At 37.5% G+C, this 288358-nt stretch overlaps 1 protein-coding gene and 1 long non-coding RNA gene across 2 annotated transcripts; both read left to right on the top strand.

Moving 5' to 3' along the window:
• Positions 1-11906: 11906 nt before the first annotated feature.
• Positions 11907-15077, top strand: LOC135313707 (uncharacterized). The gene is made up of 2 exons (XR_010373242.1): positions 11907-12238; positions 13224-15077. It is a non-coding gene; the product is annotated as an uncharacterized LOC135313707 (long non-coding RNA).
• A 71630-nt stretch (positions 15078-86707) lies between these two features.
• Positions 86708-288041, top strand: LUZP2 (leucine zipper protein 2). The gene is made up of 12 exons (XM_064452844.1): positions 86708-87057; positions 180170-180287; positions 181664-181734; positions 182584-182665; positions 189663-189725; positions 219167-219229; positions 222381-222443; positions 242000-242074; positions 245949-246113; positions 274295-274381; positions 286653-286730; positions 287417-288041. Exons 1-12 carry the CDS (start codon positions 86996-86998, stop codon positions 287519-287521), a joined length of 1032 nt encoding a protein of 343 aa, XP_064308914.1. The 5' UTR covers positions 86708-86995; the 3' UTR covers positions 287522-288041.
• The last annotated feature ends 317 nt before the right edge of the window (positions 288042-288358 follow it).

Here is a 288358-nt window from a genome sequence, read left to right as displayed (position 1 = left end):
CTCCTGCAAAGTGCTTGCAGCCTTTTATTCCTCCAGGGGTGCACTCAGCCTCTTGTAAGACCCAATATATTCCTCCCCAGTGATACAAATTGTTCATTTGAATATGGATTTTAGAATTCACCTCACCCAGATCTTCAGGTTATGTTCTTGATCGCAGTGAAATTTCAAATGTTGCTACGCTTTTGATTTTCAGTTCAACCCAGTATTAAAGTAGATGCCTCTTCATAATTCAGCTCCTTAATCACAATCTTTAATCATATTTAGAATTGGGTATTTTGGTCTCTGATCATCTGGTTGGATCATGTTTTTCCACAATAATTTTTATGTCTGGATGAGGCTGTATTATGGGCATATGCTTCAGAAGTGTGACATCTCTTCTCATTTACATGTTATTGACTCATATTGAAACACCTTTTTAGTAATCCATAGTAGGTGATAAATGGATCTCTCAAAGAACACCTCTGTCTCTTCACAAGCTGTACATTGTGGGATGATTCCAGGAAACCCATCATCTCTCTTAATTTTCCCTCATTTACATTTCCATGAAGGACTGATGGGCAGCGATAAGCCAGTTGTTAGCCTAATAGCATTATCAAGTTGGCAGAGAAGTGTTTTCTACCGTTATACCAAATCCCCTGCAGTGGTAGGACTGAAAGGCATTACCAGCACTCTTTCAGGGTAAAAAGGGGTACTGCAAACCCTCTAGTTAGACAAAGACTTCTATCAGATGCTACTTTTTTTTCTTTGTCCACTGTATAGGCAATATATACGTTTCTTAGGTGTATATATACCTACAGACATGCATTTGTCTATACACACGCACATATGTATCTACACACAGGGACAAACATTTGAAGCTTTATATAACAATTATTTTCAGACTCTTTCTGTTGTTTAAAACAGCCTGAAAGTCTATTCCTTAATTTAATGCTGGACAGAGATTATTTTTTTTTTTAAATTCTTTTTCCTTCTCCAAATCCTATAGCTCAATCCAGGAAGTCTCTTTTTTCGTTGTTATTTTACCTTTGGGTTTTGGGTTTGGTTGTGTTGTTTTGTTGTTGCATTTTTGTTTGGGTTGTGGGTTTGTTTTTTTTTTTTTTTGCCTGAGAATTCTGACTTCTGGTTAGGCTGTAACCTATATATTTATGAAAATTCTGTTATGTCTATGTGTTGATTAGCAGAGCTGCGTAACAATACATTTATGAAGCATGATTATGTAGTAATAAACACATTTTATCTGTAATGTTTTGTCCTAAGTATAAAAGGAAGTCTGGAGCAGGTCTGTCTTTCTTCTAGTGCAGCTGTGACCATACCTTGATCTTGCATGTTGAACCACTATTTTTCAATTGTTGCTTTACAGGTTAGGGCTTTTTTTTATTATTATTGTTTGAAATATTTAACTTAAAATCTATTGTAAAATATTTTCTACTTTGTTGGTTATGCAGGATCTTTTTATTCATTGATATAATTGTGTCATTAACTAATAGAGATGCTAGGCTGAATTAAGGACTAATATTTTTTGTTTACCTCCTTTCTTGAAAGGATGTTATCAATATATCGACATAATTTTTTTTCATGCTCTTAACAGTGGTACCATGAGCTTTATGACATACACTGAAATATGTATCATATCATGTGAGGTATATGAGGTATAATATCATATGAGGTACTCACTACATCTTCTGCATAAAAACAAGAATGTATTGATTACAAAATGCATGGCTGAAATCCTAAATCACAGTAATATTCTACTTCATAAATAACACTAAGTTGGGGCTATACCAAGACTTTCTCTGAAGGACTAGACAGGAAATCTCGTTTCTCTTCTGTGTTTTCAGCTTTATAAAGCCCAGACAGAAATTTGGCTTTCAGTATTGGAATACTGGGAACTTCAGGTAACAGCAAAACAAAATTTCATTGGAGTTACTTCCAGATTGTAACTAACTTCCTGCAGCCAAGGAGCGCAAGTCTGATTTGAGCCCGCTCTTCCATTTCCTGTAGTGCCTGGTGCTTCCCCACTAGTTCTTCTCTGCTTCTGCATTCTGTTAGAAGTCACTAAATGGCTTCTACCATGTAGTATCTGAGAAGATAGAAGCTATATATAATTCATCAAGTCATCCCTTCTGAAAATGAATAAAACATACACATCCAAGTATGCATCAAAAAGCTTCCTATTCTCTTGTAAAGCCAACAATTACTACCTCTGAAGAGGTCTGTGTAGTAGTGTTGGATGGTAAAATTCCTATTTTGTATAATATTTTTTCAGCCAGAGATCAAAGAACTCTCTTCCTCCACCTCTTCTTATTAAGATATAAAAGAATTCCATTAAATGGAACCTTTTTTCTGTGCAGGTTCTGTTTAGAGAACAACCAAATAGAAAATACAGTGATCTCTGCAAAAATGCATTACAACTACATTTTGTATGACAAAAGAGCACTATTGATTTTCCTATGGTGCCTTTCATAAAGATAATTCGTATATAGAAGGAGTCAATTAAGTGCTGAAGAGAATAGAAAGGTTTAAAACTGTTATTTAAATTGGTGTATTTCACAGGAAATACCCTCAGAAAGCAGCTCATGATTAACTGTATCCCCTCCCATCTACAAAGATTAATATGGAAGGCTTAAAAAATATGAGAAATATAGAGTCATAACAAACAGTCAAGAATGCTGATTAATAAGAATTCAGCAAGTGAAGCCATGAAGACCCCAGGGCTCTGAAAAAGGGCCATTTTCATTCCGGTTCAATGACTGAGAAGTTGTTCAGAGGAAGAGAGAAAGATTGAAGGTAATACGGTCCCACCTTCTGAAACTCTGAGAGGACATTTTAACTTGTTCTATTGCAGAGAGGTGGGAAAGGTAATGGTAGGAAACATGAGTATAGTTCTGGTAAATAAATGTATTTTCAGTCTGTCCAAATAAGCTGTCAGAGAAACAATGATGAGCAACTTTTGTGTACTGTTGCTACTATATTTATTCTAAAAGAATATAAGATTTTGTAAGAACATATTCTATAACTGAAAAGTACTTACTAATTTCATAAAATGGATTCTAGAGTGGCTAACTGAAATACAGGTTATCACTTTTGCAATGTACGGGTTTGGGGTTTTTTTAGGGTCTGAAGTTGGTTTTAGGTATCACTTTATGCTGAGTCGCAATGGCTAAGCTGTTTAAGAGCTTCCTTTACATTTCCAGAAATAACTTCGATGCTTCAAAGTCTAGGATTCATTTCTGCTTAGGATTTTTCTTAAGTCACTTTCAAAAAAGTGAAGCACTGGTTAGCATCCATCTTGGCTAGCTTCAATCACAGAAAAAAATATTATCTATTTAGTCTAATCTTGCTTTTAGGACTCTTCTGTAATGGAGAGAGAGAGAGAAAAGGGCCTTTTCATCTCACTTGTTATAAGCCCCTTCCATCCCTAAGATCTCCCTTTTTCTGCTCAAACAGAATAATACTTTATAATAGTTATTATTTCTGTAATGTTTTATATTGGTTGTATAATAATGCTTTATATGTCAGTCCAACAGTGTGCTCTGCATGGCTTGGGTTTTATGGGGAGCTGAAGGCTCTGAAATCATGTAGATTTGCAAAGGGTTTCAACATCCAGTCTCTTGTGGACTCCGGTGAAAATTACAGACCTCTTCAGTATTCTGTATCGTTAAGCTGCTACATGTGGAAAATGAGAGTGAAATGCATCCCTGCTTCTGTACTTATGTTAACTTCAAGAAATAAGTATAATTTCAGGAGGAATATAAATCAACCACTAAGTGACGGGACTTAGTGAAGAGCTTATCCTAGCGGGGCGATTACCCGATGTTCAGGACTGCTCAGTTTTTTGGCACATTCAGCTGGCACACTCAGCTGAGGAAACCTCAGAAGAGACTTTCATCTGACCTGGTACGTATGGCAATGGCTATGTCTCCTATAATTATTTTATAGTAACCACCAAGGTTTTCATGTACGTTACATAACCCTCCTTTGATCATTTTCTCTGCTTCGGGGGGGATCCCATCAATATTTCTAACCTGCATATGAATAATTCCACTTTTCTCCCTTCCTATTAGCATATAATGTTTCAAAAATTTGCAATCGTACCTGGTTAGTTAAATGTTAATGCTCTAACTCTGATTAAAGTTTTTTAGGAGGCAATTTGTAATTTTCTTCCATGTACTTATAATCTTACTCACAAATAGCTACATGTATTGATTAATTGTCTGGAATCGGTTGGATTATGCCCTAGAAAGTGAGACGGTCTTGTTTTGTTAAAATTTTCATTTAGATTGCTTTCTGATTGTAAGCAACCCCTTGAAGACTGAGTAATGTAATATATACCATTCCATTATTTTTTCATATAGCTTAAGAAAAGTAATGTCCATTTAAGTATTACCAAGAGTTACACCGACAATAGCTACAGGTTACTAAGAAGCAACCTGAAGTTAATGATTGATGCAATGAATTCACTGACGCAGAACAGAGGAATTCAGTTGTAACCCAGTTGCGAACTTCACCCCCACTACATCTCCACAACCTGCAGCTTTTAACACAGCACAATGGGTACATTTCACTTCAACATTAGAGTGCTATTGACTACTGGGTTTTATGGTGAAACTTTTTCAGTAAAAGTTGGCACTTCGAAAAACTTTCCAATTTGACTGGAAAATTTGCTGTGTCTCTATAAATAGCTATGACTTTAGTAGCAGTCTTGCTTGTCGATATTTTGTAACCGTTCAGCATTCAGTTACTAAAATTAAGAGAAAGGAATGGTAAAGAAAGAACAAACATCCCAATTTTCACATTCATTTAGTCTTAGCTCCCTGCTGAGAGCAGATGTGCCAGTAATGGCAGTGTTTTCTACATGATGATAAGTATTAGTAGCTCATAACAAGCTAAATGCAATTGCCAAACAGTTGTCATCTAATTTTCCCCCCCAATCATTTCACTTAGAATAAGTGAATGATGTAGTTTGGCCAGATCCAGAGCTTATTTGAACAGCAGAAGAGGTTTATCTGCCCAGTTTCTCTCCTGTGATATGATCAGACTTAATGTGTGTTATGACTACAAATGTCTAGTGCTTTCTAGAAAGCGTCAGGTGTATTGTGCACACTGAGACGGTATTGTATGAGTCAGTGCCATACGCAGAAAGGATGTGGCTGTCATCTCCCATATACCCCTAGGGAAAGCAAACAGCTTGAAAATGGGACCAAACTACCACTGTCAGAACAAGTTACTATGGCCCTTGCCAGGCAATTCGACAGTAGTTGCAGAAGACTTCTAGACACGATTGCTTGTTCTGGGAGCAGCAACTTTTTCAGCTGTCATCATTCCTCGACATCCAGAGGCATGTTTCTGTTCTGTGCCTGGGTATACACAGAAAAATATTAATATGACTTGGAGATACCAATGTCAAATGGGAATCCCAGGAAAAAAGGCTTCCAGGAGTAGACTCTGGGGAAGGGTTCTTACAGGCTGAAAGCCTCTGCCTTATGGGACTTTTAGGAAAGAAGATGGGGAGACCTCCTTTGTCACATACATTATCTTAGTGGGAATTCATACTGTAGAACATTTAAAATAAGGGTGAACCTCAAACAAAATCTCAGAACTGTACTTCTCAAAACAAGTGCTTTTCTACACTATTAGATATCTCGGTTTGCCAACCAGGAAAATGTAAAAGGTCAGTTGCCTTCTCTGATAACTTTTTGGTATTACTTTATTCTTGTCAAATAAAAAGGAATATTAGCTTTATTCATTTTAACGATCAGACTTCCAGATCTGACTACAATCTCAAATGATAATATTTATTGATGGTTATTTTTCTCCTTAGAGTTGGTGAAATGGATCAGTATAAATGATTTCTTTTTAATTTTATAGAGGATGTTTGGTTCATTCTGTTATGAAACTTTTTGTGGGGAAAAGAAATCATATAATTCATAAAAACATTCATTTATATAATCACCTTTTTCAGCTGGAGTGAAGTGCAAGGATTTTTTATTTCAAATACTAACATATTTTTTATGAAATCTGCATTTGCATAACCTTTTTTCCATTTATGTTTCTGTAACATGAAGGCAAGGGGGATACTTGGGTGGCAATGGATTTTACCCTTTATTAATCATATATCCCCTGTTTTGCTGAGCAAACTTTATTCTCCATCGTCTCATTTAGCTAATTGTTTTCAGTTTGCTTTTCTCTGGCACGATGCAATCATAAAGAGGAAGGAGTTAACAAAAATATTTTCCTTTCCTTCTGCCTAGCAGGAAAGCGTAGGCTCAGATACAGCATTTTTTACTGTGCTATATTCTGCAAGGTCTGAATTTCTTGCTCTTTCTGTGTTTGAAATTACTGTATTAAAGATTGCAGATACCAAGATCTTAATCATGTAATGCGTGATTAGTCATATTGGACTGGTATTTAAAATATAGGCCCTATGGCACTCAAATCCTGGACAAAATTTCCTGCATAAATTTTTAAATAATAAGTTTAAAAAGAAATAAAAATTTAAATTTTAAATAATAAAATTTAAAATAATAAATCCAAAATTTTTCCATTCCCTGGACAAAATGTCCAGCATGCAGCTGGATAAACACCTAATGCAGTAGGTGAGCAAGTGGCCGATGGGTTGGGCTCAAAGGGTTACAGTAAATGTAGTTACATCAGGCTGGCAGCCAGTCACTAGTGGGGTTCCGCTGGGAACCACCTTGGGGCTGGTACTCTTTAATCGCTTCATAAATTACTTGGATGCAGGACTTGAAGGAATACTAATTAAGTTTCTGATGACACAGAATTGGGAGGAGGTGTTCATGGTCTCGAGGGCAGAGAGGCCCTGCAGACGGATCTGGACGAATTAGAGAGCTGGGCAATCACCAACTGTATGAAGCGCTGGATTTTGCTCCTAGGGCATGGCAACCCTGGATGTACAGACAGGCTGGGGAACGAGAGGCTGGAGAGCAGCTCTGCAGAGGGACCTGGGGGTTCTGGTCGACGGCAAGTTGAACACAAGCCAACAGCGTGCCCTGGCAGCCCAGGGGGCCAACCGTGCCCTGGGGGGCACCGAGCCCTGCATCGCAGCTGGGCGAGGGAGGGGATTGTCCCACTCTGCTCCGTGCTGGGGCGGCCTCACCCCGAGTGCTGGGTGCACTGTTGGGCACCGCAGTATATTAAGAATATAAAGCTATTAGAGAGGGTCCAGAGGAGGGCCATGAAGTTGATGAAGGGTTTAGAGGACAAACCATACAAGGAGCAGCTGAAGTCACTTGGTTTGTTCAGCCTGGAGCAGAGGCGGCTGAGGGCAGACCTCACTGTGGTCTGCAGCTTCCTCACAAGGGGAGGGAGGAGGGGCAGGCGCTGGTCTCTTCTCTCTGGTGACCAATGGTAGGATCCAAGAGAATGGCAGGAAAAAGTTCCCGGGAAGGTTTGGGTTGGGTATTAGGAAAAGGTTCTTCCCCCAGAGGGTGGTGGATCCCTGGAACAGGCTCCCCAGGGAGGCATCACGGCACCAGCCTGACAATATTCAAGACCCCTTGGACAAGGCCCTCAGAGACATGGTGTGAATTTGGGGCTTTCCTGTGCAGGGACAGGAGTTGGATTTGATGATCCTTGTGGGTCCCTTCCAACTCAGGACATTCTATGATTCTATATGCATACTTTAAATGTATAAGTAAGCGTTCATAACATCCATCCTAAACACATAGCATATCTACTTAACAAGCTATTCCATTAAGCCTTTGCCTTTTGCTTTCAGCTATCACTGACAGTAATCAATACTTACAGTAAGGCAATTTCAATTGGATCATAGCCCCACTGAATCAATGGGACTGTGACTTGATGCTGTACTTTCTTGGAAGAAGGGAGCCATGGGTTATAGCATTAAGAATAAATATGACAACTAGGAACTTATTTAACTGTATGCTTGTTTGTTTTTCAGTGAGCAAAGATGCAACTTAAAATTTTAGTTGAAAAGAAATGCTAGGGTTTTTTTTGTTTCCTGTGTAAAAATTACATCTCTTTCTTCATACTGACTGTTTACAATGTTTTAGCCACAGTGATGGCATCTGTATGTTATGTGCTTTACTGGTAGCGATCGGATGATGTTAAGAGTTTGCAGACCATATAATGACATTTAGAGGAACATGAACTTTCTGCCTATGCTGATACTATTATTGTTTCTACAGTAAACTGCTACCTAAGTTATGATGTATATTGGTAGTGCTATTGCAATTTTATTTCTGCAGGTTCTCAATGAACTCCATTGTTCACTGAACATCCTTGTTAATTTCATCAGCTACAGAGTTACTGCAGATGATGTCACAGACATGATACATCCGATAACATAACAAAACATCTGGAAACTGCTGTGCCTGCTCAGAGGCCTCACTGTGGAACAACATTCTGTACGGGCACTGCTTTCAAAGCTGCTTTCTGCCTATAATTAAAATGTTTTCCCGTACCTCTTTCACATATTGAATGTATTGTGAACAACAGCCTCTCATAACTTCCCATCACAAATACAGAGAGTGATTATTTGTTTTAAAATATGAAGGGCATGGCTGGTTTTGAAAGGCTTCAGCCTTGTCCATTAGGAACAATAACACCACTCTCCTAAATTTTCTGACTTAGCCAACAGAACTAATCCTGGGGACAAAAGTTTAGGTCCAGCCATTTAGATTTTGTCCTTTTTTCCCTGAGGTATAGAACTTAGGGATCAGTCATGTAAAGACACAAAACCTTTTTGTCTCTACACTATAATCCACATTTTGATGCTGAGGCAACACAGAAAATATTACAAAGAGCTATAAAACATACTTAGAGAATACTAAATAATGGAAAATATATAAATCCATTAATGGCATATAAAGAAACCTTTATCAGTTTGTACCAAGAGAACTTTCATATTTACAGTTTACGTCATCAGAGCATTTTATGTAAATCATAGCTTTCAAGCACTTGATATTCTATCAAGTGAATGTATATCTTCTATCAAGAAAATGTAGAACATTTTCTTCTTTTAAGCGCAGCCTATACAGTAAGGCTAGGAATCAAATTAGTCTATAACTGTAGACTGTATGACATATTTTCCTTTTATTAGACTGACTTTTGGATCATTATTTTATTCACCTTTCAAGTATTTATTTAAATGAAAGTTAAAACTGGACAAGGTAAATAACATAATTTGAGAGCTGCTTCTTCAAAATGTATGGAAGAAAAAATATCCCCTTGTTAGTAGTAGTGTACGAACATTTTCAGTTTATTCATTATTTAAAATATATTTAAGAAATTTTCATCACTATCCTACTTCTGGAGATAAAAGACTCCTCATTTCTTAAGAAAAAATAAGTTTTAAAATTGTCCATTTTCCTGGATAGAAATTTAAGCCTTTTTAAATTGGGGGCCATTTGAGCTGTCTATGCAGTTTTAATGAGAATCCACCAGATGGCATAGGAAAAGGAACCTCATTAATAGAACTTTGTGAATGGTTGTATTTTTGGCTTGCTGGCTTATTTAGTCAAAAAGTCTTGTTTTGAGGAAAAAAAAATTCCTTACAATATTAAAATGCTTTAAAATCAACTGAGCATTATCTCTAATCCTGGGTATTTCTGAGAAGGAAATGGGGGTGGGGAGGGGGATGAGAAAAGAAAACAAAATACAAAACAAGTAGTGTGCCAAAATCTGTTTCTCTTCCTTTGTCTTTTTTCAGGATCTCATTTGTTGATGTTGTGGTGTTATAATAATTTAAAGGAACTTCTAATCACCAATTTAAGACTGACCAAACACAGCATTTAAGCCTGTTCCTAGCTTTAAGTATGGAGTGCCTCCAGTGTGAACTTATGGTTAAGAGCACTGTTGAGCTCTGGACCCAGATGATACATTTTTCAGACTAGGAAGCCAGCAAATATTCTCTTAGTTTTAACTCATAGAAGATGGTCAGAAAAGGGTTATGGCAGGCTCTGCACACTCATTAACACTTGAGATGATAATACTCTACATCTGTCCTGAAATTAATATAAATATTGAACTGGCATCCTTCCAATGTAACTATGGGAAAGCCTTAACAAAATTCTGTCTAGAAACACCCTTATTGATCTTCCATCAGTGTATTCAGTGAGTTCAGGAAGAAATGCAAGTGAATAAAATTTCTACTCCTGTTTTCCTTCACTTTTAATAACTCTTTTAACAAGTTGGTTAGTGTTTTTCATTTTTTGTTGTTGTTGTGTTTTGGTTGGTTGGTTGGGGTTTTTTTATTTGACTGGGGCTAAGAAAGGCTTATGAAAGTGAATTGCAGTGAGCTAAATAATACAGTTGCCTGAGGAAGATATTAATTTTTAACATGTTAATTTATCCCTACAGAAGTCAAATTTAATTGTTTCCAAGTTCACTCTACGTCATTTTTAATTGAAGCTAAAATTGAGTCAAGATTTAAATGCATCACTTCAGGTACATCTGTAATTAACCCAGAATGCTATACTTATGACCACATCCTGGAGTCATTACTCAAAGCTTGATCTCCCTAACTCTAAAGTCAAGCAAAAACTCCCGTTGAGTTTGCATGAAATATTATCAAATGTCAATGATTAGACAAAATTGCTTTGAATTCAGTGGGACAGTATTAGCCTTTCAGGCCATGCTTATGTTAGCAAGTCCAGAAGCACAGTAGGAGGATATCTGCAGAGCAAAACAGTGCTGGTGACTCAAAATCAGCTAACCGGGTTTTGGGACTTTTCTGCAGAGTAGCTCTACCTTGGTTCTGTGCACAGTGGGGCGTTTGGTAACTTCCTCTTCTCAGGCTGAATGAGCCCAGCACTCTCACCTCTCCCCACGCACCATGTGCTCCAGACCCTCCACCTTCTTGGTGACCTTCTGCTGGACTCGCTCCAGTACACCAATGTCTGTCTTGTACTGGGGAGCCCAAAACTGGACACAGCGCTCCAGATTCTGGCCATCTCAGTTCCAAAAACGTTGCCTTTGCTTGAGGTGTTATAAGGTGTATAGAAAAAGTCTGAGGTGAGCCATCTGCAACCTGCAGTCTGATGACATCTCTGCACCAGGTATTCCAGGTGATTAGAGCAGTCAGTGAGAATTTGTGAGCTTAAGCAGCCAGAAGCAACTAGAGGTTGCTTCCTCAAGTCTTGCTGAACTCTTCTCCCCCTGCTCCAGGCAGCTCCACCAGCCTTTGTAAAACTATCAAGGAGCAGATCTTGCAATGATTTTATCAAGCCTTTTACCTTCATAAAGCAGATGGAGCTTGGCTGAATGTGAAAGTTGCAAGATGAACAAAAACTAAAGAAAATCACAACTTTCAGAAGTCATCAGACAAAGGCTATGCTATGCGGATGATTTCTGAGTCTGAAATAAGTCTGTGGGTTCAAACAGGGCCCTGATGGATTTTGCACTTCAGGTTTTGTATAGCTGTGAGGACTTTCAGTTGAGATAAATCATTGTTTATTGATTGCATTTGATAAGTATCAACAAACCCAACAGCAAGTGGGGATGAGTCATGTGACGTGTGTATATATATAGAGTAGTCTCTGCCCCCGACTTCTTAAAATCTAAATTACCAAAGATGGCAGGTGGAAGAGGTGAATGGGGTGCATTGCAGGATCGACGCTGAACTCTGGAAATTAACCTGGTTTTGTGGTGTTTGTCCAAAAGCCAATATGTGTACATTATACCGGGTTTCAATTAAACCATGTTCTACCTACATGTTGGCGAATCTTCCTCCTCCTACTCTCACCTTAACTGTTGGGTGGAGTGACAGCATGAAATCTAAAAGCCTACTCAGTTCTGTTAAACACATAACAGCATAACAGCTGTTGCTGTGTTGTGAACTTTTTTAGATAAAAAGCCAAATTTAGGCTGACTTTTAGTCCTTAAAGCAGGAGAACATGTAGCAAGATAAACTGACAACAGGAAAATAGGCCCACAGTAATAACAGATAATCCCATCATCTGAATATTTAGATTACAGCACACATCAAGTAGGAGAATTGTTTTCTATTATTTTTGGATTGTGAGTTCCAGGTAGAAAAATGTGTCATAAGATAATCAGGACACTGGAAACTTTATTTTACTATAAAAATATATTATAAAGAATTATTACCTGGGGTCTCAGCAGATAAATGTATAAATACATTCTCTTTCCAAACAACAGGAGTTGTGCAACTGTTCCTGGTAGAATAATATCCCTCTTTCTTCATCAGCCACACCTGGGGAAGGTGTCAGCCCATATAGACAGATAAAAACATAAGGTGAGATAGTAAACATAATGTGCTGCAGTCAGAAGGATACGTCTCAGGTCACGCCAGACTTGTGTCTCTATTGTGTTGACCATTTTTTTAGATTTTCAACTTTTACTCCAAATTCTGGGTGGGATAAAAATATAAAACATTGGAAAGCTCCTGGAATGAGAATATAACTTTCTTGTATATGGCTATCCATGCTGTAGATTTCAAACTGAGACTGGCTGCGGAATGTCTCAAAATCAACTTTCTGCTTTGACCAGTCTAAAGATAGATAAAGGAATTCAAACATGGGTTTGTCTTCTGGGAATTCATCACATTTCATCAGTGCTTAATGTAGTGGGTTTGGGTTTAACCAAACATAATATCAGAGAAAGCTGCTGATTATACAAGCAGAACTCTGTTACTGATCACAGATGGAAAGCTTATGACATTCATAATTTAAATCCTAAATTTAAAGTTGTTGACAATAGCAAACAAAAAAAGCCAGTGTCTACACTTTCATCCTTAGTTCTCAGTCCTTATTTATGATGGTTCGAATTTTCATGTCATAGGATTATTTTTTTGTTGTTTTCTTCAGGCACCTTTCCCAAAAATTAATCAGAAAGTTTTTTACACATAGAATGCTTTGAAAAATTAAAAATTGGCCTGTTCTGTTATTAACAACTTTTAAGTGGCACAAATCCCATAATTCAACATAATTTTTCTGTAAAGAGAAATGCAGCAGGTTGAAAGTCAACATGACAAATAAATCTTTCAGTTTCTGGCCAATAAGAGCAATGAAAGAACAGTGTACTGTGGCACCAAGAATAGTCTTTGGTGTAGCTGTCTGTCTCCCAACAGTTCTAAAAGCATCAAATGGATTTCTTCCAGGTTGCATGACTAATACTCAGCTGCTACAGAGAACAACTTTATATTCTGGGTCGAACCTATGTCTGTTTATCTCGCTCCATCTAAAATATACACTAAGAACTTCCTTTTTTACCTTTTTCAGACCTGCCACCATTAGAGAAAACAGAGCTTCTCCTACTGTGAAGCAGCAGAGGATGGTGCTTTTGTAATGTACTTTTTGTGGGAGTAGAGATCTTGCCCACATCCCTACAGTGTTTTGATGGTTGGGTTTGTTTTCACTCTAGTCGGTGACAGGACTCAGTTCATGTCAAAAGTACTAAGAGTTATTGTTTGCATTTAGTAACAATGGGTTTGATTTATTACTATATAAAGAGGTCTGTGGCCACCTGTGTCACCACAGCTGTTAGTAACTACTGTGAAAAAAACCCTATTTTCTTAATCTCTCTTGTATCATTTAATCAGGTGATCCTGGGTAATTTTCTAATGATTCAGTGATTTAATTTTTATGGTGACGCCCAGTTTCAGAGAGGACAAATAATTCCTGTGATGTATGCAGAGGATTTCTGACAGACTTGGTCTAAGAACTCAGTTTTGGTAGAATGCAAAACTGCAATGCATCAATCAGTCTACTCATCACTGCGAGCGTGTAGACAGTTTCTTAATTGCTGTAAATGAATACCTCTGGCAATTTGCCTCTGACTTACAAAAATGATACATTAGGCCTAAAGGTAAAATACTGTCTTTTTAAAGAGATATTTTATTTATGAAGTTAAGTAAAATAAAATGTAAATGTTAAAATTAAAAACATAATTATTGAATGTGTAATCAGATCTGATATCTAATGAGAACAAGCACTTCTCTGTGATAAAGCCTTTTGTAATAGGAGCTCATAAAAAGAGTACAAATACCTATTAATAGGTAAAAACATATGTTCCATACACTAAAGCATACCTGGCCTCTTTCTCTGACAAATATTCTCATTAAGGAAACCTGTAGACATGATGTCTCCAGCATCAGTCCAGCTTTTGGCACAGTCCCCAGAGAAAGAGAGATGTTCTGTGGTTGGAATTCATTCATTTTGTGCCATTTGAGCAACGCAAAGTAGGCAGGTAGAACAATCCATCCTTCGCTTAACGCAAAAATGGACAGCAACTGTTAAAGAACTTATTCCCTTTTCTACAATTCAGGCACCTGAGTTTGCCATCTCAAAAACCTATGACCATCATAAAAGTCAGTGCTGATTCTCTGTTTACTTCATTCTTAATGCAGTAATAGAAATATAATTCCTATAGAAATCAATACAGTTTGTATCACTGGCCCTCAGTAAGAGTTGGATTGTGTGCCTGGCTGTTTTAGTGATAAGAATCACTACTTGCTTATGAAAACCACAGCAGGTTCTTGAAATAAAGAATGCTGCAGTTCAAGATAATTGAGTACAAGAGAACCTTTTCTTGAATGAGAAATTCATAAGCTTTAGCTGGCTACAAAATCTGTCTCTGCTCTGTCATGCTGCAGAGTATACGAATTTTGGTATGAGGTTCACTGTGAAATTACTGCACAGCCTGTGACTGACAGTAATTATAAACTCTCCATTTCTTTTGTTATTTTAGCATGTTATTTATTTCAAGGAAAGAAGAACAGGAAACTAGAAGGATGATGAATATAAACCACTATTGTGAGTAGAAAATGTGAAGTGCAATAACATGAGGAGCAGGCATACTAAAGATATTGCTCTAAATTTCAATATCAAGGTCCATTTCCGATTTTCAAGGTCAATAAGATCATGTGTTCTGAAATCCCTTTTGCTCTTTGCAGAAGTTACTCTTTTGCTTAGTTATCTGTTCTGGAGTTTTCCACAATAATTAATGATCTCGTTTTGGCAATCACAGCTGTTTTTAAATACACACAGTTTCTGTAAATTGCTTAATTTTGAATGACTATCAAATTCCCCACCCACAGAAATCTGCTGTCATGTTATTAAACTGTTTTTTGACGTGATGTTTATTCTCCATCTCACTGTCCATCAAATGGGGGGGGAAAAAAATTGAAAGCCCGGAAAAAGAAAAAGCCCATATAGGTCAACACATGGTCCATCTAGTCGAGCAGTAAGTCTCCAGCAGTGGAAAAAGCAGACACTCTCTAGAGGCACCTCTAGAGGATATTTAGTGCGTAAGATAGCTCATTTTATGTGGTCCATTCCCCTCCTGCTTTCACAGCATTCACAAATTTTACATTACGGATGTTTGAGGTAAAATTCCTACCTAGTGTTTTTAACTTCCTTTTTGGAACCTGTTGTTCAAGAATTTGTTTAATCCCTTTTGCAATTCCATGACACTCTCTGTCTCTGCATCCTCCTGTGACAGCAAAATCCAGACATTCACTTCTCGCTGATAACATACTCATGCTTTTATCTATCTTAAACCAAAATATGTAACTGAGCACATGCCAGCACAACGTGCGGTATGTTTTTTGGGAAAGAAGTTCATGCTTCTATTAAGAAACAGAGCTTTTTAATCCCTTCAAGCTTCTGGTGCACTGCACCATGCCAGCGGTAACTATTTTCTTATCATCAGTATAAAGATAACAGGCTCAAGACCAATACGACTTCAGAGTAAAGACTCATCATAGTTCTGTAATACATGGGAAGACTGCAGATGTTGTCCTGTTATTCCCATACCTTCAGCAATGACTATATGGTTAGAAGTGCTCCTTTCAGACAAGGCTGCCTCTGAATTCCCAGAGATGCCAGTTTCACATTGTCTATGCTGCAAATCCTGCAGTTGGTATTAATTTATAGTACTGTGCTAAGTCGTCTTGAGGAGCTGCTTCTGCTCCATTAACTTTTCCTCCATTCACTTTCAAGTTAGGGAGAACTGCCTACCTGGTTTGTTTTGATCCTGGGGAACACTAATAAAGTTTCCCTGTGTCTCACTTTAGGTCCTTAAATTCTTAGAGTTAGGACCTTAAATTCCTCTTTGGTCCCTACATTCTTGCCTTAGGCTTTTAAGAAAGTAATGGGACTGGGAGTTGACCTTATAATGCATTGATTCTGTCTGGTTTAGTTATTATGGCAATAGTAGCAATGCTGGATCAGAAATCATGTTACAGAAACTCTGTGGAAGTGATATTTCAGTTCAGGGTGGTATCATAGTTATGGTTGAGAAAAGAAGAAAAACCAGCATCATTTGTTCAAGTTATTATATAATCAAGTATACCTAATTACATTAACACAACTGCATTTTTATCAGCAAATACATGTATGAGTTCTGTAGGATCAAATCCAGGTACTTCTGAAATTAAAGGCACTTTTGCTCTTGGTTTCAAAAGGAAGTGCACTTACTCCAAAACATGTTTGCTTCATGAGATAACCAAAACCTTGAAATTGGTTTATTGTAACACATATTTGTGTCCTACAGAAATGTTTTCTCCTTACAGATTTTTTACCCATGTTGTTACATGGACACCCAGGAGACCAGCTCTTGCTGCAGTGGCAGTGAATTTGGTCCCAAGAAAGTAAAGATTTTGACCCAACAGTACGTCCTCATCAAGGAAATGTTAGTGAATCACCATTAAATATTGAAGATCTTCCTTGTTTTCTTCTAGGTAAAGACATAATTGCAGTAGTTCCACTGCGTTAAGCTGGGTCTTTTGGCTTTTATCTTGTGGTGGGTTGGCCCCGGCTGGCTGCCAGGTGCCCACAAAAGCTGCTCTATCACTCCCCTCCTCAGCTGCACAGGGGAGAGAAAATATAACAGAAGGCTTGTGGGTTGAGATAAGGACAGGGAGAGATCACTTAGTAATTACCATCATGGGCCACACAAACTTGACTTAGGGAAATTAGCTTAATTTATTACCAATCAAATCAGAGTAGCATAATGAGAAATAAAACTTAATCTTAGGAACACCTTCCCCCACCCCTCCCTTCTTCCCAGGCCCAGCTTCACTCCTGATTTTCTCTACCTCCCCCAACCAGCAGTGTAGATGGGATGGGGAATGGGGGTTGTGGTCAATTCCTCACATGTTGTCTCTGCAGCTCATTCTTCCTCAGGGTGAGGACTTCTCACACACTTCCCCTGCTGCAGTGTGGGGTCCCTCCCATGGGAGACAGTCCTCCACAAACTTCTCCAATGTGAGTCCTTCCCATGGGCTGCAGTTATTCTCAAACTGCTCCAGTGTGGGCGCCTTCCATGGGGTGCAGTCCTTCAGGAGCAGACAGCTCCAGCACAGGTCCCCCATGGGGTCACAAGTCCTGATAGCAAACCTGCTCCAGCATGGGCTGCTCTCTCCACGAGTCCACAGGTCCTGCCAGGAGCCTGCTCCACTGTGGGCTTCCCATGGGGTCACATTCATCTGCTTTGCCATGGGACCCTCCATGTGCTGCAAGTGGACATCTGCTGCACCATTAACCTCCATGGGCTGCAGGGGCACAGCCTGCCTCACCATGGTCTCCATGGGAATCTGCTCTGGCACGTGGAGCACTTCCTCCCCCTCCTTCTTGACTGACCTTGGTGTCTGCAGGGCCGTTCCTCTCACATATTCTCACTTCTCTCTCCCAGCTGCTGTTGCACAACTGTTTTCCCCCTTCTTAAATATGTTATCCCAGAGGCTCTACCACTGTTACTGATGGGCTCAGCCTTGGCCAGCGGCGGGTCCATCTTGGAGCTGGCTGGCATTGGCCCTATTGGACATAGGGGAAGCTTCTGGCAGCTTCTCATAGATGCCACCCTGGTAGCCTTGCAAAACCTTGTGATGCAAACCCAATACATACCTGAATGCATATTATAGTTTATGTTTATACAGAATATAGTTCAGCAGTTGTATTATCCTGAGTTACTCTGTACCTATGTACTGTGTGAACATGACTGTAGCTCATGTAATTTCTTAATTTGTAAATAAAACATGAGATTTGCCACCCTCATGGGAAGTAATACTTCGCTACAGGCGGCACAGCAGTGGTGAAAACTGCACCTCTTCCATTTTCAAGAGCTCTAAAATCCTTGTGGAGATAAGGACATGAAGCCTGATCCCACCAGGAGTAGAAGAGTTCAGCTCTGGGTGACACAGAATGCTTAAGCCTGTCATTAGCTAATTTCACTTCAGTAGATCTGAGTAAGTTGTTATGACTCTTCATGTGTTTAGTGTTAAATATGTGTTAAGTACTTTGCTGCATTAGGACTGAAGTGTCAATCGAGCCTCTAATCCTTCTACATATCCCAGCACTGGAAATGCTGTGTGCTTGAAAGGGTGCACCCAGGCCTGGAGATTGAAATGATACAGCAAAGGCAGTCAACTGATTTTCCATCCTTGCATTCACCTAAATGTTGCTCCTAGTTCCAGTATAATAATGAATCGAATTCTCCTCTGAGGAATCGGCGATGTGCCTTCTAGAGTCTGACTCTATGCAGGTAATGCTCTTATTAGGGAAAGGCAGGCAAGGAAAGGGGTGAACATCCTTTGTGCTTGGCTGCTGTGTGAACTGCTTCTGAGGTGACCATTTCTGCTGCTGCTTTGCTGATACTATCCGTCTCCGCTATGTCTGCTCCCCTGGAAGCAGCGTTTTCTGTCCTTGGCAATGGGAGATGTCACCACTGAGCGGCCGGTGCCGGAAAACCAATGCTGGGCATGTGGCAAGGGTGCCTCAGCAGCGTAGCAGCCAGGCTGACAGAAACAAAGCCCTCAGGATACTACTAGCATAATTATATTTGACAGGTAGTGGATACTAACTGATACTATCGTGACTGTATAATCTCTAATGTTCTTTTAAAGTATATTCTTATTTGCTAAAATATCACCTCAGCTTCCTTCTGCTGTGAGGCCTGCTAGGCTGTCTGTCACGGTGAGGGGGCAGCCGTGGCCCCTGGGCTGCTGTAATCAGTGGTTTGCCTTGTTAGGGCTGAGAGAGGGCAAGAGGGGCAGAGACTGAGGCAGGGGGAGCAGGTGGCAGCTGGAGACCCGGCGCTGGGCCATCAGCAGGGCAAGGACCCGGCCTGCAGGTGAGCCCTTCCCAGCTGGAGCTGCAGCCGGCACCACACCTGCAGCACATTCCCCCATCAGCTTTTAATGGCAGGCAGGAGTTCTTTTGCCATCTGCTAGCCAAAACTGGGAGGTTTTGTAGGAGCATGGGTGCAATCTTCTGCAGTACCTCCTCTTTTTCACCACATCCCATCCCTATTGTGGCTTGGGAAGGGCAGGAGCAGACAGGAATTTGGAGGTAAGTTTCTAAGAAATTTTGCTGTGTTTCTGAAATAAGGCTGGGAAGGAGAGGAATAAGTGATAGAGAAGTTGTTTTATAACAAATAAAATGTGGGAGTCTTGTGGCCAATTTCTTAGAAGCAAGTGGCAAGGTCCACAAAGTATTTTCTGAGACCAAGCAGCATGAAGAATGGCTGTGGTGGTTGTGTGATTGTTCTGCTTTCCCTGGGGCACTTAGCCTCCCCTGGAGGACAGAAAGTCTTTTCTTGAGGTATTACTTTCATATATGGCCTAGGAAAATAGCCTGTCTTACAGAGCTTGTTAAAACCTGTGTAAAATATGTGTGTGTCTGGCTCAGAAGCATTTTTGTTGAGCAGGAGAGAAAAGTTACAAAGTCCCAGCAGTAAGAAAAGATGTATTAAAATCCTTATTAAAATCCTTAAAGAAAGAGGTAAGGGTAGTCATAAGCCATGAATCTTATTCCCCTCAAAATGTAGGCATCGTTGGCTCAGAATTTGAAGGATTTTTCATAAAAGTACCAGGTTGTTACTGTTCTCTCAGAGCTACAACTGTGTCATGTTGGGAACAAACCAGTAGTGCTTCCTTCTCAGTCATTATGCGTTTATTTTGTGTTCTTCTTCAAGAAAAAAAAAGCCAACAACCTTCTATTGCTCCTACGCTAGTTCAGCTCTTCAGAATATTGTAAATTTTAAGGCAGAAGTGGTTCAAATCTATTCATACTTGGCTATGTAAGAACTTAACATTCTTTGCTTCAGTATTCATTGGCAACCTCTCTTTCCGCACCTCTTGAGTGGACGGCCTGCACGACAGGGTCTGGGAGAGCAAAGTCACTCCCACTGCAAGAGATCAGATTTGTGACCACATGAGGAACCTGAACATACACAAGTCTACGGGACCTGATGCTATTTGAAAAGTCATTGCAGTCAGGTGAAGTCCCTGGTGACTGGAAAAAGGGAAACATTGCCCGCATTTATAAAAAACGGTAGAAAGGAGGTCTCTGGGAATTACTGACCTGTCAGCCTTATATTTGTGCCTGGGAAGATCATGGAACAGATCCTCCTAGAAGCTATGCTCAGTAAGGCACATGGAGGACAGGGAGGTGATACAAGCCAGCCAGCATAGCTTCAACAAGGGCAAGTCTGCCTGACTAACATTATGGCCTTCTGTGATGGAATGACTACATCAGTGGACGAGTAAAGAGCTATGGATGTCACCTGTCTGGACTTCTGTAAGGCCTTTGACATGGTCACCCACAGCATCCTTATCTCTAAACTGCAGAGACATGGCTTTGATGGGTGGACTGTTCAGTTGATGGGTAATTGGTTAGATGGTTGTATTCAGAGGGTAGCAGTCAATGGCTCAATGTCCAGATGGAGATCAGTGATGAGTGATGTCCCTCGGAGGGGTCTGTACTGGGACCAGTACTGTTTAATATCTTCATCAATGATATAGTGGGATCAAGTGCACTCTCAGTGAGTTAGCAGATGACACCAAGCTGAGCAGTGCAGTTGACATGCCTGAGGGATGGGATGCCATCCAGAGGGACCTGGACAAGCTGGAGAGGTGGGTCTGTGTCAGTCTCATGAGGTTCAACAAATCCAAGTGTGGGATCCTGCACCTGGGTCAGGGCAACCACTGGCACCAATACATGCTGGGGGATGATGGGATTGAGAGCAGACCTGTGGAGAAGGACTTGGGGTACTGGTGGAAGAACAGCTGGATGTGAGCTCACAGTGTGTGCTTGCAGACCAGAAGGCCAACCGTATTCTGGGCTTCATCAATAGCAGCACAGCCAGCAGGTTGAGGTAGGTGATTCTGCCCCTCTGCCCTGCTGAGACCCCCATCTGCAGTGCTGTGTCCAGCTCTGGAGCCCTCAGCACAGGAAGGGCATGAACCTGTTGGAGTGGGTCCAGAGGAGGGCCACAGAAAACAATTGGAGGGATGGAACACCTCTCCTATGAAGAAAGGCTGAGACAGTTGGGCTTGTTCAGCTTGGAGGGCAGAAGGCCATGGGGAGACCTTACTGCGGCATTTTGGTACTTAAACGGGGCTTATAAGAAAGATGGGGACAAATGTTTTGGTAGGGCCTGTTGTGATAGGACAAAGGGTAGTGGTTTTAAACCAAAATAGCATAGATTCAGACTCTAGTCTGAAACTCTAGTTTCTAAGGAAGAAAGCTTTTTACAATGAAGGTGATGAAACACTGGCCCAGGTTGTCCAGAGAGGTGGTCGATACCCCGTCCCTGGAAACGTTCCAGGTCAGGCTGGACGGGGCTCTGAGCAACCTGATCTAGTTGAAGATGTCCCTGCTCACTGCAGGGGGGTTGGGTTGGATGGGCTCCTAAGGTCCCTCCAACCCAAATCATTCTGTGATTCTATAAAAACTTCAATGCAGTTGGGTGTAGATAAGGAACAGTACTGAATGGAAGACATGCTTGTGACTAGGATAATACACATTTATCCTGATTCTCTTTCTACTTTCTTGGGCACCATTCCTGATTAAGTGGGTGGAATTAAGCTGCTTTTTAAATGTGAAGAGGGTTCAAACACTCAGTGCATTTGCTATAACTGTAAAACTATGTGATGAAGCATCAATTTATAAATAGTGTATGCTTTCCCATCAGCAGCTGTCTTTGGTGTCAAAAAATTAGTAAGACCTGAACTAAAACAATAGATTTTGAACTGTGACAGAGTAACTGGTGTTTAATTAATTTTTCAGATCTCAGCATGTTTAATACTTGGGTAAACACTGAAAGGCTCATACAGTATACTCATACTGAAAGTCAGGTGAGTTCTTTGTGCTCAGCTGTTCAGCAGGCTTTATGTTAGGCAGGAAGGAGACTAGGAATGTAGCTAATGCAGGGGTAAATGTAGAGGAAAATCACCCAGTGTAGTCACTGTTGCCAGTTCACAGGAACTGAGCTACAAAAATATTTTGATATTTTCAAAGGAAGAACGCCATAGGAAGTAGACTGAGAGTAGGCCACCCCTGTAGCTAGCTGTCAAGTGAAAAGAGTTAGCAAGCATAAAAATCTGGGCCAATTTGTAATACACTGATGTAATTCCACCTAAGATTAAGGAATTCCCTTTACTATTGTCAGCTGCAGCAGTGAATCCTTGAAGTTTTGGTGAAATGCTTACCATAGCTGTTTTCCAGGTCTTCGTTGTGTTTTGCAGCATGTATCATTACAATGTACCACAGACTACCCTGACTTTACAGAGAGTAAACGAAGTAGATTGTTTTGCCTTTTTTTTTTTTAAAATCAATCCTGAACCTTCTTCTGTGCCTTACCCTCCTCCCTCCCCCCAAAACCCACGTAATGGCTGTGGAGAATACAGAACTGTATGCTGTGTTGTCACAAATTATCGCAATTTCTTTTTAGTGTTCAGATGTTGTTCTGATGCTATAACAGCTAACATAATGAAACAGAACAAAACATGTACTTAAAACACCATACTTAACACACACAAACCACAAGAGTGTGAAAATTTTAGTTTTGAACCAAAAAGTACATTTTAAACTTTGTTAAAATTTTTCCTAAATAAGTTGGATTGTTTTTTAAACTTATAATTGCAGAATTCCTCTAATTAAGCAAATGATGGTTTATTTTGCTAGTGTACTCTCCTAAAATGATTATTGTGGTCCTGTCTTTAACATCTGCAGGTCACGTTCTGAGAGCCTTTATCTTCTATCCCGGGTTCCAGGTGCCTCTGTCACTCTCCATATAACCCCATTGGTTTTATCCACAAGCCGACTGCAGCATGGAACACTAAGATTTGCTGCAGTGAAAGAAAAAATATTAAGAAAAATTGTGTGTGAATTTTTAAGTGAGTTACACAAACATGTGCTCTGGGACTTCTTTGTATCAAAATAATTGCTTTGCATTTATGTGGTACTTGCACCTAAGTTTTCAAGTTCTGAATAACAAGAGAAAGATTTAGTGCAGTCTAACAACTAAAGAAATAACACCAATGAAGAAATGCTTTTATCAACTCCTCCTACACACAATAAATAAAGGCTTTGAAAGCAAACAACTGTGTAAAGCAGTCCTAGTTGAATGGACTACTACCTCTTCCAAAGATATCATACAGAGAGAGCTGCTTTTACAGCATGCCCTAAATAAAGCATAATTGCCTCAGTTACAGTTCACTCCTGTTTTAGATGGAAAACACCAGACATGCTTATTCCTAGTGTGGATTGTTTATTAGCTGGATGGATATTTGGGAAAGGAAGAAGTAAGGTGTTTTGCCTCTCCTCTTCTGCTAAGTGGGGGCACCTGTTCTGGTGCCTGTTATTTGCTTCTCTACTTTCAATGTATGTTGTTAACAGAAAATCCATCTATAAAAGAGTGACTGCAGGCTTCTTGTGTCTTTCTGTGTATTTCAATTTAGATTTTTATGCCAGTCTTTTTAGATGTGTTGTGATCCTGTAAAACTTGAGCCAACAAAGAGCAGGAGCTGGGGCAGGAGAGGCTGAAATAATTGCTGTTTAGGTTCTCCACAAAAGGGCAACAGAAACTCTATTGTTATTTTTGCCTCCCCATGAGGAAAGAAATACCTTAAGCATACATCTCTTTCAAAGTTAGGGTATAAGATGGTTAGTATCTGGGACTGTAGTGGCCTAAAGCAATGTGAGGAAAGCAGGATTCAGTGGGTTATGTGGATATTTTAGTCCTCTGGTTTTTAGTATGGTAATTTTTTAAAGAGCACGGGTTGCAGAATGTGGTAAGCAGGAAGAGCCCTGTGAATTGTTTCAGCTAATTGTAAAGGCAACTCAAGTCTGAATGTGTGAATGTAATCTAACAGTGGCCCCAGGTAGAGGATGTTGCAGTGACATAATCTAGAGGTCACAAGCAAGGCAGTTCCAAAGTGAACCTGTGTCACAAAATATATTCTGAAAGACAATCCTGAAGGCTTAATCTAGCACTTGTCTTGTAACAGTGACCTCTGAAAGGAGCTATATGCGATAACAGTGTGGTAGATGGCTGTAGCCATTCAGTGAAATGCTTCTGCATCTGTGATAGAGAACATCAAAGAGTTTCTTGCAGCTTTCAAGGTTTTTGTAGAGCAGATGTGAATTTTCAGACAGTCTGTTTAGTTTAATAACCCCAGCACATCTTTCACCTAATCATGCCTTGACTGGCTTTTAGCTCTGCTCAGCTAATTTAAACTGCTACAGTTTAAGGGCACAGCCTTGTAGTCTCCATTAAATAAGAAGGCTGCAAGCTGAGGATCTGGAGCTAGCAGTTACATTATCCTAATTAGCAAGTGAGCAAATTTATAAAATCTAATCAACCCCACTGCATCTGCTATTGCTCACGATCAACACACTGTAAACAAATAAGATTTTGGCAAATTGCTGTAGGCAGAAAATCTATCAGAGTGTGTGGTGTGTGTATGTACATATTTTTTTCGGGAGGAGTGAACTGTACATGTGTGCTGATTCCACTTACTCTGTGGCTGGCTTGTTGATACTTTACACTTTGTAGAATCTTTAAAAAAAAAAAAAAAAGGCTGCTTATTTTTCAGCCATTATTTCATTACCACAGTTATTGGTTTATAAGGCAATTTGCATATGAAGAACAGTCATGGCTGTAACTGCATCGTGTGCTGGAATCGAAGCAGACTGCTTCACAGTGCTTTGCTCATTCTGCTGCTTCTCTCTGAACATGCCATTTTTACTAAGCTTCTAGTGTGATTATTTTCCCCTTGACAAAGAACAAAACCCTTCCTGAGAGTAGTTGAGTGTGAAGTCTTAAAATGTTCTTAAATTTAGAATGTTCTGGATTTTCTAGTAACAGCTCTATTACACTGGTTCATGTGCATGGTTAACAAGATGGAAGAGCTTTGATATCTAATCAGATATCATTAGATACTTGCTGTTACTTACCCAAAACAAAATGTATTCAAATCCATCGGCAGTGGTGAAAATTGTTGCTGCTAACATAGGGTAGGAACTGACATAACAAGAAGTAAAAGGAACTAATGCTTTATTAGAGGAGGGTCTAAACAGAGACCATGCAGTCTTAGCCATATATATTTAGTCAAGTGAATGTTATGAAGCAAATATTTTACATACTTAGATTCCCTTTGTTATTTTAAAACATGTGTATATATATTTCCACGTACCTAGCTGCATAGTAAATAAAACGTGTTCATAAAATATCACTCTAATTTTATAAAAATTGTATGGGAAGATGATATATTGCATGGTCTTTTATCTAGACCAGTCTCAGTGGGCTGCAAGGGCATCATAATGGAGCATACATGCCGATATCCAGACCAAATTTGGGAGAAAACTTTCTCCAATGTTCTTCAGTTTTCAAAAAGTGCACTGTTTTGTGATGGCTTTGAATTATCTATCGTCCAAATCTTAGTGTCAAATAGAAGCATATGATTTTTGTGAGGTTTAGGCCAAGTTCTTTTTGCATGGAAGGACTTCAAGGTGGCCAATTTTCTGGCTGTTGAAGCCTAGATGACTCCATACAGGTATCCACAAAGGAGGGGGGGGAAGGTGTATTGTATAAAGAAGTTGTATTACAAAATACACCATTGCATTGAAGGAGGCTAAATGGTCTTCTGTGCTGCAGTAGGAGGAGTGTTGCCAGGAGGCTGAAAGAGGTGATTTTTTCCCCTCTACTCAGACTGCAAAGGCTGAGTACTGTTTCCAGTTCTGGGCTTCCCAGTACAGCAGTGATAAGGAGCTACTGTAGGGAGTCTAAGTCAAGTGCTATCAGGATTGTTAAAGGATTGGAGTATCTCTTGTATGAGGAAAGGCCAAGAGGGCTGTGCCTGTTGGGTCTAAAGAAGAGAAGGCTTGGGGAGGTCTTGTCAATGTGTACATGTATTTGAAGGGAGTGTGTAAAGAAGATGGAGCCAGGCCAGTTCTGCTAGAACAATTTGATAAAGCCAGTAATTTCAGGTGCAATCATAACTCTGCTTGAAATTCCAACAGTGTCCTGAGATTAGCATTCTCCAGAGAAAGTCATAGGATCACTAATGAAAATGGCCAATACCATTTTTATATATGGAAAATATTGGTATCATGCTAGTCACTAATGTCCTCTAGATCATTGGATAATGAGTCTCAAGGGGAAGGAGAGCAAGACTTCACTGAAGCACAAAATGCATACTAAACTTTGAGGGTTCCCACATGATTCGTGGTTTGAAAGTTGTGGCAGGATCACACTGTTGCTGTGTAGTTGCAGCTCATTCTGATGCCTTTTTATTTTCTGTCCAAAATATCTGAGTTTTCCTAATAGATGAAGAACATTTTCCCTGGCCCTCAAGAACAGTTGTAAGCAGGACGTACAAGGCAAAAAAACCCAAGGTCATACTTGCTGGATATTTTTTGAATGTAGCTTTGGGAAGATAAAAAAAAAAACAAACAGTATTACTTGAGCTCCTCTGTGAAGAGCTAACATTTTTGCGGAGTAAACTTTCATTCTGGAAAAAAACTAACAAGAGCAAGTGTGTGATTTTCTGGAATAACTTCTGTGTTACATAGAACATGATATATGAAGTAGCATGGCAATAAAATTCATTTGAATTGGCCCACCAATGTGGGATTGAAATCTAATATTTTGGTCATAGTGCCCATTCATTGACAAGGTCTGCAGACCACTGATGCTTTCTCCCGAAGGCATAAGACTTTTTTGTGAACTAGGACTTGCACCACAAAAAAGAACACAATTTGTTGATCTACTAACCGGGAATAACAAGTGTATCTTGATGCAAAGGAAGGCATGCTTTATTTTTCCGTAAGAAATATGTAGATGAAAATATAAATTAAAAGCTGTTAAATTGCATTAAGATGCAGAAACATTGCTAAAAATTCTGTTTTTGCAAGTGGCTCTTCCACTTAATAACAGAAGTGTCTAAAGCAGAGTTGGCCTTTGAGCCAGCCAACCTTCCTGCTGTGATAATGTAATTTTTCACCGGTTGAGTATATAACCTCAACCTTCAATCTGTTTTCTATATGAATATTTTTCTTGTGTCAGACTTCTTCAAAAGAATTAACCTACTCTGATTTACACTTGACATTACAGCTGAGATTCTGGCCTTTGCCTTTTGACATATAAATTAATAAGAAACCAGAATAAGGAAAGTGACTTCTGAGTAACTCTACAAAAACTGTGGGATAGCGAATCTTTTCGTTTAATAACCATGGAAGATAGTTAATATATACTACTTCTGGTTTATATATGTATCTATATATAAGTAAAAATCTACCAATCTTTGAGGGACACTTGGATATTTACTGGCTTAGTGTTTAAATGCTCTCTCTATTTCAATACCTGGGATAGTTTTTACAAGCTAATGTCACTGAGCAGTAAATCTGAGTGGGTAATTCAGCGGCTAAATTACTTGCTACACATAGCTAGTCAAAATATCCAAAAGGGTATTATTTTCTTTCTTAATTGCTCTGTGGCTTTCCTTCAGATGAATTTTTTTTTAATCTATGTGTTAGCTGCTCTTCAATATCCTCTGCTCTGTGCTCAAATTTAGTTTCGGCTGTTGTGTTCCATCAAATGACCTGTTATGACTGTTCAAATGAGTAATGACTGCCACTTGTTATTGTTACGCTTGATGTGCATCTCAGATTAGGTTTAGTTTAACAGTAGCAAATAATGAAATGAGTAAATTTTAGAAACGCCTTTGCTGAACCATAAACAAAAAAATAAAAACTCTGAGCTATATGGTCAAACCCTACAGCCAAATCCATTTGTGCCAGCTAAAGGTCTTGATCATTGCCTCAGTAGTGGTCAGAAGGTAACTGTAAGATATGTTTCCTTTGTCTCATGCTTATTCCACTACAGTTAGGAAATAATCATTAATACTTGTTTGTGGGTATGTTCATTGACCAGGTAATACATGGTTCTGCTTGACCACTGCTTTGACTGGGCCTTGGCAAAACAATTGCCAGCTCTGCTGTATTAATCCCTTTCATACTGTTGTCCTGGTTTCAGCTGGGATAGAGTTAAATTTCTTTGTAGTAGCTAGTATGGGACTATGTTTTGGATTTTTGCTGGAAACAGCAGTGATAATGTGGAGATGTTTTAGTTGTCGCTAAGTAGCGCTTACATGGGTCAAGGACTATTTCAGCTCCCTGAGCTCTGCCGGGGACATAGCCAGGACAGCTGACCCCAACTGACCAATGGGATATTCCATACCATATGATGTCATGCTCGGTATATAAAGCTGGGGGAAGAAGGAGGAAGGGGGGGAACGTTTGGAGTAATGGTATTTGTCTTCCCAAGTCACCGTTATGTGTGATGGAGCCCTGCTTTCCTGGAGATGGCTGAACTGCCTGCCTGCCCATGGGAAGCGGTGAATGAATTCCTTGTTTTGCTTTGCTTCTGTGCGCAGCTTTTGCTTTACCTGTTAAATTGTCTTTATCTCAAACCACGAGTTGCCTCACTTTTACTCTTCCAATTCTCTCCCCTGTCCCACCAGGGGGGAGCGAGCGAGCGGCTGCGTGGTGCTTGGTTGCTGACTGGGGCTAAACTATGACAATCATGCAGGTGAGTTTTCGTGTGAATATGCCCTACTTCTTTCTCTTCTATCAGAATGACTTATGTTCACTTACCACTCAAATTATAAAGGGATAAAAGCTCAGCCAGTGTTATTTAACTGTTAAAATTTGATCAAAGGCTTGAGAGAAGTGTGCTCTTCTCCCAATTCTGTGGGGAAGTAAAAAGACCTGGGGCTGCTGGTGAACTGTGTTTTGCATCAACTCTTTTGAAGTCTGTGGTCTCGCTGAAGGAATAAAGCCCCTTTGCCAAAGCTGGGGTTGTTGTGACAGTGAGCCCCCCCTTTCTCAGCTCCTCAGACTCCTGGGCAGATGGTGTCTGGGAGGAAACCTGCTGATAGTGCAGGGCTGGGACTCCAAAGGGACACTGGTGAGCTCCTACCCTGCTTCTCCTTGTGAGAGCATATCTAAAAGCAGCTTATAGCCAAACTGAGGGAGATAGCGAGCTTCATCTTTCAAAATTGTTATCCCCTAAGACCCAAGGATCAAAAGACAAATGGTGTTTTATTTAGGGTTAAAAACAGGGCATGGGATATTAGTGCATGGCGATTTAAAAAATAAATAAAACCCTGTAACAGAATGGCTTTGTATATGGTACTTTTGTACATGTTACTATTACTTTGAGTAGGAGGGATGAGCAAAATTTTCCTTAAGACTGTTAAGCAATATGCCTGTTAGTGTTACTATAGGTAATAATGTTACTTTGCAGCCAGGCGTGGTATGGTTTTTAGGGTTGGTTTCTGCTTCCTCAAATGCAGAAAAAGCACTTTGGCTTGAATGGTTGTGTGCTCAGAGTGGATTTAAGCATAGCAAGGAAGATGATTTACTTCCTAAATGTGTACTGGCATGGGAAAACCAGTTACAGTTCTGGCATGATATGTGTGCCCTGTGGTACTTTATTTAGATCTTGTGAGTATAACCATATACTTCACTAAAGCTTATTAAAAATGCTTTCTTCAAGTGAAGAAAGTGCCTGTTCCTCTAAAAGGAATTAAAATACTGAGTTAAACACTTCCTCAGTGCCTAATGACAAATTGAAACTACTACTTATAATGCAGCACCTCTCCATCCCATATTTGGCTAGAGTTTATCAAGTATTCTTTTATTGCTGTGGGTTCTGCTATGAATGAAGGGTGGTATGTATTTTGTAGTTGTTGGGGTTTGTTTTTTTTTTTCCTGCTGACTTCATAAGGCAGATTCTTAAACATCAAAATACCAGCATATAGGACCAAAATAGGGATGAAAATATTTGTATTTCTTATAACCAGGTTAGGAAATGAGAAAATTACTGTTTGTGGAACCTTCCTTATGACTAAATATCAAAATAGTTTCTGAGATACAGTGCTGTAATAAAAAGATAATTTTGAAGAATACCATGTTCAGAGCATGTTTCCTTAAACTCTTCTGAAATTCAAGTGCAAGCAACAAGAACAAGAAGCCCCATCAGCAGCCAGTTTCTTATCGGGTGTAAATCAGTAAGATGGTTTTGAGGTCAAGAAGCCATGCTACTTCATGCCAGCCAAGAAAGCATCTCGAGATGCCTTCAAAATACCATTGCGTTTCATTTGGGCACCTAAATGAAATATGCTAGGTATAGCGTACTCTATAGTTTACAGCTTCTGCACGTATCTTGAGGTTTTTATCTCTGAAAGCTGCGTTTGCCTGTGGCATGTTTGGCAAGCAGCAATGCTCCTACATTCCCCTGAAGTTGCAATCGGGTATAGAGTTCTCTTTCATTTCTTTTCCTGTAGGCATTTAGTGGGACATGACAGGACTGCTGGTGCCCGCTTAAAGGAAGCTGGGGCTACATTGATGTCATTTCCATATAAACAGGATTAAGATATTTTTGTGGTATCTTAGTACTGAATGTGGTTTGCAAGTAGTGAGAATTTTTTTTTATAAAGCAGAACTTTGCAGAAAATTTATTCCATGTGTCTCAGGATGGTGCTGAGTGGAACTCTGCATATATTATGGTTTTACTTGCTGAGGTAAAGTAAATTTATTTTGGATCATAGGAAGGGAAGGGCTTAACAGGATGTTTGCCATGAAGATTATATCCTTATTAGGTACCTCTTTTATTACACTTACTTGCAGGATGTTCGATCTGTATCTACTCAAGCAGCTACAGAGCAGGGAGAAGATAGTTTGTTATGGTCAGTAGAATAAAGTGATAAAATGAGAATGCTAAAGGTCTGTGATGTGATTTAAGCAGCAGAGTAGAAATCTTTGCTTGTGTGTTTGACACCTCAAATTTTCATGGTTCTTGGCCCTAAACAAAATTCCAGGATCATTTTTCATTCAATAGAAGTAGCACAGTAATTTTGGCAAAATAAATTTGGGGTAATAAGGAAAGAGTGATGCAACTTTAATTTTAAATGTTTTTTGTACACGTCTTGTCCGGGAGGCAGCTTAGGTTATTACAGAATAAGAGATTTTGAGTCCGGAAGGAATTTCACAGCAAGAAAAGGGCACTTCAGTAGATAAGCTCATGTCATCCACAAAGTTTATCATAAAGTTCATGTTACAACATATCTATATTAGATTGACGATGATGGCCAGAACTGTTCATATCAAGAAATAACTGAGGACAACTGGAATGCTCAGGAAGGAAAGTGGAGATGATGGGAAAAAGCTGCTGCAGTTGGACTGGGTGCTAAAGAACATCCCAAGAAGCTGGAAAGATCACACAATTTCTCCTGTACACTGAAGAGACCTGACTTGAGCTATGATCATATTAGTGTTTATAAACAAAACACACCTCTAAGCATTGTTTTCCTTTATTAGGAGTGCGGGTGCTGAAGGAATATGTAAAACTGGCTTTGCAGGGAATTGAAATAGTGTTTTTCTAGATGGTGCTCCTTGAGCTTGATTTTTGTTATATGAAAGTGCTGATGTGGGCCTAGGGAGGACTCTGATGCTGGAGAAAGTGTATGATTATACTTAATCAGAGAGGGGATTTTTCTTTCCATTCTTGTTTTACACCATCTGAACTATGAATGAATATGTGAATTAAAAGACCTGTAATTCACATATACGAAGGGGGAGTTCCTCAGTGGCAAAAATGACTGCTTAGGCTTGAACAGCAGGGAGCTGAATCAAAGTTGTAACATGCTAATTGGACACAGTGGAAATTCCTGGGATTTGCAAGTGGATCATTTGAAAATGCATGGAGTGATAATTGGAGGCAAATTAGCAATTTGGACACCAGGTGTTCTGAATTTGATCAACAGAGAGAGGAGACAAGTATCTTTCTGTTCAGAAAAAAATAGTTGGAAGTTCCAGACTACAAAACTCTCACAGATGAAGTTTACTTGTGATGAGTCTTAAGTTAATGAAGAAAACTTGCTTACTTGGTGGAATAGTACCTGGTGTTTTTATTGTAACAATAATTCCAAAAGATTTTCTTTTGTTAAACTTGGTATTTATGGATGCAGCTATTGCCTATGTTATTGACCAACCTGCATAGAAACTGCTGTTGGTTTTATATCACCTGCAGAAGAAATGCAAACCCATGTGCTTTTTCCTCATTTTTCAGTTATGTGGCTGTATACAAGGGTAAGTACGAAGGAACCTAGTGAGTTGAAGATACAGGTTGTTGTTTGTTTTTTTTCCCCACAAGATTTCTCTTAAAATCATGGCAGAACTGTCTTTTGCAGAACACTGTAGCAAACAATAGCGCAATGTAGTCTTAAGAGGCTCTTGTGCTCTTAACTTCTGGAAGGTCTGTTGCTTTTTTCAAGGGGCTTTTATACATCTTTTTTTCAAAATACATATAGCTTTTGATCTTTTTGCAATAAAGTGGAAGTTTTTGTGAAGAACAACAAGGGAAAGAGAAAGAACAGGTCATAGACCATTATTTACTACTTTGTGGTTTTTGCTTGTATGTGGTTTTTGTTTCAATGTGGTTAGTCGTGGTTGAGTTCTAAACATTGTCAAGTAATGTCGCCTTTGATATACCTAAAATGTTGAATTTCTTTCTGATTGAGTGCCCAGATCCTAAGCTTTAACAGTCTAAGTGCATTTCCATCTGCATAATTTTGAGCACTACTTGGCATGCTTACGATGAATATAAGAGGGGTTTGAATAATACAAGTATTTTTGTTCTATTAAATTGTTTTCATTTGTGCCTTTGCTTCCCTTCCGTATAGATCAAAATGAAGTTAGTGATTGCCATGAGCCTGATGAATCTTATTTGGGGACTTTTGCTTAAATGTTGAGAGGAAAAACTAAGAGACGTGCTGTTGGTTTTAAACTGTTTCATACCAAGCCAGATTATTCCTGTAGCATTGCTTTATGAATAGCAATTGTGAATTAGGGCAAAGCATAAATCTGCTAATGTGCATTTAATCACAAAGAGATGCCTGAACTATATTCTGTAATGTTCGTGTAATGGTCCCCATTGAATGCAAATGAAACAGAAGGAGGATGATCATATTCGGATCTCCTCTGGTTCTGATTAAGCTAAAACCTTATTTGTGACACAGTGGCTGTCTGTCCTCTGACTGCTTCAGTGCTCAGACTTCCACTCTCCTGCTGTTCTAATATTTATTAATGGCATTCCATTATGAGAAACATAGTGATTGACCTAGGCTGATTTCACAGCCTGACTATATAAATCATATGCAGTTTGATTTATTTTAAAGTATTTTAACATTTTTTCTCAGATTATCTATGTTAAGTGGACACATCGATCAAGGAATGCATGCTAATAGAGAATTGGCATTGCCACTGAGTATTTTTTGAAATAAATACTTGTGCAGAGCTGGGTCTGAGCCATTTGTTAAGCAAATTGCAAAACTAGATCATAAGCAGGAGTCCATCTCTATGTGATCAGCGTAGGCACTGCTTATTTTCCTCCCCACTCTAAGCTTTGGTAATTTGAAAATTTGTTCCTAAGTTTAAGAACACCCAAGGCAATTCAGCTGGCAAGTCTTGAAACAGTTTGAAAGTGGAGAAGCAAAACAGCTGATTTACTGAAAGCTTTCTTGCTTTTATCTATCTTCTCGGTTTTAAATTTAGTCTTCTTTGGATAGATTTTTGTTGTCTCCAGTTACTTTGCAGTGAGGACCTGGGCTTACATCCCTTTCTCTCCCTCAAGTGTAGTGTAAACTCTAAGTCCTTCCAGTTTGCATTTTGGACCTGAAGACCTCTTAGTTAAATTGCTTGGCTTCTATCTTGGTCAGGAGCAACTGAAAAAAAAATGTATAAATCGGGTGTAGCATTTCATTGGTCATAAGGAACTGCAGACTATAAACCATGCTGTACAGAATAAACCAATACACTCAGTACAGAATAATGTCATCTGTTGTAGATGACCCTTTGCATTAAAACCTTGGAATACTACCAACCTATTATCAGCCCTCATGTGATAGAGGTGGCTCAGGTAGGAACCGCAGAAGAACTGAAGTATGTCAGGGTCAAACTTGAAAACAACTGAGGGTGTGTGCTCTTTAGATGAGAGCTGGATCTCTCCACTAAACAAAAATATTCCAACACTTCTGATAGTAACACGCCCATACCTCTTGAAATCCTCTCATACCTGTTAATATTTGCATAGCAATATTGGCGGCATGCGGTCTGTATCTCAGAATACCATTTCCATCTAATTTTATTCAGGTTCATCGTTAATTTTAGTCCTTTTCAGAGGTCAGTATTACTTTTTTCTTTCTTCATCCTTTTCCTTTCCATTCGGTTAAAATGTATCCTTGCTTTACTGCCTATCCTCTCAGAGGAGTTTGGTCTCTAATTTGCTAATCCCGGCAACACTCTTGCAGGGCGCTATGTTTCCACGTATGTCACGTTACATGCCTTCACACCATATGCAATCTGTTTGTCCCATGAAGACATCTTTCTGACCCTTCTTTATCAGGTTTTATTTTTATTTTATTTGCCTGGTTTTCCTTTGTTGTTTTCAAGTTATGTTTCACATTAGGTAAGCACTTTTTCTGCCTGGAAATTATCGTAGGCAAATCTTGTCAGGTTTGGGTAATTTTGAAGCTTGTATTATTATGCCCACTGACAGGGTAATAGATGTCTATACCAATTTGTTTAGAGTAACATGGCAGTTCGTAGTTTTTAATTATCTATTAAATAAGTCATACATTTAATAATTTTAATTTTCATAATCATGTCTAAAAATGAAAATCCAAGCAACTTAATTCTCCTTCATTTTTAGTAATGCTTAAATCTATTATGAATGAGATGCAACGTATTTCCATGGGTAATAAATAATAATTGGAGGGAAAATGAAGTTAGTATTTTAATAGCAACATTTCAAAACTAAATGAAGGCAAATTAGCTTTCTTCAGATGAAAAGCTTAACACGAATTCTTACTGACTTTTTTGTTGTTTGTTGTTTTCTTATGTTTTGACTTTGACTGTCTAGCATATTAGAATAATGTTTTCTACCTGTTATGCATTGTTTTTGCCCAGATGATATAATTTTGCTACAGTCCTGTCATGAGATAGTATGGAGATGCTGAGTGAGGTGTAGAGCTTGGAGGTAATTATTCCTGAGGCTCAGCAAGCTTTGGGGTAATAATTGGCTCTTACGTTTGCAGCATGCTGAAAACTTACTAGGCTGAAATAGGTATTCCTTCCAATTTCCTCTTGATTTCCAGCAGGTATTTGGCTCATAGAGATGGAAGGGAGAGATACAAATAGGGGAGAGGAAAAATGTGAGGGGAAGAGATGCACAGTGTGAATTGGATTTTTTCACCTGCTTAAAAAAATTATTAGTGGGAGGGGAAGAAACAACTTAGATAAGGCACTGACAGAGATACATAACCCAGCTGCATAGACTGCTAACATACATTCGTAGATTAAAATTAAGACACTCTGACCTGTCTTTCAACTGTTAATTTAGCCCATTGTTACTGGAGTACCTAAGGATTTGGCCAAGCTTTGTTAGAGTGTCCATATGAAGATGCAAATTAATCCTATTGCCTTTAGCAAGATTATTTATTGTAGGCCATTAGGGAAAACTCTTTTTTTCAATTCTTCTGATTTTCTAGCATACGGCGAGTTAAGTTTAGACTGAACTAGCAATAGATTAGTGGAGATACTGACTCTCTACAACAGAAAAGTTAAAGGGAAGAGAAGCCCCTCAATAAGAACATAGAGAACTTCTGATGTGAACATCCATACTGTTAGGGGATTTGATGCTAATATTTTAACTCCTGCTGAGTTTTCAGCTGGCTGGTTCTCTATATGGGAGTTCATGACAGAAGGTCAAACTTTGACCTTTATGTTTGGAAGTCTGCACAGGTCTAATTGCACAGGGCAGAAGAGTATAGCATAATTTTGCTAATCACAATATGAGCCCCCTCCCCTTTGAATGTATTGCTGTCCAAAAAATATTTCTGTTGTCTTATACTTAAAGCACGGTGCTATCTTTTGTATATCTTTTGAAGACTGGTTATTTCTGAAACCAATGAAACCTTTGACATTTTACCCTGTATTATGATCTGTCTCTGTGGACTTAGAGACTCATACAGGTCCATATGCAGAACTAAAGGAAGCCTGAAGTTTTTAACATTTTTTTTCATTTTTCATGTAGCCCAAAGTTCAAATACACCTGTCTCAAACTTCTTCCAACTAGCTTTCCTTTCAGCCAAGATGAAATATTGATCTCTCTTTAGCAAAGGATTTCAGGAAAAGGCATGAAATAATCCCCAGATAGACATAGAGATTTATAATGGAAATACCATGTCAAATACCACAATTGACCACAAATATTCTACTGTAGACTAAGGAATAGTGTGCTAATGTATATGCAAGTATTGAAATATCAAACTTCAATTTAAAGGGCATATTTAAACCTCAGAAGACCTTTTAAGTATTATCAACCCTTATGTAATATGTGCTTCCAAAATAGGAATGTGCTGAAATGGTCAGTTTCGCATAGTTTGCATATTATCTATTAGTCATAGTTAATGTGCTTAAGGCATATTGGTGTGGTCACTTATTAGCTTGAGTTGCTTGATCTGTTTCAAGGGTCTTTAAGCAAATAAAAACTCTTATCTTGGAACAGAAACACTTATCTTCTAATGCATGAAGAATTTACCAGCCTATGAAATATGTTCACATTTGATTCGATTGGTATCCAACCAGGCTTGCACAGGCTTACATTTTAAAGTATCTTTGTAGTGAACTTTCAGTAAGTGTTTCTTATCATTGAAGTCGGACATCTTGCTGCAGCATTGGCATCCTTTATATGGAATGTGCCATTGTGGATCATAAGAGCGTATTTGTATTATTTATGGTACTTTTAAGTTGCTGAATTCTCAAATAATAAAAAAATCAGTACATGTAATTTGAGCTATTTGTAGCTGCAAATCATTTTTGCAGCCCAATGACGTGTGTTCTGGGTTTTTATCAGGTATGACTGTCTGAGAATCTAGCCTACTAGCTCTCAATGTATTGACAAACTGCACTATTGCACTGAAGGAATGTGCTTTGTTGGTTTGACTGCTGCTCTAAAAAACGATCGTTCCTCATTTAAAATCCTTTTTGTTTTAATTAAAAAAAACAACAACATGCCCCAAATCCTAACAGCATAACCATTGAAGCCTAGTAATTGTGTTCAATAGTCAAAGACTGAGCTGGTTATAAAAGAATGCAGAACAGAAAAATTTGAATTTTTTTAATTTTTAAAGGCTGTGATTCTGGCTTGTCCTGTAGCAGTGAAGCTGAGTTGAATTCCTGCTCTTTAGCCTGTGTTTTGTCTTCTCAAGCTATCATGATACAACTGTTTGAGCTCAGCCATATTCACTAAAATTAACTTGATTCTTAATGATTTCTCTGAAATAGTTTAGCTGTGCTGACATAACTGATTTCTTTAATTACTCTGTAGCCTCAACCTGCAGAACAGGGCAAGTAGTAGGGATTTCCTCAGCTTTGCTTTCAAAGAAATCATGTCATGAATCTGCCAGAGTCTGTACCTGTCAGTAATTTACAAACTATTTCTACATCTACTTGGAAGTGAATCTGTATCCATGCCCTGTTCCAAAACAAATTGGATAAATTTGATATTTTCTCGTTGTTGAGAGATGACACTAATTTCATACAAATGGGGTCTCTTTGGTTACTGTGCAAAGGGAAATGTGTTTTGTCCCCAGATGACAACTGGGTTAACAGATGCAATTTAAATGTCATTTGCAGCTGCTAATGAAATAATTTAAATTGCACTTGTGTTTATAAATTACTGCTGTATCTCTGGGGAAAATGAGGAAATCATGGGCAAAGCTGACTAAAAGGCAATTTTTTTTTTCCCTTAAGAGACTTTACCTTTTCAGCATCTCTTCACAAATCAGACTAAGCAGCTACCATCTTATAGCTAAATTATGAGAAATTTTAAAATATCACAGAAAAAAAAAAATGATTTACAGGGGAAGAAGGAAGAGTTGGAAGTGTCAAACTGTTGTGAGAAATGCTGTAGCTGCAGAACAGCCTTTCCTAGAGATAAGGAACAGCTGTGGAGTGAATTCTGCCAGGGTGGAATCGAGCCACAAAATGCCAGAAATAGACTTTCATGAAGCATCAGGTGGATCTGATACAACGTTTTTGTTGTATAGCCTGTATTTCCTTGGAGAGGGCACCCATTTTGCTCTCCCCAATCTCAAAAATTGGTATATTTCCCCTGAATCTGTTTTGCTTTGTGTTTGGGGATTTTGGGGGTGTGGTTTTTTTTTTGTTTGGTGTTTTTTAATCTGCTGGGAAAGCCATTAAAGATCATTTCCATTGAACTTATATTTGGGTGGGTGACTACATGAGCCACATAAGAAATGTTATGCAATACTTACAAAAGTCTGATGTCAAACACTGAAACAATGAACATTTTACCTCTATGGATTTAGTATGAAGGAAGTTCTGTTAATGAATAGAAGTGAGTATCTGTGTTCTCTCTTCTAAGAGAAGAAACGTGGAGCAGGTTTTGCTGCTGTTACTCTTGAGTGTTCAGACAAGGGCCTAAATGTTTGGGGTTTTTTTCTGCTGTGTTCTCCTCCTTAGAACTGTTTTGTGAAATGGGGGTTTCTGGTCTGCTGAGAAGCAGATATATTGCTACTCCTTTCCCCACTCTCCAGCCCTTTTATTTCTGGAGTAGAAAGGGGATATAGCACACTCAATAAGTAAACAACTGATGTTTCAACAGCATAATTCAGTACCTGGGGGATGGTTCAGTTTGTTTTTTGGCTCTTTTACAAGAGTAGGAAACACTAAAAGTAATTTCTTAATATTTAGATTTACAGTATTGCATTACAACACAAATCCACCAGAAAATATTCTGGTTAATCTGCAATTAAATCTAGATTTATGTTATTAAAGTATGTTTGTTTTTCTTTCACAAAACCTTTGAGTGATATGACCAGCTTGGTTGAGGATTTGGCGGGGGGGGAAATGTGTGAGCAATGTATAGATGATGCCCAAATACATCTGCTTACTACAGCCCATTCTTCTAAAGCAGAATAGTTGTTTGTCTGTATATAAAGAATTAAGTATATGAAAGCAGCCAGCTGTTGTAAACTCAGATAGATTTGTTGTTAGGCTATAGGAAACTGGGTGAATAGTTAGTTAAATCGGTATTTGCATCACACTGATAACACTAGTGGTGGTTGAAGTCAGCAGCTGTTTGTTGAGTATGGTGCGTGTTTTGTTTCTTCAAAACAGAAGGTTAAACGAAGTTAGGGCTGCTACTAGATGGTCTAGTTTACTCCACCTCTGTTCAGAGGAAAGTGAGGTGTGCGTAATCTTGCTCAACCTACCTTTATTTTGAAACTACAGATCTGCAATAGGTTGTTTTTAAAGTCAATTCACAAGCAATTATAGAGTATGGCAGTCTGCTTCTTGAGCATGTTTTATATTGACAGCAAATGTCACTGGTTGTGTTAAATGTAAAGTGCTTTTTAAATTATAGCCTAAATGCCTTTACCTTAATTTCGGGGTTTGACTGCATTGTAAATCTGAAAGTGCTCTGGTTGGTTTATCTATTGGGTGATTGTTCAATAATAAACAGAGAGGCAGTTTTGCAGAAAGGCGGGAGGCTGAGGGGATTAGGAAGAGGAATAGGAAAACATGACTATTGAATTGTGGCACTTTGTCCTTTTTTAATTCGTCAGAGCCTGTATTAAGTTCAAAAATAAGTTGCAAAACACATCATCTTCCTTTTCCCCTCTTCTGTGCTGGCTGAAGCTTACCTCAGCTTCCTTTCTGATTCCCATCAAATACACATTTGATGTATGGACTGTCTCACAGTTGTAAGGATAATGCTTCTTATGAGCCTCCTCCTTTTTGTGTCAATAGGGAATTTTATAGCTTCCATGACATTGGTGCTAAGCTAGAAATGAACACTTGAGTTGCAAGTGGTATGAGAATTTTTTTTGCGTTTTGAAGACATAAGGTGTTGTGTTTCAGTGTATTTGGTGTCCTTACTTTCTACTAACAACAGAAAGCATGGATGTGCAGCATCTGTATCTCTGCTTTGCTTGTGCTTTAGAAGTTTTCTTACTTGATGGAAGAGTTTATAGGTAAGGAAGGAAGGGGTAGAAGAGATTTCACAGGTTTATTTTTCTTCAGGTTGTTTTCAGTTACAGAGCAAAATATACACCTTTCAGTGATGCAAAAACAATTACAGTAGCAGGCATCCTATTTCCACTGTTAAACACTCTGAGACGTGATGATGATTTCTGTCTTAAATCTCAATTACTGGGTAGAGAGAGTAAAACCTTGTGCTGCAGCTGCTGATGCCTGGCTGAGATTGTGTATGTAGAGCTGCAAGTTCCGAGTCCCTGATGTTAGAGCTGACTAGGAACTTTTTTCCCCTGAGGTCTTGTACAGTTTATATGTGAATTAGACTGATTTGCAATGCAAAAAGCAGCTAAAGATGGAGAAGCTGACAGGGAACTTGAACTTCCTGAAAAGAAGTTTCCACTTCTGGAAAATCCATAGATGGGGATTTAGGTTTTCTTTGCAGGGATCACTCAAATCTGTGATCAAGGATCCAGTCAAGGGTGTTCCCCAAATGGACTTGAAATATTATCAGTTCAACATTAGAGTTTTAGGTAGTGCCACTAACTAAACAGTATCATTAACAGTATCAGAGTTTTACATCCATCCTGTACTTCACAGATGACTGAAAGTCAATGACTCTCACTACTCAAGGGACTGAAAGAATGAAGAACTCTGCAGTCACAAATAGATAGTGTTATGGAGACTGTACAAACTGTAAAATAAACTTGACTTCTCCTTCAGTGATTTGATTACAGTTTTCCATTATAACATGAATATATATTTGTTTGAGCACCAGCTGAATGTAAAGTACCATTGAAGCGCTTAAAAAATGAAAGTTCACTGTTTGAACAGTGAAAGACGCAAGGTGTTGCATGTATTAACTTCGAGAGTCTAGTCATAGTATGACTTGTCAAACTCAGGTATCTGCTTGATTACTCAGAAGGCGTAGCCACGTCGTACAAAAATAAATCATGTAAAATTTCAACACAACAAGGAAATACATGTACTGTGTGCAGCTTCTTACCCAGAGTAATTTGCAAGCAAATGTAGAAACACTGTACTATATTGTAGGGTTTTATAAATAGTTTTTCAGTTTTTCCTGTATTCAGATGTAGTAGTGTGCCAAAACCTGCTTTCGCTGAATATCAGATTTAGTCTTCCTGTATCTAGAAATATAAATATGCAGTTAGAAGCTTAGTTCTGTGGACCTGCTTAAGTCACCTTATATTTACTCATAAATCTTGTAACCTCTTTCTTTTAACAAATGAAACTGGGATTGTTCTAGGATATCTATTTGCTTTTAAAACTTGAGTGTTGGCTCTTGGGTTTCAATATGTATGACAACTCTTTCCTTCCCCTCTCTTGCCTAGGTGTGGGCAAGTTTGACTATTTTTAAGATCTGAATAAATCCAGGCCAAGACAGTTTCAGTTACAGCAGAAAGTTGGTTTTGGCTTTCTCTTTTTTATTCCGCCCCCCATGATTCCCCACTATGAATATCATCCTTAGAGTGTTTTCCAAAGAAGCCCATCTTCTAACACTGGCCTTACGATAGAAAGCTTCTAAATGGTTACAGAGCTGTCAAGTATCTATGGTAAGAAGTGAAATAACAGGATAAACTTACATCCAGGGAAGACTCCTGGAATCCTACTGCTAATGTATGCACGAAGAGCATCATAGCTCTGTTAAACACAAAAAATCCAAAAAGCAACCCCTAACACACACACACACTTTTCTGACAATCTGTGAGGCTCTAGTTGAACAAGCACTATGATAGAGGAGCCATCTATAAGAACTTTTGAATCTCTGTTAGAAGCAGGATGAAGGTAAAATAAAGCACCAAAGTCAATTACCTGCCCAAGCTATTCATCCAGCGAGGAGATTCACACAAAGTTAATTAGCTTTTTTTATAAGTGTTCATTATTTTAGGCGGAGTACAAATATCTGCATTGATTAGTCCTCAGAACTGGAGGATTAGAATCCTGTTTAGTTGACAAAACTTAATCTGTTTGCTGCAACTTCAGACATAATAATCTTTTTTGTTTAACCTTACACCTGTTTAGAGAAAAAAGAAATTTACTTGTGCTACTGACTAAATGACGCGCTAGAAAAAGAAAGTAAGGTTCTTGTATGCATACTTTGAACCAGAGCTACAAGATGAACAAATGAAAGTCATGGATGGAAAAAGCTGTTCAGCAATGCTAAGCAATTGACAGAAGTTAATAGCCAACTTCTGGCCTCACTTTCAAAAAGGAAGTTTAAATCAGCATACCTGAGCTTACATAAGTGCTACCGTACACTATGGTACAGTCAAGAGGAAGGCTTTTACCTATGAACATGCAGTAGACTCCAGGGTACTTTACATAATATTTTGTCACCAAGTATGAAGCTGAATACTTCTAGTGACTGTTAGTGTGCTCATAGTTCTATAATAATCATGTATAATATAAAATGGACATAACTGAAAGAGCACTTCTTCCACGACTGATATGGCAGAATATTGTACCTCCTGTATAAACTGCAAAATGCAGAATTCACCACCACCTCTGCACCTTAAAGGTCTAAAACTAATTGAATTTTGAGCGATTCTTGATCACTTCTAAGAGAAAAAAATCCTGATTTCCAGGCATCACAGCACCTGTAGTTTTTATGACCCTGGGATATTGTAGAGTATACTTATCTAGGTGCTATATGTAATTGAGGTATTTTGTGAGAAATATATACCTACTGATTCAAAAATATCTGTTTACTGTATGGAAATATAGAACAGGTTAATATTTAGATGTGTTCAAGTGTAGTTTAAGAAGGATGTGGAACTGCTTGTGCAAGTCCAGCAGAGAGCTACCAAGATGGTCAGGGGACTGGAGCATCTCCCTTGTGAGGAAAGGCTGAGAGACCTGGGTTTGTTCAGCCTGGAGAAGAGAAGACTGAGGGGGGATTTCATCAATACCTATAAATATCTAAAGAGTGGGTGTCAGGATGATGGGACTAGGCTCTTTTCAGTCATGCCCAAGGACAGGACAAGGGACAATGGGCACAAGCTGGAACACAGGAACTTCCACCTCAATATGAGAAAAAACCCCTTCCCTGTGCGGGTGCCCGAGCAGTGGCACAGGCTGCCCAGGGAGGGTGTGGGGTCCCTTCCCTGGAGACATTCACACCCCGCCTGGACGCGGTCCTGTGCCCCTGCTCTGGCTGTGCCTGCTCAAGCAGGGGGTTGGACAAGGTGATCTCCAGGGGTCCCTCCCAACCCCCACCGTTCTGATTCTCTGGGATTCTGTGTTTCAGAGCAGAGTATATTGTGTCAAAATAAATTGAAGAGATAAATTTTCTCCAAAAGAATTTACAAACTAAACCTATCTGTTCCCTTTCCCTGTAAGGAGAGGAAAGAACAGGTATCAGAGGCTACGTGAATGAAATCAGTTTGCTGAAGGTCCAGGTCTGCAGTCAGGGCAGGAATTGAACCTTAATCTGAGTTTATTGCTTTACTGTCAGAGTACCTGCACTCTCAATCCCAGATAGCTATTTTCTCAGATTATTTAATGAATTATTTCATTGATTTCCTTCAGTATTTTCACTATTTGTTGCTTTGAATAGGCTTCAAGAAACTTTGAAGGCAAACTTAAATTACTGTTCAATTAAGTATGGCAATAACCCCTGGAAACTTGCACAGGATGTATGTAAATATGCATGGCACATACAGTCCTGTTTTTTGTGACTGGTACAGAGTTCAGAAGCTGGAATAGATGACCTCTACAGATCTGTTGCAAGCTAAATTATGTTTGAAACTCTTTTGACAAATATTGACAGTATTAATTGAAAAACCTGAGTAATTGTGGCAGTTAGTAACTTTTTCTTTAATGTTTAGATGATTTACAAAAGCCTGTCTTTGAGAGCAAAATCCCATAATGTGGCACTGCACATGTATTGTACCACGTGAAGCTTGCATAATTGGCTAATTTATAATATTTTTTTATTTTAATTTGGACTAAGTTGCTTTGTGGTCTATTAATCTTTCTAAATTTGCTTGAAAAGACCTGAAGATACAGCCATACTGGGGTAGTCTGAGAAAACAACTAACTTGCCTTGGAGGCAGGTAGATAGTTTTGGGGAAAATCTGAACTAAAGACTGGTCTTGAAAGTACGAGTTAGGTGTGAGAGTGCTACGCTTACCTGTAGGAATTATTTTGGTACCAAGTTCAGAAACAAGAGTGAACTAATTAGGACTGTGGATTGCATGAGTGGGAGAAGGATATGACAGGTACAATTTTGAAAACCATAAAGGTTCATTTAAGATACTTTTCTTATCAAAACTAATGGGTGAAACTTTTGTGCTCACCCTGGAAATGGAGTTTGTCAAGACCACCGTTATGAGCCAGGTTTGGGCCTGTGACACTGAGTGCTGCATATCCCAGCATTTTTGATGACATAATGCTACTTAGCACTATTTGGAAGCTGCTCCTTGAGAATCTGATGTGAATAGAGATTGTTGTGTATTTCTTCAGCTTCTAGGAGTTTAGAAGACATGGAAGGATGTGTAAATACATGTTAAAATATTCTTGCAGTGTCCTTGCTTAGTTTGCAAAATGTTTCACGGTCTTCTGGTAAAAAGTTGAGCTCTTGGCTGCTGGATTTTCTATATGTTGCCAGTTCAGTAGGAATTTACTTTTGTGACTGAACAGCAATGCAGATATCCTTGATAGTCGATGAGCTAATTAAGTTGGTTATTTCCATAATGAGTCTCCTTTCAAATACAATGTAAAGAAAGAGTGATGGTGCAGAAATCCATAAAATTGATGTGAGTTATTGTAGTGATCAAGCCTCTTCATCAAAAAAAGGGCTGCTCTGACTGTGCTTATATATTACGACGTCACCTCATTTGCATAAGGAAAGCATCTCTAATTTCTGGCTTTCCTCAGCACTCAGTCCTTTTCTCAACCCATTTGTTACTCAGCACTCTGTGCTTCTCCACTAGAGATACAAGCTGCAATGAGAAAGGAACAGACTACATCGTGGGAGCTCTGACCTCTGAAGACTGAATATATTTTTCTATGTTCCATCTTATAATTTTTTTGGTGGGGCAATAAAAGGCTATAAGTAAATGGTGTGATCAGTGTCTGGTCCTCCTCCCAGTCAGTTATACAGTTAGTTCCCGTTTTCCACTTTGCGAGTTTAACAAAAACTTTCAAGGCAAATTTCTGGTTATGCAACTTGTCAGATAAAAAAAAGATGTCTGAGACTTGTGGCAGTTTTATGGAGAGCCTAGACTCTCCAAAACAAAACCAGATAAATAAAAAATAGCTGTAACAAGGTATTTTGAGTTGTTTTCACTCTAATGCTTGAATTTTGAGTGAATTGGGATGAAATTAAATGTAGAAAGGGGTATGCAGTTAAAATCCTTTAGGTAAGGGGATCTTTTATTTAGTGTAGCTGGCTAGTGTGCTGTCAAATTCACACAGACCTAAAGATAGTGAGCCATATTTCAGCTTTGACCCTCAACTTCACCTTTGCTGTGTGAGGGTGTTTTTTTAGGTTGGCAAAGCTAGCCAGAGCTCTGTGATGGAGATGGAAAATGGGTGGGGAGCAAGTAGCAGGCTTCTCTCACAAGTTATAATTAAGGGGGAGGTACATGAACCAAGACGCCCCTAGCACAGTTTCATTTCCTTTTGTAGCAGCTCTTTTACTGTGTACAAGGAGAACTGCCTAGTTGGTTTTTTTTTTTGTAATTCAGCAGGTTTATTCTGAGCTCTTCTAAAGGGCTCCTGGACTCCCTTGCATACTTCCATCCTAAATCCAAAACAGCACTCTATCAGCTGCTAGGAAGAACATTAACTCTCCCCCAGCCAAAACAGGGACAGTAACCATATTGATAGTTTTCCAATTGGATAAAACTTAATGAAATGCTGAGAATGGATAGCAACAGGGCAGAAGGGTTTGGATTAGTATATGCCGTGCAACAGGAAATAATGGTAAACAAAGGAATAGTGTTTTGACTGGAAGAAAAGCATTTATTTTTAATGTTATAGAGCCTTCCTGAGAAATAGGGGATCCATTTGGGGAATTATAAATAAGACTAAACAGCCAATAGAAGGTATTATTTAAAGAGAAGTTGGAAATGAGCATCACTTAAGTATTTTCTCTGGTTAATTTGTGGATTGATTTTTTTTTTTTTAATTGCATTTCATCTTGACATTGGTCAGTGAATTGTGCTGTTGGTTTGGAAAAATACTGTTAGTATACCATGGTTCTCAGTCTCAGCAGTGCCCCATATTTAACCAAAGAGTACATTTTGATCTCATATGATTAATATATTTCAGGTATCTGAATAAATTTAGCAAGGTGGTAATTAACATGATTAGTGTACAAGGGTGAATTCTGTAACGTCAGGTGCAGGTATGGTTTACCAAATATGCAAACATACAGCATATGTGTAACTATTTTCAGACGTGCTTAAAATGGATTCTTCATAAAAAGTGTTTGGTTGAAGAAATGTACCGTGTCAAGCCACACAAGTTCAGTGGCACTTCAGAGGCTTTTGTGAAGTTGATGGTATAGAGAAATATGAGCACCGTATCTCCTGACTCTGAATCCTGAGCTTTAAGTACTGTCAAACCCTGATTAAATATGAATGCATCTTCAGCAGGCGAGTTAAGACTGATCTTTAATTGCCCTGCAGGCTTTTGTGAACCAACGTTATATTTGCTGTTGTTTACTTGGTTTTTCAGATTCTGGGCCCTTCCTATTAATGGTTCTTTTCCTTAGCTTAAGATCTTCAAGCTAGTGAGAAGAATCCAGTAAACTGAAATGTGGTTGGAAAAACACAACAAATCAAAACCCAAGAGCTTTTAAACCTACATCAGGTCCTTCTGTTATCAGCTGTCTTCATCATAGCTTGATATTTTCTGTAGAAATTATATTTGTTGTGATCTTGGTAAGCAGAATAAATATTTCAAGCTATGCATTTTGTTGCATTATGCATATACCCTACTATCATCTTATTTGCAAAAATCATTTAATATACATAAAGAGTACTATTATCTCAAAATATATACTTCATTATAAAAAGTAACAATTGAAAAATTCCCAGTGAAGTATTTTTGCAGTTGTTCAGACAGTCGTTGTCCCTGCAGTAACTGAGCATATGTTGCTGGAATAGCTGATTCTTGTCAGGGCAGCTGTGTGAGAGACAAAGGAGGAGAAATGTGGTTTTATCTCTTGGGCGAGCAGAGGGGTAGCGATTTTATTTCAATTTAAAACTAGTCTTGCTGCCATTATGCTAATAAGCATGGCAGTGCTAAATTACAGCTTCATTCAGTTTCGCTGAAACATTTTTGGTGTTACTTAAGTCATTAATAAATATACATAGATGAGGTCACATGAAATATCAGTCCTGACTCCCAAGGTCTTGACGTTAGTTTTGATGTCTAATTGTATAAGATGTAAAAATGGCTTATCCTACTTGTGCTAGTTATCTGAGATTGTGTTCAGGTCAGCTGCTGCCTCTCATACAGCACTGAAATTGAAGCACATATGCAGCAGATCAAAAGGTGGAGGTTAGTAGAAAGCTCTTGTATCTGTTCAAGAAACTTCTTCATACAGTGGGTAGCTCTTATTCAGGTGGATTGTATAAAGATATGTTTACATAAATTGTGAAGTTTAATGCAGTTGCTATTGCCTGGTTGTATGGTCATTAGGGTCTTGAATCTGCTCTGAAAACACAAAGCACAGTAAGTTTCTAAACAACAGTAAAATTGATGTTCTTGCACCAATGGCTTGGCCAAGTGTTATTTTTTGGCTAATCAGTACTTTTTATGACCACAGCTATTAAAGTTCTGGAGTTCGTCACTGCTCACAAGTTGCTTCATCTGTGTATGAGGCTTGGTTTCTTTTTTTAAACCCAGGTAGCGTGGTGGTGATAACCCCTTTAAGAAAAAGGGTAGGGGGAGGGAAGCCTGTGGGCCCTTAATTCTGCTGGATTGCAGTTGGAACTTGAGGTTCTGTAAGATTTTTCAGGCCTTTCAGTCTTTTGACAGTTGATACTGGAAAAATTCTGATGCTTAGAATCTATTTAGTGTACAGATAATCAGTTATTTGTATGCAAGACAAGTCCTGAATATAACAGGGTCTAAATTAAAAAATAATTAAAAAAAAATCTCAACAGTGGAACTAGCATGTGCAATCACCTCCAAGAGAAGTGTGTGCCAGTAAAAGGGGATTATAAGAGCAGATTTATCTATGAATTACTTTGTGTAGGAGATTAAATAGGACATAAAGAAACACTGGTATGGAAAGAAGGAATAACTCTAGAAGAAAATGATCCTGCAGAGTCACATTTTTATGATCGAAATGCAACCAAATAACACAGAACATAAATACTTACCCAAGAATGAGAGAAGAGTTATATATTGTGAAGGCAGGTGACTGATTGTTGCTGTAGATCTAAACAGCTCAGGATCAGTTGGGCTGTGGTAGCTTGCCTATTTCCTCCACCCCATTTTTTAGCATGTTTGAGTTGAACATCATCTTATCACAACCTATGTGGCAAATGAAAATTACTTGCATTTATCTGTGAAAAGTTAAACAAAAGAGCTAAAAATGCAATATTTTAAACTCTATTGGCAGTGGCAGGCTTTGTTTTCATTATTTGCACTTTATTGCTTGTGTTTGGAAGATATTTTAGCTGTCTAGATGGTTTTGTGGCTCTTCTTGGACCTTCTGACAGATGTACAGTTGCCAGCAACTGTGAGGGATACAGTGCAGTTGTAACAGACTGTTCGAGTTTTGTGCTTCTGGTCTCTTGTAGGTGACTACCAACTTACAAACAGTGCTAATAGCTGTCAAGAAAAATAGTAGGCTTAACTATCAGCACCAGAACCGATATTTATATGGAGGTCTAGTTCTGCCCTCACTTACACTCTTTCTACAGTAGGACATATTTTGAATAATACCATAGACCCAATTCTCAGATTGTCATAGAATTTCAGCCTACATATAAAACTTGGATGTTTCATCTCTTTGACCACAGTTTAAGGCACTAAAATAGTCTGGAGTGTGCTGTGTTGGGGTACAACAGGATTATTGAATGTGAAAGTACCCTTGACCAGGAACAAATTTCACTTATGATTAAAACATATTTTGCCCTTTACTCTTGGTCAGTCTATTGCCATGCTCTGAGCTTTCAAGTGAGCTGAGCAAGTAATAAATTCTATATACACATGCGAATGCCTGTATTAAAAAAAAAAAATAAAAAAATACCCAACAAAACAAAAGAATCCAAAGAAACAAAACTCAGAAGCATCAAATGGATGGTATAAAAGAGCAACTAAAGAGGACTTAAAAATTGCAGGCTCAGAAGACTCAAAGGGACAATAAAAATACAGAAAGTAAAGGTGAAAGATGAAGGTTGCACAAAAGGTTATGGTAAAGAATAAGAAATTTATAAGCAACCAGAGGTCAGTGAAGGAGACACCTAGGCCTCTGTTCAAAAGCAGTAGTAAGTTATTGACAAAAGAAAGAAGAGTGCTAAGATATTAAATGAATACTGTTTCAGTGCTTGCAAAGGAGAATCAGTGTGAGATGCCAGAACCAGTCATAAATTCCCCCAGAGTGAAACGAAGTAGTGAATAAAATAGGGGTTGTGCCAAAACAAGTGCTCTAGAAATTAGAGGGTCTGAACTTGAGAGCTAACTAGATTGCACAGCTAAGGCTTGTGAGTCTTCCTCAGAGCTGTGCTTAGCACAGCTGAGGGAACCTTTGTCTGTTTCTTGATTATTTTTATTTATTTTTCCCTCCCCTGGAGGCAGCATCGCTCTGATAATAGAGAGGAGGTTTTTCAGGGTCCTCTCTGTCTCTTTGAGTGGAGTAGCAGGAAGGAATGTTTTTATCTTCCCCTGTTTCCAGTCAAAAGCTGATCTTCATTTTTCTTTTTTTTTTTTTTTTTCCTTCCCTGAATCACTAGTTTTTAGTGGCTTGAAGACAGAATAAGACAAGTACTGTCTCAAAGACTAAGGATAGTTGTAGGGACAATGATGGAAACGTGAAAATATGGGAAAATCTTGGCAAATAGGAAACTGAGGAAGAGTCAGCATAGGGGAAGGCTTTTTTGAGAGAAAATTGTACAAATTATGGGAGATATGCTAGAACCTTCTGGGATTAGGATGTTGAAGGACAAGCATGGGCATCATCTAATCCTTAGTGTCTTGGCTGGGTTTGGCTGTGATGGGAGAATACCCAATGGACAGTGGAAATCCATCTTGCAGGAAAAAAACTTGACAACGGAATGTGTAAGTAACCCTCTTCAGCAATTGTACTAATCAATGCCTTTACATACTGGATTTGGAGAGCTTCACAGCTGAGGGAAGAATTATTTGTACTCCATGTAGTCATTTGTTTTGAGACAGCATATCTGTAGTCATAATCTCAATGCTACTGAATAGAAAGGTTGCAATATGAGGGTATCTTATATGAAGATTATTTCATGTGGGTTTTTTTCTACTACAATAGTTGTGACAACTGTGTTATTGCTGTAGACCTGCCATACTTGGTGGGTCCTTTGGACTTTGTGGTCTTGACAGCAGTTAGAGAACAGAGTAATCTCTCCAGTGAAGTAAAGAAAACATGACTCTATATCTGAGAGAGAAATAGGGTAGATGATGATGAATAACTGAGTGGGGAGTGTGACTGTCTTGAAAACAGAACAAGAAAGCTGGAGTAAAAATTAAGTAGAACTTCAGAGAGGTAGAAAATGAGCTGACAAGTTAGGGGAGGGTAAAAGATTTTTCTAAGATAACTGGCTTCCTTAAAAGGGGGAAGCACGAAACACATGGAATGCTTTAGCAACATATCACAGGTGCCTGCTGCAAGTTCAGAGGCAGGCTCTTCATTACCATTAGCTGTCACCCTTCTTGTTCTTGAACTAAAACAGAACTGCTCAGGCTTAGGAGACAGTCTGGTGATCTGAAGCTGCTCATCAGTAGCTTTCCAAGCATACTGCTTCCCACGAGTGGCTGTGGAGAAGTCTAATGAAGCTTGTAGCACTACCAGCTGTGGTGGAAAGAACTTACCAAAGGACTAAGTACACTCATCATACACTAGGTTTATGAATGAAGCAATCCTAATTCACCTTGTACCCTCTTCTGTAAAGCAGATATTTTTTAAGGTATCTGTCTGTGCAAACAAAATGTACAATACTTTAAAATTGTTTCCCACTTGAGTAACAATACACAAATTTATTAATAAACTTGATCATATGTTTGTGATCAAATGTGATAGCTTTGAAAAAAACGTACGTAATTTTGTCTCTGGAGCAGACACAGCTTCATCTGAAGAAGTTGATCCATGCTTTGATAAGACATTTAGAGGGGAAAATATTATGCAAATTATTTGGCATTTGCCTGTACTCAGGAGCTTCCAAAGCTTCTCTTAAACTTCAAGTGCAATTTGCTATATAAGGAACTAAAAAAAAAAATAAATCCCTCCATACATCTTTTAGACAGTCTTGAAATTATTTGATCCATCCTGATATCTGGTAGCTCTCTTCAGTTAGTGAACTCGCAAAGGAAATATATTTGGCTTTTTGGGAGAGATCTGTGGGAGGGGAAGGGGGGTATCTCTCTTTCAGCAAGACACCTCTGAATTCCTTGCGACACTAGAAATATAAGCTATGGCCAGGTAAAACCTTACTCCACAGAATATTAAATAAAATATATTAAGGTAGGCTGACCTTAATTATAAGTTTTGGGTTTTTTTGATAGTGGAAAAAGTCAAAGTGGTGTCATGCTATTGTTAAGCACTTAAAACTGTATCACTAGACAGTCTTTTGTAGTGTGCAATAGCACATCCATCTACGTTATCAGCAGACTGAACAGGTTGTGTGTTTTTACCACTGTTAGTATCACATTGTGTGAATATTATATGTACACACATTTTTTTATATATATATATATGTATCAAACCTCTTGTTTTTGACAGGAACAGCATCAATCTTTGGTTAAAAGCCCTGGACAATGTTGGTTCTTATTATCCATTGTTTTGATAGGTAATATAAACACTACTCTTCAGTGAAGGAAATCAGACCTTATGTTGGAAAGCTGAACTTGATGGGAATGTGATGGGAACTTGTATTCTGTCTTGCTGATGCTGAACTGCTTTTTTTAAAAAAAAAAAAAAGTTGTCTAAGTTTAAAATGTTGACCTCTGCAATGTAAAGAATGGTGTTCATGCCAGTCATCTAATTGATTATACCTGATGCAGGGCTAGGGACACTCTAGAAAACCTCTTGTCCTGAGTCAGTGTCTTATGTGCGAAAAGAGCCATTCTATATAGACACTTATTTTCATTGACTGCGTTAATTACAGGGAGTGTTTAGACTCACCCTTGGTGTTTATAGCGTAGATGCCTCCATTGAGCTAATATATGTGTCGCAATAACAGCTTGCCTCTTTGGGATAGGAGGAACAGAGTTGACCTTGCCATTATAACTAAGACTTTCCTGATGGCTACCTCACAATCATTAAATGTTACCAATGTGAAGCTAAATAGATATAGATACGGGAGACTATACCAGATGAGGATTTTTTTCTTCATGATCAGTAGCACTTAATAGTTTTTTTCCTCTCATTATGAAAGAAAATTATTTTTGTTTTCACTGTTTTGTCATCTGTCTTAGATGATCTTTTTTTTTTATGTCTTGGTTTAGTTTTCTTCCCGCACTGTTCTTTTCTGCTTCTACCCTTTTTCTCTACTTTTTTATTTTTTTCCTGTCCTGATAGCTGGAACATCCAAATTGGTGTTGTGGATGAACTTAAGAACTGCTAAGTAAATCACAGGCTTCTACCCTGCAAAATTAGCTATGTGTATGTGCCATGGAGGAGAATGTTGGGAAGAGTGTGGATAATGTTTCAGTTGCTGTTTAATAAATGCAAATTTGTGTGCAGCTAACAATTGCTTGGGTTTCCTTCTGGGCATCAAGAGGAGAGGGAGTTCCATGTGCAGTGTTTCCTTCCCCAAGAACAGCTGGAAGATCACAGTATTTAATATTTCAATTTTCCCAGCACAGATGCCTGAAAGCTCTTATATTGGTGTTATGTTATTTTGGACATAATTTTCTATGTAGGAAGACTTATTCCATTTGTTTTCTGAAACATTTTTTAGTTCTGGCAACTGAGCTTGTAGCTTCAATTTTCTTTTCACAGCATTGATTGGGAAGCTGCTGCCCCTACCACATACTAATGTCTGTCAAACACTTGATTCATTCTGCAGTATGAGAAAGTTTGAGCTCTGCGTTCTGCCAGCATTCCCAGAGTGCTGTGGACTCTCATTCCAAGGAACTGTCATGCCATATATCACGCACAGCTCTTGCATATCCAGCCGCTTCCCATGTGATCCTCTCCTTAGAGGGAGCTTCCAGTTGGTAGCACCTGGTCCTTAGCACCAGAGATGCCACTGAAAGAAAACAGGCAGTGAAACATTTGCCAAAAGTTTTAAATAAGAGAGCCATAACTGAATTGACCAGTGGAGCTATGCTTGGGTAACAAATAAACCATTTCATTCAAACGCAACACTTATTGCCTTATGCAATTCGTTAATGAAGATGATGCGTGATACTTAACTCAATTGAAATGAAGTATGGTATACGTCAGCTGAAAAAGAGGAACTGGGAGGATGGCTGTAATTTTGCAGTGTTATAGGTGACATCTTCTGATATGCAACCAGGGTATACACTTGGGGGGAGCTGGGCAATAAGAAAGGAGAAATGTCCTCAACAGTGGCCAAAATCCGTAGTATTGTGATGTAAACTTCTCATCACTGGAAAAAGAACCAACCCACCCAGAGGTTCCTAATGTTTAGTATATTTTAAGCTGTCACAGTATAGAGTATTGTTCACGTAGTGCATTACTTCTGTGTTGCCAAAGTTTTTCAGAGGTTGTTGCAATCACTGATGGGGAGAATCATCCTGCTACCCTTTTAATCTTCAGTGCATTTTTGTAAGACCTAATTAATAATTTTTTAAGGCCAGATCCCTTGCAATAATTGGTATTGTGATGATTCAGGTGTTGACCATATTAGTGAATAACTTCCTTAGCCTTTGTAAAGACTATCTCAATGTTCTTCTCAATAAAGCTGTTGCAGAAGTGTTAAAAATACTGTTGCATAATAATGGAAATATTCTTAAAAGTTAATCCTATGTTTGCAGCCTTCAGTAATGGTATTTTCTACCTGCGTAATAAGAGAGTTCAGGTCCATTTATCTCCAAAATTTACATTTTGGTGACAGTATGCAGAAGGGCAGGGAAGGAATGTCAAAATTGTCAACAGTTTCTGGATAGTCCTTAGGGGGACTCTAGTTCCCAAATTACCTCTGGTGATGAAGAGGGGTATTTTCTGTTTCCCACAACATGTTTTCCTATTATAATGACTTAAATATGAGCTACAAAATTTAAAATCTATAGGGCCAAGCTGCCTGGTGTGAATTAGTTGTGTGTGTGTTTTGAAGGACTTGAAATATGGCATCTATATTTTGTCTTGGATAACTTAGGTCTAAAAATAGTACTTATGTTGCCAGATTATGTCTGGAAGGACATGACTTGGTCTAAAAAGAAAAGGTTTGTAAGGGTGTCACTGTGGTAAATTAACTGTGAGAAGATTCAGGGAAAACTTGTTGGGTAAGTCAGGCATTTCAATGTCATTATGATAGTGTTTTTTTTGTCTCTGTATAAGGACTTAAAGGAAGAATGTTTCCTGGGAGTCAATTTGAGCTTAGGGAGTGCTCAGCCTCTGGACGTGGATGTGGCAAAAAGTCCATCTTCAGTGTTTATAAAAGATAAGATTCTAAATATGAATATAATAAATATGAAGTTCTGATGATTGAGTGAAGTGCTTGACTTGCTGAGACCTTCAGAAATAGTCCTCGATTTAGGTGGCATAATTTTAATCTAAATTTTGCTGTTGGCATTTCTTTCTAACTAGATCTGCCTTTCATCTATTAGAGAGCTACATCTAATAATTGGAATTAGGCCTATTGATTTTTTTAAAATAGGTTTTGAACAACCCCAAGCAACTCTGAGAACATCAGTTAAATTGGAGAGCTGCATTCAACTATAATTTGTACTAATCATATTATTCACACTGAGACGGTATCAATATGCAGCTGTCTGGTTGAGTGGCTTGCTAGTTGTATGTCTCAAGTTCTTCCTCTGTCAGTAAATTCTAAGAACCGTACAATAGAGAAGTACTGCATTTGTTGTTCACTCCACATAATAAAATAATGCTTTCTAAGAGTTGCTATGTGTTGCCTTCCAGCATCTTTGTGACTTACAATCTTTTCTCAGCAGGCTTATCCCAAGTGGGCTAGGACTAGGAACACCAGTATGCTTAGGAGGCATTGTTTGATTAATGAACACCTATTGTGAGTTATGCATTAGACTTCCTGCCTTTAAGACTGTCTTAATTAGCTAAATGCAAAGGCTCTCCTATCAGTACACAGACAGATTGTGATATTTTAAAAACAAAAATATGATAAAAAGGATGTTAATCGTGTTCAAATAACTAGCAAAAGGATGGCAGATTGTTCAGGGTGTTATTCTTTGGGGACTTTTTGGTCCATATAGCTCCTGCTTTTTTGCCTAACTTACATATAAGAGGGGTTAGGGGTATTTGAAGCTTGTCTTAGAAGGCTGGTGGAAAAAAATGGGGTGTACTTGAAATGCATGGAAGTTTTCCAAAGGTGGGACCAAATCTTAAACCCTAACTTAAGGACAGGCAGGTGAATCTGACAGAGAGTGCTTACTATTATTGTGTTTTTCAATACTGGCTTAAGGAGAAGGGAATCAAAATCCAATCTAGCTCGTAACCACCTTAACTTTATGAGAAAGATCAGGGCTGCTTTGGCATTAGACAATTTCATTTGCTAACTTAGTTTGATTAAGAATCTAGTCTCTAGTTCTTCAAAACAGAGTTAGGTAAAGTAAGTTTTATACTGTGTTAACTGCTCTGTGCACCTCCCATTTTGAGGGCAGAAGTCCTTTTTCCTAATGCACAAGGGAAAACCTGCAGGAGTCTTGAAGTGTCCCAGAATTTCTAGAGTAATTCTACACAATCCTGGTGGCAAACCAGGAGAGTTTGGGCAGCAGTTCTTGCCAAACTGATTTCTGGGCATTCACAAGAATGTGTGTGCCTTCATGTAAGGCTTTATCTGCTAGAAGAACTATTCGCCCTGACTCGGGTTGGTGTTTGTTTTTTTGTTTGTTTGTTTTTGGCTTTGTTTTGTTATCCATATACATATTATGTAAATTCTTTGTATTGAATAATCTGTAGTTCACTGCAGTTCATACATTGCTCGCTATTCCCTCTGTCACATTTCATTTTTCTAATATATTGGGTTTGAGCTCTATCAATCAGTCAAAGTGGGGTAGAAATTTCAAACAAGTTTAGTAGTTGCTAAAAGTGGTACACAACATGAATATTCCTCTTTACTCAAATTAGTTTTCTGTTGTGAATGTAAGTATGCCAGAAACTTGAATAATGCTTCTGGGAAGCTTACAATTTATAACTGCATTTGAACACTTTTCTGAAATCAAAGGCTTGGAAATAATTATCATCAGAATTGAGAGCAAAGCATTTTCTGCTTTGCTCTTCATTAGATTGAAGAAGCTAATCTCCTTTTAATGACTTATCTCCTTGGTTTGATCTCTATTTGAAGCTGGAAGAAAGCTAAGCTGTTAGATTTTTGAGGTGTTATCTACCACCTTTTTACCAGTAATGTTGCAAAAATAGTTCAGTTCATGGCTGTACTAAATAGGATTAGAAGAAGAGCAGAGAACTTCTATTTCAGCTTTTTTGTATTACTTGTATTGAAGCGCTGAATAGATATATATATTCCAGAAATACTTTAACAGTCTCTAGAACAGCCGAGAAGCAGGGGAGTGAAGGAGTAGCTGTGAAGCATTCAAAATCAAACTTCAGTTCTCCATTATAAATAATAAAAAAGCCTAGTGAAACCACCTTTAATCTGGACTAGTAAAATATTACAACTAACAGAAATGTGTTGATAGTTGTAAACATGCACTGATAAGGTCTTGCATCTTCAGTATTGGGTTTTTTTGGCTCCAGTGTATTACTAACAAAAAGGATAACACTGCTTTTAATTGGAGAGTTTTCTGATTCAAGATTTCTATTTTTATGGAGTAATTATTGAGATTTTCAGCCTGATGAATGTCTCTATTCAAAGTATGTCCAGACCTGCTTTCCTCAATTCCTTCTTAATCGTGAAGTACGTGCTTGCTTGTTTCATGATTTTCAGGTCCGGTGCCGAGTGCCCTGTCTCAGTATATGCGCTGCACATCTCACACATGTTGTTAATGTCTAAACCTCAAAGGAATAAAGAAACTCATACCAAGACTTTAGGAGGAGTTTGTCTGCCTTGGCCTGTACTGCAGAGGAGCACTTCAATAGCGTTCAGCTTCCTATAAACTGGAGAGTACCGAGTTGTGGAAAATATGCTTCTGAGGTGAGGAACGATTTGAACAGGAGTGACCCACTGCCTGGTTAAGCGCTCTGGCCTTTAATTTGCTTCACAGGGGTTGTGGAGGAGAAGCTTCAACATCACTGTATTGTTTGCCATCCTACAAGAGGAATTTAAGCCTGTTTGGCCCCTTTAAAAAGCCCATTTCCATAGCCAAGTTGCAATCTTTCTTGAGTGGATAGTGGTGCATCTTCTTAGGCTGAAGAACTAGGAAGCGTTTTATACCTTTCTGTGTTTAAGTTGTTTGCAAAGACTGTAAATATTTTTTTTAGTTCATTAGTTTCCTGGGGTACAACTTTGAGGAATATATCCTTTTCTATTATTATTTATTACTTTTTTTGTTAGGTATGTCTATCTCTTTTAGGAATATGGAAAATACAGATCAGTAGGTATGTCCTCACCTATGTGTAAAGCACCATGCAATAAATATAGTCCAGGCTTGATTATCAGAATTTGAAGTCTTGCCTATACTGGATTTTTTGGGTTATCTAAATGAAAATCTTCTTAACCGGCATGTCTTTACCTTGCCGTTCCATCAGTTCCTCAATTCTGAGCAAAAAAAAACCCTAACTGTAACCTTGGAACACTTTTGCAGAAATTTTTGAATCCATATCACTATGATAATGCTAATTATGTGGTGCTGATAGCTGCCCTTGGTGACCACAGCAACTGTCAGGCAGACTGGGTAAGCTGGTTCCCCTTTTACGGGTCTCTCCCTGTGTGAGGAAAGATGACATGACTAATGAACTAATTCACACCTTTCCTCTCATTTCATATCATGGCTTTTGATCTGCTACGGTTAAGGGTGTAAGGAGTCTGTGTGATGTTAGCTTGGAAATTCAGGAATACTTTAACGGAACAACAGTACAGTTCTCTGAAGCTATTTTTTTAGAGTGTGCTCTTAAGAGAGAAAATATATGCAAAACCCTTTAAATTTTTGTCATTCTTATGAAATGATAGGGAAAGAAATGTTTTGGATGGGATATTGAATTAATTTCCGGTTAAAATTCTTGATCCTGAATACTTTGTGTTGTTATGTCTCTTTGAGGAGTGGAAGAAAATCTTCTGTTTCTCAGATTCATGCTATATTTTCCATCTCAGTTAATAATTTCTCAATATTCCTAACACTGTGCTGGGTAACCGTGACAGTTGCTCATCAGTCCTCATACATTTTACATTGTAATGGGTCTGTTACCCTCAAGTATTAATTTGCATTCAGAAACCTGGATACATGTTATTATTGTTTTCCTTTGATGCAGTACATTGCTAATGAAAATCAGATCATTAGTTGGATTTATGGACCATCAGCTCTATCTCTTAAGGCCAGAAATAAATCTTTCCACTTGCTCTTTTGAAACTGGTTCTCTTTGAGCAATTTGAGTACATTCAACTAACACCAACAATGGAGATGACTCCATCAAGCATCTGGTTTAGTTTTGGGGGTTGTTACTGAAGTAGATAAAACAGACTGAGAAAGCATTTCAGTAGTCCATTGCTAATACAGCAGATATTTAAGTAAAATTCATGGTGGCAGCTTCCTGTAAATTAATGACTCCTACATCTATATTTTAAAATTAGTTGAAGGTCTTGTCCAAAGCACAAAAAAAAGTATAAGAGAAGGAAGCTTTTCTTCCTCATCTGTAGTTTGTCCTCAGCACATCATGAATAACAGACCAAAATTTGTTATTGTTACTAAAGGAGTAAAGATGCTAGTGTTTAGGAGGACTACACGCTAAACGTGAATCCTTTAACTGTGTCATGGGAGGGCTCTTAGGGTAATAAGGAAAAAAAGTCGTCTTGCCCACTTGCATGCTTTCGTCAGTGGAAAAGCCGAGAGTAGATTTCATAAGGAGTTCTCCTACATGACTGTTTTCTGTGAGATCATTCTGATGGGATGTTACTGAAAAGCTGCTTGTTTTAGAGGTTGTCAACAACACAAGCTAGCCCAAAGTCAATGCAGTTCTGAATAAATAGCTGCATAAATTAGACACTGATCTAGCTATATACAGATGGTAAATGATGCTGGAGACACAGTTTCATTATGGATACTGGTCCACGGGCAATCTGGATTCATCTGCAGTCAGCCATGAAGACAAAATTAAGGTTTTCCTCTTAAGTTCTTCAACGTTAAGATTAAATATTATAATTCTTGAAATGCCACAGGTATGCATGCCAAAACAAACTATTTAGATGTTACAGAGGAAAGGCAGGATTGCAATGAGGTGTTTGTCGGCTTATAATAAGCAGCGGCAGTGGCTTGTGGCATAAGTTGTCGGGGCACTGAATTCACCCCTAGATTGTTGAGCCCTGTGCAGCATGATGATGACAATGCTTTTGGAAAGTTGCCTTTGCTATTAGTGAAGTGTATTGTTAAAGTTAAGTTTTCCACACACAAGAATAAGTAGATTTGTATGATAACTTGGAAAAAAAAAAGTTAGCCATAGGCAGACTGAAAAAGCTCCTAGTATCCTTATACTTATGACTTCTGAGGGAAATAGCAACAGTTATCCAGGCTGTAAGGAAGTTAAGTGACTGGGGTTGTCTGTCTGTTTTTTGCTTACCAATGCATTTAAAGAAGTAACTGCAAGATGGAGATAACTGGATGGCATGGCGATGATATTCATACAGACACCTGACAAATCAGAACACGTAGTAAATACCATAGAGCTGGTATTTGTCACCTGCTCCGGTAAGCAGATCACTGACTCTTTTGAACAGTATTCTGATTTAACATGACCATTACTGTAAGTAAATAAGGTGAGGATAGAATTATTACAACCACCAATTTAAAAGATACACCGTGGACTATCACAGCTGCCTAGTGTTATTTGTTTCTGTATTCTTAAAGTAACAGAAGCAGAAAATCTTAATTTATTTCAAAATTCAGCTAAACTGATAATATGCAGTATGATATCAGCCAGAATAAAATGTTAACGATAGAATTCCTCTATATTAAAACTCTTGCTTCTGTCTAGAAAGACAAAGTCTAGAATAAGGCAAATGACTTACACTAACATTGTGAGAAGTCTATGCCTAATCAAATGTAAGACAACAAAAAACCTGCGTGTGCCAGTTTTTTTGCATGTAAAAGAGGCTTTTATAAAAGGATCTTTACAGGATCTGAGAGAAATTATTAAATTGCAACCTGGATGTTTTAAAGGTCTATTCTCTAGGCGTTAAGAATTGTAATATTACACAAGGAAAGTAGCCCTACATCTTATTCTGTCACTTAAGCCTCTGTGTAATACACCAGCAAGTATTCTGGCACTTCTTGCAAAAGAATTCACACTGAATTGGTGAGATCTGGTGCAAAAATGGGAAATTCAGCTCATTGGTTTAATTTAAAATAAGGTAGGACTGATGCATAGCGCCTCCCTTTTTTTTTTTTTTTTTGGGTGTGAAATGCTGTTATTACTAAAATAATGAACAAAGAATGGACAGCCCAGAAAGTTGAAAGGAATTTGTGAGAACCACTATTTCATGATGCGTCTTTAATGCATGAACGTTATAAGCCACATTACTGACATGGTCACTAACAAAAAATGACAGAAAGCTGCTCTGAGCATAAGGTAAAGTGATGTTCCAAGCAATACCAAGCATCTCTTGAGTTCTTCAAAAACGCTTTCATTATTGCTCCAATACTCAAATAACTATGAACCAATAAGGTTGAAGGAGGAAAGCAGAACTAAGATGTATCCACTTCACAGATGGGTAGGCAGAGCACTAAAGACTAAGTGATGTACTGGAGAACCCTGTACAAGCTGGTACCCAGACAAAATGGTTATATTTGGGTTGCTAAACATGCTGCATCTCAGAACTACTTGTTCCCAGTGTGGGTTTGTTCTTTGCATGTTTTTGTTTTAAAAATGATATGGTCTTCCAGTCCTTTTTAAATAGTTGTAGCAGGATTATACCCTCTAAAGGTTCTTCATAATGACTTATTATCTATATTAGCTTTTCATTATTGCTAGCTGTCAGTGGTATTTTGGTTTGGTTTTTTTGTCCATGTAGCTATTACACTAGGAATCTGACATAGTGTAGGAGCTTTAGAGTTGTTATTGTTATGTGGTAGTATGTAGATTTGGTGTCATGTACTGTACTTAATATTTGTTATTGACTACGTCTTTAAAAAACACTAAAATTATTATTATTATCTCTATAATTAAATATAAACAACTGTATTAAAATTGAAGAGTAATAGAACCTGACAATGTAAAATTCCTTCTTCCTGACTGAAATACATTATCAAATTGTCTGTAAGAGAAACAAATATCATCCTGTTGTTACTGCACTGTATAGTGAGGGAGGAATGACTAAAACTGGGAATGTCTAAGAGTGGTTTTGCCAGCACAAAGTACTTGTTTGCTGTGATGGTATGTACTGCATACAGTGCAAGGTACTTGACAGAAACAGTAGGAAATGTACTATACAGTTCTGTATTAGTTTGCTCTGGATGCGTCTTAGGGAACAGTACTACGAAAGCAGCTTCTGTCAACAGAAATGAAGCGAAGCTGAGGGATAAGTGTGGGCCCAAGTAACATCAAGCAAAGGTCATGGATGTAGCTGAAAGTAGGGTAAGGTGGGCCTTGTGTCTGCTGCGTGTTTGTGTAGCTAGCAGCTCCTCTATTTGATGGGTAGTCTGGGTCAGTTGTGCAATAGGTGACTGCAGCAGAACTCAAACAGATTTGTGAGCAATATCCGTCTGGTTGGAAAATCTATCCAACTAGGATGAAAGTCTGTGGGTCCAGGGAAGCCCTGGAAAAGCTGTTGAAAGAGAAATCCAGTGAGGGCTGCGTAAAGATCTAGGAAGTCTGTTCTTCCAAGCTTTCAGTGGCTTGCACTTCTGTTGGGGGAAGCTGTTAAGTGGTCCTTCCTCTGGTGTCCTTTTGCAATTGCTGTCAGAAGCAGGGATGGGCCACGTGTCTGTGGAACTATTCCTATGTCCTTGTGACTTGTTTCGTGTGCTGGATTGCTGTGGTGTTTAATAAATGGAAGCAAAACCCAGCTACCTTAATACTGAATAGAGTAACTCATGGAAATGTAGAAGCAATTTAGATCTGTGAAAAGGCAGTTACTGCAGTACTGCAATCATTGCACTAAGAGTGAAACTACCTTCGGATTTAATGGAAGAGAAGCTAATGGGTTTTTTTAATCAGTGTAATGAAGTGATTTGTAGCAATTTTGCAAGAGTTAATTGTTGTCGCCTACTGTGTTGTACACTAAGGTTTCTTGGGGAAAAATGAGTACATCTAGATAGAGTATATTTAAATATACATTAAATATATATATTTAACTTGATTTACAGTTCAAACACTCCATACAAACATGTTATAGAAGTAGTTGTGCTCTATTGTTATAAAAATTTCTTTGCTTTCTGTTCACTTTTAACAAAATGAGGTCTTCTATACGTTTCTTTGATCGGCACAACTTACCAAGTTCTGATCTTAACTGACACCGTTAGTAAATCAGACATTTATAGTGAAGAACCATTTGGCTTTCTTAATGACAGAAAAAATAAACTTCCTCTTAATTGTGGAAGAAGTCATTAACATATCTGTGCAGTATAGAATCAGCCAAAAGCACAAATTTGATCTACGTACTCTCTGATCAACAGACACAGTATACAACGGGGGTGTTGATGAACAGTACAGGGGTTGATTCTGGGGAGGGTTGAACTTTTCTTTGTCTTTTCATGTTATTGAATATGTAAATTCTTCACTTGTATTTTGTTGGGGTTTTAGCTAAATCTAATTTAAATAGCTTTGAAGAAAAGATACAACTAAACTATCCACACTTTTTGAAGAACTGTCAATGGAAATGTATAACTTGTTTCTGGTTTAGTGGAAAATTTTTGCCACGGACTAGAAACAGTGTAGGAAAGACATTTAAATTCTTACTGTCATATTAGGGATGGGAAAATTATTTCCAAGCCAGCTGTGCTGAAGTACTCTATAATAATATTTCTCAGAACTATAAGTAAAAGGATGACTGAAGTGGCAAAATTACAGCATTTTTAATGCATAGATCTCAATGTCTATAAAGAAATCTGCTTTGAAAGAAATTAAATGTAAAGCAAGTCTTGCTCAAAGATGTACAGAATGGAAATTATGGGCTTTTCTCAGTCTCGAAAAATCACATCTACTGAGTATCTGCTGAATTAACTCTCTAAAGGACTTGATTCTGCACACAGACCCTTAACTGCACCAAGATACTACCCAGAAATTTTAATTAAGCCCCATCCCTGTCCTAGGCAAGTTTGCCACTTCTACATCTGATGACTCATCTACATTATGTGGAATAATGCATCTGATGATGATGCATGCATCCGGTGACGTAGTTGCATTACTTGAGTGTCTCCATTGTGCACTAGCAGACTTGATGTGGTTGCCTCCAGCTGTAGAATTTTGGAGTTGCAAATTCCCTGAGCATCCTGATAATGATTCATGCAGTTAATGTTTGTACCCTCTTATAGAACTTAATTTCTAGTGTCTAGCTGACTAATATTTGTATCGCTGGCAGCAAGGGGGGAATGACTAAAATCACAACACCTTCTTTCATATCAAGTGTTCAAACATAAAGATTAGTCCCTTTCCTGAAAACTTGACATATATGTAAAGAAAGTTTTGGACTTCTATCAACCTTAGTTCTCTCAAGGCAAGCTCATCCTTGTTTTATTTTTGGATTAGTCAGCAGGCATTTTATTGAAGATCTGCTACCTAGTTACATGAAACAAAAGATACCAAGAGCCATAACTGAGGAAAAAATATTCTACTTTTTCCTTCCTTCTCTGTGGAAATAGTAAAGGGATTAAGACTCTGAGGTAAAGAGAACATGTTGAAACTAGCGTTTCATTTTTTTCCTTTTTCTTGTGAAAATCTGACTATTGTACCTTCAAATTGCAGTTTGCAGAGTTTTAAGTTGTAGAAAGCTTATGAGATTTGGACAGGAATGTAGAATTGTCACATATGGTTCACACTGTTTTAAATTAAATAAACTTCAGGTCTGCAGTCATCAGCAATTTAATCTAGTTCTTAGGGCAGGTAAAGTGGATGAGCAGAGCTTCAAAGCATTCTTGTTGGCACTACTTCAACCTGATCCTGCATGATAACTTTAACAAAAAATAAAGTACTGAAACAAACAAGCAAAAAATATCTAAGGATGTATCAGCTTGGAGCTAGTGCTCCCTTAAGCAAGGAGGCTCTTTTGAAAAACTCCCCATGGCCCCCCCTCCTTTCTAAGGCGGCAATGATAAATTTCAAATCATCAAAACCAACTTTGTAATTTTAGATTCTCTCTTACCTTTTGGAATATAAATACCCTGAGCAATGGCTACTTCTGTAAGTCTCTGACTGTTTGTGATTTCCTTAGGCCAATTTATTTATTTATTTATTTATATTTATTTTAGTGTGTTTTTTTTTTTTTTAACCTGATGACTGGGCTTGCTCCCCCAGAAAAGGGATGTATACATAGAGAAAGAGGAAGAGCTTGATTAAAGCAAAGAAATTCCTCTGTGATGTTTTAGGACACATGATAATTGGACTAGTAATGTGTATGTATTTTTCAGTATAGTAATTCAGGTGTAACTTATCTTCCAAATATCTGTCCTGAATGTTGGAGAACAATTGAAAGTCTGTAGTCCTTTTTGGTCATTTATTCAGCTGTTGTGTTAGCTGTTTGCAAGAGACTGACAACTGCTGGAGCCGTTGAGAGCCTGTTCCTTAATTGCTTTAGGCTGCACATTAGAAAGATTAATCACTAACTTGAACAAACTGCTTTTGGAAGAGAAGCTGCTTATCGTGTCTTATGCAACAACACAGTAATCAATAGTGATATATGCTGTTTAAATAAAGCCAATTAGAACCCATTAAAATATCATTTTACAAGGAAAATCCTATCAGTATTTAAGTGACAATTGGACGTTTCTTTCTTAACTGGAGCATTATTATTCACAAGGAACAGCAATGTATGAACATAATTCCCTTTAAAGCCTTCAACACATGCATGCACTAAACACTCACTTGTATTGGAATGGAGGTGTAGAGTTCTACACCTGAATCTACTAAACATTTCTATTTTACAGGTATACAATAGAATCACACAAATGAATCTGTAAATTGGTTGGCTTTCAAATTCTTGTAAAGAACTTGATTTCTACCAAGTCTTCAGGCTACATGACTCTCATAGAAGTTGCATGCTGTGTGGAGGTTCGGGTCACCTGGGAGCGGTGCTTTTGTTTCAGTGTGGCAGGTAAATGCTGCAGGTAGTTTGCAAAACAAGGAATCTTGCATAGAGAGTCATGCTTCTAAGAGTGGTATGTGCTCCCACAGCAAGATAGGTTTTGGAACCAAAACTTGTTTACACAGACTGCTCTGCATGTGGATCTGAATAAATTTGAAATTGAACCTGGGTCAAGTTTCTGGAGACTGTGGAACATGTGAATTGATATGTTTGTGTGTGTTCTAAAAGTCAAACTTCCCACAGACATTTGGAAAGTCTCAGTGTAGGGAGCGACGTGCCTCTGCTGTGATCTAAATCTAAATGGTCTTGCCTATCCACTCCTCGACAATATATCACTGAGAATCTTTCAGCTCCAGACAGTGTGTAGTTAGCCTTCTACTCTCCTCCCCTCCATGAGGAGATGAGTAAGGGCATAAATTTGTCACAGTGAATAATCTAGTAATTGCAGAGGAGAACTGGCTGAACATTTTAGCCAGCCAGTATTGCCTCAAGATAAGTTAACTGAGGTGCGTGCTACTTCCTTCCGTGAATAAAATTTAGCGAGTGGTTTTGTGATTCCGTGGCTTTGACCTGGCCCACTGCTGAATAAATTGTGTATACATGTGTGATTCCATCAAAGAGACATAAATACCCATATGAAAAGGCTAAAAAACTAAAAAACTTAAAATGAGTGAATAAATTATTTGACCTCATAATGAAAGGAACTCATTACTTTGTTACTTATTTTTCCTTTGCTGCTGTTGTCTGATCTGTGATTTATTGGAGGTGTAGCGCTTACCTGTTTTGATGGGTAGATGTGAACTTATCTCCTCAAATGGTAAAAAATGAGAAATGGGAATGTACTTTTGCTTTTGTGTACAGAGAACAAATAGAGATGAGACAAAATCCAGTGCACTGTGACTACCACTGTAAGGCATGATGAAACAGTAATCCCTGAAATAAAACTTGTACTCTAACATATAATATCTTTTAGATCAATATTGGAAACTATAAAAAGCATAAGATCACTTATAATAATGGGACTATTGCTCTCCGTTTACAGTGAGAAGAATTCTCATGCTTAGTTTTTGTTGCCTTTGCCAAAATGATACCTCAGTTATTTTGTTAGTTTAATTTCAGCAAGAATCAATATGGGGACAGAATAGCCTGAGATCAGCCAATCCTGCCTCGAGAACTTCCCGTCGGCTTTACAATAGGTAACTGTGCAAATGCTTAGTCTAGCTCGTGATGGCTTTTCTAGGCACAACCAATTAATTTATTTGGATAAGTCTATTGAAAACAAAGCTTTTGTTCCTCCTTCTGTTTAAGGAACACCAGTTAGTCTTAGTCATGTTGACAATAAATGCAGACACAAGATTAAAAATAAGACGTCTGATGTTTAAAGGGAAGAACTGACATGAGGAAAAAGTCGGCACATCTGTTAGGAGAGAAAGGAACAAAAGGAGAGGGAGGAGGGGTGGTAAGAGGGAAATATAGATTAAAAAAATTGATATGCTTTTAAAAATAGAGCCAAAACACTTTTGTTAGGATGGAGTAAAGTTATTTGTAAGTCTGAACTCCTAACTTGGAGAGTAGTATTAGATTTGGGAGTATTTGAAGGTGAGGGCTGAGTTGTCTTGCAAAAATTACTCAAGGATAAAATATACTTTACATATCTCACCTGATCAGACAATGAGAGTCCAGATGGACTTGATTACAAGGAGACTATAAGGTGGTTCTTTTTCTTAACAATCCACAATGAGCAATAGCTGCTCTGTCACCTTTCCATGCAGTCATGCATACCTGTAAATGCATGCATGCATTTCTATCTACAGATAAAAATGTAGACACATTAATAAATAATTTTGAGATATCACCCAACCATTCTTTCAAAAATAATTAAATTTTCCTGGGGTTAACAGGTGTATACTGCAATACCTCAAAGCAAAATACAAGCTAGAAAATGGTTTCATATACCTGTAACATAACAGATCACTAAGTTTTTGAATTAAAGTATAGTTGCAGCAGAAAGTAGTCACAATTGCTCTGATTATTGAAGTATTGATTGTATAGTTTTTATATTGTAAAAGCATTTGGTAAAGCTCTTATGAATTAACTTCAGGGAGACCAGACAGATTGTTGCTCTCAGTTAACCACAGAATTTGGAAATTATTAGCTTCCTTTTTGTTTTTGCACAAGATGTCTGAGACCAATAAAGCACAGAGGAAAAAAATATGTCCCTAAGTGTCAAAGGACTTGAAAATAAATGAAGAAGAAATAAAAAATACAAAAATGATAATGTGCTGAAACCGAAGCATGACAGCAAACCCACAGTGGTTTATGTAACCATGAAAGAAATATACTGACTGTCAGAATCTACATTCCTTTAGGAAGAAAAAATATGGTACGAAATAGAGAAGTCACTAATAAGCTAGGAAGCTTGCAATTGCTTTCCATTGACCTTCGTGAAGTCCACTTGATTTCCATATAGGAATTGAGAGGGAAAGGTATCTCAGACAGCTAAGTTTCAGAGGTTCTTTGTTTATTTGACACTTAAGTCATTTCCCCTATAGAATGGATGTTGGGTTACTGTATTCTCTTTAGCTCTTTTAGGTGAGTAATATAGACTAAGTCAATGGTAATGTTTACGTTTATTATGATCCTGGCCCACAGCAGCTTTTCTGCATTAGGTATCAGAGGAGCCAAAGCAGCGCACCTACAGGGCCTTTCAATCCTGTAAGAAAATCCAAATCAAGGATGAAGTAAATTGGTGGTGTAGTATTGACACTTAGTCTAATGTTCTCTATGCTTAACCTTATGAATAGGTAGCTGAAAGTATTTTGAGAGCAAGACCAAACATTTGAAAACTAGAGGTTAAAGATGAATTTTCTATAGAAACCTTTTTTCCCCTCACAAGTTCCCTTTGTGTTTTGATCACAAATTCTCCATTAATTTCAGTAGGCTTCGCTTCTTAGGGCTGCCTTCTGCTGCCTTTTCCTTTTTAGTAACTTCCTGGCTAGGGAATACAAGACCTGTTGGTTACTGTTGTGCTCAAAAAACCCTTCACTTGAGATCCAGGCATTAATCGTATATTTTAAAAGAAGACTTTCCTGAAAATTTTATTTACAAAATCTTTAAAAAATATTTTAGAGATTAAAGCTACTGAAATATTACTATGAAGAATTTTCTCCTCTTTCAGGCAATTTATTGTTGAAGGAAATAAAGTTTGAGGTTTTCAAGTGAACTTTAAGGTAGGTACTTACTTTAACCTGAATTTTTGTATCATTGGAGCAATCGCCTCCTCTAAACTGCTAACAGAGTCCCAGTGTAAGCAGAAATGATGAGACCCTTAAACCCTCAAAGTGTCCTCTGGGCTAGGACTATAGATTTTCAGGGATAGTGTGAAGCCAGCTACCTTGCAGAGTTAGTAGCATGGAGTGCAATAGGATGGTAACAAAAAAGCACTAAACCTATTTTCCTGAAATTGTTTCTGGTAAGGCCAAGCACTGTGTCAGTCCAAGCTACCTAAATTACAGTTTCTGTAAATGTGTCACTTAACAGCATTCACTGACCACACATAGCGGCCCGGCTACCTCCCCAGCTGCAGGCATCCCAAAAATGTAAGCGGACTCACCAAAAGCTAAGCCCAAATTTTTAGTCCAAAGTACTCTAGAGTGTTTCAGGGGCAGCACCCTTCCCCTTCCTTCTTTGAACTTCAAGATGAAATTTTCTTTCAGACATAATGATTAGTTTCTGCTTCCTGTTATAATTTTTTCACATGCATATAAATTGAGGCTGTCTACCTAGGTTTCTAACCAGCAAAACATAAGAATTGGTTTTTATTTGGGTTTTTTTTGGGGGTGGGGTTTTGTTTTGTGGTTTGGGGCTTCTTTTGGTGTGTGTTTTTTGGTTTGTTTGGTTGGTTTTGGTTTTGTTTTTTTTCTCGCCTTTTGCCCAAATCCATGGGAAAGATTCCCCAGCACTCCTCTTTGCAGCATGACGGTAATATGTGTAAGTAAGGCCATCAAATGGTGATCAAAATTATATTTTGAATACTGTAAGTATGTAACATTCTCTCCAGTGTGCCAGTCTGTGCTTGAAAAACATGTACCTAATCACGAAGTCTAATAAGATGCATAATGGTTATGTTTATATTGTGGTGCAAGGCTCAAACTAGCCTGTGAATTTGTGATCCTGGCAGAAATAATAACCAATTAAATTGTCTATAACATCTTGTAGATGAAGCATGTTGAACTCATAATAAAGAAGCCTACCTACTTCAAAAATGCTAGATATCTTTCAGTGTAAACATAAGTCATATTAACCTTCTAATTCACATGCTGTGGTTTACTGATCTATTGTCCCTGTACCTAAGAATGGGAAAAGTACTTTATTATTGGGTTTGAGAATTGCTAGAATAATCGAGAAAATACCTTTTCACGTATCTTGATGACTTAAGTTGGACTGAGAATCAAGGTTATGGAAATGTCGGGCACAAACTTATCCTACTCTCCTTTCGCTGAATAGCTGTGGCTCATGAATACAGATGACTGATGCTACTGGAATCTTATCCTGTGAGGCTAAATATCCAGAACTGCTGCTAGTCACTGCAGCTTCACGAAATCCTGATGTATGCTTCTACAAAGACGAATGCTTTTAAGCACAAAAGGTGTGTTTTGAATTAATTTTCAGGGGTTTTCATTATTAGAAAGTTAGGAATGTTTTATAACTAGGGTTTTTTGTCTTGTGTTTGTAGGAAGGCATCTGCAAATCCTAATATGATAGTTCATGCTAGGATTCCAGGGTGAAATTTTGTATGGTTGTCAGTCTAGGCATTTTAAGCGATGTCAACTTTTGCGGGCTATTTTTTTATGTGACTCAAGGACCTGGATCCTTGAGGGTCCAATATAAAGGATGATCATCCCCAGAAGAAGTATTGTGAGGGTGTGGAGGCAGATTTCCATCTTCCTCCCAGCACCTCTTGCAGCTGATACAGAGAACATGGCCACGAGGGTCTGCCTCAGCCCTAGCTCTTGAGTTCCTTTAAATTACATTGGTTCAGCCTCAGGATCTCTAGGTAGAGAAGTCATCTTGGCATTCTCCCCCTGTCCTGAGCCATTCTGTATATTGTTAAGCCACAGCATTATACAATTGTGTCTATTAAAATAAATATATTAAAAAACCCCAGTAGATAAAGTAGACAATAAAAGATATATGTTTCCTAAAAGTGTTTGGTGAAATCCCTCTAAGTAGCTTTAAAGGGGGAGAAAAAATAAATTGGCTTTGAGTGGTAGGTAGCTTTCATGGATCAAAAACAAGTTAAGAGAAGACGACTTCCAAAAAAATATACAAACGGTTACAGCATAGGGAAAATATGTTGGAATAAGACAAAGATACATTTATTAATGATGTAGGAAGGCGTATTAATGGGTGGTAGAAAAATTGTCACAGTAGGTGACAGACTATTTGAAAAGAGCAAGGAAGCTATCCCAGAAGAACTCAACAGAAGCAGATTTAGGGGTGAAAATTGAGATCAAAACCTGCATGGTAAAATTTTATAAACTCTTAACTAGTAGGTCTGCAACAAACTCAGGACGAGGACTTACTGCTGCTGTAAGAGAGCAGTAATCATATCAACGGCTCAACAATGCCTCCAGAAAGCAAGGTTACCAATACAAATGGAAAAAGAAAATTGCTTAAATCATGGAAGTTACTTTATAAGAACTATAGTGGGAGTACACCTATGCTACTCTTTGACATAACATAAGAATAATAAATCAAATAAATTGAAAATTAATGAGTTGAGATGCGTTTTAATGCTCCATTAAATGAGATTTTTTTTCTTATACAACCTTTTTTTTTCATGGAACTCATTTCTGAAGAACATCAGATTTTAGGAATTGATTAGGGAAAAAAGCTGAGCATGAATGAATATAGCTGTTATTAGAATATGTTAAGAAAAATAAATACAGGTTTTCAAGTTTGTTTTACTCTGACATAAACAGTAAGACCCAGACAGGAAATCAACTGTTAACTGAAATTAACCTGCCTAGGAGACCTACATGGGGATTCCTGAATACCCCTCTGAAATAATCAAAACAAGCAACTATCCAATGGTTATTCTATACCAGTCTTAACTAAACAATGTTTTTACGCTCATGTATTAGGAGCTCTTGTCTTGTAGTTTCTAGCTTTGAGAACACACATGAAAGATGATGCTCTGAAGTGTATCACTTCTAGGACTAGTCCATATCTGAGGCTAAGCATGTTCCTAAGTATTTGCTGCAGTGGTACCTATGGTTTAAAGTTCTATAACAGCAGATTATTTTCTACTACAATTTCAAGATTGCAAAATCCTGGAATAATTGGGCCAATTTTATTTGCATCTTGTGTGTGTTAATATTTGACCATTGTAAGATGACAAAGCAGAGATGATATATAACAATGCATCTTTTAGATTTATATATAGACCATATTTATATACATATATTGAAGTCTCACTAATGGTTTTTTTTTTTTTCCCCGAAGTAATAGATGCTTTCTGTACATTTCCTAAAGTTATCAAGGAAATGTGTACTTTTCAAAAATCTTCCTGGGAATTATTTATCTGCTGGTGAACGGGTGGGGAGGTGGAACAGGACACACATGGACAGGATGAATGGAAGAGGAGGAGAGAAGAACTGACAGTCAATTACACTGACATTAGATGAAGCTGTATTTGCGTTAGTACAGCCTGAAAATGCTAAATTGGACTGTGGGGGGACAAAACCTGTATGCTATCCCAATAGTTTAGTTACACTAAACATCCGTCTCTTGCTTAGATGCTATTTACAATGAGGTTTTTGTGCAGATGACTGGTACAGAGCTATGCCTCTTCCAAGGAAGTTATGCAGCAGTGTTTATTCATCACCACCTGCTGCTTTGTGAGCAGCAAGACATATAGCTGGTACGTGGCTGAGGAGAATAAATAGCCAAAAGAGAGAATGACTAAAGAAGGGGGAGGAAAAAAAAAAGCATAAATCACAGACAGAATTATCTTCTGTCATCGGTATCCTGTCAGGTGGATTTGGAAGGTGTGCTGCAAGGCTGTATGAAAAATATAAGCAGTATTGCCTTGTTTAAAACCAAGTTAAGCTAACTTCTTCAATCTGTATTTCTATAAAGAACTTAATAAGTTAAGGCAAAAAGTGCCAAGGTTTTAATACATAATTTAACAACGGTTATGTACGAAGATCACTGGGCTTCTCCACAGATAACTTTCGTTTTCGTTTTTGTTTGGTTTATTTTTTTTTAAGACCTTAATTCAAAATTTATTGCTTTCTTGAAGTTTTCCTCTGTACTGTTATGTTATTGTCCCTGTTCCCCCATTAATTAGACAGCTTCTGATCATTGGAAAAGTTGATGTGTTCTTATTACAAGAGAGATACAGTTAAAATTGTTTGAATCTGATGTATGGCATGATCCTGCCAATGGTTTTGTTTGGGATTGGGACTGCTAGTTCAATGGATGCCACGTAGTACTGTTTCTCTGAGTAAAGTACATATACACGCTTTAGATGCTGCATACGTACTAGACTTTGGATATGCTCAGCCCTGTTTGCTTCCAGCAAGAGCTGTAAACAGAAATGCAGCGGTGAGTACCTGAAGTTCAACAAGGTACTATTCTTCATGTGATGGGAAAATAGTGTTTAGAAAACGTTAATTTATAGGAACTTGAACCAAGTGGGTAGATGCCTTCAGAAAGCACTTTCAAACTGGATAAAAGTATGCAGGGATATCAAACCTAAATTACAAACTCTTGCGTTATAAGCAACGGTTACCTGTGTGTCCTGCCTGTGACCACCTTTGCAGAGGGCTAGGTAACGTGCCACTGTAGATGGGCTTCAAAGTTAAGAACAGTCAGACTACTGAGGATATCAAAGAGCTACCCAATGGAGCTTAGTTTATCGCATTTTTACATCAGTTTATTTTTCTCACTTGCTTCATAAGAAAAATAGTGACTTTAATGCACAAAATGATACTTCTTATTGGAGTGGAATTAAGTGCTTTTCTAAAGGAGGATAGCATAATAGCAGGGTTGAGGTGTTTTGTTTTTAAGACACCGTAATTACCCTTATTGTGAGTATATTTAAATGGAATGGAAAATGGAATGAGTATACTAGTTCTGTCTCCTGTTACATAAAAGTCACTGTGGTTACCTAAGTTATCTAATATTTACTTGCCTCAGAGCATTTCTGCAATCAGGATCAGTCAAGCCTACTGAAATTATAGTCCCAAAGGCTTGCCCGAAACTGGGGAGAAACAATAACATTGTATTGCATATTGAAGATGATATCTAAGTGTAAAAAATATGGCTTGAAGACTTCTGTGTTCAGTACTGTTAATGATTCTGAAGCAGGCTGAGTAGTTCCTCTGTGGAAGGATGCAAACAGGGAAAAGTCCATGATGGCTTTGAGGAGTTTAAAGGTCAGTACAGTGATATCTGGAAGACTTTGGTAAAGGAAGGCATCTTCCTCAGAGGATGGCAAACAACAAAACCAAAGCTAACTACCCTAAATGCTATACACCATGGTTCTCACTCATGTAGCCTGTTATCAAATTAACTTTTTGGTGGGCTTCACCTTGCACTTGCGCTGCCATATCAGATTGTGCAATTAACATTTTTGTGTGACAGGCAGTTGTCAGACAGCTGGGGGTAGTAGGGAAAAGCAGATAATTATGTGCCTCGTTTGTGACCTGCAAAACCTCTTTTTTTCTGTTAAAATCTATGACAGAATCAAGCCCAAATTAAGGAACTATAATAAGGAAGTCTTCAACCATCAAATATTAAAGGTCATTTAGTACAAAACTGTACCAGTCAAGGAAAATACAGGAAAGTTGGTTGGAGAAGATTTAACTACTTAATGTGGAACGTTATAAGTTGTGATGTTTCTTAGAGGAATGAGTAAACTAAAGAACACAAAGCATTTATTTGCATTTTGTAGATACATACCAAATTTTTAAGTTAGTCCTAGCATTTTGGAACTTTCCATGGATAAACATTGATTTTAAAAAAAATTAGCTGTTTTATACATTAGCCTTCGCTAGCTAACAAGGGATTATATAAAAAAATTATTCGTAATTAAATAGATTTCACAGGGTAGCCAGGGTGAAGATTTAAAATGTCATGGTTTGTCCTAGATTAATAACAAATCTCAATAGAAATGCTCTATAACGTGTTGAGTGAGTTAATCTTTGTCACGCCTGTTCTGTTATAGGTAAAAATCACCAGCCAAGAAGGTCTCTGTACAGTACGAATTACATGTGGATAATTCTTTTATACTTCAGAAATGGTAAACAAACACTTTCATCGCTTTCTATCCTTTTATTGGACGATATTAAAAATTTGCACATTGCTTCATACTATGATTTGCATGATCTTGATAATAGACTTACGCTTTGGAAAGTCACAAAATAAAAATCAGTTCTGATGACAGTTTAGCTGTAAGTTTGATATTTGCAAAGGGATACAAAGACTGCATTTTTTGATGTTACCGTAGCCTTAAAATTATAGTTCAACCTTACTCTCCAAAAGGCTAAGCCATTTCCTTCCTTAACTGCTATTTTATTTAAAAAGCAAAACAAAACACTCCATTATACCTTCCAGCATAGACAGAATACAAGACTAGAAGATGAGCAGAAACACGTCCCAGTAGGTTTGCAGACAATGTCATTGTCCACATACTCTTTTTTTAATAAAATCTTTAAAAAAAAAAAAAAAATGACCTGCTACTATTGGGTGTTTTTCCTGCTTTCCTTAATTTAATTTTCCCAGCTCAGTCCTCCTCATATAGCCCAGCCTTACACTGGGTACCTTGGCTACAAAAAAATGAGCCCCATTTGAAGTATGCATCTGGTTTTACTGATCTCTCAGCAGCTTATTTAAAAATATGAAACAATATGCTGCCCTCAACTGAGTGTGATCTGCCCTCTGAGAACGATGCAGAACACAACTTCAGAAGGATGGAGCTAGAAATTATGTCTGAGAAATTATTGGTTTCTTTTGGTGTCCTTTTAGTGAAGGTGGTGTTAAAAAGTGAGTAAAACCACAAATTCGGGTGAAAAAGGAGGAGTGGATGGTTCTGAATACATGATATAATTGTATACTATGTATTTAATATGTGCAGAAGCTGAAATGTGTCTTTAAGCAGACCTTTAGGAAGCTCAATATCAGTGGGTTTAGCAATGTATTGTCACATTTGAAGTTCTGTCTGAATGCATTCTGTCTCTATTTTATACAGAGGCGGCTTAAGTATCTCAGGTGCCCTTAATGTATAGTTCTCTGTATCATCATAGGTACTTACTGGTTTTTCTCAGCTTAGGCCAGAATGACGACTCAGTTTTTCTAGTGAATTATACTGTAAAATGCTTTTTCTAGAGGTTTTCATTGAAATGCCAGTGCGCTTAGGGCCACATCATCCTACCTCATGCAGAGTTCAAATAAATGACTCTTCCACAGAACCTATTGTGGTTAAAGAATGGGATTTGAAAGCTGCATAGTTATGTGTGTAGATGCCATGTTGCATGCTGTGCTTTAATGCTGACCTTCTTTGCATGAGCTTTTTGTGACCCAGTTCATTGCTATGACAAAAAAAATCATATCCCTTCTCCAACTTTCCAGCCAGTGGTTATTCAACAAGAATACTTGTTCGATGTATTCCCTGTTGCAAGAATGCACATTTCTTGAAAAAAAAAGCAGTAATGCAGTCAGCCTTAAGGTGAATAAACAGAGGTTGGCTGGTAGCTCTGTGCCCTGCCAGACAGCACCTCATGTCAGTCTTCGGTTCTCCAGCTGAGCTTTCTGGCCATTAGTACCGGTACATCTTCCTTTTACTTCCGTTGGTAGAAAATTAGATTAGAGGAGGGACACGGGAATGGACAAAAGTTCTCTATAGATAAGGATTGTTGCTCTGTTACTGCTCAGTGATTCACCTATGAATGTTCTGATAGATATTAGTATTAAAATCTGAAAAGACAGCTCATGAATGAATGAAAATTCATATTTTTAAATGGAAGTAGTAAAGCAAAAAGTTTGTTCCTGTAGAAAGAACATGTATCTATCTAGAAGAAAAAAAAATCTATATATCTATATATTTGGTTATCACAGGGTTTATGTTGCTATCACTTTAGCATCCATTTAAGTGCAGAAATTAATTCTAGCTGGATTTGGAAAATGTATCTGAACTCTGCTCTTGAGATCTTGTCTACTTTGCTTGTTTAAATTTTCACAAAATGAGTGTGCATGGGATGGTGCCTTTCACTCTCCTGAGTGTTTCCCTTCTGTCCTGCAGCCGGCTCCATGTGGCAGGAGAAGGCTCTTCTCTTTGCCTTTTTCAGTATGTTGGTCTTCTGAAAAAAATTTGTTAAATTTTCCTTTAAAATTACTTTTCTGCATTTATAACAGGTTTTGTATTTATGTGAACATAATTTTATATTCTGCTTCATCCAAAGAAAAGAAATTGGGAAACATGGCTTGGAAGCATGTTCAAAACTCCCAGGCTTTGGTGGCAAAGTGAGCTGGAAGACGGAGAGCTTTAACGGCTGCAGTTTTAGCCTCCGGGCTCTGCAGAAATCCATTCACTGAATCAAGGTCTATCAGGTACTAGACCTCATAGGTGACATATGGCACACCCTATGCTTGACCAGATTCCTAGTAACATGATGATAAAATGCTGCATGCTATGAAATTTAGCAATCACATGAAAAGGTGAATAGAACAAGAAATCTTATGTTATATGTTATACCACTGCTTGGAAATCCTTTGAAATAGGCTTTTTTTTTTGTGGTGTTGAAAAATTGCACCAGTGGAAGATTCTTAAACAATCTTAATGTTGTTTGGAAAAAAAAAAAAAAACAAACAGAACAAAACCAAACACAAAACCATATGAATTAAATAATAGATTGCTCATTTTTTGTTCAATCTGAAATCAATTTTTTCAAACTGAAAATTTTATTCTGTTTTTTGTACTAGTACTTTTAAGGTATGGCTAGTGTTTGCTACTTAGGTGCCTAATTTGATATACACACTGGCTTTAATGTGAAACTGCAGATCAGTGAAGAAAACATGAGATAATTCTTAAGTGTTATGAAATCTTTAAGGCCATATTTTAAGGAAATATAAAGTAGTGGTTTCTCTGAGGTCAGTGGAATCGTAAGGGTTTTCACGAGCTCAGTATCTCTGCTCTGAGCTTAATTGTTTTTTATTGTGTGGTTCAGTTTTCACTGTAGATAGGATCGCAGGTAGCTGTGGAGAAGTACAGATGCTGTTTTCCTACTGTGATTCCCAGCACTGGATGGGGACACAAAAGCAATGAGTTAGCGTCCAAAGTTTTCCAGGTAAACAGAACAGAAGTGTCCTGGTCAGACTTGTTTGCTCCCCTTGACAGAAAGCTTACTCTGTTCGGTACCATGCATTTGTGTGGACTGCATGTTTTAGACCATGAATGAGACATGCGATAAGTGTACATACAACGAATATGAAAAACAATAATGACATGGTAGTCTGATGTGACTGCTTCAGACCGTGCTTATTTTGTGTTTTAAAGAAAGTGTAGTTGTTCCATGACAATGCAGAGATCTACACAATTTCTTAACTGTGCAATTATAACGTAATTTCAGTGTGACAATCTTACTGTTGATATAAAGTAGCAATTTTGACTAAGTTCCCATTAATTCTGTATTAATGACATTTTGATATGATCTTGATAGTATAATCCTAATGCATGTCATATCTAATAAATGTTGAATTAAGAGCTCCACTCCTGCTAGCTTTTCAAAAATCTGGTCTTTAATAGGGTGTAACAGAAAACAATTCAAAATATTAGGAAATTCTCATTATTTCATCAAGGAAATCCAGTTATCAGTTAAAGCCTTACATTCCTACTTTATTAAGAGAAGCTATGCAGACTTCTTTATGGGGATGGGAAGGGGTAGATATATATAAGATCACTGGTGTAAATAAAAGCACACAGCATGTTCTATTTGTAGCTTTGTAAAGAAACTGTGGAACATTCTCCTTTGCTTGCAGCCTATTACTGTAACCTTTATTTGGCCATAAAAACACAGTAACAACTTTTATATTATGAAACAACACAGTAAAGCAAGCCAAGTGTAGAATGAAGTGAAAAACATATCTATGCCCGTCATAAAGAGCTAGAGCAGTTTCAGAATGACGTGGCACTGGTATGGGTTATGTGTGTATCTGCTACACTGCTAGTCATCATATTGCATATTATCGACTCTCCATGTATACTTTTGAGACACTACTCCTGATATTATTTACCATGAAGTCAGAAATACTTATTATACTGCAAGATTCCTTGAGAGGCTTTTCAAAAGTAGCTTCTCTGTGTGATTTCCACCCCACACACCCCACCCCCATCTGCCCCAAGGGTCTCAAATTATTTCACACCATAGGTTCCCAACAGGTAAATGGTGATCAAATTATATATGATTTTCATGAAAATGCTTAAGTACTTTGTGTTCAGGAGTCTGAGTAGTACGGATACCAGCTCTGATACTTGGATCATCTATTTGAGATGTTTGTAAGGTTCAAGGCTGAAACATCCTAATGACTTTGTAATAATTTTCTCTTGGATCGCATTCAATCTCATTATAGCTGTAGAAGTCCAAATGCTTTACTGATTTAATTGGATTTAATTTCTTTCTACAAATGGCTCCTTTTTCTTTCTTTTTTTTTGTTTGGTTTTGTTTTTTGTTAAAACTGGTGGTCAGTTAGGATCCAAATATACTGGGAGAGATCATCTGCCCTACATCTAAGCGTAGGCACCAGCCTACCTTTAAATTAAGGAAGGGGGAAGGGAACAGTGAGAAAAGTAAAGAAAAACTTCTGTTAGGCTTTTCAAGGCACTATTCATTCGTGTCTTATTTTCTAAGTGAAAATTTTTGGATGCTCTAATGAATTGATGTAAAAAGAATTGGTGCTAAATATGCTAAATTCCGACTAATGGGGAGACAATTCTTTAAATACTTTTCTTCCATAATAAAAATCCTAGTTTGTTATCAGACAATTTCAGTCTTATTTGATGTACCAAAAAAGCCTTAGAAAAGTGCTCTCAAAATCCAAGCTGATTTTAAATTAAAATATATGTAATTGAAAACAAAAATATGTTCTTATGCAATTTTTAGCATACTTCTGAGGTCTGTTGAACCTGATACCCAGAATAAATCCATCCACTATGAAACCAATGATTTCTGATCTCACCAGGGCTACTGAGATGTGAGTGAAATTTGTTATTCTTTCCTTGTTGTGTTAAAAGCATTGCTAAAATACTGTTGCCTAGCCTTTTCAGTTTTTAAACCAATTAGTCACAGAAACGGAAAAACCTGTTTTTTCTGATACTTGATTTTTATTTTGTCTGGAAGGATTATCAAGTAGCTCTTTTTTATAGAAATCAAATTTAAGCAACCTAACACAACATTTATTAAATTAAACAAGAAATTATTTCAGAGTTAAACAATAAATAATGGACCTGTATGTAGATTGTCAAGCAACCTTGGTATGCACATATTCTTTCTGCCTTCAGTTCTGAATGAATGCTGACTTCAACAGCATCAATTTCAGTATGAGAAGACAGATTTGCCCTGAGATGTCTGCTGGATATAAGGAAACTTCAGCTTTAAGGTGCTCAAAAAGGAGTTTTAAAGTCAATGACTGCTGACTGAAACACTCTGTTGCTGAAGGTATCATGACTCCTTCTTTCTGTGACCTGGGTGAACCTGGTGGCATGTTTGATTTAGGTCTCCATTCATGTAGCTACAAAATGAGAGAGGTATCTGTGAAATCTTGGACTACAAGTGCATCATAGAGTCAAGTCCAAATAAACACCACACATGACAGCATCAACAGGTTATCAGGGATGACTTGTTTTAGATGTATAAGGAGAGACATTCGTAACAGCTTCTGAAGAAGAAGCTTCCACAAAAAAAATTGTTTCAAGTTTCCTAATACCAAGTAATATACTGCAGGTCATCTGTAGATGTTGGGGATTGATCTAGTTCTTGTACTTGCACAATTTATGCAGCAAGAAGTAGAGCACTGGATTTCCCTCCTACAGTTTTCTTCTCCTCTCTTCCCTCCACCACATACAAATCTAAATGTAAATTTACGGATGAAGAGGCTCAGCACTGCTCCCTCTGTGGTCAGCATAGGTTAGTCCAGAAATTCCCAAGTGAGTTGGTTTTGATGTTCTGTTTTCTGGGATCCTAGAACTGCTTCTTATCATGTATGGAGTGGTTGGATCAAGTCTTGTCAATACCAGAACTACTGCAGTTGTAATATTACATGAAATGTAGGCCTTCAGTGTGGAATGGAAGTAGGTAGCCCAGATATGTTAAGCATTAAATACATAATCACTGCTGTTTTGGATAGTGGGAAAAAAGAGGTGTTTCACGGTATGAAATCAAACTTGTTTTTACTGTAATCACATGCTTATAAAATTGCTGATTTCTCTGTACTTTAACAGCAAACCTATGTGGGCTGCATGTATTTCCCAAAGGTACGAATGATAATTTCAGTTGGAAGTCTAACCTGCTAAAAGCAGGGTTAACAATGAGGTTAAATTTACTTAAATCTACTTCTTTATTATTTTAATGAACTTGCTTCTGAATTGGCTGGTTCTTAGATTTAAAAGGGGTTACCTTGGAAATCTCTTACGAAGTGCAAATGACCTCCAAAGAGACCTTTGCAGCAGCTTTTACCGAACTCTGATGTTTAAACTATAATTCCAGTACTGTGGTAGCCAGAATTTTTCTCCTTTTTTTCTGGGTACTGAAGTTAGGAACCTATATAACAGTTGCATCATTTCATTTTTTTTTTTTTCAGCTGAGTACAAATGAAGTTGATATATCAGTGTGTTGTAGGCTGGTATTCTAACCACTCTTTTGTTATGTGATATGGATTTAAAAAAACTTATTGCTGAAAGTTTATTTTTAATAACTAAGAAAATTGAGATAACAGCACATCAGACTCCCTCTGAGATGCTGTGAAAGTTGGATTAGCAACTGTGTGATTCTGAATATTTCTGCTGTGTGTGTACTTGTAAGAGGTAATAAATATCCTGTCTTGCCTGAAATATATACTTTTAAATGGAAGTGTAATATACAGTCCAACAGAAGAAATTGCTAGGAACTTTTCCACACTTTTTACACATTCTCGTCCCTTGTGAACCTTCCTTTGCCACGCAAGCGAGTCTCCAGGGTTCACCATCCAGAGCAAGTGGATTACTGCAGTGTTTATAAAAGCATGCATGTTGAAGATTGTGTTGGGAATCAGTCACCCCAAACCTATTATCTCACAACGTGGTATTGTTAATGTGTCAGGTTTCAATCAAGAGCAATAATAAGCTGCATGCATTAATTCTTTGTATGTATTTATGGTGATTGTGTTTAAACCTGTGGTTATGAACTATTAGGCCAGGTATATTGAAATACTTCGCCCCGAGACTTACGCTTTGCCTTCCTACTTTGGTAAGAATGTTTTACCCTCTGGTAGCTTAACAGATTTGTAAAGAGTTTAGTTAAATCAAGGAGGTTTTCCAAAGGCAGAGGAGGGCATGGAGGGGGAAGGAAGGAATGAGAAGATGGAGTGCAAAAAGCAGGAGGAAAATCGGGAAAGGGAATGCCAAATCTATTTTCTAAGGTAAAGAGAAATCTTTCTTTGAGGGGACAGAGAAATGTGAGTAAGAGCTGAAGAAGTGTCTCCTGTTACTCTTGTCTCTTCTACTCCTGCTCAACCAGTACTGTTGTCTCAGACCTACACTTGCACTCATCTTGCATCACTGAGGCCTGCAGTGTGAACTAGTTCACAAAAATTATCCTTAAGAAAAGAGTGCTGATGTCTCTGGTTTTGTAATCCTTCCATTATTTACGATGTTGTTTGGCATACTGTATTTCAGATTATATTATTGGGAACTCATTGTGTCTGGCTAGTCTTTTTAAGACACAGAAATGCAGTATACAGTGCAGAGCATTAAAATGTGCCAAGTTACTGTTCTAGTTATCTATAATGGTGCTACAATTCAAGAAAAAATATATATACACGCCTGTACATTTGTATGTATGTCTATGTGTATACACACACTTACAAAAATATATTTAAAAGCTGGCATTCTCTGCACTGCAGTGGCGATAGGATATCTACATCTTAATGCAGTCTGCTTCACACAGCACTGGACATGAAATTGGGATAGTTGAGTTCTACCTGTAGCTTTGCCTCAATTGTAGGGGCTTTGTGGTTTTTTGGGGTTTTTTTTGTTCTTTTTTTTTTTTATAAGAAGGTATTTACCAATTGCATTTGTAATGCATTATATTTTTTTTCCAACAGTTGTGCCCTTATTCTTCTAAAAGCCTTTTGTGCAAAGTCTTGTGAAGGCTTCAGCATTTACAATTTTGGTGTTTGACAGAAAGATACATTAATGGTCTGCTTCGTTAAGTACATTCTTAGAATTTTCTCCCTATTATAACACATACGCATTCAAAATAACTGAATATAATATGCCACCATTTCATGATTCCTTTTTTATTACCATTATTTCCAAAGAATGAAAACAAAATTGGGACCCCTGCTGTAGTAGTTACTATATAAATACAGGCGTAAGGGGGTATCTTTTGGCTCTGGCAAGCGTAAGCTTGTGCTGCATTTTGCAGAGGGAGACAGTTGATGCATTTTCCTCTCTAAAGCAGGCAGCGATGTTCCTACATTATCAGTGTATTTAGCCAAACTTGCAAGAACCTGTGTGACAACTGGTGTTTGAAATGCTTTGAATTTTGCAGTAATTTCCTTTGTTTTCTTCTTGTATTTTCTCTGTATGGTTAATTGTAAAAGGGCACATATAGTCACCTTACTTCTGCTTGCGAAGCTAGGAGTAATTATTTACTTAGTAAAAGTGTCAATAAATTTGGGCCAAGAAATGGAAAGTCTTTAATTAGAAGAGTGAAAAAATATTTAAGTGTTCCGCACGTCTAATATATGGAATATTTCTATCCAGGGTCTTTGAAGTTGTTATACATTAATATTTGATCTCACTTTAAGTGTATGCAGCACTAAACAAATTGACTGTATAGTCTAAGTCTACAAAAATCTGCAAACAATTCTCTCCCATTTTTTGGTATAAATGTATTACTTTTCTTCTTAAGATGCACATTGCTCTGTTAAAATATATCTTTAAAACATAAAACAAAAAAGTCCCAAACCCTTCAAAACAATAGAAAGCTCCATATATCAAGGTCAGTTAGTTAAATATGAGGGGGCATAAAGATGCTTTTTTTTATGCCTTCAAGCAAACAGCTTGAGCACAATCAAGTCTGACAACAGTAACATTCAAGATTAAGTGCCCAGTCCTTAATTATAGAAGTTTGCCCCTAAACATGCAGCTTTTCCTTTTGTCCTGACTGTATTTGCTGCTGAGCGTTTCTCTTCACAGTAATACAATTTTATCTCAACATTGTGGGTTGTAATTGCTGCAGTCCCTGCTTAGCCACTCCTGCCCTCTTCTAATGACCTGGCTTCGAGCAGGCTGTGCCCAAGCGGAGTGGGAGCCCCTGCTCCCATGTTCTGAGATGGGAAATCCTTTATACTGAGCCCTTTAGGTGTTCATAGGCTGAAACTGAGCTGTGACATCCTTTATAGGATATTTGCATCAGATCAGGACAAAAGCAGCAGTATTGTAAGCATGAAAGCTTCCTAATTGTTTAATCAATTCTGATCAAGATGGAGAAATTATGTAAAGAATAATAATATGCTGTCTGGGTGGTATAGCACTAATATAGCTGCAGGTACCTGTACTGGAGCCACTCGACCACTTGTGGAGATGTTCTGCCATGCAAGCATGGTACAGCCCTTGAGAGGAAACCAAAGATTTAGCAGTAGGCCCGTCTCTTCTACCTCCCGTCCTCCAAAAAAGAGGCAGAGCCACAACAGAATTGAAAAAGAATTCCTCAAGTTGCAAAATTTCATGAGTTTTCTTAAGCTCACTCAGCATTACCAGGCATAATTTACTCCCTTGATGTACCAGTGCCTCCCCCCGCCCCTGTATTTCCATACTTCCACCTGTATGTCTGCACATAAAAGGAACATGGGAGAACTATCAGCTGCTGTTACATGGCTGTGAGGTGCCTGGTAGCCTGGGAAGGACGCTTTTTTCTGGAAGAGAAAATGACAAGCTGACTGCACTTTTTACAACCTTTTTACCGTTCTATCATAAGTATCCATGGTAACATGACTGTTTCTTTCATGCTGGTATGTAGCATCAAAGAAACAATTAATGCCGATTATAAATTAATGTAGTTGCATAGAACTTGCTGCCAGGTGTTCTAATAAAAAAATCCTACAGTTGGGACACAAGGAAGAAGAGTCAGAAATACATTAATTTATTCTTCTTGGCTATGTTTGTTGCCTTTTCTTTTTCTTATTTTTCTCTCCCCTCCCTCCCTCTCACTTTTTTTTACAGAGGAATGTAACAAATAATTTATTAATTCTCTTTGCATGCCATGTGAATGTCTTATTAAGGGTCAATAGTGATTTCAAAAAAGTTTCCATTGATTTCAAAGAATGAGTTTCTATTTGCCTTGAAGGAATCCAAACTTACTCCTCAATAAATAGTTGAATCCAATGACACACCAGCTCAAAGTATGGAAACTATTTTATGCATGTGATGTACAGTGTCATTTTTTGAGGCCTTTCATATGACCAGGGGAGCACAGAGATGACCACAACTCATTCTTGTAACTATCACGCTTCATTCACTTGTAGACAAGTCTGGGGTTTGTGTTTTGGTGTGGGCTTGTTTTTTGGTTTTGGGTTGGTTTTTTTAAATTATTGTTATTTTTTGGTATTGCATAGAGAGATGTTTCTTGTTTCAATGTCATGCTTTGATATGGTTTGCTATCAGATGAGCTTAACTTCTGGCAAGGTAGGAAACAGATTCTGAAAACATCTTTAACCAACACTGTCTCACTTAAATCAATATTAAGATCAGGTGAAATACAAATGTGGAAAGCAGGAAAAACAGGCTTAATGGCTCTGACGCTCTTAACAGTTGCTCCAGGTGATGAAGGGCTTTTGGAGATGGCATCAGTGTTTCAAAATACCATTTGGGAAGCTGTTTCTCCTCTTAACTACAACTTGATGTGGTACTGTGGGGAATGAATACCTAATTGAAATAGTAACTTGGGCTTCCGCGCTCTGAAGAAATTATACCTTTCCAGATGTAGGGGCAGGAGAATCTGTAACTTGGCACCTACTTGAAACAATTCCTGCCTCGGTATTATCAATCTGGTCTAGATTGACTTCAAATAAAGACACTGATTGCAAATATGGGTGGTGTTTTCACTGTAGTTTTTTGTTTTGCTGTGTGGTATTTTTGTGTGTGTGTGTTGTTTTTTTTTCTCCTCCCCCTTTCCTTCCAGGAAGACTTTCTCAGCTATGTTCTGCCCTACCTTAGAGCGAGGTGCCAGGCATCGTGTGCCCATCCCTCCCTGCCGCCACCTGGGCGGCGAGGACCGGCGCATCCTCCCGGACGCGGCTGGAGCCGGCGGCTGGCAGGGAAGGCTGGCGGGCAGGCAGGATCCCCGGCAGGGAGGCTGGCAGATCCCAGGCTCGCAGGCGGCCGGGCTGCGATCTTGCGGCGGCAGCAGCAGCTCCCTGTGCCTTGTGACATCACTCCTGGAGCTCAAATCCCCCTGGGAGCTCCCTTCCCCGCTCGGTCTGTCGGTCCGTCTGCTCTGGCGGAGCCAGGACCCTCCCGCAGCGGGGCGGGCCGCTCCCCAGGCGAGGCGAGGCTCCGGAGCTGCTGGAGGCAGAGACGAAGGGAGGGGAAAGAGTCGGTGCGAAGGGGTAGTGAGGAACGGAGCAACATAGAGGAGCGCCAGAATGAAATTCATTTCTGCTTATTACTTGCTGCCTCTCTTTCCTGCGCTGGTCTTCAGCACTAGGTGAGTACCGAGAGCTATTTTGCTTAGAGTTCTCCCGTTTTGTTCGGTTTTTTTTGTAGGTTTAGTGCTCTCAAGAGAAATAATACAGATTTCAGCTTTTACTGGGGTAGTAAGTTTAGAGCAGATAATCTTCTCTGATTCTTATCTCTCCCCCTCCCCCTCCCGATCCTCTGAAAGATACTGAGTCTTGTTTTGGTCTCTCTAGGCTTTTTTTATGATGTAAAAGAACTGCTCCTGTATAAGTTGACCCACAGCTCGTGTGGTGTAGCAATACGGTAACAAATATAAGCTTTATATATAGAGCAGTAATAGCAGATAGACTCTGCTTCACTGGAAATAAGGAAGCCAAACAGCTGAAACTGAGAACATGCTAATGTTTTCTGTTAGAGAGTGCAAAAAATAAATACTTGAACAATCTAATCTGAGTTTAGGTTTCTACGTCTGAACGTAGACCTAGGGCTTACTTATTTTTCAGTGTGAAATGCAGGTGAGACGTTGCAGTGTTACCTCAAAGCCCAGAAACCTGGTAAAAAGTTGCTGCAATCTAGAAGCATTCCTTTCTGTGCAAGTATGATAAATCACTGACGAAAATATGAACAAAATCTATTGCAGCTTAAAAATAAAACCTGTTCTGACCGTGCAGTGTTCTGATAAGATAATCTGTACTGCTCAGTTGCTCAGAGATAGTATAGTCTCTATGCTGTAGACATAACATGTTTAGCTAAGAAAAGATAAAGCTGAGGCACTTTATCCCGTTGTCTTGATGTACACAGATGGAAAGTTAATGCTGGGTACAGAGCAGATCTGTTGTTATAACACTGCTTGCAGTTGAGGCTTCTTAACTTCCAGTCCCTTATCAGAAAATCAAGCCCAGATTTGACCGTGGTATTTCCCTTCTGTGTTAGAAGTTTATAGAGCACTGGGTAATAACCCTGTGAAGCGCCTTAGCAGAGGATAAGTGCATGTACATTTATCAGGGAAATGTGTCTTTTCCCTTATTCTTGCTCTCTTCCTATAAAATCAGCATTGAAGCAGTTTTTGCAGCAGTACTGCATGTTTTAAGCCTTTATTTTTTTGCTGAGACTTAAAAGAAGTGCGTGCCTAAGTACTCTAAGTCAGGTACAGCAGGAGCAGCACATCTCTGTATGTTCCCAAACACGGGCAAATAATAACTGAAAATCTCTGAGTGGGAAAAGGCCCGAATGAAGGGGGAAATCAGGACTATCAAAATGCTTCAGTTACTCGATTACTTCACTCCTTTGGAGGGGGTTATTGGCGAGGGTGGGGTACCTTTTTTTTTCTAATAGTTCTGAGTTAGGGACTCTGTGGTGCTAGTCCGTGTGAAGCGCTGTAGTGCTCCCTGAAATGTAAAACTTGGAGGACAATTATAATAAAATGCAATTCAGCAATTATCCCTTCTGATTTAATAAGTGGTCTAAGGAAACTTTCGCTAGCAGTTCAGTGTGAAACTTCTTGTCAGTCAGATCAATAATTTTGCTCTCGTTTAAGAGCGATGTGTTCTTGGCTAAATTATGCCAGAGTTAAAAAGGGGAGGAAGAACCAAGCCAGCTTTTGCAAATGTAGCTTTGTATCTCACATAAGCTTCTGCAGATTAAACTGTAGTGAAAAGAGATGTAGAAAACTATTCTAATTTTTCATGTTTGGTTGTTTTTATGAAGTGTCTCATAAACTACTTGAACGTTCAGGGGACTAAACTCGGACGAGGTATCTAGTGTGAAGCCCTAAAAGCAGGTGCCTTATCTTCTTGGAGAAAATTGTTACCTGTATGAAAAATGAACTGTGGCTTATTCTTGATAACTGTAAAAAAAGAAAAAAGTCCCTCCCCACCTTTTAAAAAATAGTTGGAAAGGGTATGGAGAAGTCGGCATGTGAATACGAGTTATGAACAGTACGACCCTGAGGAGTGGATATACTTTCATATGAGCAAAATTTTGTAATACTTGATGATTTAGGCTTTTATGTAATTGAGGGATGAAAATGATCAATGTGAGATAAATTCCACCCAAGTACAGTACGTATTGCAAAGTGAAGTTTTCCTTTTAATACCAGATTGGTCATCCTGTTAAAAAGGAGAGTGAAACGCTACATTGCATTGGGAGATTTACAGAAGTCCTGGACTGCTCTGTTCAGCATTTGCTTTCAGTCACTTGATTTTTAACTGGCTGCATAGAAGATAGAGTAATTTCTCAACAGCACATGATGGAATTTTTAAAAATGATATGGTGCTATCAATGTGCCATCTACTGGAAAGAGATTATGCTTTAATCTTCTTCAGCAGAAGGTAATTCTGTTTGTGGCAGTTAGTATTTCTTGTAAACATATGGTCAATTCATTGGCTGGACCCAAACAGAGCAGGCTTGCAGGAGCAGTTTTGTTTGCAAAAAGCAGGGTCTAATATCCTGCTGTGTGAAATAGCTTAGCTAAGGTAAAGTGTCAGCCTTGCAGGGCAGAAAGTTTTCTATCATGTGGATTTATTTATTTTTTTTTTAAGTTTGTACAGAAGCACAGTAGCTCAGTTTCCTACATTGGTGCTGAAATCAGTAAGCACAGCAGAGGTGGACAGCTGCTGCTTTTTGTTCCTTGTCATGTGGTGATGCCATCTTCTTTGCATCATGTCACGGTGATAGTTTTGGAAGACCTCAGCATGTCTCCAAGCCTAATTGTAAACAAATATGAATTGATGAGCTCAACTATGTTAACACGGCATGTCGAGTTTTCTTGTTTTACAGTATTATTAGGAAGAGGAAAGTACACAGCTATCAATTTTAAAATTGCATTCGTTATTAACTTCTGATTTTTCAGAACTGTATGCAGCTAACTTCTCTGCATGGTCTAAAACCATACGCATGAATCAAACTCCTATCAAATTACAGAAAGTTCATGATTTGGAAATGTATATTCTGTATCACCTAAACTCTGTTTTGGTGGGGCCTTGAGACACAACGATTGCTCTTAATCACATTTCCAATTAGCTTTAGTGCCAAAGAGGTAACGCGATTGAGGTGTATTTGCCTGTCTGGTTAACTACGTATATTTTGATGAAATAAGTAAAAATTACGCTCTAAAAATTAGTCTCATAAAAAGGTAAGGATAACAAATTTTTGAAGGTGAATTTAACTTGGTAATAATATTGTGAAGTTTGTGATTCCTGACCACTTTTGTATTTCCTCGGACATCTTGGTTTTGGCACATCTCATGTGACAGTTGAGTATGTTGCTTTTTTCATACTATGCTGAAGAGACCATAGTTGTTTCATATTACTTCAGAAATGAGTCCCACCATACTGAGTGCTCAGCGAGTACACATAGTGTATAATAGGCTCAGGGTCTGGTTCTGGAGCCACCCGCATGCTTTTGTGGCTCCAGACACCTAAACATTCTGCCTGGAAAACTACCTGTAGAAGGGAATGCTTACATGAAGTCAGTCACTGGCGTCAGTAACTAAGGTCTGATGTCCAGATTACATTGGCACTTGCTTGCTTTTAGCTAAAAGGAGAGTTTTCTGAATATTACTTCAACATTACTATTGAACGGCTGGATACTTTACTCTCTGCTCGCTGACAAATTTGTTTTGTTCAAATTACAAAAATTTGACTCCTTAGAAGAGGCTTGATGTGAAACAAAGCTTTCCTCTTTTTTTCTATGACACCAAGTTCCTTTCTGTCCACGCATGAAATGTGACAAAGATGAGAGACATTAGTTTGATTGAAGCAGAATGTTTCATAGCTGAGAACGGAACCATAAACCCAACAAAGTGCGCTTACTACTACAGCAACTCGTTAAATGGATGTAGAAATAACAGGGCTGTAAAAGGCTAAGCTTACATTATTTTAATGACAGAGAAATGGCTGGTGGTTGTTTTATCTAAAGTGCAGTTCAGTGGCATTCTTACTACTCTGACGTTACAAAGCAATCTGAAATTCATTGGCTTCAGAAGAATCCCACCTCTGTGTTTATAGCCGGATAAAAGTAGCGTGCTCATTTCTGGGAGGTGGATGCTGCTTGATGAAGGTATGGGTTTTGATCTGGTGTAGATCTATTGTTGGGAGCAATAGAAATATAATGAATTCGCTTACCTTATTAAACATGAAGACGTGACAAATACTTTTTCCCTGGATGTATTTTCAAGGTTCTCTATTTTCTTTGTTTGTTGGGTTTGGTGATTATTTCTTAGGAAATATGAAAATACTAGTATCTTTTTGTCCTCTCTGATAAAGGTGTGTGAAGGATTTAGTCTGAGACTTGAGGAAGGGTAAAGGGGAACATCTTTGACATTATTATACTCGTGGCAGTGCGGCAAATGTTGAAAATACTTGTTTCTAGTTCTTAAGATCTTTCCCATCTTAGAAACACTGCTTAAGCTATAATGATGTTGAAAGAAACTGCTTTTCATTTAGACTGATATGACACTGGAGGGAACCCTGCCCCTTCCTAGATTTTGAGGTGGAAGAAAGAGCCTCACTGTGTACTCCTACCCTTTGCTGTAGCCTCACCGTCGTTACATGTAGCAGGTAGCCAAAAGTGGTTCTCACTCTTGAGATCTCAGGCTGAGGTCCAGCAGCATCTTTCCTTTTCCCCATGATTGAAGGTGAACTCTGTGGTGCAGTAGTAGGCTGCTTCTTTGGCAGGAAAGAGGATGGGTTTTTGCTGTGGGTTTGGTGGATAACAGACTGCCTTAATGTGCTTTCTGAATTCTTCCGGAAATGTGGGGGCATTAACTCTGTCATTTGCCTCCTGCTTAGAATTCTTTTCATACTTATGTTTGCCGTGAAAGCTTTCTGATTTCTATCAATGAGATGATGATGATGATGCATGCTTTTGTTAATGGTTTGTAAGGACTTACGTTTGCGGTAGAGAAGTGGCATTTAGCATATGGCTTGTGACCTTACTGTACCTGAATAAGCATGTGTTTTGTTGTGGACTGTGCTTAAACACAATGGGACAACTTTACCAGTGGCATAACTCCATGATTTCAAGGAATGTGTTTGGCCTGATGGCTTTATTTTGATGACTTATAAGCAAGCGCCTAATATAGCAAACTAGAAGCCACTTGGTGAAACAAAGCCTTTTCCTTCTTCTATGAGAAAATTTTTGAGCTCCAGTGATACATTTAAATAGAATAAAACCCGAAAAACTCCACAACCACCACTCCTCCAAACAAAAATAAAAATCCAAACCCAAACAAACAAACAAAAGAAAACCCCAAACCAACCAACCAGCGAAAACCAAGCTGCCAGATGTGTAGGCAGGAGGAGCTACATCTGTTTCTCCTTCTCCCCCCTGCATGAAGCCCATGGCCTCAGGGATGCAGGTGCTGGACTCCAAAACTGGCAATGGCAAAATGACGAGACTTCTTACTTGGCACAAGTGCGGTCGCCAGCCGTACTGCCTTAGCGTATGCAGCCACGCTGAATCCGCAGGCTGCAGCACAGCGCAGAGATTTTCAAGGTAGCTTTTTGGCAGGGGAGGTAGGGTACCTCTATCTTGTGTAGAAAACTTAACAAGTGCCTGCTGTAGGTGGACTTCTTTGACATCAAAATGAGATTGCTTAAAGCTAATTTGGGAACCCCTGTGCTTGAACTGTGCTATATGTGCATATAAGAATATGTGTGTGTATATACAAATATATTCTTAATGCTAGCTTCACATAATAGACATCCTTCTCCGTGTTTGCAGCCCTTCTGCGATAGGGCAGCCACACATTGATTCTACCTGTTTGTCTTGCAGTTGGAGGAAAAATTTATTTTTCTTTTTGGTCAAAGGTTTTAAATTTTATGAGATTTTCTGTTACGATAGGGCTAATTTTTGGTTAAGAATAATGCCCTTGGAAGCGGTATGCTTGCTGTGTTACTTTATCTGAGCTAAAACATTTAAAAGTGCTCCATAGATTTGAGCTCAGCAACGTAAATTAGCAATCCAGAGAGAAAATCTTTTGCAGTTTGGCCAGAAATACAAAAAATAAATTATTTTGTGATTTGTCATTTATGTTTCCGACTTCTGGCGTCAGAAAGGAAGAAGAAGAAAAAAGTCATGTGGGGAGGGGAAGGAAGGATGCTGCTAAAAACTTTTGTAACCTTCAGAAAAGGCTTATTTTAGAGTTGCTCTAGTCTACAGTTAAAATATTCTTGAAGTTCCATGTGATCTCAGGTAAATCCGGAGGGTCTCTAGAATTCAGTTTTAATGCAACAGAAGAGTTGGAATTACGCTGGTTATGCTATGTGTAATGCATTTCTGCTCAGGAGACTTGCTGTGGAGTTATTTTTGACATTTGAATGTATTCTTTGTGGTTAGAGAAATGATCATGCTGATGCTTTCCTGTTTCTTTCTCATTTATTAATTTATAGCTAGGGCAGAATATAAGGATATCTTAGCCTAAACTTGTAGTCCCTCTTTCTGTGAGATTGTGGGTTCAATATTATTTTATCTATTTAACAGAAACCTGTTCACAGATAGTGATCCTTATGATGTACCACTCTGCAGACAAATAAATCTCGCTTATGCCACTTGTCAAAAACAGCGTTTCTTCTCATTGTCTGGTTTTGCACAGGGGTGCGCCAGCTGTCTTGTAAGGGTCAGATCTGTAAATATTCTGTGTATGTAAGACAAGTAATGTGTTTGTCAGAAAGAATAAAGAAGTTTCATAGCATCCTTCAATCTTAATATTGTGCAAAGGTTTAAGATGTCTATTTTTATATTTGCTATTTCGAACACATTGGAGTGGCAAGTACTTTTCAGAAGTGCTGAAGAATAGATATGACATTGCATCAAATAGCAGGTTTTTTGTGCCACTATAGATGTTTCTCCCTTTTTCTTTGTGCTCTTCCTTACTCATCTTACTCCTTACCTCATATCACTCCATGTAGTATGTGCAACATACATGTTACATTAATGTAAGAAGCCGCACTGTTTCTTAATATTTACTTTTATTACATATTATCTTAGCAATGCTTTTTGTAATGTTCCCTCTGAAATCTCCGCTGTATTTCTTGAAACAATACTTTGTTGAATCATGAGAGAAATCAATGTGAATGACCCTTACAGGCTGAAGAAATAGGTGTGTATGGAATTTCTCAGTATCTTACTTGTCGATATTGATTGATAGCTGGTATGGAAAGGAGTAGAGAAATGTCAAATTCTGGTGTGTTTTGTCTCCCCATGTTATCTTAGGAAAGAAAGGCTAGTATGCTGCCAGCTGGTGTATTTTACCCAAATTGTTAGTTTTTCCAGCCATTTATGAATGCTCATATTTTGTCAAGTTATGGTCACAGTTTCCTTGTGGGAAATAGGTAGGTTTGCACCTCATTTTCTGAGTAGGAAAGTGGAAGCTGGTAAAGAACATATTTACCCATTGTCAGCCAAATTGCAGCACTTGGAAAGCGAGCGCATATTTGCTGAATCCCATCTAATCACTGAGCTAACTCCTTGCCCTTTTAGTTGGAGATGGAGCTGTAGCATAACAGCCTTCTAACTTCTCCATACGAACTTGTTCCAGGCCACCACACTTTTACCGAACAACGTGTGTTATCACTGACTTTGCTACTATCTTCTCTCCTAGAGAGCATCAAAACACCTTCGGTGAAAGGACAGGCAAACAGAGGTTTATGATGGGATACAGTCTCTGTAATTTCACTATAATATAACCCTTTAACACATTTTCAGTAGGTGTTGGGGGCTTTATAAAACTTGGTAGTGGGAAGGTGGGGGGGAACAAATTACGTAGTGCTATAATTGGTAAACAAAATGTGGTTGGCTACTAGTACCATATAGTTGTTGGATTCTCAATACTTGGCACTACTTTTCAGACGTTTCTGTGATTTTGCGCATGTGGAATGGCTGCAGAAGGAGGCGCTGTGACTTGGTTACCTCAGAATTGCTTGGGAAATTGGGGGACCTAGAGTGACAACAACCACAGTGAGACACTTTGGCCACTTGATATATGCCATCCTCATCATGTCTGAAAGATTTTGCAGTCATGTGTTTGTTTCAGACTAGCCTGTGGCAACAAACAAGGAGACAAAAAAAAAGTGAGATTTTACTGAAATGTGGAAAAGAAAAAAAATGTGTGGAAAAATTGAACTGACAAGACTGAAAAGCAGCTGTGCTCTGAGTGGCATGAGATTGTTGAGGAAGTTTCTTCCTCCTGATGAAGCATAATGAAATGTGTGCTCAATGTGCAAAGAGAGAATATCTCTCTCAAAAATGGAGAAATAAAATCAATTTTACTACTGCTTCGCTTACAGCTTTTTTGTAAAGAAATATTTTTCAGGGCGGGGTGAAGCTCAGCCGGGGTGCCAGGCAAACAACTGTGTTCAGTAAGCGGCTGAACCTTTGAGCTGCTTTGCTGAAACCAATCAGTTTATGATCAACTCTTAGGTTCTGTCCCAAAATACACAACATAGCCATTGCATTCTTACTACTTCTTAGAGACTGTCAGAGTCCATCAGCCCGCTGCAGATGTACCCCTCTATTCTACAGAGAGTACACGAGTTCCTGGCATGTGCTCCTCTGAAAACAGGCACTGTGGCTTTTTTGTTGATTTTGTTTCCTTCTTCCTTCCATGAAGGGAGCCAAGGTTTGCCCAGGGGCCAGACATTTTACAAAGGCTTAATACCTATAATCTGCAGTGGATTTTCTTTAAGTGAGCTGAACGAGTTTAAACTGATGCCTTTTGAATTTCAAAAAGGGACAGCATGTTGGCTGCACTAACCTTGTGAAAATCTGAACATAAGCGAGAGCTATATGCTTTGAAAATTAGACTGTTATTTAGCTGCTGTTCTATATGGGGGATACCAAATAGTTGTGATTGTTAGCAATCCATCTTGACCTCTTTTAGAAAGTCTAGCCTTGCAGCTTTCTTTGTTTCACTCTCAGTTGAGGAATAAGGTTATTTGGCTTAATGCAAATGGTAAGGCTTGGGAAATGAATCTGTAACCATGGTGCCTAGATGACAATGGGGCAAGGGGGGGTCAGAACCCACCGCAGTGTTGTTGCTTCCCTTCTGTTTCCCTCATTAAGCATTTCTAACTTTGCATTCAGTGCAGCCTGTGCTATTTAATTTGGTGAAAAATCAGCCTCAGATACTGCTTTCTGTGAAATCTCTGCATTCATACATGAATGATGTATGAAAAAATACACTCCTCAAGTGCACAGAGAGTGAATAGAGACTTCTCTGCAGTTGCCTTTTTTATTTACTTGTAAGACAACTGTCTGCTGTTCAGTATACACAGATATGTTGTATTTAGCTCAGGAAAGCTTATGAAAGCAGACAGTTAATTTAATATCATTCTTTAATTGATACCCCTTTCTCTTTTCTTGTTTCAAACATCCTAACTCCTTCCCTAATTTCTACTCAGCTGGAGCTCTTTTGGCTCAAGGGAAGATTATCTGTTCCTGGAAGTAGAAAGAATTAAATTGTTGTAAAAACTAAATAGTAAAATCTGTTTTTAAGAAATACTAATCACCTTCAAAATGGACTCAGAAAAACTTGCATTTCTATGTATTTTAATGGGATAGTATATGGTATCGCCTGTTTCATCTGTCCCTTGACTGACAAAATTTAAGAAGCTTCTGAAATAGCTAGGAAGAAATACAGGACATGTATACAAGAACTTCGTGTTTAAAGAATGTACATTCCCTTTGTATGATATGAATCCCCCATCCACTGGCTTGTAAAATGGAATCGAAAAGGCTCAACCCATTTCCATCAAATAGGTGATGCACAGAAGCTGATAGTGCAGTCAGGGTTAAATATTATAACATTCACTCTTCTTTACTGTAGGGACATCATATGTTTCTTTGCTTAAGCTTGATGATTATATCACATGTTAAATGGTACTTTCATGTGTAAAGGAAAACCTTTCCCAACAATACTTAGTCATTACCGGATCATGAAGTTTTTGTTGCAGTGGATTAAACCTGTAGAACAACCTGCTGTTGAAAAGAGTGGTTGCTACCAGAGGGACATGAAAGACATTGGAAGAAGCAGTATGGAATAATTTCATCTGCCTTAAATCTTTCCACATTCTAGGGAATGAAATGATCCTTAAGCTAGCATGAGCCATTCCTGTAGAAGAATCTTCAGACAGGTAACAGAATCTTTGTTCTTGTGACTATTTGCAAGGACCCATCTGGAGAAGTAAGTAGATTTGTTTTCAGCAGTTCTGTTGGTGACTGAACTGGAAGCAAACATATGTATCCAAGCAATCCCCCCCAGCCACCTGATGTGCAGGGAAACAGTTGGGAAGCTTCACTATATGAAGTCAGAACTGAGAAATTGCCATAGCCATTCTGCGACCTAATAGGATGAGATAGGATGTCAGAGGGAGAGGATGGGAAAACAGGCTAACTTTTATATCTGTTAGAAGGAGGTTGATAAAAAGGAGCATTAAGTGGTGAACGAATGAGTTGGAGCATTGATACTCTTCTGGAGATAAGCTATTCACCTATATCTTACCAGAGGCTGCCTACATCCAGGTGCTGCTTTTTCTATACAAAGATGAAAAAAAAATGCTCTGTATGTAGGGTGTGAGACAACGTTGGACGGGAGATGTCTTATTCTGTTCTGCTTGTAACTGCTCATGACCTAGAAATTATGGTATTGGTGTAGGTTTGGTTCTTTCAAATGATTTAAAAATGTGGCTTAAAAGTCTTCTAATAAGAAAGCAGTAAAAAGCTAGCACTTTCACCTGAATTCTAAGGCAATGGAACAGATTCCTCCAGTGCTATGGATACCTATGCTCCATATACTTTAAACCTCATAAATGATGTACACCTAGTGCTAACTTAAGGGTAAATCTTTCCATTTTCTACAGATAACACTGTTTTATAAATAGTGTGTGCATGTGGGGAAATCCCCTTGGTGCTCATTACTTACCACACATTAATGAGGATGGAGAGAATTCGTACCTGTTTCTTGTTAATTTAATGAAAAAAAAGTGGCAGTGGGAAAGTCTCCGCATCTGGAGTAGATGCTAAAACATCATTGTGGGTGCTGATAAAAAGAAACTAAAGGCTGCAAAATCATATCCAATTCCATAGTGTATTTTTTTGAATGTAAAAAGATCTCCTTTGCTCGAGGGAAAATACATAAATATGTATAGTGTATGGGCCTCTGTGTAAAGGATTTCTAGTTGTAGACACATAATGAAGTATGAAAAATTGATTTTTGGCTATCTTTTCTGTGGCTTGAACAGATATGTATGCTTCTGCTTGTATAGAATGAAATGTTTCAAAACAGCTTAATTTTTTTTTTTCAACAGCTAAGGCATCAAATTTGGATACAAGTTTTGCAGATAAAAATATTAAATTATTCCTACAGATACTATTGGGCTTAAATTTTTTTATATCTTGCTACTTCCTTCAAATGCAAGAAATTATACTGTAGACAAGCATTGTTTCTGGGAAATAATGATAATCTCGATTTTTTTTTTTCTGGTAGCTTCCACTTTTGCAGTCTTTTGGTTGGGCAGTCTTGCACTTCAGTTAAAAAAAAATAAAATAAAATTGCTGTAGACTCCTTGTATTTCAATGGAATATTATATCTATGTTGGTAATGCCCGTTAGTTGCTGCCATTATGGCATATGTCTAATGCTACTGAAAAAGTAAGTTGAGAATTTGGTGTTTGTGTTAAATGCTTACTCAGCAATCTGTTATCTCGGTGGGTTTTTCCTAGCGAGGCGGGGTTATTACTGTAATCGCCTGTTGCAGCAGCATCGGACACATCCTCACAGCTGTTCCAAACAACTCGTATGTGTGAAACAGCAGGTGCTTTTGCATGCTCTCTTCTTTAACTGGCTCTGAAGCTTCTGCAAAGTTTACATGGCAGGTACCCCTTCAAATCTACTTTAGGGAAAGATCTGAACCTTTTCAGGCCTCAGATCCTTCTATGAACTGGCAGCATTTCGTATAACCTCTAAATCAATCCTAAGAAAAAGTTAGTTGTGCTTTTGAAAATGACTAGGCTTGTAAAATTGGATTTCAAGCATCATTAGATCAATAGGTGAGATAAGCAGAATCCTTCAATGGCTTTTGAGTAGTAGTAAAAAAAAATAAACTGAGGTGGAAGATCAAAAACAAACAAAAAATCATGCTTACGCTACTTGGGGTGTCTGTGCTTCCAGGTATCTCTGTATTACCTTTGATAATGAATGAAAATGTCAGTCCGCGCTATTTCTACATACAGAGATGACAAGGCACTGAAAAAAGCAATCTGTGATCACAGACACAGAACTACATAAATGACAAGGCAATGATATTATTGGAAAAAATTGTTATGAAAGTTTAGGCAGACTACTTCCTTTGGACAGATATCCGTTGCTATAAACTGGTACCTCTACATTTAATCGATATGCATTTCAGTACTTATTTACTTTCTTGAGAGTTGCTGCTTTTACCGTACTGTAATCATACAAGAACTAGAGAAATAGTAGAAAAAGTAATAACCTATGATTAATATGTTTGTATTTATACTGATTTACAGTGGCTGAGGATATAACACTGTCTTTTGAATGGTTATTCAATGATTATTTTCTCATTCCAGTACTCTAGCCTTTTGACCCATGTTACAGCACACTGCTCCTCAAAGGAAGAGAGTAAAGTAATGGAAGCTTTCAGTCATCAGTGAGGATATATACTTACAGAAACCACTGGGATTAGAAGATATTGATCTATAAAATTGTATCAAACAATCGTAGCATTAACTTCTGGAAGGCAGGTGACTGCAGCCAAGAACGGTGTTCATTCTTTTACCAACATTACTATGCCTTGCAGCATCGTTTTCAATTGAGGTAATTTGCAATTGATGAAGTGGTCTGTGTTAGGCTTCACATTTTTATTTGTGTGGAGGAGAAAAGCGGGAAGATTTTGTTTTCTATTTGCTTTCCTTTATTCTCTTCCTCCAAAAGCCTGTGTGGGAATTAAGACATAAAACTTGATTTAAGTGGAAAAATGGATGAAGTCCTGCCTTCATAAAAAGCAGCTGTGGGTGGTTTTGGACAAGGTTAGGGTCACTACTGCTTCATTTGGCCTGGGTTTTCATCTTGGCACTAGTGTAAGGATCATTCTTAATATGCTTGTGTAAATACCTATTTCTTAAAATACTTGGATGGTCTGGATTTCCATTACAGCTTCATTTGGAGTATTGGAAAGAATGGATGGTATAAAACAAAATTGGTGGTTTTGGTACATTTCTGGCTGCTAAAATAAACTGAAAATCTCCTTGGTTAAACCTGGATAATGAATGTGTTGTTGCTACAACCTAGGATATGTATAAGGAGTGGAGGTTGGGTTTGGAGGTTCAGTTGTCTTCCAGATGTTGAAACAGGAATAAGACAAGAAAATAACTCTTTCAGTAATACATGAAAATATGTATGTATATATTCATAGTGAACATCAAGATGCAATATTTTACAGATTAATCTTAAGAGAAGGAAAAAAAAAAAGAAAACAAAACCCAAACAACAAAACCAAACCAAACCCAAAAAGAACCCCCAAGAACTCAAAGTGATTACGTAAATGGGAATTACAGAGTTAGAAACGTGTTTGGCCTCACCCTTAATCTCTGTTTGCTTAACAATTGCTTAGACATTTTAAAACTTCAGGCCATGTTCGCAATATCACTGTGTTCACAACTATAGACATCCTCCCATGTGACCATGGGATACTTCAATGAAATTGATTTCAGGGTAAATAGACTTTCAGTGAGTCCATTTATAGACCCTCACACCGCAGCAGTCCTTTGCCCACCTTCGGTTTGAATTACTATTTTTGTGATACTGAGTAAGGGACTTCCTTTTATATACAGAAGCCATTCTCAGCAGCTAAAGTGTCTGTATTACAGTGCATGTAAGGCTGCATTTGATACCTGGTTTCAAAATGCTAGTGGAACAAAAAATATAGAACTTTCTCTGTTACAAGAAATAGCAATAGATTGTAAGTGCATCTTACCAATGAGGGAGGACCCTGGACTAAGATATTTTATCTTAAAACAAACAAACAAACAAACAAAAGAAAACCCCCAAAACAAACACCAAAACTCTACTGTTTTGCAGTCTCTATGGGTCAAGGTTGTAGAAGTTTGCCTTGTTCAGCAGACATGGGAATATTAACTGGCTTGGAAGGATTCAACTGGAGTAAAACTTGTAACAGACTGTAGCTTCAAATCAGTTATTTGCTCACCTTCAGTAATTACTGACAAAACCACCCATTTGGCACCTTTGGAGTCATTGTACCGTTCACTGAATCACTGCGACTGCCTAAAGCTCCCAGGGGCATTCTCCTAGTACCTGTGAAAAGAGAACAAGAAAAGAATAAGAAATTGGCACACAGTTTAGCAAAGATAGAATGGAGACAGCACTAAAAGATTTTTTTTGGATGGAGGTTCTTCTCTTATTTATATACAAGACAGTTAGAGATTATTTTTTCAATTCAGCCCTGGCTATTTTGTTCTGATTTCTCCAAAACAGAAAATCTCACTGGATTAAGGCTTCTTGTGTAAGAGATGGTTGACTTTTTAATTCTTGTTGTTTTCACTTATCCCCCACTAGAAGAATTTAAGTATTAGGTTTTACTTGAATTTGCTTCATGATTTAGATCCTTGAAATACTGACATACAGTGAATCCTTGTTCTTATTTCTTTCTTTCAAGCTTTTTTTTGCTAATGCACACCTGATTTATTACTCACTTTAAAGCCTATGGAACCACAGTAAAGGTGGAATGCATGATATACAGATCTGTCTCCTTTTTTGTTCAACAAGTTTCTTGTTTTACAGCTTGCTAGCATTACTCTGCTGTTCTTGGTTCAGGACCTATGGAAAAAGTTCATGCCTCTTGACTCGATTCTGGGGCTATGAAGAGAAAAGGCAGACTACTGAAACAGACCGGAGTGACTGCCACTTGTGTCACGGGAGTAATCTTTCAGGCTTTGCCCGCTTCCCCTATTACTTTTGGTATGTTTGGTACCCTGAAGGACACTGTTCTTCAGCAGTTTTATAACTTCCTATTTGAATGAAAAGTACAGGAATTAACTGTGTGTCCTCACTGTCACAACTTTATGGCATCCGGCTGCCAGACACACAAGGGCACTCAGGTATACAAAGCAGTCAGACTCAGCTTCCTTTTATCTTTCTCAGAGAGCCATCTCATTCCATAAAATAAAAGCCATTCTGCCTTCAAGTTTGTGGGGTTTCTTTTTATTTTCTGAACACTTATGACTATCTGAAATGTTTGCCCTTAATGGATATTGAATGGATATTATAGTAATTGTGAGAAAACTGAAATCTACAGTGTCCCAGATAAATCTTTAACAACTCTAGTTTGTTTGTCACTTGAATATTTCAAGCCTTTGATGCTTTGAAAGTTGTTTTCCTTTTGTTTTTTCTTAATGTTTGCTGCTGAGAGTGGTTAATAGCTTATTGCTCATCCTCTGCATAACATGCGTAGTGAAAATGATGATTGAGAGAATGTTCCAGTGCTCATCAAATTAGTACTGATCAACTTAATAATGTGCCTTCTAATGTGCAAAAGTGAAGAATACAGGCATGGCAAGCCTGTACTTCAATTTATCTTAGAATTCAATAGGCAGCTCAAAAGAAATAAAGTGTGTATCTGTAAGTAATTGGACACTGCGTGTCAACAGGAAGAGTTGTACTTCATAGCTGAAGGATAGCTCTGTTGAAAACGGAATCTGGATATTTTAATGTTTAAATTGTGGCTGGATCTGTGCCACTGCGAAAAGAAGAAAACAATACTCCCATTTAAGAGTCTCTATCTGAGGTCAGTGACTACACTACAATGTAAGAATTTCTGTAGTTCCTGTGTAAGAAAGAAATGCAGTACTGTGTTTCAGAGTGGAACTGGCTCAGATAATCAGCTGGCATCTGCAACTTTATTCCAGCTATGGATCTGGCCACTAACCAAATGGAGACATCTTCTAATTGTGAGCATTGTATCTTTGCCAGTTCAATTAGCACTTTCAACATTTTGATCCAAATCGGTCTTTAAGACTTGATTCTTAGGCTGAGTTGTGTAAGAACAGCCAGTATTTAATGTCAAACATGAAAAAGAATAGTGTTAGATGACCTCTTGTTTCCAAAGCTAAACTAGCCCCTTTGAGAAAACTGCAACATTTAAAATGGAGCTCCCTCCAGACTCCTCATGCAGGATCATGTTCTAGCCTGTGTGCAGGTTTCCACCCTTCCAGACTGTATTCACTGTGTGTGATATCAATCAGTCTAGTGCCTACCTGCCTTTTCTTACTCACCTGCATAGCTGCTTCCAAAAGGTTCCATATTTCTTCTGCAGCAGGCAGAAGGGATGGAGATGAAGGGGAAGGCAGGTGTTTATGTGGGATATAACAATATCTAATACTCTTTCTGATCACTCAATCTCTTTCACTAATAGATAAAACTTGGGTGAAGAGTAGGCTGTCCTGAGTCTGCTTTTGTGAGTGATGCTTTTTTTCCTTTACGTGCTTAAGTATTTTCAGAATCTGGAAACATGTTCAGGCTGTCGGGATTAGTCCCTGAGGTTAAATCAGTGGTGTGAGGGTGGTGGAGAGCACTACGAGCAAGTATTTATCTTGAAAACTTTAAGGTGATTTGGGTGGAAATCCATTTCTGTTTGTTCCAGAAAATGGTATGAAGACTCTGAAATAAAGAGTAATTTACTTTATAATCTATTATTGCTGTCATCATTTTTAATATCTTGAGAACTAAAAGATAGTCTTCAGTGTTTTGTGAACTTCCTTTACATGCTGTATGGAATGCTTCATGCCTGCTGCTAAAGAAGCAGTGACTAAATGAGTAGGGCTGTAGGGCTCTGTATTGAACATGGTTTGAAGGTAGAAGCGAGGCTCTGTTTTACCCCATACTGTTTTACTCCCATACTCTGGTGACAAGTGAGATCTCTCTCAGGACTCATATCTTTTAGGTTTGCTATCTTTTTTAAATTTTTAATTAACACAGTTCCTGCGTAAAGGAGCTAATAGTGTGTGTTTCTTTAAGTGAATTGTGTGTGCTTAAGCTTATGGGTATTGCCATCAGTTGGCTTATGCCATCTTTCTTTTTTTTTTTTCTTGTAATGTTATCATTGATGCTGTGTTAGTTTTTAGTCTGAGGTACTTGTAATTTTTACCATGCCTCCCTTCTGAGCGTCAGGAAAGAGAGCATATTCTTCTAATTAAAAACATGGCTTTATATTGCAGTGTGAAAATAACAATTCTCAGATTTTCCCTAGCCATGTCAGAATGGATACAGATATATCTGGGATAGTGGAATGTAAATATAAGATGCAGTGCTTGAGGGGAAGTGTAAGGTAGGATGGAGGTAGTTGAGATGTCATATAGAGTAAAAACGCTACAGTGCACTGGTACTACAGTACCACCTTTGTGCTGCCTTGCAGTCCTGGCCTAGCTCCATTCTGTATCACTGAGATTCAGTGTGCATGCCTTTGCCTTCAAACCTAGCATTGGCTAGGAGGAAAGTGGTTTTGGACTTCTACTTTATTTTTTTTTTCTGTGCCCCCAATGTAGTAGGCAGTATTGTACGCTGCAAGTCCACGAGTCTCAGAAATGTACGGGAAAGAACTGTATCACTGAATTATCTTATGTTCAGGGAACTGAGTTGAAAACATTTCTGGTTTAGCTTTCATTATAGGATGAGAGGAACAGGGGTAGGAAATCAGTTCAGCTTTAGGAAAAGGAGGACAGAAGACAGGTAATGGAGTGAGAAAGAGAAACAGTATTTCAATCTCAGTCTAACAGTCCTATGATACTCAGTGATGTCATATGTATTAAATACTAGTGTCAGGAAAAAGTCACATGGTTTCACTAGATGACTAACATATGTCGGACACGTCGCAGTAAGAGAGAAACAAATGTTTTTCTCTGAAGCTAAGACTGTAACTTTGATTTTAATTCCTGCATGAGCTGAAGCATGAATTGTTGAAGAACTCAGCAAATGCAGCACGACTCAAACAGCGCAGGTGCAGAGGAATGTGTCCTGTTTGTTGCTCTCCCATGGTTTAAGCTTGATGGTTTATGCAACGTGTCTAGGACCTCTGCATTTGATGATTCTCATGGTGAGTGTGAAAGATCGGCTCAGATGCTGCCTGGAGAAGGAAGCGGTGCTGACAAGGTAACTTGTAGAAATAGAGCTGTCTTGTGCAGTGGAATAACTTCCAACAGGTAACAGCGACAAAGTGCAGTAGCACTTCTGGAGGAACTGATAAGTAGTGAAGGATGAAGAGGAACATTGCTTGACAGGAAAATAGAGATCTGGAAAGAAGTGACTGAGTCATAGTATTGGAGTTTTCTTTGAGAGTGACCAATTACATTTATAGGAAGAGTTGTAAAAATAAGAAAGAATGGAAACATGAAGCCGTAAGCGTGTGTTTCTCTATTTCAAATAGTAAAGGAATATAAATGCCTTGAGTTTTCCCATAAAATGGCAGAAGAGCCAGTTTACTACTTAATTATACTTTACCTTGATAGTGTTCAAGTATTAGGTGAGAAATGTAGCTGTCATAGCTATAGAGCATTGTCTGGATGGATTTCAACCCATGATCAGAGTCAAGCAAATGTAACTGATCCAAGGGAACTGGTTCCTGTACCAATAGATTTGTTTTGCCTTGCTCCAACTTGTCAGATGTCTGTCTGCACTAGAATCCCTGTTAGCCTTGCAGAATTTAATGTCGTGCTGCTATTCTTCCCTCCAAAGGAACTTATGGAAAGAGGATGAGGGAGAAAGGCTTTGGATGAGCAGAACGTGTGATGGAAATTATGGACTCTATCATAAAAATGTTGAGAAGGATTCACTGATGAAAAAGAATCCTTGTTTTCGTCTTGGATTATTCCACTGGCCTTAGAAAATGACCTTTCTAAATGTTTTTTGATAAGTGCTGACATAATCTGAGCAGTTTCATTAGAGCTGTGCTTTGAAGGATAATGAGCAAAACTTGTAGAGAGCAAGGCATCATAAGTTTGGGTATTTAGAAGCAGAAAAAGAAGAAAATTATGCCCTCGTTTTTGAGATAGAAACATTAGGGAGATACGATCTGCAGGAATTAACTAAGGAGCAGAGAGATGCTGCATTTTAAATGCATCTTGGCTCAAACCTATGTGAAATATCATTCTGGACTAGTTGTTACTGCATGACGTTTTCAACAGTTGGCAGTACTGTCCAAGTAACGCCTGCCTGGGTGAAACCAGAAAGAAGTTATTTGCGTTATTGAAGGTGGTCAGTGTGTATTTTCCTGCCTATTGCATTTCTCAGCATTATGTTGAAGTCAAAATCCCTCCAGCTGCAGTTCCCCCCTACTTTTGCACCCCCTCACCTGCAAAAATCCAACTCAGTCAGAATCCCACTATGACAACACAGTAAGGAAGCTGTTACACTTGACTCACTTTGCCATGAAAGCCTGTACTACAACTGAAGGACATAGCTTTACCGTGGATGCTGTCCTTTTTAGAAAGCCTTTGCACCAGTTGAGTCAGGATTTTTGGAGAGTGTTTCAGCAGTAATGGGGGAAATGGTATGGCTGAAATGGTGTCTTCTAGATACTGATGTGTCGTTGTAGGAAATCTCCCCAGAAAACCTGTTTCTTCATCTTTATGAGGCCTTAACTATGCTTAGCTAAAATAATGGAAAGCATTGCTGGTGGTGCTGATGGAAGTACAATCGGTCACCTGGTGCTTTTCATGGGCCTTCCTCTTGAAGGGCTGAGCACGTTGAAGTTAATACTTCTATCATGTCAAGAAAAAAATTGCAGACACTGAAAACAAACTGTGGTCTCCAACCAATAAATTTTTAGATACTGGTTAGTTAAAACTTATTCTACGGTGGGGGGGAAAAATAATACTAGCTTAGAAATTTTAGCAGTATTGAGAGTCTCTTATTTTGCAAGTATAAAAGGTACTATGAATATAATCATTAGCTATTCCTTAAGATCAGCATTCTTCATGGGATATTTCCTTTGAGTTACAAAGAAGAATTGTAAGGGAGAACTAAAATGCATTTTGAATAGCCCTTTTTCTTCCCGAAGAACATTAGTAGACTCTAGATAGAAATTATGGGGATCTTTCTGAAATATATACTGCTTACCTCATCTTTGTCTCTTTATGTCATTTTATATATACACAAGATAGCATAGTATTTGTAGCTTTGTATCGTAATTTATATTACAGGGTAATGATGTTTAAGTAACCAGGTGTTTTAAATGAAAAATCAATAGCTAGCTCTTCTACGTTAGCTTTTGATAATCTGATTGCACTGTAGCAGGTGATAATGAAATAGCAGCTGATTTACATTTCAAAACAAACCGCCTTTTTCCTTCAGCCCTAAGGGTGTTTTCTCTTGAGGTATTTCTTTTTGGAGATTCAATAGGAAGCTGCAGCATGATGGACATATAGTGACTTGCAGCCTGGTGTAAAACCCAGAAAGGACTGGTGCCCACCTCTTCTAATCACTCACAAATGTTTAATTGTTCACTAGTTTATTCCTGAAGCCTCCAGTTTAAATCAGTACATTGAAATAGTTTAATCATATGTACCTTTATAAAATACAACATGTTTTAGTGAAACATACTTTCTAATACAATTCAGTGGTAGTAGGTTACTGTTGTACTCTTTAACAAAAAAACATGGGAAATATTTCTTAGAAGGGCAGTAATTTTGCATCAATTAACATGCAGTGACATAATGTAAATTTTCTGCAGCTCATCAGTTGGAATTTAGAGACATTTTAGAATAAGCATATAATTTTCAGGACAAAATATTGTGTTAGAAAGAATCCTGTTGTGAATGAAAATTACATAATTATTTTTACTTAGCTGGTGTATTTGTAGAGATTGGTAACGTATTAGCTGCTGCTTCCACTGTTTTAAAATTATCCCTGGAGTTTTGTAGTTTAAAATCATATTTCTTTTAAGTGGCTATGACCCTAGTATAAAAAAGAAAATACCCTTCTTGTCAAGTTACTGTACTCGATTGCTAACAATTAAATATTTCATTAAACAAGAGATGGTCTCTAATAATTCAAGTAATGGAAACTTGGAAATATAAAATAAATGTGGTTAGGAAAGTCTAGGGAAAGGTGGGACCTGATTTTGTACAGAACATGGATTTGTTCCCCCTTAGTTTGTTAAACATGATCTGTTTGTACTTTTAAAGAGAGGTGTTGCAGTTGTGCATCTTTTAATTTTCTGTTTACAGGCCCTATGGTGAAACACTTATGTTGTTACTACAGCAACAGGAGATCGTGAAGTATTAAACTATCATATTGGGACAACTTTTAAGACTTCATCTCTTGTTTCTTTTCTGTTGCGTGATTACTTGACTTGGTAATAGTGGGCACACTATTTCCTGGGAAGAAGGGGAAAGAAAAAAAGGCACAAAACACGCCCCCTCTGCAAACAGACAGAAAGGTTTGGAAGATAATTTGGAAGACAATAGGTAATGTTTTGAATCTGGCAAATTAATAGTTTTTAGAGGGACACTTAAGCCTGTAATGTAAGCCCCCATATATGCATAAGTAAAGCTAACAAAAATAATGAAACTATGCTATTACAGTAATACTTTGTTTTTGCATTTTGTGGGCTGAACGGTGGTCTTGCTTGAAATCAGAAAGAAACCATGTCATTTACTTGACTGAAATGAGAACTTGTTGCTCTTATTAAGAACTGTGTGTTAACATTTATTGGACAAATCCTTCCTGACAACACTTGAGAGAGTAATAGCAAAATAGAAGCTTGTTTCTTGTTTTACTGAAGACAAAACAAGGTTTCAGCTTCTGTGATCGAGTTACATTTCAGACAGTGAAACTAGATTTTTCCATCAACTTTCCTGTTGTGAATTAACATCTAGATGTTTTGGAACTTGGTGGTTTCTACATAAGTAATCTCAAAGGAGATGTTCAAAATTTCCTTTGAGAATCTGCTTTCCAGCTAAATATGGTTAAGTTTGATAAATAAAAAAGCAAGCACATAGGTAAGAAGTAGAAATACCGCTGTGCAAATTAATGTTAAACTGCATTCTGATGCAAGTCATGAGGAAAGTTGAAATGTAAACTTTATCACATGTAAGAGTCTTAGCACAGTTGGGATAAACCCCATTATGGTAGCAGAGTTCTAACTGAAGAATATTTGCAACGACTCCTAGTGAAAATGGGGGGGAAAAAAAAATCTTTACCCAATATTGGTAGTTCAAGCAGCCTGGGGACCCTTGAGTGCAAATATTAGAAAGGTGCCAAGCCTTGATAACTCTTGATGTGAGGTCCGGGTGTTACCTACAAAGTGTGAGCATATCTGGTAGAGAAAGTTTCATCCAACTGACTAAAAAGAGAGGTATAGCAGGTCTTACTTGTAACTCCACTCGCTTGAATTGCTTGTATCTTAGACAAGAGTAGACTTATGTCAAAGATCTGTAGTCACCCTCAGCGTCTCCTGTTACATCGAGCTCATAAGGTGTTCTCTGAAGATGATGGCATCAAGAGAAATTTGGCTGTTTGGAGTCTTGCGGGGTTTTTTGGCTACTAGTGGTATGTAGTCTCTGAGCAGGCAGAGGTCAGGTCTGCTGAGATAAAGGTTTATTTTTTGACTCATGTTATTGAGAAAATCATTATGTTCCTGAAGGGGAGAAAGTTATCTTAACGCCTTTGTCTCTTCTGTCTGTAGTATGCAGCAACCCAAGATCGTTTCCAGGCTTCTCTGAGCAATCGTCTGCTAAAAATCCCAACCAAATATAATTTTGCCTTTTTAAGAGATTCTGTCTATGGCTGTGAGCAATTAATCTGCTCTGTTACTCATTTTTCTGACAATAAAATGATGGTACAGAATCATAGCATGTCCTGAGTGGGAAGGGACCCACAAGGATCATCGAGTCCAACTCCTGCCCCTGCACAGGAGAGCTCCAAATTCACACCATGTCTCTGAGGGCCTTGGCCAAGTGCTTCTTGAATATCGCCAGGCTGGTGCCGTGGTGACTCCCTGGGGAGCCTGTTCCAGGGCTCCACCACCCTCTGGGGGAAGAACCTTTCCCTAATACCCAACCCAAACCTCCCCTGGAACGTTTTCCTGCCATTCCCTCGGGTCCTGTCACTGGTCACCAGAGAGAAGAGATCAGCGCCTACCCCTCTTCCTCCCCTTGTGAGGAAGCTGCAGACCATGATAAAGTATCTCTCCTTCTCTGTATCTCTTAGATGATAAAAATCTATGTCTAGTAAACTTTTTGAAAAGTGATATTTATTCTGGTTCCACAGAGCAGAGACCAAAAACTCTCATATCGCATGTAGTTCTATGTACTCTAGAATGATGTGAAATACGTTCATAAGGTGGTGTTTAGAATGCTTACAGTTCAAAAAAAAACATTTTTTAACTTTAATTTGATACTTTGAGGATAACCAAATGGTTGATGGGCCTGTAGTGTAGCCTTTATGACTTAATATATATCTAGTTTTGATGGAAGTACAAAACTCACTTTAGTCTTTTATACGTGTATTCTCTGTCATGTAGTTTGGCTACAAATCTTTTACAAAGTTATTATTTCAAAAAAACAACAGTAAATATAGTTCAGAAATCAGCATTAGATGAAAGACCTTACTGTTTGAAAGAAGAAAAAAAATTGACAGCAAACCAACGAAGTCTGCAGAGGCAATTGTCAAAGTTACGCATATAGCCTGTATGATTTTTCATTAATGGTATAGATTTAGACCTGTGAAATTGCTACAGAGTTCAGATTGAGGAAAAAGGTAGTAAATCAGTTGAACTACTACTTTTGCTGTGCATTTAACCTGCAAGGAATTCATGCCCTAATGAGGACGGGTAAGCCTTTGAAGGGAGTTCACCATGGAAAAGTCTGCCTTTTGAACTCAGGAGTCCAACAATTTTTAAATCACTCACTCTCCTGGTTGATTTTAATGCAGACACATGCCGGCAAAATAGCCAGCAGTCAGAAAGGAAGTATTTTCAAGTTCAATTACTATTAATACTGCATGCACAACAGCGTACATTAAACGGTTTCTCCTACAACAAGTAAATAGAAAAACTGAGTGACAAAAGCAGAATTAGTCACTGTGAATGTTCAGGCTGCTATCATACAGAAGAGTCGCTCAGACCTGCCTTCTTGGGTTTTCGGCATTAATTAGGAGCCCTTTGGTTTTGTCTTGGCGTATGGTTAATGATTTTCGATGTTAGCAAATTAGCTTTGGATTTACTATGTGCAGTGCAAGTAATTGGAAAATTTTTTCTAATGAGCGGAATAATTCCTTTTCTTACAAATTTAAAATTATGACATAGGTGTCCATCCAATGGAAAGAAAGGAATGACTAAATATGAGTCATTTGTTCCCTCTTTGTTCCTTTCTAATGTCACATCAAAGCTATTTTTCATCTCTTTCTTTCCAGAGGTAAGTCAGAGCTGTAGTTAAATTTGGCTTGAAAAAAACATTAGGGGAAATGTATTTGTATTTTGTCAAGTAATATGCCATTAGACTGATGAGTTATATTTGGTCAGTAGAACTATATAGTTACTATATAAAGGACTGTATGGATTGGGCTTTCTTGCTGCTTGCCATTTCAGCGTGGTCTTAAATGATATTGTACAATATCATTCATGTTACAGACAAACCTATTTGGTCACAAAGATACCCAGCTGATAATTGGGCAGGGGTTTGGCTGTAAAATTGAAGTAAAATTTGGGGTAAGACTTCAGGTTAACAATTCGTGGCAAGGAAAAATATTTGATTGTTGTTTCAACTTCCTTTTTCGCTAGAATACACAGTATAGCAGAATACCCTTCTTGTTATTTTTACTTGGTATCCTAGAAGTGTGTGCCTAAATCTATTGTATCCACCTATATTATTGATGAAAAAGAAATTGATTTTTCTTCTATGCAGAAACTCTGTTCCCATTTTAGAAAAGAAGTTTTGACCAATTGAAATTAATAGTTACCTTTTACCAAAGAGTGTAGGTGGCTTTTCTGTGCTGATCAAAATTTTGAAGTATGTCTAGCATGAAGAGTCTAATGTGAAGGTCTAGTGAATTAGGAAATAGAAAACAATTAAAGCTAGTATGGATTGTTTCAATATCTTTCAAATGTGCACAGTTCTTTTTAACAGTAACCTGTTGGATGCGAGTATACCAGATGACAGTTCTAAAAGGATTGCTCTTTATTGATTGCCAGCAACACTAGCAAATAAAACAAATAGTAAGCGTAATTTTATTGCCTTTTATACTTCTATGAAACCCTATCATTGTAGCTTTAGAAAACAGGTAGAGTGTGATACCATACCAGACCAGTGACTGTTTGCTTGGCTTTATCTACTGAAAAACACTAACTTCAGGGAAGGCTAATTTTAATGAGTGATAAATGACCTTAAAAATAAACTTTCTGTTTGGGACCAAACCACAGCCTTCTGTGCCTGCTCTTTAGGAATTTAGTCACACGTAACAGCTTTAGTGGCTCATACAGTTAAAGGAGAGATGACTGCATTCTCTTTCTTTCAGTGCATTATTCTCTGTGGCCTCTTCCACTGACTGTTGAATCATTTAAAGGACTTTTTCCTAACTGCAATTGCACAGTCACATGTATTGTAATCAAAGGTGTTCAAATCATATCACTGAGACTGACTGGGCCTCACATACTTCTGTACAAGGTTCATAATAGCCTTTGGGGAACAGTGGGAAGAAGATCTAACTTGATTTCAGCTCCCGACAGGAGAACTTGACTGGCGCCTGAAATATATCAAATAAGAATACTCTTCCTTCACATCAGTAAGAAATGATAAATACAAATGTTTGCAATATGATTTTTACTCCCTGTGGTTTCATTTATGATTGGACACAGCCCCTTAAACACACACACATCATTCTGTGACTTGTTAATTTAACTTTCTTTGGTCATAATATTGACAATGCCCTTATTTTGTAGAAGTATTTTTACTAGTACTGTTGCTTGTGTAAAAACAAAAGTCACAGAGGAAGTAAATAAAAAATGTATTCTTCATGAGCATTTGCAGCAGAGAATAAGAGTAAGAATTATTCTAATGAGGTCAGAAGGAAAGCCATAACATGAATGGGCTGAACTGTAAACATACTTGTGTATTTACTGCATGGAAAAAAAAAATGGAGTGATGGTGGTGTATTAAATGGGTCTTACTACCTCTGAGAAATAAATGGACATAGTGGAGACAAGCTTTCAGTAATCCCTGAGGGTCCTCTCACGTGCCTGTGACTGTGAAGGAGAAGGTAAAAGTGAGAGATGGTTGGATTGTACAGGACTGTGGAGGCTCTGCGCAGTGTTGTATGTTGTTATTGTGAAAGCGTGCATTAGTGGGGATCCCAAGAGATCAGAATTATGCTGGAGCCTCCACTAGTTCATGGAAGAGGAGTAATTAAGGAAAGTAGGACTCTTGCAAATCATTTATGTGGGTCAACCACGCTTCTGTAATAGGGTTAAAATTTTATATTGCAGACTTTAGAGTGTATGCAAGCATGAAACAAAGCAAACAAACTTTTATTGATAAAAGGAATGATGATGACATAGCTTTTTTTTCTCCACGTAAGAACAGAGTATACATATAGCATTTTCCAACTATTAGATCTATGTCCATTTCATGTATTCCAGACTGTGATAGGTATTGTCATGATGTGAGTATTGATGGGATTCTGTAATATCTCAGAGAGGTGCGGTAGTTTTGTGCTGCTGAAGTCTAACAGTGGTCTTCTGTAGCTGCTACTTTCCATATCAGGTAAAGGTTTGTTCAGACTCTTTGTTATTTTCACTGCTTTCCTCTTCTGCTACTTGTCTGCTTCTCTTGTGATGCCTCCGTTAAGTTGTTCACCAGTTAAGAATAATAAGGAAAGCTTACTTTTACAACAGTAGTCAGCTCCATTGAAGGGCTCATAACACACACAAGACAGAAGTCCAGACAGGAGCAGTTATGTGTAGACAAGCATGTAGAAACCACAGATAAAGACAGCTGACAGATTGGATGGTTTTGATAAAGACAATTCATAGAATCATTAAACAAAACGTTTAATCATAAAACATCAATTAGATGTTTTATTTTCCTCGGTTTGGCCTTCAATAGTCGATTTGGAATTGCTTCTGTAGAAATATGGCATGAATTAACATTCTCCTGATGTTTTTAATATCAAAGAGGTCTTGTAAACCATAATTCCAGAATCATATAGGGTGTTACAAGCTATTTGTACAGACTTAGGTGACTTATAACTTGATATGCTGAAGTTGAGATCAAATGAACTAGAACTTTTTTCTAAATCTATTGCGATGTAGGCTTTGAACTTTGACTCTTGTGCTATCCATGCTATTGTATAGGAACGCCGTGTGATGTGCACATGTAGTTTCTCTAAACTGCTAAAAGTCAATAGAACTAATAAAAGATATTAAAAATGCAAAAATACGTTCCTTACGCTTAATAAGACTCATTTGCATTAAGGATCCTTTAGGAGCAGTTTCAATACTATGTGGGAATCAAAAAATTATTAAAAGTTAGTAGTGTGCATTTTATTAAACTCTAGTTACGATTTTAAGAGCTAGATTTTTATTAAGTTCTGTCTAGAAAAGCTTTGTATAGATCCATTCTCACATAAATAGCCATTGGAATTTTTACTCTTGCTTTGCTGTAGCCATTCGCCTGTCTCAGTAGCTGTGACATCTTCCTTCAGCTCTGCTCTGTACTGCCTCTAACCTACCAGTATTATGTACTGTGAGTACTGGTAGGTCACATAAATGTTACACGAGGGTTGCAAATGAACATGACTAAACATGTCACAATATTTAATGTTGATTTTCTAGTAAAACTGTTAACCACCCAAAAGCCAGGGACAACAAATCTTCAGAACATTAATATGTATTTATCATTGTGCCATTTAATGCAGAACACAAGGATTTTGGCTTATGTGCACAGGATAAACTAATTCTCAGGTTTGAAGGCACGTCATTGCCGTTACGATATTTGGTATTGACTAAGCAGTTACATTACCTGCCTTTTCAGCATCAAGCAGAATCAACTTGCTAGACTTAAATGTGTGTATCAGTCAATTTTTGTTTAATATTTTTAATATTAAGCAATTATCAAGATTACAGTCTTTGAAGCATACCATGAGAGTATGCCTTACTTTGAAATTTGATTTAGACTGGTAGACCCATATTTACAAAAACAAATTTTTCAGGAAGACGGGTTTTTTCTTCTCCCCCATACTGTTTTCATAGTCGTTTCCTATTTTTCAAGCCTTTGCATCAGAGCCAACCGACCAACAGATGATTTTTGTCATTTCTAGGAACATGTTTAGAGGGGAAAGGGTTAAATATATGGAAAATCTTGAAAAGAGATTATGGGAAGAACGTAAAAAGTTCAAGAGAGGACATATAAAGGCTACATAAAGATTTTAAGTTCTTTGTTGGTGTTGGATGCTTGGTTATTTTGGTCAGTACCTCACTTGTCTCAAATCAAAATGTTGCTCCTTCTGTTCCACGGGCGATTTGGCTGCTGCTTTTAAGAATCACTTCTTAATCACTTCTTTATTTTGTTCTGAAGCAGAAGAAAAATTTTATCTTTAATTTTGTCTATGAGTGTATCCATGTTGAAGCTTTGTGTTAAGAATTTTTAAAAAATTCTTTGAACTACATGAACAGTTGATAACTGTGTGGATTTGTTCCCCTTGTAAGGTTTTGTTAATGCTTTTATCTGTAATGGGAGTAGAGATATTGACCTGAAAGTGAGGGTAGATGTGCAGAAGTTTTGTATGCATTAGAAAGCATTTTTATTAATTATATATTAATAAGAGTATTAACTTTCACTGGGTACTTAGTAGTTTTTGTGTATTTTTTTATAAGTAAGTAATGCAGATTGTGGTTGCCATGGTGTAGAAATGCATCAGTGCTGTTTTCCTTCATTGCAAAAATGGGTCAGCTCTAATTCTTTTCCCATCAAAGTTGTAGAAGAGACTGAGTTTTGCAAATAACAGGCACCATATTCTTCTGTTCGTATGTTTATTAAATAACCAACCAGTTTTGGAGGAGAGAGGGCAAGAGAAGGGGCTCGATTATCAAATTGTTTCCATATATAAGCTATGAAGGGTAATGAAAGTTTAAGTGGGGATTCTGACTTGGCATAAGAGGCATCGTGTAGATAAACAGCTTTTTTCAAGCCGCCTTCCTCCTTTCCACTTAGTGCTTAGTCATTTGGTTGAATAAGTCTTGCTTCTTTTCACAGAAGTGTTTCCTAGTTACTATTAAGATTTCTTTTTTCTAAAAGAAAGAAGGCAATCTTTTCTGGGTTAATGAACTTTCCTGGGATGAAAATGCATTCACTTCAGAATTAAAAAAAAAAAAAAAAAAAAAAAAGCCCCAAAACTTGGAAGAAGCTTATTCTCTGGTGGGTGAGTGGGGGTTTTTTGGCAGGTTTGCCAGTGAGTTGTTTTTTGTTTGGTTGGTGGTTGGTTTTTGATGTTTTTTCTTTGAAGAGGCTTGTGCTGTTTCTGGCTGTCTTGGGTTTGTTTGGAGGGAACTTCTTCTGCTGTATGGAGGGAGGGCTTGTTGTCTGGAGGAATTTTGTTGTTAAGGAATTATTATATAATGAATGGCTAACAAAGATAGTGAAGCCCTGAAAGGTGAATATTTTTTTTTCCTTCCTTCCTGTTCTTCAAAGGTATTACTACAAGTGGTTTCTGGAGGTAACGTAGTTCTCTGAAAGTACGTTTGTGAGTTAGTATAAGGCTGAGTAGAATTAGGGCCATCACTGAAAGATTAAGTAACTTGACTCTTTTGAATTGGTGAAATTATGCTAGAAAATTGAATTGAAACAGTTCAGGTACTTGTGTTGTTTTGGTGCATTGGAAGTACCAGAAGTGTTCAGCAGTACATTTGCTGTGGTTTTCTGCTGGCACCTGCTATTTCTTTGGCTTTCCATGTGACATTTCATCTTGTTTGTGTCTTTCACATTAGCTTTAACTTTACTCTAAGAATACTCTATTAGTGCAAAATGTGCTTAGGCTTTCAAATTCATATATGAGAAATAATAGAAGACCAGCCAGCCAGCTTTGTTTTCACCCGTTCCCTTCAGTATGCTTTTCTTCTGGGCTTCTTTTCAGAAAACCACCCTGGCTAAAATTAACTGCATAAAGGACTGCAGGCATTTTAATCTCCTGAGAGAATAACACAGTACAGGAAAAATATCGGAGAGTACAGAAAACAAGAGTTCAAACATGCTGGGTTTATTCCCAGTTCTGCGTTGTTGGTATTTTTTTTTTTCCTATGGTCTTAGTAACGTCACTTTTTTTATATTTCTCCTCTCTTTTCTTCAATACTTTAGACCACGTTTCTGAAAAATGCTTGAGGGTTCAACAGTATTAATAAAACTAGATGAAGTGCTTCACAGAGGAGAGGACATCTGTGTTACAGAGGTAAAATGTGAGTTTAGCAGGCCACTTGAAAAATGAGCTATAAAACTACTTGAAAGATAGTAGGCTAATTGCAGAACTGGAATGAAGTTGCTCTTTGGTTCAGGGTTAATCTGAAATATCTCTATTTTACTCCAGAAAAACTGTAGTTTCTGGCCTAGAATCCATTCCCGGTTCTTGTGGAATTTATTTGGATTGAAATATTAGTGAGAACATAACGCACCTGAGCAGAATGGTCAGTCATTTTCTTCATACAGAATGAAGTACGCACAATTACCCACCTTGTATAAAACTCAGGATTATGCAAGCAGTTTGCTTAAAAAATTTGGCCTATAATATTTTCCATACAAATGTGTTTTAAAGACCTTCATAAAATCAGTTTGCTGAGTAGGCGGAATTATTGCTCTACACTATATAGAGTCTTAAAATTTAGACCTTATTTTATATTCAACAGACTGTTCAAAAATTCAGTTTTGGAACCCAGAGTGATTTTGGTTAAACATGAAAAGTGAAGTTTTAGGGTTTTTTTATAATGAGTGTAGGGAATCAAATTATTTATGCTTTCTTAGGGCAGTACTCAAAGCCATACAATGGTTAGATTACTTTGTATATGTATATTATATGCTTGTTATAAATGAAAACACCAGGCCTCCAGAAACTTATTTCACTCTACCCATAACAGCTGGTGTAATGCTTTTTACATTAATAGAAATATATGACATACCCAAATGAAAACCTGAAATGAGAAAGACCTTGGATTTTTTGTTTTGTCTGAAAATTGACATATGGAGTACAAATTTACTTGTGGAAGCCAGTGAATTGTTTTGAGTCAAAAAAAAAAGTGCAATCTCATGCTTTACCATTGTCTTAGAAGAAAACTCTTTGTCAAACTGAAGGTGTCACCAAGTTGGTCACAGCTGGTGTGTGTCTGCAGGGATTCATCTTGGCACTGTCCTCAACCAGTGCACATGGTCAAGAGATTAAGGCAGAATGAGGAGACATGAAGATCATCAATGCAGGCAGTGGAAGACTAATAACTAGGTCCTGAATCTGAAGGTGAAGCGTGCATTGCTTTGAGAATTGAAAAGCTATTTCCAAGCATTTTTGGTTCTAGACAAGCCACTTCAGTTTCCTGGTGTTGATTTGTTGAAACTACATTGTGAAGCAGTTGGAAATATTTAAAATATGCAACGGTACTGCTGTCAAAACCAATGGATATCACCAAACCATCCCATGAAATACGCAAATTGCAAGCTTTCTTCCACAGTTCTACCAGCGAAAGGATATTTAGGTAGCTTCTATGTTATATGAATAATGTATCCCCACCCCATGCTAGAAAAAAATGCTAAAGCATAGCAAAACTAGTTAATTATAAGTGACAGTGCAGCAATCAAAGTAGAAGTAACTCTCACAGTTGTTGCTGTTGACAACAGAAAGCCTTGATGAAATAGAACAGACTGCTTTCTAAACTCTTCTTGAATAGCTTAAATTCTGTATTAGAGTCAAACACGTTGGAAATATACGAATAAGATTTACACGGCAATATTTGGCAATAACTCTCTATGTAGTACAAAAAACATGAAGTGTAAAGCTATGACATTGACAGTTTGAGGGAGAAGAAAGTCATTAACTACCTAAAATCAATAATGCAATGGAACTTGTTTCATTTATTAATGAGCACATCAAGCCAGATGGCATGAGTAATGACTCCAAATGTAAATGTATTGGTCACACACATGCTAAATTAGAGACATTCACCTTGAATGTTTTCTTTGATTATGATTTAAAAAAATAGAAAACCAGTGATGTTTAAAATTCAGCGTGCACTTGAGAATTTTGACAAAAGAAATTGGCAAATGAAGCTAAAAGTACTTAGTAAGATGAAAAATGTTGAGAATGTGTACTGTAGAACACAGTAATTTGTTGAATGTTTATGCTTAGAGAAGTGATTAATGCAAAGTAAAAACAAAACCTCAAACCCCCAAATCTATTACTTTTTAAAATTTAATTCCTGCTTAGTGTCAAGTTGCATTCTGAAATCTTCACTTTATGAAACCTCAGGTAATGCAGAAAGCTAGTTAGAAATCTGACCAATGTAAGTATGCAAAAACCCCTCTTTACTCTGATCACTGTTCTTCAAACAGAAATTTTGTACCTATAAATTTTATAAACTTTTAGTGTAGGTAAATGTTAAGATTCAAGTTTTACTTTCTGTAACTGGATGTGAATGACTGAAAGTAAGTTTTGACAGCTCATTTTGACACATTAATCACTGTGTATTTGTAAGAAACTGAAAAAAGAAGTTGGTTGGAAATACAGAGATTTGGTAACTATTTGGTTCTATGCAGGGAAGTGACCGGATTTGCTGTGATTGAAGTGCATATGGTCACCTCACCCAGAGCTTTCTGAAGTGGTTGTATGGCTCTTAAAAAAAATAAAATTACAGCATGCTATCTGTTCTAGCAATGTACTTCTAAAATGATATTTAGGCTTTCATGTGCAAATGGATTATGTTCTGAAAAAATTCCTGAAAGGTGAAAGTCCCTCAGTTGTTTGTTTGTATGATATCCATCTATGGTGACTTCAGCATTGGGATATTACATTTGTAGAGCTGAATACCATTTTTTCTGGTATTTCTCAAATCAGAAAATACACTTCCTTGATGCACGAACACTTTCTGTCTCTTTTTGCCCTTTCTCCTCAATGAGCAATTAGAAAAAGTGTATTTGTAGGTTAGATGGAGCAAATATCTTAGAGCAGCATGTCTGGGTCACAGGTCCGTATGCTACAGGAAGCATTTATTCTAGCCATTCAGCCAGCTTATCTAGAAGCTGCAGCCAGTCTGGAATCTGGAAAATAGCCAGGATTTTGTGATTTAGTCTGAGTTAAAAGAATAACTTAATTTTTTTTTCCTAGCACAGCTTTCAGTTAGAACTTCTAAACAGCTACAAGTTACTTTCTGATCTAGATATCTACAGTGAGGGCATGTTTGACCCTCGAGCGATTGTTGTTCATAAACTATTAAGGGGGGAAAAAACCAACAGCAAAATAAAAACACACAAAAGCCAACCCAAAACAAAATAAAAAACCAAAGCAAACCCAACCAACCAGCCAAAAAAAGAAAACAGCAAGCAGAGGAATTAATAAAAACTTTTTTTTTTTTTTCCTGGAGTATTTTCAGATACCAGCTAAACTTCCCTGTTAATGTTAAGATATAAGCTTGTTTTTCAAGTGCAGTGTTAAAAATATTGTGGTCTGACTGGTGACTTCAAACATCTCATCTTTTGGAAAGGCACTTCTTATTTATATACCTTAGTAGTGTGTTAATATATTTTTGTTCACCCAGGAGGTGTCAGATGTTGTGACTGTACTTTAGTAACTGGTATTAGCGTATTGAGCAGTTTAATTAGGGCTCTGTGTGTGTGTATATATATATTCATATATTTTTGTACTAGATGGGGTTTTGATCACATGTACCCTCTATCGGTTTCCAGCTCTTTATGGCTGCTATGGTTCACTTTACTAGCAAAAGATATTGCATGGCTAATAAGGAGGGTCTTTAAGGTGTTACCAAGTTTTCTGACGATAGAAAGTCACAAATGAGAAGGATGTACTGATGGGAGAAATCATTACAAAAATGACATGAGGCTCTATGTACTTGTGGAATTTCCTGTGCTTGTGCTTTTGCTTCCTGTGTGAATGTGGAAGACGTTAGTGAACAGCAAAGATGTCAAAGTAAACCATGTGCAAATGCTTACCTAGTGAGCCACTCTATTTTGGGGACCAAGACCTTCAGATTGTGTGACACTGTAGAGCTAAATAATGACACACAAAATATGCAAGTATGGCAGATCTTTTAGCAGAATTATTTTATATCTGTGCAGTACCTGCATAGGTTTTATCTTTGTCTACAAGTGTGAGTAGACCTTTAAACCAAGTTGAGCACAACTTGTCAGAAAAGAGCTGGCTGTGGATGGCTGCCACACGACTAACCAACCAAAGCCCTACGCTAGCTATTTGTACAGGGAGGAGGAGGAGTAGAAATCACAGAATCCCAGACTGGTGGGGGTTGGAAGGGACCTCTGGAGATCACCTTGTCCAACCCCCTGCTTGAGCAGGCACAGCCAGAGCAGGGGCACAGGACTGCGTCCAGGTGGGGTTTGAGTGTCTCCAGGGAAGGGACTCCACAGCCTCCCTGGGCAGCCTGTGCCACTGCTCTGGCACCCGCACAGGGAAGGGGTTTTTTCTCATATTGAGGTGGAACTTTATGTGTTCCACCTTGTGCCCCTTGTCCCTTGTCCTGTCCTTGGGCACCACTGAAAAGAGTCTAGATCCATCGTCCTGACACCCACCCTTTAGATATTTATAAGCATTGACAAGATCCCCCCTCAGTCTTCTCCAGGCTGAACAAACCCAGGTCTCTCAGCCTTTCCTCATAAGGGAGATAGTCCAGTCCTAGATGTTCTGTATCTTTAGAGCACAGATGTAGTAAGATTGTGCAGCTCTAAGTAAATGAATCCTTTAAACACAAAAATCCCAGCCTGCTTGTCCCCTAGCACATCTCAAATGATGGAGTTCTTTGTCTCCATGTGGTCAGATCAGAGGCTCTTAGGGGTTACAGGAGTTGTACTCTGTGTTGTAATAAATACAACTGCAACCTAATTCTAACAGTGTTACGTAGAGAAGTGAAAGTGCTTTGCATTCCAATGACTCTCCAGCATACAGGAAAGTGAGTGTCACTGAAACGAGCAAGCAAGTGGTAGAAAAATCCACATGCAGCCTGCCTATTCAGCGCTGCTCTGTAGGAAGGAATGAATAACGCTAGTCTTTGGCATAATGAAGTAGGTTCCTAAATCATGTGCTGTTTAGGATAGCAGACAAAACAAGAACTGTGGAAGGAAAATAGACATTTGAACAAAAATACTAGTGAGTTGATACCAAGGGTTTTTTGTTTGGGTTTGGTTTTTTTTTTTTTGCTTTATTTTAAAGGACTCTGCAGTGGGTTTGTATGCTGTTTAGGTTTTCTTACAAAACTTATTTCCTGGCAGGCATTCTCAAAGGAAAAGATAATCTGTTATTTCATCTGTTGTAGTGAGAAATCTGTGTGGTGTGATTAACAAACATGAACCCGTAATTAAGTAGAAGAGAAAATATTTTCCTTGGTGTAGAATAAAATAGGAAATAAAAAATGGTCTGACTCTGCTTTCCTTTGCTCAAGTTTGCTCTTACTAATGTCAGTGGAATTGTCCTCCTCTATAGGGATCTACATCTCTTTATCTAGTACCTGTGCTATAGATGTGAAGAAACATTAGGACTTTGATTATTTTTATTCCAGGCTCAGTGAAGCAGAGAGGAATGCCTTTACAAATACAAATCACAACTAAGAGACTGTAATGTAAAAACCTATACATAATGTTTGCACATCCATTTTTCATTTTATGTTTTAACCTTTGTAGGGGGAGTAGACTCACAGAACTATACAGGTAGGTAGGGCTATAAATCAAACAAGGGCTAGGAAAGAACATTCTCAGAAATGCTCAAAATCTCAGAATCTAGTCTGGGATGACTCTAAAACAGTTGTCAGGACATCCATTACTCCTAGATTATATAGCCACTACCCGTAAAAGCTCAAACCATGATCTGCACATAAGGCATTTGGGTACGTGTGTAGTTGGGCCACACAAACTCTTTTTGGGTAGATACTGAGACTTTTAAAGGTACACTTAACCCCCGTATAGAAATGTGCCCTCTTAAATATGAAGTTGGCTGTGTCATACATAAATTACAGTTTTATGCTAGTGTAGAGTATTTCTCTAAGTACCTTCCACCAGTAAAACTACCCTGAGCAAGCAGCTGTGCTGGCTGAGACCCAAAACCTCATTTCACCTGGATGAAGAAGAATAATAGAAGAGCAATATAGGTAATCTGGGCTTCCAGAAAGCTTGCCCAGATTAAATTTAACTCCTTTCTCCTTATTTGTTTTAACTTCCCTGTCTCAGATAAAACTTCAGTAACTATTAATACGGATGTTAGCTTTCTGGCAGGTAGTACCCCTCTGCAACTGAGGTAATTTATTCCTCTGTTAAGCTTCTGATCTCAGTGGAGTAGCAATATTCGTAGGTGCTAGTGCAGCATCTGGGGAAACCTTGATCTTGGGTATTAATAGCGTGCAAGATTACCATAAATAGTAGTAGTAATATGTGGGGTTGAGAGAGAGAGCAGAATAGTTGTGCATGGAACTTGACTTTTATAGATTGTTGCATATTTTTGTTTATAATTGACATGCACTCAAAGAGGACAATTTACCTTCCCTTTATAACGCTAAGGTCTAATTCTTACAAACCCTCCAAATAAAAAGTTTGGTACACAGGGGAATACTGAATTTTGTAGCAAGACACTTTCTTTGGAAACACTGTTAGAGAAGAGACCACCCCACATTTTCATCACTCCCAATATCACTTTGGGATAGAACTTCAATTGTAGCTATATGTTATGTACACTATATAGGAAAGATTAAAGTCTTCTGTAGGTTTAAATCCTCTAATTCACAGCAATGGGGGCAACCTTTTTGAAAAAAGAAAGGAAGTGCAGGACACTGTATTTTGAGGTGGAATATGCTCTGCAGTGATGTGATAAAACCATAACACAAAATGTGTGTGTTTGTAGCTATAATGCAAATCAAAATTTCTGTATGCAGCTGCAAACCTGGAATTCTCTATAGAATCTGTTCCTGTCTGATAATTTTATATGAGAATATCCCGGTTGCTTGACAATTCATAATTTCTGATTGAGGGTTCTCAGTCATTTGTCGTGGCTGTGGTTTACAAGGATTGTTTGACGGTGGTGCTGGTTTCTGGTGGGTTTTGTTTTTGTTGTTTGTTGCGAGTTTGGTGGGTGTGGTTTTTTTTTTTTGTGGTTAAACTAACTCCTAATACAAATGAAGGCATTTTTTGAATTGCAATTATAATCGGGTAATATCCTCTACTGAAAAGCACTAGAAATGTTAGTTTATTAAAATAGCATCCCCTGTAATACTAGTAGACAGGAAAACATAAAGCTTGAGAATTAAGCAGTGCCATTCAGTAAGAACAATGCATGAGTTTTGGTGGCCAGGGTTACAAATTACTAGCCTTCCTCAATGAAATTATTTTAGAAGTTAATGGACTTTCATATGCAAAAACTGTAATTTTTGTACCTGCTTCATGAAAGACTTCTTGTCTAGCGGAGCTCTCATTGTGCCATCAGCTTTCAAAGGCTGCAGAAAGACAGACTGCTAATTGTGAACATACTGTTGAATTGTTTATCTGTTTACCAATAATTTCATTTTAAAAAGGACATATCCTTTTTATCACACTTGATCAGCTTATTTTAGTAAATAGGGTACTCCACTGATACCAAGAGACCTGATTCCTATTCTTAGCTTTGCTATGGACCTGTTGTTTGACCTTGAGCAAGTCACTGCATTTGTGCATGCCTGCCTCTCTTGCCCCACTTGTGATTTGTGATTTATGTGTTAAGCAACGTAGGGCAGAAATAGTTACTTTTCATAGTATTTGGATTGTGCCTTTTACATAAGGGACTCAATACTAATGTCAGTGTTTCAGTCCTCTGGGTGCTGCTGCTGCACAAATAAATAATAGACTAAAATAATAATTGGGTTTTAGATGGTAAAGCAGAAGGAATACCTGAGCTGTTAATTTTTAACAACAAAAAATAATGGAGCCTTTATCTTGCTTTTACTGTGTGTATTAGAAATAGTTCTCCTCCACCTGTTTATCTGCAGACTTTGATTATAGGGAAAAAAAATTCAGAAATGAAAAGCCTTAATCTCTAAGGCATGGAATTAACAATACATTTGTCAATGGGACATCTTATTCCATTGATGATAGTGCTGCATTTGTCCAATTAGCTTTTACTTATCTCTTGAAACAATACAAACTTTGCTTATCTTAACTCATAGACTAGACAAGCTCAGCTCTAGTTATAACTGCTCCTTTTTCTCAGCTTTATGAAACACAAACTCATTAAAAGAGATTAAAACTGAGAATATCTTTTCAGCGTACACAGAATGTTTCTGGCTATATGTGTCTTAAACAGAGTACCTTAAAAATCCTTGTTTTAAATAAAAATGTTGGGTCCATAAGACTAATGTAATAGTAGTAGTGTGAAATGGTTAATCATGGTATTTCCTTAGTGAGAAATTTGGAGAGACTTTATCTAGCCTACACATTAATGTCGCTTCTTTATGGATTTGTCCCGATTAAGTTCCACCTCTATTTTTCCAACGTCTAAATGTTTGCACATTACTATAGGTAGAGCTGTTTCCCAAATAGTAGAATAACACTGATCCGGTCACAGTTATAAAAATAGGTTTTGTTCTACAAGTGTATAATAATGTAGAATTATACTGTAAAGTCTTCTTAAACTCAAGGTCTGTCCTATTTCCTGTTTATTCTACTGCATACTCTATACTGCCTGTGTCAAATTATTCATATGAAAATTCCTTAGAAAAAGTGGTGAGTGACAGGACGTACTTGTTTACGCTGAGGTGGTCTGATGTGTATTGTCTCTCTCTGCGGGATATATCATTAGACACCTTCAGCATGAGCACACCAAGACTGCAAAGTCTTTGGTCACTTTGTTCTTGATTTTCTTGAGTGAGAGCACAGGGAAATAACATAAGCCATCAAAATGCAACATGGTGGTGAAGAGTCTAAGTCCGTGCTACCTGTCACTTAGGTGATGGAAAACCTCAGGTGAATCCAGTGAAAGCATGAAACCCATGCAACACAAAGAAAAGATTTTGCCATTCATGATCAAGATGATCTCGATAGGAGGCTGAGACTGCTACATGGGTTTTTTTTAAATCTAAGATGGATTTTAAAATTAAAAAAAAGAGAAAAACAAATTTAATGTGATGAGGAATAGCTGCAAAACCCCCCACATAACTAGTTCGTAATGCTGAGTTGTCAGTGATGTGGAGTCAGTGAGTTTGAAACGGTGGTGGTTTGCTGATGCAAGTAGAAGTTATGCGATTGTACCCTGAGTCACAGGCCTGAAACACTGAAAACTTCAACAAAACTTCAACAGCAATAGTCTGAGTAGCAGAGGTCAAGAAAGAAGAGATGAAGATGAGAGCTCAGAATATGGTGTTTCAGGAACAGGAAGCAATTAATAATCGTGATGGGCTTCTAAGAAAAAAGCTGCCTGAGCACGTTATGACAATGTCAGAATAGTACATCCAGGACCAGTCGCTGCCAAAAGTGACAAACGCAGGCGTTAAATTGCATTAGCCATCTGAAGAAGGTGTCTGAAGAGAAATTACAATTCTTATAATATACCATCAACCTCCAATGGAAGAGAGAAGACATCAGTTTATTACTGTAAAAGGATTAAAGGGAGCTACAGATCTTTGTCATATGTATTATTTAATGGAGGTAATATATTCTAGTTAGGGATAATAATGTGAAATTCCTGAAAGGTGGTCACTTGCTGAAAGTCAGACAATCTGAATTTAAAAGCATATTGCTTTTTCCTTTTTTGTTTTTTTTCCTGAAGGATAATGAAATTAAGTTTGATCAAAAGTTAGTAGTACGCTAACATTACCAGCGTCTTAATTTATTTTTGTTTAAGAATTTTTGAAACTGAATAACATGAGCAAAGGGAAAAACAAAATGAAAGGAGAAGTCTGTCCTACTAATCATCATACACTTCTGTACACAAGGATCAGGAAAACCGATATTGTGGAAAACAGAGATAAAACTGTATGCATGAATAACCATGGTGCTAAATAACTGTAAAAAGCATAAATACTGCTAGGGAATTTATACCAAACTAGCACGTAAATTTTGCAATGTGTCATCCTTTCAGTCTGAAGATTTGTCTTGTGCATGTTTTGGCGGGGGTGTGTTAGGGGTTTTTTTGTTTGCTCTTTTGCCTTCGTGGGTCAGGGTCTCCTACACGGGATTCTGTCAGAACCCAGTTTCTGGGAGCGCACATATTTTGGAAACTTCAGTGGTTGTTCATGGCACAATAAACCTTCAAGATTTCTTCAAGGGAAAAATTTTCCCTAAATTTCCAGCAGAAGAATGACATAGAGGTGTAGTGTCAGTTTTAGCGCACATAATGTCAACTTTGAAAAAGCATCAACTCTTCATTTTTGCTTGAATGCTTATTAGTCTCTGAAAAACCTCACCCACTTGGTGAAATCCAGCAATAACATTTTAATCACTTCTGCAAATTATAACATTTTTTCTTATTTCTTCACATGCCTACTGCGAAATGCAGCTTACGGAGAGTAAGCAAAGCAGAATATTACTCCAAATGCTGGATCTCTTCCAAAGGTCCAATTTATTTAATTTCAAGGCATGTTTGAAGATCTCTTCTTACAGGAATGCCTTAGCATCCTCAAAAAGCTATTCTAAGAAAAGGGTTGGACACCCTGTCCAACCATCTATGATGCATGGTAAATGTTTTCTGTGGGTAGTGTAAAAGGGAAAGGAAGCTTTGGGAGATTTTCCAGGCTAACAGCATTTTCCCAATGCCCAGTGTTCTGCCTATACTCCATCTGAAAGCTGGAATCGCTGTTGTCCCATAACAAGTTTGCATAAAGCCCGCAAAAAACTTAGTAATTTTGTAGTTTCAAAAGTAATAAGTGCGTTCATGTGCAGTTAACATTTAGCAGGTATTGATTTAGTTGCTTTTGAAAGAAGTTGGAGGACTGACCTGTTTGGAAGATATTTTTAGTGGTGAGGATGGCGTTCAAGTATTGTCCAGCTGATATCAATATTAATGAGTAATTATTGCAAGGTAAATCAGTCAACCAAGACAAGAGTCTTAAGTATTTATAAACCTGAAAACTAGGCAAGCAGCAGTTTATCCCTGGGTATTAGTTTTTCATGAAATATGAATTCTCAAGTTTAGCACAATAATATATTTTAATTTTCATTGTGAATCTGGTCTTGAGAAGGTCTGTGACCTTTCTTGAAAATCTATAATGCGTTCTTAGCCAAATAACTTTTTTTTTTTTCCTTGCTCATAAGCAAACATACAATTGGTTTTACCTTCTGCTGATAACCCTTTTTGGAGTGTATTGGGAGCACCTCATGTGGAAGTTTGGAGATACTTTCAAAAAATGAATCTTTAAATATTGAACTTGAATAATGCAGAAGCCTGTAGGCTTTCTGTATTTACTGATACTGCAGCTGATTGAGCAAACATGTATGAGATTACACCTGGCATCAATATCATAAAATATAGGCAAAATTTAATGATCATGTGTTATTAATCTGAGATTCTTAACTAATTTTTGGTCTTAATGATATGATACTAACATCATTACTAATATCTGCTCTCAATCTAAGACCACTGTTGGTCTTTTGATCTTCTTTTCCTTCCAGTCATTTGGAAGGAGAGTGAGGAGAGCAAGACATTTTATTATAAAAAAGCTTGACCTTTTTCATATACTCTAAACTGACAGCTCTTGTTTTTACCTGGTTGGGGTTTTGTTGTGGGTTTCTTTTTTTTGCTTGGTTGTTGGTTTTGGTTTTTTTTTTTTTGGGGGTGTGTGGGGTATTTTGGTGAGAGGAGGGATTGATTTTTCCATTGAAAGGACAGCTATTTTGAATGAAATTAGGTAGTAGCAGTGCTTCTCCTTTGATTCAGCAATTCTGTGAGCAGCCAGCACTTAATCTGGTATCAAAATAGCATCATAGTGCCATGCTTCTCCTGTTTTTGGATGTGCTTTTCCTTATGTATGCATTACTGCACTTGCTTATGAGGTGTATCAAGGAAGTGATCTCACTAAAGCTTTATCCAAGCCCTGATCCTCTCTCTCTATGTGAATGATTATTCGTGATCATTGGTACTGGCATGAACAAGGACAGAGGGTCACATGTGACTGTCTTAGACTTACTACACGGGGAAAAAGGAAAGGAGAAGATGCCCCTTGCTGTTGTCTTCAATTCACTAATCCAGCCAAGTCAACAATGTTCTATGTATGGAGTGGGCATAAAAAATTCCAAATATGTTTCCAGTGCTGCATGTTGTGATGTGTTTTATCTGAACTGAGAGAGGCAAAAACTTTCAAGGCATGTTTAGTGAATTGTAGCTACTGGGGCATACTTGTGTGTAATATTACATTCCTCCTTTCCATACCTGCTGCTGTGGTGACACATGGGATCTCTGTGCATAGCAGTGTGATGCCTGATGCTTGTTGAGTCTTGGCAGAGCTACCCCTTTGCATCTGTGCACGTGCGACTTTGGTCTAAAACTAGGTCTGTGCTGGTGGCCACAGCTTGCATGTGGCCACAGCTAAACTGTTGTGGGGGGGGTTTCCTGACGGTGTGATGGTCACAAGCTTCTCTGGTGGCTCTGCTCAATTACAATAAAGGGTGTTGGCAGTCTGCGCTGGTGAAGCAGTTTTACTTTCCTGGATATCTCTTTACATGGGATTTGGAGCTCCAGTGGAGTAGTCTAAGTAGAATTTCTAGAGCTATATTATTAAATGACTTGATAATTTTTCATATTGATAACTTTGAAAACAGAATGACATTTAGGAGTGCCAAGAAACTCGGAAAACTAAAGGAATATGTAACTGAGTTCATCAAACCTGTAGGCTTTACACTAACTGAATACCACCATCTAGATGATAATGCCTAGATAATAAAGATTCATGTAGAGATAGGTTTTCATTTAGATACTATACAGCCAATCTCTTTAGTTTTATTAACACTCTCCAGTCCAAGGTTTCTAAACTTAAATGGATTTTTGAGTTTCTTACTTGCTAACAGTCAGCCTATCAACATAGAAATATGTGCAGATCTTTGGACTGATACCATCACATAAGCAAAGTATTAGCTAGAGTGACTTTATTCTTCTCATTTCAAACTGAAAGCAACATTATTAAAAGACTTTCTAATTGTTCAGAAACCTGTGAAGCTACAGTTAGTAGTAAAAGACCTGTGTATCTGTTACACACAACATTGTAAAGATTCATTTTTCTCCTCCATTATCTGTCAGCTCGAATTAACAGGCTGTTAGTTTATCTATGATAAATGCACTATATTTAATGCAATGGGACAGTCCCTTAATTTGAGCATCTAGCATGGTGTCAGCCTAATTCTCCTTCAGCTGATTTAATTAGCAAAGCTCCATGTTAATCAATTTGCAATTAAACTTTCAGACTTGTGCTAGGAAAAGAGAATCCCTTCACAAAACAAAAAATTAGAATTAGGCCAGTGATAAAAGTAATTTACATGGGTTTTTTAGTAAATGTATTAAACAGTTAATGAATTATTCAACACTAGGTGTCTGTAACAGATTTACAGATTTTAATGAGCTTTCCTAATTTGACTTCCCATACTAAATTGCACTATTTCTTGCATATTTATTAATTGCAAAGTATTATTTTGCAAAATATATTCATTGATACATAATCTCTTACTAATAATGACACTATTTTTTTCCATATTCAATGATTTATTACCTCAGTGATGCAGAAAAAAACTTTCTCTTCTATGGGCTAAAGTTATTTAACCAGTTTGCTTATTTCTTTCTGAGGATTAAAAATGGGATTATTTTGACTCCTAATTTCAAAGTTCTTGTCTGGATATGTTTAATGTTTGTGAATACGGGAGCCTGTTGTAGGTGTTTCCTCTTGGTTGCTGCTCTTTCAGCTTGAAGATACCAAGTTCTTCATATTGCTGCATTGATAAATTTGTGAGGGGACGGAAGCCCTTACCAGGGATGCTACTTCCCCAACGTAGCGGAAGTACCATTTTCTCAAAACCTGCCTTAACTTTCTCAGTGAGACCCTCTGGGCCCTTATTGTAACATCTAGGGACTACAGAGTGTGCATTCACGGGGTGGATTTATGTTCCTGCACAATATTCAGTGCTTTACTTAAAGTCCTTTTACAAATCCTTGAAGCGCTTTACTTTGCCCCAGACAAATTCCCTGGCAGACTGGAAATGGTATTTGCTGGCTTATCAATTTTTTTTCTTTTTATTTCAATCTTTTCAAATTCTTCCATAGGTGGGTTTTTGTTGGTTTTTGAGTTTTTTGCTACCTATTGAGTAACTTGAATCTCTCTTGACTGATGTGTGCAAAGGAAACGAATTACATTCCTCTTCTGGAGATTCTTTTCTTTTTTTCTTCAGGCATATGGTGCATAAGTCATACGTCCTCATATAGTTCAGATTAGAAAATGCCCATTTTAAAATGTAAGTTATTTGTAATGTTGGAAAGGTTAGTGTTGCTTTAATCTTAAAGTAAATCTGTACTTTTAAGCTTCTGTCAGTTTCAGTAGAACAAATTCAAGAAACTTGCTCCCATTACTACCTCTAAAAGAAGATCAACTGCAAAATCCTTGCATTGTATGTAATTACACATGTTCATGGAAAGATGAAATATCCAACTTATAGTATAGCTTTTCCATGTTCCATTTTGATGTTCCAGTTTAAGTGAACATGTGAAATAATCCAACCCATATATTATTGCACAAATTTGTCTCAGTAAACCAGTTAGGTTTTTTTAAACTCTCCATGTGTTTTTAAATGGTGGGAAAGGAGATGAGTAAAGGAAAGTAACTCACAGGAATTAATAGAGAGAGATGGGAACAGAACCACATTTCCTCTCACTGTGATAGTTAGACACCCTCTGTCTGATGTAGCCTGTTTTTTCAGCATATGTTTTCCTAACATTAGGGCAGTCATTACTGGGATGTGCTACATGGGAGATATGAATTTGAGGCAAGCTTGTCACATGCAAAGCGCCCTGACATTTGGTAAAAGCACAACTAAGCTGGGAAGTCCCAGCAGACTAACCGTATGTGTATTATTTTCCTGATCTGAGATTTCCTGTGAATTGTTTAATTAGGGACTTGAACATAATGTTGTTTACAGTCAAAATAAATCCACTCCACTGTAAAAACTGCATGTACAGAAGAAATGTTTTATATTTCCATAAGGGATGACTGTATTTGTCTGAAATGTGAAGAAACAGTCGAAGGGTACACAGGTGTGAAGATTCTTTGTGTAGCTCATATAGCTGTACTTGCTCAGGTTTCTTTGCTTTCTTTGGGTGTATACAAATCAAAGTAGGAGCTTGCTTGTGAATCAGCCATGAGAATCAAAATCAAATTAAATATTTCTAAGATTACCTGTCATCTCACATTTCACTGCATTACTCAGGTAAACAGAAGATTTCCTCATTTAGGTGTTTTTTTTTTTTTTTCCCCCCTCTGGTTTGTTGTTGTTCTAAATCTAGGGTTCCCCACTTACTGATGTTTCATCGTGAGTTTCCATGATCGTTGTCTCCTTCTGTAGATATTGTCTTTTTGAAAAAAATTTTTCTATTGGCAGGGAAGTGGAATGGTGGGTCTTAGACACATGAATATGTTGATATTGTTAAGCAATGCCTTCAAAATAGCTTATTGACACTAATTCAAGGAAATAAGAACAGGAGCTCAACCCTTTTCTGAAGAGTAACGAGCCCTGTTTAGAAGCTCCTTTCCAGCCTTTTACAGCCACATGGGTACTTCAGGGGCATCTTTCCCCTCCCCACCTCACTCCCCCCTTCTTTCCATCTGTTGTCTCATATCTGTTTATCACAATGGAAGATTTTAACAATTCGCAAAATACTTAATATTCTTCCCTTTTCTGGAATTAATGGGTTTACCAAATAGCATGGGTGGATAGGGAAGAGAAATAGTAAGCTAAACAATGATTTTTGGTAATGGAAGTACTGTAGGTGCAAGTTCTTAAAAATTCAATCCTGTGTTCTTCCCGTATTTACTTTAATCATTATCTGAAGTTCTTGTTCCTCCTCATAAATATTTTAAAGCTACTGGGGCTGTTTAATTTCTTGATCCCATTTGTATGGCATGAGATGAGGTGTCATCTTCATTGAACACCTAGCTTCAAGCTTTATTGTAAAACCCAATGATTTCCTGTCTTTTTTTTTTTAATTAAAAGATCTAAACATCTCCTATAATATTCTCATCAATGTAGCTTGCTTCATCCTATTCCCAGTATCATGCCTGAAGTTCAAGAGTGTTGCGCATTACGATTACAGCTGCTTATGAAATACTCCCAAACCAGTCCCGCTTTTTGCCTGTGAAGAGATGTTATGTATTCACAGAACTATTTGCATACTGTTTTGCTATGTGAGATACACATCAACAGTCCCAGCGCTACATTTACAATGCTCAAATTGTAATGCTTTATTAGTCTGAGCATTTCTCTTTCTAGGAATTGTGTCTCCTTGCTCATTGTAAAAGGTCCTGGAAAGTTAAGACTTTCTATTTGCTTTTTGGGTTGTCCAACCTTTGTTCTGCGTGTGATTGCTTGTTTAAAACATGTGGGTTTTGTTCCCAGATTGCACGGCACCTTCAGGGTAAAGAACAGAATAATTAACTGTGACTAACAAATTACACCATTTTCTATATAAATTTTGAGATAAGTGAACTGTTTCAAAATCGTCTTTCGTTTCAGAAAATGTTGTTCTTTGAAAATATTTGTACCTGCAGCCTCCACGTGTACAGGTTTTAGAAGAGGAAATGACACAAACTTTATCAAGAAATTAAATATATTTATCTTAAAGCAGAAAATGAACAAAATCCTTCAAATTGTAATAAAACAGAATAATCAAAACATGCCCACCTTTCTTCAGCCAAATATATACTACTACTCCTTGCATTAAAATAATACACTTCAGATGTCAAGAGCTCTGAGACTTTTTTTTTAATATAAGTCCTTTTCACAGAGCAGTAGTACTTTTCAAGGCCACTTTTTTTATAGTTTGGCATGAAATTTTTTTTAGATGACCTAAGCCTTTTTTCTGAGGTTCAGCATTATTTTGGTTTTTTTTTAAGCTAATAGATGAATGGGACACTTCTACACTAATGGAAAAGCTCTTACTACATCTCAGTGCAGTCCTTCAGAAAGAAGATGGATACTCAAGCGTGCCGGGGAGGAACTGCTTTCAAGTTTTCTTGAAAGATATGGGACGATCAACTTCACAAAAGTATCCGGACATTAGTATTTAGGAGAAGAAATGTTTTTCCCCTGGAATTAGCCCCTTGGAATGGATGAAATCCAAGCTGAATATAAAGCAGTACCTACTTCAGCAAAACCTGAAGTTCTACTGGTTGTTCTGGTACCATAGTCAAAGACCATCTTGGGCAGTTTTTGACCCCATGCATTTATCTAAGTGTTGAGGTAAAATAGCCCAGGCATCAGAGCCATTTCTCTGAAATGCAGATCCATTGTCCTGTTCAGAGGGCACCATTGTTTCCTCTTCTTCCTTGAATTTACTCTTGCTTTTCCATTTTTTATTCACTTGCACACAATCAGACAAAAAAATGAAAGCCAAATTCTGAAACTGAGACTCCCAGAAAAATATTATTTTTCTGAGATTAAAAACACTAACTTCTGAGTAAACTTGCTCTTCTGCAGTTCACAGACAAGGAAAAAGAAAATATGAAAAACAAATCCCTGGGAATCAGAATAAAACTCTCTCTCATGTAATGAAAACGAATCCTGTTCAGTTCCGAGCGCCACGTGGCCTGACTCTACTGAATTTGCATTGAGTGCAGGCAGGACACAGGGAACTTCCAGTCCCATCTTTGCTCTCTTCAGAATGCAGAGCACATGCTGAGGCATCTCTTATTTCTAATGCTCTTTAGATAGTAACTATCTAGGAGAAGCCTGTGGATTTGCTTCAAGTCATCACAGTTTGCTGGTTACTTTTTTTTTCTTGCCTATGCTGTATATGACTTGGATGAGAAAGTGATACAATGTAGTCACCAAGGCCACTTTTCCCATTTTTCCACACAGTTCAGATTTCTCAGAGTCAGTTTTTCAGAAGAGCTCAGACAGAGCTATCGCTCTGTTCAGTAATGCTCAGTATGCAGTTATAGAGGAGGAAAGCTGTTGGATGCTGGCAGCCAGACGGGGTGGGGAAAGTCCCAAATAGTGATGCAGAGGCTCATCTTGTGGTGGGTAGCAAGGTATGGTTTCTCCTGCAGTAGGCTTGCATGCTAAACTAAAAATGACAGTGTTTCTATCTTTTTTTCTCAAAATGATTACTCGCAAATTCTTTAGCTGAAGTTAACTCAAACGGTTTCTTTTTTAATCTCAAAAAAGAACCAAAACATCCATCTAGTATTATATATATCATGTACTACTGAAATTGCTGAAACTTTGTTAGAGACTCATCACTAAAACCCGGAGATAATATCAGCAAGCACCATAAGTGACTTTTTGGCTATATATCTGTGATGATAAGGAAATAAAGCAGATGTGCATCCTGTGAGCAGATAAATCAAGGGAAGCCATGAACTAGGAAGCTCTGGTACCATCCCCTTTTTCACTCACTGAGTGGCAACAGCCTGTGCTGTGACTCAGCGTTGTGCATACACTGAGAAATGTCGGTTGCTATCAGAGCAATTTGATAGGGTATGCTTCTATATGTAGTAATAATATTTTTATCTTAGTAATAATGTTTTTATATTACTTAAAATCCTGACTAGAGCACAGTCAGAATAAAGTCCCATTGGTGCTAACCACTGTGCAAACACCAAGTAGTAGCGTCTTCATTTGTCTACTGCAAAGAGAAATGACAGAAGGAAGGAGAAGAGGCGTAGCAGCCAGCAGGATGGTAATATCATGCCAAAAGTAAATTCTGTGGTTTTCTTGGAGGAGAGGGGATAATTCACTTAAGTGATATAAGAAGTCAAAGAGGCTGTGTACCGCAGAAGATGAGAGGTAGAAATGATGTTAGAAATCTAGGAATGTTTTATGTGTGTTTTTGTACAAATTATTCTGGATAACAGGAACGGCTTCCTGGAACTGTTCATGCACAAGAAAGTCAGCACAGTTTTAATGATCAGGAAGTGTTTAGAAATTTTTAATAGGTGCAGGAAAATTTGTGACACTGCCAGAATGTCTTTCCTGTATAAAACTTGTTATTTGTATTCACTTAATGGAAGAGCAATGGGAAGTCTGAACCCTGCAGTTTGTGGTTAAAACAAACAAAAGCCCCATCAAAACCAACCTAATATTAAAAAAAAACCAAACAAACAAAAACCCCAAAAACCCAAACAAACACAACCTATAACAAAAGACAAGAAGCGGCAAGTGATAATCTGCTATTTCTCTCACTTGCTTTTCATTTTCTTCTCAGATATTAGAACAAGGAGAAGGGAACTGAGGAACTGGTTCTGAATCGAGGACATGCTCTAAGTATGAAACTGTATTGAGGCAGTAAGAATATCCTGGAAAAAGCAGATGGCGTGGTATGCTTAGGTGTTGACCAGCAAGCGTGCTGAGAATAACACAATATTCCTGTTCATGTGTTTGTATCTACTAGCTAGGACCAAAGTACAGCTCCCAGCTGTGGTCATATAGCTGAGCAACCACTTAGCAGATAGAAAGTTTTGGCTATTCCTGCTGTAATTTGAAACTATTTTAATGAGACAGAAAATCATTTTACTCTCCTGAACTGCACCCCCACTAACACCTCTGCCATTCTTTTCCCCATTTCTTAAAGCTGTAGCTTTTGAGGACTATGATATCTCCACAAAACAAGATCCAAACCAACAGGAGATAATCAAGACAACCTGAGGGAGAATTAATGCACCTTTTTGCTACATGATAAAATAGCAAATAGATTTCTAGGGGAACTTTGGAACTTGTTTGAGAGGCAGGGCTGCTGACTAAGGTGCCGTGCTTTGGAAACCACAGTCTTTATGTTTGCAGGGTGCTGTGTACTGTTGGAGGAGGCCTGTATTCAGAGCTTATCTGGCCGTATGGATCTGGGCAAATCTTTTGAAGTCCTGTCTATTACATGTTACTTGTCTTGCTTCTACCCTCAGGGACCAGTAACCTGCTGTCTTCCCTACGGAAAGCAAGAGAGTTTGTGCTCTCATGGTAGAAGTATTGGCTTTGACAGATCTCTGTCTGGGTGCCAGAGTCCAATACTTTGACCAGATTTTTCTAGATACTCTACATGCAGAGGGTATGCTGTTTAATATCAAATTTACTTATGTGAAGATATTTTTGATGTTACACAGAATTTTTGGTTTGGCAGAATGATACAGCAATATACAGAAACCACAATACAAGTGTAAGTTATACTTAGCAAAATATAGCAATTGCAAGGTACAGATTAATCACAATACTGATGTGATTACCCATCTCTATAATATGCTCCCTGTCATGATGCTGGCTGTCCCACCACTGGGAAGAAATATGTGGGTTGAAGCTAGCTCAAGCCCATTGCTCTCTTTGAAATTCTTGTGTTAATTGCTCAGTTTTTATACTCTGTGCTGGACTGAGCCACACATTTGCTGCCCCAGTGCTGGTCTGGCTGACTCAGGGGGAAACATTTATGCCGCCAGTTGATCCACTCAACTGTAGATAGCTGTTTATCTAAAACAGATGACCCCCCTCTGGTCCCCTTGGTGCTACGACAGCCAGCTCTCTTTGCCACAGCTGTGGTCAGTCGTACCCTGTACTATTCCCTGAGCTGTATGGGTGAATCACCCTCACCCATCTCCTCTGGGCCTTCTCTTTTTGTGGGGGTTTACTGGACAGTCACGCTGGGTCAAGAACCATTTTCAACCTGAACTCTTAAACCTTATTAACAAGTAGTAGTATGTGGTTTTTTCCCCCTCTCCCTGTTTGGTTTAGCTACAGTGGTTTAATGAATGTTAATGATTGAAGAAGTTGATTTCATATGTTACATAGTGTTTCTGTTGCTGTTCTCTAGGAGAAGAAGGAAATTCTGCTCTCATTTATATGGCTAGTGATAGAGGTGAGGTCGAGCTGTGGTAAAACTTGATTTGAAATTTCCCTAGACTGTAACTCCTCGTTTAAATGAATCGAGCCATGAAAAGCACAACCTTTTGCTCCTCTAAATTATATTAATGTAACTGAAGAAAAGGCATTAATTTGCTCAAAAGGTTTTAAAACCTATCTTCCTTTGTACTTTATAAACTTAATGTATTTTAATTATCCATTATTAATGTTTTAAATTCTCTTATAATTTTCAAAATTACCTACATATTGTGCAATTGCATTACTTTTCCATCTCTTTGAGGAAGGTTATACTTAGATGATAATACAATTTTTTCCGAACTGTTCAGAGGAAAAAGAAAGTCCTTAAATTGCAGTGAAAGGTCGGTTAGAGTGTAAAGTTTACAACACTCTGACATAGTATTCCATTTTTTCCACTTGTGGTAAATGGTACTGGGAAAAGAAGGTTAAAGTTGATGCCTGAAGTTGTTGTAGCTTACATGGTGGTAAGTGTTTTAGGGACATCTTTGTGCAGAGGGAAGTAGATCTGTTGCATCCAAGTGGCTTCTGCAGATGAAAAGACTGGCTCTCCTGGAGTTTCATGTGTTTTGGTGGAGTTTTCTAGTAGTACCTAGAGACCAAGTATATGAGCCAACACTTCTGGGCATATTTTCCCATTTTCATTCCCTTGTACACTGTTGACTGGCCTTATATCAGTATTAATTAGATTTTTGTTATATGCACTTTTGCTTGAATAGCTTGGAAATGTTAATGGAAACATGTCACGTTGGGGTAAAGGCTAGGTGCAAGTTACAATCACTGACAAAGCAGCTGCTATAGAACTCCAAATTGCCAAAGTGGTATACCAATGAAGACTCTTTTTTTATGCTTTGTTCTATTTATTTTTCTCTGTCTTTATCTTTAAACACATTTTTTTCATGAAGATTTGACATTTTAAAATAATTCCTCTATTCCTGTAATTGTTTCCTGTTTCATTTGGGGTCAGTTGTATTTGTATCATCATAACCTGCTTTGGTAGCCAGCCAAAAAATGAGATGTGATTAGTAAGAGAGAACAGTGCTGCACATTCCTGCCTGGAAGGAAGAATAATCTTCAGTATTTTCAGGGTGCTCCAGACCTTTTCTGAGCTGCTTCTCTTCTGTGCTTCTCCTCCTTTATCGTTGGGGGGTTTTTGTTTATTTGGTTTTTTTTTCCCCACATAGTTCAGTATCTGTGGCAGAAGTCAACCAGCTAAAGTGTGCTGTTCATGCCGATTTCCACTGTAATTAGCTGTGTAGCAATACAAATAACTTTGCCTTTGTTTTGGCTTATGCAGTCACTTTTCTTCTTTCAGTCTCTCTGTAGTCTTTTTATTGTTTCATTACCTCTCAGTCTTTTCTCTAGTACAAGTTGTTTTACTTCTCCCAGGATGTGTAGGTCATGTTAGCATCCAATACCATGCTCTGTATTGTTGGCACCAGGGCTCTGTTCTTTTGGCACACCTGGGTACCACGTGGTCTGTGCCCGGGGACTCGTGGGAACATCGTTAATTGCTTACAGACAGGTACGTGAACAGGCACCCAGCCCATCGGTCGAAAGCCTTGGACAATCCCATTCCAGAGCAATAGAATCCAAGTGCTGCTGCTTTTATAAAGGAGCTGATAATGGGAATGTATGTTTTTGTACACATTTTCTTACAGGAATGATTATTACTGGGGGGGATACCCTGTCTGAGTTCAAAAACAACATTGAGGTGCCTCCTACTTTCAGTATTTTTATTTATGTCAATCAAATGCAAACCATTTAAATATGAAATTTTACCAGAAACTGCATAGAGAAGTAATTATTAAGAGCAAGAGCATAAAAAAAAAACCCTCAGAAACCTCCCTCCCTCATTTTGTTCATTTGGCTCTAAAACATACGAACATTCATCATTCATGTAGATAAAAAAGTGTGTTTAAAACCTAGGATCTGCATACACTAGGCAGCTCAGTATTTCTGTTTTAGCTTTGTCATAATTTCTGGGGCAAAAATAAATCAAACTGGACTAATTGAACTAAGAAGTATCATGAAAGGCTGAATCAGAAATGCCAAAAATTTTACTTCAGTATATTTGATCAAAATGAAAGGCTTTGTTCAGTTAAGATTAACATTTAATACGTGTGGCTTCCTTGCTCTGATACCTTTGAGAAATGAGGTGCTATTTTTTTTTTTTAATTCTTGTAAGCGCTATTCTCTTGTTAGCCCAATTAGCTACTCACCCAGAACAATTAATTCTGGGTATATAATTAATTTATAAAAAAACATAATAGTTAAAAGCAGCAGAGTGAATGAGATGTCTCATTTAATCTGTTGATGTTGGTATTATACTTTAGATTGTGTTTTCTAGAGGAGACTACAGCTACTGTTTTAGTTTTAAATGAATCACAGAAAAACGTCCATCATCTATAGCAACTTTGCTGCTGTACATTGCTCCAATGTACTGCTTGAATTAATTTTATATGAAAAGGGTTAAAAAAGAAAAGAGAACAGCAAAAGCTACTCCATAGGTCATCTGTAAGGTTGATAGATCATATGTTGGAAGAGAGGCAATGCTGCTATGCTTGGACAAACACTATTCTTTCTCTTTCTAGACAGATAAAACAGTAGTTATGAGCTCCTCAGATAAGAAGTTTTAAGTGAAGATCTTATCTAGATGAAAGATTTTTTAAATATTTTTTTACCACTTTTTTATGGTGGTGTGTATTGGAAGGAATAATGATAAAAGTTCTATGGAAAAAGAATCTGTACTTCAGAAAAGAGTTTTTCACTTACACGGTGCAATGAGGTGAGAAAATGTCTGTGCCTTAAGTTAGTTGGAAAACTTGTATCTTAGATTTTATGCTAAATTCTTTTTTTGTGGGGTCTGTTTTCATTTTATTCCCTTCATTACAATGAAGGAAGAATTCAAGACAAAGTGAATGCGTGGAAGAGGGAAATACTTTTATGTCTAGGACTAATAGGTTTTATATATAACAATATGAGCCACAACTCTTGGGTTTTCTCTCAGCTCAAAGTAAGTATTAATCTAGGCTGATTAAAAAGCATGGAAATTCTCCTTGTACAGGTATATAACTGATTGCACAAGGTAGGGAACAGTGAAGATTTCCCTTCTCATTTATTTCCTAGCGATTTACTGAGATTTTTTTAGTAACCTTCTTCCGTTTCCAATATGGCATCCCAGTGCCACAGAAGAGGTATCTGTCTGCAGAAGACACGTAAGCCGTTTCAGACCCATACCCAAGGAGTCTCTTCAGAAGATAAAATATACAGTGCTGTGCATTCCTGTCACTTAGCTTCAAAAAGTATGAGCAAGTATGCCTTTTGTTGAAGTTCACGTTTAGGCTATATACCTTTAGAGTGGGAGAAAATTGTTATCAACCAAAAAACCTTTCATGAAGCATTCAAACCAACTTAAAATGTCTACTAATTTTCAGTGATATGTGAAAGTGAAAACAAGCTCATGAGTCTGTTTACTTCCAGTGTTTTGGGTTTTTTTTAATCCTGTTCTGTGGAAAAGTTTCTCGGAAGCAATCTCGGAGGTGTGAGTGTTCACTGAGAGTGGAAATAAAAATACAGCTCTATGGAATATTTTCAAAGCTTTCCATTTGAATCAGAAATGTTGCCGCCTTGATTTATTTTCTTATCCTAGTTTTCTGTCTTGTGTATTTCCTGGAATGACCAAATGTTGAAGACAGCTATTTTTGAGACAAACCCTATTTTGTAGTGTTTGCGTAGGAAAACAGGTTTCAAACCCACAAGAACCCCTCAAATTTGTTCTCTAGAATGGAGCACATCATCTGTGTCTCTGTTTTTATTCTCCTACAGCACTCGTCGTACTGCTCGATATGCGTTACCATATGTGTATTAGCTCACTGGCTGTCATTTAAGTGGCAATCCTAATCAAAGATGAGATTTAATTTTTATAGCTTCTGAAAAGTCAAGATGTCTCTCTTCATGGAGATGATTTCTGTACTTATAGACTCCCTGTCCCTTAGAGTTTACCTTTTAGTTATAGAGTGGTCAAATGTATTGGAGTATTTAACTTCTACTTATTTGTGGGTGAAACATCTGGTACTTTACAGCTCTGACCTACATTTTTGATACTGGGTCATGGATTGTTGCTGCAGCTATGCAGCTCATTCATGTGTATGATATAAAAATAGTTGCAAGGTATTGCCAGCTATGTCTTTTTTTTTTGCACTGGAAAGAATGGCATTTCATATATATTGTTGTTCAGTAACTTGGGTGTAGAAGATCTTTATTTTGACAGATAAAGAGTGTCAAAGATCTCTTCTGTTTCTCCAGGTAATAATTTGAAAATATTTTTTTATTTTCCTGTATGTATCTTAATTTCGATAAGAATTTAATAAATGTCATTATGAAGTTCTCAGGTTATGATTAAGAAGTTAACCAATTAAAATTAAAGACACCTGGAAAACTTTTTCTTCTATTTTTTTATAAAAGATAATTCAGTGGGCTTTTTTCTTTGTAATGCTATTTTCAATACAGTCCTGAAACTAAAAAAGTGTTTCTGTTTTATTTAGTATAACCACAAATATTCTGACTTTAGTTGTTCATAAAATATATCAAATTTTGAATTCCACTGTACAACTTTCTATTGCACATGATCCTAGATGGTGCTTTTCTAAAATTCCTTTTTAAAATAATACAAAGATATGCAACCATCATCATTGGCTGAGGGACGTTTGTATACATGCATCCTCATACTACAAACTCAATATCCAGCTTTTAATTTAAAAAGCCTTAACAAGAGCTCTTCACATGGCAGGGTTTTCCTTCTTCTGTCTCTCAGGTACCCATCACTGTGCAAATAATGTGCAGACCATTTCCTTTTTAGGCCAACAGACTTATTTTTATTAAGAGTAACTTCCAATTAATATTCAGGGTAGGTATGTCACTAGAAGTGCAAACACTGTTCTCTGTAAGGTGGTATTTTGCCCTGCTGTTAATGAAGTTCTGTCGAGACCAACACGAGAAGACTGAGAAGTGTCAGAGCAGTAACTGATTACATTAGTGCTTCTGAAATCATATCATGTACAACCTGACATAACTCTGGCGTGACTAGATGCAGAGTTAGATGTTAAGTTACAGACATCCAGAGATGTAGATGTTAATCTAGATATTTTTATGGTACGATCGTTGAGCACCTCACTGTAGGTCATTACTGAGGTGATGAGCGTAATTCTGTACTGAGACCTCCTGAGTGTCTAGAGACAGCAAATATATTCAGTTCACAGGATTTCATAGTAAGCAGGGCTTTACAATTTAATGTTTGCTTTTAGATGGATGCTCAGTTTAAAAACAATGAAAATTTAAACAAAAAACCTACAATACTTGTGATACTTAGTGATATTTTCTTAAAAGCTATGCTTCTACTGGGAAGCTGCAGCAGAATACTCTTGTTATAGTATTGTCCATGTACATGATTAAAAGATCTGCAGAAAAAGGGATCTATTACATTAGTCAAGTGTATTAGACTAGTAGCAGGAAAACATGTCTTAATGTATTTTTGTTTTATTTCATTTAAGTGTTACATATACTACTATTTTTAGATTTTCTTATTTTTTGAAAGCCAGGATCATTTAACCATTACTGAAGTCACAAACTTGGAACATTTGCATTTACTTTTTATTGTAAATTATATTTAGTATTAAAAATGTATATGTAACTTGATTCTATAAGTTGTTATACATATTTCTGTTGCTGATGTTTGCAATTAAAGTTTTGGCAAATATGATTATGGTCCAATGCTGGTGCTTCGGTTGTGTATACGTACTTTTTAATACATGAATACCCGCAACAGCAAAACCTAGGGATTTATGGCTTTTTGGGAATGCCATTATTAAACACAAGGACTTAATTCCATTCTGTTCTTGAAGTTTTATCTGTGCCATTCCTTCCATCTTTGCTTTTCTGTTGACCCACTTAAGTTACTTTTATGAAAATGGGAAGAACATCATTTCAATCTTAACATAGCCTACAGAGCAATATTCACTTGTGCCTGTAACAGCTTTTGATGGAAATTCCTCAGAGGATAACCTTATTTCTTGGCGTTGTCAAATGTTTTCACTGCTTTTGCATTGTACAAATAATAGGTTGATGCCTTTCTTGAAAATGGAAGGAAACTGATTTTGAGCCTGGTTGTACTTATATAGCATTGACTATGTCCCCTAATGATGTTGTGTTAATAGAACAGCACTGAGATATGTAAAATAGGAGACACAAGTTGTAACTCTTAGAAATATACTTTTCCTACAGGAATTGTTCTCATGAGAGTTAAAAGATTGCTTCACCTATTTTTTTCCTTAAAATGGAAAAGTAAGTATTAATTTTTCAAAGGTTATTCATTTTCAAGAACTTACGATGGGTGAATGCATCTAACTTAAAGGGCTAATGTCACAGATGGAAAATAATCAGCCAGAATGGTAACATAATTACTTAGAATTATAAGGAATCCAAATAAATGTCTGGACTGTAGCATTCTCTAGGCTTGTCACCTAGCAATTTTATGTTTTGAGGAGCAGTTTGCACGATGATCTCAATAATTCTCACACATCTTTAACCCATAGTGTTACAAGCTATATAGTATGTTGAACAAAGGGTGGCACGTGTTGAGAAGATGATTGTAAGCTTAGCAAGGTTAAAGTTTGATCAAATGCCTGCTGAAGTCAGATAAGTAACCCAGTGAGCACTGAAACTCTGGCTAGCTTACTGTGTGACTGAAGTATCTTAATAATTTACAAAGAATATTGCTTAAACTCTTCCTGAATGTTAATAGCAAAGCTATCAAAGCGCTCTTACTTCAGGCAGCTCTTTTTCTGTGTTTGCTTTATCCAGCACGTATTCAAAAATGTATTGCTGCTTTCAGAGGCATTAAGAAATTAATAATGCCAACTAGTAAATGATGCAACTGGTTTTGTGCACTGGTAGTTCATAGTACAGGAGTGAGATATGAGCCAAAACAATTAACTCTCAAAGCAGATGTGGCTTTATACTGACTGCATTTGTGTAATGTAAATAATGAAATGCTACCTAACGGATGAAGTAGCTGCATTTTATTTAAAATGTTAACTACAGCAGGAAATATGTCTACTGTTGATACACAAAATGCTGGAATAATACAATACACGGTGCTTGGGTTTTTATTTGATGAGAAGGTGGACGTCATGATCTCTTAGCTTTGTTTATCTGGGAAAAATACAAAATACTCCATGAAGAAAGGAGTAGCAAGGGCTTAAGTGCATGTTCACAGTCCTTGTAAATGTGAAAACTGTAGGGACTTGAGAGGCTCAAAAGTTTAGGGGTATTCATTATGATGATATTTGGAAATGTTTGTTTAAAACAAGCAAAAAACCTGAAGTTCTTAACAGGAGACAAAAAAAAGGAAGTTGAAACTTCCATTCTAAAGATATTCTACTACATATCTGTTGTATTTCAGTATAATAGCAAAAGTTTAACTCTGCAGAGGACTTAGTTATGAAAGCAATGTCATTAAGACGTTGAGAGACATCTGCCATTTAATAAAAAATAGCAGAAACTTCTTGAGGAGTCACCTGCATCTTATTTTTAGAAAGAATCTATTTTTCAGAGCAACTGGGACAAGACTAGGGAACTAGAAACAAGCCTCCAGGCTGTAGGATCTGTATGTGGAAATGTGTGCACTTAGGTGTATATACAAGCTCTAAGGTAATCGAATTACTTAAGAGTGAAATTCTCAATGTGCTTTGCCATCCAGCCATTTAGGTATTTTTTGGAAATAATAGAAGTATCCTTTCTTTGCTTATAATACAGTTGCAGTAAGTACTAGACTGAATTCACACAACCCTTTAATTAGTCAAACCACACTAGATTTTAAGTTGCTTGAAATGGACCATTGGCTTTTAGGATGTCAGGATGTTCTGATTAACTTTGGTCGTTTCCTTGGTAAAAGGCACCAACCAGCTCAAATATAACCTTGGCGCAGAGCTTGAGAGCGTGCTGCAGCTCGGTCATGTGCTTGATGAGCATTCTAAGAAAGGATCACGGTTTATAAATAGATCTAGGTATAATTAGCACACCTTTGCTTCCCGAAGGGGAGGAAGCAGCAGACGTGTAAGCTAGTATTGTTGGTCATGTGGTATAAGGCTTTGGTCCATTAAGGTTGTCACTTGCCAAAGCATCAAAGAAAAATTATTGGAATCATGTGAAAGTTGTCCTATATATTCTATGTTCTGAGACTTGCTGGTGTATTAGGTTGGATAGCTGTACTGAAATGTATATGAGAATGTAGAGTAACTCTAGGAAAAATATGTTTAAAGACATATATGTACAGTCTTGCTTTAAAAAACATCCAACCCCCCAGCCCCTGCCCACTTCTGGGGGGCTCTTAGTTTAGTTCCAGGGTTTGCTTCAGTCCCTCTATTTTCTTTCATTTCTTTATCTGTTTTGGACAAATAGCCTTGTTACTGAAAATATTTTTGTTTGTTCTTAATCTTAGTTCAGGTTTTCATGATACAGAGCTTGGGTGAAGATTTTCATAGGCCTTTCTCTTCCTCTTGCCTTTAGCAAGTCCTTTAAAACTTGAAAAATATGAATTCTCCTCTCAGATAAAATATGACATGTCAAGTGCAACTTCATAAATCACACTTCTAAAAGACTGAAAGGAGGAGGAAAGCTTGAAATTAGAATCAGTTACTCTAGTTATGTGTATCTGCAATTTGTTTCTCCACATACATGTTAGAATTCTTTGAGGATTTCTGAGATTAATATAAATAGTTGCAAATACTCTGTGTAAAGAAGTCTTTCTCCCTCGTGCTCACATTATTTTTAAATTGCTATTAGAATAAGGACTAGTATTTAAATGGAGAAACACTGGGTCCAGCACAAAAATTCTGATTTGGAAATAGTTATGGCTTTGCTTAGCTTGCTTGATGAGTTTGAATAGTGAGGGTGATATCTACAACCACCAGCATACTTTCCTTAGACCCCCTGTCAAAGAGGCATACTGAGCCAAAGCAAAGTTGCCTTAAAGTATTTGGTGGTGCTTATATCTGGGGAGCAAGCAAAGACAATTAAAACATACATGAAATTTCTAACTTCTTAAAAGTCAATGATCCATTTAAATAGGTGAAAATGTAGTGCACTAGGACAATTACTCTGAAGAATTATGTAAATGCAATTCTTAGTGTAACTGTATCATGAAGAAAGAAAAGATATTGGCATTGTTTGAATAATATGGAATAAATTAGTGTACTGATTTACAGTGTGTGTATTCTAGGTGATAACTGCAAGCTATTATATGAACATGGTTGGCTTTTATTTGCAGTGAAGTCAATCACTGGTGGAAAGTCTCTTTCAAATGACCAAGGGCTGGCATTTCTATATATTTTTCCTTCTCCCAAGTGTTGCAGGAAGATTAATATATCTTTTATTAACTAAATTGTCATATGCAAGAAAATGTCGTATTTTTTTTTCTCTCCAAGTGAGGAAGAATGCCCAGGGTTTTTTCAACTTTCTCTGCAAAATTACGTTTTTTCCTTTAGGTCAGGAAAGTGTCTGTTTCTGTACAGATTTTAAAAAAAAAAAAAGGCAAGTGAAAACTTTACATGCACACCCCCTTTTTTTTTTTTTTTTACTTCCTCAAATATCTAATTGTTTTCTGTCTGTATTTTGTGTTTCATATCTTGGCGCTGGACTTTTTGTTGTGGTTTTTTTTTTTTTAATATAAGTGAAAATCAAGTGTAGTCTCATCATGTCAAATTCCATCAAAGTTGTCTAAGACACTGATTTCCTAGTAGAAATACAATTTTAACAAAGTATCTTAAGCCTCTTTCACTTGCCTTTTTGAAAGTATAGCTCCTTAGTGGAGCAATGCATAAAAATGAAATGAGTGTGGGAACCCTTAAGGTAAGGCTCCATGCACAGAAATTCATGGAGGAAGGTACCTATTCTGTCAGCACTATTTCAAACTCTGCACGTGTGTGGAAAAAAACAGGGTGCATAGCAGTAGAAAATCTTTTCTTGAATTTGTCTGATGAGGTGCTGGGGTGAATTCTGTAAAATCTTAGGAAAGCTAATAAAATCTTTATCTCCTTGAGACTATTTACAGAATCACAGAGCAGCTGATGTTGGAAGGGACCTCTGGTGATGGCCTTAGTCCAACCCCCTGCTCAAAGCAAAGCCAGCTGAAGCAGGTTGCTCAGGGCTGGTGTGAATATATCCAAGGATGGAGACTCCACAAGCTCTCTGGCAACCTGATCTCTCTCACTATTAAAAAAGCTTTTACTTATGTTCAGTTGGAGTTTCCTGTATTTCAATCTGTGCCCATTGCCACTTGTCCTGCCACTGGATATCAATGAGAAAAGTGTGGCTTGGTGGCCTTTACACCTTTCCATCAGGTATTAACATGCATTGGTAAGGTGAGCCTTCTCCAGGCTAGACAGTCCCGGCTCTCTCATCTTCTCCTTCTATGTCACAAGATCCAATCCAGTGGAACACTTCTTTGGGTGTTCTCTAGTATGACCATGTCACTCCTCTACTGGGGAGTCCAGAACTGGACCCAGCACTCTGGTTGCATCTCAGCTGTGCTGAGTAGCATCACCCTATTGGTGGCGTTCATCCTAGTGCCACTCAGGATACTGCTAGCCATCTTTGCCTCCAGGCACATTGCTGGCTCATGATCAGCTTGGTGTCCACCAGGACTCCTAGGCCTTGTTTTGCAAAACTGCTTACCAGCTGGCTATTTCTCAACCTTCTTCATAGAAGAAAGGAAGTCCTAAAATTTTCATGTTTCCTTTTCACATAACTTATTTCCCCTTCCTTTTGTTAAGGATAATTTGATCATGCTATGAGATTTAATAATCTAAAGTGCTGCTATCAAATCCTGAAGAGGCTATTCCTCTGTTCAGACACACAAGCCTGGGTTTTCCTGCATGGATTCCTTTGCAGAACTGGTGACATTTTCTTTGAGTTAACTCTAGCTGCCAGTTCTGCGAATCAGCTTCCTCAGTAAAACAGTACAAATGTTCAATTTATCAGCAAGTCTTAGAAGATGACAAGAATTGTGAAAGGAAGTTGGAAGCTTTGTTACATTCTTTCCAATGTTAAGCATGCTGGCTGAACTTCTTTTTAATTATAATAAATCTAGTTGATTCTTGCATTATATGAAGTGTGTTTAAAAATATCTCAAAGGTTTTCTAAGGTATTTTTCTGAAATAATTTATTTTTATCTGTTTTCTTGTTATAACTGCCATATAGTTGCTGACCTGTATTCTTCCTAGTGAGTGAAAAATGATTCCTGCAAAGGGCTGAAATACCGACTAAAATGAGGTTTGGTATTATTAATAAGCATATGATTTATGCTGTACTTGTCAGAGGTGTCCCTTTTAATACCATGTCTGAACACTTGTCAGTTATGATTACTTCCTCAAGAGGGCCCTGTAAGACATTTAACTGGCAGCTGTGAATCCTGAAGTACTTGCCTGCGTACTTTTAGGGCTGCCCCAGCATGTGCGCTCTACTAGGTCTTGTGATAGTGTTTCCTCTTTTCAGCTCTTGTAGAGAATCAAAGATGATGCCATCCAAAGTTTGTTCTGGCATTTCTAACCACCTTCATATCTGAATATCATCAGTATATGATTATGCATCATGGAATTTAACATTATATATTATAAAATATTATTGTTGTCCAGGTATCTCTATTTCATTTAGCTACTTTGTTGGTAATTTATAGCGCTTTCTTTAGGGAAGGCAAGTATAAAGAAGTGCACTTCGGTTCTTAACTCCATATAAGCAAGAAATTAAATCACATACCAGTAAATCAGCTTTTCTTTGAAAAAAATAGCTAAGTATGTTTTATACATTCTTGACCTCTTCTACACTTCCTGTAACTATTGCTAGGTTATGACTGCAGTGACGCTGATAACAAATGTTATGTATTGACATATTAGGAAATGTTAATTGCTAATTTTTAGTTGTTGTTTTAATTGTTGTAGAATAATTATACCCTCAAGAGAGAGAAAGAATATGAAGAAGACAGACGCTTGCAGGGTTCTGAGTAAAAGATCCCTTTTCCACTCATTGAATATTACACACTTGTTCCTTAAAGCATGCTGAACCAGCCTAGAACAATGCTACCTTTTTCTCTAGCTTTCGGTTTGAAGGCAGGTCAAATACAGAGAATAAGCAGTCATTTACCTGTTAGTTATGCAACTATTGTAACTGAATGAGCCAAAGATGATCTTGCTGACATATACTCATGGAATAAATGGTGGAAGGGGCAGGGGGAGGGAAACAAGAGGAATCTTAATTTCCTTTGAAATCTAGAAGGATTTTATCTTTCAGAGAACCTCTTCCTGCCCCTCTCCACGCCCCTGGCAAGAGGAGAGGGAAGGGAAAAAAAAGATAGGGGATTTGGGAAGTTCAAAAGAATATGTACTAGGCTTAACCATTACTTTCTTAATTGAAGCTGGCATGATGCCTTGCCTACTGGGGAACGTGAATGACTACAGCAAGCTCTGCCCAGTGCCTCTTATTGCTTTAACTGGTGGGGTGGCATGACTTTGGTTTGCAGCCACTGTCTGTAACTTCTGTTGAACCTCCATAAACCAAAGTAGCAAGATGCACATTATCTTATTATTTTATATTTAGTCTGCTTCAGAGAGACGTTATGTGTGCATACGTTTAAGCAAATTGCAGACCAGTTTCTAGTGGATATTTATTAAACTCTTCCCAAATTCTCTGGGCAAATTTGGCAGGGTTTTGGTAAAAGGACTCTGCAGCGGTGCCCTGCATGGGAGGGGGCCATGAACTCATGTGTGCTGCTTTCGCTGGTTCCAGTTATCTCCAAGACTGGTGTAAACACCCCACCACATGCCAATACTGCAGCCTGTTAGGGGAGTACGTGGTGTCCCTGTTCAGGCATATTTAAGGAAGAGGGGCACGAGGAGGAGGTTGAAGATGTGGAGGAGATGGTCTTGGAAGTTCACTGTTGAAGATGCGCTGTTGTAAAGACGGCTGGAAACATGCCCTTGGAAGAATGTTAAATGCCAGAGTGGGTCACTTCTGAAGGGGCTGTAGCCTTGCATCACCCACAGTTAGGGCAGGGACACCCCAAAGGGATTGCAGCTTGTGGGCCACACGTGCCAGAGCAGGGACACCCCTGAGTGACTGCAGCCCATGGAGAACTGATGCTGGAGCAGAGAAAAAGCACCAAGAAGCAAAGAACAGCAGAGGAAAACTGCAATGTGCCGCCGCCAGTCTCCTGTGATGCCTGGGATGGCTCAAGAATAACCTGCCATGTACATAAGGAAAGTTGAGATGAAGTGTGGGGGAAAGAAGGTGTTTCATGTAGGAGGAGTGTGGGAACGAGGAAGAAAGAGTATTTACTGAATTAATTGCTTGGCTTTTTTCATGCTCCCCACTTTTCCCAATAACCAAATCAGTGATCAGAAGTTGGTGTTGGTTAACAATAAATCAAATATAGTAAAAATTTCCCAAGCTGAGACGGTTTTGTCCTTGACAGCCCCTAGCAAAAGGAACAGCAATTCTTTGATTCAGTTACTTCAGTGATGCAGTTCCTAGATTCTCTGCTGTGAACATGCAGGTATTCCTGACTTACAGTTATATCTAAGCAAGAAAATTATTGATACTGTGGCACCTTTGAGAGCTGTAGTAATGAAAAGCCAACCTCAAGGTCAAGCTTTCAGTTAAATTTCTGATTCTATTTATTTATTTAACCTGAAGAAAACTCATGAGATGTAAAACATTTAACTTCTAATGTGATTCTTGAAAGAGGTGATACGTTTATACTTGTACAAAAACATTCAATATAAAGGGCAGCTGTCAAAAAACTATTATATAATGAAACCACATTTAAGGGGAAAATTCTGAGTTCAAATCCAAGATCCCAGTCCAGGTAAATAGTAAATGACAAATGCCCTTGAAATAAATGGTATTTTCACTCAAGTGACCTTAGTGGAATTTCTTAATTTCGATGATGAAACACACGTATGAAGTGATGCTCAGAAGTACAAAAAGATTTTGCATAATTCAATTTTTTCATTCAGTGTATGTAATATTTCTACATTGTACATTTTATTCCTGCGTTAAGTATCCTTTCAATAATGGTGGATCAATAAAAATATTGGATATTTTTATTTAAAGGGGGGCTGTTTGCAGGAATTTGTCTCATTTCAGAATTGCAAACAGAACGTCTGAAAGAAGTATTTGTAGCTAATAGGAAAGTCAGTCAGGTTCAGATGTATCAAAATGTTTCTTCTAAGTAAAATTGTATTGCCTGTATTCAGTCTAGATGCGTGTTTGGTGTTCACTACATCTTTTAAGGCAAATGTTAAGAAACAGATTTCACTTCAATAGGTAACCTCCATTAAAAATCTGGTCCGTTGCTTGTTTCCGCCCTTCCTACAAATTGGGTTTTCAAGGAATGAGTGAGTCATCAGGGCTTGTGAGAGCATTTTCTGGTACATGAGGATGTTCACATATTTCCAAAAAGGTAAATAGGTGTATAGAAATGACTGTGTAACATAAGCAAATACTGAATGGTTGCTTACTGGAAACTGCCAATATGGTAGTTTCTCTATTTTTTTAAACTGCAGAGAGATGTGCAGGAATACTAGGGTTATAGAAAAACCTTTAGCAGTACACAGTCTTCTCTGGCAGAAGACAGGGAACTGATTTTTCTCATATCTGCAGGTACACAGCTAAAATACTTTTACCTTAGCTTGGTTCTACTTTAAAGACTGAGAGATGCTTCCTCAAATACTGTAGTGTTTTTTTCTTCTTTTCTAAATGCAGAGTGAGTGTTTAAAAGCCAGATCTTGTTCTCCTGTCAGCAAAATATGAACGGAGAATACTCATGAGGTGAGTAGCAGGGTAGTAACTGAAACCAGCAGAACTTTATAAGAACTGATACAGTAAACATGCAAAGAGCTCTGAGGGATTCTATGATGTACCTAAAAACCAATGCAGAAACAAGAAAAATATTTAAGATAGTTGTATGGGAAGTATGTGAGAGCAATGATGGCACTTCAAAAATACTTTAAAATCCTTTGATATTGATGTTCATGTACACGCAGTTATTTGTCGTTTTACCTGTTGTATATGTATACACATATATACATACATTATATGTGTTGCCTTGTAGGGAAAAAATTAGGAATTATAGGAAATATCAGTGCTTTTGAAGAGGCTGTGAAATATCATACATTAAATGTTCAGAAAATGTACTGGCTGATGAATGGATGAGACAGTTCAGAATAAAAATAAGAAAAGTTGGATTTTCTTTGTATATAATTTTATAAGCAAATCCCAGTCATCCACTATTTATGGAATATTTGGAAACATTTTTGTCTTCACTTCCAGGTATTATGAGGCCAGTTCTTGGGCTCGTGAAGATGACTATCTTAATTTTTTTTTTAGTGCCATTTTGAATTTTAGTCCATTGAAATTACTATTCAAGGTTTAGAGTGATTAATCTTTTAAACTGAGTCTGGTCTTTAAACCCTTCAAAAGTTTGCCCAATATACTTTCTTGTTATTGAATTTCAAAGAGGGCTTAAAACTGGTGATTGCAGCATTTGAGGGGAACGCTGGCGTGACTGTAGGGTCACAGTGGGGCTTAAGGGCTGGAGGCAGGTCTATTTTGGTGGCTCCAGCAGGGTGCACAGCATCTTATAGCATACAACAATATTCTGAGATTCTATTGCAGGAAAAAGGCTGATTACAATTTTTATTATGACCTTGATACTCAATAAATTTGAGTGTCATCATTTTATATTTTGGGGTTTTATTGGGAAAACATTTCCTACTTTCAGAAAATATGTATAACTTTCACATTTTATAAGAAATAAAGTGTGTCCTAGCAAAAATATAACTGTCACGAATACATACTAGTGCCTGAATGTTTATCAGTCTTAGTAGCCTTATGAAAGTCAGTGAAGGTAAGTCATAGCTATATATATCAGGTGAAGATCTGGTGGTGGTGAACTAAGTCAAGACTTGATTTCAACAAGGTTTTAGCATCCACCATATGAAAGAAAAGGGATCCCATCAGAATTATGGGATATTTGTAATAGGATAACTAACATTTAGTCACGCTCACCTCCATTAACAGTGGTATCATGGTTCCAGGTGTTTTAGAGATACAGATGAGAGTCCCTGTTGTAAAGTGTTTGCCTTTCATGCAACCCTGTCAGGCAATTGCCAAGTGTAAGGGCAGCCTTTCTAAAGACTTAAGAAAAATGAAGAGTCTTCTTAACATTTCTAATTCATGATTTCTGACTGATTTTATCTTGTTTTGTTTCTGTACTAAACTGTATAAGTGCTGTTAAGTAGTGGTGAAAGATGCTGTTCCTTTATGTGGCAGTGATGAGAGCAGAAGTCCGCGAGACAAATGGAACTTTTGAGGGGGGACGAAAGACACAGGTAATTTGGTATTTAGTGAACACATTATGGGCTTTTCAGCATTAAAGAGCGTCAACAACACAATGATTCTTGCTCTTGCTTTACAGTTAAACCTGAGTCTGTAAACTTTTTGCTAAAGTAGAATTTCAAAGCTTATTAAAGCAATTATTTATTAGTGTACGTATTTTTCTCTTGGCATCCTGCAGAACGCCCTTCCTAGAGGTTGGCAATAGGTTGTCATGTTGAATTCAGAATGTCAGGGTACTCTAAGAAAGGAAAATCAATGAGATGGACTAAGTACTTGAAACAAGATGCTTCTGTGGAAAGCCAGGATATACATAAGTAGTGTATCCTGTAAATCAAATCAGACTAACAGAAGAACTGCAGCTGTTTTATGCATATCCAAATGTTATATTCATAAGTGAGAATCAACATAGGTGAATTTCAGTGCTCCTGAAAATGCTTTCAGTATTGAATTTGAGAGTACCTCTGCTTCAGTGTGTTCTTGAATCACCCAAAGAGACTTCAGTTTCCAGGGGCCAAGTGCTGTGTGAAAGCTGGCTTTCTTTGTTTTTTTTTTTTTAAAGCTGCATTCTTTAACAATCTGTACAATAGGTCCAGGTTGTTTTATAGCTCCTAACTTTACAGCTATTTTCAAAAAAGGTATTGCTGGTGAACTAATGCTCAGCCCCTTAACCTCCTCTTACTGTTGCAGAAATCTGGAAGGATGGTTGTATGGGAAAAAGTTACTGTTCATGTACATCTAATATTGATAATGGACTCATGCCAAGAAGACAAATGGAGGAATGGGATATGATAACGTGACTTAAGCATGATGACTTAAACTTTTCTTATTTTTTGTTTTAAGCGGTTATCAATTTAAGCCTTGAGAGCACATACATGCTGGTTTACATAGGTTTGTAGATTAAATTTCTCTGTGATGATTTGGTGGGCTTATTGATTGTATTTACAAAAAGCAGATGTCACTCTTGTATATAGTCTAGTCCTGATTATCTCGTACATCAGTTTAGTTCTAGTGCAGTCACTAACTTAGTAACTGCTTATTTCATTCCAGCATAGAGCAGATCAGAATCAGGACAGACTTCTTCCTTTACAGCTTGCTAAAAGAATGTGATATCAGTATTTTGGCATTTCCAGTGGCATGTCAGTTCTTCTGTACCTGAATGTAGCTCATGAATAACTACCATTCTGGCTACTTACTGAGGTTAAAAAAAAAAAGTAAAAATAGATTACCTGATCAGATAATTCCTGGTTAAAAATGGATAAATTGAGCAAATACTTATTGACCTTGCAATTTTGTTCCAGTTTTCTCAGACAGATGTTTTCCGTCACTGTTTAATTGAGAGAAACCAGGAACATAAGTGACATCGTGTGGGTGTTATAAGCATCCAACTGATTTTAGGGTGAAAAATGTTATGAAAATAAATGATTAGTGTTTTGCAGAGAATTTTAAAACAAAAATATTTTTAGTAGGTGAAAGAGGAAAAATATGATAGTGGGAAGGGGAAATTAATAGGGTTTCAGTTAGAATTCATTAAATTAAACCTTATATACGTCAGTTCTGTATAATTTCTAGACCAATTGAATTTAGAAGCTAACAAAAATCTCTTCATTTGTCCTAACAGTTCTAGCGCAATCCCTGAGGGTTGGAGGCTTGGGGCAGAGTATAGGGCTGGATGTCAAACTTGGTACACTTCATCTGATTCTCTTTGCAGTTTATCATATTGATAATGATATCTACTCATTAGGAATAGAAAAGGTAGGTAGTATTTGAAAGAAATTTATAAAGTCCTGTGTTTGTAAAGGCAACTTCTTACTGTGGCATCTGGCAAAGCTTGGAAAAGATTGGCAAGTTAGGTTGCCTCATCTGATTCTAACAAACTTCTTGAGCTAACTAATCAAACCTCAGTGTTTTCTGTGTTGTGGGTTTCGGTGGGTGGTTTGTTTTGTGGTTGGTGATTTGTTTGGGTTTTTTTGTTGGTGTCCGTCCCCCCCCTCCCCGTATTTCTCCGTTTTAGACTTGCCATACTTTCTTGCATGTGAATCCCTGCCATATGAACTTTAGTGTCCCATTACAAGTTGGAGGGTGTGCAAGGAAAGCCTGACAGCAGGCAGCAGAGTGCCCTTGAACAGGATTTGCTGTAACACTGCCAGTAGTTGTCTTAGATATTTTAATAAACAAAGGTTTCCTTTGTCTCTTGCTCAAACACAAGGATGAAAATACTATGAATAAGGGGGATATCTGTATTCTCCTTAAAAAATATTCTTCAGTTCAGAGACTTTGCAATAAATTGGAATATTTTGGGGGGAGATGAAACACTCTTCCTTTTAACTAGGTGTTAAACCTGTTATTCTGCTCCTGCTTCTGCCTTCTTTTAGTTTGCTTTCTCTTTCTTGATTACCTGACAGATGTTGCTCCTCTTTGCAGTTAGTAAGTACTATGTGTATTCAGTATGGAGTAGAAAATAAAGATTCAATTGGAAGATAGATGATACTTTATATAAAAGCTTCTAGGTCAATACTGGAATGGAGATGGTTTTTGTTCCAGTTTCCAGATCTATAACAGAGTAATTGACAAATCTACTCTCTCCTTAGTTCAGAGTTCAGGTATGTTTTAGATATCTGCTGTGTTTCAGTAAAATTTGTGCTTTCCTTCATCAGTGTTAGGGCTGAGTATGACTGTCATTTCAGTGGTGCTTGCCATTTTCTTTGTTAGATCTTGCTTCCCTTTTATTTGGAAACAAACAGATTATACCATTGTTTTTCAGCTACTGAAATAATACTGCCTGAATTTCTTCCTGCTGCTGGTCTATGGTTTTCTAAGTTAAATTAAAAAAAAGAGAGAGATTGAGAATGATACAGATTTATATTTCATATTTTTGTCCCCACCATAATCGTTTGATCTTAAAGCAGGCTTATAGATTCATAATTTGCATGGTATCTTTGATTATGTTTTAATATTTCTCTGAAGGTATAATTCATTACCATGGAAATGAGAACACAGCCTGTTTTCAAGCTAATTGCTATATAGAACATGAAAATCAGTTCCTTGAGGTTTAAATTGCTCATACAATTCATATTGGATGTCAATCTATGTTTGCCCAGCGTACCTGAAATACTAATAATAACAGTAATAAAAATGATCTGCTCATAAGTTAGGAAACAAGCTGCTTGACTACCAGGAACCTGCAGGCTGAGAACGCCTGGAGTAGGTTTATGTACAAAATATTAGACAACCAGCATCTGGATCATTAAATAACAGATTACAGCTTAAAAAAAATTAACCTTTGAACCTTTCAGTATAAAGATAATAAATTCCTAGCTCCTGGGCAGCGTGCATTTGTATTTTCTGCTTAGCTTCTGGAAACCTGAGGAAAACTAATTTCTATATACATTCCTTAGTAGTGTTACATACCTTCGTGAGTGGGCTGTGGACAGCAGAGCATGTGTATGGACTGAGTGGAACAAAAATAAAATGCAGAAAACCTGGTTAGCATAATATTAGATCATTTATCAGTCTTTAAATGTAACTTTGGGATTGACAACAGCACTGCACTCTGGGGATTATAAAAGTAGAATGGACCATATTTCAAAAAAGAGCCAGGCATTGCATTGTTTGTTAGATGAGGGTTCATTTTTCTGTTTCTTCCATGGTGTTTACATCAGGGATTTGCCTGGGTAGTCACAGATCTGCTCCACTGGTGTGTAAAGAGAGTAGCTGTAAAAAAGGCCCTCAGGCCTTAGAAATCCTCTTTCTGTATATATCATCCTTCTGTGTACTTTAAATATGATGCTTTCCCTACCACTTGGCAGTTTTCAACTTTCAGAGAAAGCATTTGAAAAGAGGAGGATAGGAAACCATGGGTGGGCTTACCTGGCACTAGCTGCTTCGCTGGCTTTGGACTACTGTGGAGGTCCTGGAGTTTTGTACGGAAAAAATATATATTGTAAGCTTAACAAGAGATTATAGGACCAGGGATAGGTTCTGTCTTGCATTGGATATCTAGATATGACAGGGCAAGGGAAGCTTGCTCTTTGAGTTCTATTAAACAAAAGAAATTTCTGTGAAAGATACGCTTTGTTAAAATTTCAGTGTTAAAGCCATCAGATCCAGATGCCTTTTTTTTTCCACTCAGTTTTGTCTGTTTAATGTAAATATTTTCCATGCTGTTCTAATCAAAACCCTACACTCCATAAGGTAAATAGACAGCTTTGCCAAAGATAGCTTAAGCATAAGTTGTAAACAGGCTTTACAGGGCAAAGCTTAAATCTGTAGAGGAGGATATCACAGCTATCAGGGAGAGCTTCAGTTAACTAGACAACTAGATTGGGGTTCTCTAGGAATAATTTAAAGCATAGCTCCCTGCCTTCCCCCAGAAAAAAAAAAAAAAACCAAACAGTACAAGTACCGCTTTTTCCTTTCCTTTTCTTTCTTTCCTCTGAACCATGTTTGCTGAAGAGCTTTAGCTTCACAGGTCATTTCAGACTATGCAGTAGAAAATGATGATTTCAACATCAGGTTTTGAGCCACTGTGGTCCAGTGATCATAATTTCTTGACCCTGGCTACGTTAAAAATAGTGGCATAAAAATACTTGAACGAGGCTATATGAACTTAATACTGGACTTTAAAAACTCACTCTAATGTGAATGATAATGGATGAGAATTTAATATATCCTTGGAAACTTCCGACTATTCAAAGATGTCTGAAGGAAGCATATAAGCTTTCTGAATACAGCACTAAAGTAAAGCTTATAAGACTTGGAAAAAATACACAAGAAGCTAAAATAGAAATGTCCTCCTTATAGCTTAAAAACAAGACACTCTCCTGCATGCCTTCTCTAATTCTTGTATGTGTGATACTAGCCAAAGGTACCTTGAGAGTGTTATGCTATGAAAAGTTGATAATAGCCAATCCCTTTTGTACAATCTTTATTTAAAAATGCTAGCGTATCGCTGGGAGCAGAGTGCTTATGTCAGTGTCAGCCCTTCCTTCCCCAAAGAAGCTTTATAAATTATGTTGGAGGAGCTGTCTAAGAAAACATGTGTGAGACTCATTCAGAATCTTTTACAGAAGATGAAAGTCACTACAATTTTGAACTAACCAAAATCCAGGTTGCAGATTTTGTGACAGACATCAGCTTCAAATATTGCTCTGCTGTAGCTGTTAATTAATGAAACAGAGCAATTTGATTTCTAATTTGTAGATCTGAGTATAGAATAGATCCTTTTGAACCTAAACACTTTATTTCCTGATGTAGGAGAGAACTCTATGTCACTGGGAAGCTTAACAGAAGCTGGAGTGCCCTGGTTTACTCTTCTGATTCTCTCCCCCGTCCCACCAAGGGGGAGCGAGCGAGCGGCTGCGTGGTGCTTGGTTGCTGACTGGGGCTAAACCACGACATGGAGGTGTCCCACAATTGAAATCCAGACATAAGTGTGTTGCATTTTGTTCATTCTCAGAATCCCCTTGTCTTTCAGGGGTAAATGCATGTCTGGAGCATCTTCAGTATGGAGCTCATCGATACCTCCAAAAGTTAGGAATAAAATAATTAAAAAAAGAAAAAAAAGAGGTTTAAGATGGACAGAAAAATAATATTTACCAAATGTAATTTTCTTTTAAAGTTGTTACCAATATTTCATGGTTTTGCAAAGGTTTGTCATAGTAAAGATGGGTAATAAGAAACCTTTGAAGTGACCCCATAAAAGCAGTGTGTACCAAGAAATCAGCTGCATTTAAGGAAGAATTCTTGCTTCAGGCTTGTGAGCAGAGATGGACATTAGGCTGCAAACACAAAATAATTGACGGCTCCCAGGCCAACTGTCTTTTTTCCTGCTTAATCTTCTCTAGCTAAACAGCAAAGGTGAACTCATTTGCAAAGAAGCTAAAACATTACTTATCTTCAACACAGAACTTTTTTTTCAAATTAATTATCTGACTGCAGACAAACAGATGTGCTGCGTGTCAAATACGTTGCCTTCAACAGAACTGTGCCGTCTTATGCTAGTGGATAGTCTCGCCTTAGGGCTGATGTAAAACACTAGCACAAAATGCCAGAGCAACCATTCTCCCAGCGGTGCCTAGCCAGGGTCCTGAGGAGGAATTACTATTACTACTACACTTGTTTTTCAAAGCAATGTCAGCAGGGCTGTGCATACCAATACTGACTGCCATTTTAACAAATGTGGTTTTAGGGATCTAAGGCTTCTTTCTCCTTTCCTCAGAATTATTGTGCAGGATATGTTGTGAGTTAGATGTTGAGTTCATAAAACTTCTGTCCCACTCTTACTTGCCCGCAGAGAGAAAGGTAATTGAGCCCAATTATTTATCAACGAAAAAGTGACACACATTTTTCTTACCCTAAAGGTATGTTGGACTTTTGGTGTTACCACATGCAATTAAATTAATACCTCAAAACAAAGTAAGCAATCTCAAGAGCCAGAAAGGAAACTCTACCTCCTTTCTAGGGTTAGGGATTTTTTTACAACTCATAAGATGTATTAAAAATGGTTATTTTTAAACATAAACTTTTGAATATGGGTTAAAGGTGGTGAGGTAGAATGAATAATTATTTTTGATTCAGTTGCCAAACAACAACATTCAAATAAATTATATTTCCTTTTTCCTAACATCCCCCTCTCTGCTGTTATAAAATCCTTCAAGTGTTCTCTGTATTATAAAAGCTGTGGATTTGTGCTGCCTTTGAAGTTTAATACCTAAAATATGAGGCTAATTAGTTGCTCCGATAGGCGAGAAGGTGAAGTACCCAACAATCCCATTTATTTACAGCTGGTTTACTTTGTATAAAATAGACTAATATATTGAGAATGGATTTCTCTTTTCCTTTTTGAAATAATCATTCACATGAGGGATAGGACTGTACTACTCCTACCATGATGAACATATAATTCTCTATAAAGTGTGACCAACGTGAACAAGAACTGCAGTGTCACCTCTAAGTGCTTTAACACCTGGTTGCTTTATATGGTTGTCAGAGAGAAAAACTAAAATAGTTAAAAATATGTACCAAACTCTCCTATGTACTAATAACTCAGCTGTTCAATATGGGGGGTGTAGCTCTTCCTGCTTTGCTCCTGTAGATTCATTGCTTCTTTATCCTTCCAGCAAGAGACACTTCATGAATCAGATCAAATTAAAACAATTTGGAAATTACTAAAACGGCATCATTCAGTGTTAGGCTCTCTCTCCTCTCATACTTTTCCAGCCTGAAGTAAAGATCTAGGTACCTTCAGAAGGTGATCTATGGAGTGCAGTGTGTAGTCCTCTTTGGAAAAGTGATGCAGCATGACAGAATGTTGTATTGGTCCCTGGTTTCATTTGGACATGCAGCTCTAGTAATAGTGAGACTGGCTTTAGTAACAATAAGACTACTTAAGATATAAACAGTTAGAAATTATTAATTGTCCCTTTAAGAAAAGACATTGATGTTTAGGCCTAACATGCATTAGTTTAATAGGCTGTGTAGGGAAAGCAAGTGAAATGCCATCGTATTTGGGTTCATAAAGTCAAACCTGTGTAGCTGATAGAAGAAGGCACTTTCTAAAGATTATTTCATGTTATGAGGTGCTGTGAGTAAAAAAGTGAATGACTATTTAAGTTGCTACTCTTTTCATAGAATCATAGAATCAGTAAGGTTGGAAAAGACCTCGAAGATCATCAAGTCCAACCATCAACCCGACACCCCCAGGCCTCCTAAACCATGCCCACTAGTGCCACATCTACATGTCTTTTAAGTTCCTCCAGGGATGGTGACTCCCCCACCTCTCTGGGCAGCCTGTGCCAATGCCTGACCACTCTTTCAGTAAAGACATTTTTCCTAATATACAGTCTAAACCTCCTCTGACATAACTTGAAGCCGTTTCCTCTCATTCTATCACTAGTGACCTGGGAGAAGAGACCATCCTCCCCCTCACTCCAGCCCCTCTCAGGCAGTTGCAGAGAGCGATAAGGTCTCCCCTCAGCCTCCTCTTCTCCAGGCTAAACACCCCCAGCTCCCTCAGATGCTCCCCATCACACTTGTTCTCCAGACCCTTCCCCAGCTTCCTTTTTCCCCTTCCTTTCATAAAATTAATCACAAAAGAAACATAACCATAAGAATTCCAAAACTTTAATTTATAATATAAAAAAAAATAAAGAGCAAGGAGTTGTGTAATGACTATGTAATTCTTGGTGAGTTTGCTACTAGGTTTATATCATAAATACTAAACGTTATGCTACCAAACTTTTGGATCTGTTTCACTGAAGTAGATTTCAAGAGGTACTGTCCTTTAAAGTCTGCAAGATGCGTATATAGAATTTGCTTTGTCTAATTTTGTTACTAGAGAGTTTGTTACTGGAAAAATAGAGGGGTTTACACAGAGCGTAATTTCTGTAGAGCTCCATTAAATTTTTAGAATCCTATTGCTCTTAATGTGCTGAATCATCCATGATTGGATGGATGGATGGATAGGATGGAGAATGGAAGCTCGTGACTTATATCAAAGAGTATCCATTACAATGATTGCCACAAGTTATTTATTACAAGGGTGTGTTACCCTTCTAAATTTCAGCCTTACTTTCAGTATTAATTAATAACCACTTTTAATATTAAGTGAGCACAAATGATTGACACTGAAGTATTAATGCAAACAGGACGACATAGATTATTATATATCTCCTAATGCAGCTTCCACTGAGGTCAATGTCAACCACTCTGTTGATGTAATAGGTAAGTTGGCCTCTCTGCTGTAATTAATGTGCTGCAACTCCCTTTCCTATTTTCGCTTTTGCATAGTCTTTGAAAACCTGACCTATGGGTAAGGATGTATGCAAATGAAAATAATCTCTGGTTGTCCCGCTGGTCTGAGATGGTCTGCCACCTCTTTTTGCTACTGTTGTGCTTCAGTTATGTGATCGTAATAACAGTCTCAGTAATTGAACTGCATGGCATAAGTAAGCTCTGGCAGACAAGCGCTGTGATTACTTCCTGAAAAATGTGGATATCGGCCAAGTCTTGCAACAAGAACAGGGAACAAAAAATGCAGGTGAAAGACGTGTTGGTCTTTGAGCAAGCTTCTAAGAATTGGATTCTTCAAGTTTTTATCTTAATGATACTTTTGAGTTGATTTGGCAATTCTGCACATGCATGAGGGCACTATTGTAGTGGGTGTTGCATGTAGCACAGGTAGATATATGACGCATGGGAGTTTGAGGTATGACTATCCAAGTCTTTTACCTTAAACATCACTTTTAATTTCTGAGCTACATAAGAATGTGTAATGGTGTATGTGCAGTCATTTTTTTTTCTAAATTCTCCCAACTGGGAGTGTGTAAATACATCATCAAGGCTCTATGTTACTTCTGCTTTTCCAAAGTTATTGAAATAAAACCAAGATTCTTCCCATGATAATGAATAGTACATTTAACTAGAAAAGCATGGTTTTTTTAGATTTCAAGTGTTTTCAATTTGGTCCCTAAGAAAAAGAAATATAGAGATAAATACCTTGTGTTTTGGCTCAGTGCTTTTTTAGATCTAAATACATAGGTGCAAAGGCTTTTTCCCCTATGTACAATTCCTTTGTTGGTTTCATGGAAGAAGGTGTGCCAGGTGGAAGGAGCAATTGGTCTGAAAATGCAGCTGTCACTTTCTGATTTTTTTTTGTTATTTTCAGAATAGGAAACTACTCACTGCAGGAGGGAGGGAACGATGATAGAATTATCAGAAAGTCAATACCCCAGATTTTGTAGTCAGCACAAATCATAAAATGGCTATGTTAAATACAACTCTCACCCTGTAAGCAACTAATCCTTTCTCATAATACCATAATTCAGTATAATTAAAATCTTTCATGCATATTTGCTTTAGTTAAACAACTGGGTATAAATACTCTAAGGCAAAATACATCACTCTGAAAAAGAGTGGACTTGTCCTTGATAAGAGATCTCATATTGTAATTCCCCTTGAGAAAACCATTCTACAGTTCAGGTACAAGCTAAATCAATAAACCCTTTAAATTGCTGTTGGGTTATATAGGTTATACTCATTTTCTAACCTTCTTGGAATGTGTAGTGGTAAATAGAAGTGTCTCCTTTACAGCCTCTTGAAAGACTGACTACTGTTCACTTTGATTGTGGAAATTTGTAACTAATCTCTTCTAAAGCTTGGATTGTTTCTCACAGTCAGACTGCTCTTCAGCGATACTTCCAAGTGCAGTAGGAAAGGTTTTTTAAACCAAGTGCTTATACTGGGGGATAGGATCTTCCCCAAGACTCTGTCTGCATTATCTGAGGTCCAGCAACAGTAAAAAAGCTCAGTGTTTTAAGTTCTCAGTGTTTCCAGAAAATCGATTAACATTTTTAGCTCCCTCAAGACTAAGCTATTATCACAGAGGAGATGAGTATAGGTTCAAACTAACCAATGTAAGTTAAGTTACTTAACTGGCAGAGATATTTAAGTGCAGTTTGACCTTCACAGTTTTTCATAATGTACGTAAATCCTTGCACACTTACTACACAAGAGCACAGTTTTCAGAGAGAGGAAAATATATTCAGACTAGCTGGCTCAGATATTTCCATTATCTTTCTTTTTCTTGGGTAAGGAATTAGGATTATTTTTAAATTGTGCCTGGAGTTGTTCAAGTGTTACCTTAATTCCTGAACAGTTTTTGAATGGAACTCTTTACTTTTCATTATATTAACTTCATATGTGAAGACGAATGCTCATCTGAATTAAATTATGAAATCTGATGTTTTGGACGTTTCGGAAAAATTTAAATCCTGCAGTAATATTTGTAGACTAGAGGTTGCACAGCCTACACGTATTAATATACTGATAACTTGGGAAATATCTGCAGCAGGAGATGTACGAATTTACATGATCACAGCATTGGTATATTAGTGCTACAGCCTGTTCTTTCCACTTTTAATATCGTTTTGGAGATCACTTGAGTGAGGATCACAGAAGACAATGCAAACGTGTGACAGTCATGCTAAGAAAAATTACTGGTGTAGACAATTTCATGAAGTTATGTCTGGCTCAGTTCTGATCTAGTAAAAACGGGCTAAATACAGAGCGAAGGAAGCTTTAGGATTTTTAGGAGAGAAACGATACCCAGTATATTGAACCACCCTCCTTGGTTTGGATATATGGTGACTTTCAGATATGTTCATGTACCATTATTGGAAAGAAACTTGATCTCACAAAGTGGATTGATGAAGATGTTAGCCATGGAGCATTTTCTTCCTTTGAATCTGCAATGGAAAGGTCATTCAAACCAGGTATGGAATGAGAGGAAAAAAACTAATGCATGGTCACAAGTGTTCCGTGTCAGTTCGGTATTCTCTGAGCATGTTTAGTTCCCATAGTTCTTCATGCAGCTGAAGAAGTGCCTGTATTGCTGGGAAGCCGACCAAAATAAAAACTTTTGAGTTAAGAGGTACATTTTGTTCCACCTAGAAGACATACTAGGTACTGGCTGCTGATGGAGGCATATGCTGAGAGAAGAGTTAGTGTCTGAGAAAAGGAAAGTCTGTAGGAAGTGAGATGAGTATTTCTTTTCAGCATTTGCTTTTTATATCTGCTTATTAACATAGCTGCATTTTAGCAATCCAGAAGGATTTTCTCAATAGCAAACACAAATTTGCATGAAACTTGGTAAGAACATTGTTCTTTAGCTCTTGGTTTACATATTGTATGTGGTAAATTTAGCTGTTTCTTCCCTCCCCATGTAATTCTCATTATGATGTATTCAGAAAATAAGTATTTTAAATGGATTAAAAAGATTACAGTGGGAAGGCATAGAAACTTATAGAAACTTATACATTTGCAGTTGATAATGCTTTCTATTATAAATTATGCTGTGACCTTTGAAAAACCTCTCAGGTATCTGTAGTTCCCACATAGTCTCTGAAAAGCAAAGGGAAAAGTTGTAAAGCTAGTGATATTTTTAAACTGTTCCAAGCCATTTCAAGGTGAAGCTGCTATGGAATCAGTGTCCAATTAAAAGTATTGACATTCCCCTGTAGTTTATCTTCAGTTTTTCCTTCCTCCATGTCACGGGAGCATCATGACCTTGACTTGATCAAGAGTTGAGTAACTGAGTGTAGTGAGCCCTGGCAAAGAGGCTGATGCAAACAGGAACTGAGTGTGATGAGCCTTGGTATGGTCCGTGGATCAACAAAAAACTGCCAAATAATCCCTGAACCTGGTGGAAGGTATACCCACAGGATCATCAAGGGCCGATTTGATTGTTGGCTTGTACTGACACCTGGATATAAAACCAAACCAGTAGCAGAGATCAGGGAGGGACAATGTGAAAAAGGAAGCAGGGGGGTGGGACCATCATGTGTTGGTGCTCATCAGCCACCCAGCGCACATCGCTGAGACCCTTTGGAGAAAGTGCTGCATTTCCCCAGGCTTGACTGTGCCAACTCACTGGAGTGGCAATTAGGGTGCGTCTCAGGCAAATGTATGGGGCGTAGGTAGGTGTGGCTGTAGTGTGAGGCTTGTCCTGACACAGTTGGTCCCTTGCTTAGTTCACCTAAAAGATTGAGGCTAGCAGTGCCTCATTACCTGGTATTCCTTTTCCTCCCATGGCATTCTTGTCTGTTCACTAAGGAAGTTTACTCCAACGACAAAAATGACCCAGTCGTGATTCTGGATCACTCAGATACTAAAATGATAGATGAAAATAAAAAATAAAATAAAAAAAAAAAGCCATGAAAACCATCAAAGATTTCATTAAGAATTGATCCAAATCTCAACAAAGTCCTACACGCTGGTAATATAAGTTTCAGAATGGATGGACAAGGTGATTACTAAGTGTAATTCCTCCTAACCTAAAATTTCTGTTAAACATAAAACTTTATATCCAAGTTTTTGGAAATAGAAAAACACTTTGGAAATACAGCTTTGTCTTAGAAGAAAATATATAAAGAATCCTAATGTAAAAAAAAGTGAAGCATGCCTGTTTTGCTGATCTGTTCTATCATCTCTTGGACCCTATCCATTCACACATTATTCTGGTTTTTTAGGTATATTACTGATGAATCGTTAAGCTATAAATATCACAGGCAGTTTTTATTAGACAATTACATTTTATTAAGCTTAATTGTATGAAGACTAACTTCCTGCAGACTCTGTAAAGAGAAAAATCAATATGGTTTTAGGTATTGGTCCAATGGGAATAGCAGCTGTTACTTAACTTTTTTATGTATCACTTTTTTTCTTTTTCAAAATGAGTTTCAGTACATTTTTGAGGGAAACAGAAAGAAACATTTCACAAGATAAAGAAGTGTTGAAAACATATACATAGCTCTACATGTCATCTGTTGAAAGGAGAGCCACAAAATAGACAGATACTGTGATACATTGCAATGTTTTCTGCATACAGTTATTTCTGGGTAGGTTTCTGTGGTTGAATTTAAGAGGACTATATTGCTGGTGCAGAAATTTGCAATACTTTGGCAAGCGTTAAATAGAGAACTAATTTAGCTTTTTATGTCCCTTTCATTTATTTTGCATTTTTGTTCTTTAAAATCCCCCTGACTTCTTTTTTGTTTGTTTTTAGTGTTTAATGTTTCAGAAGTTAATATCTTTTTGAAATTGGAAGTTCTCTTGCTTCCCAGGTACTTGTGCCTATTCCTCATAATTTGTATTCACCAGTTGTTTTACGTTTTGCTACTCTAAATTTCCCTGACTTAAATTATGCTGAAAGGAGTATTTCGTTGTTAAGGAGTCAGAGACACAGCAGTGGACCTCAGGTTGTTTATTTAGCCCTCTTAATTTCTTACCCAGGACTTGCCAATTCTTTTGAGCTGTTCAGATGTTTCAGACTCTCACTTAAAGTTCAGTTTGCTCTTCAGAACTTCATATTTATTTTCTGTTGCTTCTATATCTTCCTTCCCACTCGATGACTTTTCTCCTGTTTCTGTCTTTCTACAATCCACGTTCTCCCCCATGGGACCATACCTTGATCCTTAGCAGATACAGCCGTATTTTTCTCTTCAGCTTGCTTGTCTTTTTTGTCTTTATTTTTCTTTTTTACCTGATGGTCATATCACACTGAGTAATACAACTGAAGTGATGTTATGGCTAAAGCCAAGATACCAGTTTTGGCTGGTTGGTCAATATATGACCCTAAGAAGCAAAGTATTATGGGGCTATTAATTAACTGTATTTAAAATAGAAATTCAGTATACCTGTACAATTCAATAAAAATGCCCAATATAGTAGTAACAAAACCAAATTCAGTTGTTCTCAATAGTCTAGGCCCCCCCCCCAGTTAAGCAGAGCTTATACATGGCTTTTTTTCCAGAACAGAACTTATTATATGATTGGGCTTTTTGAATATTTTAAGCAAGTGTTTGAAGTGTAGGAAGGACACAGTTCAAGATGTTGAGAATAATTTTTGTAACTTACGTAATCAGAAGTGAAAAAGACATCCTAGATGTGTCAGTGGAACAGCATCATCATTGTGCCAATACAAACAAAAAAGTAACAGAGAGTTATTTCAATTATTTTTTAAATATATTAAAGATCCTGAAGAAATGACTCGCAGCATTTCATGGCCCTGTGTTTTGTACAAGCACAGGGTAATAGTATCTCGACATAATCTGTTTTCACAGTGGAGTGAACAAAGTTAAAGGTTGTGTGGTACCATAAAGACAAATTTAGCGGTAAATTGTTCAAAGTTGTCTGGCAGAAAATGAACTATACAATTGCTTCTGTCTATTCTGCTTATTGTTCTAATGCCACTATAAAGGGGTGAAGAGCAGGTGCAAGGACAGACCTGCTAGCAGAATCGCTGAGCAGGTGACCTGTGCATTACAGGGAGCTTGGGTTTCACTTTTCTTATTTTGTGCCAGTTTGAGTGAAGCAGATATCTAGAAATCCTGCTGCTAGGTAGAACAGAATAATCCTACTGTGATTCCTTTAAAAAGTAGTATTCTGAAGGGATTTGAAGGATTTTTCTTTTGAAGAATTATCGAACAGATGGATTAAAAAAAGAAAAAGAGGAGGATAACTGCAGGCAAGCGACCCCCAGATATTTCTGAAAAGTTTACCAAGAGTCCAAAACAGATTCTCATGTTCCCCTGGATGAAGTTTTAATATTGTCAGACCAAGGAAATGATGTCAGAAGAGTCAAAACTGACAAATTTTCAACTGATGTCTGGGAGACAGCATAAGAACTTTTATATATTTCTTATATTATGTGGCCAAAGAAGGGCAATGAAGCTGGTGAAGAGTCTGGATAGCAGGTCTTATGAGGAGAGGTTGAGGGAACTGGGGTTGTTTAGCCTGGAGAAGAAGAGGCTGAGGGGAGACCTTATCGCGCTCTGCAACTACCTCAGAGGAGGTTGTAGCAAGGTGGGGTGGGTGTTGGCCTCTTCCCCCAGGTCACTAGTGATAGAACAAGAGAAAGTGGCTTCAAGCTGCATTAGGGTAGGTTTAGACTGTATATTAGGAAAAATGTCTTTATTGAAAGAGTGGTCAGGCAATGGAACAGAGAGGTGGTAGAGTCACCATCCCTGGAGGTATTTAAAAGACGTGTAGACGTGACACTTGAGGGCATGGTTTAGGAGACATGGTGGTGTTGAGCTGATGGTGGGACCTGATCCTAGAGGTCTTTCCCAACCTTTATGATTCTGTGATTCTATTTTGTAACAGCTTCTATACCGAAAAAGTGGGTTTCATCAGGTTATCAATATTGTCTGTTTCCGAGAGACTCATGCTTGCTCTGCCACTAGTCTAAGCTAGTAAGAAGACTGTCTAACATAGCGCCAAATGTGAGGTGATGAGAGTCAGACCTTAGAAGCTTGGACTCAATGGCGTGCAATGATGCCTTTTTTTGATTTTGCCGACAATGTGTTGATAATATTTATGCTAGTTTTATCTTTTATCCTGTTAGTTTAGTAGAACCAATTATACAAGTTCGCTTCATGCTTTTGATGCTGGGCTCTTTATTTTTTCCCTTTTTACAGTTGTGGAACATCCGCAGTGTAGCACGCTTTACACCCTATCATTTGGGAATCACCTAGTCAATATGCACCTATTAATTAGTATTTTGTGGTAATAATGGTTTGGTGATCTATTGAAGTAATACTTCAGAGTGAGCTGTCTAGACTGATTTGAAAATTGAATGAAAATTAAGAAATGGTGCAGATACCTCTTCTATAAGTCCTGAAGCAGAGTAAGCATTTTGGAAATCTGTAACTAAAGTTATGTTCAACGGTGATGCCTTTCTAAAAAGCCACTAGGTTTTGGCAGCGGGAGCTGCTCGTCGTGAGCGCGCCCGTGTTGGCAGCCCTGGGCAGTCTGCCAGTCTCTATGGGTATCACTACTGTTAGTACAACAGCTATGTTTGTCGGTTTACTGTTGTGATCTGGGTATTTGTGCAACTGGTACTGTACAGGTGGAATTCAGTTGTTATATTCAGCAGCTTTGGTCTGTCTTCAGTCTTTCACAGAAAATGTTACCCTGATGTTGCTTCTCACTCCGCTTCCTCTGCAGTGAGTGGGAGAGACAAACCTTGCTAGAGTGTGATTCAGTCCTGAGTCACTGCGTTCCCTGTCTGAAGGGGTTGTTCCTCTCCTTCAGGTGTCACAGAATATAATGGGATTAGCCCATGTCAGGCTGGTGTTAACTTTTGTAAGCTGTGTAAATGGAGCGCCCTTGTGCTGAAGGACCCTAGAGGCAGCTAGCTGGTCTGGGCTGCCTTGTTTGGGAATCCTTGTGGCATTCACTTCAGTGAAGGGACTTGTGGTTTCTGCTAAGGGAATCTAAACTATTTTCTTATTACAGTTTATATTATCAGCACAACTTCCAGGCCCACCGAGGTCTGTGTAAGTGCAGAAGAACACTAATTTTCACACTGCTCATTGCTTTGGCTATGAAAATAAATAATAAATACTAATAAGATCAGCATTTAACTTGCATTTTCCATAAACCAGATACAAGCTTGGTCACCAGACTATGGTTTCAGTGCCTCCTTGTTCTTTTCTTGGTGTGTCTGAGCAATTCAGCAGTGTCAGGATTTAATTTCTTGTAACACAGAAGATGCTTAGGTGCTCGTGGTGCTGGGTAGCAACTGGTGAGGAATTTAGGATCTTGGTGGTAAATGAAGGCCTAGTCAATCACATGAGATCCTTAGCTACCAGTATCACCTTTATCCTGACTTCTTAAGATGCTAATTTAAACAATTAGTTACTCATATATTTTAAAAAATCATGGTATGCTTTATTATTGCAATAAATCTGATTTAGTAGCAATAGATATTTGAGAAGTGCCCCATAACATAAAGCGGGCAGCTTCTCATTAAGACAAGTCACATTTATTTTTTAAAAATAGAGTAGGGGAAGTTAATTTGACTACATAACCTTATATCACATTGTTTGTCCTTCCACAGCCAATAGGAATGTTGAGTGGACGTTGGCAAATCTAGATCATACTGCCAGCTGATCTCACCGTGCACATTCCTAGCGTGATTATAGGATTCTAGCTTGAATTGAAAAAGAATGTGGCATGTCTCTTCCTAGAAATGCATTAGCCCTAGGTTTATAAATCTGTCTCTGTGATCATTTACATATGTATACATTGCGTATGTGTTTGCATGGATATGTATATAGAATCAAATGATCTGGGACTAACTTCTCATCTTGTTGCTTCTGGGTTAATAAAAAAAAAAAGCTTTAAAAGATCTATTTTTAAAACTTGATTATACCTGATCAGTGAACTTTAGTAAACTAAGTTATTAAACAGTGAAATAAACTTTCAGAGGATACTCATCGACAGTTTGGTCAGGTAAAGTAGGATTTCAATTTTATATCAGCTGAGATAACAGCTTAGACAGAAAGAGACGGTAAAATTTCCTATAGATATCATGATGTTAGTAGGTTATTTTTTTTAGTAAACAGCAGAATTAAATGTAAAATTCTGAAACCAACTATAAGATTAAATTACCCAGCTAGCTGAGACAGAAATGTTAACCTGCCGGTATCTTAAAAGATGTTGGAAAAAAGCATTGCTGGTTGTCTGAGGACCCCAGTGTAACAGTGCTCTATTTAAGGGTAATAACATTGAGGTCACAGTCAAATGTTTTAGATATGCAGTAAAAAATCAGACCAAAGGCAGTATTATGGACATAAATGATGAAGGGCATCAGAACTGAGAAGGGTACTGTTAGCTATCAGAAAAGGAATGGTTGTGTATGAATGGATTTCCTATTAAAGAATAAATCCTGTAGAGCTGATGTGAAAGTCAACTCTGCATACAGGGGGCAAGTCCGTAGTTATGCAGTCTCTATTTGAATAGTTGCAAAGAGTTTAATAACTTCCTTTTCAGAAGATGTCTGTTCCATATTGCAAGTGTATAAATCCGGTGCGGATTCATTGCTCTAGGGGAAGTGCCTGCTGACTGATAGCTGGAAGGAGAAAAAAAGGCTCATGACGTCTATTTCTGTTTGGGAGGAGGCGTTATTTTTCTGTGGGGTCAGTCACAGGGTTTTGTACAGTCCTTCCTCACGATGATAATTCCTTGCTTCTGTGGTCGGTGCATTGTTCAGTGGATAAATACAAGTTGTTTTTTTTCTTTTTTTTCCTTTGGGTCACTATTTTCAGTATCACGTTATACATGGTGATTCAACTCGCCGTGTCATTTCCTGGGGCCAGGTGTCTAAGCCAGCTGCAAGTTTCAGAAATCTCCTTTTCCTCCTTTACTCATTGACGATAACTGACAGTTGCATCTTTTCCCTGATGAGTCACTGATTCTACACAGCGAATAATCTGCTAAAAAGACACTAGATTGTTTTGGTTTATTTACGATGAGTGCATTAAAAAGTAAGAGGAAATAGGTGTGAAGGGCCTGATTCTCTGGCTGCTAGCTGCCTAGAAACCAAATAAAATGCACCAGCACTGCTAACATTGTGTGGGCTATTAAAGTTAGAAAAGGTCGAGCACTTAAGTCTACTTAGGTGGTCACAGCCTACTATAGTCATATAAGTACGGACAGTGTGATTCTTGTTTGAACTGTTAATAAATAAAGCCTGGGCCATAAGATCATACATTATTTTCAGTAGGTGGGAGTGAAACATTCCACCAAATATTTTGCACAAATTATGAAGGTCAGATAAATAAAAATTTTACTCAGGTTGCCCTAAATCTGCAAGTTTTTGTGTTCATTGCTCCCCTTTCTGAGTCTGAAACACAGTGTTTAGATAATGCCCAAATACAAAACACATAATGAAAATACCATTTGAGTACAGAGAATGGTTGTATCTGATGAAGGCTGGATTTCAACAAGAGCTTATCTGCTGATCAACTTAATGGTTATATGATTTTTTTTCCAAATGTCATTGTTAATTCAGAATTGACTGAAATCAGAAAAAATTAGGTTAGATACTATTAAAGTATATTATGTATTACGTATAACATATATTGCATACTTTATTTAGATAACCTGATCATTTTTTTGATCATTAATAAATTACATCCCTCTCTCTGAATTGCAAGATAAAAAATGCTCATGTTTAGAGAGGGAGAAAAAGCAGCACTGCAATGCTCCATTATCATTGTCAGCAATTTCTGTCTTGTTTGCCTATTTTACAGTTTTAAAGATTTTTACCTTCAACTTCTAGATATGTTGATTTAGAATTGTGATTAATCTTTTTCTCACTTGAATATAGACCCCATTCATGTGTGCACATCTGCCACCTGGAAAATCTTTAAAGGATTGCTTTAGCAACACGTGGGCAATCATGCACTTTGCAAGTGTACTTTGTAAGCAGTATTTACTGTTTATGATGCATAAAAAAGGAATACAGTCTACTCTTTTCACAACTATCGTTGCTTTAAAAAAACAGTCAAACCCATGAGGCTTTGACCTTCTCATCACCAGACCTAATCTTCCTAGAATTTACAGTAGGATGCCCTAAGATATTAACTGCAATTATAGCAGGAAAGATATAAAAGAAGAATGAATGGCTTGAGGAATGTAACTTGACAACAGATTTGCTGAAAGAGACATCTATCTAAGAATGTCTTAAACTGCAGACTGTGTTTCAATTTTCTCTTTGTTTTAAGGGTTGGGTTCCTTTCAGTCAGGGACATTTATGTACCATAAATAATTGAAATCTTCATAAAAGTTTTATTTCAAAGACAGGCTTTGTAAACCTAGTGGGAAAATAAAATGAATTTTACTTTGTCCTGACATAGTAAATATTATTCAGTGAGAAATAAACTCAGTCCTTATTTTGAAGACTAAAAGCTTAACTTCTAATATTTAAGGAAATAACAGTCAGAGGTGGAGTGATCTCTGGGGTGCAAGTCTTTCTAGTTACTAGGCTTTTGTCTCTGTTGCATAATGAAAATTAGAATATGTTGAAATGTTTACTATAATCTATTAAATCATGTCAGTAAGAATAATAGAAGAGCCAAAATAGCTGACTAAGCTTAAAACTATCAGTGAATATCACTCCCTGAAAACAAATTATATTGGAATGTACACTGACAGTACATCAATAGGCTGATAATAAAGCGAAACATACAGAGCAGTGCTAAATTGTTCTGTTTCACAATGGACATTTATAAAAGCACATTTGTCGGCTAAAATGATAAATATTCATTTTAATCCCAGGTGGATATGCTGCTAATGACACTTTATTTAGCAGAACGGTGTAACCTAATATTTGGAGAACAGATTTAATCTGTATATAATTACTTAGTGGAGTTTCCTAGGAATGGGTTTAACTTACTTTGGCCACATTAATTATACCTGTAGACTGATGAGTAGAGAGCGAGTAGAGAGAATGAATAGAGAACCCTGATGGTTTTTGAGGATTGGAAGATTTCAGAAAGTTGCTGGGATCTCATGATGGGTTTTTTCCCAAAAGTGGGTTCATTCACCTGCTGTGCAGTACGCCAAAATACACACAGAGGGGAGCTATTTTATTCATTTCATATTTGCACAAAGATGGGCACTAGGTGGTAACTCCACAAAGCTAGCACACAGCACAAAGAAAGGTATTTATCTTGTTACATGACTAGTAAAAATGCACCTAAATTCATATTAATGGGTTAGTAATTATTATCTCATCTACTATTGGTTAGCTGTATTTTAATTAACCTCACTAGCTATGCAAATTATCATGCATGCTTCTTACAGGAGTAGGGGGACAAGTCTTCTCAGTCCTGAATTGAGTTGGTGGTCATGAACTCCCCTTGCTGCCTTTACCTTTGCCCTAGTTACCGTAGTTTTGACTGACTACAATTCCTCATGCAGCTTTCAGTGTCTCCTGAGGTGGGATGTTCCCTTTTATCAGGCTCTCTTCTTCTTCAAGGATATAGTCATAAAACAAATCGTGGAATCATAAAGGTTGGAAAAGACCTCTAAGATCATTAAGTCCAACCATCAACCCGACACCCCCAGGCCTCCTAAACCATGCCCTGAAGTCCCACATCTAAGTGTCTTTTGAACACATCCAGGGATAGTGACTCTCCCACCTCTCTGGGCAGCCTGTTCCAGTGCTTAATAACTGTTTCAGTGAAGAAATTTTTCCTAATATCCAATCTAAACCTACCCTGATACAACTTGAGGTCACTTCCTCTCATCCTATCACTTCTTTCTTGTTAAAAGAGACCAACACCCACCTCGCTACAGCCTCCTCTCAGTTGCTGAGAGCGATAAGGTCTCCCCTCAGCCTCCTCTTCTCCAGGCTAAACCCCACCAGCTCCCTCAGCCCCTTCTCCTCAGACTTGTTCTCCAGACCCTTCCCCAGCTCCATTGCCCTTCTCTGGACACTCTCAAGCACCTCAATTTTCTTGTTAGTTAATCAGATTCCGAGGAGTTTGCTGATGTTAAGCAGGATGAAAATCTCTATTTCTGATTATATATTTTGTGATTCATATGTTTTCACATATGAAAAAAATCTTAGTATGTCATGATGGAAATAATGTTTTCTAACATTAGCTTCAGAAGAAAACACTGTTCTTTTCATATAATAGCACAGCTGCAGAGTGTGGGCATGCTGATGTGGAAACGTGATTTTACTTCTTCTAGAATGGCCTGTTTATCCACACTTACAATTATATTGCATATATGTGTGTTAAACCTTCCAAAGAGTGGTTATCAAATTTTGAGTCTCCCAAATTTTGGTCAAAGGGAAGAATAAGAAAAACAATTAACCATGGACCTTTTCTTAATATTAACAAGGTTCTCTAGGCTGGGTTTAAAGAAAATGTAAAAGTGAAGACACATTCAGTTTTGTGGAAGAAGGTGAGAGTGTTTGAATAATGTAAGTGGTTCATGATTAGACCACCAATTTTCACCTGAGTTCTATTTTGTTGGTCTCAATGATATGAGTTTACTATGGGGAAATTGAGGTCACCAAAAGAGATGAGCTAATCTGAGGGTTTGTTTGCTTTCACACAGGTGCGTAGTTGAATTTTACTGTCTTCAAATACATGGACACTATTTTTGGACGCAGTGCTAAGAGTCAAAGCTTGATATGAGAGATAATATTGTCCAGAATTTAAAACTTTTGAGGATCTGAGAGTTAATAGATCTGATAGATCTGGCTTGGATCTTCACTCTTCTTTCCTTTTTTAAAATTGTCGTCTAAGAGTTCTGAGGGTTTCGTTTATTTTGTGACTCACTATGTTAAGTTCTTGGCTTTTAGGCTGCTCCTTCCTGCCTGGTGTCTCATAAAATACAATATGAAGGAAAGTATAAGTGCAGGCATGGTTTATATTAAATTTAAGTTTAAAATTTGGGAAATGTTCTAGTTTATGCTGATTGGTATGTATCAGTATTTACAAGACAACAGAGTGAAATTTGTGCCAACTGAACACCCATGGGGCAGCAAAATCTTCTGCTTGGGACAGATGGCCTTTAAATGCTCAAGGTAAACTGGAATTGGTGGGGGGGGTACTTTAAAGTGATCATTAAGAGTGTGTTATCACTTGCAGGTAATTTTTTTAAATGCAGGGTTTAACTTTAATCAAAAGCATGGCATTTCAATGGCAAAAGAGACCATTAAGTCGAGCACACTTTTCATGGCGCTTAAAACAGAATGGAAGTGATGACCATACTGAAACTACCTGATTACTTTTAGCAGGAGGAAATTCCTCCTTGACCTCTGTTCATCAGCAAATTAAAACAGGAGTATTCTCTGAAGCTTGTCAGGCTGATTACACATAATGTTCTTACTACCGCTGAGGTGAGCCAGCTCTTTTACAGTGATGTATACCTGGTTTAAAATCACCCATAGCTGGAATGGTAACAAAAAGGTTTTTCTATATAAAACTTAATGTAGGAGATTTTATTTACATTTCATGTAACAATCAGAATGCTAATATTTATCAGGTATTCTAGCACTGGATAGATTTAATGCATATATCAGTAGGTTCTTTCATTCAACTTGAAAGAAAAATTTGAACCAAACTCTCCATGTAAATAATGTTAAATTCTGGAAGGTTCAAAATCTTGGCATATGGATTTTCTTGTAAATCCGTGATGAGTTTGACTACATGACCTCTATTTGAGATCATTTATTTTTGGTAACATTAGTTATCCATACCAAGTATAACCAAAATATGTAAGTGTGCTGTGCTGTTTAGTTACTAGTAGGTACTCATAGCTGAGTCCTGGCATTATCTCCTTAGACTGACTTTACGCTGAGTCTCTTAAAGTTGTTCTCAGAGGCACTTTTTTTTCTCCCACTGCATCTGCAGTTTTTCCTTTCCCCTGGTAGAGTAACACAGTCAATATTGTCTGAAACCACAGTTCCTTGAAATAAAGTTAATCCACAAATTTAAAGAAAAAAAAATTTGTAAAGGGAAAAAAAAATACTTAGAGCTGGTCTTTTTATCTACCAGCTATGGAACGATTTAGAAAGATTGTAGTTTTTATATTACCATCCTTGGAAAGCTTAACATTTTTTGGTGTTGGGGTGTGTGTGTGTCTCTCTCTCCTCTTTTCCTTTTCAACTTTCCTCTAAAAGAGAACTTCTACTGTAAAGTGAAACAGTCGACCTAGCAATTGTGCTGAAGGTCTTCACTGAAAATGTTGGGTGTTACAGTGCAGACCAAAACATCTCAGTTCGTATTTTGCAGCAACAAGCAGAAATTGGAAATGTTTTGTGTTTCATTAGAGATGCAAACTCAAAGAACTCTACCCTTTTTCATTTGCAACATTCTATCAAAGCTGAATATAATTATTGCTGAAACTTCAATATAATGTTAAGATTCTTTGCCTAAAGTCTTGTGTTGATGAAGGAGACATTTGATTCACTTTAATGTCTCCTAGGAATCCAAAGTATCTTTTACTATAGAATAATTTTATCTTTTTCATATATCTAGCATATTTTGTGGGCTGTCTATTGCTAAAATAAACAAAAGCGATATGAGATAGCATATTTAATTTGCTTTACTGAGTTTCTTGCTAACTTGTGTATTCAAAATCCATTAAAGGAGCCTTAAGATTCCTGTTTAACTTCAAGGTCATGGGTCCAATAATAAAAGAGTACTGATGTGTTACAGAGTTGACGTTCCTTTTTCCCCCCTCAGAACCAGAGGTACAGCAAGGGCAAAAAAAAGAAAATTATTTTAAAGTGAAGTTTTAGAAGGAATGGATGTTTCAATTCACTGATCAGTCTTCCTCAAAATGACAAATTTAAATGAAAAAGTATGTTGCTTTAGAATTAACTGTAATGTTTGCTTTTTTTTTCCTGAAATAGGGTATGAGAGTTGAATCTGTATTTCATTCAACCTAAACCAATATGCATTGGATTTATTTCATTGTGGGTTTTATAGAAACTTTAAAATGTATACTTACATTCCAAGTAAGAATTACCATTTTGAAAAGGATAGAATATTTTGACTTCTCCATTAACTGATAATTAGGTTTGATTCTTTTAGCGTATTTGTCAGTTCTAGTTTATACTGTGAGGAGGTTTAAACGGGGGGAAATTATGGAGTGAAATAAATTCTATAAAGTTCAAATAGATCTGAATCATCCTTCCCTCAGATTATTGGGTGTCACAAAACTTAATACTTTCAAATTTTTTCTTCGTTTCTTGCATGGAACATCTTTTAAATAAGAAAAATCCCACGCTGTGTACCATAATTCATGTTAAATACATCTCCTGTTCATCACAGACAATACACCATTCACAGTGTTTCAGTCTGATAATTTGCATACTCAGATGCAGCACATCATTTTGACATATAAAACATTTATCTACATTAGGAGAAATCAAGTTGTTATATAGAGGCACAGGGACATACTCCAGTTTGGAATCTATAAAGCGTGTTGGTATTAGTTCAATTTGGATGAACTAAGACTGTTTTTAAATGTATTGAGTAATGTTTTGAGAAGATCTTATGCTTTAATTTTCTGTGTTAGACAGGGCTATGAAGAACTGGAAAGACAACTGAAAGAAGTCTTTAAGGAAAGGAGCAATATCCTTCGTCAACTCTCAAAGACGTCTAAAGAACTTGAGGGAATTAAAGTAAACCTCCAGGTTAGGCTATGTCTCGGTTTCTGTAGGATTAATTACCTTGATTTTTTTCATATTGATATCTATTTATTACAAAATATAGGGTGCTGTTTTTTTAAATATGTGAATAATTACTGTTTTGTTTTCTTGTACTTAACATAAAACTGATGTTTTTTGGAAAAAGTAAGCCTAATGTGTTGGGCCCTTGGGTCAGTCAAAAAAAAAAAGGAAATATGAAAATAGAGGGAAGGGAAGGAAAAACAATAAGCTGTCTTAGTGGACTTACCATACATTTGTCCTGGCACCTACTATAAAGGATTTCCTTTGCTGTTGCAGGTTACATCCTTGCTGATGAGTTACGTATACTCGGTGTAGTTTAGCTGCTCACTTGACATACCTGACGTGCCATATATACTGACTGACTGGATTTACCACAGGGCATTACTTTACAAATTTAGCTGACACGTTGTGCTACATGAGCCTGCAACTAGAGCTGACACACCTCTCCGTTTCACTTTTGGGTGTCATGGGTAGGCTGAAAGGGCAATAGTCAGATTAGCTCTGGAGTCAAATTAGTTCCTTGGAGCTAAAAACAGATTAAAAGTCCTCCTCTGGATTTGAGGTCCTCAAATCACCAGGTGTTCACTTAAGAGTCTTTTCCAGATGTAGTCTGTTGGTCTGGTAAAAACATTCAGACTCATTATCAGTTGAGATTTGTCTATGTCACACCATTTTAAATGACAATATTTTCCTGATATTGCATTTTTATTGATAAGTTGATATAAGATGGATGTGGAAAAATATAAGGAGCAGCATCCCTATATCTGTTTACAGGAGAATGCTGGTACTGTGTCTCAATGCTGTGCTATATTATAGTATTATATTATCTTATATTTCAAACTTCTCTGGTTCTAATTAAGATGAACTGTGGCCTGTTGAACCTTCTCTCTTTTGGTTTTTTTTGAGTACTTTATCATTATAACAAAGTTATTTGAGAATGGGATTTGTTATGCAGCACAGCTGAAGCTAGTACTCAACAAAATTATGAGTTATTTTAGACTAAACACTGCTGAGATCCAGATACAAGCAAAGAGCTATAGTATTATCTTCTGTATATACACATTTATCTTTGTCATACGATCCTACTGCTTTTAGACATTTGCTTGTCTCTAAATCTACTTATTTGAGCAGATGTTATTGAATATTTGAAAACCAGCTGTATACAGTTAGCTGTTCTGAGTTATGATAACAGAAAAGTCAGGCTATTCCTCCGTTTTTTCACAAGTGGTAATATCTGTAATTTACTGGGAGCATTTTATGAACAAGGACCAAATTAATCATTTCACAGATGAATAGCATCAAAGATCTGTTTGGTAATAGATTTATTCCTTTTCTATCAGTCTTTGAAAAATGATGAAGCATCAGCCAAAAATGATGTGCAGAAACTTCTGGAACTGGGCCAAAAGCAAAGGTAAGACCCCACCTCCTCCCTTCTCTTTCTGTTTCCAGACTGAAAACTGTCAGACTAGGAAATTCCATCTTTCCTTTTACTTTGATCTACAAACACCAGTGTCTGTATTTCAGACTCTGCTCATTATAACAGTAAAATAAGGACAGGGAATGTTATTTTAGGAATTTTTTGAAACAAATGATGTATTAGCTAATATTGGACAGCCACAGCTCCAAGATGTGTCATATGCTGTTGGGTTAGAAAGAGGTGGCCAGCAGTGGAGCTCAGCCCGCTGCAGTTCTTGCAATTTGAAGAAATTCTCTAACTGCATGAAAATGCAAAAGGCTTTTTTTGTTGAAATGAAGCTCAACCCAAACGACTATCCTATTGGGTTTTTTTCTTGTCCAGTTGTATGCCAGAATCTTCTACTGACTTTTGTGTGGCTTGTCTCCAGAAACAGCCAGGTGAAGGCTGAATTTTATCAGACCATTTACTTACATATTTTAAAGCAGTTATAAATTAGTTCTTATTGATAATGGCATGGTTGCATTTTGGTGTGTTTTCAGTAGCCAGCTTTCCTGATGTTTTCGGTGCCAATCCTTTTTGCTAAAAATTATACACTGGCAGATGTTTTGCACAGCAGGCTACTGAGTACATAGAAAAGGTGGCCAACTTTCATCATGGGTAATTTTTGTCTCGTGTTGGCACTATTGTTCATGAGGTCATTATGATTAAATTAGCAAGACTCATAGACACAGGATATCTATCTGTTACTCTGAATAATTAAAGGTGCCTTTTCTTGAATCTGAAGAATTATTTCTTTATGGACACTTGTGATGAATTTTGTGTTCTGTGTTTTCAAAAAACTAGGGAAGAAATGAAATCTCTCCAGGAAGCCTTTCAAAAGCAGCTTAATGAGGCAACTGAGAAAGCAGAAAAGCAGCAGGCTACTGTGAGTGATTCCCTGTCCTTCTTTCATTATTTTCATTTGTTTCTTCCTTCTTTCTTCTAATCCTTCTGCCTTGAGACTTTGTCATTAGCTCAAATAACTTTGTATGTAAAAAAACTTCGATGTCAAGTGTGTGTTAGAACTCTGCAAGCTTCAGAAGAGAGGAGCTGAAAAAAAGTTTGTATGTTCAAAAGCACTGAGATCCCTGTCTTCATTAATTTCTGCAGGATTTAGGTGTGTGTATACACTTTTGGAGATTTGGACCTGGAGACATGGACATAAGACCTTTCCCTGATGAATTAATCTTTATGGACCTTCATGTCTCATGTACCAATGTACCCTGTCATACATCCATTGACTTTTTTTGAATATATACCAACTTTCAGCATCAAAATAGAATCATAGAAGAGTGTCCAATTTCAACCACAGTAGATCTATGTATAAGAATGTATTAGGTCCCAGTAAGATTTCATGCTTAATGAATGTTTCTGGAAAAATTGTATGATTGGTTGGATTTTTGTGTGGCACTGGAATACTGTGGGCCATAAATAGTTGCATTTTTCTACTGCAGGAAAAAAAAAAGTAGAATCACATTTTCTCTTTAATTCTAGCGTGTAAAAAGGAAATGTTTCCTATATTGGTTAGTAGTAGTCCTATAACATGAGTACTACTGAGCATAAGTTGACTAAATAATCTCCAGAGGTCTTTTCAAACCTCAAGTATTCTGTGATTCTAACTCTAGACTTGAAAGCAAGCTGCTAGAAGGATTTATAGAATATCTGCACTCTTTAAGATGGTTTTGTACTGAAGCAAGATATATTGTCCTGAAATAAGAAAACAAACGAGAACCTAGTCTTCACAGCTGAGTACTCAGAACAAGCTGGTCATAAGTTGTCTTTTTCCAGGTGCACAGACACATTCCTACTAGCTTTATCAGCACAACGAATTCCAGTCCTACAAATTAAAAGCAGAAAACATATATCATTATTTAATCTCTTAGATTTTGATATTCAAGACTAATTCAGCTGTGGGTTAACTAAATCTCGGATGTAGTGAATGGGTTATTGGCTCAGTTGTTCTTTGTGATACAGCGTACTTTCAACTTAAGCAGTAGTGCCTTGTGTGAATTCAGTCAGCACCCTAGCACTGGGAAAGAGCATAAGATATGTTCTACACAAGTCAAACAAAATCTACTGTTAACTGTTAGCAAAAACGTGCAGAAAGTGCAGGGAAAACCCCTCTGAGTTTATAACAGGACTTGGTTTGGAGTCTTGTCAGCTGATGGGAGAAACTGAATTCTTGAGCTGTAATCTAAAATTTGCCTATAATAGAATATAAAATTTACCACCGATTTTAAGGAAAGCAGAACTGTGTCCTTGGTTTGTGACATTTCTTTATGCCTCAGAGCATAATGTACTTAATGGAGCTCACCAATACAGTGAGACTGCACGAATATTCAAAAAGTGCTTTAGCATCATTGGATGAAAGCTGCAATAGAAATTGAAATAAATATTACTGTCGCGCAGGGTTACTTTACACCTGGTTTCTCATGTGTTTCATGTTTTTCTGACAGCAACGTGAATGCTGTGAAAGAAAGTCTAGGTACTTTGAGGCAAGCCTAGCTAGAGGATGGGAGCTTGAATTTAATTCTAATTTAATGAATTGTGGGTCTTGTTTCTAATCCAATTTAAGCACATTTTATTCTACAGGATTTGTTAAAGTAAATCTTGATTTTCATCAGAGTAAATAAGAATAGAATTACATTTCTCAGAGCCACATGAATAAAGCACTGGAGGGGGGTTAGAAATACATATTTCTTTTCCGCGCTTGCTGAGGAGGCAGAGTGCAATGCTTACTCTATGTTAATTGGCTGTATATATTCAACAGGGAACACCTGCCTGAAGGGGTTCTTTATTTGGTAAATGCAAAAGCGTAAGTAAGAATTTACAAGAATTAAGTCAAATTACATGACCAATAACCTGGAAAGTATTCAAGGACTCTGACAAAACCAAAAGAGCAAGGGAGGCGCCGCAGCAATACGTGACACTTTGCATCCATGTCTTGCGCAATGAAAGGCACAACTCTTCACTATCAGTTGCACAAATGATTCATCAGAAACAGTGTTATCAACAGTATTGTGCATGCTTATCCTTTTTTTTTTTTTGACCTTTAAGACTAGAGAAGCCAAGAACGGTAGGCAGCTAAAAAATTGCCGTCCTGAGGATCTGCTGAAGTGCTGGTGGGTACAGTCTCTCAGAGAGCAGCCAGTAGAGCTGCTGCTAAGTAGTAACAACCTTCTGAGGGGAGAGGCAGCAACTCAGGCTTGAGGAAACAAAAATGAGGAGTCCTTTACACTACTGAGTACACTGGGGACTGACCTGGGGGCCCTTAGCAGGAGGGAGCACTCCCTTTCTGGGTCCTTTGTCTTCTGCATCTGTAACACTGACATAGAAAGAACAGCAGCAGTTTGTCTTGGGAGAGGTCTTTTCCTGAAAATATCTGGCAGACCTGAGATAAATTTATGCCTCTTGTTTCAGCTGCTCTGTCTGGGATATGAAAATGTGCAGAGGAATAGTAGTTATGATAATGATGGTTTACATTTTAGAGTAGTCCTATGTTGCCAAGTTCAAGGTCAAATACGGTCTTGCAGAAAGCCTTGGGTTGTCAGGGAGCTTCTCTACAGACCATCTCACACTAGAACTATGGATTATTTGTACATCAAAAAGCATTCCTTAAATAGAGAAAGCTTGTTAGTCAGAAGCACCATACCATGTTTAGGTATACAATATGTATGTAAAATGTGTAAAACAAAATTCCAAAAAACCCTTTGTCCTCTAACAATTGATGAAGCTTGACAGAATTTTTTGGTCTGCATTTAATATAAAATACCTAAGCAATTTATCATAGGTTGTTATGCAGTAAAAAATGTTATTGATAATGTAAAGCTATGTCTCTGAATATGAAGTGGAACCGCTTCGTCCAGAAACAGGATTAGGAACCATGGATTAATTTTCACTTTTGTTAACAGAGGCAGAGGACAAATGACATGTGTAACTTGAAAGTGTTTTTTTTTCCAGTGAATTTGAATAAATAGGGTAAATAGTAATTCTGTATCTCTGCATTAAGTTAACAGGCTCTTAGAACTTGTTGGAGAAGGACCCTTCACTTGACTATGATTCATGCTAACTGCTTGTATCTTAACAAATGGGTTTTTTTAGGAAGTGACCTTGAGGTTTGTAAAGTTGTGTCCTGTGAACTGTAATTAAAGTGTATGAAAAGAGCTGGACAGCTCTGGATGAGACAGAAAGAAAAGAAGGGAACAAGGAAATACCCAAAAATAGTTTGGCTAAATAGACTATGCTTAGTCTGCATTTTATGTTCTGTTCCTGTTGTTATTTTATATCGTGCTAACAATTTTTAAAAAGACGTGGTGGTGGTGTTTGACAATACAATTCTAGTACAGTCTGTCAAAATAAAGAGGAAAATATGACTGTGTAAACTCCTTTTCCCACTTGCTCGGTGTTTACTAGGAAAAATGAGAAGTAACACATTACGCATGTGATGACTTGTAAAAGTAAACAATATTTTGAAAACAGTAGGGTTTTTCTTAGTAATAAAAGACTAAGAGTACGGGGAATTTAATTCAGATATTCACCACTAAACAAGAATCTTAAGAAGCATCACAAACTTATGCCTACAGTATTTTTAATAAAAAGATCAGATGTTCATTTCACTTCAGAAATATTTATTTAGCTTAGTAACAGCCCTTATGACAGGTCCTAAAGTCCTAAATATCTCTTTGACAAAAATCTGATTTATTAATTAAAATATAACATACAGCTTGAAAGCTACATTCATCTAAAATTCTAGTAGGTAAAAAATATATTTAGGTTTGCTTTTAGAAGTATATAACTCTTTGTAGAGCTCTTTTCTCCAAAGATAAGAATATTTCCTCTGTTTTAGGTAATAGCCTAACCAGTTCTTTCTGGCTTTTGGAGTCAACTCCTACAAAATAACTTGAAAATTAGACCATGAAAATCAACACTGAGTACGTTAGGTTTTCCAGATTTTGCCAAAATAGTTAGGTGTTAACGAATGTATTCCAAACCCATCTGAACTGCTCATGTCTTAGTCCTGAGCAAGATACAAGAAGTCTGGAGGTAAGCAAATAAACACACAGCTGAGCTTCGACTGTGTGGTAATGATGTTATATTGGTATTCTTCCATCCTTCATCTGTAGTGAATAACTAACTATTGTCTGACTCTTAGAATTAGATCACTGCCATCTGCTAAAGCATTCTGTATTTCAATGGGGGGAAATTTAATTTGAACATTTCAAGGTCACAAACTGCTGTGCATAAAGGCCACTGGATAGAAGCTGTTGCCTTTAATAAACGTAATGAGCTCTGAAACACACAAAGCTCTGAGTACCTTGGATGTCTGTCTCCAGGAGACAGAAGCAGTGTCCTTGCTTAATATTGCAAAGCTCAGCCTTAGAACAATATATTTTCCTTATGTATTTTCATAATTACAGCTAGATAGTCATTAAAGGCAGCCAAGATCTGGAAAGAGGTGAATGTCAAACAAGAACAAAGCGTGGGTAGAAAGGAAGAAGAGGTGGAGAAAGTTTTAGTTTCAATTTCTCAGTTTCTGTGCCTTTTAATTTAGATTTGGGTATAAAAGTCCATTCTTGTTTATTATGCTGTCGGGATTTGGTGACTGAAAGTAGAATTATTACATGTCTTCTGGAAAACGGTATTATGCGTTGTCCTTGGGACTGTCTAAAAGCATCGTGCAAATGGTCTGATACAGACCAATCTGCCTTAAAGCATGAAATTATAGGCAAAGATGCATTTAAATGATAATCTCTGTATTAGCTCCAGTAGCCAAGCCATATAAATCCCTCCTATGTAGCTCTCTATAGCTGTACTTATGACTAAGTGGCTGTTCAGCTGTAAGACATTTAGTAGAAGCACTTTAAAAATGTGTTATAGTATGAAAGCAAAAAAGAATGACTTTTTAATTAATACTGGTATTGTTTTAAAAAAGGGATTTAAATTTTTTAAAAATTATTCAGGTACACTAAAACAGTAAGTTTGCACTATTTAAGACGTCCTTATCAGTGATATCAGAGGCACGTGTGCATAAATAGTAATTAAAAAAAAATTACTGGTTTTACTAACATGGATTGCTGATTAAATTAACAGTTCTGTGGTGTCTTAAATATCTCTCCATTAGAAGATCCAAGCTGATACTTACAGACTATGTATAGAGAGCACACAGATGATAATTTTAGTATCATATCTCTTTAATTATTTCATATATATTTAGATTTAGAAGTGAAGTGTTTTGAAGGAATATTAATATTCTCTTGAGAGTTACAACTAAGAAAGGGAACGCTCTTTAACGAAGGTCAGGATATTATTTTTATCAGTATTTAATGGTAGCTGGTAAATCTTTTGAACAGCCAAAAACCCAAAACACACCATGTGAATAGTTACCTTTTTCTTCAGTTAATCCTGTTCTCATATCTTGATTGTGACCTTTATTTATTGTTGTGCAAAATCTTCATATTTATTATACAATATACATGTCCCTATTTGGGGACGTGATTGCTAGGCAAGTGCTAAATATATTCATCTTCTGATAAAACATCACCTTCAGTGGTAGCTGGATGTGCAGTTGGTATTTCTACAACTAAACCACTCAGACAAATTTAGGAAGTTTGCAAAAGAAGTAACGCTCATACGTGTCAGTTGGCACTAGTCGCATGGACCCCCGCCTACCTTTCTCTCTTAAGTGATGATATTGTTCTCTGACTTCTCTTTTGATACAGATGAAAGTGATGTCAAGTCCAGTGGTTTTTAAATTACTGACATCTGTCTACTTGAGTGTGGACGTGATTCTAAGAAGAGCTGTCAAATCATGCAGATTCATTGTCATTTTTTATCTGCGTGACATCCAAACCATTAATCTCTAGGTCAATGCCTCCATAATCTAAACCTGTTTTCTTACAGAGGTTTTGTTTTTCCTTAACAAATCTGCTGCAATGTCAGATGAACTGTAGTTTCCTATGAACTGAGGTAGGCTTTTGTATCAATGGGGGAGAGAATGCGGCATGGGGCACTGGGGATATAGGGGTGAGTATTTTGCTAATTAAGGTATCCAAGAGCATCTTCCTTCAAAGTGAAAGATGTGTTCTTTTAATCCCAGTTGTTATGATTATGTCCTCCTTTCTCTCATTATGTTCCATATACCGGGAGGAAAGCTCAGTCCTGAAAGGAACTTAGACTGATTTGTAAAAACAATCTTTTAAACAGTGTTTGATTAAATTAAATCTTAGTTTTAAGATAGGAATATCTACTTTCCAAGGCAAGTCATTAAAATAAATAGGAACTAAAGATCAGACCTGAATGCTCTTGCATATAATACCCTTTATTCTACAGGTGAGTCTGATCAGAATCGAGGGGTTTATCTCATTAGGACCAGTACCATAGCATTCATATCAAACAACTGTGTTAGAAACCTACTATGATAGATGCCATTTTCTTAGGGGGTTAAAAAAATTTTAGATCATAAAATCATTTGAGATTGTTACAAAAATCCTTAGTTCTCTAAAGATCATGTGGGACTTCATTGTGGGAAATAACCACTATCTACTGATGCAAAAGCAAAGTCAGCCTATTTACCTACAGCGATTTTTCTTCTCTTGATTATAAGTGTTCTAGTAAATATCATGGTAAAGGTTTATAGATTTACCAAACACCTAACTGCAGCCTATACCAAATTGGTATGTAAGCAGAAGTTTTCAAAGATAACTTATTGCTAGAAACATATGTAAGGTGGGGTTTTTGGCTTCGTTTTGGGTGGTATTATTGGTGGTTTGGGTTTTCTTTTTATTTTTCAAAGATGCAAGTAGAGTAAAAAAAATATTTAATGGTTAAACTGATGCTAATGTACATCTCAACAGCTCACACTCAATGTTTCTTTAAACTTGTAGATTAACTTTCTGAAGACTGAAATGGAAAGGAAGAGCAAAATGATCCGTGACCTCCAAAACGAGGTAAGAGAAACATTTAATTGTCATCTCCATTCAGAGTTTACCCTGAAAGAGATTATTATTTGGCTTCATGTTTAAAACACATGTTGTAGTAGAAAGATAAAGCTCCAGTGAAATAATTCAAACACAAAAGCACACAAAAATGACGGTGTGCATTTAGAAATAATATTTTACGGAATGCAACTATTGACTCCTTGCTACTGGTGCATAGGTCCATAGTACACCGCTGTAACTTTTGCTGTACGTACGAGTTGTGCTTTTTCAGAAAGAAATACTTAATTCAGTTCTATAGATTATTGATACACAGTGGAAGTTTATCCACCGTGTTATTACCTGCTTTAAAAATAAACAGCAAGAGGAGGATGAAAGGAAATGTAATCTCAGAAATGAGAGTCTTAATAAAATTTTAAAAAACCACATGCATACAATGTTTTCTTAAGCTTTATATGTCATGAATATTAATCCCAAAATGATCCCCAAATCCCAAATAAAACATAAACCATATTTTATTTAACTTTTGTTAGTATTAAACTGAATTTATTTTGAAATTTTATCTTGGAATAGAACTTAAAATATTTGAGCAGCATCATATTTTCTTCTCCTTATCTTTTACTCCCCAAACAATTGTTCTAAATCAGGATATAGTTTCCCTTTCCATATCTTCATTTTGCAAAGACCTTTGCACTCGAAATTATTTTATTCAGGTGATCTCTTGTTCTCTTACCAGCCAGGTTTCTTGTCTTTATCTGTTCTGTTCAATTGTTACCTTTTGCTCTTCTAAGTTATTCTGAGTTTGATGTGTATGAAAACTTGATCTACCTAAAGCACTGATTTAAACAGTGAGCTTTGATGTATTTGGTCTATGAGAGTGTATATATACGGTCAGTCTGGAAAAAAGTGCACATTACTTTTTAACTTGCAAAGGAAACGTTGTCTGTTTCAGTTGTACGTGTTATTCAAGCCACATTCTCAGTTGTCGCCATCTATAGTTGCAACTGCCTTGCTTTCTTTTCCCACTCGTGATCACCACATGTTTTGCAGTTGAGCCTGTTAATTCTAATAAATCATATCAGTCTGATCGTATTGACCAGCTGTAAAAAATCCTGTCTCTCATCACACACAAATAAATACTACGTTAGTCAATGTTCAAACTGCCTGCCTGCTAATGATTTACTTAGGTAGTTCAGTAGACTTCTGTAATATTCAGTGTGTCTATAGGACAATTTAGGAAATCTGCTTTGAAAGGAATCTTTCTTTTTGGCACCAACAGTATTTGTTCCTCAATGTAAGGACAGACTGTTTCGGCAACATTTTATTTCCTGCTACCCTCCTGTCTGAATTTGCAAGCACTGGCTGTGTAAACTGGATGTACGATGTTGCAAGTGTTTGAGGCCTATCATAGGGCCTTTCAGAGAAGCACCAAATTGTGTGTACCTGCAGTTTTATGTTTCTAGTGTGTGTCAGTCTGCAGAGTGACTAAGCATCTCCATCACTACCAAAAATAAATGGGCAATTAAGGATGCTCAACATTCCTTCAATTCAAACCATAGATAAGTTGACTTGGATACCCACAGATGCACCAATTCACACACGTTTTACATCTGTGTTTCTTTATTTCTATTAGAGAAGAAAAAAAAAAAAAGGAGGTCACGTGAAATTCTGGGGTACCTGAGATCAGTGAAGGTACATCAGAAATAATTTCAGGCCAGTGGCAAACCCCAGGAGTCACCATGATCTGGTGGGAGAGCTCTGGGTGTAGCGCAGTAGTATGACTTCTCTCGTCTTTTGAGTTACAGGAATGTAAGAAATGTTCAATACTCCATCAATCTCAGTATCTTCCCTGTGACAACGGCAATAACAAACACCGTTAAGGCAGAGCGTGTGAGCCTGCCTCACATCCCACAGCAGCTGCAGGTGCTGGGTTTGGGATGTTAGATGTATCCCTGTCTATTCCCTGTAGTACATGTTTATAAACCTGCTGTCCATTAATTTCTCTAAATCCATTTTTGATATCAGGTACCTCCACAACTTCTTACACCATCAAATTCCTTCTTACTTCGCTATTTATGTATAACTTTTTGTTTTTATGCACTTTCCTGTTCTCCCTTGAGCAAGTTTTTCTAAATTCTGAGTTGTTCCCTGTGTAGCCCTCTTAGCTTTATAGCAATTCACGGTTTCAGGGGCTTCTAACACAGCAGTTTTTAACAGCTTCTAGGCAATTTGTATGGTTTTTTCATAATTTGACCTTTCCTTTCAGAATTTCTTGCTATTTGCCTTATTTATACATCGTACTCTTTCATGAGATTGAATATCTGTGTGCTGGGTTTATGTGTGTGTTGACGTCCAGCCACAGTAGTATCTGTTATCGCACTTTGTTATCAGTTGCAAATAGTCTGCCATTAGTTCCTCCTGAACTCCCCCGAAGGAAACCCTTGAGAACAAACCAGAATAATGTCTTTCCTTGGGGGCTGTGGGGTGGCTGCAGTCATTTACTGTCTAGCTTATTTCTGTCACATTGCAAATATCTGGCACTAAATGAAGCTTCAGTCTGGTTGGTTTCTCTACGCTATATGAAGAATGAAAAAGGTTATGATTTCTTTTTTAATATCTTGGCAAATCCTTACAGAATAGATAAATGCACAGGGGAAAATTATGAAAGTATAAAAAAAATAAAGCATAAACTTTTTATATAAAAGTGTAAAAGCATAAAATTTTACTCATAAAAATAAAATTGTAAACAAAGTGACTGACCTAGATAAGATCATAAATATTTAAGGAGTTGTTTTCATACGTATCTCCACTATTGTGCCACACCTGGTTGTGATTGTGTCTGAATTTTCAGGCAAATTCTTTGACTACAAAACAGCAGAGATGATGGGTGGGGTTTTGTGAGTCACTGAGTGAACATTTTCTGAAGTACTGTATAAATGTTATTTGGGGCATCCGTGACTGAGGCTTCTCAAAAAGGCAAAAAAAGAGGTGGCATATTGAAAAAAGATAATTATTCTTAGAGGTAGAGCAATGATTAAACTAGAGATATTGGTTTAGGTGGGAAGTAGAACACATCAAATAAATTGAATTTCCAGTTTCCTGAGGTCTTCAGTGAAGAGTGTTCTAGTCTAGCTCACCTACTTCTCCTTCCTCCTTCATATGTCCAAATTACATAAGATTTAACTTTCATTCGAATGTTCCTGGAATTATGCAAAAAGATCCATCTGATTTGTGTTACTTACCTCTTTTAGGTCATAACATAAAAAACTGGGTGTGTGTGTGTGTGTGTGTGTTACTGAGGAGAAGAAAAAAGCCATGTTCTTCTCTAGGGAATTAGTGAATTAATGTCTAGATGCTCTAGAGAGAACTACAGAACCTTCCAGTACTTTCTACATATGTTTCAAACTCAATGTGGGAATAAAAGCATTAAATCTTCCAGAAGGAGTGTAATAACAAAGACATAACTACGGGAAAGAGACTTAATATCATATGCAGCAAAGAGGAAATGAGATGTAGAAAAAAATACAATAAAGATTTGGCCTTCTGTGTTTTCAAAATTGTATGAGAAGTGGTAAAGGCTTGTTTCCTCCCCACCCCCTGTACCCACCCAAATGAACCCCTCCCCAATACACAGGGTTTTGCACACCTAGATATTTAAGGGCAGCAATGATATGTATCGGAAAAAAAAAAAAAAAAAAAAAGGCAAGGAAGAACTTGATGCAAGTACTTTACAGTGCATGCATTCAGGTGATGTATCTGCCGTTCTTTTATTACTGGGCTATCCAAACACATTCACCTAGATAAATACTGGAAAAGTCTGCCCAAGTGATCTGCTTTTTGTTTGTTTCTAATTTAATCAAATTACCTGAAATATTTCCATTTTTTTAATGTTGTCAGCTTACAAAGATGTTCCAAGAGCTGTAGGAAAAGGTTGTGGTCACTGTTTGTTTTGCACTTATTTAAGGACAAAACACAGAATAGTACTTGTGATTAAAGCAGCAATATGGTCCTAGAGTGCCCTGGAAATCAGAAGCTCCAGCATTCTATTCTTGGCTCAGGCAACTAAACTTGCCTTAAGAGAAATTTGATTTGAGAGCATTGCTCAGTCCTTCTGCGCATCAGCTATTTTGTGGAAAAGGAACCAACAGCTATACCTACCCAACATCTTTCTATTAAACTTATATACTATGTTTGCCAGTTCCCTAAATGTAAGTCCACTGATATCAGGTTTTCTGGAATTTTAGTAATTGATTTTTAAGGTGTCAATAAGGACTTCATATTCTGACAGAGAGTTGACTGAATTTAAATGGTGTGATTTTGAGGAAATATATTATCTAGGTCCTGCCTCCTATCACTTAAATATAGAGTGTGTTTTTAAAAAATCTTGTTTGTAAGATTTAGTATGCTATATATTTAAATAATTGATTGCATTTTATATGTACTTTTAAAAAGTGTTATCTGCATAAAGATATATAGAGACAGTTGATGAAAATGGAAATCCTTTCATAGCTACTTTTGTCCTTTCAAATATCACCCTCAGTTTGTATTGGCAAATTGTGAGTTTTGCAGTCTTGGGCTCTTGAATGACTAAAAATAATTCCCTATTTAGCCCTGTTCTTTCAGCGCCTGCCCTACTGCCATTCAACTTTGCAATTCAGAGATAGGAATAGACAACAACAGCCTTCCACTGAATGCAGCAGCTGTGATGTAGCATTCAAGGAGAGGATGGTGTCCAGAAAGGCAATTTTCAGGCTATTCGAGGCTTTGGAAAAAAAGAGATAACAACAAAAATAGTCCCTGGTGTGAAGGGAAAAAGGTGCCAGATACAGCTCATAGGGATTATGTGTCTCAAAATCCCGTTGGTTTTAGAGGTCTCTAAGTGCTTCCTGCAATATCTGTCAGACTTCCAGCTGTAACATCGTGTGGATTGTGTTAATGTAGTCTAATAAAGGATGGTACCTGTAAACAGATAAACTCTTATTGTGAGAAGTTTCTCTTATTGAAAAAGAAACCAAGAGGTTTTGGTGGAGCTAAGAAACTTGGCAAAAATGTAGCCTAAAATAGAGTATGTATGAAATACTTTGAAAACTTTCACTTTTGGAGACAGCATGTTACAGAGTGAGCCTCTCGCTTCTACCACGTCAGTCATGTATCCATTATGGAAAATGATGCCAAAACTGCTCTAAAAATGAAGCTAAAGCAGGATTCTGTGTTAACCCTTGTTTATATCAGCAAAATCATGGGTCTTAACAATTGCGGTTTGGCATTCTTAGCTGATTGTTTTGGGTGCAACTCTGGATGTGCATGATGGATTAATTACTTAAATGAATGTCTTTTCTGCATTGATGTGTGTTGTGCCTTTTGTTAGCTTGTCATTTATTTCCTACCGGTACACTTATAAAAGCCATCTTCAGTTAAGGGAAGTGTCCTAGCTGACGTACACTTATATGCAATTTCCTTGAGATGAATGAGCCAGGAATGTTCCCTAAAAGTTAATAAATTGTGTATATTCTGTACTGAAAGGTAATGAAATCTTATTCAGCTTTGTCACATGGACACTATAGTTGCCTAACATTAGTCTTAGAAGTGTGTATGAAAAAAAAAAAAAAGATTCTCTTATTTAAACCATTTAATTACATTTGATTAGATGAGAAATGACTGTCCAGCTCCTCATATCACCCTTGGGCAAAGTGTTTTACAATATCTCTCTGTATACCTACATTAAGGTATATTAATGTCTTTACAGATTTTATTTACAACAATCCCATGTATTTATAAAAGTTCATCTAGTGGTTTATACCAAGCAATATATGTCTTTGCTCTTTAGGCTGTGGCAGAACTTTTTAAAACATGAATTACATAGATGAAGTATAGTAGTACAGGCAATACAAAGTAAACGGGGAGTGGGAAATTAATTTGACCATAGCTCTCAGGATTATGTGTTCTTTTTGTTAAGAAGCACAGTTTTAAGTAACTACCTTGTAAACAATACTTTTGCTCTATTCATGTATAAATTGTTGTTATAGCTTTAGCGTTGAGTAAATCATCCCAAAACAGAATTTTCTCCAATCTCTCTGTGCTTAGCTGCACTAATGAAAGGTAAAGTCGCACCAGTTTAAAGTCTCACCTGATCTATTGGGGATTTCATGCCCTGCAGGGTGAATTCGGTTGAATTGCATTGAATTATGGTGGGGGGAAAAAACCAACAACAACAAAAAAAAAAACCACCAAGAAACCTCCTTTAGTGAAGCAGAAATGAAATTTTAGGGCTTTGAGACTGTGTGCTTGTACTATCCTATAAAGGAGGACATTGTAGCTCTTCGCTGTCCATACTCTGCAGATAAAATTTAACTTTTTTTTTTCTAAGTATAAAAGTCAGTCCCCCTGAGAAGAAAGCTGGGTAAAGTCCTGTTCCTCTCTGGGGCACTGCATTGGTTCTACAATTCAGAAGAAAACATCCACAGGTGTCAGAGACAGGGGCAGTGCCCAGGGGAAGGTGAAGGTGAGCAGAAAGGTTACAGGAGAAGCTGCAGATATCATATTCTGCTGAAGGGCTCTGAATTCAGTATTGCTTCTTTAGTGATTTACACCCTCTTTTGAAGTAAAAAAAAAAAAAAAGTCCTATTTTAAAAAACAGTTTTCTTAAAATTGTTTGAGGTTTTATACTGAAAATGATAAGGAAAGGGTGGAAATGCAGTTTAGTCAGTTGAAAATGGTTCTTGGGGGGCAGTATATGAGATCATACAGAAAACAGATCCTACTGCATCAAAAATGTCAATGAGATATATTTATAGTGATACAGTAGCAACTGCAGTGAATGTTAGAATAAGCTTTTGTTTATAAAAGTATTGTCTTCCTGACCTTGTAGACCCAGCGGTGTCTCAGTTCTGCTGAGTGATAATCAGAAACAGAGCATCAATTAAGGAAATGTAATGGATCTGCTATGTCTGGACCCCTCTGAGAGAGGGACCACTACAGTTTTTTGGATTCTTCATTCATTCTTTAAATCTAGAGCCAAGGATAGGAGAACCTGATTTACAGCCATTAACTACTAGAAAGTTTAAATGTTTAAATAAGAATGTTTAGGTAAAATGTATCCTTAATGAATAAGAACATTAAAAATAAAATGTATACCTACTAGGGCTCCCGTTCAACCCGCACTTAGCCACGATGTTTAGAAAACTGTCTGCTTGGATTTTGCCCAATATTCTTTGTCTGTCATCTTTTCAATTAACTGAACTATTGAAAATCATAGCGGCGTTCTTTTGTAATCTTACTGAAGTTATTCTGATGTCTTTACTCAATTTTCCCATGCTGCTTAGGACACTATTAAACTCTTATTTCTGACATCCTACTTCATTAAGTCCAGAGGTCCAAAATGGGTCTGAATTCTTTACGTTTCTTACTCACCTAGTCTCAATAACAGGCTTTGTAGCCCTGAAGCTTAGTCTTTTGCAATTGTCATTTGTAGCACAATATCATCAATGGAGAAAAGAAAGAGTAATTTCCAATCTCTGCCTTCATTTCCTTTCATAGGAAGTTGATGCTGGTAATCAGTGCTCCTGGATACTGGTGCTGTGTAATACAGTAGTGTGTAAGGTAAACTATAAGCATTTGAAAGACCACATTGTATAGGCCTTTGGGATAAGGGAGGTGCTAGAGTTCTCTGATGATCCATTTAAGTTTGTTTTTATGCAAGTATGATCAGTAAGTTTGAAACTTAAGGGTTAAGAATAAAAAGTCCTAGGGGTTCCTTCACTACATGTTACTTCAAAAAGGCAGCAAAACATGAAGTATGAGAGATTGTCTTGAAAAATAAAGTTTAAAAGAGCTGGATTCTGTCATTTGCACACACAACTCTCCGTGACCTCTGTTGCAGCTTCACCACACAACAGGGGCAGCATGAAACCTGATCAAAATCTTTGATCTTTGAACTTGTACGGAGAGTTTTGTCAATGTTAGTGTTATCCAGGTCAGTGTTTTCCAACATTACAGATCTCAAAGGCAAGGTGGCTCAGAGCCAATCTCCAGAGAACTGTAAGCATAGGTGAATTTTTATAATTAATGTAAAACTTTCCCAAAAGCTAGCGTAAATTTTGCCAAACAGGAAAAGGAAAGTGCTGATCAAATTTATTCATGTTATTCAGACAAGTGGAAAAGTGTGTTGTTAGTACCAAAATGTTAAAATTACCTGCTGGAAAGACGACTTAAAAGGAAGTAACAATGTTATATGTGGGTAAAAAGAAGAATGTAAATCGATGCTGCAAAATCTTGAGTAGACACGATTGATTCTTATCCTTAGATGAAATACTAAAAGAGCACTTGATAATCAAATTTCCATGGTTCATTTAAAAAAAAAAAAAAAAAAGAGAAGGCAAGCTGTTTATTTCGTCATTGCAAATAATGTTATCAATTACTGATGTTTGTCATTTAGGATCAAATAAGAGGGATCACTCCTGAGGAGCTTGGATTTTGCTCAAAAATAAATTTGGATTATTTGAGTCATCCAAATTCAGTATCAGAGTATTCTTTGCCTCTGAAAACACCACACGGTACATAATAGCATAAGAATTTATAAACGTATATATGACATGAAAATGCACTTGGCTTATTAATTTAAAACATTGCTTGATAAAGTCATGTTGCACCTGGAATGCTCCTGTCCTGGCCTAAGAGCTCTCCAGGGGCAATGAAGCTCATACTACTAGATTAGTTGGCAGGGACATGGCTCTTGTACTTATCACTAGATTTCCATGAAAGTCAATAAGAATTTAGAGAAAAAAAGACCCGCAAACCCCAAATTGATCATATTATGGTACACCACACAAAACTTCCATTGATTTCAAGGGAGAAGGTTTAGAGTGTTTGCATTTTTTTAGGATCATACTGTGTAATACAGATGTTTATTTGCCAAGATCAGTGGGAGAGAAAGTGATTTTTTAAAAATATTTGTTATTTAGAGATTTAAAATAAACTGGACTGTTCTAATTTTTAGTCAAGATGAAGTGTATCTGGAAAATGTAAATTTTTTATGGTGAGGTATTTTTTGACTGTGGGTTGATAGCCTATTATAAAGTCCTCTCCTGAGACTCATCATCCTCTAGTCTTAATTGATCAAACTGAATACAGTATTTGGAATTATAATTCTAATTATGTATAGGTATTCAAAGAGGATAAGAAGATAACAGTAATAAAATACTTCATTGATATTCATGTTAGACTTATTCTAGAAAAATCTCACATAAAATTCCTGGGTTTTCGGTCATGTTACTACCTGAGTTAAGGTGTCACAGAATCACAGAACGGTTTGGGTTGGAGGGACCTTTAGAGCCCATCCAGCCCAACCCCCCTGCAGTGAGCAGGGACATCCCCAGCTAGATCAGGTTGCTCAGAGCCCCGTCCAGCCTGGCCTGGAACGTTTCCAGGGATGGGGCATCGACCGCCTCTCTGGGCAACCTGGGCCAGTGTTTCACCACCCTCACTGTAAAAAAAAATTTCCTGATATCCAGTCTGACTCTACCCTCCTTTAGCTTAAAACCATCACCCCTTGTCCTGTCACAACAGGCCTTGCTAAAGAGACTGTCCCCATCTTTCCTACAGCCCCCCTTTGAGCACTGAAAGGCTGCAATAAGGTCTCCCCGCAGCCTTCTCCTCCCCAGGCTGAACAGCCCCAGCTCTCCCAGCCCGGCCTCGCAGCAGAGGGGCTCCAGCCCTCGGAGCATTTCTGTGCCCCCTCTGGCCCCGCTCCAACAGCTCCATGTCCTTGTCTGTACAAGCTGTTTGGCTGTAATGTGACCCCACCATGTTGTTCTAAAAGAAGCAGAATCACATGAAACTGGCTTTTCATGGCAGCAAAAACAATTTATTCTCTTCTACTTTGCATTTATTTCAGCCTGAAACCCTGGAATATTTTCAAATGCAGACATTTTTGTCTCTGCAAAATAATTCAGCAGTCTTAGGAGGGATGTTCAAAGTTTGTTCTACTCCAGTACTTATGTATCACTTTTCCTAATGGATGCCTCAGCCTTGCTAGCGAATTGCTTGCCTTAAAAATGTGAAAATATTGATTGTGCAGTGCAGTGGGAATGAAACACACTCAAATTTGACTGGCCTCTTCCTATAAAATCACTGCAGCAGTTCACTATGTATTACTCTAGTGACAGGAAATAGTTCACCCTCAGTGTCTAGTCAACCTCATACTGAGTCTTAAATGTAGGAATTGTGCTATTCTTGTCCCAAACTTCCAGTTTTCTCTTATCCAGAAACATTTTAAGCAATTAGTTCTGGAGTCTTCTCTCTTTAAGCATGGCATAAAACAAAAATTGTAAAAATGCCAGGTTCCTATGGTTCACCCACAAGCTGTGCTGTCCTTTAATGTACTGTGATTATTTTCTTTCAAATGTAAAAATGTGTTTTATTTAAGACTATAAATTTAGTTCTGTGTATCAGGTGTCCACTTCCTGGTCGTGTGCATGGGTGTTTGTGCATGTGTGTGTATTTGTGTGTACTTTTAAGTAAAAAAGACATTCTTTACATATAGATTCAATACATATTTATGCGTGTACGAGAACATAATGTGATGTTAAAAAATAGCTTAAAGGTATGAAAATGCCGTTGATTCACTGAAAACTGTAACGGCTCAGTTTCTCTGGATGTGCCCAGGAAAATTTTCTCTTTCTAGTATTGATCCACAGATCTTATTTCTTATATCAGAACTTTAGATCTTTCCATGTAGCTCTTAAATTATTCTGTTTGTGGCAGATTTTTTAGTCCTTATGTAAGATAATTTTTCAGTTGATTTCAGTGGAGTGTTGCTCGCTTACTGAAGGAGATATTTTGATCTTAAATTCAAAGTACTTTGGCATAGCACCGAGCTAGAAGATCCGTGTTTTCCAAATCAGACTCAACCATTGTCTCAAGTACTAATCTATGGAAATGCATCCCTTCAGTCTTTTTTGAAATGGTATCTGCCTGCCATCCTTAATTTTGGCAACGGACGGCTGGTATTCTGCAAGAATAAGTGCCTGTAAATGTGAAGGATTTTATGCCAGGGTCCATACTGAGAGGCAGGCTACCAGGACAGAGTTCTACTTGCCCAGTAAAATAACTTTCTGGTGGAAGACCATGGGATGTGCTGTGCTGTGCACCAGTGGGCATGGTACACTTCAGCTGTATGGGTGCTGTGCCACTGGGGGACATGAAAAGGGGTTTGGGAGGGTTTCCTATGTAGAAAAATCCCCCGATATAATAAAAAGCCAAAAAATAAAGTGTCTTTGTAAGAAATAGAATAGACACCAACAACTTCCTTCTGTTTGGATACGTGTTCTTTTTGGCTGTGTACTTGTGTTTTAAAGGCTGTATTTTGTAACATGTGAGACTGTAGAAAAAATTGTGATAAAAAAGGATGTTTTCCTTTTGGGATAAATGCAGGTGGTACGATTATCTTTCCTTAATTTCCACTTTGTTGATTTCTGATAAGAAATAGCTTTCCATTTGAGCTGATGGACAGCAAGAATTATTGGATATTAGAGACAGAAAAAGAGTTGTGTAAAATAAAATTCCCAGGAGACATGGGGTGATGCCTCACTTGATGGCTAGCTTCAGCTTGGCCTAAATGAATGAGCAGTAGACGGATGGTCATCCAGCCTCTCTGCTTGTATGCTGCTGTGCTGCTTCGGTAATCACAGAGGCCAGATGAACCCGATTAAGTTTCTGAGCTAATTCCCATGTATTGTCTGTATTAAATCAAATGCTTGCTGTGCTGTAAATATAACTTTTTTTTTTTTTTCTTCTGCTGCATAGAGTCTGTAGGCAGATTAAATTTAATGGACTTTTCTTTTCTCCCTGAATTCCCAACAGCATAACTGGTGCTTTTAGAAAATCTTTTCTTGCTGTGCATTTGAGTGTTACAACCATGAGCTTTGTGTATTTGGCTTGGCCGATGCTAGGCGCTTGGCATTTAAACTGTAGATTTTATGCTGATGAACTCCAAGTCTTAGGAGAAAAGAAGTGAAGATCTGGAACCTGAGAGTTTGCCAAAAAATGGACCAAACTAGATCAAGGAAATAGGAGCACCCAGGCATGAAATTGATATCCTGTAGCTGTTCAATGGATGCTGGTTAATTTTGGGTAAAACATGTAACCTGCTATTTACCAATGCTTCCTTCCTATAGTTGATGTCTGTCTTGTTGAATCAGGGTGGGGATTCACTAAGATCTCTGTTGGGGCAGCAATTAATTCTTATTATGAAATCCATTTTTTTGTCTTTTTTACAATGCTGTCACCTTATTTTAATTTTACAAGAAGATAAAATGTGACATGGAAATTCATTGTGAAGAGCACATTATTTTTAGCAAAAATGTAAATATGACATATCAAAGAACCAGTCAAACCTAGAACTGCTGAGGTAGATATAAGGATGTAGTGATTCAACACTCTTCATGAACTACTTCTGCAAGGTCCCCCTGCCTGTAAAGTGTGCCTCCTTGGTACATTCCACAGAATCAGGTTTTATTTTTTGTTAAGCTTCTTGCTGCTCCTTTAAGCATCATTTCAACAACACACAAGAATTGGCTCACTGAACTGGCTCATATGATTGTAGTTAATTGCATCCTTTTCTGGGTCACAGGGTGGCTGTTTTTCTGTGGCTGCAAAAAGAGAAAAAATAAAATTTCTTGAACTTCCTATTGTTGCAACAAGCAAAAGCAGATCTAGTTTGATTGCTAAATATGCACAGCTAAATCAGAAGCAGTATTATGGCATTGCGTTTGACCAAAATGCTTGCTTAGGTGGAAAACACATTGTAAATATTTTTCTCTTAATTGATGCAGATTCCTAGTGACTGTTGCCGACTCTTGTTTTCATCATTTGGGTAAAGTCCCAATTTATTTACATTTGAAAGAGGCAAGTGTGTATGTGCAGTCCATAGGAATATTATTTGCATTACACTGCTTACTACGACTTACATCCTCTGCACAGAGCAAGTACAGTGTAGAAAACAGTCAGCTGGGTAGCACTTTGTCTACTACAGATTGCAGGGTTGCTATGTGCTCTTTAAAATTGTTCTAAAATAACCCAATTGTTGTGTTGGTTTAAGCTTAATGAATGATTTAGGAATCAGTAATTCTAAGTTAATTATTTTAATCATTAAACAGCCCACACTTTTTCCTTTGGAGAATATTTGATTTTCCTTTAGTCGTTCTGGTCTTTCTCATGTAACTAGAAGTAGTTCTGCAAATGTTAAAAGGAAGGAAATTAAAATGTAACTTTGCCCTAACTTTTGGGGTTTTTCCTCTGTTATTGTTAGTGACGCTCTAGAGTCTATGTTTCCAGATCTAATTTGGATTTCTTTTAAAGAAATATACTTTTTTTTTTTTTAATAAGCTCAGGAACAGGTGGTCTTATTTTACAAATATCAGTCTAAAAACTGTATTAGTACCTACTAATTTTAATAAGCCACTAGTCAAATCTGCAGCTGTATAACTCTTCCACTCTCAGGCTGCAGCAGAGGTGATTCAGCCACCTTGAAGTCCCAACAGAAGTTTGTGAAGTATTTGGACAGTGAGACCAATTCAGTTTCATCTGTTGAGCTTTGCTTCAGGATCTCTAAAGTACACAAGTGTTTGCTGATTCTCTTACCTGGTTAAGCCATGGTATCAGTATCTCCTCTGGGATGGATGCCTTCGCTGCAGCGTGGGTGATGATAGCTCGGTTGGCTAGTCTTTGCTAGCCCTGGTCACGATGCTGATTCTTCTCTGCTTTATTTTCCCCTTTCCTTACTTGCCAAGTACCTTGCTTCTCTGGTTAATCAATTATTCCAAAGAACAATCAGCAGGACCAATTCTTCTTAAACAATGTAAAATGAGATGTTATCCTTTGTGTTAAATATAACAAGTATAACTGGGAACAGGACCACATACCTGCCTGGCTTGGCAGATTTAATATCTACATCATAATTATGTCATGTCTTGGCTGTTAGTATTTCAAAGCGTAGTTACTCATATTTGCCAGAAATATAAGTCTATGAATCTATGAATTTAAATCCTCAACTTGTGGGAATTTGGAATGACCCAGCTTTATCATCGATGTAGGATTCGGATTTTGAGAAATAATTATGGATTCCAAGACACTTAGCTGTTGAGCATTAAGTTCATTGCTCCTCTGAAAATCCAGCTGCGTTCGGAAATATTGAAATATATTTTGCAGATAACATACCACTGTTAAACAGTATGTGTAGTGAGCTGTAGCTTTAAGAAGCACTCAGGAGAAATACACCTTCCATGACCTAGAGCCAGATCTCTAAGATAGTTCTGAAAAGTATATGAGCATAAAAGTTATTAGATTTGCTGGGCAGATGCATTACTTAGATTGTCTGGCTATGACTGACAGACCAATATTCTATTGATAACATCGGAATGGGTAAATTACATTTTTACATCCTTTCTTTTCCAAGACAACTATTAATGTGAAATCTGCTGAATGTTAAATTTGCTGTCTTGTCCAAACCTATTAACACTTAGTTTCAACTACAATAAAAAAGAAAAAAGCTAATAGGTATTGAAATATAAAGTATGGTTGAATAAAAAAAGGATGAAAAATTAATCCTGCACAGATCTTTGTGGGTACTCTCTTAGCAGTAAGCATCCTGAATGTTTATGCATTTGGTGCAAAGCGGAAAAACTTTTATAGAAGGGATTCAAATTTCTATACTTTTTCTTTCATGACCCTAAAATACCAAAAATTCCAGGATTATAGCACCCCTTTGAAAAGATGGCTATGTGAGTATTGGGTCTGCACTCATTAAGAAGCCAGGCTTAGATCTTCCACAATCTCAGTGGGATGTGACACGACAGCTCTCATTTTGTGGGTCTGTGAGGTAACGGTGAGCTGCTGAACCGCTGAACGCAGGGGAGGCTGAGACCTGCCCAGAAGCACTGTGTTAGTAATACAAGGTTTTAATACCATGGTTTGAAGGGCTAGAGAGCAGAGAGAGAGAAGATGAACAAATGTTTATGTATTTAACGCATTTGAAATATTTACCTGCGTGGTTGTAGCTTTTTGTGTGTGACTCGTTTACAACTTGGATTTTATACAATGTTGAAAACCACAAACCCTAATAAGACCTGTTCTCTGATACTTGCTTAGCATTAAGCCAGTGTAATTCATTTAAGTAGTTTCAGTTAAACTATCTGACTTTACAGCAGCTATTTGGATTCATATTGAAGAAAATACAGACCTCTTGCACTGGTTTTGTGGTTATTGTTTTTTCTCAACTCTTAATAGCTTATTTCGCTGTTTTCATGTCACTCCAGAATCTGCACCTAAAGAGCACATAGTTGACGCACTTGGTCTCTTGCTTTCTGTGTAAGCCTTTTCCTCTAACAGTGGCAGTAAACAGTACCGGTATGTTTTACATCATTTACCTCTCCTTGCTTTTGTAGAGGAGGTGTCGCGCATATCTCTTGCTTCTGCGTGCACGCACACCTTTTTTTTTTTAATGTATTGTAGGGATAAATAATGTGTATTGGTCATTTACTCTGCTTTGCTGCTTTTTCTGCTACTTTATTCGGATAGCAGAGCCCTTTAGGATTGTGAAACCTTTGATGTTGGGGGAATGCTACAACAATGTTCTCCATGGTTATAGCTGCATTTGCCAGCTCCTGGAGTTGAAATCTCAAGGCTGAGTTACAAATTTCATGCAGCTGCATGAAAATTTCAGTGTATGTTAATTCAAGGCTCTCCACAGGAGTGATGGACCTGGTGCATAGTTGTCTTCAATCACCAGATGGACAAATTAGTTACTTCCTCTCTCCTCCTTTTGGTCTTACAGCTTTGTTTTGGTTTATACATAGCTTTGTTATCACTTGTCATGTCAGTGTGTACTTGGTGAGGTTTGCCAGCACTAACTGATGTCTGGGGACTGGGGATGTGTTCCGTTCAAGGGTGGCATTGCACGTACTGATGCAGTCCTCAAAGGTAGAATATCTGGCTGAGTCTCTCTTGGTTTTCCTGGTTCTCTTCTGGTTTTCTTGGTCTTTCTTAGGATAGATTTGCCTTCATTTTATTTTGGGATATTCAATATTTTAGTCCCAACCAGATGAGTTTTTTAAAGGATACGTGATAGTTCTCCAGATGCATCAACATTCTTAAATGTTTCCAATCCGTCAGCATGTCAAGTTTTCTCATCTTAGCTCTCAATCCAGAAGGAATCTGGAGGAAGTGCAACTAGGCATTAATTCTGACGTAGTTTTATGCATCAGTTACAACATTCAGCAAAATATTTTGCATCATGATAATTTCAGGCAGGAACATAAACTTTCCTTATGCACTTTCATAGTCCTCTGAATATTTTAGTGGCTTTGATGTTGAGACGAGACAAGTGGAGAGCTATCTCTTTCTTACTCCACAGATTATTTTTTTTTGTTCTATTTTTAACATGAAAGGTCTTTTGAAGGTTTAGTTGAATCAATATCAAAATAATTGCTATTGTGATTAATATGCCTATATTGCATACAGAAAAATAACACAGATCATAAATCTAGAAAACGGCAAGCCTCTGTTTCTCATAAAGTGTGTTTCCAGTCCTAAAAATACATTGCCAATGTACATAGACTGCACTTAGGCAACAGAAAACACAGCCAAACAAATTTTGTAAATACCATTTATCAAACTATTGACTTAAATAAAATTTTGAGTGATAACATATTGGCAGTTGATAGTGATTTTCATGCAATGATTAAAGTAAGGAAAAGCAGAATTATAAAAAGTTTCCATCCTCAAACCACTCTCCTGTGCTTAAAAGACAGAGGGGTCTCTAGCCTGGAAGGTAAGAGTGTAGCGTTCTTTTACTGGTTGTATTTTTTACCGAAGTATGCTTTGTGCACTAAATATTTTAAACTGTGATGCCATTCAAGGACAGATGTAAAATCATGCAGTTCAATTCAAACTTATTCAGAGAAGATTTAAAATACTTTGGTAACACAGCTTTCAAGGTCAGGCCTTGAAAGCAAGGTCTTTTCATTTCTAGCTGATATAGAAGGAATAACTCCTTAGTCCTCCTTTGCAGATACTGGCTGCTGTCAGGAGGTGAACACTCAGTAAATCCTACAATTACCATTGACATGCATGTTCTGTTCTCTCTTATTAGGTCTTGCCGGTCTTGCCATGCTTTCCAAATAGCTTTCACTTAAATATGTAAAGCAAGGGGGGAAAAAACAACCCAGTAGTCTCAGCAGGAAATCTATACTCCTCCCCATGGCCACCATGAGCAGCTGTATACATGGGCCATCGTTGGTAGATGGAGTATCTGGGAATATTCAGCAGTCCATTTGACTAGGTGATGGCTCCCATCTGAAATATCTGGATCTTCCGCTCTTGAAATAATCACTTGGAAATAACGTGTGATTTATATGACCTGTACAACATTACCATGTAATTGCAAGACTCCAGATTCAACCTCAGATTATTCACGGCTATGTTTGCTGTCTATTTAAAAACACATTTTGTCTTGACACGTTTTGACTGTACGGATCGTGACGTCTGTCAGATGACTAACACATGGTCTGTGAGGTTAAGGTAGGAAAAGCATTTCCCGTCTAGCATCTTCTTCTGTGTATGTATAGAGTTGAATGCGTACAGTTTAGCATTGATATCACAAGCCTGTTCTTTCTTCTTATTCATCGTTTGTCTTTATTATACCATTTGCAGTGTAACTATACGCATTGTTATTTACAAAATGCAATGTGTACATTTACACTTGACATGTTGCCAGAGTAAAGCTAGTCTATTAGACTGGCTGAAACATGGTATTTCTATTTTTGAAATTTACCTAAAAATTTAAGGGTTTTGGTCTTATCAAGACTCTTCAAAGATGCTCAAAGGATGGTTAAAATAGATCAAAATTAAATATATTCTGTTGTTTCTCCTCTCTTTGGGAACGTGAAAGTATGGCAAAGAAAGGCAAGGTGCTGTTCTAGGGATGCTAATGCAACGTGCTAAGCATTGCAAAATAGCTGGACTCATGGCTGAGGTTCTGACATAAAATGCTAATAGTAACTTGAGCTGAATGGGTTATGACCTAATTTAGGAAAATATGTTTAGAGGAAATGTTGGTATCAAGCAGTCTGAAACTTGTTGCAGAAGCAGCATGGAACAAAATATTAAGTTAATCAAGAATTACAGAATGTTTCTTTTGACATTTAAATACAGTAAATGGCTCCAGTACTTTGAGGCAAATTACTTTTTGCAGCTTGCACATCAATGCAGCTGTTCAGAGAACATTATCAATAGTAGATGAATTTTGGAATGTGCACAAAAGCAGGATGCCAGGAGATAACAGTAAAGACTAACAGGTTGGTTAGAGAGGAAACGACTTCTTCGGATATTGCCTTGCTTTTCAGTGTATATTAAAAGATATAGCAAAGTACCAATAATCCATTTTTCTGAAAAAGGAAGCACGTGCTGTGCTTGTGTAGGTGCAGTTCATTGCCAAATTTTGGAGGTATGTCTTTGCCAAATGTTATAGCCTGTTGGGCAGAGATTCAGAGCGGAAAACAACACATGTGCTTTGATGCTTTAAATATTTGGGGTTTTGTCCTTCTTAATATGATTCGGAATTGCACTCTGTGTAATTTTACAGTTACATAGTACAACCATTGTCGTTTATTCTATATTGTCTGAGGTAAAAATTCCCCTTGGCCTTTGCTGAACATCAATACTGAATTGAGTCACCAACATAAAAAAAAAGTGATAGTTTATCTAAAAGGAAATATGTTTTGTGGGAATAATTTCAAAGAACTTTGCATTGTCACATAAAATACTTATAAAAATGGCTATTGTGTTAGCATTGTCATAAGAAAATATTTATTTTATAGTATTAAATTGCGACCATTTTAGGGCGTGACCCCAAGTCTTGCAGAAGCTCTCCTGTGACTCTGAGATATTCACTCAAGTTCCACATTTGTGGCAGCACTGATGAAAAGGAGATATTCCTGCCAGAAATAGGAATTGATTAGCAGATGACCAGGCAGATCACCTTCTATTCCAGATGTTCTTAGAGGAAGGATGTCCCATACCCTCTTGATTGATTAAGCTGTCTTAGAGGCACTAAGAAATGTTGGTTTCAACTTTTTTTTTATGATGGTTTTTAACTGCTGGAGTTTTTCACTGAAATATTATCTATTTTTGGTTTTTTGTTTTTTTTTTTTTTTCATGAAAATATTTGGTGGGTTTATGGATATGTCATTTACTCTGAGAAACCAAAGAAGTCTAAGCTGTACTCAGAGCCTTTTTTTATTTTTTCATAAGAATGCTTAGCGGTCCATTATAAAATATCTGCATCTCATGTTACTGTACTGAGCTTGAATAGGGGGAATTGCTTTTCAATAACCTAGAAAAATAGCTCAGTTTAAGCTTAGGATATACTCCTTTCCTCATCCCTTCCCAAGAGAAGGAATCCTGGCATAAAAAGGTAGGTTAACTATCATGGGTAGGTCAATGATTCCTGAAGAAATAGTGTTAATGGCTCAAAAAATGTTTGTCAGGTCCTCTGAATTAGATTCTACTCCTGACTTCTCTTCATCGTGCTGAATGACCTTTAGGAAATAAGTAAAGATCAATGATGATTGCAGTAGAGTTCTGTGCCATTATAGGAAGAATACCCCTGATTACCTATGCAAACTGTCCTGTGCCTACGCTTGCATTAAGTGAGATATTTTTAGTAATTTACTCCATGCTACTTTTAGATGGCACAGTCTTCCTGCTAATGCAGCCAGGCTGCTTCAAGGCTGAAGATATCTCATCTCCTGCCAGCTTCAAACACAGGTAGAGCTTGTGTTTTTACCTGCACTTGATATAGTAGGGCAGTGGATGGTGTTTAGCTTACGCTTCTGATGTTTTGAAGATACATGGATGTGGCTTATGGTTTTGCTGCACATGCTGGCTGTGGTAAACTGTGACCATGATTTGCTTAACAAGATATAAAATAATGTGAACTCGTTTCTGCTTCATCTGTTCCAAAGATGAAGCCAGCATTGCATAGCCTCCTGATATGAACTCTACCCTTACAGAAGTCTCACCTTTCAAAACTTGTAGCACTGGTGACAGTGGCTGCATACAATTTGTGAATTAAAAATAATATTGTAGAAAGTGCTTAAATATCTGAACATGGAAATGATTGTGTTCCTGGAAATCACTTTGTGTTCTGTAAGTGGGAAAAGACCCATACCAGGACAGAGGCAAGAAGAAGGTATTACCCAGTACCTGTTATGCAGGTACTTGTTGCTCAGTATATTGAATGAGCACAGCGTGGTGGAAATACGTTTAATATGTGAATCGGTCCAGTAAAACTGCCTCAGGGATATCTGTTTCCTGATTGACAGATATTGTAGTAGCTTCTTCAAAAGAGCTGATACAGATTTCAGATGTCTGTAGATCGTGTGTGCAAAACTTTTTTTAATTAAATACATTGGCCAAAAAGTTCTGTAACAACAGATACTCAGTGCACTGCTACTGAAAGAATTCAGGAGACAGAGCTTATTAATATTAAAGTGAACTTGAGTGATATGACTCCACAGAGAGCAGCATAAATATATTCCTTAGTCATCTCCTGCCCTTCTCCTTTCATAACTATGCCATTTATGTTTTATGACAGACGTTGACAATTCTGGGATGCAAATGTGCAAGGATCTAAAATACGCTTAATGCAGCATTTCATCCCCTGCTGCTGGTACAGCAGAAAAAGTGAAGTTGTAGAGCCGAATGTAACCATTATGACTCTTCGCTCTTCTAGTGATACCGGAACTTGGTTTTTTGGAAGTCAGAAATCCATATTATCTTTAAATTATTTTTATTTACATGTTTGGTCACATTCAGAATGCTCTTCCTTTCTGTCACCTTGCCTTAACAGAGCTCTCACTGAGAAATTTTTTTTTTAAAGCCTAACCCACAGCTTGCAGCAGCACCAGCTTCTTTTCACCATCCTGTTCACAAATGTTGAACAAATGAAAAGAAGGAGCTTCAGGCGAACATCCGCCTAACTAGGTGTTCTGCTTTATTGATCCCACAAACCATCCCCAGGGCACGCTGCCATGCCTGACAAAGGGAAAGATCAAGAGTTGTTAGGTTTCTTCTCTAGATAATCTTGCATGGCACAGGCAATTACCCGTCATTTCAGATACACATTCTGTAAAATGGGATTCTTTATTTAATATGCTGCTATGTTTTTAATTAGAATATCTGACACAGAATTATAAAATCACGTTTGCTTTCCTGTAACTAAGTGCTGTTGAAATGACGGAAAGGTGTAATTGAAAATTTAATCAAGCCAAGAAATATTTTTGTGCATTATTTTCCCATCATGAGCTATCTTTACTCAATAGATAAGGAAAATAAATGGCCCCAACCCCTTACAATCCAAAAGAAAAAACACCATGGGAAAAAAGAGGTGGAGGACATCTTGTGCTTCAGAGGCACAGAAACATTAAAAAGTTGAAATATATGAAGATTCTGAGAAAAGAGCATGTGCGTAAGGACGGCTAGATCAAAGATGACTGACTCTTTATTTGCATAACGATATTGTTATGCAAGAGATGAAATGCATTTTTTAGCTCTAGAACATGTTCTGACTGCCTCTAAGGAGCCGTTGTAGGCAGGCTCACATTTACACCCCGATCAGGTCCGTATTTAGGATGGAGACAAATCTCAACATGTGCTACAATTTTTTCCTGTGTTATACTTCCCAGGTTTTTTGCATGATCAGGTAAGAATGTGACTAAAAATTTACTGTCTGTAATGGATCCAATCCAACATGCTGCAATGTCTTACCTCGTTATGACTTTATATATATATATATATATTTAATCACCTCCCATTTAATTTTAGAGAAAGAGATTGGAAATAGAACCCAACCAAATATGCAAAATGTGTACTTCTGTTATTGTTATTCTGTATCTCCTTACTCTGGTTAAGTTAACATTGGGCTGCCATTGTTACAGCAACTGTTTTATGATGCAGCAATACAGTGGTTCTAGCCATGGCTACGAGATGTCTTCAGACAGCCTCATGCCGCTTCACTAGTGCAAAGCAAATGAAACTTCCTTAATGGAGAGATCCGGAGGTGATGCACAGCAGTAGTAGAGGCTACCTGCAACAAACTTTGAGGAACGCAGGACATGAGTAGCAATGGTGCGTATGGAAGCAGTTGTCTGAAGTTATCGGTGTTTTCCTCTGGCAAGTGTTGGCTGATAATGTACAGATAGAAGAAAGTGGCATTGCATTTCAGTTTCACACAATGGGATTATATGGGGCACAACTGCAGGACATACTGTGTCTCAGACATCAGGAATTGCTTATTTGCTAGAGAGGAGACTTCGTATAAATTTGGGCTATCGCTGTGCATAATTGTCATGTATGCATAGAGATGAAGGGGTACTAACAAAATCAGTTCTTCTCTGGAGGGAGCTCTGTGTGCCTGGGTATATTTATATTTCCTGACTTCCTTTTTTCTCTCTGCTTCCCTGGAGCACAAGTTAATCCAGGTTAATGTTTTGAAGAAGTTGTGGACAGAGCAACAACAAATGAACAACAAAAATATGTGCTTCATTCACTAGATGTGTTGGTGTCTGGGCTTCCCCTGCGTGCCTGGGGACTCATGGAAGCAGTGTGTTTCTAAACAGTTGTACCTGTTACCTGTGGTACCAAACACAAAACTCTTGCAAAAAACTCAAATAGAAGAATTTTGTGTGTTGCTTATCAATTCCTTCAGCTCAGCTGGACTACCTGAAATTTAGGAGAAGAAATAGCAGGGAAGGGATAGGTATGTAGAGAAGAAGAAATGTATGCTGTTTGTTTGGCGGAGTTTGCTCTTATGTGCCTTTGTCTGAATTGTAAGAGCGTAAGACAGGGGGAGAGGTTACAGAAAAAGAAAAACCCAAAAAAAGAGGACATTAAAAGTCCAAATATGTCTAAGCTGACAGCAGCAGCAGTGTGATGTGTTTGCCGGGGTTACCCAGTTCGGCTGTCATCTTCTGGGTGTTGCATGTGCCTCCTTCAGCATGTGCTGAAGCCTGGCCATGGTGAAAGTGGGCTCTTGCCAGCAATTCAGAGCTAGGACAATGGTGCTTTCTGAGTTCGGATCCAGACAGATCTGAAAAATGTGCCGTTCATAAACTCATCATCAATACTAAAATACACTGAGTCCTTCAGCTGTTTGGCACGCTTGACCACTGAAGAACTGTGGGCAAAAGAGACTCAAACATCCTCAAAAATATCAAGGCAAACTTGTTCTCTTACAAAAAGTCGTAATGTCTTCACAGGCTGTAAAGGAAAGGTAGAACTGCAGTACTTAAGGTCTTATCTGAAAAACCTCACATAGTAGAGTGCAGGAAATTCAATTTATCTGTCTCAGAAAGATGAAGGGCTGAGCCAACCCTGCTGGGATTAAAGCAGTCACACCATTTCATGCTATATAAAACATTTTTCATCGATGTGAAATACAAAGCTAATATCCAAAACAAAACGGGTACCAATACATTGTGATATCGGATAAGTCCAGATGCTTTATTCTGGTCTGTTGCTGTCTTCTGATTTCCCTCCTAGGGGTGCAGTGAACCACGTTGGTTTAACAGGAGATGGAAAACTGTTCATCTTGGCAGTTGGCCCTGACACTCCTGCTGAGCAGAGTCTGGGGTTTTTTGTTGTTCTTGGGGTGTTGGTTTTTTGGTTAGGTTTTTTTTTTTTTTCCTTAATAGGATGTCCATAAGAGAGAAATGTTCCAATGATGAGCAGGGACTCAGCATGGTTTGATTTGCGCTATTCATCAAGGGGAGGCAGAGCCATATTTATCTTGTAAACAACAAACAACTGCTGTCAGACCTCAGATAAAATGTCTGAATTGAAGCTGATTGCTGGGAATAATTTTCTGAGAGAGAAAGTGATTTTCTTTCCTTGAACATACTTTGTGTCCTCATGCTTTCAAAGGCTAGCAGGCAAACTAAACTTGTTTTGCACTTACAATGTCTACATTGTATAGTTTGTTCATTCTGGGTTGAGATCTTGATGGTGTTTCAAAGAGTTAATACAGGTGTTTCAAATGATGAAACATAAATATAAGAGTATTAAAGCACTCATCTGCATGGCCAGAGGTCTGTGTAAGCTAACTGCAAGAAACGACATCTGAAAATCTGGGCCTTTTACATCAGTGGCATAATTTTGCCCTTCTTTGAGTAGAGTATATGATACATCAGATAAATGTTAGTCCCCATAACATGAGATTTACAATGATGATAAACCCCTTTAAACTGGACCCAGTGGTAGTTTGTCACATTTAACAATGCCTATAAACTGTGATCTTGCCTTGTGAGGTGTTTATTGTATATGTTAAATGAAGAGGGTATATTATGAAAAATACAATATGTAGCTATATAATTAATGGTTTTAATGAAATGGGTTTGCAGAAAAGGGAAAAAAACTTAAAATGCAACTGTAGAAGTTTGTTTAATGAGCTTTTAAGTGCATAATTTGTGCTGTTCTTACATCTTTGCCCAAATTTTCTAACAGGGAGATGGGAAATAAATAAATATTTTTAAAAAAAAACTTATTGAAGGAGATATGGATGGAAGGAGACCTGAATTTTATAGAGCTACGAGTTAGTAAAATTCTCTAACAATATGAAAAGAAAGGACCTTTGACATCATGGTTATTGTTTTGTAAGAATGCTAAGGTAGTCATATTTCTGTATTTTTCTCCCCTCTCTCCCCGTTCTCTGGGGAGGTGATATGCTCAGTCTGTCACAGTAGGGACTGCTGCTTTTGTAGTAATGTCCAGGTGTACCATTTGAGATGATTATTCACTCTTCAGGTGATTATTTTGGCTGGCTACTGGTCTTTGATTCAGGAGAATAAATGACAGAAGTGAAGGGATTATTTTCAAAAGTTAGGAATAGAAAGGAATATATACCTGTCTAGACAGCAAGCAAGGGTTTTTTTCCTTGGAGGCTCCAAAGGGCCACTGGCAAAGTAACTATGACACTACAGCTTTTTCTGTGTGCTTTTATATCAGTGGGAGATCTTTAGGCAACCTAAATATAGGGCTATTGTCAATATTCATATAGTGCATTCAGCTTCTGTTAAGCCTGGTAGAATTTGTTGAAAATAAAATCAGAACTCAAAAAATTATGCAAATGTTATGTAAGTATAAGAGGAAAGGGGAAGAAAAAAGCAAGGGACTGACTGACAAATCGATTTAGGAATGAGGCAGAAAGCTTTTTATCTTCAGTATGGAAGTGCTGTGAAGAATATGTTAACAAATGTGACGAGTTGTCATTTAAGAGCTCTCACTTTTTTGGAGGACACCGACAGACACTCTGCTCACGTGTGGAACTATTTCTTGAGTGTAGGTACCAGGACAGTCAGAATCAACTGCGTGGGAAGAAGCAACAGGATTCTTCCACAGGTGGCAACCACTGATAGCAGTTTTCTGCACCTGAATTTGGGAATGCACTGTAACTACTGGTGCAAATGAGTTAAAATATTTAGTACATTAAGAATTAGATTATACAGTAAGTTGGCTTAATGATATGATTACTCCAGCTAACAGTGTGTGCTATAAGCTTTCCAAGATGTTCAATAAATTAAAATACATATTTAGTTTGAATGTAATGGTACCCTTTCTCTAAATCTAAAGGGCCATATCTAATTAAAATAATTTTTCTATACAATTTCAAGAGATTATTAGACATGTTTACAGATACTTAATTCATTCCTCAAACTGTTATTGTTTTTTAAACTTGAAATGTCCAAGACCTTTTCTAGTCAAGTACTTCATAACTAATAAAATGTTTGAAATAAAAACTGCATAAAATTCTGATTAAACTTATTTGTACTTTGAAGGATGCTTAATAGGAAAATGAGAAGCATCTTCTTGAATCCCTATCTAAGACTTAAAAGTCAGAATTTCTGTCCTGATGTGATGTCGTGCCAGGGAAAGGGGAGAGGTGACTCAGATTCGCAGATCCTCTTGGTGTGAATTAAGGTGAAATGACACTCAAGGTCCATACACACACATTATTTTTACTATTTATAATCTTAATTGTGTTGACAGGGGCCCAACAATATTGTAAAGGTTACTTCTTAGCTAAAGTCTTGTGTTATCTAATTAGTTCAAGTCTTATGTTACTTATTTGTCCCAAGCCTTGTGTTACTTATTAAGAAACGGTGAAGGAATGAGGGAAGGGGGGGAGAGAGGGAGGAAGAGAGATTGACCACCGTCCGGGTTCCAGAGCTGGTGCAGCCAACAGGGGGTGTCTGGTCAGTAGGCGCACTTATTCAGGAGTCCCCCCAGTGGCACTTGCCTTCCCCCTTTTATGTCCTCCGGGCACTATGGACTGTTCCCCAGGGGTTTCTGCATCTTGCGAGCGTCTGAGACATTCCTTGGAAAGGCTCAAGGAACCTCCACCCCTGTCCCCTTATCGAGTTCATCTGGTGCGGATTGTTTAGCTCTCCCCGCTAGCTATCTACATTAGCAGGCTCGCTCCTTACCGGCGTAGGGGCAAGCCAGAATTCTCCATCCTGAATTGAGTCGGTGGTCGTGAACTCCCCCTGCTGTCTTTACCCTTCCCCTAGTTAGAGCAGTTTCTGACTGACTTCACAATTTCACACCCGGCTGAGGTGGGAGGTTCCCTTTTATCAGTCTCTCAGTCCTTCTCCAAGGATATAGTTGTAAAACAAATGCCTCCTTCTCTCTCAGCTCCCTCCTCTGCCTGCCAGATTCTGTTTTGCAAAGCTCACATGGTTCAAACAGTTCTTTGTTCCAGGGGGTTACAAGTCAGCCTTGGTGTTAAATTGCTTTTTCTTCCAGTTGGTTTCCTTCTCCTGACTCAACAAGCACTTGTAACCTAAAAATCTTATTGATTAATTGATCTGATTTTGAATAGCCCCTTTCTAGTGAACTTACAGAATGTGTACCTGATGAGACTTTTCATTTTGAAATGTTTAATTCAGAATCCCAATCAAATCAGGTTCTGCTATACTTCACATGTTTTTACTGGTATACTTCATATTCTGCTATAGAAAATTATCGCTGTTAGGATGTAAAGCTATACTTGACAGTGACACGTGATTTGTCAAGTAACATAAACACTCAAACTCTAAGCAAGACGTTGTCATCTGCCTCTGACAAGCTCCTGCTTATTATCCTCTTAGTAATTGTAACCTTTAATGCTTGCTTTTATTTCTAAAAATATTAAGTACAGATTGAATCATGACTGTTTTGCCTACATTCTGGTAAACCTGGGGTTTTTCTCTTGCTAGTAGATGGGATAATGAGACAGTATTGGTAAATCCTGTTAAACCTAGATAAATCTCCAAAATAGAGTCCATCTCCTAACTTAAAATATTTACATCAAGTTTTGTTTTTGAACTATATTCTTTGCCAGGCTACTGTGGCACAAAATGTGGAAATTGCAACAACCATCTAACACAGCGTGTGTCATTTCAAGGTGGTAGGCATTCAGTTCTTCGCTTTCTGGGTTACTATGGGGCTTTCTTAAACCAGCACATGTAGAAGTTACTTGTGAACTGCTAATGTATTAATAGAAGGTATTTCTTATACTAGCTTATGCTTGGAAAAAAGGAGATAAATGAATAAAAATGTAAGGATTATAACTCATTCTTTCTGTGGTTCTGAAATGTGGTTAGAGTCTGTTACCTAAACCAACCATCGCCAGGCTGTAGGGGGACTGGAGGATAACGAACCTGGTTAGTCAAAACAAAGTGCAAAGTACAATTCTGTAATGAAGCAGTGCCTTTGGCACATCTCTTTGGTTTCACATAAAAGATCAGCATCACCTCTTGGGGTGACGGCCAATCACATCTACTGTGTGATCACAGTCCAACATAGCTCTTTAGATGCACCCCTGGTGAGCAATAGATGTGTTGGGTGTGCTTCATCTCTTTCGTTTCTATTTGGTTTATCTTTGTTCATCTTGTATCTGCTACTCAGTCCCCTTTGTGCAGAGCTGGTTGTTTTGTTCTGTGTTTCTGCAGTGGCTAGTCCAACAAGGCACTGCTCGGTCATGAGCTACAACATAATTCTCAAATAAAGAACAAAAAGTAATCAACTGTGAGACTTATGAGAATAACATTTGTCCTCCCCCCCCACACCCAGCCCTTTGTAAATCACATTTTGTGAGGCAGAATCTGGGTTGTTGCGTTCAAAGTAACATCCCAGTTCCTTTTTATTGCGTTACAGAGCTGTGGGTGCCTGTGTCAAACAGCTGGAAAGGATTTATTGTTTCCGCACTGATGCGTATTTGTGCCTGGTAGATAACAACAGTGAAACATGTGAAATTATGTCATATCTTCTCCTTAGTTTGGGGTTGTGTAAAGGAGATTTCAAAGGGAATTTTAGTTTCTTTGCATTCGCTTCAATAAGAAAGTTTTTTTTCAATAAAAACTCCAAGCTTCTAATTGTGGAAATAAAGATTTCAGTGTCTCAGTGAGATTTGGACCTAAATGTGAATGGATGTCCTGGATGGAATTACCCTTTTTTATCTAATGTCAGCTTGTTCTTGTGTACAATATTCAAGAAAGCTGTTGCTATTCAGTAATAAATATACACTCCTGAACTGTGATGGGCTGGGTTTCTGTAGGCATGTTTAGTTCATTAATACAGGAGAAGGTGGTTTTGGTGTATTTTTCATTTCTTAAGTCCAGCACTCGAAGATCTGCTTATCAAATACTTATGTTTCTGAACAGTGTTGAAAGAAGTCCACACTGCAGAGAAATCTTTACCCTTGACTGTCAATTATGGGGTAATATGAGTGAGGAGTGCAGAAAGAATTACCAGGCTATTGGAAATTCATTTTATCAAGGTTTATTAATTTCCCTGAAAATGAGAAGAAATACATTTAAAACTCCTATATGAAAAAACATATTGAGTTGGCAAAATGCTGTCAGGTAGTTAACCTTCTGAAGTTTTTGATTACTTGCAGTTTTGAATTATGAAATTTAGCAAAAAGACCCCATGAATTTGATCATCAAGGTCGCGTGATGAGATCTTGGCCCTATTATGCAGTTGTTAGAGTGATTTACTGAAAATGATATTGAGCTATGCAGCTGACACCAGATAAGGATTTAGAGGGTTTTTCGTTCCTTTTCTACCTCAGCATATTCAATCTAAATTGCTTTTAGTTGCCTAGAGTGTTTTGGAAGGTTTCTATACGTGTCCTGTTCCTGTGAAAGCAGGTTTTAATGCAAAGTCATAGTCTTTTAGAATTCTGTAAGAGAGGATATTGTGCCATGATGCATCTATCTTGTCTTCTTATCTGTGTCTTTGCTGGTGACTTGAAGGTGTTATCCATGTCTAAAATAAAACTAGTATGATCAAATATTTAAAGGGTCCCTTAATATTTCAATAATTCCAAGTAATAAACCTTTTTTTTTCCCCCTCCTTCTCAGAACAAAAGCCTCAAAAACAAGCTCCTGTCAGGAAACAAGCTTTGTGGTATTCATGCAGAAGAGGTAAGTAAGGTTCTTCTCTATTCTAAATCTAACATACCCAAAAGAAGCTTGCTTCAAAGTCCTTTCTGGTGAGGTTCTCATATGTAATCTATATTACGTGTGTATGGTGAGTGTTCCTAAAGCACTCTCATCTCAACTTATTTCTGTGACTTCACTACAAGGAACTCTAATGTGTTAGAAAGTAAGGTGCAAACTCAAGTTTCAGACAAATAAAATAAAGGCTTGCTTAGGAAAAATATCTATAGCTCTGTAGATGTATATTATACATCTATAATGTGTATAAAATGGACTTCCTTTCCCCAATTTCCATGCCTATAATAAGGCAGGAATAGCTAAATGCCTTTAAAAAATAATTTATAGATACAGGAAAGATTTATTATTGTTGATTCCTAGAATGTTTCATTATTTCAAGGAAAAAAAGGTCACTTTATAAATGCAGGGAAAGAAATCTCCCTCTACTGAAGAGTGAGCTAGCAAAGATAGTTCATGATACAAAAGCCCTATTTTTTTGCAATTACATAAATGTACAAGCAACTGTATTTATGTGAGCAGTCTCTTTAGCTATTTAATTTTTCATGAAAGAGGATATTACTATATAAAAATCTGATTTACTCATTTACATGACTTTAGTGATGTTTTTTGCAACTATAACTTCTGCGAAAGTCATTGCACGTTGCCAGAATGAAACAGAAGCATAACACTTTTCATCTTGACTAAAGTTTTCAAAATTATGGTTGAACATGTTTTCTTCATTGAAGACTCTACTTTTTAACTTAGAGGTCAAAACTTATGAGATCAAAATAGTGATTTCTAGTCATATTAGCTATTTGGCCTAACTAAAGGTCTGCAACCAGTGTTTCTGAGAAATTGTCAATGGTAGGAAACAATAGGATTTTGGGGTTGGGTTTTTTTGCTAGCTCGTCAAAATCTATGTTATCTTCCAGTGTCACTGGAGATGTGTTCAAACATGTTACAGTATATGAATACAAATATATTTTCTTCCCTTGTTTACTGCTAAAAAATTGGCAGTGTCTGCCGCATAGATCTTGGTTTTCCTCTCTTTTTCAAGTTTGTTTTTCCTAGCTGCATAACATCTTAAATGTTTGGTAATTAACTTGAAGATCTTTTCCCTGATGATGTCTCCTTTAATATTTGCAACATAAATGTCTTTAAATATAAGGGTGAAGCCTAAGATTAAATTAAATTTAGTGTAGTGTGACAAGCCTCGCTGTCAAGCGAACTCTAAAGGCAGCAGATTGTGAGTGTATTTTAAACCTTAAGAATCTCAAACTTTATGAATCATCCTGCGAATTTGTTGCTTTTAAGTGGGTTAGTGCTATTAGAATAAGCAAACATGCTACATGACCATACTTTGTTGTTGTTGTTTTGCCAGTTAGAGGTGTCAGCCAGAGAAACACAGTATTTTCTGCTCTTTAATTAAGTACTGTGCTCACCAAGCATAACGATTGTGTGAAATCAGTATCCTTTCAGTTATTAGATCAAATGCCCTTCATGGATAGAATTGTTGTAGTTGCATAGATGGGAGAATGCTTGTGATCCTACACAGTTTATGTGGCTGGCTTTTCTTCTGCAGGAATTCAGAGTCCTGGAGAGAGGAGGGCAGGGTGGTGCAGACCTTGGGCTTTCCAAGAAGCAGAAAGGGGAACCTGCCAGGACAATATTGCTAGATGGTGTGGTTTAGAGTTTGTTATCATCCAGCATCTGACGGTGCTCTGATCTGGCTGACTGCACTAAAGCATTTTGTATGTCCTCTCCCTAGAAGCCCAGAAAACCCACAAAACCACCAAATTTTATCACAAAGAAATACGGGTCATATACATGTTTACATTACACACTCTTAACTTCACCACAGGTTTCTGATTTAGCAAATGAGTGATACCTTCACTGTAACTCATAGATTCCTCTATAGCCATTTTGAATCCTTTGTATGTCACAGAGACTGCAATTCTTAAGCACAACTCCTGAACAATTGAAGTTGGTTGAGGTTTTCTCATCGATCTTCAGTTGGTGTGGAATATATTCCATAGCTCTACCGATTGCACTGTTCAGAGCAGAGGACAGGGCTGTTGAGTGTAGGCAATTGGCACATTCTGCTGTGTAGGTGAAATCACAGCAGATATAGTTACAGAAGAAATGAGTGACCTGAACTGATCCTGGCTATTTGTTTCAGATTTTACAGAATGCATAACCAAGTTGGCCTTACTTCTTAAATATTTAAAGCAAGTTCTAACATTTTATTTTTAGATTCATTCATCCTTCCCAAAAGTCTGTCACTGAATTTGACTGCACTAGTTGGACAGACATCAAATCTTTCTAAAAGCTCTAATTTATGCAGGATATACTACCATCTGTATAATGTTATATTTATGGATGTGCTGTTTCAGTAAATGTGGAATAGACTTCTAATCCATCCCAAGGAATTCTAAATGTTTGTTATTAACTAATGCGAGCAAACTTATTGAATAGTTGTTGAGACTGTGTTTTTTATTAAATAGAAATTATTTTGACAGAATTCTTAGATAAAAAGTGAAATACTTGGGTGTAGGATAAAAAAAACCCATTTCTGTAATATTTTGTTAAAATAAAAGAATGTATAGACCATTACTTAAAGTTATTTTAAGGGTAAATTTAACAACGTTGAAAATAAATATCAGCCTAAACTGATATAAATCAGTACAACTATGCCTATTTTAGAGGACACGGTCACAAACTGAGAACTTAGTTTATTTGATAGACCCTGGTCATTACAAAGAAGAACATATGCAACATTGTGGAAAGCTTTTTCCTCTAAAGAAAAAGAAGATTCTTTACTTTGAAGGTGATGCCTTCAGTTATGCTTTATGGAAAGTATTAATAATACCTCATATCTAAAATGTGTAAGCTAAACAGTTATTCACAACAGTATCGACTCATGTATGCTCTTCAGGTGAGTGCTGTTTTACATTTTCCTTGATACTTTTGCCTGGTTTAGACATCCTTCCCTGGAAAAGCAATTGACTTTAATTATTTTTCTGCCTTTTAAAGCTGATCTATTATCTGTTGTTGTCGGGACTTGCTAACTTTTTTTTCTGATCTTAAAAGTAAATATTTAAAATGAAAACCCCCTTGATTTTATTATCCTTACTTTCAGTCAAAAAAGATCCAAGCCCAGCTGAAAGAGCTTCGTTATGGGAAAAAGGATTTGATTTTTAAGGTAAGTTTTATTTCACTAGAGTTAGCCAAAGTAATAGAGTTAATATGGCATTGAAGTAATGTAGGAGTATTATAGCTGCCTTTATTACTGTGGTTCTAAGGAATTATTGCCTTATCATCATACCAAAAAAAGCTCACAACACTGAGGACAGATGTAATAGCATAATACAATTTCAGAAATATCATCTATTTTGGTTGGTTTGTTTTTGTTTTTTTCTGCAAACCACTCTAACAGGAACAGTGCTTTTTATTAAATTGCTTTTTCAGGCAAGGAAGAGAAGATTCAGAGCCTAAGAAGTTGTCTGGTGTCTTTGTTTTTAAATAGACAAAAGCAGTGGAAAGTGTTTAGATTATGAATATCTGTATTTACACATTCACATAAAGCAATGTTCTAGTTTCCTGCTGGTGAAATGTGCTGTAACACATTTTTCATCTTTCTAACTGAACAATAGAGTATTTTACAGATGACTCCTGTTTTGTCTTGGGTTAGCAGTCCTCTACGGCAACGTCAGTTATTGTTAACGCTTAAAGCAAATCTTTGTGTTTGTGATAAGCTTGAGCAACAGAATGTTCCTTAGCATTCAAATTCCTGTTATGGGATGAAACATCTTTGCCAAAACTGAAGCTTGTAGGAAAAAAATGAAACGTCTGTGGCTGATGCAATTCAAATGAATAGCCTGTCTAGGTAACACATTTAAAAAAGAAAGAAAAAAGGTGAGGGAAGGACAAAGCATGCAACATTTTGCTGAAGGGCATCAGGTCCTTGTTAACACAGGGAGAAGTTAATCCCTGTTGAAGAAGGAGAAAGATTCGGGTCACCTGACTGGAGGCTGCTAATTGAGTAGTGCTTTTATTCCCAGCATCAAGGGTGAAGATAAGTTGTCAACTTCAAAGTGACTGAGCTCGAATTACTTACTAAGTAATTCATCTCAATACGAAGTCCAGGTTGCCTTCTGGAAGTATTTAACTCTCTCTACTGTTTTTCTATTGTATGCATAGTACCATACAGATGGTATAAGGTAGGCCATTTAAAATGTGCAGGGTGATTTGTATGTGGGGTGGGGTTCTTTTCCTTTTTTTTTTTCTTTCTTTTTAATTTTTCTTTCACAGGTTGATTCCAAGGTTTCTCAGGAACATTTTTTTTTTCTGTTTGTCATAAGACCCAAACCAGGGGAATAGATTTAGAGATAAAACCTAGGCATATTGTACATCTAGGCAGTTAAATTTTAATACCAGCTAGCATTAAAAAAAAACCCTATGATTTTTTCCAAATTCAGTTTAGCAATAATTGAGAGCTTGAACAGAGGAAAAGATTACAGTTTCTAAACTTGCGTGGGTGTGAAAGCTTGTTTTGTTTGCTGAGGCAGAAGGTTTGTTCAGTACTACTCTCTACTTGTTGTTTTCATTATGCTAATATGCGGTCATCCTGAAAATGGATCTGAATTATTAGGTCGTGCAGTAACGCTCAGCAGGGGAGCACTCCTACCCTAAGCTGCCCACCTGAAAACAGCTTACAGAAGCGGGGAAGGAAAACATGAGCACGAAGTAAACAAATGGGAAAGACTGGCAAGTCACTGTCATACATAAAATGAAATCCACCTTCCCTCGATCCTAGTTCAGTGAGCTATTTAGAGGGCTTTTCCTCAGGAACGATGATTTAGTGGTTAAGGTATAGGTGTTAAGATCAGGGGTTTGTGGTGGAGGAGAGGGAGTTTACTTGTGTTACAATGGACGCAATGCATCTAGTGTGAATGGGAATAGAAGTGGGTCTCATCTGACTGGAGATGGATGTCTGCATTGTAGACAGCTCTTCTAATCCTTGGAGAGCTATTCAGTCCTGCTGCAGGAGTCTGAGAAATACATCCTCTCGTGAAGAGTATATCTACATCTGACCACATGAATTATGCCTGAAACTCCTTGACCTACATTGAATAGATATAGGTTTGGATTATGAAGCAATACTAGGGCCACCAGCTCGGATGTAGGTCCCAGGTTACATAAGGGGAGTTCTGCTCTGAGTGCACATACCTGCGAAATAGTGAAAACGTTACTTGCTTTTTAGGGAAATTATGAACTAATGGAAGTAAAACGCTTTGAGAACCTTAGATGGATGATGTTAATGAATTGTGGAATGGATTCCAAAGTCCCACATACTGGGAACTACATGTGCGAATACATGAAACCTCTCCTCACCGTGTGCAATTCTGTATGTGACTGACTGCCTGATTTGTTACTTTGGTATATCTTTTATGTGTAGTCAGATATATTTTTGCCAGGTTTATTTGTTGGTCTTTTTCCTGACTAAAGGAAATTTGATTTATGAAGAAAATAGAACAGCAAACATATGCTACCCTCCTAAATAATCATGTGAGATGTGGTTCAGTGCACAGTTCTGTGTGTGTTTCAGATCTGAAGACAGGCGTGCTGAATAGACTAGAAGCCATTTGGTATAGGGCAGAAAGCTTTTTAAATAGCTGTCTGAACAGAGAGAGGCTGCTAGGTTTGGGCAAGAACAGGTGGTATTTCATTTCTAATTGCTTTCATACTAGCAACTAAACAGATTTCTTGTTATCATTGCTGTTGAGGCTGTTTTGTGAAGCTCTGGTTCTTTTTGATAAAAGACCAAACCGGTGGATGCCAGCACAGGGCACGAATGGCATGTGTGATAATCTCCTGGCTGCCAGTTACTGTCATGTTACAGGGCTTCGACCCTTTCCCCCTCCCACCACGTTCCCACCCCGTTAAACCTTGTTTTCTGTGTGCTTTACTGAGGACTTTAGGGCATTATGTCCTTTGTGTAGCTCTGAGCGTTGCAAGCTTCTCACAGCAGTTCACCAGAATGATATAAACTTCATATTAGATTTCTAAAGGGCACGAGGGAATGCTTCAGTCTGTGCCCGTTAAACTATTGCTTTCTGTGGTGGAATTAGTGTGAGGATATCTGAGAAGTTGACCGTGGGGCGGGGGGTGGTTTGCTTTTTGTTTTGTATCATCAACAATGAGAAACTAGTTCTTAAATTCTGGTAACTGCTATTGTCAATGACCCTGTACTGACTGGAGCTCTGGGGATGAAGTGGGAGAGGAAGATGAAGGAGGGAGGGAGGCAGCTTTCTCCTTTAATACACTAGTGAATTGGTAAATCATATCAACTTTTAAACTGTGTGACAGTAACTTAACAGGTGATAGTAAATATAACCCGAGTTCATCATATTTGGCATTTATTTACTCTTATATTTTCAAAGTGTTTTCTAATCTAGATTATTATGTGGCATGTGTATATGTGTATTTATCTATCTCTGTATACGGGATGTAACGCCATACGACAGATAAGCAGTGAGAGTCACAGAAACTAAGCGATGACTCTAGATGACAAAGAAACTAAGGCTACAGATGTTGTCAGTGTCTCTGCTGAGATTAGAATTTGAGCTTCTGTCTCTTTGTCGGAGCTCAGTCCCTTAAACCATGCAGCGCAGTACCCTTAAAGAGCTGACAAAGGTTGAAATTTGCTTTGTATTACAATGAGAAAAATAATGAATGGCTAATAAAAATTCTCACTCAAGCTTCTTAATTTTATAGCTGTCATTGTAATTAGGTGCTTACTAGTTCTGAATGAACCCGCTCTTAATTACAATTATTTAATTATGGACCCTGATTCAGTGAAGTACTCTTAAGTTTAAATGCTTTGCTAAATTGAGGTCTGCATTTGTTTTAGGCATTCATAAACACTTGTTTTCAAATTACTCCTTCATTAACTCTTCCCAACATTTGACTGCACTGTCCTAGAAGCTGTCACATGTTTTACTAAGTTAGAAAAGAATTTAAATAATGTGGGTTTTTTGTTCATGCAATGCAAACATATGTGGGTGTCTGATAGGAATATGGGATGAAGGAAAATAAATTCAGCAATAACTTTCATTGTCAGTATTGCAGGTGTCTTGTTTTTGTGAAATAGTTGTTCCTTTAATCGTACAAGGTAAGAATGCTTCACCCTTATGGCTTGAGTATCTCTCTTTACTTTTTTGTGATGAATTTCTAAGGATTCTGCTTCAGTTTTAGAAAGATGAATTTCATCTACTGCTTAATCTGTTTTCCCTTTTTTCATTTATAGTCTGAGACACAATATACCGATAGACAGCCCCCAAAATCCAACAGTTGTTAAAATGTAAGCAACAACTAAGCCTAGCCTACCAACGTATTTAATCATTGTTCCATAATATAATTTACAGTTAAATAAGCAAGTAAATAGCATCTGCCTTACCCAAATAGGTGATTGCTATTGGGTGTTCTGTATATGGTCTTATCGTGAGCAGGATGGTTTATAACCTGCATCTTCCTCTGAAGAGCAAACATGTTTGCTGTGGTGGGGCACATGGCTGTGGCCAGTTACTGAAGTGGAGCTGTGAAGGTGGCTATTTACGCTGATGAACTGCTTGCCTGTGGCCCTGGGGGCTCCTCAAACCTCTCCACATGTTTAGACCCACCAGGTGCCCAGGCAACAGAGTCAAACTAGAGGATGTCTGAGAAGAAAAATGCAGGGCTGGGAGATGAGAAGCATCAGGAAGCAGCAGAGAGAGAGGTGCTCAAACAGAGAGGGAAAGGAGAAGGCAGGCAGGGAGGTTAGTGGTGGTGGCTGGGAGAGAGGAACGGGGTAGGGAAGAGGGAGGAAGGAGGAGAACCTTGCTCCCAATGCTTGGCAGCCTCTGCTGCTCCTCACAATGTCTAGCTTGTTTTGTGGTGGTACTCTTGAGCCCACATGTTTCTGTGAAGTGCAGTGTCACAAATTAAGATCTACACTGTCATTTACCTTCAGTTCTCTGTTATGCTCCTAAATAGCATTTGAGGTACAGAGCGCTCAATACCTCTAAGGGACTAAGCAGTACCACACCAACATTTCCACTTTAGGCTTGTCTTAGAACCACTTTACATAGACATATAAGAAAGAGAAGGCAGGTTTAAAAATAATGGGTTGGTTTTTTTCTTTCAAGGACTTGTTTCAAGGAAGTATTTCATTCTGGGAAACACCTGAATTGACTTTATATGTAAGGGGCAAAGGATGTGTTTTAAAGATTTGCCTAGCTAAACATGTACTTAAAAGTCTGACATTTATAGTCAAAACCATTTTCCAAATTCTTTGCAGCACATACTGCTACACCAATCAATTCATTATCATGTATTATGATATCATGTATTTGATATCATAAATAGAGTCAAAGAAAAGCAAAGTTAGGTGAAATTGTTTTCACATCATACCGACTGGATGTTGTAAATATTTATACCATTCCTCCCTCTAAAATAAAACTGATGCCACCATATGTGTTTTCGTCCTTATTAGCAGTAGTTAATTACATGCCACAGTAAACCTGTTTCCCAGAGTTGCAAGGTATTTATTTCTGTGACGCAGGCTATGAGATTCTGCATTCCCTACGGAGAAAGAGGTGAAATGATTAAAGAAAACAAACCACCACAAAACCACTGAAGACCTGACTTAGCAGAGAACTTGTGTTAGACATTGAAATATAAATGACTTTGTTGTCTGGGCTAGAAATAATTGATGACATAATTTTAAATCTTTGCTAACCTTTTACAGAAGTGCTTTGTGTGCTTGCACGTGTATGAAGATGCAGAAGTTTCAGGTTTGCCAATACAATTCTAACTGTTTGTGTACAGTTGGTGGCCAGGCTTGACCTAAATCCAGCCATTCCATGAATGTACATTCACCTCACCCATGATTTGCACCTGCTTGTATTAAAATTATTATCAGAATTCTTCTGACCTTGCATGTTTGAAAAATTAGTCCATTTTACACGTTTTAAAAGATTCATTATGTCCACAGTCCCATAAAACAACTCCTTTCCTTGAAGAAAGCTTTTCAAAATAGCAACATTGTTTTCCTTAAACCTTATTTATACACTGATTTATTTAGCACAAAAATAATTTTCTTATCTTTGGCGTTGCTTTACATTGCCCTGTAATGCTAAATGTAACTTCTGTTACTCAATGTTAAAAGGAGATGATAAGAGAAAACTGAGGACAGTTTCCTATGGGCCTGTCATATCAACTTCCCTGAGAGTATACAACAATTTGTCTCACTTTCAGACAGGATCTCTACCCTGCAGTGTGTTTATTCATCCAGTGTGTTTCCTCAGCAGCTGGACCTTCTGCAGCATCCCTTGGGAAATTTTGCGATGCTGCTTAGGAGAAACAAAACGACAAAAAAAAGCTCTGATAAAATATCAGTTATCAAGACAAATGTAAAGCAAAATATTAGATTTTTTTTTTTTTCCAGAGACCTTGAACTGGTGACTTTAGTAGGAATAAGAGATTCTATGAGCTGCAAGCTGGCTTCCACACATTGCATAACAACTGAAAAGAGTCTGAAAAAGGAGGCTTATTACACATTTAATATATAGCATTTTTAAGCATATTATTTTAAGAGAACAACTATCAAAGACTTCAGACCAGAAAATGTGGTCTAAACTGTCTTTTGCATGTCATTGCTGGACTTTGCCAGAAATGACACAATGAATGAAAGTAGCAAACTGAACTTCCTCTTAGGTATATTTTTATTTATTTTATGATGTTTTCTATTTGATAAATTCAATCTCAGTGATCTACTGTGGCTTGTATATTATTCTCTGATGATTTTATTAGCAAAAAAGAGGCTGTTTTTCTTTGGATTGAGTTTGTTTTCTACAAGCCTTTGCTTTTCTTACACAGGATGAACATGAAATGAAAAGTGCCCACAATACAAGCAGAGTCTGATAGATGATGAAATGAAAAGCCTGAAAATATTATAATGACTTTTCCTTTTAATTGCATGAATAACAAAGGTTACTTCATATTTATTGAGATAAGATTTGTATACATATGTGGCAATCCCATCGGCAGTGGTTCAGTTTTGGCAAAACCTGTTTTCTTAGGAGACTGTGGAAAATGGAAAGGATGTTCCATATTCTCTGACTCCACAGAAGGTTCAGGTATATCTGTGTTACTCTTTCCAATGCTAATCTAATTTTTCTTTTTGAGAAACCTGCTGCAGTTCAAACTCCATGTATTTATGCTGCTTTGGACTATTCTAGTCTCTTAGTCTTTGTAGTAGAAAATGTTTTCTTGTATCTCTTGAATTTTCCATACTGAAATTAAAGCCAATTAGTTATCATAGACTTGGAAAGTAGATTTTTTTGTTCGTTTGTTTTTTATACCCTTCCTTTAAAGCAATATTTTGCATATTTTGAGATTATTATCCTATGTCTCTCACAGTGTTCTCAGATTAATGTGTGGAATATTTTTTCCAGCCTTGCTTCTCAGTACCTGTTTGCATACCACCAATGCTTCATGTTAGTAACTTCTGCACTTGTTTTTCTTGGTCGGTGTCCATTTGCAGTGCCCTGAATGGACACTGATGTCCGGCTGGACGTTTCACTGATACAGAGCAGAGCAAAAGGTGTTCTGCAGTCTGTACCCACAGAGTTCTTTGCCTTTTCTACAAAAACATGACTTACTCAGTGGTGATATCATCCTGAGTCATTCATCCCCACTGTTGTGTATTCTATATTTGTTTTATTGATTATTCCTGTCTGTATTTAGCATCTTATACTTGTCTTTAGTGAATGTCATCCTACTTTTTCCAGTTTGTCAGGATAAATTTAGATATATCCCATCTTCTGTGACACACAGAGTTCTGGTTTGATGTCACTGGAATATTTAATGAGTATACGTTTAGTTCACAGTTCAGTTCATGAATGGTACATATACCAAATAAAACTGTCCCCTGGAGAGCTAGTCTGATTATTCTTTTCAGTACTTTTCCAAAAATTAATATTGTACTATGGATCTGAGAGTCATGACCTCTTCAGTTTCTGTCCTTCAGAAGATGGGTATCACATGTATGCTTTTCCAGTGTTCAGGTTTTTCATCTACTCTGCTGAGTCTGTAACAAACTTAGAGCCTAATATCACTTCCTAAAGCAATAAAAGTGGTGATGCACAAACATGACTAACAGAAAACAATCAAGTGAAAACTCTTATCAGTCTGTAATTGGACAGTCATATCAGAGAAAAAAATGTTTTGTCTAAAACAATGTGTCTAAAAATTTAGGACTACACCTAAAATAAGCGGTACTGTGTACCAGTGTTAAAATTTGGCTGAAAAGGGGTGGAGGTGGTGGTGGAAATAAATCATATATCAACCCACCAAAAAAAAATTTAAGATAATTTGGGGAAGAAAGGCTTAACTAATGCTTTGTGTCAAAGATACAACATGGAATTTCCACCAGACCTTGAGAGATGACTCAGTAGTATTATTTTGGATAATTATTTCAAACTAGGATTTGTTCTTTTGTAGCAAAGATCTTTGAGTGAAGGAGACAACATCATGGCTGCAAGTATTGCAAAGTGCTTTTCTTCATCTTTAGCTCAGGAATTATCACTCTTGTGCTAATATTACTAAACATTTGTGAGTAATAGATCTGCTGCTTTGACAGTGAGACATGCAGATCAGCCCAGGACTTATGCAGTGGTTTGCATTTCATGCTCTGGTTCCATTTGTATACATTGGTTTGTGCAAAGCCAGATAGAAAGATTGATGACATTTTTCTTTCAAGGCATTTTCAATACCAGGTGATTACAAAATTGGTAAACTTACCTGTTTAATAGCTTAATCAGTAATTAATGCTCTTTCACAGAAGTTGCTGTATCTGGGGATATGTGGTACCTGGATATGGTGACAGCTAGGAGCACATTGCTAGGGAGAGCTGAATTTTCATGTTGCAGAGTGGTAACGTGCATCTATTACTTTGATGGCTTGCTTGAAAATTGCAGTGTTTTCTTCAAGGATTATTCCTGTTTGTCAAAAGTCATCACGATGGCAGGAAGAAAATTGTATGTATATTCCTCAAAGCAATTGCATTGATCGCTGGGGGAATGGAAGCGTAGTGTAGATTTTATTCATGTTAGAAGCTGTTGTTATATGAATATTGTTCTATTTATCTGTGGATTTCTAGAATGTGATAATTTTACAGAATTCTGTTTTGCTGTTTTGATGATAATAGGATTGAATATGAATTTTGTGCCAGGTTCCGAGGTGCGTCCTGGGGTGGATGACTGATGGGGTAGGCTGTGCAGGATTTTGTGGGTTAGTACGTCATGAGTGAGAACTGGTGTTCTCTCCGAGTCCGAAGATAAGAGATTGTGGGATCTTCCTTGAGATAATTCTGCTCTGTAGTATAATGAGTGTTGGACTTAGTCTTCATGGTTTAGTATCCCTGTAGCTCTTGTTGCATGTGGTAGTTCAGTCTTAGAAATGGCTAGATTTTGGTTTTTCTTTCCAAGTGAGGCGGCTTGTGATGCTTTTTCTTTGTTTGTTCTTATAATGCTTCTGTTGATTATTCACTTTGGTATTTTTTTTTTCTCAATCAAGTCAATATTTTTTACGCTTTTAGATACGTATTTGGATGTTGCCTACTGTTGGATGTATAATTTTGGTTTTCAGGTTATCAATTATTTGTGATTAGATCTGGCTACTTATTGGATATAGAAAAATGCTTTAAGGCAGGATATTATTGTTTTTCTCAGTAGAAGCTGAGGCCCCTGGAAGAGGCAGGAAATGGAAATTTGCTCCGTTGATTTTTGTAAAATATATTAGGGCTGTTGCATAAATATCTGTGGTTGTTGTTTGGACGGTAAAAGGTGGCGTGATTACTTTTCAGATAGCTAATTTGTTGAGATAAAATATCTAGCATAGGGACCGTTTCCTCATCTTCTGTTACGTGGTCTTTTATCATTGTATGGTAAATGAGTACTTCTTGTTTTCATGAAGCACAAGATTTTATTCTTTAATTTGATTGCCTTTGTAGTAAGTTTGGGTTTCGGGGTTTTGGGGGTTTTTTGTTTGGGTTTTCCTCCCCCCCCCCCCCCCCGAATGGTGGTATGGTGTATTTTCACAATATCAACAAAATTGTATGTAGAAAATATTATCTAGAGTATCTGTGTGTTGCTTAGGAAGTAGACGTCACTGTTTACTTTGGCATCTTTTTGTTGGTGCATATTTTCCATTTCAAATGCCATATTTTAGCATTTTGTATACTGTTGCAATGATGCTATAATCATTACTAATGTGTTGTGTTAATGTTAGCACATTATGTTAGCATCACAGGAGGGGCCTAAAGATCTAGACAGAATTGGCTGCTGAAAAATACTTACAAGATATTTGCAGACAGACATAGGAATTCTTTTTAATGTAAAGAGATAAGTGACATACAAGAATCACAGAACGGTAGGGGTTGGAAAAGATGTCTGGTGGAGGGATGTTATCATATGTATTTCCCAGTGAAGACATTGGAATATGTATTAACATAGTTCATTGATATCCTTATCAAAACAAATTTCTTTCTACGATTCTGGGTTTTTTTAGAGGTTTTACACAGTTTTGGCAATTACAGATTTGTGAAATGTGAATATTATTTTCAAATTCAGGTCTATTAGTTTACTGTCAGTACATTTTTTACAACTCAGTTTTGAGCATGAAAGATTAACATTTTTAATTAACTGAAAAATCCAATTTTAAAAGTTTCTATATGGCCCTGAGGATGTGGCCTTAAGGATATGGACTTGCATTAGATGGTAACACAGTCTTAAATAGCTGGTCTGAGTTACTGTGTGAGACAAAGCGAGTCAATAGCCACTGTGAGACAAGGTCACTTAAATCTAGCAGCAGCAGCTCCAAATTTAACTGGCAGCATGCAGCTATTCAGTCAGCCTGCAGACCTGGTCCAACTCCTGCTAAAATGAAGAGAGGTTTACTATTGATATAAAATTGAAATTGCTTGGGACTTTGACTGACATTTTCCAAATGGTTTATTTGTAATCATGATTTTGAGTGTGCCCAGTAGGGTTGAAACATTTAAAAACTTTGTCACATTAAGTATTGAAAAAATTTCAAACTGCCCAAAGTTCAGAGGAAAAACAGGACTGAGGAAAGGACATATAAGAAGCTAAAAGATGAATCAAAGTCTCATCTTGTATAAACACTTAACAGGTAAAAGGGGGAATGTTTCCTATGAAAACTAGGGACCTGGATGCACGTGTGCTTTATGTCAACAAGGGGCAGGATGTTGGATGAGTAATGCCGATGGCAGAAGTAAGCTTTGAGAGCAACTGCTTTGGCACAATCATTTATCTTCAACATTTAAGTTTCTGCAGTGATAGGTGCTGTAGAGATTGCCAAGAAAAATGTCTTTTTTCTGAAATATTAGAACTGAAGACTTTTTATGCTGAGGATGTTGAGACATGATGTGCTGTCAGCCTCCGTGCAGTAAAGGAGGGAATGGTCAGACACAAACAAGAAATTGTGACTACAAAGAGCAGGCACCAGCCATGGTGCCCACACGGATTGGGTTTCCCTGGAACTGGAGAGACTGGGGGAGGCACCAAGGTGGTGCATTGGTGTCATGGTTTTAGCTGGGATAGAGTTAATTTTCTTCACCATAGCTGGCGCAGTGCTGTGCTTTGGACTCAGTATGAAGACAATGTTGATAACACACAGATGTTTTAGTTGTTGCTGGGTAGTGCTTGTACTAGTGAAGGATTAGTTCGTTGCTGACTGGGGCAGAACCACGACAGTTGGCCACCACGTCCTTGGCGGCACCTGGCACGCATTGAAATCCAGAACCAGCTGCTCTCCTAGTCCTGGGGCTCCTCAGCGAACCATGCTGTGGGGCGACCGCTTGGGAGATCACCCAGCTCCAGGCAATCAGCATCTGGAGCACAGTGATGTGTATGTCCTAAATTGGGTGTTCTTCCTAGCAGAGGCAATTTTTAATACCTTGGCACTTATTCAAAATCAGACAGAAATATTGATTTGAGAGGATACTTCTGCATCACTGTTTCCCCCTTGCTTGATCCTGTTTTCTGGGATGTTGCTGACAGCAAATTCAGAGCCATCTACGTGATGATCTGTGGCATTAAATTCCCAGAATAAATACAATAAATTTTATCTGCATTTTGGGAGGGTTTTTGAGATTTCTCTGTTACTCATTGTTGGCTGATTCGGAGCCATTTTGTAATAATGAATCTGTTGATGTTGATGAATATTCTGTGTGTTGGATGTTTTAGGTTTTACTTTATTCATCAGCTGAATAGGAGGTAATGTTTTCAAAATTGAAAGTTTTAAGATAGTTATCTCTTGACAAACACTTTTAAGTTAAGTGATATTGCCAGATGTACTAGCTCTGTCTTCTTTGTTTGGTATTTTCCTGGCTGAATTATGCTCTTGACTGGAACGGTCAAATCTTAGAAAGAAGTCCCCAAACCAAAAAGTTGAAGCTTTGGGCAAGATGTGAACTAAACATCCCTTAAGAAAAGAGGAAGTAAATGTTTCCAGCTCACTACTGATAGAGGTCTAGAGCATTCTGGTATGCCCAACATGAATTTTAAAATGCTTACTCCCCTGGTGTGTGTTCTCTTACTGCTAAAATAAGGAATACATTTATTTAAAGAAGAATAACTTAGAAAAGAAAGAGTGTCAGGTTGTTGTAATCATGTGGATTGGTTATCCATTAGAAATAACAACTGGTGCTAAAACCTAAGGTGGTCTGGCCTGATCTGAAGGGAAGAAAATCCCCTAAGGGAGGTAAAAAGGCAGACCAGGAACAAAAGTGAGTGATGTGGATCTTCTCTTCATGTGCGTCCTCTGAGCATGTTTCTGCAGAGAAACAGTTATTTTCCTTTAGTCAGAGGTCGAGTACTTCACTAAAACCCTAGCGAACTGCTCTTTTACTTTCATCATAAAGAGTTTTATGTGAAGGAAAAGCATGAGGGTTGGGGGAGGAAAAGTGAAATTTCAGCTAATAAAAAAGCAGAAAGGTCTTATTTCCTTTTTTGTTTTTTTTTGTTTGTTTGTTTTTTTAAACGTACATGCAGAATAGTCACAAATGAGAGAGAAAAGCATTGTGGCAGTAATGAGCATTAAGAAAATGTACAAGCTGCGAGACTTTGCAGAAATCATGTTTTTAACGGACTTTTCTTCTTGTTTTAAGTGCTTGAAAAATAATTCAGATGTTGCTGAATGACTGGTTTTTGCTGCACGTCTGATTAAATGGAATAGCTGCCAAAAAGTGTTATTCTCGGTTACATTTAACACCTTGTGCTACAGTAAACAGTACAATTTAGAAGCACAGGTCTGTTTTTCTAAGATACAAATAACACTTACAGAATAAGCACAGTAGAATACTGTTTACCAGATAATTTATTAGAATTTCTGGTTAAGTGGTTTCCAATTAAAAAGTTGTCCTGGTTGGAAAATGTAATAATTTTTAAAGTAAAAAGTTGTACAGTAAATATTTTATCTTTTTTCTTAAATATTTACTTAAGACATGTGGAAAAAAATGGAGTTCAGAATATCTATTTATTTACTGTGTGGTTGAACATCTCTTGGACAATCACGTTTTCTAATTAAGCAGAATGTGTGATAATTCTGTCCTCAATAAACAGCAATCCTTGTTATGAAATACAATAAGTCTTTAAAAGTTTTGTAATAACCACATAAAATCCCAATTTATCATGTCCAGAAGTGAAGCGAACCCTGTCATGACTATGCTTATCTCTGCACGTGTGAGTAATCCTCCTAACGTGAAGCCATAACCTAGACTTTTCTGGCAAAAAAACAAACAAACAAAAAACCCCAAACCTTTGAAATTTTGTATACAGAAAAAATGAAGGGAATGGAGTAATTTTTTTTCCTGACTATTTTAAGCAGTTGCAAGTTAAAAAACAGAACAAAAACAAACAATACACCAAAACCCGCCAAACCCACCCCCCCAAAAAAAAAAACAACCAACAAAACAACAAAAAGCAAAACCACCCACCCCTCTGCAAAAACCCCCCCCAAAAAATCCAACTGCAACAACAATAAAAGCTGTCACCATTTATCTTGGATTCCACATTGACTTGCTGTATAATGTTTCCAGGAAAGAAATGCTAAAAAGCTTTTTGAAAAATGTTTTTTGGCTGTGCTAACAAGCATGCAGTATTTGTAATAGCTGTACAACCGTGCAGCTCCGTCACCCACCTGACCTGAAACGTGACCCTTAGTTATTCTGGGGGTGGAATTCGTATCCTGCTATTAATGTGGAACAGGTCTGGGATCAAATAAGACTGAAAAGTTAAGGTGAGCACCACTCCCTCTGTCCTCCCTCTGACCCACGCAGCAGACACAGTGTTTGATCATAGTGAGGGGTCTTGTTTCTGGGGCTTTTCAGAAGCAAATAGGGTTTTTTTTTTCCAGCGAGTCATTTGCTATTGGCTTTGTTAAATCATACATGGAAATAGGATCATAGCCTGGATTTGCTGCCCTGTACCTTCAGGAAAGGTCTAGTAACTCACCTCATGGGTGAGAATCCTTAGGTTTTGTCTGACCCCTTTCTGAGAAGAAGTGGGAGGACTTGGAGGAGATCTCTGTGGAAAAGCCTATGGACTAGCCAGGACTGGGAAGAAAGGTCAGATCTGATCTACCTTTTCAGAGTAAAAAAACCAACAAGAACACTTAACTAAGCTGTATTTGGAGCTTATTTGTAAAGCACCACATTGTTATCAACAATATGGTGTAGGTTGGATGAGTGGACAGTGAGGTGCACAGAGAACTGGCTGGACAGCAGAGCTCAGAGGGTCGTGATCAATGGGGCAGAGTCTGGCTGGAGGCCTGTCACTAGTGGTGTTCCCCAGGGGTCTGTGCTGGGTCCAGTCCTGTTCAACAGATTCATCAGTGACCTGGACGAAGGGACAGAGTGTAACCTCAGCAAGTTCACTGATGATACCAAGCTGGGAGGAGCGGCTGATACACCAGAAGGCTGTGCTGCTGTCCAGCGAGACCTGGACAGGCTGGAGAGCTGGGCCGAGGGGAACCTCATGGAATTCAACGGGAGCAAGTGCAAGGTCCTGCCCCTGGGGAGGAACCACCCCCTGCACCAGTACAGGCTGGGGGCTGAACTACTGGGAAGTGGCTCTGTGAGAAGGACCTGGGAGTGCTGGTGGGCAGCAAGCTGACCATGAGGCACCACTGTGCCCTTGTGGCCAAGAAGGCCAACAGTATCCTGGGCTGCATTAAAAGGAGTGTGGGCAGCAGATCGAGAGAGGTTATCCTCCCCCTCTACTCTGCCCTAGTGAGACCACATCTGGAGTGCTGTGTCCAGTTTTGGGCCTCCCAGTTTAAGGAGGACAAGGAACTGCTTGAGCAAGTCCAGCAGGGAGCTCCCAGGATGATCAGGGGGCTGGAGCATCTCCCTTGTGAGGAAAGGCTGAGACACCTGGGTTTGTTCAGCCTGGAGAAGAGAAGACTGAGGCGGGATTTCATCAATACCTATAAATATCTAAAGGGTGGGTGTCAGGACAATGGAACTAGACACTTTTCAATAGTGCCCAACAACAGGCCAAGGGGCAACGGGCACAACCTGGAACACAGGAAGTTCCAGCTAAACATGAGAAAAAACCCCTTCCCTGTGCGGGTGCCCGAGCAGGGGCACAGGCTGCCCAGGGAGGCTGTGGGGTCCCTTCCCTGGAGACATTCACACCCCGCCTGGACGCGTTCCTGTGCCCCTGCTCTGGCTGTGCCTGCTCACGCAGTGGGGTTGGGCAAGATGATCTCCAGGGGTCCCTTCCAACCTGCACCATTCTATGATTCTGTGAATATGTAATCCAGCAGTAATTTTTTCATTGTATTTATGTCAGTATGTTTGTCCCAAGAAAGGTCATTGAAAGGATTAACAAAATTTATAACTTCTCAAAAGGTACATAAAAGACCACTAGTGAATGGGGTTTTTTTTTCGTCTAATGTGACTAAGGAAGTGAGAAGCTTCTAGCCACTGTTTTTCAGATTACAAAACTTCTGCCTTGCCCACCCTGTTTTGTTGCTTTTGTGTGACTTTGAGGAACATGAAAAACTCAACTAAATATATTTTATTGCTATGATGTTTACAAATTCTTGACATTCAAAGCCATCATCCCAAAGACAAGTAGGCATTGCCTTCACTTTATTTACATGCAGAAATTCTTTCTGTTCTGAATTACTCATTATAAAAACATTCTATGTCAATTTGGATTTCTTTCTGTCTACTTGAAATCAGACCAATCCTTTTGCTTTTTATATTTATGCCTGGAAGAACTTAAATATGGGCATTTTGTGTAATGAAATTCACAATGAGTAAAGGTAAGTACATTGATTTAAGTGAGCTAGAAAAGTGTACTCACTGACAGTAATTGCTCAGTGCACTCTGTCAGAGGATGAAAAAATTATTTATCTCACTGTTTCCTCTATAAGACCTGATTCTACAGGAATGCCTGTGAGAAACTTAATACTTCTAATTTTTTCCATGCTTTTTAAAGGCACTTTCGTCGTTATCAGAAATGGCCTGTGTAGTCCTACTGGTATTTTGTCCTTTTTCTTTATTCTGTATCCAAGCTACAGTAATTGAATTAAGCTCCCTTAAAAACTTCTAAATTTGAACAGCAGTGAAACTATTGCAATATTAATTCAGCCGTGACAGACAAAAATTTTCAGGAAAAAAATTGATTATTCTACAGTTTTGGGACTAAGACGTAAATAAATATCACTACTTTCAAGTGAGTGGTTCCACAAAAATTCATTTTTAATGACAGGATTTTAGTCTCACTTTACGTCCATTGGATTGATATCACTGGCCTCTTGGCTCAGTAATCTGTGAAGTAGAATAAATACACATGAAAGTTGCAGAAAAATTTAGTCTATCAAAATATGACAAAATTACCAAAAATAAGACTGTCTTGATAAGTGATGCATTCAGAAAGATTTTATTAGTACATATGATCCTGTCCTGTGGAAGAATACTTTTTTGCCATCGAGGAAAATACCTTCAGTTTATGTGAGCAATGTTATTACAAAATATTAACTCTTTCTAATGGTAGCAATTAAAGAAAGTAAACACTTTTCCTCCAACCTGAGTTTCATTGACTAAAATTATTTAGCACCAGACATTCCCCTGCAAGGAAGAAAGTAGCAGTCACCTGTAGCCACCATTACCTGCTTTCTATCAACTACCCAGATTTGCAGATGCCTACATAATGCATGCGTTGAGGGAAACCAGACATCCTGAACTTCATAACTTTAGGTCTGGTATTCCACTGACTCAACTGTAACAGAGATGGTGCTGAACGGAGAAGTTGCCTGGTTCTCTGGCCCACACCGTGTGGCAATCCATCATCTTCCGTGTGGTTCTGATCCTTTAGCAATGCACACCATCTGAGATGCCATCCCGGCCCTCATTTATCACCTAAACGTTACTTTGTATAGTTTCATTTTTAATGCCAATTCAGATTATTTAATTATATATCCTGTTTTTCAAATCTTCCTTCTCATTAATTGAAAACGTATTAATTCCTATAACTATAATGTAAAAGTATATTAATAAGAAGCAATCATTAAAATGTTAATGATGAGAGAAATTACTTGGTCTAGTAATTCTAGTATCTAATGAGAACTGTCTCTGCACCAGACAGAGCCAGGCTTAATGTTCAGTCTTTCAAATGTTGACTGGGACCATGTTGATTGAGAGTGATATTATGTACCATATTTAGTAACAAATGCAAATGTTACGGAACAGTAGACAAAGTATTATATGGTAATGCTCTTTTCCCTAATGAGCCAATAATAAGGCTGGTTAAATTTTACAAGTTCTGATGAAGTGGAAGGCTGCTTTCTGCATGCTCTGTTGCCAGGCTGAGAAACCAAACCAGTGGTCTGATCTGTGTGTGATAGTGACTGGTATCAGGTGTAAGAAATGGGATGCAGTGGAAATTGGGGACTGCGTTCACAAGAGCCTTCCCCGCCTCTGAGGAAGCAGCTGACTTCTGTTTTGAAGCCAGATTGTCTAATCATGCATGGTTGTGACTAATGAAACTGTGTGGCTGCTCTGATAAATCCGCAGATAAACGCCTAATCCTGTTTTTAAATGCGACTAAGTAGGTCTTTACATGAGCACAGAACTGAAAATGCCAGGCTTTTGTCATTTTATCAGCCAGTACAGCCTATGCCTAATGCTAATAAATAATAAATATGACTTGAGGTATCTGCTGAGGACCACAGGCTTGCCTAAGATAATACATGTCACCTTTGAAATGTGCTGGAAGTACTGTCATTGCCCCAACACAGAGACCAAGTTAACCAAGTTTTGTGGGGTTTATGCTAAACAGCATTTAGGTTGTGTAGCTATACATTAAGGTATGCTACGGTCAGCAGAGTCTTGAAAAGTCTGGCAGGAAAATAATATCTGGCTGGGATGAACTCCTGAAACCTGGTAAGCATGGGGTGCTGCTGAGGGGAAGGGTGCTTGCAAATATTTGGTCAAAATGAAAATGTGTTGCTCTTTAAATGAGAAATAAGAACTTGATCCAATTATTCTGTATGCACAAAATGTACATGACCTAATCAGAATCTCAGAGAGAAAGAACAACTGGTTAGTCCAGTGTCTTCCTCTATGGTTCCTTTCATAAACAAGGAAAACTACTGGGCAATTTTTGCAAATACAATGGTAAAAGAAAACTGTACCTTATTTCTTTTGATTGCATGGTAACGGGCTGTTAATGACAGGGCTGAGAACTGCCGGAATCTGGGAGCTCCTACTTCCCTAAAATGGAAAGTTTTTGTAGACAATAGATTTCCCTAAAGCGAGCAGTCTGTGAGTGTGTCCGGCTCCTAGGCAAGGGGAGAGAAAAATCATTGTCTTTATTTACTGAGGATTTAAAAGCATCTCCTGAACCCCGGCTCTCAATACATTGCATATACATCGTAAAAAAGCCAGATCTCCTCCTGAAGGCCTCTACAGGAGAATAACGTTATGTCATATAAAAAGCCAGCGCTGCTTCCACATAGGGAGCAGACTGCTTGCCTGACCCTGACTTCAGATGCAAATCTCCCAAAACGCCTTCCACTATGTAGTTGCATAACTAGCTATTCTTGGGAATTTTCCTCTCATATCTCCAGGGAAGGAGGTGGTGAAATAAATATGGAGTTAACCCCTTGTACACCAGCAGAGAGTAGCATTTCATAATGTGTCTACATGCATGAACGTTTGGGTGTTTTCTGATTTCTCTGTTTATGGCATGTTACGTTATTGTCAGCATCTCAGTGTTCAGAACTACAAAGTAGTGTTTCAAATTACAAACAGAGGTCAGATGAATGAACAAAATAATAAAAACTGTTTGAATACTTTGAATTTTCCAGAAGGATATTGTTGTATAATTCTAAATATTTTATAGTATGGAATTACTTTTGCTACTGACATTGAAATTAGAGTAAACTTGCATTCACATAAATGGAGCAGATTTGAGCTCAGTTCCCACATAAAAATACACTTTTTCTCAGGAAAAAAGCAATCCCTTGAGGCCTGGTCTTTTTGCAAGCAATTCTGACCCAATTCATGTATATTACTTGTAAAAATTATATCCTTTCCTCTCTCACAGGCACTGCATGAAAAATTATGGGAAAAAAATGCATTGTAGTTTGCATCAGCTTTTTTCTTCTTTATTCCCACAGGCACAACAGCTAACAGATCTGGAGCAAAAACTAGCAGTTGCAAAAGATGAATTGGAAAAGGCAGCCCTTGACAAAGTAAGAAGTGTAACATAATGTAAGCATGGGTATCTCTATCAGCTGTGAATGTTTCAGTGTAATTTGACAGAAACAAATTAAAGTCTTGAAAAGATTTAGGTGCATACTTAATTGCATGTACCTGGGTGTAACGCCACTGAAGTCAGTGGAACTAATTGTGATGCATGAAGTTAAGTACAGCTGCAAAGTTATTTAAGAGAAGGGCAATCAAATTAGAAAGAAACATCTCAAAAACCCACAGAAAGCCAAACGCTACAATTCTTTATGTGCAAAAGTACACTAATGGGAATATGCCTGTAACAATACCATCCTGAGCTGAGGTTTAGTCGTAGTTCCAAGTAGGGTGCAGCATGGAAATGTGTCAGTCGCTTGTTAGGGTAGGACTGATGTGACGGAGCTAACTTCTGTGGGCAGAGGTGCCCACTCAGGACAGGGGAGCTGTGGGGAGTCCCAGGAAGGGGACAAAGGAGGACACGTTCACGCCAGTCACCTGTGCAACAGGGGAACTTTCTTCTAGATTTAAGGTAGCTGAGAAGAAAACACTGTGCGATAGAGAAGCAGTTTATCAGAAAGGAGAGGCTTTAATATGCTGTCAAAGACTACTTTTTTGGTTTGGTGTTCTAGTATTTTCAGATTCAATTAGACATCAAAAAAAAAAGAGTATGTCCCTTGCACCGAAGCATTTTTATTTAATCTTCGGTATTGTAATCACAGAAATCATCCTTTTGACTGAGGATTTGCATCCAGCACTGCAAAATGTCATCTATATAAGCAATGCTCACAATAGCATTATCCAAACCTGTGTCTGCTTCTTGTGATATACCACGTTTCTTGTTAGTACACTGGACTGAATGGCTCCACATATGAATTGAAAAATTAAGCATGTTCCCCCCTTTGCATGTATAACACTGAGATGTGGTCTCTCACTAGTGCCAGCATACTGCCTGTGGCAGTGGCAAGAGAGCAACTGTTGCAGCACATATCTTCTAAATGCAGTTATTCGTTATAGTGCAGACAGCAGTGAAGGAGAAAGCAAAGAATATTTGAGATCGGGAACTTTTAATGAGAATGCTATTAAGGGATTTGGTCTGCAAATTAAAAGAGGATTTGCAGCACACCCAACCGATTTCCCTGACCCTCTGTTTCTTTCCTATTAAATATTATAGAATTTTAATTTAGGGTTCATTTATGGTTCTGTAGGCTTACCAGAAGCCTGGTGTCATCTTCTTGCAAGTTACCATTGAGAGCCTTTGGATGGCATCGTTTCTTACATGCTGCAAAAGTGCCATGGAAATTGCAAGCAGGAGTTAAAAACGCAGCGCAGGTGAAGGAAAAAGGCAAAGTTCATGCCAGTGAGAATTGTGAGACAGTCGTATGAGACTAGAAATACCTGTGTTTGACTAGTTCTAACTGCAGAGTGATAAACCCATTTAAGTTGCAGGTACATTTTTCCCCTGGTTAGGAGCTTTTCTGTGCAAACTATGAACTTAAAAGGGTTAGAGATGGCCTATAGTCCATCCATGTCTTCAGTGAAGACTTGGCCTTAACTGTCTTGACAACGTTAGCACACGTAGTTTCAGCTAAAGGAATGGAAGCAATGTGTAAAGCAATACACATTTTTGGAACGTGAGCTGTACTTGAAATGAATAATTGAGTGACTGAATCTCAGACTGTGCCTATAAATAGGTATTAAAATGTATTTCTCTTTTGGGAGGGTATCAGACTTTTCTATTAAATATTAGTTCATGCTGACAGTGGACTTAGTGTCTCTCATAAGTCTATTTACACTACAGCACTTTTCTAGTTCCCATGATGGACCCATGAAAGACTGAGAATTTTTACATTACCACAGCCCAGATTGTTCTGTACTGAATCCAACCACATGACAAGAGTATAAACAGATCTGGGAAGTTGGAAGACATGCCTCATATGTTGGTAATATTTTGACTGGCACACAGCCTGCTTTGACCACAATCACATCTACGCAAGATTATAGAGAACTTTGTCAAATGAAATCCTTGGTTCCGATAGTGTTTCCTTAGGTTGTACTCTCCTCCTGCCCATTTATAGATCTCCTATCAGGAAAGTCAAAACTGAATTTTGCTACCCACGGGACGAAGACAAAATATTCTGCTTTTACTTTTGGAATGGCAAAATGTCTGGCTGTAGGCAAGGCAGAACAAGCGCTGCATGGCAGGGGCAGGAGATGAGGACAATAAATTTGCCAGAGGGATTTCTGGGTGGGAGGAGTGTGGTTTCACAGCAGTGTGATTTGCAGGGACCCCGTGGGTCATATAGTGCTATAATGGCTGAGTCCGTATGTTCAAGCACAATTAGATAGCATGCTACCTCTGCCGATTTGGTGTCTGAGCTTATTTTGACTATGTCAAATAGTGATTTATGTTCACTGTTCAGTCACTTATTGAAAAGGTAGGGCAAAAGACATATCACACAAAAAGAAGTATGCTAAGATCTTCTGTTGTCATTTAGAAATTAAAAGATCCCCAAGTCAGATGGATAAAGGAATCCTTCCCCTTTTACACTGCCATTAGGTCAGAGACGTATTAGTCTGACTTGAGGTTCATACATTTTAATAAGTAGTAATTCATACGAAGTACTGTCCTCTCTGATGACAATCTAGCATTCCTCCTCACTGCACACATCTTAAGGGAAAGACATTTAATTTTGTCTGTTTGCAAACAAAACAAACTCCATTCCATCTCCTATTTCTTTGATTTTCCTATTTGTGTTGTGCATTAATAGTCTTTTTATGGTTGTCTTTGATCCTACCGTTGAAATGTAGCCTGCTAGACTGGTTCTGTCTGTTTATTTTTAAAGAATCGCTTAGATTTCCCAGTTATGAGATACATTCCCAGGTTCCAGTTCAGTGGAAGTTTGTTATCTGATGTAAAACATGAAGTATTTGTTGGGTTCTAAAAAACACTTATTCTGCAAATAAGCTAAAATAAGGTGGTGTATACTGAATGCCATTGCTTGGGATCCATATAACTGAAATGTTTTTATATTGTATAGATAACATTTCATATATGTAGTATGTAGTGTGTAACGTGTTGCATATACATATATTTTCCATCAACTTTTTCACACAATCCTTGATTTATGTATCTTCAAAAAAAACCCAAACCAACAAACAAAAAAAAACAACTTTGAAGGTCAAAAACAGGCTGATGTAGCTTGTATTTATAGGCACATTCTTAAAGAATAAGAACAAGTTTGGTTTTGCTCTTTTTTTATTTATTTTTTTGAAGGCCAAACGCTGCCTAACTCAACCTGAAATTAAGATAAGGAAGTTCCCTCAATATCTAACATTTGAGTCTAAGTGACTTGCTGTGATGGAGCGAAGATTTAAAATGAGATTTCCTCAGTGCCATAAGTTATCTCACTGTTCTTACTGTCTCAGCTTATTTCACTGACAGGCTGTTATTTTCATTAACACATCCATTTCTGTGAGTCACGTGTCCATGGTCTAACACGAGTTGCAGCACTTCACTGCTTAAAAGTTTTATTTAGCTTGATGGACAGTAATGGATCCGGAAAATCATATTCTTAGCAGACAGAAAGATCTATGGTTTATTTACTATACAGTGCAGCAGCATAATATACACAGGTATGTTCATGAGGGAAGTCATCTTCCTGTTGGTTTAAAATCAATATTTATAACCTGTGGAAATACACTAATTATTCTGAACATTATAAACAGCAACGTCTGTGTCTCTGCAATGGCCTTAATTTCTTCCATTAATAAGAAAAAACAGCAGCTCTGCATAAATGTTTGGTTTAATGCAGAGAGAGGAAGCAAGCAATTCCGTTCATAACACATCTTACAGAACTGATGATTTCTTATTTTCCCCAGGAGTCTCAGCTGAAAGCTCTGAAGGAGACCGTGCAGCTTTGCCTGTCTTCCGTTCTGCACAGCCGGCCTTCCGCTACAAATCTAATCCCTTCGAAACCAGCTGAGAAGCTGATATCCCCAGTTACAAAGGGCTCAAAAGTTCCATTTCAAGTGACAAGCACCAAGGTACGGTTTCTCTCTTGGTTTTCTTTGTTAAATGTCTTTGAAAGTTTGTCCTGTAAGAGCATCCATCTGGAACTAAGGAGAGTTTACAATTCGTTGAAAGATTAGGATCAACTTCAAGGATAATTCTACATCTGTTTCTGATGTCAATAAACTTTTAAAGTTGGGAAGCAGCTACTTTTTTTGCTGAGGAACAAAATTATGTCTATCACTTGCCAGATGGACCACGTCTGCATAACAAACCTATAAGGAAGATGGATTTACATCTAGAAAAAGTGAGGATGTTAATTCATAGGATTATTTACCTGTCAGGCGCTGATAGTGAGTTTGTGGTAATATAGCACTAAAGAGTAAGACAGTTTTTGCTTGTTGTGGTTTTTATTTCTTTTAGCGAAAAAGGCTGATATAAAAATGTAAAATAGTCTGGGACACCCAAATCAAACTTGCCAGAAGCGATCTGTAGAATTGATAATGGGACATAGGGAATATTCCAGTCATGCAAGATGGGAAGGGCAGTTTAGGAGAAATCATGAGGAAAAAAATCGATGAAAAGTGTTTTGATTCCTTAGATTCAAGCATTTTAATACAGCCAAGATCTACAGTGGTAACAACTGTCCTGATAACTTTCATCTCTAGGGTTGCATTTTGCTCATGTGTCCAATAGATCTAGAAGAAATCTGTGATTTCAATTAAAAAGGAAGTTTTACAGAAGAATGACCGAAGGACGCTTTAATGTCCTCCTCAAATTCCAAATCTCTTTCCTGAAATATAAATAGGAATTGCTAACTCACATAGCCAGTTTGTAATTTTTAGACTGCAGGTGTTGATATTCACTATTAGTACAGAGGCTGAAGCCAAAAATTAGTAATATTTCCATATGTAATTAAAATTTAAATATAATTTCAGAAAGCAGAATATAATTATAAAACCAGATCTTACATTGTTGTGATTGTTGGTTCCTTAATAACTGTTTGATAAGAAGAAACCTTCATTCCCAAAAATTATTACCTCTGGAAACAAAGCACTGTATTAATTAATAGCAGCACACAGGGATATTAGTGCTCATGTAGATTAAGATCACCGGTTCTATGATCTGCAGGAAAGTGGATGCTTCTATTGTGGGTCACGCAGACTGAGCTTCACCCTGGGATCTCAGGAGCATATTTCTCCTCTTTAATGTGGCTCTAGAATTGTCTGTCTCGTTCTTATTGTCCTTCACTTCAAGTTGGAAGTGTTTGTGCCTCTGTCAAGAAAGCAGAGGTGTACTCAAGGACAAGGTCGAACAAGCCACTGTGTCTGTGTTTAAGATTGGTATAGGGTCAGAGCCTTGGAAGCATTTGAGGTTTCATTGGTTTTACAGGTATTGCTGTAGTGCAACAAAGGAAATGGGAATTCAGTGTTGAGCTTAAAATTAGATTTTTGATATTTCACTGAAACACAGACTACTCCTCCTTCTTTTTGCTGTGATCATATAGATTGTGTTTAATGTTCCTGTTTGTAAAATGAATCAGTATTTCTGTGCTCCAGCCTTTTGAGAACCAGCACTTAGTCCTCTGTATCCAAAAGTGCTTGAATAAGCTATACTGCCTCTTTAATAGACATTGCTCACATTTCTCTGCACTTGGCATATGCCATGAAAATGTCTGAGAAAATAATGGTCTGCAATCCTCTTCTTCCACACATTGACACCTCATTATTACAAAACTGTGCATTATCTGTGATTATAAACCACTGAAATCTCCTACTGTGAAATAGGTTGTCAAAGAATCATAGTCAGTACAGAATTATACCCTCTGCACTTCAGCTGTATTACAGAAGGCTTTTTTATGATGACATCCATTCTTACGTATCTTTTTCTTGGCTTGTTCTTCCTTTTACAAACCAACTAACTCTTAACTATAGATGTATAGCTTTATTTTTTATTAGATTTACATTAACATTTTGATATAGCAGGCTAGTATTTTTAGGTGAATATAAATGTGTGTGATTTCTTAAAAACGTTTTTGTACATAAAAATGGGAACTTCAGATGAGCAGCGCTTACGCATCTTGTCTGATAAGCAGCAGTTTCACCTTCAGGAAAGAAATTGTGATTCATCTGGTAAACATCTTTTTTCAAAGATATTCTCATCCCGCTTAAAAAATTGCTTTCTGAAAATGTCAAATTTATTCTAAACCCATTGGAGGGTACATAATACAGTGTATGATACCTGTATCACTTGGGGACAATCACCCCTGGGACTGGGGTGATTCCTGCTTTAAAAAAAAAAAAAAAACAAAGATGCAGGTAAGTAGATTGTATATTTGTCTTCATAATAGGTAACTGTAATACCCGAGTGCTTGTTAGAAATGGTATTTAACACAAGAACATGGCGTAGAAAGGATAATTAGGAAAGCAAATTGCCGAATTTCTTGGCAAGTTTCATTTTAATAATTGATGCCCTAGTGAGGTTTTCTGGTCTTTCTAGAGAATGTGATATAAAGAAGCATAAATCAGGTTTAAAAAAATCAGTGCAAAGCAGTGACTGAATCAGTGCAAAAAAGTTGTTGTTCAGGAGAGCTCCGTAGTTTGGAAGAGTGGTAGAAACGGGAAATTCTTACATGTAAATTATAGAAAATGTTCCCTTGAAGTGATCAAAAGAAGTATCAGTCTGAGGTGCAGTTTGTGACGTGCTTTAAAGTAGTTAATATTTACAATGTGCAAGAATGTGACAGAATTTACCATTTGAATTGGCACTAATATTGCAGATGAAGACCATTTTACCTGTCACGTACCTGTCATAACACTGATACTGGTGCTGAAAGCATTGACCATTACAAATGGATTTAGGGTTCTGTGCCTACAAGTTCAGTGACAATAATTAAAACCAAGCGTAAACAGAAGGCTGATCATTAGTCCTGAACGATGAGGTCTTTAACTTTCTGGATTGTTGACAATTATTTTTATTATATAGCTTCTTTTGCACTCTAATGTCACAGCAATAACCATTCCGTGCTCTGCCAATGGAAAATGCTCCCAGAATAGTTGGGAGTTGTCAGATCTGGCTTTTGTTGTAGCAGTTTCCTTGCTTCATTCCCATTACACAGGTGATGAGGAAAGAGAAAAATGAAGAGAAAGGAGGAGGACCTGAACTGCGCTTTCCTTTTTAATCTCTAGAACAGTGCCTAGGGACCTGGGTACTGAGTATTGTTAATGGATGGGAACTGTAACATTTACTAGGCTACCTGCTGTGGGAAATGTGGGTTGGTATAATTCACGAATCAGAGCACTGGTACTGACTTCCTATTGAGGCATTTTCTGCGCTTACAGTATCTCAGCATAATAAATGTGAATTTATATGGAGGCAGTAGAGGGAATGCATTCTTACTCCATTTGTTTTAAATCCTCTTTCTGAAAAAGGTTGACTTTTTTTATTTTTTATAAGGTATATCGTGATAATAGCTATTATTCGAATATGTTTGGCCATGCAATGTAAAGATACCCGCGCTCCAGACGCAACAAAATGAGCTTTAGTAACACTGTGGGAAATTAATGGCAAACCAAATAAAAGTGAAACAGAAGAAAAGTCTGTTTCCAGTAGTGAAGTTGAATACACAAATGGTGGGGTATACAGCGACACAAATAACAGAATAATAGTAACTGGTTTGTTCCATAGTGTTTTTGCCTAATGCAAAAAACCTTGTTTCATGCATTCCCCAGAAGAATTCCTTCATTATAAATGCCCTGTGGTTATTGTGTATTTTGTGAACTGCACTATTTTAAGAGTGGAAATGCACATGAATTTCAAACTGTGGAGCATAACACCCCCTCCCATATTTTACAGACCGTAGGTGGAAAGACTACCTATGAATGCCATTTCAGTGTCCCAGTCTTGATGGAGGAAATACAGGCTGAGTAAGAACGAGAACTATTCTTCTGTAGAAATGTCTAGTACAGACTGAAAGGGGAACTGCACTCCATTTTTAAAAGATTTAAAGATCTCGCAACAAAATGCATCACTTTTGTGGTAAAAACTGCTGCAAGGAGCCATTGCCTCTGCCTCACATATATTTTGAACATTGTTGTCTCAAGCATACATTGATCAGTGTAAAAAATCAGAAAAATGCAAGTACTGTGGGCCATCCTCCTTTTATTTGGCAATAAGTACATCATTCATCACCCACCAAAGTAAGCTTGGGGAACTTTATATCTTTATTAAGGCTAAGAAAGTGTTCTTGTCGGAGCAGGAATGAGGATAGCTTATGAGACTGTTCAGAGATGGTACAAGTCTGGAAAGTTGGTCAAGAACAAAGGTAGACTATGAAAAGGCTTTTGACATGGCCATATAGGAATTTAAGAGTCTGAGTTTTCTGTGTTAGTACAGAAAGAATGCATTTAGGATTTAGGCTAAATTTAAGCTCACAGTTTTTTCTGAGTGCATAGGTACTGAGCATCTTATACAGACACAGAACAAGGGTGCTGAAAAAATAAGATGATCGTAGTGTCAAGAGTCTTGGCTTCTTCACTAATTTAATCAGGTGGTTTGATTTTTTTTGAAAAAAAAAACCAACCAACTATTTATAAAGGTTCTATGTTATATCTAGGAAGTCAGAGTATTTCTTAGGCTCTAGACCTCATCCGTTTCATTCTACAAAAGTACAAATTATTGATATAACTATTTATGTAAAATAATACTATAATAGTTAATTAGTTTTGCCAAATATTAGTTATACAATTATTATCATATTACTGATAATACTTTGGATATTATAATTATATAATTGACTAGAAATTTGAAAAACATTGTAGATGTATGTGTACATTTCTTTAAAATATACATATATGCTCTGACTGAATGAAGGAATGTTTGGAACGTGTAGGCAGGACGCAATCCATATTTATGAAGAATGAACAAAGTTTGGTGTTTTTTTTTCTAACTGTCTTTTAAGAGGGTTTTTGTAGATCCCAGAAAGTTAACAGAATAGCTTAAGATCAATGTAAAATTAACCAGCTGAAAGTAGCAATATGTTGTCTCATCTTTCTCCCTTTGTAGGTTTAGAAACCTAAATCAGAACACATTACTTAAAGAATAATTTCTCTTTTCTATGATCAGAGCTATTACTGTTCATATAATTTATCATAATAGTCCAGTATCAATGAAGGTTCTGAACCTTTAAACAAAACAAGTGCCAATTGTTTGCTCAAGAACCTATGAAACACACAAATATAATTATGGACATATTTTTGTCCTTACGGGAGATATTAAGATGCTGAAACCTTTTCTAACATGTCTGCTTAGCTTTACTCGGGGTGATCTCTGTATAAGATGCTGAAAACTTATCTTGGAAGTTATTCTTTGATTTAGGCATTACATTTCAAGCTGACATTATAGCATTATGCCAGGAAGCACACCAAATCTCGTCTGTAATGACCATGCTCCAGAGACTGAAAGATGGGCAAATGGACTTCTAGAAAATAAAAGATGCTAGGCTGAATTTAAAATATATTAATGAAATTAATCAGATATCTGAAATTCACAATGTGTGTACACCTTTTGGTAACGTAGTCTTCAATTTGTGGATTTGGAAAACCAAAGCTTTAAAACGTAAACTCTTTGTGACTGTTCTTTTCCAATTTTCAATTGCTATGTACGTCCTCGCTGTTGCCTGAATCGTTCTCTGCATCCCTCTGGTGTTTCAGACCATGAGGGTAGAGAAAGGCTTTAGCAGTCAGGTGTTTTCCTCTGTCCTTTGTTGCTAAATACTCGTCATTTCTCCTAACTTACTACTGTTCAACATTAGTCTCATTCTCTCTAAGTATTCCCTTCCAACATCTACGCCTTCCTTAAACTTAAGAATAATAGACGTCACTAGGCTGTTTCTTCTCCTATAAAATAAGCATTCGGGTCTCAGAGAGCAGTGGGTCCAGTGTTGTCTGAGACAGCTTTGTGAAAGGGTCTGTTTCTAAAAGATGGTAAAATATAAGGTTAGAATTGAAAAAAATGACAGGTTTTAAACAAAAATTAAGTCTGTTCTGTTTCCTGTGAGGGTGAATGAAAATTCTATGTAATTATGAAAAACACAGAGCAAAACATTTTATTTAATTGAACTCCAGGATAATACAAACCAATACAGATATAGCACGGCGTGCTTGGATTGACCTGGAGATCATGTGCTCACAACTGAGGAACAAAAAGTAGTCTGTATCCTCTTAACTTTATCAGAGGAAACAGAGGTTGACCCTAAGAGCAAAAAAGGTAATATATGTGGTCAGCTATAAGTAAACAGCAAGAGCGTGAGGGCAGGGAATAGATGTGTGCTCCATTAAAGCCTTAGCAGTCTGCCTCTGTCGTACCTCGGTGCTTTTCTACTGCTGTTGCCTCAAACTTTGCTTCTGCCAGAGTTAATGAGATATCACTGACACCTGCAGTTTCGGTGACCTGTAGATCATTGCATTCAGCCCAGGGATTGGTAAACCGTAATTAAAAAAAGAAAAAGGCAATTACTAAGTGCAGTGTCAGCCACATTTTGTAATACACAGTAATGACATACAGTCATATAACCCTTTCCTAATACATAAACATTATGAGAATAAAATAGCATTGAAAAATGACACTATCCATTGTTTTGGAATTTAATTTCAAAGACAGTAAGGAATGTGTGTCTCCTTCTAAGGTATTTGCCATGGAAAACTCAGGTACTATGAGTATCTGTACTATGAGTTAATGTAGTAAGAAATTTGTTTTTAAAAAGATAAAAGGTGATTTAATTGCAGAAACATGACTAGCATGACTTATTTCTTTATGTAAGTCTCTCCTGTTCTGCTTTTTATAGCTCTCTTCGGGCTTATAGACTTTTATTCTCATTATGATCAACTAGATGCTAACTATAGTCTTATATTATCGTTAATGATTCATAAGAGTATGGCAACTCTTCCTCATATGTTTTATTTCCAGAATTTGCTTTAGATTTACTATGTTTTCGCTGTTGCCTTAGAAAGCTTCCATGGAACTTTTTCTGCAGCACTGTTTCTTCACTGACTAATTTTTAATAAAATTTTATTGCATGCTGGAAAATGTTTAACACCAGAGATCATTAAATTGAAAGCTTAAGCTCTTTGCTTTTATTACTTACTTTAAAGACATCTTCATTATTAGCACATTATCTTGATAGTAAATTAGTTTTAGTGGTTTTTTTTCAACTGGATACTATCAAAGGAAATTGGAAAAAAAGCACCTGGCATCTCTTATTTAGTCCATAACCCAAAACTAATATCTTACTCCTTCAAGTTTTAGTGGCACGATCTCTACAATTGTCTTCATTAACTATTTGACCTCACTCCTCTTTGTTAGAGTATAAGTAGCTGGACTGGCCCATTACCCCAGGGTTCAACTCTGAAATTAGCACTGGGCTAAAGAGGTAACTCCAAATATCCTCTTCTTTAATTAATGTCTTTACTTATCAGATGTCTCTATAAAGTGTCCCACAATCTAGTACATAATATGTCCCAAAAATACTGTGGGCTACTGCTTGACAGTGGTTGGAAATAGATATAAGTGTATCAGACTTAAGTTTCTTAAGGGATGTTTAAATAACATCAGAAACCCAGACTGTTAGGTATGGCTAATGGTCTCGTGTGGGCCTGGGGATTAGCACAGACAGCTTACATCCATTTTCTGAAGTTCTGCTTCAGTCTAGAACCAGGCCCCCGTGCTAGAGCGGCCTCAGGCTTGCTGTGACATTCAGCAGCTTTCTGGAGAAGCTTACTTGTCTTTTTCTCTATTGAAAGGGAGAAAGAGAAGGAAGATCCCCTTAACTGCTTTCCAGATGTTGTTTTTTTAGAGATATATTTCCTCACCTACTCATATCTCATATCAAGTGATTTTTTTTTTAATGTTTCTCTCTCTTCCCCCGCCACGGTGACAGCGGACATGACTGGGGAAAAGTACAGTATTTCTAATTTTAGGTAAACATATGTTTAGCAGAAAAACAGTGGCACATTATTTTATCTGCTGACTTTCCTGGCTGATGTATTTGTCACATGTTCTGTCAAATAATAGGTCTATGTGAGAAATGAAAGCAAAACTGAATTTATGTGCCTTTGCAGTTGTAAACTGCATTAGTAAACCTATTTTAAGATTCGTTAGTACTAGCGCTTTTTTCTACTGACGTTACATGTAAAAGAAGGCACCAAATGAGCAGAGGATCTAATTAATCATTTTAAGTGGCTTACAAACTTGAATGTCATTGTGAAAGTACTCCTAAAGGAATTTTGTTACCCAAGGATATATTAAAGATTTATTTCAAAATTATTAATGCGGGTATTCTGTATACAATATCTATGATAAATCTATTGTTGCAAAGTTTCACTTCATATGTGTACATGGAGCCAAGTGGGAAACATTAGAGATAGTTAAGTGATCTTTTTCTTTAATTTGAGCAAAGGCGTGATTTGGAAAATATTCACAAAGGAAATATTGATTGACTCTGGGCATTTTGGCCATTAATAGGAATTTTCTAGCAATTTGATTAAAAACATTGCAATGAATCTTGAAGTGTAAGAAAAGCAGAAAAATAATTAAAAAATATATGTTATTTTATTTTCAATGAGAAAGTAACACAGTCCGAAGGAATGTTCTCTTATATAATGGAAAAGCAGACATTCAATTAAAACAAGAAACCTTTTCGTATCTAGCCTATATTTGTTCAAATCCTTAAAAGTTAAATGGATGGTGTTTAAATTGAATGTTTGAAGCAGTGAAAAATGGAGTCATACAATAAATGACTATTGAATCTTTTTTATTACTGAATATTTTGAGGTAGTTTACAGCTTATTTATGGAATCCTGTTTTCTCATATCTTTTGAAAAAAAAAAAAGTCCTTATCATTGTTGATGGAAGTATGATCATGATGGCATTGTCAGGTTGGGTTTGAGATTTTGGGGTTTTTGTTTTGTTTTGTTTTTATAAGAACAACTGTCTTTGTAAGATGGGACTTAAACAACAGAAAGTTGGAACAAAACCAGATTTATTTTAGCAAAACTTCCTCTACCAGGATTCCTAAATCAATAAGCCTCTTTTAAGGCATGACTGGGGAAAAAAAGTCTAAGTCTCAAAAGGAAAATAATTTCTCCAAGTGATCTCAGTTATGAAACTCAGCTTGTGGTTCAGAAGGGTTCCAGCTGCACCGAGTTGGTCCTCCTGGGATCTGTAACTCTGCCGGGGTTGGGCATCTTTGGCTTCATCTTCCTGAAAATACAGAAGTTCACATCTGTGGCTGTAACTTCAGTAGTTGCTTTGTTCATCTGGGAAGACTGTAATTGCCTATAAAGCATATTCTGGTGGAGCATATTAATCCTGCCCTGAAATGTAAGAAGTGGTATACAATGCTCATTATCCCACAGCTAATTGTGTTTTCCCCTGTGACGGCTGTAGAAAATCAAGACTGTTATTGAAGGAATGTGTGTGTTTGGTTCTTTCGGTTTCTTAAGTATTATAACATCAAAAAACCTGCCTCTTTAAGACGCTTAAGTATCTTGACAGTTTTATGAAAGAAAGTTTTGATATTTTGTCCTCTGCAGTGAAGGACAGCCTGTTTTAAAACTTTAGAATTGGTGGAAAAATGAAGAGCAGTAGAAGGTGTATTTATACATGAAGTAGAATGTGTATTTATACACATAGTTGTACCCCTGAGTATATACCCATCCCTCTAGCCATCCTTGAACTTTGCATACTACAAAATCTTAGATATTCAAACTTGCCTGCTCTATAAGGAAAAAATGATGGTAAAATTTAGCTGTTAATAAGGGAATGTGAAATTATAGGTTTAGATACAATTTAATATAGGTAATTGACTGGTATAAACTTATTAACAAGTTTTTTCTCTAATAATTCTTATTATATGTATGATGTTCCAACAAAAACTGGTTTTGAAACCTAATTAATTCTATTTTTTCTTGTTGTTTTAGCTACAGACACATTTACAATAGACATTGAGAGTTACTACTAAACAAACGGTTATTAGAAGAAGTTTGAAGTGAAATGATCCACATCAAGTGAGCTAATTGTGTTCTGGCATTAGACATAAGTGTTCACGAGTAAGTAGGCAACTCAAGCAATGGACTTCTGCTGTCTACCTCCAGTCTTTGATATCATGTTGGAGTAATGTATTGGCATCGGTGAAAGCTGCTTTACACTGGGAATTTATTATATCGTCATAGATACTAAGGACATAATAAACCCTGTGGACATCTAGTCTTACCGGGCATAATATTTGCCACAAAGTCTTTCTATACAAATTTCGATGTATACCTTGAAAATTTTATTCTACCGCTTGTATAAAAACTCCTTAATAATGCTATCATCCATGTCCTCAGTACCAGAAATTCAGCAAAAAGGCATTATAAGCACATAATTCAGACCTTTCCTATCTTGCATGCTGTGATCCAGCATAACCGAAGTCCAGGTTGTGCCTGTTCCTACACTGACATTCATGAGAAGGAAAAAAAACCCTAGGTAGCTCTCCCTCACAATCTAGTTCAGCTAGGCAGAATTATAACCACCCCTTATTCTCTACTACCCTTAAGCATATTTTGGTTTTTAGATATTGGATAAAAGAGCTGAGCAGGCAAAATCTAGACCAGGACAGTAAATTTCCTGTACACTAATTTAGCAACTGACATATTGTATCATCATTGCCGAGTGCCCCAAGAAGCATTGTACTGCTCTGAGGAAAATGCCATCTGACCTTGCTGTCCAGCCCATTATTATTTATTATATGAATTGGATTAATGTGAATTGATCTCTTTCCAAACACATGAAATTGTGTTTTGTACTTTTAAAAACCTGCATGAAAATGTCTTTCCCTGTCAAGCCAATAGATTGCAACTGAGTCCAGTGCAGTTGCAGCAAATTACATGCTGGCATATAATCCAGGCTACAGCCCAAAATGATGAAGAAAAAGGACACAGATAAGCACATGATGTACTACAAAGTCAAAAGTTACTAGGAAGAAATGTGATTCAAGAAATGATGTGGAAACAAATTAACACATTAGTAAACAGGATGTCCAACAGCTGCCTCTCCCCCTTGTAAATCCTGCCTGTTCTTCATTATGGAGATTGCCACTATCTTGATGAAGCTTGGGGTTAGACTACCTTTCATTATTCTAAATTAGTTGCCACAGGAATAGTTTGCCATAGGATCAAGAATTATGGAAAACTTTGGAAGGTAGGGATGTTAAAACTTAAGCTCTTCTAATTATGGTCCTATTTTTAATTTAGTTTTCTTCTTTAATTTCAGATTATATAATTACATCTACCTGCTTAATATTTCACCAATCACTTAATGCAAAGGGTCCTAGGAGTGCTGGGTGATTATGTGTATTTTGCAAAATGGCTTTACAAACACTTTGTATTTATGGGAATACAAATATACATCTAAGATATTAATAATTTGTCAGAAAATACACTTACCCTCCAGAACAGGACTGCTATAAGCTACAGATAATGGCATTTGTCATGGCTGAATTTATGTACAAGTACTACTATGCTGTTTATTCAGGCATCATAATACTAACATGACCGTGTAACAGTCAGTTTGGAAATATGTGGTGGCATTCTAGCAGGAATGCATTTTCTACAGTTTTAGTACCCTTCAAATGTTGAGTAGAAGGGGGCTGAAATGTATAATTCTTAGTACACTGGAGGAACTGCAGAGAGAATAGTAAGGAGCTTAATATTTTCATTTTTTCTCTCCATAAATTTATGTTTCTGTTACAGTAATAACTTACAAACAGTAACACCAGCTGCCTTAAATTTAGCTGTCCTGAGCATCCAGAGCAGTCCAGCTTTAGCTGATAGAAAATGCAGCAGAAAGAGTTGAAGAACAGCTAGCAGCCTAGCTGGTTTAAAGCTACCTCTGTCTAGCCCCAGTGACGTGCCACTCAGTACTTTGTGACTCTCTTTGCTTTGCAGCCTTTGCTCTTTCTTCTTTTTTTTTTTTTTGTTTTGTTGGTTGGTTTTGTTTTGGTTTGGTTGTTTTGTAAGGACTATTTTAGCTTTCTCCATTAGTTAGTTGCTTGATTAGAAGAGCTCTCAAGAGGATGTAAGTGAATGTTTGTGATACGAGCAGATCTGTGAGGGACATATGGCCCTGTTTGCCAGGAACAGGTGATAAACTGCTTGTAAGTACAACTAAAGAGCTCACAGGCAATAAAGGGATGAATTCCTTTTAGGCAGGAAAGCTTACATATATTTTAATTAAACTGCAATTAAAAAACTTGGCACATTTCTAAAATGTACATTCTTTGATAGAAGCACACATGTATCAGGCAGACCTGGGAGTTCTAATGCAAAAAACAACAGTACAACATCCTTTTCCTCTGTTTCCCCCACTATATTTGCCATTGCTTCCTCCACCTTTGGTATCACAAATGTTGTTGTTAGTGCTTCTACTCTCTTTAAAGAACTCAATAAAAATACAGCTGCAAAGTGCATCTACAACCTCTACACCCATCCCCAAACATTTGTAAAGTAAAAAGTTTTTTGCCTAATACCTTTAGTTCCTTCACTCCATTTCACGGTGAGGTAACTTTAAGTGCATTAAGTATTGGCTCATTTAATTATTTGAACTTTTTCTCTATCACCTCTCCTATACTGTATCTCCTGATATATAGTCCAGAAGTATTTATCATATTTCTTCACTGTTTATTCTTGAAAATATAGGATTTCTGCTACAATTTCTTGTCACAAATTCTGCCGTGAAGGAATGGCTGTAATTGAAATATTGACCACTAGATTAAACTGAAATTATTTAGGCTTTGAACAGACAGCTGATTCTCTATTTTTGTACTGCAAGGTCGTATTCTTTGTCCAAAGTAAGGACTGTGTATTCATCGAGTTACCCAGATCTGTCACCAGTCAAGTACCGTTAGAATGAAGATACCAATGGTTATATGTGTGTTTATACAGAGATAAGATTATTACCATACGCATTTATCTGTAGTGATTTTATATGATTTTCTCTTTTCTGATCAAATAGTCTGCCTTTCAGTAACCACTGAAAGGTCACAATCCATTCCTCTGAGCCTGTGTACAAGCGGGTTCTTCTGTGCCTGTCCAGTAAGCAACGTCTGTGAGTTGTACAGCACAAAGAAAATCTCTCCCGCTGCCAACAACAAACTTGTCATGAGTTTTTGCTCATAGCTTATCTGGCAGAAAAAGTTAATGAGAGGAAAATTTATTCCGTCATTGTTACTAATGTTCATATTACAAAACTCTCTTGATCTATGAACGTTAGAGGTGCCTCGTCTCTGGGTCAGAATTCCATTAGCTGCTCATTGAATCCAACACAGAAGAGCAATAAGATGTATTTGCAGATGGTTCTGTGGTTGTTCATACAGGCAATTGCTCAAATTCGTTCAGTTACCTGAAGAAAATCTGCATTCATATTTAGCAGATACTCTAGGCACAACAAAAAAGTGATAAACAGATGAACAGATTGTATTTCATCTGACACATCTCCAAATCTAAACTTTGCTTAATCTTGGTTTCCTATGAAAAGCCTGGGCTAAATGAAAAAGGGATGGGTGATTCGGGGTATTAAAAAAACGCCAATGTAGAAGTGTGGAAATAAGTGAAATAATCTTGATAATTTAACACTGGGAGAGAAACCTTTTAGCTTTAACAATGTCTTTGAATTCAGGTGCCTAAGAATTGCGTGTAATTCAGAAGAAAGCTTATATGAAAGCTTGGGTTTACTATTTGTGAACTATTTTGCTAATGAAACAATCAATATGGGGCTATGGAATACCTCATCACTGAAAAATGAGAATAGGATAAAGAGTAAATCCTTCATGATTGTAAGGCAGTGCACTAGTACCAGCTGGCAACTTGGCCTAAATTGTCACAGATCTAGCATGGGTGTATTATCTGCAGAGAGAAAAGAGCTGTTCTCTCCTTGTGCTTTGTGCTGTGAGTTGTGCCCTTGCTCCTGCCATTCAGTGCTTCTGAGGGGGTAGCCAGTAACCGAAGGAAACCTGCTCCTCCCTGTTCTTACAAGAGTAGGAAAATAAAAATTTAAGGCAGTCCTTTCTGTCATTTAACATCTTTATTCTGTCAAATATTGGCAGAATATTTGTGGAGAAGCTCTGAAGTAGACACTTGTCCGTATCACGTACGTTTCCAATGTGGTTTCTTTAACCAGTCCCCCTCTGTATTTTGTGTCTTAGGGTGTATAGCACCGGTTTGAAGAAATAAGAAAACCTTTTGGATTATATATCATTTCACAACACAGGATTCTGACGTGTTGCAGCGCATCCATATACACCTAAAAATGCTCTCCCTACGAAAAGAAATGCAACCAAAATCCACCATATCTATTCTTAAACTTTGAGAATGCTACTCTTCACTCACGAGTTTTCTCATGGAGGAAGGGCATAGATGACTATGGTATGTTTTTAGAAGTCCAAGTCTTCACCTTGTGGTCATTATTTACCAAGGAAACATGCCGAAAATTGGTTACAGCCCTCAAGATTTTTTTCTCTTGTTGACAGCACAACTTGCAATGTTCCTTTCCCAAGTACTCCACTGCCCTTTGAAAGTGAGGGATTCCTCGAATGATTTACACTAAACCCAGAAATAGTCTGACAGCACTTGGAAGCATCTTATATGCAGTCAAAACTGCAGGTGTGTTTTACCCACATGGAAGTTTTACCTTTCTGACATTTTATTCCTTTACTTTAAAAATTCAGTGAGTTTTTCAGTGGTTTTAGAATAGCTCCAATTGATTGGGTCTTATGTTGTGGTTTTGGATAATTTTCTGATTTTAGACTAATTCTGAAGATGCATTAGAACTGTACAGCCCTTGGATATTGTCTTTTCATGATAACTGATCTTACAGAAACACAGTCTAGTTTCTCAGCTGCTTTGTACATATATTGATTCAGTACCTATATTGATGCATATCATTATTTCCCTGTTTAGGTGACTGGTTATTTCTTTATTAATATTAAGGATCTGAGTCTGAATGCCACGATTCTTCCAACTCTCAAATAATTGTGCAGATTCATGTCTCACTGAAAACATACTGAAAAAACTATTACATTTCTGACACCGATCAGCTGAAAGTGTGGGTGCAGAAACACTCGATTTGTGTTTCCTTAAGATGACTTTATAGCTGCTGTTGTTTCCCTTTAAAAGTTTGAAGGGAGATGTTTAGTATCCTTAGTAGCATGTCACTCTCATCAGTTTTTGCAGAGTTTAGCCAATTGTTTTCCATTGTTTGTTTATTTTAAATTGCTGTACTGTTGAATGAATGCCAAAGGCGCACAGGGCGATACAGTGACTATAGAGTACCTTACAAATTAATTATTTACCTGCTGGCATCGTCTGCTGTCCAGTAAATTACAGATGCCAGAGTACAGAGAGGTACTCTGAGCTGGAGTACTTCTAGCTCAGTACTTGGGCTAGAACTTGAGCCCGGTTTTGCAAATGTTAACCTTGAGGGAACCAACAGCTTTCTTCTCAGTTTCCAGTTATAAATGTGATATCATAGTTTGGACAGTCATGACGTTCAGCATGGCTGTAGTTCCAAATATGAGGCATTTGAAAAAAATATATGTGATTCGGTGATATCATGGTTCATCTTCCTTCGTGTTTCTGTCGCCATGTGGCAAAGTGCTGGCCTAGAGAACTGCAAAGATAGAAAGAAAAGGTTAATGTCTAACTCCCGCTGCAAATCAAATGAGAGAAAAAAGTGAAAAAACATCATCTCAAATGTATGATTTTATGATTAGACTAGCCTCAGTAGAGTTGCATAAAATTGTTTCAATGTGAATTTAGAGCCAAAAATAGCAGAAGCACATCAGCTAGCTTTTGTTTGGAGTAATCTACAAAACAGAGTTAGTGACTTGCATAAAAATTCTCTTGAAAGGCTGTAAAGGGGTATGTAAGTGCCAAAAGCGATTAAACTTGGTCAAGGTGACCCTTCATCCTCGAACAATAACATTGTGCCTAGATATTTACAGTATATTCAGCGTACTATATCACACGTAGCTGATCTGAGATCTTCAATCACAGCAAGCAAGCCTAAATCTCTGTTAGGAAGACATTTAAAAACCCAGCTTATCTCCAGATTCATAATTTAGAGATTACAATGTATATATTATTTATTGAAGGAAGTTTTGGCGGTTGGTTTCCTTCTTTTTTCTCAGAATGCTAGGAGCTCTAGGGAAATGTGGAATACTGATGTGGTAGATATCTTAGCACATAACACAAATGAAACTCCAGACCTGCTCTGCTATGCAGTATAGTACTTGTACAAATGATGTGCGACCTGTGCTCTGCAGTTGGATAGCTTTAGCTTTTTAACACTTTTAATATAGCATATTTCTAAAGCTTTGATATTCCTATGCAGAATGTAAACTGCCGTTTACCTGCCATCCTGATTTATCTCTGTTCCCGTCTTTATATTTTAAATGCATGTGAAGTCTCAGAAGCCTAAAATGTATTCACTTACTTCATAACTTTAGGGCCTGAAAGAATACTTGTATTTGTTTGGAGAAGGAATTATTTCTATATTTTACCACAATATTCTTCATATTGATGGACTGCTGTTCCATTATTGTCCCTGTGTGGGGTAAGCTGTGTAAAATGCAGCACGGGCAACTGAATGAAACAATGTTCTATTCCTATTATTTCTACTAATTAAGTGATCCTGCAGTTTGCTATGCAGTACTTCTGGTTTCTCATCTATGGAATAAGGAGCACTGAATACTGCAGAACACTGTAGGAGAGCTACATTGAGCATGCTGTTTGTTATCAGGTCCGTACTTTTTCATTGTTCCAAATAAGTCTGCATTTATGATGTGACAAGCAAGAACTGAAAATAGGGAGACGAGATGGAGACAACCTCATGTGAATAATTCTGTCTGCTGTTGTTGGTGACATGCAGACATATTATCAAAATATACTACATTTGCTCTTTTTTACTTATCATTTGTCTCCAACGCCTTTCTTTTTATTTTTTTTACTACTACACTGGTTGCCTTTTTCTTTATATGGCTTCTGACATCTTGCCTTTGATTTCTGGGCTTTGCTGGGGGGCAGGGGGTGGTTTTGGCCTTAGGCAGGGGTGGGGCTTGTTTGCTTTTGGTTTTGAATGAGCAGCACTATCTAGGTGATGAATTTTCAGCTACCCTAATGCTCTGTTTTGCATAGGTCACTCAGATATTGGTCTATATCTCTCTGCCTTTGTAATCCTTCACTACTCTGACTCCTAAATTGCTTATGAATCCCGGTTGCTCTTTGCAGGTGACAGTACAAGTAGGTCAAAAGTATAATATCCAGAAATGGAGCGAGTGTCATGACAGTGATGAGAGGAGCTGTAGGAGATGCTGCGGTCTCAAGTTACCACACAGGACTATTGTCTTCAAGGTGCTCTGGGGAAAAATATTTTTAAATCTACTGTTTATACTTATACTGCCTTTTAAAAAAATATTAGAAAAATACTGATATCCAAGTGCTTTGTATCAAGTCTGTAGCATAGGTAATATTCCACAGAACTGATCCTTTAAATAATTACAGGGTATGAAAGGTAGATATAGCTTTTACTATGTTCAAACCCAGTTATTTCTCAAGTTGCCCCTAATCCTTTTGCATGACCTAGAGAAACAACAAATCAAAACTTTATAATTAAAATACGTATGATTAATGACACGGATGCTGGAAGTCTATTACTAAGTCCTTTAACGGCACAATAATTCAAGAAAGTCTTAATGTGCTACATGGTAAATCCAGTCATATTTCTAGGCCAACTGCATAGAGCCTTCAGTAATAAATGTAATTCTTTCCTTGGCCAATTTAGAGATTATTCTATTTTTCCTTTTATATAGGAATTATAGGTTTAGGTGTACTGGGTGCAATAAAGTGCCTGGAAAGCAGTTTAGCAATGATATTTTTATGCTCTTAAATATATCCAATGACATATACATGCCTATATAACATAAATAAAGGTTTTAGGATCTACTTCTCTTGATATATTTAGGCAAAGGCTGTCTGTGGACCTTAACAACACACTATCAGATGAATTATAAAAATGTCTGCAGCATAACTTCATAGTAACCCAGTGACCTAACTGTAGTGCCACAAGCTCTCAACTCAGGACTGAAATCCTGAAGTGCCACACAAACTTTATCTTTAAAATTTGTGACGGAGTAAGAACTTAATCTAAGGGAAATCTCAGAACAGAAAGGTCAAGGAAAAAGGCTGCATTTGGGGATTAAAAAATAGAGAGGCAAAGGATGTCTTATACGGATCGCACCCTTTTTTGAAGGCACTGTGGCTGCTCACCTTCCAGTGAAATGGCTATGGTGGCGCCTAGGACTTTGCAGCACCAAGCCCCTAGCGGGTTATCAACAGCTGTCCTACGGCAGTCAGCTGTCCTGAAAATGTTCGCAGCTCACACTTCACTACATCACTCGAGGCAGCAGTAGCCTTCAGAAAGTGTTTGTGTCGTTAGCCCAGTTGACTTCAAAGAAAGCAAACTGTATAGCAATAGAGCATTTCTGTCACCTATGAAAGTCAGGGTTGACAAAAGCTGCACCTACAGATGGAGTAGAAGAGATCTAACAGGACTTGTTAAATTTCCTAACTGGAATATATTAAATGTAACTTAGTTTTCTGTTCTTTCACACACAAACTTTCATATATTGGCGTACCCTCATAAAATAGATGTTTTTCAAAAGATATTTTTCTTCTCTTTACATATCAGCCAATTGATTAAAGCGAGACAGAAGCTGTAAACAGCTGTGGGAACACCTACCTGGTTACAAACAAAATCCCAGCAGATAATAATTTAAAGCAAATTTTTTACCAATTCCACTGGCTTCTCTTATGGCATGCAGTGTCACGTGCTGATGATAATACTGAAATCTTGTATTGCTTATTACGGACGAGATGTAATTTCCATTTCCATGCACTCATTTTACAGATTCTTACATATATACGAACAGTAGCCTGGTATTTGTGTTAGCATACTTTAAGTTTGCTATATGAGTAACAAGTTTGGATAGTTTTAGCAAAGGAAGACCTGTGTGGTTTTGGCAGAATGTAAGCCAAGTGTCCTTAAAGTTCACTTTGCAATTATGTCCTCTACTAAAATAGAAGGGGTAAACAATAGGCTAAATTTCTACAGGTAATAAATGAGAAATTATATAGACTCATGACTCTAAATAGGTTGCATTTTTCATTGGATTAGCAAAAAATTACTGGGTACAGGTGCTTTTGTAATTGGGATTTATTTGGAAAACATTAGCATTCAGTGACCCTCAAATAGCTGTTTTTTGTGGTGGTGTGATGACGCAGTGCCATTTCAGGCAATGTCGGAATGCCATCTGTCCTCACATTTCAGTAGGTTTTTTTACATTACAGAAGACTTCTGTATGTATTTGGCTGCAGATCTCAGTTCTCTTATCTGCAGAAAATTAGAAATGTCTTTTTTTATTAAGAATCTTTCTGCACAAGTTCTTATCACCCAAAAGTGTATGGCAGTAGAAGAATTGCCCTGTACACAGAATGTGCTTGAATATCCTGCATAGTAAACTCTTAATAAATTTCAGGCTTATACAGATTAGGTCTCTTATCACTGGAATCAAGCTGAACTTTGAATGATTTTGTTTGTTTGTTTAGTTTGGTATTAAGACATAAGGAGACGCACTGAAAAATCGCAAGCTAGAAAAACCTGGCAGCCAGAATGTTCTTATAGAGCAAATTTACCTTGTCAGAATGTACCCAAAATGAAATTTTTCTGGGTTATTATTAGGTCTTATATAGAACTAATGGGAGTGATTAAAGTTTTCCATGGCTGTAAGAGCCTTAAGGAATTGTTGTCTGATTAGTTCCAGACTTCGGCTGTTCTTTGGCCAGTTGTGATTTTCTCCACCCTATTAATGTAAAGAAGAAGTAAAATTAGTCTAAGCATAAGCTGTTTAGGACCAACAATGCTTTGGAGGGAGGTGGTGTATGGAGGTATTTAAAACCTTAGAATAGTAACAGATGTAAACTGCAATACACCCTTTTACTGAAGGTTAAAATACCTTTACTTTTTTTAACTTTCTGATTTATTTCATACCATTTTTTTTCTACTAATAGAATAATGAAACATAAAACAAGAGCACATAGAATTGCTCCAGTAAACCAGTAAAGACTAAAAAAGTTGTGCGTAGTCAAATAGCTTTTAATGATCTGCTTTCGGATTATTACACATATATACAAACTCAAAAGTATCGGTGTCAATCCTATCGTTCCAGCCTCTGCAAAGAGGGGAGTAGAATTGTCATTCTTTTCTCTGCTTTATTTCTATTTAGACCAGCTGATAGCCTGATTATAAAAATTTACTTTGGAAACTACTGAATAGGATATTCAAGACGTAAACAACTTCAGAACAGAACGAGTGCTTCTCAGTGAATAGTTTATTTGATTAATATTTCTTTTTTTTCCTCCTGTAAGCCATCATGAGCCATCTACAAGTAGGTTGTTTTTTTTCTTGCTACTATTATTATTATTCTTATTATTAGGAAATATTCTAAGACATAAGGACTATTCAACCTCTGTTAAAATATATAATAGGTCCTGTCAAAATAACCCCCAAACCCAATACAAAAGAGTAATGCATGCTCCAGAGAACTTGCATTGACCTTCAAATCCAAATACTGGCAAGTGTAATAACAGTTTGTTCAACATTAACTGTGTCTTCTGGAAGAAAACAGGAAAATACATACAAAAAAGAGCAAACCCATCACTTCCTCTGATTCTCATGAAATTGTCACCTTTTGGGACTTACAAAAGGTTCAGATTGTTTTTTCCTTAAATACTGAAACATACCTTTTAATATCCTAGTTCATTGAATTTTCTTTTTATCCTGTCAGTTAGGAGGAAAGAATAAGAACCAGGGCATTAGAAGGACCGGATTAAAAAATGAATTTTGCAATTAGACTGGTGATATATCATCTCAATCCTGTGCTCTCTCTTTTTTCTCTCACATTTGCACATACATGTACACACACATGCAGTTACGTCTAAATTAATATATTATTTATATCAAGATCATATATCAAGCTCTATATTGATATAAATTATATAAAATTATGTAGAATTCTATATGCACACATGTGAGGTATGTGTGCACTAAGCAATACTTAGAACTACTTAGATTCTTTTATGGTGGTCATTATTGATTAAAATATAATTAGGACTGTAAATGTTTAGCCTCACTGGGTTCCAAAATTGTGATATATGGGGTTCTTGTCAGTGTTTAATTTTCCTGAACAGCCTACCTAACAACTGACGCCAATAACCCTAGTTTTCCATTGTCTCATATGTTTTGTACAAGCATATACATGTGATGTTTTATCCCCAGCTCAATGTAGATTATTACTTATGGGTTTCACAAGTTCTGTACAAGGAAGAGTATTTCTAGGGTTTCTTTTCAGTTAATTCAGGTAATTTTAGCCCTCTCTTATAATCTTACCAGAATTTTATTTTGTTTACTTTTCCTTAATCTTCTCAGTGTATGTGACTTAGATATCCTCTATCTTGTTTGCAGTATAAAATAAGTAAATACATCATTTTGACTCTGAGAACTGAGGTACAATGAATCATCACAAAGCTGCTCTTATTGATCACGAGAAAACTGATTGGATACATTTTCATGAGGGATTTTCCCCCTCTCAACTGCACGGAAATATAAATAAGAAACTGCAGTTGTTACAAATAAGTGAGGCAACTCAAAATGTTGGTTTAAGATTCTACTAGAAAACATGTATATAAATTGTTTCAAATATGCAATGTTTTCAAAACAAGCTGCATTAGAAAAGAACAGCAGAATTTTGAGCATAATGATAAACAGGTGCAGTTTCTTTTTGTTTGTGCTTAGCTAGGTAATTTGGGAATTGCTTTAAATTGGCATCCACTGCCTGTTTAGATGCCCTAGAAGAGTTCTCCAGCTATTTCTGTAGAAGGGCACTGCGGTCCCGCAAGTCCTGCCTCCTTTACCAGCACCTTGCAGCTGTCTTGGAGGCATTTGGGTAACAACTTAGATGTCTGAGTGTAGGTCATGGAGTTCCACTCCATATTGTAAATGCAAGTACATTTTATATATTACCAGAGGAAGGTGACCTATTATTATTTTCATTTTCTGTTTCTGTGCTTCATTTGTGAGTTTGCCAGACATGGTGCTGGACTCCCATGCAGAGGGTGCTTTGCTCTGGTCTCTGACTGCAGACTATCATCGTCCAGCTCTCTGGAGTTCAGGGACCACTGTACTGGCTCTCACGTAGCCAGGATATTCAAGTTAGAGATGAGTTCCGCTGGTCTGAGGTGGTTAGGAGCTAGTTTTTCCCCAGGGAGGCTGACTTTAACTGGAAGAATTACATAGTGGGAAATACTACAAACAACACTTGAAAACTTCAAGATATCTTCCCTAACTCTTGACAAATGAGACTTTTTGAATTTGTTTTTTCTTTTAGAATAGGTTTTTTCAAGAGAGGAAGGACCCCAGAACACTTAACAAAGACTTAAAGCATTAATGTCCATATTATATCCAACATACTGTACTGCTGGGAGGCAGCTGTGTGTGTGATGGAAAATTCTGCACTCATAATAATGTTGGATGATTCAGGAAATTAACATCTAAATATGTCATCTATCATCCCAAATGATCTATTTGATCTATTGAGGGATGAATATCCATCCCTCTGATGGATGTTCAGCCATTTGAGGTTATTGTGAACGTTCATCTTGGAGAAATTCCATTACAACCAACAGAAATGCATGTGAAATGTGCAGCAAAGAAACTGTGGACTTTTGGTATCTATGTTAAAAATGTCCTAACAATTTTCACTTTTAACGGGAGTGAGGTTATCCTAAGTGAGTTGAAAAACTTCTGATTGTTGTGCTTGATGATCAGTGCTGGCATAATGTATACCAGTAAGTAACTATTTTTCACCTTAAAGATATCTGAATATATTGCAATATTTTTAAAATAAAATATCAAGGGCTTAAGAAACAGTATGTAGAAGTTTAAAGGTTTAGTACATTGTAGGATTTGCCATCCTTTGAGAATTGCCCTGTATAAATGTAAATCTGTAGATGTGCATTAAATAGAAATGACAACTGAGCTACGCCTCTCCCACTTGCTGTTGAGTAATACTGACTGTACAATAGAGAAAAGCTACCTACACAGACAAATATATGTATATACATATACAATGACTATCACTGTCATAGAAATATATAGGGTGATCACTGTTACTAGGATTGGACTACTAATGTCTTTCTGCATGTTAGTTGAACTGTGGAAGATTTTGAAGTGAGGATATAATGAAATGCAATACAATTTCCTTTATACTATATGTAGATATTAATACATATTTATCTGTGATTTATGAGGTGGAAAATATAATAGATACTCTGTTTCTTTAAAATGTCTGAAATTTGTAGGGCTAGAGGATAGAGTCAAGAGTCTACAACACAATCCAAAAAGCAACTGTGAACTTCTGTAATTGCAAATGGTGCTACTTAAAAAAGAGGGGGGAAGGAAAAGGTGATAGGATTGACAGCTTTTTCTTGACCAAAATAAATACGTGAGGCATTATGTGGCAGTTGGCCTGTGTGTGCACGTGATATACAGACAAATTCCCTGGTTTCCAGGAGCAGTCAGACAGAACTGACTTTGGAAAGGAGATATTTCTGGCTCTTGCACAATGCACCTTGCCCAGAAAAACTCTGACAACTTCATCCACCTGCTACATACAAAACTGCACTGGTTTTTCACAGTAAGTGGTACAAATCCTTGAGCAATTTTGGATTTCCTAGACATGACAATAAGCCATTTCAATCCCAAAGGAAAAAGACATGTCCCAGAAGAATACAAACTGAATGCTCTGAGAGGCAGGACAACTCAGGCTGTTTCCTATATGTAGCCCCTTTGCAGCCCATCTGTTTAGCAACCTCACTAGAGTTAGGTGAATAGAAGCAACCCCCAGCCAGGCTCTGAGACTGGCCTCGCTCAGTGTGCCAGACGGATGTCACGAAGTGCAGCCAGGCGCAGCAGGCATGCCAAAGTCAGGCTAGCAAGTCTTTGCTGTGGGTAGTTTTTGAATGTTTGTAGATTGGGCCAGTGAAGCCTTTGGTAGCAAAAAACCCTGTGTTTCTGGGCAAAATCCTATGATTTCGGCATTTAAAGTTTATCAAAAGAGGCTATGAATATGCATACCAGGATGTTGCCCATCATTAGAGGAAAATCATCATGGCTCTCACAGAACTGGGTGGGTTTTTTGTGGTCCTTGGGTGTTATGAACTTGCACTGTGCCAGAAATCGCTTGGTTGGTTTGCTTACATTCAAAATGTCGTGCAAGCTTCTTATTAGATTGGTATGAGTATCCTTAAGTATTTTTTATAACCTAGAAACTGAATACCACTTGAAACCCTTAGTGTAGTAAAGAGTAATCTGTGAGAGTCTAAGTAACAGGAAATAAATGTCTTGATGGAACCGTATTTGTGTTGGCAGGTCATCTGGCAAGCAGTCCTGTCAATAGCACTCTGGCATCTCACATGAACAAATGCTGACTAGCGAGAGTAAGAGTTGTGCAGTCATGCCAAAAAGCCGAGCAGGAAAAAGAAAGATCTGATAAGACTATTTCCAATAAGAAAAGAATTGAACTACATATCAAAGTCAAAAGACGTTATGAAAGACGGAATCCAGTTTGCCTGGCTTTGCAGTTTTATTTAGCAGTTAAGATGAGGCTGTTATAATAACAATGCACGCTTTGCGAAGAAAATTTCTATGATGTTAGAAATGACAAATATATAAAGCATAACTGAAGGAAATTTCAAAGGCATGAAGCAGAATTCAGCTCTTGTCATTTATTCCAGAGCAGACTTTGGAAGAGAACTCAAAGAAATAACGAGTTTGGCTTGCTTCTCCGTCATAAGTATTCTGCAAGTTTTGCTGCAAGTAAAACGCACACCAATGGAGTCTAGTTTCGTGTGCAAGCATATACATTAAATACATTGAAAACAATTTTGCTTATTTCAAGTATCTGAACTGCAAAGTCTGGCTTTTAGTCAAGCTTGTAAGGTCTCACCAGGAAGATGCTGTAATTTCTAAATTATTTCAAACAAAAAGAGATAAAAGGGTTGATGATCCTTGAAAAAGTGTTCACATGTGAAATCCTGTATTGAAAAGCTTTGAGGAGGGTTCAGAAAGCTTTAAGCAAATTGGGAAGGAGTTCAGAAACTGTTTCCAAGCTGTTTCACTCAGGAATACTTGATGGCATTTTTATTAGGTAAGCTGTCGGTCTAGTAAATAGACTTCATTCAGACAAATAATAGCATATTCATTTTTTTTATTAGGAGAGATTATTTTTAATAACAAAGGATGTTGTTTGCAAAGTCTACCTCAAAGACTCACACATCATGAGCAAACAGATAAGCCTTCAAAAACACTAATTTTTATTTTCCATGTAAGAAGTCAGTCTTTGTCTCAAAACGTTATAGACGAAAAGTACCTACGTAAGACGTGAGAAAGCCCTGTGGCGATCTGGCCATGAGGGCAGAACTCAAATCTAAAGGACCCAGCCAGGGCCTGGCAAGACACCTTCTTGCCCTCTGTTCTGCTGTCCTCCTTTGGTCCCTCTGAGAAGCATGGTGGTGTTTTAAACTAGCACTCGAGACACGCAGATCAAAGTCAGCCTAGGGTAACAATATAAAAAATAATTGGAGATGATGGTTATGCAATAGCTGAAGTGATGCGATGTTTATCAGATAGAAACCAGGCAGCGAATGAAGCTGACCCATCGCTGCTCTCTAGCTTGGCCAGCATCTGAGCAGTACAGCTGTGGCAAGTGATTTTTAAAGGCTATTAAAGAATCTGGTCTTACTGGTTAAGGCAATTGTATGGAAACTGAAACATCTCAAAAAAATGTTATTCTTTGTTTTGGGAAAGAAAAAAGGGGAAAAATTCTCAGATGTAATACTGCACTTGACTATTTTGAATATTAAAAAGGGTGAGAATTGGAAGTTTTCCTATTTTCCATTTTCCTAGAGTTAGGAAATGCCATAAACACTTGAAAATGTGACACTGGGAAAGTGTTTTCTTGACGACAGCCTCATCTAAATATCCCAGACTTCTGCTTCTTCTGTAGAAATGAGTACAACGTGCTGAGAAATTGGGTATATATGCTGTGTGTATAATTTGCTGAGGTAAATTTTGAGCAGGAATCAGATTCTGAAACTAGAGGCACCACACGCAGACATTTATTCTCCTGAGTTAATAAGGCTTCAAGCTGGCTGGTTTTCCTGGCATCCCGTGTGGATTTACTGGTTCAGGTCATCAAGAAATCAGGTGAATGTGTGTGCTATCATTCACTGTACCTGTGCGGGAAGAAATTGAAGTTTGCAGAACTGTAATCATTCTTTCAGTTCAAACAGGCAAATCACTCAATACAGGTATGAAATGACACTCATTATTTAACAAAACAATTATTTCTATTGGTATTTTTAATCTGTTCTCCTCCTAATCCCTTTTTCTAGTAGTCAATTGCTGTATAAAACTAACAGTTCCCCACTGAAGAGCTGTTAACCAGAGACTGTGTTGCGAATAGTAACCAGCTAGGTTTGTGTTCTCCTCCATAATATTTGAAAACTTTGTGTTTGTTAGTAAATCAATGCAGTATAAATGACATGAGGAAAGGATGGTTCAAGCTTTCAGGACTGGCGTCTGAAGTTCTAAATTTTCATTGCAGAGAAATTAATTTGATTTGTTCCCCATCCCCATTCCCCTGAAGAGTTTCAAGATGTCTTGCAGACAATTTGATGGAAGCCACATCCCTAGGGGTAGTTACAAACTCTTCATGATCCGAAACTTATAACAAAAAGAGATGATCATCAATGCTATTTTTAAAATTTAATTATTTTCATAGAATATATTGTATCAGAGTAAGAAAAGTCATTAAATTTTGATTTGGGTTTTGGGGTGGTGGTGGTGTTGGTTTGGGGTTTTGTTTTTAGCAAAGGCATATTTTAGAAACACTTATAAATCTTATGTGATTTACATTCCTTTTGTGAATTTCAATGGACTTCAAATTAGACACTGGAAGATGAATGCTTTTTCCACAAATAATTCTGCAGAATTAAGAATAACAAGGTGGTCATAATGATCATCTCATGACTATCAGCAAATTATGGTGCTGTTTTGGTTACTTTATACCTCGGCAGAGTATGCAGTTGTGGTGCACAGGCAATGATACACATAACAGGATATTCAATTTAGTAATACATTTTACAGATTTATGTATCATTTATTTTTGAAATAATTCCTTGTCATGTCATGCCATGGTCTCTTATTTAAGGCTACAAAATTATGACGTTATCAAGCTAAATTAAAAAATACTGAGGTATAAATACAGTGCAAGCTTTGTGTAAAAAAAGCAGTGCATATTCTTCCTGTTCATGTCTGAACCTTAAAAGTTGCAGGAAGTAAGGAAAAACATGCCTAAAATGGCCAGTATTTCAGGGGAAGGAGAGTTACTGCTTATATAAAGTGATAGCCTGGATTGTAGAGTAACTGCCCCATATAGCAGTCCATCTGCAGGGTAAGGAGGTAAGTGAAAGGCATGAAATGGAACACTTTGCCAGCTCGCAATGACATGAGGTCCCAGCAGGGAGAGACAGTAGACAGCTGAAGTTAGCTAAAGCAGTTCATAAATGGCTTCAACTTGGGGACTAAATCTTTCCCAGAATCCACAAGAGTCAGAGAAATAGGAGTTTTGAAAATGCTTTTCTCTTCCTCCATTACCCACCCATCCAAATACCTGCACACAAGAAAATGTAGTTTAATTTGTACTTCATTTGATTTTGCTTAACATAAAAGAATAAAAATACCAACAAATCACTTTGTGTAGTTAGTTTTCAGGCAAAAGGTCTTGATTACTTATATGGAAGTAATCCATTACTAGGGAGTGCTGTAATGAGAGTGAATGTTAAACTATTCCCTTTAAAAATATTGCTGAAAATGCCATGTATAAAGTAGTTAACAGTTTGCAGTATCTGACCTCTTGATTTCTTGCTGTTATCCTGATTTTTAAAATGTGGTTTTTTCTGAAATTTTTTCTACATTAACTGTTTATTTTTTTATTTCCCGTGTCCAGCGAAATGCCTCATCAGAGAAAGAGAATCTTCACGTGGCCTCAAGAAAGGAAGAAAATCAGAGCACCCAGGAGTGCGACTCTCAAGATGTAAGCTTAGCTCACCTGGAAATCAGGGACTAATCTAGATTGTATGATTAGCTATGTGACTGACTTTTCCTAGTCAAGCTGGTACATATATTTTATAAGCCAGCTATATTCTGCATTAAAGTGCTGAGGAGCAAATGCCCTTCACTGTCAGTCTTTGCAGTTATACTCTCTGGGTTTCTTTTAAAGGCTACTTAATAGAACTTTTGGAACTGTTGTGGGAAGAAGGGCAGTGGAAAAGATGCTTCAATGTTTAACCATTTCAAGAATTGGCTTGTTCCTGGTTGAAAAGCTGCTGCATTACAGTGAGACGCAGAACCTTGTTTACATAACATGTTCACTAATAATCAGGCACAGCTGTCACAGATGCTTCATTCGATAAAACAAAACCTTCAGGGAGATTTAAGAGGTGACAGCGTAATAGCTGTAAGTATGTAATCTCGTCCACTGCCAGTCTAGGAAAGCAGAAAACTGTGTTTTTCTTGTGACACGTCGGACAGAAATGTAAATCTGAGGCTTTTACTGAGGAAAAACTCTCATTCAAACAGCATGGTGGGAGCTGTTAACAGAGATCCCAAATGCATATGTTATGGCTGCAATTATAATGATACAAATGAAACAGGAAATACCAGAAAGAGTGTGAGGGACAAAATTTGTGGAGAGAGTGTATTGTCTGCTCAATAGTCCAAAAAGTATAGTGCTACCTTGACTAAATTGCAGGTGAAATATAGAAGACAGCAGGAGCAAACCTGTCATGACGGCTCTTGAATGAGCTGCTTGTTCACATTTCCTACCTCCAACTACAACAAACTCCTATGGAGGTAGCTGGGTGGCTGGCTGGTAGCCATCATAGCACTGTGTAGCAATGTGAAGAAAAAGTTGGGAAACAAATCTTAGATAATTCAGTATCCAAGCAATTGTAAAAAACTCTATATATCATGTATTTATCACAAATATGTTACAAGTTTATTCAGCTGTAAGTGACTTCCCCTCTGCCGCATCCTCTAGAGGGGGGCAGACAAGGAGAAATTCTGTATCCAGATGAGTGCATAGTTTGCTGTTTTACCTTTCTTAATGTCTAAAAACAAAGGAAACTTCATTTCTTACTAATAAAAATGGAAGAAGGAGAAGAATAAGATGTAAAATTCTGAAGTCGGAGTGAGCTCTATTTAGAATTATGACTAGAGGTTGGTTCCCACCTGGGAAAGTTTTTAAAAGTTTGATAGAATATAGGTTATTTAGGTAGAGGCTGAATTTATTTAGGCCGAATATTTTTGGTTCAAGCAACTTTTTTTTACACACATGGATACATTAAAGCAGAGAGGAAAAACAGTTGTTAACACATTTCACAAATCAAGACTATTTCTTTTCTGTATCAAGTAAGGAAATGATAGATACCTCAGAGATGCAATTTTCCTTAAAATCAAGGATTTAGTTTTTTTTATTAGGGGGTGGCGGTAGCTTTTTGTGCTTCCTAGTGTATTTAGCCATTTACTCAGCATGGTATGCTCGTCGGTGTGAAAAATCTGTCTGAGAAAGCAGAAGACGACTCCAACTGGAGTTAGAAGTCTTGAGGAGTTGAACTATTTTTCATGATTCAAGTTAAATTAAAATCTAACTCTCTTCCCTGCCTTCGTCTAACAGGGATGTAGCATTATAATTAAAAGAAAAAGAAATTGGGCTATATATCTAAATTTGAGTAATAGCATTAAGTTTTATATCATTTAATCTCTAAATTATCATATTTTAAGAGCAATTCTGTATTCTGAGACTCACGTTTCCTTTGAATTTTGAATCTTTAAGCTTTGTTAAGTCTGTATGTGACAAAACCTCCTGCATAGAGGAAAAGGGAGTAAAATTAGAGAAAGCATACCATATGAGTGTTCAGATTCACTGTGCCTTGCTAGATTCTGTTCCTAACTGGAAAATTAAGCAGGCAATAGTTTTATCAGTCTTATCTTGCTTTTAAACATGTTGCTGCTATAAATTCATTTTCCAACTGAACAATGGGTATTATGTGATATTCATAGCTCCATTCTGTTCACATTTTTTAAAAAAATCAATCTAGGATTCACGCTAATAAACAAAGATTTCACTGCGCTGTGCTTACAGTGTCTGTTGGAGGAATGGCTTTGGGAGCCAAGTTACAAAAAAGATTGTTAGGACAGCCACACCTTCAAGCAAGGAAGCCATAAATTTAAATTGTGTGGTATTCATCCTGATCAGAAATGGAATCTCCAGTGTAATTAAAAAACTTAAAGATCCAGCAAGACATGTTCTCTTTACATTAAGTGGGATTTCTAATGCATATATATTTTTTATTTATTTATTTCCATGTTCAGTTGGAAATAAAAATTGTTCAGTTTGCTTTTTGTTAAAATAAACCCAATTGCTTGGTGTGATTCAAAGAGAATTCCAGGAGTTAGCTCTTTGTGCAGAGAGCAGCAAAGCAATTCGCCGCCGGGAGATATTTTGAAGAGCAGCAACCTGCATAGCACAGCAGCATGGCCTCTGGCATGCAGGACAAACTGCAACAGTCCAGACCTAGAAGTGATGAAGGGGTAGATCTGCGGATATGGCTCAAATAGCACACAATATACAAAATGTTTTAGAGAAATACTTATTTTCAAAGTGTGGCTGCACTCAAAGTACTGGATTTTCTTGCCAGAGAGGCATTAAATAACTCTTTCTCAGAGAAGTTTCTCCCTTTCTATACTACCATCCCCACACTGACCCGTAAAGTTTTATGAGAAATCCTTCTGCACCTGAAGGATTCCACACCTGCATTTTTAATAATGGCTCATTTGGAGCCCATCATGGGAGAAAAAAATATCTCAGTTTGTCAGAATCCCCTGATTTCACTCTAAATACCACACAAACGTCAGTTATGAAAATGGCAAGGTTTTCTTGTAAACCCAAGGACTGATTAAAGAAAGGCAGTAACATTTTCAAAGAGAACTAATGTATTAAAATACATTTTTCATCAACAGTTCCAACTATTTTACAAGTCTAAGGACCTACCGTGACCACTTTTTGTCCTGTGGGTTGCTCACAGTGATGAGTAAAGTACTTCTCCTGGTTGTTGTTTAAGTTGAAACATTTTTTTCCTTTCTCTTACACGCACTGTCTATCTGAACGTGGCCTGCATGGCACATAACAACAGTGCAGATGATGATATTGGGCTAGCAACCTCTTCCCACCTTTTATTATTATTTTTTATATCTTATGTTAACAGACACATATTTTTTTAGAGTCAAGAATTCAAATTAATTAGTTTTGACAACTGAAATAAAAATGTCTTTCCACAGTTAGTCCTTTTAAGGTGGTATCTCTAAAGTCATCATATATCCTGAAAGAACTAGAAGCAATTTATTTTCCTAAAGGGTCATATTACTTCAGCAGTACAAAGCTGTGATTTGTACCTGTGAATACTCTCACGCTGAGAAAATTCCTGACTTGGGAATATATTAGAGTTTTTCTCATAATTTTGTTGATATTCGGTTGTGCATGTTTGTTTGTGTTTCTATTTAGAAGTTTTTACAGCTGATAAAGTCCCAGTGAGGGAAGTATAGGCTGGATGAAAGGTTCTCATGTGCCATTTGTTTAAGAAAAACAAATGAGTGTTGGTGCCAAGATAAAAGACCAGGACCTTAAAGAATACCTTTAAAATGAAGATGTTGCTTAGAAACCTAATATTTCAGCAACCCTTTCCCAGAGCTTTGCAAAGCAGTTTGTCTCTCTGATAAACAGAATGTGATTTATGCTTTGGAAGAATTACTGTAGTAAAGACTGACTAGAGTCAGAGTGACTGGAGAAAGATGCAATGTTTCAGTTTTTAAGGCAAGAAGTAAAGGGAAATAGCTAGTTGCCGTCTCGATCAATATTTTTTAGTCTCTATGGCTAAGCGTCCCCCTCCCTCAAATTTGTAATCCCACTGCTATTTTTTTCCTGTTGGTTTTATGCATGCTCAGAATAATTGATGTAGGTTACATTAGAATGCATACAAAAGAAATTTTCTTTAAAATGGGATACAGGCAGGCCAAATTATATTAGCTGATTTTGAAATTAGATAATTGAATAATTGATAATTCTGACACCTTTGTTGTCATGAAATTGGACATGGGATGTGTAGCAGCCAGAAGTAGGTAGAATATCCTCTAACACAACATCTTGTTTATTTCAAATCATCTGAAGTTTGTCAAAGACCAAAAAAATCTTAGCTTCAGTTTTCTTTTAAAAATTTCTATTAATATTATTATTATTATTTTACTAGAGGAATCTTGTCAATACTACTTTTTCTTAGTCTTGTCCGGAGATGTTTTCTCTATGACTGGCTCCTGAAAGTCTCTGTGCAGAACTAGAGTTCTGCAGAGCTCTTTTCCCTGTCTTGTTTCCCTTTTCCCTCTTCCCAAAAGCTTCTTTGGGCTTTTACACCAGAATGTGCTTTGTCCCGTTTTCATATAAAATAATTTTTATGCATGTAATAAGTCATTTTAAACCACCTATTTGGTAGTGCTAAAACATCAAACAGTTCATAAAATTATTCTTTGTTCTCTGTTCTCATCTTAGATTTCTTGCTCTTTGTCCTTGTAGAGCCTTCTCTGATAAATAAAAGTGATAGTGCTTTTATTTACTACCTTAATTTCCTGCAGTAAACAAACACTGTATGTTCATTAATCATTTGGTGACAAAGGACACTGAGTATTGGAGAAAAACTTGTACATGTTTCTAAGCAACCACTGCATTTTGCTACATTTTTCTCTATCAGCTTCAATTGCAGAGGTTTGATTGCGTTGTACTCTCCCATGGCTTTCCCAAGGGAGTAATGAGAGAAAAAAAGAAATAATCATTATAACAAAATTTCAACCTGATAAAATTCTTGAAGTGAATTCAGTAATTCTGTTCCCTAAATGACATCTATGAAGGTCATAAGAAGTTGCATCATCTTACTTTAACCACCCAGTCTGTGCACTGTGCTCTAAAAGAGGAGAAGGATATGGAAAACTGCAGGGGTGTCTTACGAAAACGTATATGCACACTTAACGTACATCTGGCTCCACATCTTGCTGCTAAACAGTGAGCGTCAAAGGACACTGAAATACAGATCTGTAATAAACTAATGAGCAAATCTGATAAACCATGTCTGTGAATAAACTGTGGTCCTAACCTGGCTAATGACGACTAAGATATCTATTTTGTCAGTTGACCTAATAGTACCATCCTTTTCTCCCGTACCTGGTTTAGTTTCTTCAGAACTAGCTCAGTACTTTCTCCTCCATTGTGCTCTACAAACATCCTGCATATCTGCTTTAGTGCCCACTGAAGCCAAAAGGAGGGCTGTAGTGATGTGAAGGAATGCTGAAGCGGTGGTGTTCAGTCTGCTACGTCTGTATGATACCCTTTAGCAGCGGTGGGATTATTTTCTTACTGTAAAAGCTGGATATAATATCGCTTATTTAAACTTCTTGATTTCCTGTCCACTTGTAGTATGTTGGAGGATTATTTGAGCAATAAAACCAGTTCTTATTTGCTGTGTTGATGCAGTGGAATGCCCTTCTAGTTATATTGCTTAGCGGTTTGCAGATCAAATTGCGAAGGCTGATAGCCAAGGGACACGCTGAATTGTAACTGGCTTTTTGAAAATTCTTCTTAAACGAAGATGCACGCTTGGCTGATCCACCTTTGTAATTTATACATCCAGCTGTGAACCTCTCCAGCTCTGCTGTATAATTCACTAGGTGAACTGAATACCATAACTTCTGAAATTTTGTGTACTTTGCTGATCACACTGCATATTTTATAACCAGAATTTCACACAAAGATACATTATTAATCAAACCGCACACTAAACTGAAAAAGGCAGCAAGGTACTTCAAGACATATGCACCACCTCAATTTTCCTATCTTGTTGAATTTCTCCCTGTTCTAGATATTTTTTTTCCTCTCGTATACACAAAATGTATTGCTTAAGGCAAAATGCAGTCGCTCTATGATGTTTTTATTTTACAAACTCAAATAGATGTTTACGGTGTTTCTTAAAGTTTATGTAGAGCAAGTAACAAGCGTTCAATTTGGTCTAACTCTTTCTCTACCATGTTGAAGAAAATCATAATAAGAATTCTGCTGTGCTTAGTCATAAAAATTGCAAGTGTTGGCCAAACTAAATTTAAAGGAGATGTTTAAGAAGAAGCCATGCAATTAAAAAAGAGTTAATAACAGTGAAAAGAGTGAAAAGGCATGTCCAACTGTCAAACACACTTGAAAAAAGTTTCCAGAATTTCTTTTACTGAAGTCTTTTCCCTTGGAAAGGTTTAGCTTTCACTACTTGGAAGTCTGACTGCTGTGTGTTAGAGCTTTTCAAGATAAATCTTCATATATTAGGTCCTTTTTTGTGTTTTATGATAAAAATACAGCATATGTGATTTAATGTATATAATGTTTGTCCGACAAATATGCCAATAGTTACAAAATGCATGGCAGATGTACTGGAAATATCACTGAGGGCAACTTAATGGCAAGGTAAAGAATGTTTCCATACATGAAATATAGAGATTATTCTAGAAAATTAATTAATTCATGGCTGAAATTCTGGGATCTGTTACTAATGGTTAGATACAACACTTTTTTTTTTTTTTTTAATTAAAATAAGGAAATATTAGGGAAAGTAGAAAAGATAAGACAGGACTCTCAGCTTCAGAGAAATCCATCCTTCTGCCTTGTTTCACTGCTCTGAGTCATAAAAATACTTCAAGGTCTGGTCATCATTTATTTAATAACCGTTTACTTGGATAAATACTGGCTGTGGTTATAAGTATTGAAGGTTTGCTTCCTGACTCTAGAAGAAGGGGGTTGCCTGTGTGGGCACATGCTAACGAAGCTAGGATGAAATGTACTTGATTGAGAAGTCTGTAGGAGCTGAACAAAATACCTGCAGCAGAATCCATCTTCATCTTTGATGACCCTATAAATATGACTGTTGCTCTTAAAGCTTTAACAAATGTTAAGCTTCACTGGGTGAGGAAAACAACAAAATAGTCCAAATGCTCCTTCCAACCTGGTGAGGTAAACTTTGTTTGTGGCCCATGAATAGAGCAAATACAAACTGAATCTCCAAAACATCAGTTTAACTTATAACGGGAAATTGGAGAATCGAGAATTCAGTGTAAAAATGCATTTGGCTTGCATTGTGTTTAAATGCCTGAACACCACATGTGCTTTTTGTGAAATATTTGTAATTGCAGTAGTGCATTGATATAGGGAACATGGGGATTGTGCTTCTGAATCCACCATCCCCCCTCCCTTTGAAACTGCCAACCTCAGGCTCCGTAAGGGGCGGCAGAAGGCGGCACAGAACCTAGTTAACGATAAACTGCCTGTTCTGTTCTAAATGCCATTGACAGGAAATAAACTTAGGTAATATATGTGGAATTTGAGAATATTATTAGCTTTTTTGCTGTCCATTTCATAAATGCAAAACAGTATGCTGAATTTTATTATAATCTTGTGTGAAAAGACATCCTTTCACCATGCTAACAGTAATTTGCACTTCTTAAAATGTTGCAAGATTTTGGTCACCCAGTGTTCTTCAGCTAGATCAAAGCACGTGTGTTGAATTATCTTCTCCTTACTTTATAGCTTCCCAGGTGTCTGGTCTTGTCCACCTCTGCCATGTCCTCTGCTTTTTGATTTGTATTCTTTATCCACCTGTCACTTCAGGCACAAACAAGAAAATAACCAACATTATTAAGTTGTATTATTGTGTTGACCCTAGAGCCACATAGCACACTTCTGGATCCCTGGAAAGACATTAGCTAAGGGACAAAAAGCAATTGTCTAGATACGGTGCCTTCAATTTTCCCCTGGGTAGCAGAATTATTTTTTCTTATTATTTTTATTTTTGGCCTGTAGCTTAAGAACCTGACTGAACTTCTCTGGAAGCACTAAAAAGGGGGACAGGCAAAAAAATAATTTTGTGTTTATTCCAAACTTTAAATCATTACACTGAGGTTGCGTTATGAGATTGCATTGTCTGCTGAGTTACATGGGACTTATTCAGATGGTGACAGAACAGTTTCCTGCCCTCCCATGAAGCCAGCACTGGTTTAAAACTTACCTGTGACCAACGGAGGCTTTGTGCAGACAAAACTCTCTCACCTTCTGTGCGGCGTTCCCGCTCCTCTCCATACGGCTGGGGAAACGGTCCATGCTGTGAAATGCCGTGTTACGCTTGGCGTGAAAACCAGAGCGTCCTCGAGGTATCACTGACAAGGTTTAAATTACAACTTGCTTTGTTATGATGGTACAAGAGGAGTCAGTGGAGTTGCATTAAAGTAACAGGACTGTCTTGAGACCTTTTTTCTGGGACTTATTGCCTTCCTTTTCTTTAACCTTCTGGATGTTGTTTCTACTTGGATGTTTTTAGTCTTTTCTGATAGTGCTAGCATTTTATTAGCTCTTCTAGTAATAACCTTTCCAATAAATGTTCATTCTTTGGAAGAAAAGCAATTGATCTTCTCTGAGAGAAATAGGGAAAGCTGCTTTTTGCTCAGGTAGATGCATCTCTGCACAAGCACACCTTGGCAGGGGGCATCATTTTGTACCAGACTTCCTCCTCGCTGGTGGTGCAAGGAGTGAAGATGGTGGGTTATGAGGGATAAGGGTGTGCTCTGCTGTATTCTGTTGTGTTTGAGGGCTTGTACGTGAGCTGGAAACATAAGTGTCCTGCATAGAGGCTTTCAGAGTTGGTATCTTGCCTTTCCTGTCTCCAACAGGGTAGCAGGAATGCCCGCTCTTGTGGGAGAAGCACACGGGTATGAGCTCGCCCTCACGCCCCTGGTGTGCCGAAAACTTGATTCAAAGCTTGGCAAAACCCCAGTATCTCTTCCTGCAGGCACTTCTAAAATCTCATCTTCATAAAATAGAAAAACCGTGCTGACAACATTTCAACCCCTTTATTTTCCAAAAGCAATTATTATTGCTTTTTGCTAGTTTCCACCATGTCGAGCTATCATTCTGTGGTTTTGTAATTAGTGTACCTCTCACAGGAGTGAACCTGACAGAGAGAGAGACTTGCACAGAAGAGCAAACAAAACCATCTTTCAACCACTTGGCATAGAGGGAACTAGCAAAAAAATTTAAAAATTTAATATTTGGCTTTCTTTTTTTTGTCTGTATGTCAGTCGTGGCTGTGAAAGGTCTTCTAGTGCATTGGTTTTATATTTCCTTATTCATCTGAGATGGTCTTTAGCTGAGAAAAAGGGTGTGTGTGTGTTTCTATATTTATGTGTTTATTCATACAAATATGTGCACATATGTATACACACCTCTGTGTGTGTATGTATACATAAGCACAGAAATATACACATGGGGGGTGGGGGTGTGTGTGTTTGTAGATGTGCATGAGGGTATATCTGTAGGGGATTCAGTTTAGGTTGTTTAAAACCAGTTTACATTGATAGGAGCAGGTGCTGTTATGCCCATCTGTCTCAGCTTTAGGAACTGAACTGAGCTAAAGCCGAGAGCCAGTGGACGCGTACAGCTCATCTGCCGTGACTGGTTACAGTTCCGGTATTGAATTGTTGTTGACTGATGGCATATTGAAAGCCATTGCTGGTGTTCAATCTGTAATTTATTTGTTAATCATATATAAGGTTTCACTGTGACAAGGAATCAATAATGAATGCTTTATGCTTTAACAACTTAAAGACATACAGGTTGCCTTCTTCAGAAAAATGTCCTATTCTACTGTCTTTCTCCAGCAGTGATCCGTGTGGTGTGTTACTAAAAAGGAAAGCAACTGTGAGGGAAAAAATATTAAATACTGCAGACATAAATCTTTCCTTCTGTTTTCCTACCAAGATGGCCTTTCTTATCTGGTCTATGAAAAGAGTATAAAAGATTAGTCACTTATAAAGCATTGGTTTTATCATTACCTTTAATTTTCTCTTTTTTTTTTTAACTTCTTCTATATACGTCCTAAATGGTTGACCTATATTTTTATTAGTTTCAATTAATATTTTTTAATTCCTATCTCCTATGTATTGTCTTGGTGAAATAGATTACCTGAAATTTTCTAATATATACAGTTAGAGTAAATTATGGATTTGTAAATGATTTTTATTAGCGTTATTTCTGTCACATTACACAACCTGAAATGCTGCTGGGTTTTTTTTGACCTATAACATCTTTTGTCCTGAGCCTGATCACCTAGAAGTCTCTGACACTCTCAAATTTTTCTAAACATGACTAAGCCAAAAACATTTTTTAAATCTGGCTCACTAGTAAATATGCTAAATACAAGTTCTGCTGGGACTACGTTTTTGAGCTTTTGGAGTATTAAAAGTCTATTAAAAATTTCTACTCTTTGTCTTACTCTTTAGTCTTTGTCTGGAATGTAAGCCACCTGTTGTTATTTCATTTTTTTTTCATAAGAGGAGGTGTAGGTGCTTTATCAGTAGATTTTTTTTTTTTTTACTATCCTTATTATTCCCTATAATGTAATATTAATCCAGCTTTTATTAGCTATTGTGTATAGTGGGAAAAATTGGAAAAAGAGTCCCCGCCATTAATCACTTCAATTACACCATCTCAGAGGCTCACTTCAGTAGCTTAAACATGACTAAAACCCCCCTGAAGTACTATAAAATTCTTGGCAGTACCACCATCTCTCCAGAAGCTTTCAGAAGGGAGGCAGCCATTTCCTCTCCAAGTAGTTTTCCTAATAACATGTTTCATTTTCGTATCCACACCTGTTCGTAGATCAACTTTGTTACAGGCGAGGGACCAACAGAATTTCTCAAGTGCAAAAACTTAATTAATTTTCTTCCCCCTTGTCAATCTCTTGCTTTTTAATTAACTCCATTCTAATGTCAGTTCTACTGAAATGATATTTATAAAATTTCTTTATATTTACTTTGCATGCGAGGGTGTTTATTTTCAGTGTTCTTTGCTGAATTAAGTAATTTTTATCATGTCATGATTTAAGCTCCTATAGGATGAATTCAGATTTACTTTCCATTTTCTTAAGAAAGTGTGTCTAAAAAAAGCCTCAAAACGTACCATTTGGAGATTTTGTTCATGATTCCTTTACTCTTCTAGACACAGAGAGCTTACTGTACCCTAGGCCAATGTTATCAACAAAAATATATATAGAAAAAAAAAAAGTTGCAGAAATGCCAGCGAGCCTTGTAGTGGATGTTATTGGGAGTTTCTTGTTGGAGGCACGTTTGCATTCATATTCCCATGAGCAAAGCTCATGTCCATATACTAATGATTTTTTCACCATTTTTTATTAACATGTTGGATTATGTCTGATGTGTAAAAAATATTCTATCTAGGCTTGACATAGCTTCAGAAGTCTTCAAGGGTTTCTGCTAAAGAGGAAACATTTCAGAGGAAGAGTTACGTTAAAATTTAAAATAAAACTACTGTTATGTTAGACTCTTGATGACTTAAAACAAACCCTTACTTATTTTCACTCCATTTAAATGTATCAGTTTTAATAGCAAAACAAGTAGAGAAATTCCAATGTGAACACATTTTAAAGTAATGACCAAAGATTATCAATATTTTACTGTATTTCACAATTTCTTTGCCTATGGCATCATTAATCGCACTTCTGAAGGGACTTTAATTTAATTACAGCAGAAGTTGTAGTGTTGGGTAAATCTCTACTTAAGACTTGTAACACAAGATCTTTTTGGTTCAGAAATCTACTGTGTAATTAATTGTGCTGTTCAACTCTGTACTCCCTCATATTTAAAAGCATATTGGCAAAAAAAAAAATTATATTATTGCTAGAACAGCAATGAATCTAACAAGCTTTTCCGTATCTTGAGAGTCATCTGAATTCCCCATTCAGGGAATTATTATACATATCCCCACTCAGGGATTATTATATGTAAGAGATCTAGTAGTTTAGACAAGGGAATAGTAACAGACAACTCCTAACTGTAAGGCTAGTTTTCATCTGTTTGTTACTATTTCCTCACCCATAACAGACAATTAATTACTTATCTGTTCCATGGGACCACTGTAGGAACAAACTTCACTATCTGTGATGAGGAAAAAAGCTAACTCTGTTCAGTTGTTAGGTTTTCAGCCACATTAGAGTACTACAGGGATGATGGGAGTATGGGATTCACTTAGCTATGATAACTTTGTTCTGTTCCATTTCATCAACTAGGCTAAAAAACACACTAAATTTTTTTAAAGAAAACCATTAATATTTTAGGAAAAAATATGAAGTAGTTATCTCTGACATCTGTATTGACAGGTTGGCAAGACATGTTTGGGGAATCGCAATAATTCAACATCTCCTTTGAAGACAGCAGAAACAGAGGCAAGCTTTCAGGTATTCTGTTTCTGAGGAATTCTCACGTTTTTATTAAAAGGTCTTGTAAAGCATGCAATTACCTTAAGTATATTTATGCATTCTACGCTAATGCTTTTGAAACAGAAATGCTTACCCAGCTCAGACTTTGACTGCACCTGATTGCAATTCATCTGTTCAAAATGGCTTCCGGATGGTAACAAACTGCAAAACTATTTAATACTTGAAGAACTGCACTTTCCTAGTAGTCAGATGACTTAATTTGATAACGTGACGTCCATAGCACTGGGAAGAAGTGAAGGGAGAGATCTCTGAAATAATTATATGCCTGCAATTACGGGAAGCTGTATTGAGCCATGTTATCAACAGAAGGGTCTTAAGCCAGTTGTACGCCCGAATTCTTCATTTGATAGACCAAGAGAAAAAGATAAAAATCACTGTGATTATAAAGCAGCATCAGACTTGTATGGTTTTGCACTGTCAAAGATTGTTAAATATGCTTCCTTTAGTAGAGATCAGAATCCTTTTCTAGAGGCAGTTGACGAATATCATATTCTGTTACATTAGTTTAAGACTGGTACACTAGTTGAAGAGAAATACAGGTCTGTGCACAATCGCCATTGATTTTTAACATACTTTTTATTTGCTTATGTATGTGCATATCGTGTATGCAATGCTTACACTGATGCTATTTTCACCTTCAACAGAAGTTGCACAGCCTTCCACGGACTAAACCCGAAGATAAAAAATCGCCTGAAAGAAATGAGAAAAAATTTGAAGAGTCCGTTAGTACAAAAGAAAAAAACCTCTAAACACTACTAATCTACATTAAAAATGCCCATCACTTGCTTCCATCTTCATATTCTTTTTAGTCCAGAGGCATGAAATGTACCAGATTTCTAAAGCATGCATTTTTCACTATTTTATGAATGTTTGTAAATTAGTCTAGAATAGACCAATTAGTACCTTCCAGCAATAATCCAAAATGGATGTTTGAAGAAATGCTTTGTAATACAGTTGGTTTTTGAACTCTTGTTCTACCTGATCAGTAATTGCATACTATAAATTAGTTTCTTTGTAAACAACAGCTATTCTCAAGTATTTTCTCAGTCTGTTCTACTTCATGTATCTTTATGGCAGATTAGGTTTTAAATCAAGTTAAGAATTAATGGGCAGTTAACGTGGGGAAAAAACATATCTCTGTAAACATAGTTGAAGTACAGCACAACTCATAAAAGCAACTGTAAAAATGGAACAGTAGGGGTCCATTACCTTTCAGTAATATAACTTCAAATCTGCTTACTTAAACAATAAAAGATGTTTGGTTGGTTAGTTTTTTTTTTTTCCTAACTGTTAACACAACTAGTCCATTTTTGAGCACTGAAGCACTGACAGAAATACAGAGTTAAAGGGATGGAGATAGAGTGGTGGCTTTTAGGACTCAAGCAAAAATTTTTGCAGGTAGAACTGAGTTAAAATCTTAAAGTTTATGTACTAGTCATGGGAAGTCAGTTCCATCCTTGATATTTTCCCTGATCTCAACAGGATAAATATGCTTTAAAGGGTGGCCTACACTACAGGTGGCCCTTGGTCACTACAGCAGGGAGGAGCGCTTTGGTTGGGGTAAGCTCTGTGACCCCTAGGGTTCC

Source organism: Phalacrocorax carbo, chromosome 5 (genome assembly GCF_963921805.1).
Source record: "Phalacrocorax carbo chromosome 5, bPhaCar2.1, whole genome shotgun sequence".
Classification (NCBI taxonomy): Eukaryota; Metazoa; Chordata; class Aves; order Suliformes; family Phalacrocoracidae; genus Phalacrocorax; species Phalacrocorax carbo.
Note: the sequence above shows the minus strand (reverse complement) of the source record. Positions and strands in the feature narration are given on the sequence as shown.

What these genes read in the sequence shown, in the direction of transcription:
- LUZP2 (XM_064452844.1), top strand. Translation starts at nt 86,996, where the DNA reads ATGAAATTCATTTCTGCTTATTACTTGCTGCCTCTCTTTCCTGCGCTG. An exon ending in CAGAAAAGCAGCAGGCTACT is followed by an intron (nt 182,666 to 189,662) that starts GTGAGTGATTCC and finishes TTAAACTTGTAG; the next exon opens with ATTAACTTTCTGAAGACTGA. An exon ending in GTGGTATTCATGCAGAAGAG is followed by an intron (nt 219,230 to 222,380) that starts GTAAGTAAGGTT and finishes CCTTACTTTCAG; the next exon opens with TCAAAAAAGATCCAAGCCCA.